This window comes from Anabrus simplex, chromosome 2 (assembly GCF_040414725.1).
Source record: "Anabrus simplex isolate iqAnaSimp1 chromosome 2, ASM4041472v1, whole genome shotgun sequence".
Taxonomy (NCBI): Eukaryota; Metazoa; Arthropoda; class Insecta; order Orthoptera; family Tettigoniidae; genus Anabrus; species Anabrus simplex.
Window position 1 is genome coordinate 79,530,264 of NC_090266.1, and position 280,782 is coordinate 79,811,045.

Genomic DNA, 280,782 nt, shown 5'->3' on the forward strand with positions numbered 1-280,782 from the left:
AAGAACACATCTTGATTTAAAGTTCCATCTTCCAGCTAATGAGAAAGCGTCGTTTCCTGCTGGGTTTAAGTAAGTCCAGGACCTTTCAACAGGCTCCCCATTAGCTAATACATATCGAAGTATAATGACTAACTGACACTTTGAAGACACATCAGACGTTTCATCTGCTATTACGGAGACGAAATCTGCAGTAGCTACTTCAGCTAAAATATTCTCGCGACACACTTGCAGCATGCATTCCAGAATGTCATTTTGAATGTCCTTCGACGTACCCTTGAAGACTGTAGCACTGTTGAAATGACCCCTAACAACGGTATCCAATGCCGAAGTAAAATTAATGAGTCCTCTGAATAAGCCTGGATGGTTTGAATCGAGTGTTTCGTCATGACCTCTCAATGCAAGTTCAAATTCACCACAGAACTTCACGCAGTCAATGATCTTCGAGAGCACGTACCTATTTTTTCTCACACTATCATTATGTCTCTCAATGTTCCTTCTGAAAGCGCTACCTAGCTGCTGCCTAATAACTGTTTTCCCCAGAACTGAAAGATCCAAACATGCGCTCTTATGTGTAATAGATGCTTCGTGCTTTTTGATCTTTTGTGTTAAATGGCTGAGATCTGATACCCCTGCTTTTGTCCAATTCATGTCCTTACCCTTAGCAAAAAGCAAGCACAGGAAACAGAAAATCCTATTAATGGTATCGCAACCACATAGCCAAGTATTTCTCTCGTAAATCTGTGGCTTAAATGTTCTAAAGAAATCCTTATCTCTACTAGGTTGCTTCTGAATAATGTTCAGAGAGGAAAGAGGCCTGCCCAGCTGCTTTATTCTGCATTTTTCTTCTAAACCAAGTGTTGGAAAGGTATTCCCTAGAAGAAACCGAACGGTATTCATTTCCAGACTGATGAATACACAACACACGCAACAAGAAACTGCCAAACACTGTGATAACGAACGTTAGGTACAATAGAGCACTTCACCAAACACAGTCTTGAGTAGATATTCGCTACGTTACTGCTCCGGAGGTGGTTGAACTGATGGGTCAGAAATAAATACTGCTTCAAGAACGTGTTAGTCAGCCTGTTGTTATTTATGTTCTTTTATTGACGTATTTTGCTTTTATGAGCACTTCTTACTGAATAAAATTTACGATAATTACATTCACATAGGCTACGTATGCCTATTTATGTTATACAAATCCTAGTTACCAAAATATTTTGATTCATTGCGGTTAATTACGTCTAAAACGCAAAATCGTGAAATTAAAATCACTTCAAAACGTACCATATACAGTAAATTTTAACCGCGCGCTTTGAGACAATACATCGGCTAACTTCGGGCTTGTTCGATGTAGATCGTGTCGAGCGCTGCCAAGAGCTGGCCCTGTCACCAGCGATAGTTTAGCTTTGTTCTCGGCTTATCCCCTTGTCCCACACGTCCCGCGCCTTGCTCACCCTCCTTACGTTCCACCGCCGCGCGCCCACAATCCAGAAATTGAAGCTTTTCGCTGGTTCCGGAGAGCAATTGAGTGTTGATGTCAAAATTATCGCTCCGAGCGCAAATTTACAGACGTAATTAAAGAAATATGCACTTGATTAACCATTTTACTAAGAGTTATATATTTCTAAGGGGTTCACTGAACCACTGAACATATAGAACGCGCCGCCACTGCACAGGACTCGTGCAGTTGGTTTTTGGAGGGAAGTGGAGGCAGTAAGTATGGTAGGGGTAGACTCAGGTATGAATATCGTCGCTCCACGGTTAAACGTTGTATTCCACAAGACTCATCCTATCCATTATTCTCCTTAAGACTGGTCACGCCTCCCACCCACATATGGATACGCAGTCCATCAGAACAATGTCCGTTGTGTTCCTTTTCCTATGCCGACGAGTAAACGAAAATGAACCTTACATGCATTATACACTAGGAGTGCGTAAATACGTAATGAAAACATACATTCCTACAGTACGGTACAGTAAGGTTAATTTTCTTTTACACATGGGCATAGGAAAATGAGCACAACAAAATTTGTTCTGATGGACTGCAGATCCATACATGGCTGGGAGGCGTGACCAGTCTTAAGGTGAATAATCGATAGGAAGAGCTTTGTGAAATACAACGTTTTACCGGTGAAGTGACGATATGAAAAGCAGATTAGAGCAGGTGTAGGATGCAGCAGTTACAAAGATAAAAAGGTTACCACAGGATAGGTTGGGAAGGAGTATTGCATCGAACCAGTCTGCGGACTGATGACTCAAAAAACAAAATCAGTACATTCTAAACATGTTATTAATTTTGATTTATTTCTACCTGATTGCCAACGGCCGTAGCCGTGTTGAAACACCGGATCCCGTGAGATGTCCGCAGTTAAGCAACATTGGGCTTGGTCAAGATTTGGATAGGTTGCCACGCGCTGTTGGTGGGGGTAAGGGAATGGAGGAGCGGAAAGGAACTGGCCGCCCTACCGTACGTAAACTCCGACTTAGGCACATCTCTGCGGAGGTTTGGACCTGCTTTCGGGCAGAATGCACCCTTACCTTACTTCTACCTAATGTATACTTTTACTTTTTCAAATTAGAAATTTGAAATTTACGTCCGCCTCTGTGGTGTAGTGGTTAGTGTGATTAGCTGCCACCCCCGGAGACCCGGGTTTGATTCCCGGCTCTGCCACGAAATTTGAAAAGTGGTACGTGCGCTGGAACGGGGTCCACTCAGCCTCAGGCGGTCAACTGAGTAGAGGTGGGTTCGATTCCCACCTCAGCCGTTCTGCAAGTGGTTTTCCGTGGTTTCCCACTTCTCCTCCAGGCAAATCCCGGAATGGTACCTAACCTAAGGCCACGGCCGCTTCCTTCCTTCTTCCATATCTATCCCTTCCAATCAGCCCACCCCCTCAAAGCCACTGTTCAGCATAGCAGGTGAGGCCGCCTGGGCGAGGTAGTGGTCAACCTCCACGGTTGTATCCCCCGACCCAATGTTTCACGCTCCAGGACACTGCCCTTGAGGCGGTAGAGGTAGGATCCCTCGCTGAGTCCGAGGGAAAAACCAACCCTGGAGGGTAAGCGGCTTAAGAAAGAAAGAAAGAAAGAAAGAAAGAAAGAAAGAAAGAAAGAAAATTTACCCTGTGTTAAGCAATTGGAAAGACATACCGAATTATGTTCCATTTTTAAGGAAGATTTGTAAAATGTTACAGTGAAAGCTGCACTCATGTTCATAAAAAACCAGAACACCCTGAAAGACTAGAGATGAAAGTAAATTTTCACAGCACATGTGCATTCGTATGTTCTGAACAAATGTTTAGTATTTGAACCATGTCGGCTCTCAGGTTCCAGGTCCATATCGATATCTCAGCGCACCACCAACGCCGGGTAAAATGTGCTTGAGTCTCTCGTTGTCGCTATAAACCTAAGGTAATGGATTGGTGTGACTTTAGCAGATGTGCAGGATGCCTTGCAGATGTATGCGAGAACCGTACCGTCAAATGAGTGAGTTTGAAAGTGAGTTTATTGGCATGAGACAACGTATGGATCGTGATTCCAGTCTATGATACGCGATACACAAAGTACTGTATGATTTGAAGTTCACAGTTGTAACTTTTGACAAACCCTGCCAGCATAAGATGGAGACTAACAAATATCCTATCTGTCCCAAGACAGCTTGGTAATTTCAAACAAGTGAACACTCGCGCAACTCTGCGCGTGTGTGTTAATAAGACGTCAGACCAATTGTCACAGCTGAAATGCTCACTCTACAGTGATATTTGAATCTCTTACACACGGATCATTGCGGAGACATGTACAGTACATGCAGATAATGTAATTAAGCTGATATTTTAATCAAGCTGCTGGGTGATATACATATTGGTCATAACAGTGCAGAAGTTCCTTTGGCTCACCCCATCTCTAATAGTGTTGGCTACTGAGTGTATGATTCTAAGAAGTGTATCGATTCATTCAATTGTCCGAGTGAATTGATTCATAGGAACGGCAAGCTCACGGCACTAGATTCAGCTGCCTCGCAGCAGACATTGTGCACTCACGGATCAGTGAGACACAATACACACATGGCTCACTAGCGGGAAACTGGACATTGGCGGGGAGCCGAACTTCCGCTGCAGTGAGACATACAGTGCCATGGCACACTGAAAGAATCGAACGCAGTCACGGATCAGTAAAGCACAACACACACACGGTTCATTATCGGGATACTGGACATTGGCGGGGAGCCGAACTTCCGTTGAAGTGGACTCTCGCGCTCAGCTCATTTGAAAATAATATCCATTACATAATAGACGGATTTATTTGCAGTGTTAAAAAGGTAGTCAAAAACATAATTTCAAAGTACCTAGCTCGTAAGTATGAAGGCTATTAGGTTATTCTATTTACCGCATTGGTTTAATCAATCAGTGTTTTTATAACAAATTGGCATTCGACAATTAATTAAACTCAGCTGTCTAGCCTAACCGCCTGGCTGAGTGGCTCAGATGATTGAGGCCTGGCCTTCTGACCCCAATTTGGCAGGTCATGTTGGCTCAGTCCGGTGGTAATTGAAGGTGCTCAAATACGTCAGCCTCGTGTCGGTAGATTTACTGGCACGTAAAAGAACTCCTGCGGGACTAAATACCGGTACCTCGGCGTCTCAAAAAATCGTAAAAGTAGTTAGTAGGACGTAAAGCCAATAATATTATTATCTAGCCTACCCTATGACTATGAGACACCAACTCGAAATTGTCTGTTTTCTATTGGGAAGAACCGCTCGGTATTCTCTCAGTTCGTATATCGCATCATTGCATAATACTTCAGTAATCGAATCACGAGATCACCGGTGTACGTGGACAGTGAGTAAGTGAGCTTAAATAAAAAAGATGGTTAATCAGTAAACCAGTGGGCTACTGTACATCTCGGCTAGCCTATACAAAATATGACGATTCAAAAAAAATCCTCTGTTGGTAGAAAAATACATTTTCAAAGACGACCAAGCTAGTTGGCCGTGCATTTAGGATCGCGTAGCTATGAGCTTGCATTCGGGGGATGGTGGGTTCGAATCCTACCGCCGTCAGCCGTTGAGATGATTTTCTTTGGTTTCCCATGTTTGTACCAGGCAAATGCTGGTGCTGTACATTACTTAAGGCCACGGCCAGTTCCTTTCCACTTCTAACCCTTTCCTATCTCATCGTCGCTATAAGACCTATTTGTGTCGGTGCGACGTAAAGCAACTTATTTTATTGATATTTAATATGTAGGATACTAACTGTGGACACAGGTACTTTTACATCTAATTCTCTATATATAATAGAGTTGTGACTTTCAGAGAACTGTGGAAACTATAAGGCAGTGTATAAAATTTGAGTTATTGGTTATTATTAATTTTATTATTATTATTAACTACATAATTTTTGTGTTGTAATAAGTGTGTACAGTATTGCACAAGTACCTATTTTTTCCTGCATTTCAATTTTTAAATTATTTTGTATTATGTACCGTTCTTACTGAAAATATAATGAAATTTCCAAGTTTTTTGAAATAATTTAAGAAAAGACAAGGCAAACAATTGATAGGGAATCTCCCGCCTGCGCTACAGGTCTAAATGCAGATTATTGATGATTGTGTGTACAAATATTTTTCATCATTTAATAGAGTCGTCGCTTTCGGGGAAAGCTTTGTAACATCAAAAGTTGATGCGAAGAAGTGGTTGCAGGAGGATCGAGAATCTGAAAACTAGATTGCACATAGGAAAGCAGTTCATACAATGAAGACAAGACGGCAGCAGCAAGCATTGAATGTTGTTGCTGCTGTCTTATCAGTATACACTAAACAGATGCAATACGATCGATGAATCTAATGAGCCGTAAATCGGCTCACTGTATCGGTTCTGTAACGTGAACGGGCTCATATTAATCAATTCAGTTAAATGAACCGAATATCCCATCACTAATCTCTATAAGGGACATTTATCTTGGCTGACCATCTAAACAAAATTCCTCTACCCTTTCTATATCCATTCCATTCCATCTAGTGTCAGGCTAGATATGTTACGATGGTTTATGTGCATTTCCTTTGTCTTTTTGTTATTTCTCTTTAAATCTACATCTTCAGCTTCTCTTTTTAAGTTATTCAGTATGGAATCCATGTCCTAAAACATTCCGCAAAAGGACAAAGATCATCTGCAAAATACAGTTATTCAATTGGTTATTTAATCCCCGCTCAATGCCCCACTTCTCATTCATTGCCTTTTTGAAACATATAATCCAGTGTCATGAAAAATAAGATTGGTGACAGCAAACATTCTTGTCTTACTCCAGATTTCACAGCAAAAGTGTGAGACTGCTTCCCTTTATGTTCTACTTGGCAAATATATCCATTGTACATTGTCTGTGTAAGTCGTCTATCTTTTGTGGGATTCCGTCATAATATTCCACATTTTTCTCCAGTAGATATAACTAAAATCCTTTCCAAAATCAATGTACAATGTTGCTTGGTACTCGGTAAATTGTTCATTATTATTGTCAGTGTGTTAATCTGATGTACACAAGATTGACCTTCTCTGAAACTTGCTTGTATAGTATAGTACCTTTTTTCTCCTGATCCATAAACAATTCTCCCAGTTAGATCATTTCGCTGGAGAAAATATAAAAAATAAACGAAGTTAACAAGGTACATGGAGTTTATATGGCATGTGTGCCTGCCTGCATGGGTGAACTATCCCTTGCCGCGTCGCGCATAACCAGCAACCTTGGGGGCTGAGCCCCTTTTACAAACCGCCCATCTCCAGTCCAACAATCACTCTCTTCTCCCTTCCCCCTCCTCTCTACGGTATCCAGTAGCAAATGAGGCCACCATAAAAATGATTCCTTAAGATTTCCTGTACCTACCGCAACACTCCCAGCTTACTTGGCGCTCTCCAGCCTTATGGATATCCACTAAGAGCCGGTTTACGTCTAAACTCCCCTTCGTCCACTTGTATCTACAATCCTTCCAAAATCTTTCGGATAGCACACCTGACACAATTTTTCCCCTCATACAAAATCAACATATATAGATCCAAGGATTTTTTTGCTCAGGAGGTTCAACGGAATCTCCTTAAAAATATGTAAGTACATATATATAACTTCCATCCTTGTATCCATTATGGAGACTTACGAGAGGCGCAAGAATGATCCTCGTGCACTCATTTTCTTGCCCTGATATTGTGGGCATATTCCTGTAGCAGATGTTTAACTATTTACATTACTATTTGGCAATTTACACTCTTAGCAAATGAGAATATCTTTTGTCAACTTTTACAAAAAATGAAACCTCTATTCCGCTAAAAGAAAGACCCCAGCTGGAAAATATGTGCCTTTCTAACCTCTTTATCATTGTTTAGGAAAGATGAAAAAACAGAGACAGGTCCAGTAAATTTTGGTATTTTATAGGTTCCAATCCATTTAAAGGGAAGTTTTGCAATTCTGCTTTTAATTTTGGATGATACCACATGAGCACATACCGAAGCAATACCGCTAGTTTGTTGATACAAGGTTTTCTTGAGCTATTGTTTTTAACACTCATTCTTTCCTGAAATTTACTTAAATGCAGTTGAGCTCTCTTTAACCTCTGTTTTCATTGATATCATTTTTTGACATTTGGACTCATGTCCCAGTGTATCAGTGAAAGTTAATTAAATATCACAGGCGCTGGTGATATATTACTACTCAAAGGAATAGACGAATTTGTTGCTAACATAATGTAAGGTAGACCTCCATCCCAGCGAGTATTATTTTGACTATTAAAAATCGTTAGAGCACATTTCACGTCCCTTATCTTTCTTCCAACAACATCGCTGTGAGGAACATAAGGAGGTGTAAATGTGTGCTTAACTCCTGTCTCAAAAAAGGATAGAAGGTAAATGTTCACTAGTGAAAACACTAGCATTATCTGACACAATTCTACATGGAAAGGAGAAAATCGGGAATAATTCGATCCATCAAACTATTTCTAGTAATTAGTGCAGCGATGGCTTTGATATAGTCAAAGTCATAGTCAAAACATGTCATAGTAAACTTCGAAACGCATCTATAGCAATGAAAGCTCCTATATTTCCTCTACATGGTCAAACAATACCACGTGTATGCATAAGTTTTTGCCGGATATTTGGTAAGCAAAATACGTAATTTTCTAGGGAAATTTATTCAAAATATTGGCCATCGTCTTCTACACAGTTAGACCATCTTTCAGGTAGCGTAAGTTATGAATTCCATGCCAGAAAAACTGCTTTTCTTTTGTGGCAAGCCATTCGTCGAGCCATTTTCCTACTTCCTAGAAATTTCTGAATTGCTGTTCTAAGAGCGCGATTTCAATATGTTTTCACTGGTTTTTGCTGTGTAAGACGGCGCACTGTCGTGTAACAAAATGACTTTGCCCCATGCCGTCTGGCCCATTCCGATCGTTTATCGATCAATGCATGATTTAAATGAATAATTTAATGGCGATATCGTTGTTCATTAACGAATTCGAAGGGCTTCAAGAGTTCATAATACACCATACCGCCCTTGTCCCACCAGATACAAAGCATGGTCTTCTTGCCTGAGTGATTTGGCCTTCGTGTTGAAGAACCGTCTTCGCCAGGTGACAGCTACGATTTTCTCCGCTTCGGGTTTTAAAAAAATCATTTTTTCGCCACCTATCACAATTCGGTACTGAAATTATTTTCTTTTGTGGCGCTGAAGCAGCATTTCAGAAGTGACTTTGCGATTTTCCATTTGCCGTTCATTCAAATCGTATGGGACACATTTACCGAGATTACTGACCTTCCCCATAGCCCGTAAGGGTTTGCTGATTGTTTCTTGTGACACATTTAATGCTTGTACCAAATACTGTTGAGTTTGTGTTGGGTCATCATCCAGTAACGCCTGCAACTGCTCGTCTTCGCACTTTTGTGGTCTACCAGAGCGCGCGCTTTCATATTGAAATAACCACGTTTAAATTTTCGAAACCATGGCTCAAATGTTCTAATCGATAGAGCGCGTTCACCCTATGTATCTACCAGCAAACGGTGACTTTCCCCAGCCTTTTCCTTTTTATCGAATAAGAATAGCAATACGTGCCGCTAATGTCCTTTTTCAGGCACAAGCGTCTACATGATCACTGAACGATACAACACAGACGCTAGTGTTTGGTGGACTCAACTTTTATGTGTTGGTAGGTTAATGTCAGATGAACAAACTTACCTCTGTGTCAAATTCGAATATTGCGTACTATTCGCTGGCGCCATCTCTTAGTGAAACCGGAAAAGACTTGTGCATACACCGGATAGGTCCAATAAAACCAACACCCCATGGTTTAGCATGTAAATAGCCAGAATGTAAGTCCACCGGCGCAGACTAGATCGGATTTTTATAATGACACTACACGCAACCATTGACTTTCTTAGCAACATCCTTGTTCATCCATAAGGTAAGTGTGTATTCTGCTCGAAGCAGGTCCAAACCTCCGCAGATGTGTGCCTGAGCCAGAGTTTACGTTCGGTAGAGTGGTCAGTTCCTTTCCACTCCTCCATTCCCTTACTCCCCACAACAGCGCGTGGCAACTCATCCAAACAATGACCACACCTAATGCTACTTAACTTCGGAGATCTCACGGGATCCGATGTTTCAACACGGCTACGGTCGTTGGCTGTTCTTCCTTGATCAATAAAAATTTATTTTAACCTGATAGTATCCCATCTGTACATCCTATTGCGTATCATGAAAATAACTTAAAATCGCATTTCTAAGAGACTCAAGTACATAACACGACCAACTTACTTCTTTTCTAAAGGTTTAACTAACACCAATCCATCTTTAAACAGATAACTAAGAACGCAATGCCCTTTTCTTACTTCCTCCACGTCCCGCTTCATGGCTAAATGGTTAGCGTGCTGGCTTTTGGTCACAGGGGTTCCGGGTTCGATTCTCGGCAGAGTCTGGAATTTTAACCAATATTGGTTAATTTCTCTAGCGCGGGAGCTGGGTGTATGTGTTGTTTTCATCATCACTTCATCCTCATCACGACGCGCAGGTCCCCTACGGACGTCAAATAAAACATCTGCACCTGGTGAGCCGAACATGCCCTCGGACACACCCGGCACTAAAATCCATACGCCATTTCATTTCATTTACTCCCTCCACAATATCCTTGAATATTGGATCGTCTTCATGATATGTTGCGATTTGAAATTACACTTGCCGTCACCTTTTGCAAAACAGCATTTTCCTTATTAAAAGCTCTACTGTAGATAAAGAATCAGCAACGGGTTTTTTTGTCCTTCAGAATGTTCCACATCGAACTTAAAACTATTCCCTTTTATCACCAACTACCATATTTGCTTGATGGTTTTGGATTATTTAATTAGCTCACCGGACAAGAAATTAGTCACTCATGGAGAAATCATTACAATCATCATTTAATACCGTGTAACTCCGCCTCTGAACATAATAACCGCCTGGATTCGGTTAGGAAGTGAGGCGGAAAGGTTGTGCAGGTATATCGCATCCAGGTTAAACCACTCGATGAGGATGTGATCGTGCAATTCCATCAAATTGCGGGGATGCTGAATTTACTGGCTGTTCCACCATGACCCACAGATTTTCAATTGGTTTCAAGTCAGCTGATGTTGCAGGCCAAACGAGATGTAATAGTGTGGAGGAATGTTCATAAAAGCAGTCACATATGCGTTCACTCCGAATAACTTTGCTGCTGATATTTTGAAAAATCGGAGTATCAATATCATGCCGGTAATCATCATGCAGGTGTTGACTGAAGAAAAACACCTCAAACATACCTTCGGCTTAAACCTGACCTTGCACACATCCAGGATAAAATGCTTAATTTGGCCTTAGGTCCACTCGACGACGCTTATCATTGCAATACATGTAAAAAAGTGATTCGTCGGACCACATTACGTTCCGCTAGTCAGTTACAGTCCATGTTCGATGATTTCTAGCCCATTGAAGTCGCGCAGCTTTATGCGCCTGTGTTAGCAATGCCCTTTTGCGAGGTGACAGGCTCCAAATCTTCATTGAATGTGGCTCCCGTCGCAATGTTCTCTCGCTAATAGGTTGGGATGGACCTTAATTCACTGACTGCAGCAATTCCTGTCGGGTTTGGAAGCTATATTGATTCACAAGCCATGAAACGCATCTCCGGTCTCTCTCAGTCAGGATTTTTTCCGACCACATTTCTGACGTCGCTTTCTTTGGTCACGAGTAGTACACCACTTCTTGTAGACATGTTGAACACCAACACATCCAGCAACTTCACGCACTGTATGACCATGGGCATGACCATACACGCTTGGTTTTTTTGCCACTCTGTCACATCCTTACATCTACCCATATTGACGTACTCTGCCCACTTGAAACATCAATTTCTCACTGATGGCTACTGCCTTATGCTCAAGTAGAGGCAGTGGAGTGTGATTGAGCAGGGGACTCGTTCGCTGCGCGATCTGTACAGGCTCAACGATCCATCTGTACTTGCGCACCGCACTAGGGTGACAAATTATTTGTCGGGTGAGCTTATGTATTTCCATGCCATGTGATCAGTGCGCAAGCAGAAAGGTCTACTCTCAAGGTACTATGCTAACCTCTCCGTGCCAAATACAACTTCATAAGTTTCTTGTTCAAACACACAAGGTCTGGAGAGTGCTAGTGAATTTTTTGGCTGGCATATTCTACTGGAAATTGTCAATCCAAACTACATGGCACTACAGCCCTTGAAGGGCCTTGGCCTACCAAGCGACCGCTGCTCAGCCTGAAGGCCTGCAGATAACGACATGTCGTGTGGCCAGCACGTCGAATCCTCTCGGCCATTATTCTTGTTTTTCTAGACCGGGGCCGCTATATCACCGTCCGCTAGCTCCTCAATTTTAATCACGTAGGCTGAGTGGACAACAAACCAGCCCTGAGGTCCAGGTAGAACTTCCTGACCTGGCCGGAAATTGAAACCGGGGCCTCCGGGTAAGAGGCAAGCACTCTACCCCTTACACCACGGGGCCGGCATAGGTAATTGTAGTCCATCATAATCCTCAGACAACACAGCAGCCACTCTCAATTATGATGCATCAGTAGTTAAACATATTTCTTCTGGAAATCAGGAACTCTTCAGGACTGGAGGCGAAGTTAAACCCAATTATAATTTCAACTTTTAAATGCCTTATTCAGGTCAGTTCCCCACTGAATTTCAGTTTTTCATTTTCAGTAAGTTTAGGGGAGCAGATATACATGCACATTTTTGTATGTACGGGAGTTGAACAATAACAATCTTCAGTATATGATTAGTCTTTTTATGAATGGGATTTTAGTGACTTTATGAACATTTCTGCGGGAGTACCATGATTTAGAGCTCTATACATTTTTATCTACCATATTTCCCAACACACACCAAGATTGTCGGGCTGAAGAAAAAATAAGACCGAGCTCGATAGCTGTAGTCGCCTAAGTGCGGCCAGTATCCTGTAATCGGGAGATAGTGGGTTCGAGCCCCACTGTCGGCAGCCCTGAAGATGGTTTTCCGTGGTTTCCCATTTTCAACCCAGGCAAATGCCGGGGCTGTACCTTAATTAATGCCACGCCCGCTTCCTTCCACTTCCTAGGCCTTTCATATTCCATCGTCGACATAAGACCTACCTGTTTCGGTGCGACGTAAAGCAAATAACAACAAATAGCTGCTACAAACTCAGCTAGGATTTATATACGTATTGTATCATTGAAGTCTTCACAGAAGTAACATTTCGGTCGGGTAAGAGTAAACGAAATTATCAGCAACGAAATTAAGCAGCTAGATATGTCATAGTAATCTTACAAGTCTAGGCTAATACCGTACGAAAATAGACGTTGTCACAAAGGCGGTGTATAAAAAACAAAAGGATGAGTTTCGAATTGTTGAAGAGCTAACACTGAAAAGAATATCGACTGAAAATCCTCGATTCAGAAGCACAGAAGTGAAGCTGCAGATTTAATATCCAAATAGCGTCAAGAATAGGAGAATATTAAAAGAAAATTCCTTAGAGAAGCTGGATTATTAATTCAGCACCAGACATCGTGAGATGTACATAAGAAATGCATAATATGAAGGCAGATCAATATCAAGATCGGAAGATAAATTAGCCAGGAAACGCCAACACATCGAGATGGCTGTAAGGAAAAAATGGATCGCAATACAGATTAAAATCACAAAAATCTACTAAAAAGATTATCCTACATAAAATTTGTGAAGGCAGTAAATATACGCAAAATCTGATATTATAATAGAGAATTATGCCAGTCTTATGCCAGCTGATTCCCATTGTATTTTATGATTCTATGGGCGAGTACCGCAACCTGCCCAATCTGTAAGAAGTTGAGGGAATGGAATTCATGGGACGACCTGAACCAAACCAAGATGATCCCATACCGTGGATATCAGCAGGGCCAGATACAACCATGGACGTCGCTCAGAGATGAAAGAGAAACAGCAGAACTAGGCCAGTCCCCAGGCAACAGGAATAATATAAGTTTCTAATAAAAATATACATATTTAGAAGATAATATTTGTCTTGATCTCATGTGATTGAAAGATCAATCAATCGATAAATCAATCAATCAATCAATCAATCAATCAATCAATCAATCAATCAATCAATCAATCAATCAATCAATCAATCAATCAGTCAATCAATCAATCAATCAATCAATCAATCAATCAACCAATCAATCAATCAATCAATCAATCAATACTGATCTGCATTTAGGGCAGTCGCCCAGGTGGCAGATTTCCTATTTGTTTTCCTAGCCTTTTCTTAAATGATTTCAAAGAAAGTGGAAATTTATTGAACATCACCCTTGGTAAGTTATTCCAATCCCTAACTCCACTTCCTATAAGTGAATATTTGCCCCAGTTTGTCCTCTTGAATTCCAAATTTATCTTCATATTGTGATCTTCCCTACATTTAAATACGCCACTCAAATGTATTCGTCTACTAATGTCATTCCATGCCAACTCTCCGCTAACAGCTCGCAACATACCACTTAGTCGAGCGGCTCGGCTTCTTTCTCCCAATTCTTCCCAACCCAAACTTTGCAACATTTTTGTAACTCTACTCTTTTGTCGTAAATCACCCAGAACAAATCGAGCTGCTTTTCTTTGGATTTTTCCAGTCCTTGAATCAGGTAATCCTGGTGAGGGTCCCATACACTAGAACCATACTCTAGTTGGGGTCTTATCAGAGATCTATATGCCATCTTCACATCCTTACTAAAACTCCTAAACACCCTCATAACCATGTGCAGAGATCTGTACCCTTTATTTACAATCCCATTTATGCGATTACCCCAATGAAAATCTTTCCTTATATTAACACATAAGTACTTACAATGATCCCCAAAAAGGAAATTTCACCCCATCAACGCAGTAATTAAAACTGAGAGGAATTTTCCTATTTGCGAAACCCACAACCTGACTTTTAACCCCGTTTATCAACATACCATTGCCTGCTGTCCATCTCACAACATTATCGAGGTCGCGTTGCAGTTGCTCACAATCTTGTAACATATTTATTACTCTATACAGTATAATACCATCCGCAAAAAGCCTTACCTCTGATTCCACTCCTTTACTCATATAATATATATATATATACAGGGTTATTCACCTAACATATTACTCGGAAATAACTTCTAAACCATTAAGGATATCGGCATTATGTTTTCATATTAAAAAATGGTATCCAGGGCCTTGTGAAATAACGTGCTACTTAGTCACATGTGGTGATTAATAACCGAGACATTGATACTAACTCCATTTAAAAATAGGGCGTTAGTATCAATATCTCGGTTATTAATCATCCCATGAGACTAAGTAGCACGTTATTTTACAAGGGCCTAGGTACCATTTACGAATATGAAAACAGAATGCCGATATATCTAATAGTTTAGAAGTTATTTCTGTGCAACCTGTTAGGTGAATAACCCTGTATATACTGTATATAAGAAAATATAAAAGTCCAATAGTAATGCGTTGAGGAATTCTCCTCTTAATTATTACAGGGCCAGATAAAACTTCGCCTACTCTAATTCTCTGAGATCTATTTTCTAGAAATATAGCAACCCATTCAGTCACTATTCTGTTTATTCCAATTGCATTCATTTTTGCCAGTAGTCTCTCATAATTCCCCCTATGAAATGCTTATACAGGTCAATCGCGATACAGTCCATTTGACCTCCTGAATCCAAGATATCTACTATATCTTGCTGGAATCTTACAAGTTGGGCTTCAATGGAATAACCTTTCCTAAACCCGAACTGCCTTCTATCTAACCAGTTATTAATTTCACAAACATGTCTAATATAGTCAAAAGGAATGCCTTCCCAAAGCTTGCATACAGCGCTATGAAATGCTTATACAGGTCAATCGCGATACAGTCCATTTGACCTCCTGAATCCAAGAATCTACTATATTTTGCTGGAATCTTACAAGTTGGGCTTCAATTGAATAACCTTTCCTAAACCCGAACTGCCTTCTATCTAACCAGTTATTAATTTCACAAACATGTCTAATATAATCAGAAGGAATGCCTTCCCAAAGCTTGCATACAACGCATGTCAAACTGACTGGCCGGTAATTTTCAGCTTTATGTCTATCACCATTTCCCTTATACACAGGGCTACTATAGCAACTCTCTATTCATTTGGTATAGTTCATTCGACCAAACAATAATCCAATAAGTACTTCAGATATGGTACTATATCCCAACCCATTGTATTTAGTATATCCCCAGAAAGTTAAGTTTGGTGTTTAGGTGTGGTGCCGCTTAAATCGTCAGAAAAATAACCAGTGCTAGATATTCTCGCGAGTAACTTCACTAAGAGATGGATTTATAAGGATTCAGGCAGTCTGCTTTAACATAGAAGCACATTCCAATCTAGATACAGCACCAAGTGAACCATATTGCAATTAGCAATATCATATGAGTGTAGGCAATGTGATTCAGAACGCATATATAGGGAGTGCGTTGTTGTGTTAATGAAGGTTATGTGATATTATAACGACATCAGAGAAGAGAAAGTTTAAGATGTATTGACAAGCTAAGGATCCAATTGAGAGTACTTACAGGATGTACACTGACTGACAGAGCAAATGCAACACCAAGAAGGAGTGGTCAGAACTTTATGCCAATTGCCGGGTAGACTGACGTCACTGAGGTGTGCTCATGATGTGAAATGCGCCGCTGTGCTGCGCACGTAGCGAACGATAAATGGGACACGGCGTTGGCGAATGGCCCACTTCGTACCTGATTTCTCAGCCGACAGTCATTGTAGAACGTGTTGTCGTGTGCCACAGGACACGTGTATAGCTAGGAATGCCAGGCCGCCGTCAACGGAGGCATTTCCAGCAGACAGACGACTTTACGAGGGGTATGGTGATCGGGCTGAGAAGGGCAGGTTGGTCGCTTCGTCAAATCGCAGCCGATACCCATAGGGATGTGTCCACGGTGCAGCGCCTGTGGCGAAGATGGTTGGCGCAGGGACATGAACAATTTCCCGTCGATTGGTTGAAGGAGGCCTGCACTCCCGGCGTCCGCTCAGAAGACTACCATTGACTCCACAGCATAGACGTGCACGCCTGGCATGGTGCCGGGCTAGAGCGACTTGGATGAGGGAATGGCGGAACGTCGTGTTCTCCGATGAGTCACGCTTCTGTTCTGTCAGTGATAGTCACCGCAGACGAGTGTGGCGTCGGCGTGGAGAAAGGTCAAATCCGGCAGTAACTGTGGAGCGCCCTACCGCTAGACAACGCGGCATCATGGTTTGGGGCGCTATTGCGTATGATTCCACGTCACCTCTAGTGCGTATTCAAGGCACGTTAAATGCCCACCGCTACGTGCAGCATGTGCTGCGGCCGGTGGCACTCCCGTACCTTCAGGGGCTGCCCAATGCTCTGTTTCAGCAGGATAATGCCCGCCCACACACTGCTCGCATCTCCCAACAGGCTCTACGAGGTGTACAGATGCTTCCGTGGCCAGCGTACTCTCCGGATCTCTCACCAATCGAACACGTGTGGGATCTCATTGGACGCCGTTTGCAAACTCTGCCCCAGCCTCGTACGGACGACCAACTGTGGCAAATGGTTGACAGAGAATGGAGAACCATCCCTCAGGACACCATCCGCACTCTTATTGACTCTGTACCTCGACGTGTTTCTGCGTGCATCGCCGCTCGCGGTGGTCCTACATCCTACTGAGTCGATGCCGTGCGCATTGTGTAACCTGCATATCGGTTTGAAATAAACATCAATTATTCGTCCGTGCCGTCTCTGTTTTTTCCCCAACTTTCATTCCTTTCGAACCACTCCTTCTTGGTGTTGCATTTGCTCTGTCAGTCAGTGTATTTATGCGTCAAGAGAGGTTATTAATATTATGAGGCGTAATAGATTTCAAGAAATATGAATTGAGATAGATGTTTTACCATGGTAACGCGTTACGTGAAGGAAATGAATGAATGGGTAACTATAAGGTATTCTACGTCGTGTTGAAGCAAGAAATGGAATGTATGGATTCTTTAATGGAAAGATAGATGCAAATAAGAGTCACAGGAACTTTGAATTATGAAGTTAGGAAGATTATCGAGTAACCAGATGCTGTAGAGTTCCTACAACGTATAATAACGTGTAAGAATTAGGAGGATAGGCACAGTCATCGAATGAAAGCATATCACTCTTAGAACAAGCAACTTATTAGACTTGGAACTAGTAGAATAGAACTTGAGGTATACAGCTGTATTCTTATAAGCAAACCAAGGCACAAAATAAAGGTTATGCAGCGATCCAGGCTTACTGTATGTGATTAAATATTAGGTGAAGGTCATTATGTGTTCAGAAATGAACTACCCATAACATTAGTTGTCTTACGCGAGATCTTATTATTCTATTCCGGTGCATTTAAGTTGATACATGTTACATTATACTTCATAATTGTGTTGTTGTGCACATGGATGCTAATTCTAGGATATTATGCTAGATGATGGATTACATTTTGGTATTGTCAGCGTATTTTGAGGTGAAATAAATGGAAACGTATCATATACCCTGCGGCTTGTGAAACCATGCACGGGCATGTGATAACACCACAAATTTAAAGGTAAGAAATTAAGCCATGAAGTGATATATTAGTGAACTGTGGTAGCTTCATACAGATATAAGTCAGATATTGAAATGTTGTAAGTTGAGCAAGTGTACGTGTAAATTAATTTACCTTAAGAGAAGAGTGTATATATCTATTATAGTAACTGATTAACGTTGAACATAACAGAAACTATAGCTACTTTCAGTGCAATTTCAATGTAAATAAGTGAGAGAGACTGGATGAAGATGATCATTACAAATTAATTTAAAGTAAGGTACATTGATTTAAAACCAGTTCTGAGTTTGATAACCCATATTAACTTTATTTTTCTCTTCCTATATATTATTTCCATACTTTGTATAATAAATAATTCTAAGTTTAAAGTTAACTTGAAGTGTTAATTTATGAATTATACGTTAGGATAAGATAGTTAGTAGTAAGATGAAAGTTTTCGAGTACATTAAATTAACCCACACATAGGTTGGATCGACTTTCACTAGAGCGAATGATAGTTAGGTAACGTTGTAGACGGCGCATCGGCATCCACTTTCCTTCTTCGAAATCCACGTTAAACTAATGGAATCAACCCTGAGAAGCTGACTGGTTGGGCATCAATTTTCCTCCACCCTTCCAGGAATCCCAGCCAGCAATGCTGCAATGGTACAGTATCTAAAAGCCTGAATTCTTCAACAAGCCTGATCAAACTGAAGAATAAATTAAAGACAGCGTATAGAGGTAATGTGCTGTTGTAAGATCATGCGGAGTGGCATAAGCTCTGTGTTACAGGAAGGAAGGGTCAATGGGAATGCTAATGTTTTGTTAATGTTATTTAATTAAGATTTTAGTTAATATGTATGGATATTTATCATTCATGGCCACTAAAACAACTTGTGGGATTGGGAAAATTCTGGCGAATGAGACACACAACATAATTTAAGCCAACATTTATTGATGACGTTGTATCATATAACAAATAAAAAACACTCTGATCTTCAGCTTTGATTCGATATTTGAAGCCTCTTTTGTTTTAATAATCATTAGTTGACACCCTAACAATAACACTTTAAAGTTGAAGCAAAGGTCCTCCTCCTTCATCAGATGATAAATGTTGCACGTGGCTAGGGTCCTCTGAAATTGGAGAATAATAATGATATATTTGATAAATTAAGAGTCACCTCAATTATCTGCTTCCTGTTCAAATCACATGCGTTCTACTAAATAAATTCCAATCAAAGCTTATTAATTCTACACTCTCAATCATTTTGTGATATTTAGTGTCGAGAATCCCTTCAAGACTCTCTCCAGTATCATTTACGAGTACGTTTTATACTATTTAGATAAAATTTCACTTTTACTCCTTTAAACAAATTTATCCCTTCACTTTGTTCTCATTATAATCGTCGACAATGTTCACGAGTACAAAATGTATTTATTATCAATCTCTCTTTTCCTTAACTCAGTGTAATAGCATCTATGGGTCAATCCTATTTATTACTGACTTTAATTCACAGTGATAGTGATATTGAATTAACCCTACTAATTAATTCATTTCCGAACTTAATCTATTCAATGAATCTTCTAATCAGTTATCATTAGCAGATTTTAATTCCTTACTAATTCTCAACCTTCGAATTATTCCCTGATTCTATCAGATTCTAATTCATTTTAATTGATATATCGTTACTTACCTTTTCTACATTTTTTGTCATACTTCTTGCAATTTTTTAGAATTCTAGATTTTTAAACATTTTTGATATTTTGCCGTTTTGTTGGTTGATCTTCTATCTGATAACATTTTATGGTCTGTACTTGTTTCCTAACTTAATTAATGAATTATTATAATTATATTCATCATAAACAAATATTTAATATCTTCATTTATCAGCATTGATACTGTAAGTTCAACGATGAATACAATCCTACCTCGTGACAAAACGCAAGTAGATCAAATAAGAGTAACACATCGTAATTTTGCAAATGAATATGGAAATATACAACAAATTGACATCTCACACAGGCAAGCATACAAATAATGCACACGGTTTTTATGTTCCGTTTGAAGTTCTGTAACCTCATTCATTTTTAATATTTTTTATCATGCCCATGACTCCTCTTTAAATCTGTTGAATACCTTACTTTAATTAACGGTTCTCTGTAAATTATGTTATTTTACATTTAATGGTTTGTAATCGATTAGTCCGGGAATCACTTCGCTGCATTACATGATTCTATCAACGTTGTAATAAAATTTAGGTAGAACTCTTTAGAGGAGCAATCACCTTATACCTGTAAAGCTTACATAAGATCATCATAATCAGTAATCTAAAGCAAATATATGATCATGATAATTTAATTCCAGTTGAGTGCGCTTTGGAATGATTTTTTAATTATAGTGGACTGGTGGAAAACAAGCAACAACGTGCTCATTCAAATATCATTCACATAAGTCCATAAATCTCAAATGCTACTCTAATTTAAGCAAAGACTTGGCCAATTTCTCCCATCGAATTAATTAGGCTTTATCAAAGCCATGAGAGCACTATTCAATTCACTTATACATCTCAAAATGTAACAGAATATTTAAAACACTCAACTTCATTTATCGATTCACTTAAACACGATACGGACATTTTAATTAACACAATAATTATTATGATTCTATTATTAATCCCTTAATTTCCTGTATAATTAACTGATGACCAATTGTGATATTGGGTTGCAATTTCTCTAAGAAGATCGAATTCTGCTCCACTCAATATTTTTAAATTCTGACATCATTCCAGATCATTTAAATCCTATCATTAACGATAAGCGGGATAACTTTGGATAAAATCCTAGATCTGGAGTTTATCCTATTTCCGAAAGATGTGGTATGGTTTAGTGAGTGTAAAAGCTTACCAAGAGATAGTTTCAGGTAGCTGGAACACGAACTAGATGGTAACATACGGTAAAGGATGTGATATGGGAAGGAAACCGAGAAATTATAACTTTTGTTTCAATGCAATATTGAGAAAATTATCTTACAATAAATGTTCAACAATTCAACTATTAACAATAAATACGTGAAGTTTGACTTCATGACTAGACTAATCTGTAATTTGTTGAAAGTATAAAGGTGAAACAGTTCACAGAACTTTATATTTGACGTTGAAAGAATTCACAAACAATTATTGGTTCGTATGAATAGAAAAATAATTTAATCATAAATATGAGTGCTGACGCACAAAAGAGAGAATATCCCAAATTTACTTGAAGTGCTTGAAATCGATATCTTGGAAGAGAATGGTTGAATAAGTTTAATTGAAATAACAATATATAGGGTCTAATATAGACACTGAAAGGGAAGAAAAGTTGCAGGCTCATATTCCGGAATTTCCCTTAAGTGCTTGAAGAAAATACACCATAGACAATACTGGACACTTCCGTATTCTCTCGTAATAAAATCAGAAACACAGGCGCACCTGGCGGCCCGACCTTGAACATTAGGCGGCAAGACTGAACCTACAAAATTGCATGTTGAAATTGATAGAAGTAATGAAACTAAATAATGATTTTTACTTTGATCAACTACGAAAAGTTAATACTCATAGAAATAATTTCGTTTTGTCCGAATCATTGGTTGAGTGGTCAGCGTTGTGTTCTTTGTTTCAGAAAGTCCCGGTTTCGATTCACGGAGGGATCGGCGATTTTAATCACATCTAATCATTCCCCTGGCTCGGGGACTGTGCATTTGTGTTTGTTCCAACCTGTTTCTTTTCATATTCAGACCACACACTGCACTTCCAACCACCACAGAAACATGCAATAGTGTTTACTAGACCTCGGATATTTAGGTGCTTAATTGTTAATTTAGGTACCCAAAATTGACTCTCAAATAGATTCTAAAATATTTTTAGGCAGCTTCAATTTTACGTATTTTAATTGGCAACAATTAAAATACCATGTTTATTTTGCTAAATTGATAACAACTCGTTGGGGATATGAACAGTAGCGGCTCTCTCTAAAGGGCAGAGGGGCACGTGCCCCTCCAGCTAAGTAACTGCTAATGCATGGTTTTAAAAGTACTGGCAATTTTAAAGATGATACATTCAGATTTGATATTAGGCGCTGCATGCAGCTAGTGCGTCAATGTTTTCTTCTGACACATACTTTGCTTCCTCCGGAGGGCTCTTCGCTGGCCGGTCATGCTGGCCTTGTGCCTTTGGCTGTTGACTCTTTCTTAGGTAACTTTCGTTGGCGCATGCGTAGAACTAACTCTTTATTAACGTGCACTGAATGGGAGATTGGGCCATTGCCAAAGCCAGCCCCCTACGATTCAGAAAATACGCGAAGGCTTACCGCGCCTAGCAGAACATCCGTTCCAAATTCGTACTCCAATCTGCTATCTGCGGTCTGATAAACGTGCTGTACTGGCTGATGAAATTAGCGAGTATCCTATCTCATAATATTTAGTGTGGTGTCGTTAAATGTAAATCTGTCGTGTGTTGTGTGCGGATGTATAGAATCCCTATCAAGAGTCACATAAGTTATGTCACACAAGTATGTTTAACCTGTAGGCTACGTACAACGAATTCTGTGAGTAATATTTTAAGTAGGCCTTTTCCTCAACTGTCCCTCACAGAAAAATATTGAGATAAAGACACTCTGTCGACCAATACCTCATTTACAATTAGAACAATTCGAATAATATAAAGAGCGGAGTATCGGCGTAGATTCCATCGAAGGGTGTATACAGAATACAAGTGGCAGAGTGCCTGTGATTCAAGGAATGCGTTTTTCTGCCTTCTGTGCATATTGTTCGGATATGACCTAACCTGGACGAAAACTGGAGTAACAGATTTCAAACACTTGAAAGTAAAAATTAAAAAGCACGGAAGTTCCACCCAGCATATAAATTCATGCATGGAATTAGCTGTGCTAGGGAAAGTTAATATAGTGACTCAACTGAATTCTGGTTGCCGCCAATCCATTAAAAAACACAATGCTCAGGTTAGAAAAAATTGGCACATATCACGCAGAATTATTCAGTGTATAAAATTCTGTGGCGTATTTGAAATGGCGTTCCGTTCCATGACGCGACAGAAAATTCTCTAAACCCTGGAATTTTTCAAATATCTCATTAATTTTACAGCTGAAATAGACATTGCTATGAAAGAGCACCTGGTCAAAGCTTCTTTAACTAAAGGTACGTCGAAGACCAATCAGAGTGAGCTTCTCGACTTTATGTTGAATTCGTGTAGGGAGCAATTTTCTTCAGAAATTGGGGAATCCCAATTAGTTGAAATAGAAGCAGAAGAAACAACGGATGTTTCAAACAAATGGCAATTGTAAATTGTTTTTGGATATGCTTTAGAGGGTTACATCCATGAAAGGTTTTTGGGGTTCTTGAATCCAAATGACAGAACAGCGGAACGATTGAGTCAATGTCTGTTAGAGGAAATTAATCCTATATTAAGGGACACACCACATGAACTTATTTTTCAGAGTTATGGCGGAGCCAGCGTAATGAGCAGAAGGACAGCGCGTGCAAGCGAAATTGAAAGTGCACTACACCAATGCATATTTCATTCATTGATATGGACACCAACAAGACTTGACAATGTAGAAGGCTTATTCATACAATCCCCAAGTCAAATTAATTTTCTGTAACCTGTCCGCAATCCCAACTTATTTCAAACTCGTCTCATAGAAGTGACCTCTTGAATGAAATAATGAAGAGTAGACTCCCTCGGGCAGTCACTACTCGTACGGTGAATGTAGTTTACGAGAATATAGAGAAACTGAGTGCTTTCGTAAAAGAGAAGAAGGGTAAACGTCTATTAGCCTAAGTGAAGCCAGTTTACTGCGTCGTGCTCTTGAGGATACCAAATCAACGTTCCTGTTGTCTGTTTCTCACAAATTAATGCCGCATATTGACATACTGTACAATCAGCTACAAGAAAGAGAAACAGATTCAGTCCAAATACAAAAGGCTATTTCTGACTTCACAAAGTATGAAACACACCAACTTGGAGATACAACTCCATGTGATCTCACGGACTAAAATAATTGCGATGAGAGACGTAGAGTAAGTGACAAAAGGACCATTGCAACGAAAGAAGTATGTGACGTAATGAACCTGTTGCACATTAGGTTTGCATTTACTGGGTGTATTGAAGCTGCAACACTACTGTACTCCGACTCATTTGACAAATTCTCTATAAACTTTCCAGCAAATGTACTCAGTTCTTCTGTGCTACGTTATCCAATGTTGCAGAAAGAAAGGCTAAAGAAAGAATTAGAAGTGATTTATAAACGGAGAGATTTCAGGCAAGTCAATGGAGCTCTATCACTCCTCGCTGTTATTTTAGAAAATACTGTCAAATAAACGTTCAAAGAAACGCTATTGCTTCTCAGGTTAATTGTGACAACACCCATGTCCACAGCCAAAGCAGAGCGCTGTTTTTCGACACTGGCTAGTATTAAGACATTTCTACGCAACACAATGAACGAAGAACGACTGTCTGCTCCGGCAATGATTTGTATTGCGAAAGACTTTATTTACGATATGCCTGACTTTGACGATAAAGTCATTTCTAATTTTGTGGATTTACGGCATAGTAGAATGGAATTCGTATTTAAATAAAGGAATAATTTTCCATCGTCGAACAATGCACAGGCCCTACCGTATTCTTCATTTGTGTAGCCAGGACGAGTAGGCTGTACTTCATTCGTCCTGTAGACTCAGTAGTAGGCCTATCAGCCGGTACAATAATTTGAATGGACTTAAGTATTACGCGGCCATCCAACGGTAATTAGATAATATACATAGCGCTGTGGAGGTATTTCAGTCACTGGATGACAGTAGGTACATGTAAACAGTTCCAGATACTTGGGTGGATCGCTGCCTTCTTCGAATGGACACCAACATTTCATTCCACATTTTCTCTTAAAATGAACGAGATGACAGTGAAGTAGGTGAGTAATGATCAAGTATTTAACATTGTACGATGTGTATTCGGGTATGCATTTGTTTCTTGTATGTGTTTAGTAAGAACGTAAATTTGTTCCCCTCAGCAGCCGCTGCTGGATATGATACAAATTTCACTGATATCTTTGCTGCAAACATCACAAAATATAATGGGGAAACTGCTGAACTCACATTTTGACTAAATACTACTTGAATCTTTACGCTTTCGGCATATTTCGTAAAGAATATTTAACTATTACACTCAGCAACAAGGTCTTTCTCGCTAGGCGCGCTTGCAATCGATGCTGTGCGATATCTCGCGATGTGGCACTTATACTCTCTAGTGTATTTGGTATTATAGGTATCAAAATCTGTGGCTCTAATAAGCCCCATTCACAATGCAAACGTAACGTAACATAAACTTGAGATTAATGTTAACTTAGAAGTTAGCGGCCATGTTATCTAATGGAACCATTCACAATGCGCCGACGTAAACTTAACTGTGAGTCCGTAAAAATAAGGGATTGCGAAATCCAAGCTCTTGCGGTTAATTTTACGTTAGGTTTAAGAACCAGCCAATCAGAGCAGGCGTAAATATTGTATTTTGTGCGCGATATAACGACTTCTTTCGACTAAACACTTGTAATTCTCTTTCAAAATAATCTTTGTGTGTATGTATGATAAAAGGAAAAAATAATTATTAAGACACTGTACGAAAAAGAATACGGGGAAATAAGTATGCTGTAGCAATGAAATCTGACGGTAAATGTGGGGAGACAAGCTCGCAGCGCTGGCGACCGGACGAGAGGCAATCCCTGTCATAGATAAAACAGTGTCCTGTATATTTGTTAACATTATGGCAGACTATTATATTACGAAAACGATATCATCCAAACATCTCATCGCAGTGTGCTAGATAGGCGCATATGTATGCTGTAGCAATGAAATCTGACGGACCACATGTAGGAGCTTTAAAACTGAATTTAAACATACTTTGAATGAGGTTGTTATCCCAAAAGATGGCAAGTGCAAATACTTAGGTGTGAGATTTGAAAGTAATTTGCACTGGAAGGGTCATATTGATGACATTGTTGGGAAAGCATACAGATTGTTACATGTCATAATGAGGCTACTTAAAGGATGCAACAAAGAATTAAAAGAGAAAAGTTACATAAGTATGGTCCGTCCATCATTGGAATATGCAAACAGTGTTTCTGATCCTCACCAAGAATACCTAATAAAAGAAAAATAGTGTGCAGAGGAAAGCAGCAAGATTTGTAACAGGTGGTTTCAGGAGAAAAAGTAGTGTATTAGAAATGTTAGAGGAACTTGTGTGGGAAACTTTAAGTGAGAGAAAGGGAGAAAACTAGACTTATAGGACCATATACAGCCTATACAGGAGAAGAAGCATGGGGAGAAATCCGTGAGAGGCTTCAGTTGGAAAATAATTATATCGGCTGGACAGACCGCAAGTATAAAATTAGAAGGAATTGTAGCAGAAGCGATTGGGGTAAATTTTCATTCATTGGGAAGGGCGTGAAGGAGTGGAACAGTTTACCAGGAATAGTGTTTGATCCTTTTCCAAAATCTGTACAGATATTCAAGAAGGAAATAAATTCACCAGATCAAGACTTGTATGCGTACTAACAAAAGAATACTAATCTAATACAAGAGATTAGAAATAAAATTCTTCTACCTTCAACGGACGCCTTTCAAAAAACATTAAGAAGACGAGAGCAAGAAAGCTCGTTGGAACTAATTAATAAAGTAATATTTAAATATATTAAATATTTATATTTGGTAGGAATGTTACTGCACATATGCTATGACGAAAAGGGACTGGACCCAAACTACGAGTTGAGACATGTGGTCACCACGTTTACATGTCATGGTTTCCTTCATGCCGTCTGCATCAATGATGGATTCCATGAACCGTATGATTCGTGTACATGTGAACTGTGTAGTGAGATTTATGGATGATACCACTTGCAGTTTTGCAAAAAGAGATCAAATACATTGTGGGACTGCGCTAAACGAACATAATGCACAAAGTGTGCCTTTCTTAATTATAATTATTAATACTCTGTGTTAAGTTCTTACGTTGCCTACGAGATACACAAGGCGGAAAATACAGCACACTAGACTCGTTCTCGAGATACTTTCGGCAAGTGCCGCTAGAGTTCTTTTCAAATCAAAATCTCTTTATTTGCAAATGAGGTGTCTACCTCGGTGGCAAATGGTACACTAAAATACATTATTGTCAAGCACTAAATATTAAATTAACAAGGGAAGAAAATTTTCCTATAATACAATATTATACAATTTACGCTAACAATGTTTTCTATTAAACACACAGCTCATCCTTAATAAATTGATATTGTTAACAAAATTCTACTTATAATATCTCCTGTACTACTCACAAATATAGTCAACTGATATACAGTATGTGGAATTACTTCAAATGATACTATACAACTGGTATAAGATTAATATTTACATTGCATTTTTTTACCCGTTCTGTATCCTAAGTAGCATAACGACATGCTGCGTCTTAACCAGAGCCCCTTTTGCCACCACTTTTCAGAATTCCTGAAGGGCCTTCACAGCTACCGTAGCGATCCCAGGGCCCTCGAAGTCCCCACTGTACTTCTCCCCTACAGGCAGTCCCCTACTTTGGCTGTCCAAACTCCTTACACCAGGGGATGAAATTAATTTATTCACACACATTTTTTAAATTTACAATAACCTGCACTGGTCGAATGCCCTCTAACACTTAATTTATTTTCTCTGTTGCTGTTTATTCTCTTCTTGAATATCTGTACAGATTTTGGAAAAGGATCAAACACTACCCCTGGTAAACTGTTCCACTCATTCACACCCTTCCCAATGAATGAAAATTTACCCCAATCGCTTCTGCTAAAATTCCTTCTAATTTTATATATGTGGTCAGTCCTGCCGATATAATTATTTTCTAACAAGCCTCTCACGGATATCTCCCCATGCTTCTTCTCCTGTATAGGCTCTATATAATCCTATAAGTCTAGTTTTCTCCCTTCTCTTACTTAAAGTTTCCCACCCAAGTTCCTCTAACATTTCTGATACACTACACTTTCTCCTGAAATCCCCTGTTACAAATCTTGATGCTTTCCTCTGCACACTATCTATTTCTTTTATCAGGTATTCTTGGTGAGGATCCCAAACACTGTTTGCATATTCCAATAATGGACGAACCATACTCAAGTAACTTTTTTCTTTTAATTCTTTGTTGCATCTTTTAAGTAGCCTCATTATGACATGTAACGATCTGTATGTTTTCCCAACAATGTCATCAATATGACCCTTCCAGTGCAAATTACTTTCAAATCTCACACCTAAGTATTTGCACTTGCCATCTTTTGGGATAACTACCTCATCCAAAGTATATTCAAATTCAGTTTTAAAGCTCCTGTTTGTAAAATTTGTAACAGTTGATTTGCCTCCATTAATCTTCATAATATTTTCTTCAACCCATTGTTGGATACTTTCAAGGTCCCTTTGTAATTCTGAACAATCCTCAATCTTGTTTATTTCCCTATAAACAATTATGTCATCTGCATACAATCTCATTTTTGATGTTATATTGTTCCCTAAATCATTTGCGTATATTAAGAAAAGTAACGGACCGATTATACTACCCTGTGCAATTCCCTTCCAAACTTTCTCTTCCTGAGATACAATATTTCCTACTTTGACATTCTGAAACCTTGAATTTAGAAATGTTTTTATCCAACGTGTAACCCTTACGTCCAATCCTATTCCCTCCAATTTCTTTAATAATATTCCATGTTCCACTCTATCAAAGGCTTTGGAAAGATCTATGGCTATGCAATCTAACTGACCTCCTGAATCCAATTGATCTGATATGTCCTGCTGAAATCCCACCAGTTGTACCTCACAAGAAAATTTCTTTCTAAATCCATACTGGCTCCTCATGAACCAATTTTTATCATCACATATCCTTCTCATGTACTTTGATATAAACTCTCCAGTATTTTACAAACTATACTGGTCAGGCTGATTGGTCTGTAGTTCTCTGGTTTCCTTTTATCACCCTTTCCTTTATAAATTGGTATTATTATAGATTCCTTCCATTCCTTTGGTATTACACTATTATTTATGACATAGTCAAAGAGAAATTTTAAATAAGGCACTATGTACCACCCCATTGTCTTTAATACCTCCCCAGTAATTTGATCACTTCCTGCCGCTTTTCCTTGCTGAAGCAGTTGGATTTCTCTGAAAATATCTTCATTTGTGAATGAGAAGCTTCTTGTTTCCCCCCCTCTCTCTCTCTCTCTCTCTCCCTCTCTATCTTCTGTTTCGGTTTCCAACTCTTGACAATCATCTACTGAATCTCTAAATTCCCTACTAAATAGGTTTGCTTTCTCAGTATCTGTTAAATAGTGTTCACCCCCTTCTCCCACCATTGTAGGAATTTGGATTCCTTTTCCTCTTTTATTCCTGATATATGAATACAGCTTTTTCCATTTCCCTTTGTGGTCATTACCCTCTTGAAGTATGCCATTCATATAATTCTCTTTTGCTTCCTTTCTCACTCTATTCAGTTCCCTCATTAGCTGTTTTCTAGTTTCTCTACTCTCCGTACCCTCTTTGATTTTCCTGTTTACTATTCTACATTTTCTTTTTAATTTTCTTATTTCCTTTGTATAATAAACAGGGTCTGAGGTCATTTTACCCTTCTTAACAGGTACAAATCTCTTCTCTCCTTCCCAAATGATTCCTTTAAATTTAGCCCAAAGTGTATCCACGTTACTCCCTTCACTTACCCAACAACTGAATTGTGATTTATGGTAAGTCCCAAATTCATCAACTTTAGTTTTTCTGTACAATTTCTTGTCTTGTGTGAGCCTGTTATTAAGCCTTTTTGGTACGAGTCCTACATCCATTATTACAGCCTTATGGTCTCCTATTCCTTCAATTACCTCAGTTTTATCAACAATTTACCATGGTTTAACCAAGAAGTTATTGAGAAGAGTCGGTTCTTGTACAACTTGTGTAAATCCTCCCTCCCAAATTAACTTATTTGCCAGTTTCTGTTCATGGGCTTCACTTGCAGCTCCATCCCATTCAACTTCAGGCAAATTTAGATCTCCCCCAATTATTACCATATCATTATTATTGTTTTTATGAGTATAATCTATTATTTTCTCAAATAATTCCATGTCTCTTTCCTCTCTTCCAAGCCTGTATGTTTCTTTAATTCCCACCTCCTTCATATTGTCATAAACTAATTTTATCTCTAATATTTCATCCCTTTCATCGGTAAACCATTCATGTGAACAGTAAGTTTCCTTCACCAGAATAAACACCCCCTCCCTTTTTATCTCCTCGGTCTCTACGATAGACTGTGTACCCTTCTGGAAATACTTCTCTATTACCCACCCCTTCTTTCAACCACGATTCCACTCCTATCACCACATCAGTCTCATAAGATTCCATTAATGTGCCGAATTTTAATTGTTTATTTACTACACTTTGACAGTTTACCAAGAGCAATCTCAGACCCCCTTCCTCCCTAAAACTTGACTGTTACAATTGGGTAACTTGAAATTCCTTACTATCCTGAGTTTCTTTTTCTAGTTGACTGAGCCAGCTTGAAGTACAGCTGGCTCTTTCTACTAGTTTTCCTGGTCAGTATTATAACTCAAGGGAGTTGCCTGTTTTACAGTACATATCTTAAGATTAATAAAATCTAGAACAATATTTGCTATCTTTCGTTTACCTGAATTGTTTAGATGGAGGCCATGTTTTGTATAACAGTATCTCTCAAAACTGCTGCATTCAAAACCTGAGTATTCCGAAAATGTTTACAAATTTTAACAATATCTGTATTGACCTTGTCCACTTCAATGTACACACACGAGTCTCTACTCAAAACATGCCTGTGGGGCACGTTCACTACAAAGACGTTAGTGTGGGTCAGCTTCCCTAGTGTATGTTTAAGTTGTGACCTTACATTCTTGGCGTCGTCGTGAGCTACGTCGTTCGTCCCACCGATGATAAGCACTGCATCGCCGCTCCCGAAGTTCCTAGTTGCTGCTTCTACATTTTCCAGAACACTGCTGATAGAAGCTCCTGGATATATTTCTCCGGTTGCTGCTATATTCTCGTCGTTAATCACTCCTGCAATTCCCCCTTCCTTGGCTATCACCAAACACAGCTACCTTCGCTGATTTAGGCCTAACTGGGTCTTGAATCTGAATTCTAGGCCTAAATTTTAAACTCGGCACGGCAACGGCAGCGGATCGCGATGATTTGGTTTCACGCGCGCGATCACTTTCTTCCAGAATTAAATTATTTAGGGCAGAAAACCTACTTCTGATGTTTATTTCCGGAAATTCAGTTGTAGATTTCTTCTTAGCCGGCCATCCACGAACTACTTGACACCACGTGCTCGAGTTTGTTACTTGTACTGGTATATCACTCGAAGAATGGTCTGTCCCAAATTCTAGCGATCGCAGTCTTTCTTTAATTCTTGATTTTCAACTTTAAGAGTCTCATTGTCCTTTTTTAGAATGTTTATAATTTCTAATGCACTTTTATATTCTTCATCGACTGTTTTCGGTGCTTCGTCAACGCCGTCCCCAACAACAACATTCCGAACACACTGCTCACAAATCCAGTCAACATTTTCATTAGTTTTTACGTCTCTAGGGCAATTTCCGCACTTATAATGCCACCATCGATAACATGAATCACACAACATTCCATTTTTCACTAATCTTCGACATTTTCCGCACTTTTCGTCACATTTTACGGTTAATTTACTCGGAGAATAAAACACTACGTCGTCATTACCGGGCACCATTTTGAAAAAAATGCCACGTTCGAATATGAAAAACTATAACAAAATCATTAAAACTAGTAATTTCAGAAGGCAGCAAACAGATATGAGACCAAAGATAGACCAAGAGCAATTGTTTGACTTATTTTCTACAACGTATTTCTTACAATATGCTTAAACGGAATACGTAATTCACGAAAGAAGCAGAGAAATCTGATAGCGAGTTTGTCACTTCTTACCGATTCCTTTAATTGTGCCTCAGAGTATCCGATAAGCGGATCGAGATTGCGGTCATAAATAACTTTGGGTTTAATCGCCCTTTCACCAATTATCAGCGATCCAATCTTTTCCTCCGCACATCTGATATTTTGACATTCGTATTGAAACCGCTGTTTGGTGAGGAATGTTATACCCGCTACGCAAATATTTAGCGTCGTTTCACTGTATTTCTCTTTTTTCTTCCCGTAAAATTATATTTGTGTTCGCCTCTGTGGTGTAGTGGTTAGTGTGATTAGCTGTCATCCCCGGAGGTCCGGGTTTGATTCCCGGCCCTGCCACGAAATTTGAAAAGTGATACGAGGGCTGGAACGGGGTCCACTCAGCCTCGGGAGGTCAACTGAATACGTGTGGGTTCGATTCCCACTTCAGCCATCCTCGAAGTGGTTTTCCGTGGTTTCCCACTTCTCCTCCAGGCAAATGCCAGGATGGTACCTAACTTAAGGCCATGGCCGCTTCCTTCCCTCCTCTCTGCCTGTCCTTTCCAATCTTCCCATTCCTCCACAAGGCCCCTGTTCAGCATAGCAGGTGAGGCTGCCTGGGCGAGATACAGGTCATCCTTCCCTGCTGTATCCCCGACCCAAAGTCTGGTGCTCCAGGACACTACCCTTGAGCGGTAGAGGTGGGATCCCTCGCTGAGTCCGAGGGACAAACTGACCCTGGAGGGTAAACGGATGAAGAAAGAAGAAGAAAATTAAATTCGTTCTAACAGGAATAAAGCTCCTAAATGACCAATTTTAGCATGCTTTTCAATTTGGTTTGTTTTTGGTCAAGTTCAGATACCGTAAAACTTTTTTTCTGATTTCATTACCCGTATCCTACTTCTCAATTTACAGATTATTTTCTGTCATCTTGTATTTAATTTTCTCATCCGTACATTTTTTAGATTTAACAGAGATACTCGTAGACTTTACTTTATATAGAAACGAGACTTGTACTCCTTTTTCGTTTGTGGCTGACGTTTGAAGATATGGTATGTTCATCGTTATCTGAATCGGAACTTTTACTAAATTTTGATGGCAATACATCATTTTTGGGAGCTGGGCGCTTCCTGTTTTTGACATTTTCCTGTTTGTGAACAGGATACACAATGAAAACAGAAGGAAGTTTGATTGATGTGCTTACACTGAAATCTGTTTTATGAGAAGAATTGCCAGGTCCCTAAAGAGATCCTACTATATCACCATGCCTAGAAATAGTTTGCTTCAATTTCTCCCTTACACCATGGAACGTCAATTTTCATGCTTTTTAGTGTCATCCGAAATACAGTGAGGTACACAACACTGCACTTTCTTCTCAACCTCACAGACACTCACCGACAGAAACAATATTCACAATCAATTGCACAAAATCAACACAGCATCACAATTACTCCGCGCATCACAATGTTAAAGTTCGCCAAGAACAGAACGGAAACCTGACATCTAGCAGCCAAACCGTCAACACGGTAATGCCGTTTTTTCAGCGACAAATTAGAGTAGCGTTGTTGTTGTTTGAGTCATCAGTCCATAGATTGGTTTGATGCAGACCTCCATGCCACCCTATCCTGTGCTAAACTTTTCATTTCTACGGAACTACTGCATCCTACATCTGCTCTAATCTGCTTGTCATATTCATACCTTGGTCTACCCCTATCGTTCTTACCACCTACACTTCCTTCAAAAACCAACTGAACAAGTCCTGGGTGTCTCAAGATGCGTCCTATCATTCTATCTCTTCTTCTGTCCGACTCGTTGGCTGAACGGTCAGCGTACTGGCCTTCGGTTCAGAGGGTCCCGGCCGGGTCCGAGATTTTAACCTTAATTGGTTAATTCCAATGGCACGGCGGCTGGGTGTATGTGTTGTCTTCATCATCATTTCATCCTCATCACGACGCGATGGTCGCCTACGGACGTCAAATAAAAAGACCTGCACCTGGCGGGCCAAACCCGTCCTGGGATATCCCGGCACTAAAAGCCATACGACATTTCATTTCATCTCTTCTTCTCGTCAAATTTAGCCAAATCGATCTCCTCTCACCAATTCGATTCAGTAGCTCTTCATTCGTTATTTGATCTATCCATCTCACCTTCAGCATTCTTCTTTAACACCACATTTCAAAAGCTTCGATTCTCTTTCTTTCTGAGCTAGCTATCGTCCATGTTTCACTTCCATACAATGCCACGCTCGACACGAAAGTCTTCAAAAACATCTTTCTAATTCCGATATCAATGTTTGAAGTAGCGTATACGAGTCCAACACTCGGCGACCTGAATTCCTCGCTGCACACCCTCTTTTCTGCACAACTTGTAAGCAAAGAGGATGCTTGTAAGGAGCGGTAAGGAGTCTCGATTTCAGCAATAGCCGTGTTAGTGCTAAAGGTGTGGTTTGTATGTGCCACCTGTCGGTTCAGTATTCAACTAAACTATTGGAATGGATGCAATAGCCGGTAAAAATACCGTATATGTATTATGTTTTCCAGTCCAACTGTAAGAATACGATTAATATAATGACCCTATTTATGTTATTTTCTCCTCTGCCTTATTACCATATATATTTTACCGAACTCGTACGCTCATTTTCATCGATAATACTGATTATACAGGCTCCTTGCTGCGCGTATTTCTAATTATTATGAAAGTTGTTGTCAATACAATTTGAGGTTAGGCAAATACATAATTCCGAAGTTCCTAATGATGTTGACAGGAAGGAAATATCCATGTAGGAACCATCCGCGGTGTAAAAATATGTTGAAGTAAATTAAAAAAAAATAGTATATGCTACATATAGCATACTTGAATATTATTTTATATTGATTTAAAGGTGGCGTCCGCGGTATGTTCCATCTATAACCTAAGTTTCGCCCAGTTGGTAGCGAATGTTTTACAGATTGATATATACATGAATTCACTTTGGAAGCACTTAGTCTGTTCTGACAGGTTATTACGCAACGGAACGAAGTACGTCCCTCTAAAAATTCAAATCATCGACCCTTGCTGCCAAACGCAAGGAAGTAGAACGCGGTAAAAATCCAAATTTGCTTGGAAGTAGTACGCGACAGAAATTCAAATCGCCGGCTATTACCGCCATTCTAATAGTTTAATTGAATGCTGACAGGTGGCACATGCAAAACACACCTTTAGCGCTCACGCCGCTGTTACTGAAATCGAAACTCTTTACCGCTCCTTACAAGCATTTTCTTTGCTTACAAGTTGTGCGGAAAAGAGGGTGTGCAGCGAGGAATCCAGTGGCCAAGTGTTGGACTCGTATACGCTACGCAAATTAGTAGCTTTCACTATCCTGTCTACGCTGTGCTACGAACCGGTTAGGTTGTACAGTGTGTGAGTTGTTTACTTGGTGGTAGTGTGGTGTTAATTCGTGCTTCGTTTCTTATGAAGGTTCCGTGTGACGGCTTCCTCCAGTGGAGGGGAGGGTCTTTTGGACGATTCGCAGTTACCGGTTGATAATGAAGTTGAAGTGGAAATGGAAGATGATTCTCTGAATAATCAATCTAACGATCAGCGTACTCAAGATCCAATACCTGACAAACAAGCAACGCAGAGTAGTCAAAAGCCACCACCTCCGATTAGTCAGGACGTGTATACCCGGGAATATTCTGGACCATATATTGTTTTGGTGGAATCCGTAGCAGACAAAACTGTCGGACAACTTCACCCTATGACCTTAGGCCGCCTTTTTATGACAGGAATTTACCAGTAAAATCCATAACACGTAAAGGCAGAAATCGTTTTCAAGTCGAATTCAAATATGCCGTTCAAGTTAATGAATTTCTGTGTCATCCGTTACTGGAAACTATTCGTGCTCGAGTATATATACCCAGCTCAAGCATTTTGCCTGTTGGTATTATACGAGAGGTAGATAAAAACTTGACTGAGGAGTCTATCCTCCAGCATTTAAAATCTGATTATACGGTCAAATCTGTCCAGCGTTTACAACGTAAAGCTGTTGTCAATGAAGTTATTGAATACATCCCCACTGGATCGGTCAAAGTACTCTTCCGCTCACAACATCTTCCACGTTATGTATCACTTTACAGTGTATTTCTTGATGTTGAACCTTATATTTTCAGTCCCATTATTTGCAAAAAATGTCAACGCTATGGCCACACTGGCCGACAGTGTTGGGAACAGGCGTTACGAAGCGGCAAATGCTCTTTGCAGCATGCCACAGATAAGCGTACCGAAGAGATTACCAAATGTACACATTGTAACGGAGACCATTCAACAGGACATGATACATGCCCTCAGCACAAACATCAACAACTTGTTAAGAAAATAATGAGCATTGAGCATATCTCTTTCCTTGAAGCAAAATCAAAAGTTTCACCCCCGACATATTGTCCTGCTCAACATCCGCAACATTTTCCACCCCTCGCTAGTGAACATTACCCACCCCGTTGAAAATCCGAGGAAACGTAAGTTTACTTAGATTATTACGCAATCACCAAGACCTCAACCCCAACCGGGGTACGATCGAACTGTACATATGGCTATTCTTCGAGATCTACCTCATTCACTTAATGCGCCTGTGAGTGTCACTGCTCCCCCCACCTCACAACCCTCGAATTCTACAGCAAATGTAATTTCCCCCATTCCACCTTCTGAACATATACAACATCCCGTTTATCGCCAAAAGGTCGACCTTCAGAAAGATATCCATAGCATTATTTTCCTTCTACTCCAAGCTGTAGGTGGCCACCCCTCTATCCAGCATGTTATTTATCAACTGCGAGACCGACTATGCGACATTTTTACTTTGTACGATCAATATAGTTCAATGGAACGCTAGGAGTGTCCTTAATAAAAGGAGTGACATTCAATTAATTATTAACGAAACCCGTGTGCATATTCTTGCATTACAGGAAATATGATTTTCCGAGCAAACAACCTTTACGATTCCGGGATATAATCAAGTACGGCATGATAGCCCAGGGTATGGAGGGGATGCCTTTCTTATCTATTCTTCTATATCATACCGATCATTACACATCCATTATTACATTCCTCATATCTTTATTGTCGGCATTTCTTATTGACAACTCCATCTTATTAACCTTGATTGTCCTCCTGATGTTCATATTTCGGGCTCGAATTGGTCTCAGTTTTTCCAACAATTCAATCATCTATCAAATATTCTCATCTTCGGAGATTTCAATCTGCATTATACAGCATGGGGTGGCACCAGTGATACCCCACGCTGCTCATATCTCCTCTTAGCTTCACAACAGCATGACCTGACCCTTCTCAATGATGGTTCACCCACGCGCCTCACTTTACCCGGATCCACGCCTAGTGCGGTTGATTTAACCATCTGTCGCTCAGCTTTGACCCCCATAATTACGTGGTCAACACTCTCTGATACATATACCAGTGACCATTATCCCATTTGGATTACGTTTGGGGTTGGTAGACCTGTACCGCCCCATCACCCTTCCTTACCCGCCAGCAATGTCCGATCCATGTGATCATTCGATGATCAGACATATACATTTTATCTTCAATATCATCTACCTCACAGCTCGGAACACGCCATCACGTACTCGTCCCTAGTTACACTTCTCAATCAGTATCTCGATAGTTATCATCCCCTCAAACCATTTATTACTTCCACCCCCCGCCCTTTCCAATATATCCATTGGTAGGATAATGGGTGTCACCAAATGATTCTGACTCGCAAGACATTATTTCGCACGTTTCAATATATCCCTTGGTGGGATAATGAGTGTCACCAACTGATTCTGACTCGCAATACTTTATTTCGCACGTATCACCGATTCTTAACACAACATAACTATCTCCGACTGAAACACCATATTGCTAAAACTAAACGTATCTTCAATCAGAAACGGCGTGCTGCGTGGAGGTCGTGTATTTCCTCACTCAATTCACACATGCCCGCTCTTCATTTATGGAACGCCATTCGCATGCTGTCGCGTGCCTCTCAACATCAAGCACAACGAGTCATACCACGTGAAATTATTCTTACTTTTCTGCATTCTGTGACCCCTGATTATTCTGTACCACGTTTTGACCTACCCCCGTATAATTCTCACCCTCATTATTCCAGCCTTTTGCAACCCATTCAATTAAGCGAATTGACCGCTGTCCTTCATTCAGCATCTAAATCCACCCCAGGTCCGGACTATATCACATATAATATGCTCCGGCTATTACCTTTGAGTGCACAGAATGTGCTCCTTACTCTTTACAACGATATCTTACTTAGTACACATATTCCCCCTCATTGGAATGATTTTTTTCTGATACCCATACTAAAACCTAAAAAATCCCCTACGGATCCGAATAGTTATCGTGGTATAGCCCTCGGGTCCTGTATTCGTAAAACGTTCTTAAAAATCTTACTACAAAGGCTGTTATGAACTATAGATTATTATCAGTTAATTCCTAAGTATCAATATGCGTTCCTTAAAGGAAAAAGTACACAAGATCCTATCAATATTTTTACTATAGACCTGCTCCTCGCCAAACATCGAAAACAGAGTACTCTTTCCGTATTGCTGGATATCAAAAAGCATACGACTCTGTCCTACTCCACCTTCTCTGGGAAAAACTGGCTGCGAAAGGTATACCTCCCGCCTTTGTTGTCATCCTACAAAACTTATACACATATCGTTCATTAATCATTAAATCTTCATATCATCAAGTATCTAGCCGCTTTGCTTGTAATGGCTTGCCTCAAGGTGATATATTAAGCGGAATTTTATTTGCTATTTATATCAGCGATTTAGAGCATCTTATTTCACAGTATGCCCGGGTGCTTGTTTACCGGACGGTATAGTACTCTACTTATCGCATGACAACATTGATATTGCACGACAACTGATGAGCGATGTTATGAGCAAAGTACATACATGGTTTCAGGATAATGGACTTCAACTTTTCTTTGATAAATGTGCGGCAATGATTTTTACTCACAAACTTTCTTATGATCGCTCTCCACTTACTTTTGACGGATACAGTATTTCCCTTACTGCTCATCACAAATACCTCGGAATAATCTATGATCAGAAACTCACGTGGCAGCGACATATTACATCGATACGTCAAAAAGCAGACGGATATCTTAACATTCTTAAAACTGTAGTCCGTCGTCGTTGGGGCGCAGACCGCAATACTGCTCTTTTATTATATAAAGCAACTATACGCTCCTTTCTGGATTATTCAGCTCATATCATAGACATTGCATTAGTGACCTCTCTTACACCGCTTAGTACCCTTCAATTTCATGCCTTACGTCTTTGTATTGGAGCTCTTACAACTACTCCTACTAACGCAATACTATTAGAAACAAGTGAATTCCCACTTGTGATTAGACGTCTAATACTCGCACAAAAATATCTGCTAAAAAGGCTTGCCTTTTCGTCTTCTCCTTTAATTCCAAAGTTACAGCTATTACAGGAATACTATCAACAATGTTCGCCTCGTTTAGGACGATTTCCAGCTACTTATACTGCTTATGTTACTTTAAACTGATCCCGCACTTCGATTCTCAGGACTCCTACACTACCCATGTACTCCATTCCATTTACTAGCCTACACTACACACCCAATATTATTTTCTCTCATAAATCTTTATTCTCAGGATCGTCATCTACTTCTGATTTTCCTTTTCCCATGTTGAAAAGACTACGCATAACCCCCTCTGCTAGAGGTGTCGACATCTACACCGACGGAGCAAAATATTCTCAAGGAGTTGGTGCTGCTTTCGTTATTAGCGACTCCAGCACGGTAGAACGATTTCATATTCCGACTACTTTCTCTATATTTTCTGCCGAGCTGTTTGCCACCCAACAGGCTTTAATTTACATACAACAACATTCCTTTCCAAAAGCTACCATCTATCCAGATGCTAAAAGTGTTTTACAGGCCTTATTATTATTATTTACCCCCTCTTTAAACTTACGTATATATATACTGTCAAATCTTTACTATATCACCTTGAAAGAAATGGCGTATATATAACACTTGTATGGATACCTGGACATTCCAACATTCTTGGTAATGTTCAAGTTGACTTTGCCGCCAAAGAAGCTAGCCGTCTTCCAACTCTCCCCCCTCACAGTAGCTATACCCCCTCTTGACTTCTATCCTAGTCTTACAGACAATGCCTACCGGTCCTGGCAAGATGAGTGGAATCAATCTGCGCGTTATAAAGGCACTTATTATTATCAGCTTCAACCATACATTCCAACAAAACCTTGGTTTTCCAAGGGCACCTATATACGCCGACATATTACTAACATAATTCGCTTACGCTTCAATCATTCCCTTGCCCCGCAATACGAGTTTCGTTTTCATTTAGTTAACCAGCCTACCTGTGTGTGTGGTGATTTAGAAGGGGATAGTAACCATCTATTTTTTCAATATCCTGCCTACGTTGCTTCCCGTCGTAAGTTACTCACTAGTCTGACACGAATTAAAATTCCCTTTCCTACTAGTCTCTCTTGTCTATTATCTGATATATCACCTGACATCATTACAGTTATTAATCAATTTCTTGATGATACTCAATTGGTTCTATAACTATTCCTCGTTCAGGACTATTTTACTGACCTATTTCACTGGCGTGTAAGTTTATTCACTCATTTTGTTTTGATCTTAGTTTTCTTCTGCTTTCCGTTAGACTTTACTTCTGCTGCTACTGTCCTTCTCGCTACTGCACATAGCTACTGTCTTTTGTCACTCCCAATACTCGTGCTTCAAACATTATCATACGTATTTCCGGTGCGTTACTCTTTTGTCAACTAGATCAAACATCGCGTGTTATTGTTTTCGGTTAGTACTTTTATCTATACACTACATTCTCCGGTATTTATCTCATTTTCTTCCTCAATCCTTCAATGTTTACCCCCCTATTAGTTTTATTTTTATTTTTATCCCCTTATAAATATTTCTTACATGTTTGTCTATCCCAATTGTAGACCCGGTCGTGTTTGAGTAGTAAAAAGACGCCAAGATGCGTCACTTCGGTGTGAAGATTAGCACCTTTGTGTCCCTGTGCTTTTTCCTATGTCTTCCTTCTCTTTTTGCTTATTTGCTTACGCCACCAGGTCACCCTCATTACTACATAGTTGCACTCCTTCAACAGTTTCATGAGCGATCCCCTCTACACCTGTCACCCTAACTTCAAAAACTTTTCGTTCCATACGGGAATTTGTGTGACATGTCCACACCTCGATCATATTTCAAGCTGATTGATGTTTTTGTCCTCTTCTTACTTCTCTTATCTACCTTCGGTCGCTATGTTTCCGCTTCCATTTTGAACAAAGTGCAAAATTTTTTCATGTGTGAACTGTGAATACCTAGACTGATTTCAGGGACATCAGTTTTAAACCCCTCCATTAATATGTGAAAACTTTACTTATCCTATGCTTTTGAGACTCTATCTTGCGTGTGATTTGTTTTATTATTCGCATAGTGGCTGGACGACAGTAAAAGAGTTCATAAGTATCACGAAAGAAGAGGAAGAAGAAGAAGAAGAAGAAGAAGAAGAAGAAGAAGCTATCACTATGTCCAAATACAGTAGAGACAATACGCGACACTTGGCGAGATATCAAGGGACAGCTATTAGAGCTCTCTCTAGCAGGTAGACCTGAGAACTACTGATTCTGTCATAAGAGCACGTGTATTTGTGTGTGAAGTTTTTGGTTTATTTATGCGTTTTCAGTGAGTTGACATCATTAAATAGTAGCGTGTGTCATTTCTTGATATCTCCTCTCAACATGAGGGGAAAGGTACGTGCTGTGTTTGGCTGCAGTAACTATGAAGTAGAGAAGAATGTGCGGTCTTTCTTTCGCTACCCTCGTGACAATAAAATGTATGTAATATTGTGTTTGCATATATATTCTTCCAGTGACAAAGAGAATTTTAGAGTACTTCATAATCTTCTGACCTGCTCGACCCATATTTTAACTGGCTCAAAATATAATACGCATATTTTATTGTATAGTGCACAGTTAACCTTCAATACCAATGTGTTGTTGTAGGTGTGATCTGTGGGTTTTGAAGTGTCACAGAAGTGATTTGGATAAGGTGTACAAGAAAGAAGGGACGTTACGCTTATATAAGATTTATAAGATCTGTTCAGATCACTTCCAGGCCAGCGACTTTAAAAATCCTCGACTATACAGCCAGGGGTATGTTACATTTTTACTCTAATTGTACGTAAATATTCCTCAAAGCATCACTTTCGACAACACTTTCATACTTGTCTTTCTTTTATCTCTCTTCTCAGATTAAATCCGGGATTTTATAGATGTTCCTTCTGTTAGTAGGCTTCATGTTAAGAGAAAAATTGTCCAGCTTTTAAATGTTAATTTATTGCATCATGTGTGTAAGGAATGTGCCGATATTTTTATTGACAAGTGTCTTAATGTGATGATACAATGTTTTTTAAATGAGAAAAAAGACAAATATAACCGTAAAAGTTCGGGCAGGAATGCTAAAGCAAAATAAGTAATGCATAAATGAACGATCAGCCCATTTCACAGCAGTCCATTTTACATCTTGTTTATATGTCTAATTTCAGTCTTTAAATAATAACCTTTTACAAAATTCTTCATTCATTTATCCAGAATTGCTTTAGCAACTTCGAATTTCATATCTCAATAATACTTTCTTTCTAGACGTAATTTATTTATCCATTTTCGTATATGCATTTCCATTGATATTTGAATTTAGCGCAACTTTTCAGGTCAAGTCACTAGGAGCGCCACCATCGAATTGTCTCCCATTTCAACAAGGCTAAATCCGTAAGTGTCGCGTATTGTCTCTACTGTATTTGCTATGTCCTGGCCTTGTATATCTCGTAGGCAACGGTTCGTTACAACCAAGGAGCTAGAAGAACATAGAGGGGCTGTACACCTGACATCAGCGCTCCCTGCTTGAAACAAGTTGATAAGGGGCAGCCATGTTAACGGTTGTCAAAACAGAGCGAATTGGCGCGAGAACATATGTTGAGGTGACAGGGAGATCGTGCATGCCAATTTAATTCCCTAAGTTTTAAGAAGTTAAAAGATAGATACTCGCTTTCAAGAATGCCAGCCGTAAGTTCAGCGTATGGTTGTACTAATCGGAGTAATAAAACCAAGGATATATCGTACTTTAAGTATTACTGAATTATAGCCGAGATTCATTTTTGTAATTTCTGTTTGTAATTAAATCAATTTTATTGTTTGCTTAGCGAAAGTACGGATAGCCACGGTAATTATTTGTCGAATTTTGTTTCAGATTTCGTTTAAAGAACAAGGAATTAACCGAACAATGCGTTGTGAGGGCGAAAAGAGATAAATGGTATCCCACTCAATTCAGTTGCTTATGCTCTGTACATTTCCAGCCCTATTTAATTTTCATTCACATTTACAAATAAAGGAAATGGAACGCCCACCACCAAGAAAACGTAACCACAAAAAATCACTTATTTCGTTCAAACGTACACCAAGTATGATAAATACAGCATTTTACTGCTATTTATGAAATGTATACAGCCTTTATTGTAGATGTCTGTTGCCTTGGTTTTTAAAACTATGCCACACTTCATAATGGACAACTTTCAAGCTAGTAATCCCAGTATGATATGGTAATGGGAGAAACATGATATCCCCCCAAATTGTAATAAATAATTACACTAAACGATTATTGTGGTAAAGTATTTATGGGCCGCCTCTATGGTGCACTGGTTAGCGTGAGCAGCTGCCACCCCTGGAAGCCCGGGTTCGATTCCCAGCTCCGCCACGAAATTTGAAAAGGGTTACGAGGGCTGTAACGGGATTCTATCAGCCTGGGGAGGTCAACTGAGTAGAAGTGGGCACGACTCCCACCTCAGCCATCCTCGAAATGATTTTCCGTGGTTTCCCACTTCTCCTGCAGGCAAATGCCGGGATGGTACCTAACTTATGGCCACGGCCGCTTCCTTCTCCCCCCACAAGGCCCCTGTGCAGCATAGCAGGTGCAGCCCTCCCTCACAGTTGTATCCCCCGACCCAATATCTCACGCTCCAGAACACTGTCCTTGAGGTGGTAGAGGTGGGATCCGTCGCTGAGTCCGTGGGAAAAACCAACCCGGGAGGGTAAACAGATAAAGAAGAACACAGTACCCATGAGGATGCAATAATTTTAAAAATATTAACAGAATGAGGTTGTAACCTATTATATTTCCCTGTTTCCTGTCATAAATATTTATGTCCATCGTTTTTATTCTAATTTACGCTTAACCACAACAGCCAAGCAGGGTAACGCTCTTGTTCCGATTTCGAGGCCTATTCGTATGTCACTGTGCGATGATTTCGAACTACCCTACAATCAACTGATCGTGATGTTGGCCTCGTGCCGCAATATGATGATGTGGCGGTATTCGCTTTCATGCTTCAAGCTTTCGGCCACGGACTTTAATTCTCCCCCAGCAATTCTAAAATGCGCATTTTCTACACTTTTCGTCATTTAAAGGCCATGCCCCCTTGCTTGTGTGACAACAGGAAACATGGCGGACGTTCGTTCTATTAGGTTCACCCAGGCAGCGCTTCCGCCTCTCTATGTTATTCTAGCTCGTTGGTTACAACGGTTCGTAAAGCAAACTGTCAGCACAACCTGGTGCAGAATATTCTTACTATTCATTCGTTCCTGAGGTTGCTTTCTTGGAATGCAATGTGATATTTTGGCGGGCTTGAAAGTGGACGTGTTTTGTGTCATTGTCTTGTTGTACATGCGATCCTGTCGAATTAGAATACACCTGTTGTTCGCGTAATGTTCGCAGTATTTTTGTGTGAAGTTTAGTTGTGTGGAACGAAGTGTATGCATAAAGTGCTATTCCGGCACAGGGTTATCCCATATTATTTGTTAGTTTAAGAAGTAAACTGATATGTCTCTTGTTGCGTATAGTGATGACAGTGAAGAGGAGGAGATACGTAATGAGTGCACTGGGACATATGTTAGCTCTACTGAGAGTAGTACTTCACCGATTAAAAAATCAGACACAGTTTCTCTGGTGCCTTCTTCTAACCTAAGTTCTGATTTAAGTTCTAGTGTTGACGTAACTACTGGTAAATCCTCTCCGGTGCAAAATCCGGATTCTATTTCTGAAGGATCTGTTAGTAGGATTGAAGATGTTTCCTGTAACATGACTGGTAATTTGTCCCCGGTGGAGAAACCAGACTCTGTTCCCAAGGAAACTAGTGATGGACTTGGAAAAGATACGGTTATGAGTGGGAAAGATAGATCTCTCTTTTCCTCTCTCCCACGGCCCATAACCTTTTCATCTGATATTGATTTGGAAAGAAAGGAGGAGAAAAGCTCAACCAAAGTATTCAAGAGGCAACCTGTCAAAATTTCCATACCATCTCTTGATGTGAGTAATGTGCTTCATTTAATCTTGAGATAGCGATGTGACCTTTCTCTGTTATGTGCTGATATCTTATTTTCTTTACCCTACTTGATTTTCTATAATTTCAGTGATGAATTTATGCATTGTAACTGGGCAATACTTGGGAATATGTTTGGTTTGTATAAGTAACATGAACCGGTAGAAACCTAGCATAGACACTTCAGCATATAACACATAAGTTTGTGAGTAAATATATATGAATCTTAGCTTAAAATCATTTTCGAAGAGAGATCCATTCATTATGAATGTCAGGAACTCAACTCGCCTACTCAAAAAGCCAAATTTATTTTTGTAACCATACATACATACATACATACATACATATATACATACATACATACATACATACATTATCATTATAGACTGTTATGCCTTTCAGCGTTCAGTCTGCAAGCCTCTGAGAATTTACTAAACGTCGCCACAATCCTCGATTTGCAACTAGTGTTGTGGCCTCATTTAGTTCTATACCTCTTATCTTTAAATCGTTAGAAACAGAGTCTAACCATTGTCGTCTTGGTCTCCCTCTACTTCTCTTACCCTCCATAACAGAGTTCATTATTCTCCTAGGTAGCCTATCCTCCTCCATTTGCCTCACATGACCCCACCACCGAAGTCGGTTTATGCGTACAGCTTCATCCATCGAGTTCATTCCTAAATTAGCCTTTATCTCCTCATTCTGAGTTCCCTCCTGCCATTGTTCCCACCTTCTTGTACCAGCAATCATTCTTGCTACTTTCATGTCTGTTACTTCTAACTTATGAATAAGATATCCTGAGTCCACTCAGCTTTCGCTCCCATAAAGCAAAGTTGGTCTGAAAACACACCGATGTGAAGATTGTTTCGTCTGGGAGCTGACTTCCTTCTTACAGAATACTGCTGATCGCAACTGCGAGCTCACTGCATTAACTTTACTACACCTTGATTCAATCTCACTTACTATATTACCATCCTGGGAAAACACACAACCTAAATACTTGAAATTATCGACCTGTTCTAGCTTTGTATCACCAATCTGACATTCAATTCTGTTGGATTTCTTACCTACTGACATCAATTTAGTCTTCGAGAGGCTAATTTTCATACCATACTCATTGCACCGATTTTCAAGTTCCAAGATATTAGACTGCAGGCTTTCGGCACAGCCAGGCTGCTTACTACATTTCCACCTAACTGAATCCCTCCCTGCCATTTTATACCTTTCAGCATATGATCCATGTAAACTACAAACAGCAAAGGTGAAGGATTACAGCCTTTTCTAACTCCTGTAAGTACCCTGAACCAAGAACTCATTCTACCATCAATTCTCACTGAAGCCCAATTGTCAACATAAATGCCTTTGATTGATTTTAATAATCTACCTTTAATTCCATAGTCCCCCAGTATAGCGAGCATCTTTTCCCTCGGTACCCTGTCATATGCTTTCTCTAGATCTACGAAACATAAACACAACTGCCTATTCCTCTCGTAGCATTTTTCAATTACCTGGCGCATACTGAAAATCTGATCCTGACTGCCTCTCTGTGGTCTGAAACCACACTGGTTTTCATCCAACTTCCTCTCAACGACTGATCGCACCCTCCCTTCCAAGATGCCTGTGAATACTTTGCCTGGTATACTAATCAATGGGATAGCTCGATAGTTGTTGCAATCCTTCCTGTTCCCTTGCTTATAGATAGGTGCAATTACTGCTTTTGTCCAATCTGAAGGTACCTTACCAACACTCCACGCTAATTTGACTACTCTATGAAGCCATTTCATCCCTGCCTTCCCACTATACTTCACCATTTCAGGTCTAATTTCATCTATTCCTGCTGCCTTATGACGATGGAGTTTATTTACTATCCTCTCCACTTCCTCAAGCATAATTTCACCAACATCATTTTCCTCCTCCCCATGAGCTTGACTGTTTGCAACACCACCATGATGATTTCCTTTTACATTGAGAAGATGTTCAAAATATTCCCTCCACCTCTCCAGTGATTCCCTGGGATCTATTATGAGTTCACCTGAATTACTCAAAACACTGTTCATTTCCTTTTTCCCTCCCTTCCTAAGATTCTTTATTACTGTCCAGAAAGGTTTCCCTGCTGCTTGACCTAGCTTTTCCAGGTTATTACCAAAATCTTCCCATGACTTCTTTTTGGATTCAACAACTATTTGTTTCGCTCTGTTTCTTTCATCTACGTACAAATCCCTGTCTGCCTCGGCCCTTGTTTGGAGCCATTTCTGATAAGCCTTCTTTTTACATTTACAGGCTGCTCTCACTTCATCATTCCACCAAGATGTTCGCCTTTTCCCATCTTTACACACAGTTGTTCCTAGGCATTCCCTTGCTGTTTCTACTACAGCATCCCTGTATGCCACCCATTCACTTTCTATATCCTGAACCTGCTTACTGTCTACTGTTGGAAACTTCTCACTAATCGTATCCATGTACTTCTGTCTAATTTCCTCGTCCTGGACATTTTCTACCCTTATTCGTTTGCAGACAGATTTCACTTTCTCTACCCTAGGCCTAGAGATACTTAGTTCACTACAGATCAGATAATGGTCTGTATCATCGAAAAATCCCCGAAAAACTTGTAGATTCCTAAAAGATTTCCTGAATTCAAAGTCTGTTAAGATTTAGTCTATTATGGATCTGGTACCCCTAGCCTCCCATGTGTAGCGGTGAATAGCCTTATGCTTGAAGAATATATTCGTAACAGCTAAACCCATACTAGCACAGACGTCCAGCAAACGCTTCCCATTCCCGTTAGCTTCCATATCTTCCCCACATTTACCAATCACCCTTTCGTATCCTTCAGTTCTATTCCCAACTCTCGCATTGAAATCGCCCATTAGCACTATTCTATCATTGCTGTTGACCCTGACCACGATGTCACTCAATGCTTCATAAAACTTGTCAACTTCATCCTCATCTGCACCCTCACATGGTGAATACACGGACACAATTCTTGTCCTAATTCCTCCCACTGACAAATCTACCCACATCATTCGCTCACTTACATGCCTAACAGAAACTATGTTGCGTGCATTGGTATTGCTGATAAAGAGCCCTACCCCAGACTCTGCCCTTCCCTTTCTAACACTCGTCAAGTACATTTTATAATCTCCTATCTCTTCCTCCTTATCTCCCCTTACCTGAATATCACTTACTCCTAGCACATCCAGATGCATCCTCTTTGCTGACTCAGCAAGTTCTACCTTCTTTCTTCCATAAGTCCCATTATATTGATAGCTCCCCATCGAATTCCATTTTGTTCGCCAAGTTGTTTCCAAGGAGTCCCTCGCCTGTCAAATGGGAGTGGGACTCCATTACTCCCATAGGTCCGATTCTTGCTTAAAGTGTTCTGAGCTCGGTAAATTCATGAAGCCGGATGCGGCCCTACTTGCACATAGTCCAAGTGAGGATCTCTCCTCTAACGGGTTATGGACCACCGGTGAATTGTGTAGTCCTAGCCGCCTGAGCACAAGGAGGGCCACGACTCAGAATATGTCCGAGATGCCCACTCCCATTCCATAGCAACTGGTATCCCGACTCTCAGGACCACTTACTAGGCCACTCAGCCGTTGCCCATGGTTCACGAACTAGGACGTGACTACAGTAACCCACAAACATGAACCATATCATTTTTGTATTTTTGTAACCTAATGAAATATTTCACGTGCCATTGTCCATTAGTTGACCTGGTACTAGCACTGCCATTTGTTGGCATGACGTTATTCTCAGAATTCATAACTGGCAGCTTCTGTTACCAACCTGCGCAGAAAAGAACACAAGAAGCAGCTCTTTAGTGGCTGTAACTTATCTTTGAAAATCCAGGCCAATCTGTCATGAGAACAGTGGCTCCCTTCAAGGAGTTTTTTTTCTATCGCTGCGATGCATACTGCCCATACGGCAAGGAAAAAAAGTAATTTAATGACTGTAACTTGTCTTTCCAAACCTCTAACCGGGGAGCATATGTCCCCAGACCTTCTTTGCTTATAATCGTAACCACTCTGGAGGCTTACCCACTTTGCTTACAAGAGTAATCACTCCAGGGTCTTACACCCCTAGTAGTTTTGTAACTTTAATTTTCTTGCAATAATTTTGTATAATTTCAAAACAGTTTGTAGGACATAAAGATGCTCCTAATGGTAATTCCGTGAAGTAAGCTGAGAACAGAAATAAAAGAGCATCACCTCCTTGTACAATAAGTGAAGTGCGTTAACTAGGCTTGTGCCTTCTCTGCATAAGTAAGGTTGTTTGTTACTTTTTAATTAATGATCGGTTAGATTTTAAAACTAAATTTTGGGTTACTGATGACTGAGGGAAGGGTTAAAACTATTGATGAATGAGGCCGTAGGAAACAAATATGCATAGTGCTTTCCTTACTAATGTGTACGATTCGTAACCTTGTGTCAACGTTGGGAGACTTCAGCATTGTCTCCCAAGTTGAAATTTAAGAAGTTAAATTTTGTAAATTTTAGGTCAGATTTATGTAGGTGTGGTAGAAGTGTTCATTGCCACTGCTTAGTGGGAAAGGTGTCCACTGTTCTAACAAGCAGCATGCCGATGGAGGGTCCACTAAGCATGGAGAACAAAGCTATTTTGTTCCTAGTGGCTGCTTCACCTGTTTGGACAGTGCTACCAGTTGTTCACGTAAATTCTGCGTATTGACATGTAAGTGAGAAATCAAATTTGGCGTGGCATGTTGGCACTTTACCCCTCATTGAGTGACAAAACCTTTGGTCTGAATTTGTTAGACCACTCTGCGAAGTGGTATACAGGCCTGTAGTATGCCGTGGGAATACAATCCGTAATGAGTGACATTGGTCTGGGCAAAACCATTGTTCAGGTTCGGTTAGACCGTTGGCCTGGATTGGTTGCACAATTGGTCTTAATTGTTTAGAATATGATCTGGATAGACTGCATTTCCACATCAAGCAAATGGGATATGGAGTCGTAAACCCCCGGTTATGTGCGAATCGAAGTACACGTCTTGTAGTATCGCATATTTAGGGGTAATTTTTGTTGTGATGTGGTTAGCAATGACAGGCATCTATATAAGTATCAGTATTAAATATGGGAGAGATGCCATTTTGAATGATTCAGCCAATATTGGGTATAAGTACACCGGGTTGTTGATGGGTTCTCCCTGTCAGTTTTTGTTATAACCTTGTTAATTTAATCATTGATCGTCTAGCCCAGAGGTGCTCATGCTGGGCATTAAATCCCGCAGGCGATGAGCATATGCTATTTAACCACAGTGACGTGGCTACATCACAGGCCATGAAGTTCTCCCTGTCACTCTTGATCACTGCTGTGATACCCGAGTTTGAAACTGAGGCAGAAAATAATGAAAGAAAGAGGGCAGAAATCCACGCCATTTTCAATTTACGTTGTAAGAAGAAAGTTATTTATGTTCATTGCAGTTTATGGTAGGCGTACAACAGCAAATATTTTATAAAGTATGTAATGAATTACAGTTTTTACTATTGCATTTAAGAGGTGCCTTAGAAACAGTTCTAATATAATACGGAGTTAAAGTGGATAAGCTGTGGCTTGTGCTTGTTTGGGTTTAAATTATCTGATAAACTCAACAATCCAATCTTGCCTACCAAGAATAAAATCAGTGAAGTTATTTATTTGAAGGCATACTGTACATCTATCTGCTAGATACATTTGCATTATTGATGTACTTTAATCTTGGATAGTAAATATCGATGTCCTCACTCGTGATGAAACTCCCTCTCGTCATTTAGAGGCTAGCTATTATCACCGGACACCTGGTGAATTTTAAATATTATTAATCACAAATTCAGTGAACAGGGAAGATTTTTACTTCTTTAAATGGAAATACTATCATTCCCATCCAAGGAATTGTAAATCGTAGTTTGTGTAACAAAAATTATAACGTGTCAATTTTCTTTATATAAAATAAAACTGACTTTTTATATCAAATTCATTATAAATCAAACCGGAATATCTGGAAAAGGTTATTTTTTGTTGTTGCGATTATAGTGTTTTATTTGAAATAATGTAGGCCTGCTCCAATCAGTACTTCGTTGAGTAATCAAGTAATCACAATTGAACGTCAGTGCTCCCTCACTTCCCTGTTCGCTCTCTCTCTTCACTATGACATATGCTTGTTACGTAAACTGCCCGTATTTACATCAGGCCAGCTCAGCCGCACTGTGTTAGCCTCAACGGGTGCCCTGCCGAACACCTCTGGTCTAGCCCAGTTTAGAACAGAACTGATACACCAATCCCGCTGTGTCTTCCTGGCACACAATTCGTGCATAGAACACACGTCCACCCACCGTGCACCTTAGGGACGGGGGAGATCTTGGTTGCGTTTGGCGAAGTTTTTGTTCCTGTCAATTCATTCTTCATGTCTGCAGTGTTCTTGTTGAAGTGTTGAATTGAGGCGCAGACAGTTTGATGCCAAAGTATATGGTCCTTGGTGAGTGCTTTCCGAGGATGGCGGGTTTATTTCTTTTATATTTAAAGGTTTGTTTCAGTGGAGCTTTGAGGTGTTTCGAGGGGTACTCTGTGGTCTTGAATTGGAACAGTTACACCATAGAGGATCTGATATGGTGGTCTTGCGTCATTCATACGGCGCACATACCCTCTCTATCTAAGGCGATGGCCAACAACCAATACACTCTTTAACACATGCTTTCTCGAGAACTCCAACAATGGAGACATAGCTCTCCCTCTTGATGTTCATGATAGAGCATAGTTTTTGCAGGTGAAAACACTCCAGCTTTTTGATGTCTAGGCATTGTAAGATCCATGTTTCACAGCCGTAGAGGTGTTGAGATGACTACAGCCTTTTACACCTTTAGTTTTGTTTGAATTGTAAGATCTCTATTCTTGAAGACTGAGCCAACCCACACTCAGCGTGTTTATGTATCCATGTGGCTTGGGGTTTAATTCTTCTCCTCTTGTTTAGTCTTACTAATTTTCATAAATCTTGCGTTAGGTAGCAGCACGTGACCAAACTGGCAGTATGTTTTCTCCTTGCATTTTGTACTTCTCGCTGACGGTTGGAATCTTGTGTGCAGACAAGATGGCTGTGTTGGTCGGTGAAATTTCCTTTACAGGTTATTACTACTTATTTAGTAGATTTAAATGCATAATATGCATGGCGTTTGTCTTTTGAAGTGTGTATAGGTATCCGTTTGGCATTCACCTGCGAGTAATGGTACTCATGTTATTTTCTCTGTGGTCTCATGTTTGGGGTTACCACTGGTTGTTCCTTTTTCCTTCTATGTGAGGGGGTAGGGGTCCATTGGAGGACTCTGTGGGATAATCGGCCATAGGCCACATGGGCAGGTATTTGTTAGATAGTGGGTTCGAACCCCACTGTCGGCAGCCCTGAAGATGGTTTTCCGTGGTTTCCCATTTTCACACCACGGAAATGCTGAGGCTGTACCTTAATTAAGGCCACGGCCGCTTCCTTCCCAGTCCTAGCCCTTTCCTGTCCCATCGTCGCCTTAAGACCTATTTGTGTCGGTGCGACGTAAAGCCAATAGCACATATGCAGCACGAAGCTTATTTCCCACATCTGGTTCAGAAATAGAGATCTTCGACAAGACATAGCTGTGAAGTGGTGTACTTGTTCCAGTGTGGTTTTTGAGATGGTAATATTAAATTGAGGGGTGTTAGTCCCTAGTGCAGGCTGTGCAAGTACCTTGATTCTTTTTGGTGTGGCTTTGATTGTGAGGCCAAAGCAATCATATGCATCCCTGAAACTATTGACTGACTGTTGCAATTCCTTTGGTGTGGGAGCCGATGATGCTGTACCATCCGCATACAGCATTTCAGTTACCTTAGTAATAACTGGTCAAGTAGAAGGGCCGCCATCAAGGCTGTAGGCTGTCTTACCTCTTCTCCTGAGTTTTCTGTTGTCTCATACAGCATGGCAGCCAGGTACAAGGCAAACAGAGTTGAAACAAGTACACAGCCCTGTTTTAATCCATGTGTGATTAGGAATGGTTCAGAGAGGTGGTTTTGACGGAGTACTTGTCCAGTCATACCATCATTGTTGGATGAGCGAGCAAGTAGTGGGCTCTTACAAGAGCTCTGTAGTATCTTAGTGATAAAATAGTCAAGATATTTTTTTTTAATTTTTATTTTTTTATTTTTACAATTTGCTGCGAGTAATGGTACTCATGTTATTTTCTCTGTGGTCTCATGTTTTCCGCAGATAAGTCTCATGGTGGCGTTGTGATAGGAGAGGGCTAGGAGAGAGCCGGTAGTGACTAAGGCCTTAATTAAGGTACAACCCCGGCATTTGCCTGGTGTGAAAATAGGAAACCACGGAAAACCGTCTTCTGGGCTGCCGTGACAATGGGGTTTGAACCCACTATCTTCCGAATGCAAGCTGATAGCTACTTGACTCAAACCGCAGTCCTTTGTTCGGTGATAAAATAGTTAATACTTGTTGAAATTTTGTTAATTTTGTGTGCGTGATCTATTTAGTTCTGTAAACATTGGTGTTTAGTGTTCATTCGTTGTAACAATAGTATTTAAATATTTTATTATTAAGTTCCACCTTTTCAATACAAACTGTACAATGATTTACTTTACGTTCAGGGACTAGTTTCGACCTAACTGTATGTCATCATCAGCTTTAAAGCAAATCATACAAATAAGAAGGCAGATCAGAAAATAAGTTGCACTTCCCAGTTATGGCCATACAACAGCAACACGACTATAACGATATACACTGTAACGTTACTTTTCCACATAGTTTCCAAGAGACTCCAAACATTTCTGTGAACGCACAACCAACTTGTCGATGTCGAATGCATAGAAATTTCCTCCAGCGTTCTGCAACCACTCGCAGACAGCGGCCTTCACCTCCTCATCAGTCTGGAAATGTTGACCACCGAGCTCCGTTTTGAGCTTACTGAACAGATGAAAGTCACATGGCGCTAGGTCGGGACTATAGGGTGGATGTTGCCAGACCTCCCACTTGAAACGCTGCAGCAGTTCTCTCGTTTGGCGGGCCTTGTGAGGTGTTGCGTTATCGTGCAACAAAATCACACCGGCGCTCAATTTCCCCCGGCGCTTCTCTTTAATCGCTTTACGCAACCGGTGCAACGTTTGACAATACGCCGCCACGTTGATCGTCATTCCTTTCGGCATGAATTCCATGTGCAGCAAATCCTCCATGTCAAAGAACACTGACACCGTAACCCCGGCTGAAGGTTGAACCTTGGCCTTCTTTTGTTGTGGTGATGAGTGGTCCACCCATTCCATTGATGTTCGCTTTGTTTTGGGGGTGACGTGGTGGACCCACGTTTCGTCGCCTGTGACGATTCGCCGCAGAAACCCGTTGCCGTTTGCGGTATAGCGTTGCAAAAATGCCAGGGAGGATTGGAAACGTCCCTTGTGCTCATCGGTGAGAAGACGTGGGACCCATCTTTGACACAGCTTACGATATTCAAGGTCCTCTTGAACAATGGTGAACACACTGCCATACAACATGTTCAGCTGCATCGCGATTTCTCTCAGTTTAATGCGCTGGTTCTGTCTTAATGATCGCATTCACACTGTTGACCTTTGCACAGGTCCCGGATGTTGCGGGCCTGCCTTCGCGATGGTTGTCCGTGATATCCGTGCATCCGGCTTCGAATTGCTGACACCACTTTACGATACCTTGCCGGGAAATGGTCCACTCCCCATACACAGCGCTAATTTCACAATGAATGTCCGTGCAATTCTTCCTTTTGGCCCATAGGAATCAGATTGTCGCACGCACCTCATATTTGGAGTGAACATCCAGTTGACGCGCCATTGCATTTGGCCGCTATTCACATAATACTAGACGAGATACCGCAGCGACCTGCCTAACAGACGTGTGGGCAGTGTCTGTCCCTTTCTCCGCTGTGCCCACGTTTGCGGCACAAAGCGCGCTGCTGCGGCGCGTTAGTGCAACTAACCATTTGATCCACCTACGTATGTCGAAGAAAATAAACTGTGTATAGACACAAAGGTCTTAAAAAACTGTATGCACAACTCGTAGAATGGAGATTAAGACTGTTTACATAAAATAAAATTCTGTTGAAAGTTCAAGCAATTTAAAACACAGTGCAGTGTCAATGACATAAAAATGATCTGTGCATACCATATATGAATTAAGGTAAGGATCAAGAGATGCGCTGCACTACGTTAAAAAGTTGCTATTTGGTAGAGATTCATAAAATGCTGGTGCGCTGCACTATATTAAAAAGTTGATTTTGATAGAGATTCTTATAATGCTGGTTGAGGATGATGCATAGAAGTTCAAGTAAGGCTGGCTCCTTAAATATGCTGCTTTCTATTCAAAGTTCAACTGATAAATTATACACAGGAGATTTTTCCACCTATTCAATACTAAGTTGTATTTACAATGTTATTTACATTACATGGGACTAGTTTCAATCCTACTCGGGGTCATCGTCAGCCATATTAAACATACGCAATATTTGATGAAATCACAAAACATGTTTCTAAGCAGTAACAATCTTATGAATATGTAATTTACAGTATGAATTGTGGTTGAATTAGGCAAGGGCTATGGCGTTCAAAATATTGCAAATGAAAGTGAAATATTACATGTGACATAGGTGAGCAGTAAATAATACAAGTACACTAAACATGCTAAAAAGTCTGGGATGAAAGTACAAATGAGGCTCTCTGTGTTGTAGGTTAAAAATTTCAGTATGATTTAAGACTCATGGAATTCAGTAGGTCCTGGTAATACATTTTGTTACTCAGACATTGTACATACTTGTATATTTTTATATATGTGTCAGTTTACATTGTGTTCTTTCTTAGTACCATAGCAATCGGTCCACAACCATTATGTATTACCAGGACCTACCGAATTCTATGAGTCTTAAATCATACTGACCGAGCTCGATAGCTGTAGTCGCTTAAGCGCATCCAGTATTCGGGAGATAGTCGGTTCGAACCCCACTGTCAGCAGCCCTGAAAATGGTTTTCCGTGGTTTCCCATTTTCACACCAGGCAAATGCTGGGGCTGTACCTTAATTAAGGCCGCGGCCGCTTCCTTCCCTTCTGGCCCTTCCTGGTCCCATCGTCGCCATAAGACCTATCTGTGTCGGTGCGACGTAAAGCAACTAGAAAAAAAAAAAAACATACTGAAAATTTTAACCTTCAACACAGAGCATCTCATTTGTACTTTTATTCCAGACTTTTTAGCATGTTTAGTGTATTTGTATTATTTATTGCTCACCTATGTCACACATAATATTTCACTTTCATTTGCAACATTTTGAGCGCCATAGCCCTTGCCTAATTCAACTACACTTCATATTGTAAATTATATATTCATAAGATTCTTACTGCTTAGAAACATGTTTTGGGATTTTGTCAAATATTGTGTAGTATTGAATAGGTGGAAAACTCTCCTGTGTATATGTTATCTCAGTTCAATACGGACCAGCAACATGAAGTTCACAACCCTTGAAGTTCAACTGAGTCAAAGTTAATCTGTCTTCCCAAGATATCCACATATTCAGTATACATGAATGCGAAGCATGATGTTAGAAAGGCTCTTCTGTTTTAAGAATCTTGAAAGATGATGATTGTTGCACACGGAGGTCTAAATACAGGTTTTTCTTAGCTCGCTCCGTGTGTCAGGGGAACATGCACAGAAGGCAATAGCGCGGCTGGGTGACTCATTTGCCAAGAGATATATTGCTTCATGACTGGCTAAGATGATCCAGTGCAGTGCGGTAGTGATAACTATTGCTTCACAGCAGTACTTCATTTTAACATCTGTGGTATTGGTAGCATGTTCAATGTGTTCGCTTTAAAATAGCGTCGTTTCTTTAGGAATACTAAAGTAATCATGTGTATAACGAGTGATACATACAGTAGAACAGTGTTTATTTATTGTGTTGTGTTGTGTTATGCGAAGCATTCTTCTTATATAGAGTTCCGCTTTCAATTCATTCTCAAATTTCCGCACCACCGGGTCCATTCTTAACCCCTAACGCCGGGAATAAAATTATCTCGCCTACTGGCGGTAAGTTAAATGGCCAAGCAGCAGCTATGTTAGAGTACTTCAAATAAACATTTATATCTCAACAACGTTTGCTTATAAATAACCTATATTGTGAGGAGATACACACTACAATAGACACTTTGTTACAAAAAAGTAAGAGAAGAATTTTAACTCACCTAAAAGTAATAGGATTTTTACTAAAATATGATTTTATGGAAGGCTTCTGAGTAATTCCCATGAGCATCTGTAATCCATAAACATACAGTTCATCAGTATCCACGTTTTTCCAGTCATGAACTCTGGACCACAGTGTCGGGTCAAAATTCTTTGATGAATTAAAAAGTCATTGGCATAGCGATTTGTCTCTTCTGTAATTGTATGCAATAACTCATTATCGAAAAATAGTTTAAATGCTTTTGAAGTACACTGTACCTGGTTTACAACTCCATATGTTCCAGTAAATGGAATTTTTTGTGGGGTGTATGAATCATCCACATCATCCACTTTGTCACATATCCAGTCTTCTTGTGTACATTGACGCTTCACTGGCAAGACACTTTCATTTTCAACATCACTATTGTCGTCACTGTGTACACTTACGTCGTTATTTTCACAGTTTTTTTCTGGCAAGAAATCTTCATCGCTTTCAACACTGTCAAACTCACTACCACTATCAAATACTATATCATTTTCACCCGGTTCATCTAAACATTCTACAATTTGTTCAGACGTGAAATTATACGACGTACTCGGACCTGCCATGCTTTAACTTGAAACAACCGCAGTTGGCAATGTGAAACTAAGACGTATTTTATCACAAAGTTATAGCTCTAGGCCAAAGAAAACACACGAGGGGTGAGAACCGAGTCTCAAGGTTTTATATGTCTCGTATTACAGACAAATGTCAAGAGATGGCACGGCTAGACTGTTTTGGAACAAGTGATGCATTCAGCATGAAAGTCACATACATCCGCCAATAGATACGACTACCGTGCAGTGACATTCACGTGCTCCCGGCTTGAGAGGTTAACAAGAAATAGTCAGGAGACGAACCATTTTAACAGAGGAAAAGGTTGACGAAATAGGAGCTCTCTAGGAAAGAGCTCCAACAAAATCCCTGTCGCGTCTTGCCGTACAAGCTAATGTGTCATTATCTTCTGCCCACAAAGCAACAAAACTGTTAGAAGCAAAACCGTACAAACCCACCCCTGCCAAATATTAAAGAGGTCCTGACAGTTTTGCTAGGATTTGGTATTGTAACTGGTTGCTTCAGTCAGTTCTCGATGGGTATGTTGACTCAGAACTTTCATTTTATAGTGATGAAGCATGGCTACATTTAAGTGGCTATGTGAATAGTCAAAACAATCACTACTGGTGTGCAGAAAACCCCCACCAGCTGCGTGTCCGTCCACTTCATGATGTAAAGATAGGAATTGGGTGCACAGTAAGTGCTCGCAGAATTATAGGGCCTATATTTTTCCGTGAAACAATAAATTCTTAGACCATTATAGAGCCTCAATGGCTCAGGCGGCAGCGCGCCAGCCTCTCGCCACTGGATTCCGTGGTTGAAATCCCGGTCACTCCATGTGAGATTTGTGCTGGACAAAGCAGAAGCGGGACAGGTTTTTCTCCGGGAACTCCGGTTTTCTCTGTCATAATGAATTCCAGCAACACACTCCAATATCATTTCAATCCATCTGTCATTCATTAATCATTGCCCCAGAGGAGTGCGACAAGCTTCGGCAGCCAGCACAATTCCTATCCTCGCTTCATTCATCTCATTCCTGACCCAGTCAAATGACTGGAAACAGGCTATGGATATTTTCTCACCAGGCGAGTTGGCCGTGCGGTTAGGGCGCGCAGCTGTGAGCTTGCATCCGGGAGATAGTGGGTTCAAACCCAACTGTCGGCAGCCCTGAAGGTGGTTTTCCGTGGTTTCCCATTTTCACAGCAGGCAAATGCTAGGGCTGTACCTTAATTAAGGCCACGGCTGCTTCGTTCCCACTCCTAGCCCTTTCCTATCCCATCGTCGCCATAAAATCTATCTGTGTCGGTGCGACGTAAAGCAAATAGCAGAAAAAAAGGAGGATATTTTCTCAGACCATTCTTTCAAGAGCTGATGGAAGAAGAAAGGAGTAATGGTTACTTCAAGCAAGATAATGCGACTGCATACACTGCTAATCGGTCTATGGAGATAATACTTGAAGTTTTCAAAGATCGTATGGTTAATTATCGCCCTAGATCTCCTGATTTAAATCCCTGTGATTATTACCTGTGGGGGGTGCTGATGGGAAAAGTATGTGAACAACCCTGCAAAACTATTTACGAGGTGTCAGGCGTGTTTTACTGCTGAGGGACATTTTGAACGTCAAATGTAATGCCAGGTAGGTTTTAGACTAATAGTTTCACTAAAAAATGGATTTCTATAAGTGTGAATTGCCATGAGTAGTGGGGAGGAAAGGCACGCATTAGACCGGCTAGTGCCGGAGTGTCATTGCCCGAGCTGTGCCATGCTCTGAGTGGTGCTGCGGAGCGAGCTAAAAAAAGACCCTGTATATATAGTCGTAACTAAAGGTGGTTGGATTTCGCAGTTCAGTGTGGACCGTACAGTTGACTTGGATAAATGACAGCTAAGATAGAAAGAGTTATGTTAGGGGAAAGAATTTAATTAAATGACATATGTTGTATGGGAATCACCTCGTGCTGCAGCATGTTGTGCGAAGCTGGATAGGAAGCGTGACTGAGGAGTTGAGTGGATGAGGTTTTACCGAAGTCTTGAGGAGGAGGTGTGGGGAGGAAAAGAGAGGAGAGGGGAAGCGAAGCGGAAAGGAAGGGGATCAAGGCGGGGATCCTGGAACACAGACTATTGCCTAAGTAAAGTACTGTGATAGAATAAAAAATCGGACCTTGACTATTTTATTTTATGTTTATGAAAATATGAACGAGCAGGTCAAATAAATTATTTAGATCTTTGGAAATTTCATTCAGATTGTAATTTGGATTAAAATATTGGTCCAGATGTATAAAGCAGTTTCAGAGTTCTCCCTAGGACCTTTGCCCAGCCGTTTGCACTGACGGCCCGGCTATCATAACTTAGATATCTCTTAGTTACATAATATTTCAAGTTGCGTTACGTTGCACCGTCATAGATAGGTCTTATGGCAACGATGAGATAGGAAAGTGCTAGGCGTGAGAAGATAGCTGACGTGGCCTTAATTAAGTTACAACCCCCCCAGCATTTACCCGGTGTGAAAATGAGAAACCATGGAAAACCATCTTCAGTGCTGCTGACAGTGGGGTTTGAACCCACTCTTTCTCAAATGCAAGCTCACAGCTGCGCGCTCCTAACTCGCTCATTTTACATAATGGGTAGGTATGAAATAAGGATCTGTACTCAGATGGCTTCCACTTCAAACCGAGTTGGTACCTATAAGTAGGAAGTTTCTGTGGGATGGTTAGAGGAAGGTACATTCAGGGAAACTGTGTGGAGTAGGGGGCGGTGATAAGTGTACAGGGATCTGGAAGTCAAGTAGGGATGATATAAAAATGTTAGTTTTGAACTGCTGAAGTATTGTAAAGAAAGGAATAGAATTAATTTAATAGATAATGGATGCAGAATTTTTCTCATGGAACTGGAGTGTTTATCATAGAGACAGGATAGGAGTGGTAGGAGGAGGAGTATACATTCTGGTGAAAAAAGAATTATGCTACAATAAAGTTAACTATTACAAACCATGAAATTCTACTTGTAAGACTCATCTGTAAAGATAATAGGCAAGTAGATGTTTTGAGATTATACTGTTCTGGAAAGGGTGGCACAGGCGCTGATTCAGAATTATTTGATAAGATAATCAGCTATGCAGGAAATGATTCAGAAAGGAGCGTGATTGTAGTGGGTGATCTCGATTTACCAAATGTTAATTGTAAAGGTAATGTGAATGACAGGAAGCATGACCAACAAATAGCAGTTAAGTTAATCTGGGAAGGACAGATGAATTGGAAAGTGATGGAACCAACTAAAGAATATTCTTGACGGAGAGCTGGTAAAATCAGATGACCTCTATAGAGAAATTGAAGTAATAGATGCTATTAGTGATCACGAAGCTGTTTTTGTTGTAGTTAAAAATAATGTCATAAAAGTAGGACTATTAAGCAGTAACATATGGCTGATAAGACAGGCATTTTAAAAATAGTAATTTATATTTCTTAAAATAATGCTCAGAAAATTTAGATCGTTTACTGTGATATTCTTTTAGCTTTAATAAAGAAATATCATCTTTGATATACCAATATGGATAAGTTCTTTTCTTATAAAACTTTCTTTGGTACAGCATCTTCTGTCACCAAATTAATTATTCTGTAGAAACAAGTAAGTCCCTCATTTGGATTCCTGAGGTGGTCTAATTCCTTCCACGATTCCTTTCGGCTGAACATACAGTTTATAGAAATTAGCCTTATGAAAATTGTAACTTTCAACCACTTGGGGTTTAATGGGAGGATTGGTTCATTTAATGGACAATTCACAATGGACAATACCTATTGCCTGCCCTAGCAACAGATCAGTATTTGCATTTTATTAAACGACGCTTAAGAATCGCCTAAAATCAATGTTTCCTTACAAAAAAAAATCCATTCTTTTTATTCTTTATATAGTGCTTTACTAGAATCTGGCACATAAGTATACTGCTAGTATAATGTACTTCATTTGTATTAAACCTTTGAGAGTCAGGTTTCTTTAGCCCACTGCACACACCAAAATTTAGGTTTTTTTTACACATGTTTGTAAAACAACCCTGAAGAGGCATTATATTTTAATGAAAAGAATGAATTTAACACAGTATGTTAACAAGACATCAAACAACTAGTTTAAGCACAAAAATTGTGAAACATCATTTTTAGTAATGTTTTTTGGTATGATAATCCTCAAAACAAGGTACAGGGCAAAGAGTTTTGTTGCACTCCTTACAATGGTAGATAGTCCTTGTGTTCCTTTTCTCCCTTCGTGATGTGTGAGCACACACATGGCACACTCGTGAAGGTGGTCTTCTTTCTGGTTCGTTTGGGGGATAAGGCCCTTTATTTACCTTCGTTCGCTTCGGACGTGGCGGCTGTAAGACCTCATCCTCACTTTCATTTAAGTCTTCACCACTTGAATTATTTATAGATATACATCCTACATCGTCTTCATCACTGTCTTCAAATACTGAATAATCACTTTCATCATTCATAAGAATTTCACGAACTGTATCGTCGCTTGTAAGCAAGTCAGCTCAACTTTGCGCTGCCATTTTCAACTGTTTGCAATTGATTCGCTAAAGCTGAAGACATCCGCTTAAAAACATTTCATTTCCAGCGCTCCCCTTGGTGATAACAACAACCTAACAACTTCAGGGAAGAGCCAACAGATGCCGGGAGCTATCCGTTTTTCAATCGTTGTCCAAAGACATACAGTTATGAAGGTATATCGCTTCAAATTCCGACACGCAATATATTGCGCCATAACCACAGCGGCACTTACCTCTACACGCAATATATTGCGCCGTGACCTTCAAGGGGTTAATGTAATTTCTATGCAGATTGTTTCATGTTCTAAAGGAAGAGGTATTCTGGTTACATTTGTGATACAGCCCAAGCTTGTTAGAACTAAGTCTAATTTTTACTGTATGAATTTTGCATGGAATTAACAGATTCTGTATTATGTAATTGAAAAAAATTTGAAAGGAGTTTGTAACTAGGCCCACCCTAGCAACAGATCAAAATTTGCACCATTTATTAAGGGAAGATTAAGAATCACCTAAAATCAATGTTTCCGTACAAAAATTTGTCCATGTTATCAAATCTATCATAAAATTCTTTATATAGCGCTTCGCTAGAATCTGGCAAAAAGTATACTGCTGGTATAATGTACTTCATTTGCATTAATGTAATTTCTATGCAGATTGTTTCTACATGCCGTAATTCCAAATGAGTGTTAACAGGGACAATATCGTTCGAAACAGTAATTAGAACACACCTCCCCTTTATTTTTTTTGTCCTACTGGAAAACATTGTACCTATTGCAAATTACTTCATTATTGAAAACATCACTGTGACGCCAGGTTTCGGTTAACACCAGAATATCACATTCAGTTGCAAGAGAACTCGTATATATTTCAGTAATTTTTGTGTAACACTCTAACATTCTGTTAATCACTGAATAAACTACCTTGAATTTCGTTCATTAGAACCTCTATACCATCAGACCCTTAACATCCCCTAATGTCCTACACATAAATAATAAAATAAATAACTGCATAATTAACTGAAATAAATTAAAAAAGGATTAATTGAAATATCTGTAATAAGGGCGCCGGAGTTCACCTAACTGGATCCCTCAAATTTTAATAGAGCATATCTTTCATTATCAAAAAATTCCCCATCATACACGGAAGAATTTAGACAAGTTTCTGGGAAGCATATCACCCTGTATTCAGAAGCAAAGGTACCCTTCTAATGTAGAAGTTTGTTAGTTTAGTATTAAAACCCCTCATATTCTGATAGTATAATGAAATTGTGTTCTCAGAAGACATCTATTTTATAGAAGGGAATTCACATCATCCAGTGTTCTTAATGTGTAAATCTTCATTGCTTAATTCCGATGGCTCGGGAACTGGGTATGTCTTCATCATTAGAATTCATCATAGGTAGAGCCCCATCTTCATAGATGCGCAGGTCGCCTATGTGACGTCAACCCGAAAGATCTGCACCAGGCCTCTTTGGAGGCCACAAACCATTCTTACTGTGTAAATATAATTATCAGAATCTTTTTTCTTAGGCGAATAGCACCAGTACAGTTTACCCACAGTTGAGCCTATTTCTTCTCAGTCTTAACTTTTCTTCCATGAGCACATATCATTTTCCTCTTTCTGGAGAGACTTTGGTAGATATATATAGGCAAGGGAGTACTGAAACCAATGTCATTTGTGCTTAGATTTCTTTTCACTGTACATTTCTGAAGAAACAGGTCTATATCACTGCATCTGGCGAACTTTAACAATGGTTTCTCTGCTTGACTGGCTTGGATTTTTCTTCAAACGATTACAAACATCAATCATGTTGGTGACAGAATTATTTAATGCCTACCTTACTTTCTCCACAGTATCATAAGTGTCCTTGTTTGACTAATCAGGTAGGTATCCCATGAATTTCTAATGTATTTCTTCTTCCTTACTGTTCTTGGTCACTTCTTTGCACTTTTGACTTATCTCCTTTTTTAAGGAAAGCATTCTCACTCTTGAGATTCTCTAGAGATATAGTTTGTATAGTTACCGATTGTAGGAGTTTTGAATTCATTCTCGATATTCAACATTTCACAGTTTTCAGTTTCATGCCTAGATTTTAAACACTTAAAACAGCACCAAGGTTTTTCTTCAGTTTGTAGGAATTTAATGTCATCTTCCTTAATTGTACACGTGCCATGAAACCACTGACTACAATCACAACACTGAATTTTGGCATTTAAATCATGGTGTGACACTGAAATATTATTAATACACGTAAATAATAAAATAAATAACTGCATAATTAACTGAAATAAATTAATAAAATTATTAATCGAAATGTCTGTAATTTGGACGCCAGAGTTCACCTAACTGAATCCCTCGAATTTTAATAGAGCATGATAATTTTCTCTCCCAGGGCATTTACATAAAGCTGCGGAATTGTACATCTGCCTCAAGCCTTACCTAACCTTTTGTAAACGACTAAATAGGTAGGAACTGCACCTAGGTTCATCAGTAACTTCACTGATTCTAAAATAACTGACTATGTTCTCAATAATATTTATGCATGAGCATCTCATCAATGCACAAAAATATACATGTGACACACACAAAAAATACCATTGGAAAACTCCATATTTATGCAATTATCCAACATTAAAAAGAAAAAAAAAACAGTGGGACACGAAAACGAGGACTGAACTACCATTTGTAGTGAGCCTGATGACCAATAGTTACAAAGCATATATTTGGATAAATACGCTTCACTGTCCCTGTGTATCAGCACAAAGTGCTGGCTATCACCAACAACACATGGTATATCACTTTGATACTGGAAATTTACCTCTTTTCAACACTTGGTTTTAGAGACACTTTCACAAACACACGCTGTTAGTCTATGCCTTGAAACCATGGTTTCCCATTTTCTCACCAGGCAATTAAGGCCACAGATGCTTCCTTCCGACTCCTAGCCCTTTCCTATCCTATCATCGCCATAAGACCTCACTGTGTCAGTGCGACATAAAACAACTTATAATATCACTATAATGGTCCGTTATTGGACATTATAAATTTTCCAGCTCATTCTTGTTTGCCTGCGTTTCACGCTCGTGTGCTAAGTTAGGCTCATCAGTTGGGACTTAGCACACCTCCCAAGACGCAAGGCTAGTGCATACCGTGGAGGCCACTGCATAGGCTACTTGAAGCCACCAGCAGTGCCAATGCACTATGAGAGCTATGTCTCGTTTCCAAAAATTGATGCCTGCCTGGCCATCAGATGATATAGATGTTGATTCCCATAAGGAACTTGAAATATTTGTCCTGAATGAGTACATTTATAATACCACTATAATGGTCTGTTATTGGACATTATAAATTTTCCAGCTAACTAATTCTTGTTTGCCTGCGTTTCTCCCTCGTGTGCTAAGTTGGGCTCGTCAGTTGGGACTTAGCACTAGGGCTGGGACAGATACAACGCAACCGTTTCCAGAACAAAACCGTTGCGAGAAAATAACAGTTGCAGTGGCGCTCTGCTGTTGCGTTCTTCGCCAGCACCGATCAAGTGGTGTTTCAAGTTTCACAACCGTACGTATACAAAACTGCCTTCCGCAATCGTTGCGTTTCTTGACACTGGCGTTTTCCAGTGTAACTCACAGGTCAGACAGGCCGTTCTGGAGAGCTGCCCTTCTATTGAATGAAGCGCCTGACGTCACGGAAAGCCATAATAGACGGTGCTACCCCCAGATTCAATGGTTTGAGTGTTGTAAAGTGCAGTTAGTCGAGTATTTTTAGAGTTAATCTCGTTAGTTATTCTAATTAGCCTCCATTCAGTCATAAAATACAGAACTAGTGGATCTTTAGAGGCCGTGACATTTAACATTTAAAACTAATACGAAAACATAACATGACTTCAAATCCGGCCCTCTAATGACAGGCACACTCACAAAGGCGACTGTGAGTTGAGAATCTACCTTTCACGAACAACAACAAACATAGGTATTAATCAAGGCTTAGGCCCTAATACTGCCCCAGTTTACAGAAGGAAGAGAACTACGAGCATTATTCCACTTCTAGGTCGCAGAAAGTACAGTACTGTAATTTAAGATTATTTTGTTATGGATTTGTAAATTATGTTGATGTTCAGATACATTCATTTGTAATTTCTATGTTATGTACGGTAATAGATTTTCAAGCACACGGTAATTTTCAATTCCTCTAACCCACATTTCCAGTAGTCTGAATAGGTAACAATGTATAGTAGTAGGTTAGAAGAGTGTTAGAAACAAGAAAGTTATATTACTACTGTCGACTAATCTATTATGCTCATTCAAGTTTGGAGGTTGTTTATGATATAACCAGTAAGCCTATAAAAATCCAATTACACCATAATTTTCCTCGTTTTATTTCACGTTACTCACAAATGTTTGGAATTTTATATTTGTACATTAATATTTTCTATGGCAAATTGAACGCAGGAAGTGCTCGTTTTTAAACGTGTTTCAACCATACGTGAAGTTTAAGAAATTGTTTCTCAAAACACATAATCAGATCGAATCCAAATTTTAACACACTATACAATGTAATGTTTCATACATTATTTATAAATTTAAGAATGTTATGTTCCCAGAAAAAAAGCTGTTATCAATTTTGTAAGACAACTCTTTCTTGGCCCAGCCTATGCTCCACACAAAAGTCTTCAAAAACATCTTTCTAATTCCGATATCAATGTTTGAAGTGAGCAAATTTCTTTTCTTAAGAAAGCTCTTCCTTGCTTGTGCTAGTCTGCATTTTATGTCCTCCTTACTTCTGCCATCGTTAGTTATTTTACTACCCAAGTAACAATATTCATCTACTTCCTTTAAGACTTCGTTTCCTAATCTAATATTTCCTACATCACCTGCCTTCGTTCGACTGCACTCCATTACTTTTGTTTTGGACTTATTTATTTTCATCTTGTACTCCTTACCTAAGACTTCATCCATACCATTCAGCAACTTCTCAAGATCTTCTGCAGTCTCAGATAAAATAACATCATCATCGGCAAATCTCAAGGTTTTGATTTCCTCTCCTTGGACTGTGATTCCCTTTCCAAATTTCTCTTTGATTTCCTTTACTGCCTGTTCTATGTAAACATTGAAAAGGAGAGGGGACAAACTGCAGCCTTGCCTCACTCCTTTCTGGATTGCTGCTTCTTTTTCAAAGCCCTCGATTCTTATCACTGCAGGCTGATTTTTATACAGGTTGTAGATAATTCTTCGTTCTCGGTATCTGATCCCTATCATCTTCAGAATCAGAAATAGCCTGGTCCAATCAACATTATCGAATGCCTTTTCTAGATCTACGAATGCCATGTACGTGGGCTTGTCCTTCTTGATTCGATCCTCTAAGATCAGACGTAAAGTCAGGATTGCTTCACGTGTTCCTACATTTCTTCTGAAGCCAAATTGATCTTCCCCCAACTCAGCTTCAACTTGTTTTTCCATTCTTCTGTAAATAATACGTGTTAAAATTTTGCAGGCATGAGATACTAAACTAATGGTGCGGTAGTTTTCACACCTGTCAGCACCGGCTTTCTTGGGAATAGGTATAACAACATTCTGCCGAAAATCGGATGGGACTTCTCCTGTCTCATACATCTTGCACACTAAATGAAATAACCTTACCATGCTGGTTTCTCCTAAGGCAGTCAGTAATTCAGAGGGAATATCATCAATTCCAGGTGCCTTGTTCCTATTTAGGTCACTCACAGCTCTGTCAAACTCTGACCTCAAAATTGGGTCTCCCATTTCATCAGCATCAACAGCCTCTTCATGTTCCAGAACCAAATTATCTACATCGTTACCTTGATACAACTGTTGGATATGCTCGTGCCATCTTTCTGCTTTGTCTTCTTTCCCTAGAAGTGGCTTTCCATCTGAGCTCTTAATATTCATGCACCTAGATTTCCTTTCTCCAAAGGTTTCCTTGATTTTCCTGTACGCAGCATCTACCTTTCCCAGGACCATACAGCCTTCGACATCCTTGCACTTCTCCTTCAGCCATTCTTCCTTAGCTACCTTGCACTTTCTGTCCACTTCATTCTTTAATCGCCTGTATTCTTTTCTGCCCTCTTCATTTCTAGCATTCTTGTATTTTCGTCGTTCATCAATCAGGTCTAGTATCTCCTGAGTTATCCACTGATTCTTAGTTGATCTTTTCTTCCTTCCTAACATTTCTTCAGCAGCCCTACTGACTTCATTTTTCATGACTCTCCACTCTTCCTCTACTGTGTTTCCTTCGGCCTTTTCATTTAGTCCTTGTGCAACTTGTTCCTTGAAACAATCCCTCACACTCTTTTCTTTCAACTTGTCTAGATCCCATCTTTTTGCATTCTTTCCTTTCTTCAATTTCTTCAACTTCAGATGGCATTTCATGACCAACAAGTTGTGGTCAGAGTCCACGTCTGCTCCTGGGAAAGTTTTGCAATCCAACATCTGGTTTCTGAATCTCTGCCTAATCATAATGAAGTCTATTTGATACCTTCCAGTGTCTCCAGGTCTCGTCCACGTATACAGCCGTCGTTTGTGGTGTTTGAACCAAGTATTGGCGAGGACTAAATTATGATTAGTGCAGAATTCAACCAGCCGACTTCCTCTTTCGTTTCTTTGTCCCAATCCAAATTCTCCTATTGTGCTACCTTCTCTTCCTTGGCCTACCACTGCCTTCCAGTCTCCCATCACAATTAGATTCTCGTCACCTTTGACATATTGTATTAAATCTTCTATCTCCTCATATATTCTTTCAATTTCTTCATCCGCTGAACTAGTAGGCATATAGACCTGCACTATTGTGGTGGGCATTAGTTTGGTGTCTATCTTGGCGACAATAATTCTTTCACTATGCTGGTCGTAGTAGCTTATCCGCTGGCCTATTTTCTTATTCATTATTAAACCAGCTCCTGCATTTCCCCTGTTTGATTTCGTGTTGATAATTCGGTAGTCACCTGACCAAAAATCCTGTTCTTCCTGCCAACGTACTTCACTTATGCCAACTACATCTAACTTTAGCCTATCCATCTCCCTTTTCAGATTCTCTAACCTACCACAACGATTCAAACTTCTAACATTTCACGCTCCGACTCGCAGAATGTCAGTATCCATCTTCCTGATGATCGCCCCCTCTCGTGTAGTCCCCACCTGGAGATCCGAATGGGGGACTAGTTTACCTCCGGAATATTTTACCCGTTAGGAAGCCATCATCAGTACATCATTAATACAGAGAGAGCTGCATGTCCTCGGGAGGTAGATACGGCTGTAGTTTCCCGTTGCTTTCAGCCGTGTAGCAGTATCAACACAGCTAAGCCATGTTGAGTATTATTACAAGGCCGTATCAGTCAATCATCTAGACTGCCGCCCTTGCAACTACCGAAAGGCTGCTACCCCCCTTTCGATGAACCATTCGTTAGTCTGGTCTCTCAACAGATACCCATCCGATATGGTTGCACCTGCGGCTCGGCTATCTGCATCATTGGAACACGCAAGCCTCCCCACCGCGGCAAGGTCACATGTTTCGTTATTGGACATTATAAATTTTCCAGCTAACTCATTCTTGTTTGCCTGCGTTTCGCCCTCGTGTGCTAAGTTGGGCTCGTCAGTTGGGACTTAGCACACCTCCCAAGACGCAAGGCTAATGCATTCCATGGAGGCCACTGCATAGGCTACTTGAAGCCATCAGCAGTGCCAATACACTATGAGAGCTATGTCTCATTTCCAAAAATTGATGCCTGCCTGGTCATCAGATGATATAGATGTTGATTCCCATAGGGAAGCTGGAGTTAGCTGGAGAATTTTTAATGTCCAATAACGGACCATTATAGTGGTATTATAAATTTACTCATTCAGGACAAATATTTCAAGTTCCGTATGGGAATCAACATCTATATCATAAAACAACTTGTAAAAAAGAAAGATGATGATCAACGAAAGTGCTTACAATCCATTAATATACTATTGAAGTAGCACTGGAACAGGGTAATATCATAAAAATGCATGAAAACTGTGGAGCACAAGCAGCATCCTCTTGATCATACCAGTTTTAAGGAACTAATAATAGTAATACATCTGATAGGAATGTGCAGGAGTTCTGGGGATTTTTCGATTATACAGACCCCCACCTGATCTGTAGTGAACTCTAAGTATCTCTAGGCAAGACCATCTTCAATGTATCAGACCTTAATGCAGCTATCAATGTTAGCTAAAATGACACCACGTTCGGTTTGTTCAAATGTAAACATGAGAATGTGTGAAGCATCAGTTTAAATCTTTCTGTTGGTTTGATTAGGAAACGTTAGTGTAGTGATGTTTTTATTGAAATTTGGTTTTAAAACTAATATGATACATTAGGACGTGTCAATCATATTGTGTGCCTGGGTGTAAACTATATTAAAGCAGATGCACTCACATTCAAATAAGTGTCCTCATTGAGATGATTTCATAATTACAAGTAATTCATTAGGGTGCATTAAAACACTGGAGAGTAAATTTTTAATTAAAGAGGATACCGGTATTTTCCGTGTGGGCCTACATGATAGATATTTTTTCTGGGTAAGGCCAAAACTCCGAGTTGGTACCTATCCATTTCCCACTACTATATTTTTTTAGGTTATAGGAAGTTCTAAAGCTATTTATTTTATTTGTGAATGAAGATTATATTCTCTTTGTTAAATTAGAGAACAAGGTATCAACTGATATACTGCCACTTACAGTAAGTACTTACTGACCAACGATTTGGATGTTAATGTGCTTTATATGAAAATTCATATGCCACCAGAGAACCTCAAATCGATTCTACTAGTGAGAGACAAAGATTATGTGAAATGAAACAGATTGATGGAGGATAACAGTTTGGTGAATCATTATGAGAATCATTGTTATGAGAGAATTGAAATTCGTGACAGGGTTGTGTTTCTAATAAATCTCTTGACCGGCACAGACTATGATATTTAAATGCATATGGCAATAGAAAGCTCATTCAAATAAATGCATTTATAAAACAAGTATTGATTTGATACTGTATAGGCTTTTGGGCTTATGTCATGTCAAGGAAATAAGGTGAAATTCTTTACGTTTCGCTAGCGCTGTGCCACGTCCGGGGAGCCACCTGTTGAAGAATGAACGTACCATTTCCACTTTTATTATAATGTATAAATTTTAAAGGTCATTGTTTTAGAAGCCTTTCTCGTGGACAGTCAAGATTTTCTTCTGATGACTCGGAGCACAGTTCTCTGTGAAACATAAAGAATTTCACCTTATTTTCTGGACACGGCATATGCCCAAAAGCCTATACAGCATCATGTCTATAAGTACGGGCTGTGAAAGCATCAATGGCAACGAGTATTGATATATAGGAAGAAGACTTACGGTCTGGAATAATTTACCAAGCATGCCTTCTACTATGTCTACACCAATTCCATAAATTTGCAGCTTCTTTGAAATCATTTAAAAAAAGACTGGGTAAACAACGGATAGATAATAGGTAGTATGTCCCTGAACTACAACCCTAAAATACAAATTACACTAGCCTGCAAAAAAAAACTTTTTTGTGCGGTAAAAACGAAAATAGGTGGGTTTTATGAATTTCTTAACGCAGAATTCGAGAAAAAAATTAGTTTTGGCGTATCACGTCTGGTTTAGTGGCAATTTTACAAAATGTTATTTTGTTCTTGCGTAAAATTGTTTATACTTGGTATTGATTAAATTTAATGTATTAATGTAAATTTCAGCTTGCAAAACGTAATCATATTTTGCATGCATTAAATACACATAAATGCTGCTTTGTAAGTAAGTAGATGGTTTGTATTATATTTTTAATGTATATTGGAATTCGTGAAACTGAAGCATAAAGCGCCTTTTTAGTTTCGGCTGTACAGTTTCTTTTAAATTAATATAACCGTGCTTTGAATAAAAATTACATGGTTAAACATACATAGTTTTTTACTTACATTATGTGCAGGTTAGATTCACCCCTCCGTCTTTTCCCGTTTTCCGAGGAATTTCCGAGTTTTTGAAGTTCCTAAATGATCTCTAGAAGGGTCGTCTCGTGCAATCGACCAACAGTAATCGGCCATCATATTCACATCCCAACGTCCCTGATAGCGTCGTTCTGCATCTTTGAGGTCCTGGTGGAACCTTTCACCTTGATCTTCACTGACAGCTCCTAAATTTGGAGGGAAATAATCCAGATGCGAAGCTAAGAAATGAAGCTTAAGGCTCATATTACAACGGAGTTCCTTAAACATTACCAACATTTTCCTTACAATTTCTTTGTATTGAGGGTCCTTAATGTTGCCAGAGAATTTAGTCACTACATCTTTGAATGCGTTCCATGCCTCTTTCTCGATTTTGGTTATCGTGTCTGTGAAATTTTTTTCCTTCATCAGTTTACGAATCTGTGGTTTATCAAATACGCTTTCTTTGATTTTTGCATCTGATAATGAGGGAAATTTAGTGGATAAATATTGGAAGCATAGGCTACTTTTATCTAATGCCTTGACATACTGTTTCATCAATCCTAATTTGATGTGCAAGGGTGGAAGTAGAATTTTTTCACGGTCAATAAGACTTACATTCAAGACATTTTTGGATCCTGGTTGTAGTTGTTTCCTTTCTGGCCAATTCACTGTATCCCAGTGTTTATCCCGTGCCTTGCTATCCCATTCGCATAGGAAACATGGAAATTTTGTATAGCCTTTTTGTTGTTCCAGCAACAATCCAATGATCTTCAAATCACCGCAAATTTGCCACCCGTGCTCATGATATTTAATTTTTTCAAGCACCAACTTTAAGGCCTCGTATGTTTCAGACATTTTTGTGGAGTGTGCAAGTGGCACGGATGCCAGAACATTTGTATTATGAAGCAAAACAGCCTTTAAACTTCTTTTGGAAGAGTCAATAAAACCACGCCAGTTGCTAGGATCATACTCTTTCACTCCCAGTTGACGTAGAAGATTTGAGACATCTGTACAAAATACAAGTTCGTCTTCGTGAGTATAATACTTTTGGACTGTTATCTTTGCAAGGAAACTGCTTTATCAGTCCATCATAAACATTGCATAAGGGCTGGGGCTTTTAACACGTCTGTTCATTCAGGTGGTCTAAGATGAAAGACAAGCGCTCAACTGTCTTATCTTCAATCCTACATACCTCGCGGTCTATTGCGTATCTGGGGGAGTTTGTTATGAATTTACCAGGAAACCCCCAACTACAAAATGAAAGTTTAGACAGCAATAAACCTATAATAAAATGCAAACAATAACAAATCAAATCAAATCACATTGTATTCTAAAAAAAAGTTGCGCGAGAATATCTCTCAACATTGCATCTTACAAATTCATGTAGATACTAAAACACTGAATTGCCTCAAAACTAGACGTGATAGGAAAAATATAGCGTCATTTTCGGAATCAGGGCAGCGATTTCTATAAGAATTACATATTTTCTATTTTACTGCAAAATCATGTTGGCTAGTGTTATTGGTGATTGATTTACTGGAAACTGCTGCTCTTTGAAATGCATCAGATATTTCCCACGAATGTTATTTTAGAATGCAATCCTATCTTACCTATTTCCTGGACTAGTTCCTGGAAAATACATAAGTTTTGAATTTTCCACATATTGCTTATCAAAATATATGTCTAGATAGCATTGGTTCTATTACCCCAAGTAAAGCATTCTTGAAAAAAATAGTAAACTGCTTCAAGAATGAGGAGTGTAGTGTGTTATGACATACAGAGGTGAAAAGTGCTGCGTATGGCAGAAAATAGAGTAGATGTCTGTTTTTATTTCTTCAGTGTCACATCCACGACATAAGGATATTACTGACCTTCCCTGAAAAAATAGTTTCAACATGGTACATCAAATAACCTTATAAATGACATTTCACATGTAGTGCGTGAACTTGAGAGAATTCTAGTGACACAATTAGTGTTCAATATCGCTGACGTATCAATGTCATTAGTGCACAGATAATAAGTTTCTTAAAAATAAGCCTCTGCGTTACATGTGTCTAGTGTCAATATTTATTTTTAAATGCTGTATATTTTCAGATGGATAGAAAATCTCCAGGCCTGCTGCCATTTCTTGATGGATACAGTACTTTTGTATCCATCTCTTGGCACAGGCCAGAGTAAAGTGTAGCTTCCACCGAAGTCCCAGTCTCATCCATGGCTGTAACAATATGGAAGCTGCTGGGGTATGGGTGGTGCTGAGTAATGACATTCAGAGCACGACTAGTGCATGAGTGTTATGAAAGGTGTTGCTCATGGGGTCAGTCGTGCTGCAATAGCACTTTCTGACCCAGTAAGGAAAGCAGTGGCAAACTACCTCACTCCTCGTCTTGCCTAGTATGCCTCATTTTGGTGCTGCCATTGGTTTTTGCGGTTTCCTTATAACCGCATAACCTTTGGTGGTGCTATTTGAGGATCCAACCAGCCTCTGAGCTGATGACCCAACAGACAGACAGAAAATCTCCAGGACTAGGAAATTTGACACAAGCCCATGGATATGGTTAGTGAAATGTTCCAAACAGTGGACAGTAAGCAGGTTCAGGATATAGAAAGATGATGGGTGGCATGCAGGGATGCTGTAGTAGAAGCAGCAAGGGAGTGTCTAGGAACAGCTGTGTAAAGATGGGAAAATTTGTAATATCTGAAGGCATCTCTTTTCAGTTTAATTAAGTTGTTTCAGGTGTAACACTGTTACCATATGTTTTCTCTTTCAGGTAGTTTATAAATTTATTTACCCAAAGTTAGTTACGGCAGACTGAAGAGCCTAACAATTATAAAATACAGATGGCAAAAAGTGAACATCCTGGTGGATTGATGAAGTGAGAGCAGCTTGTAAACATAAAAAATAGGCGTATTAAAAATAGCTCCAAATAAGGACTGATACAGACAGGGAATTGTTTGTAGATGAAAGAAACAGAGCGAAACAAATACAGTAGTTGTTGAATCAAAAAAAGCCTTGGGAAGATTTTGGTAATAACCTGGAAAGGCTAGGTCAAGCAGCAGGGAAACCTTTCTGGACAGTAATAAAGAATAAAGGGGAAAAAGGAAATGAATAGTGTTCAATGTAATTCGAGTGAACTCATAATAGATTCTAGGGAATCACTGGACAGGTGGATGGAATATTTTGAAAATCATCTTACCGTAAAAAGGAAATCTTCCTGGTGACGTCACAAACAACCAAGCTCATGGGGAGAAGGACATTGTTGGCGAAATTACACATGAGCAAGTGGAGAGAATGGTAAATAAACTCCATTGTCGTAAAGCAGCAGGAATAGATGAAATTAGACCTGAAATGATGAAATATGGTGGGAAGGCAGGGATGAAATGGCTCCGCAGAGTAATAAGTTTAGCTTGGTGAGTTAGTAAGATACCTTCTGATTGGACAAAAGCAGTAATTGCACCTATCTGTAAACAAGGGAACAGGAAGGATTGCAACAGCAATTGTGGTACCTCATTGATCAGTATACCAGGCAAAGAGTTCATTGGCATCTTCGAAGGGAGGGTGCAATCCGTGATTGAGAGATAGTTGAATGAAAACCAGTGTGGTTTCAGAGCACAGACAGTCTGTCAGGATCAGATATTCAGTATGCGCCAGGTAATTGAAAAATGCTACAAGGGGAATAGACAGTTCTGTGTATGTTTTGTAGATCTAGACAAAGCATAGGACAGAGTACCGCAGGAGGGACTATGGGATTAAGGGTTGATTATTAAAATCAATCGAAGGCATTTATGTTGACAGTTGGGCTGCAGTGAGAATTGACGGTAGAACGAGTTCTTGGTTCAGGGCACTTAATAGGGGTTAGGCAGGCTGTAATCTTTCACCTTACTTTACAGTTTACATGGACCTTTGCTGAAAGGTATAAAGTGGCAAGGAGGGATTCAGTTATGTGCAAATGTAATAAGCAGTGTGGCCTATGCTGATGACTTGTTATTAATGGCAGATTGTGCCTAAAGCCTGCAGTCTAATATCTTGGAACTTGAAAATAAGTTCCATGAGTATGGTATGAAAATTAGCCTTTCCAGTTCTAAATTGATCTCAGTAAGTAAGAAATCCAAGAGAATTGAATATCAGATTGGGTATACAAAGCTGGAACAGGTAAACAATAATCAAGTATTTGGGATGTGTGTTCTCCCAAGATTGTTCTATAGTGAGTGAGTTTGAATAAAGTTGCAGTAAAGCTAATGCAGTGAGCTTGGCAGTTGCGATCAACAGTATTCTGTAAGAAGGAAGTCAGCTCCCGGACAAAATTATCTATTCATCAATCTGTTTTCAGACCAACTTTACTTTATGACAGTGAAAGGTGGGTGGACTCAGGATTTCTTAAAGTAACAGACGTGAAAGTAGAGAGAATGATTGCTGGTACAATCAGATGGGAACAATGGCAGGAGGGTACACGGAATGAGGAGATAAAGGCTAAGTTGGGAACAAACTCGATGGATGAAGCCATACACATAAACCAGCTTTGGTGATGTGTTCATGTGAAGTGAGTGGAGGGGTATACAGTATGTTGCCTGGTAGAATAGTGGACTCTGTTACTGAGGTTAAGAGAAGTAGGTGGACATTGGTTAGACTCAGTTTGTAACTACTTAAGGTTCAGAGATATAGAAGTAAACGATGCCACAGGACTAGGTACAGATAGAGGATTGTGGCAGTGTCTATTAAATTAACAGAGGCTTGCAGACTGAACGCTGAAAGGCATAACGATCTATAATGAAGATGTAAGTATGGGTGTAATAATAATAAATTGTGATACCCCCAGTGTCTATAAATATGATTGATTAGCATTTACATCAGACATTAAACAATTATTATTAGGTAGGTAGATACAAAGATTGTTAGATAATTTATTTATCCTGGGAAAGTTACGGACAGCTGTGCCTGTCTTACACTTAAGCAGTATCAAAATTAGGTTGATAACTAATTACATATTATTAAAAAGTAACCTATCATTAATCATGTAGAACTATCGAACTATAGCTAACAGTAACTACTTGTACATTAAAATTACAGATGTCAACAGGAAAGAGCACAATAATACAGAAAATTAGTACAGTTTTTAAGATATACATAAACAATATAGTTGTAAAAACAAAAAGAGAATTACTAAACAAAATAGAATTATTTGAGAAAAGTAACTCTTGTCCTGTGAGTTTCCATCCAAATTGAGAAAGGTACAGGGGAAGGATAAAGTAGACAGGAGGAAGAGGATTTAAAAGAAAAGAGGATGAAGTAGAAAAGTGATTGTCTTGCTGCCTTGCTATTTGCATCTTTCCATCAGATATTTTGCACATGCACTTTTAAATTTCTATTACACTGAATCCCTCTGATGTAGTCCGGCTCCATGGCTAAAGGGTTAGCGTGCTGGCTTTTGGTCAGAGGGGTCCCGGGTTCGATTCCCAGCAGGGTCAGGAATTTTAACCATCAGTGGTTTATTTCGCTGGCACGGGGGCTGGGTGTATGTGTCGTCTTCATCATTTCATCCTCATCACGATGCGCAGGTCACCTACGGGTGTCAAATCAAAAGACCTGCACCTGGCGAGCCAAACATGTCCTCAGATACTCCCGGCACTAAAAGCCATACGCCATTTCATTTCATCCCTCTGATGTCTTGAGGCAGGTTGTTTCCTTCACAGATTGCTGTAACTGCGAAGGAATTGCCATATGCTGAGGATTTGTGACTGGGTATGGTAAAGGTATGTTCTGTGCTCTTATGTTTTGTTTGTGGTGTAATGAGAAATTACAGAAACGTTCTTTAAGATAAGGTGGAAATTGACATTTAAAGTTTGTTGCAGTGAGGTTAGACAGTGAAGATTATGTCTGTCTTGTAGATGGAGCCAGCCGAGTTTGGTGTAGGATGATGTCGCATGGTCTGTGAATTTAAGGTTGCAGATGAACCACACACATGCATTTTGCATGCGCTGTAACTTCTGTAGTGATATATCAGTGCAGTCGATGTAAACTATATCACAGTAATTAAAAATTGGCATACAGTAACTGTTTCAATTAAAATCTTCAAGGGCATTCTCCACATCTTCATACACTGTTGTCTTCAAACAGATAGGCTCTCTCTATCGTTCTTAATGAAATTTTATTTTGTTGTAAATAAATGTCACACACCTGACTCTCTGGCTGAATGGTCAGTGTTGAGGCCTTCGGTTCAGAGGGTCTCGGGTTCGATTCCCGGCCGGGTCGGGAATTTGAATCACCTCTGATTTATTCTTCTAGCCCAGGGACTGGGTGTTTGTGTTTGTCCCAACACTTTTCTCTTCATATTCAGACAACACACTACACTACCAACCATCACAGGAACATGCAATAGTGATTATATACCTCCATATATGGTTAGCGTCAGGAAGGGCATCCGGCCGTAAAACACAGTTTGCTCCTACAACCCCTTAGGTGTGGGAAAAGTGGTAGAAAAAGAACAAGTAAATAAATATCACATGATACATTCACTTCCTTGCATTAAACCACTTTATTGCTGCTACGTCTATTCCTTAACAACACACAGTTATACACAATTGTACACAACACTACACTATTAAGGGGAACAAACTGAAAATATTTAGTAATCGATTCTGTTAAGTACAGATGTCAACAAGTCCACACACTGATTATTCACTTCACCATCACAAGGCAGGGCGATTACCCTCTCATTCAAGTCGATTCTGACAAATACAGATATCAACTCACTCTAACCCACACTCTATATTCTATTACTGCACTGTCTCTCTCTCTCTGACTCATTAACTCCCACCGTCTTACTTCTCGGCCTGTACGCTTAATATATATACTGTTCGACAAACAGTCTAGAAATATCAACTTCTGGAAATGTTTTTGCAACATTCTGGAACACATCCAAACATAGGACAATCGTTCGACCAGCCACTCGAATGGAGTAGATCAAACTCGAATGTTCGATTACGGTTTATAAACACATATGGAAAAGTCTGTAACATTCCTGATGTTTCTGTATGTATCTAGATAATAAATTATTACAGTAAGATTCCAGAAACCTCCATATGTATCTGAATGATAGTGGATTACACCCAATATATGAATATTACAGAGTTTTCTACAGTTTTTTAGTACACAGATTTTGAGGTTAGACGTATTCACAATTCGTATTTGAGGTTATATAAGTATACAATACATATTTTGAAGGTTTTACAAGAGTTAGGTTATGTGTAGGATGGTGTAGCCTACATATGACATCTCTTTATCAGTCCCAGTTGTTCTACATCCATCTCTTCTCAGTCCCCGACGAGTTTGTTTTTGCTTCCCTGCTTCATTGGGAGGGTGGGCTTTAACACTCGTTGAGCGGCCATCTTGATAGATCCTCAGTCTTGATGTGGGAGGCGTAAGATAAAAAGAAACCCCGATAAGTACACAAGAAAAGGGAAGAAACATAAGACAAAGATAAATACTGCTGATTAAAGCTTAGGAACACAGGACAAGACAATTTTAATGATCTGCAACATTATAATTAAGATTTTTTTTTTTTTTTTTTTTTTTTTTTTTTTTTTTTTTTAGGAGAGAATACCACCCTATAGATACCTTGGAGTCACGTTATATATACTTTATTACCATTAATGACCGGTCCACCTCTGAAAGGAAAGTAGACTATCCTGCACACCATTAAAGCGTGCCGTTAGCATATTTAAGACCGTGAGTGCTTGGTAGAAATGTTTAATAGCTACAGCAGTCAAAATGGACTTATGACAGGAGCTCAGTGTGGCTGAGTGGGGTATAATTATCGGTGCCTACCATGTCTACATATATCTTACGCTTTTTGGGAAGACCTGAAATTCTAGTATGAAAAGTGGGGCCTATACACGCATAAATATGTTACTTCATAATATGTTGCATTCATGTATATTATACACGACATTTCTCATCTTGTGAAGCATCACTGTATTTCCTTCAAAATAATCCAAGCCGAATGCAGTTTCAAACCAAAACATATGCAGGGCTCAATGGGGTAACAAGAATACCTGATATTGATGACAACTTCAGGACTCTTATTTCTTGCTTCTGTTCATTTGAGGTTCATGTATTGGGAAGCAGTCTTTCAGTATGAACATTTGAGCCAGGAATGCTCATAATAAGACACAAAAGTTTCTCAACGTTGGGCATGCAAACTCCATTCGATTTACACTTCTGAAATAAGGTTAGCAACATCTGACACACGCATTTCTTTTTCCTTTCTTCTGTTGCTCGTCACTTTTACTTGTTCCTTTACCCATGATGTTTTTAGATTAATTACCAGTGTTAGAGCCATATGCAAGAGCATAGAAAGCTACTCCCAGAAATGTCTGATTGGAACGGGAAGCACCCAAACACAACACTCAAACATTGAAATTTAGTCAGAAGGGATCTGAAATGTGGAATTTGCAGGTGATTATCATCCAGATAACAAGTTTAATTCATATGTTATAGGTCAGCTGTTCTGCATATATTTTGAAAAACACAGAAAATGTGTATGGGAAGATTTCTTTTTTAAATACGGGAGACTTGAAAAATTATGGCTATCAGTAGTGAAGTTATTGTGAAGTTTTTTCAAATTAATCACTAATTTTAGAAACAACAGAAGTCCACTTTTTTCATAAATTGAGAATATTTTATAATATGTTTCTATGAGGCCAACCACTCAATTCGGCATAGAAACCACGGTAGTCCAATGCTTTCCTGTTGACATATAGTATCCTGAAATTTGCATTAACTTTTAGAATGTTGATACAGCTTTTTCCAATGCTGTGCTTAAGTGCAACTGTTACTGGCAGCTGTTTACTCTTCCGTGCTCAAATACAGCTTAATTTATTACTAATGCTGATTGTGTTAATGTGTTCTACATAATTATGGATGGTGAAAATGAGAAAAAAAAGGCACAGGTGTTAAAAATTAGGCTGCGTATAAAAGTGAAATAATTAAATGTTCTCGTATGCAGGGCAAAGAATATATAAAGAAGGGTGGTAAAATAGTTCCAGAACAAAAAACTGGCTGTAGGAAGGTGTGTTTTAGTGACATAGATGAGTTGCAAAAACACTAATATTAAACAGATTTAAAACACTCCAAACGAAAGATGAACAAGATCTTACATGAAAGGATTAATAGAATGTCAGCGTGTGCAGGGGAATTGTCCTAGTAGAGAAAACAGTTCAGTGAAGCACAGCCGTAGCTTCAATTAACATGTTCTCATAAATGAATCAAAGAAGGAAGTATGTCAGAAGGGCTTAATAATAATGTTATTTGCTTTACATCCCTCTAATAATACCATTATAAATGGTCCATTATCGGACATTATAAATTTTCCAGCTAACTCATTCCTGGTTGCCAGCGTTTTGCCCTCGTGTGCTAGGTTGGGCTCGTCATTGTTACCTAGCACACCTAACAAGACGCTGGCTAGTGCATACCGTGGAGGCCACTGCGCAGGCTACTTGGAGCCACTGGCAGTGCCAATGCACTATGAGACTTTGTCTCTTAACAAAAATTGATGCCTGCTTGGCTATCAGATGATTCCCTATGGGAATCAACATCTATATTATCCTTCTAAGTACTTTTACGATTTTCGGAGACGCTGAGGTACCAGATTTTACTCTCGCAGGAGTTCTTTTACGTGCCAATAAATCTACTGAAATGAGGCTGACGTATTTGAGCACCTTCAAATACCACCAGACAGCCAGGATCTAATCTGTCAGGTTGGGGTCAGATCAGCCCCTCAACTGTCAGAGCCACTCAGCCCGGCCTGAAAGGCTTCATCAGTTTACATGGTCTAAATAGTGATAAATGAATTTGCTGTAATCCTCCTTGGAAGATCTCCAGCTGACGAATGAGGTAAAAACGTTACAGTAAATCCCAAGATTGCTGCTGTTAAAATGCTTATTCATAAGCATTTTAAATGATTCCCTACATAACAGTGTCTCTATTCTGGCAAAGAGAAATGTTATTCCCTACATAACAATGTGCCTATTCTGGCAAAGAAAAATGTTATTTAGATGCAAGGCTATCAGTGAAAACTATTTTTCATCTTTTCAAAGTGAAACACCCAGAAGTTAAGGGGAATTATCAGTACCATGCAAGGTATTATAAAGAACACTATGACTTAAAATTTGGGTGGCATCTGTGAGGTTCTTGAGCTGAAGCTTAAATCACCGTTTCTTAATAATGTGGCAAAAAGGAGTGGCTGAGGCTAAATTAGCTGTGCACAAGAGAAGAGCAAAAGAGTTCTACAGTGCACTAAAAATGTTGGAAACTTTGTTTAAAGAAAGGGATGACCTCGCAGTGCTAACTTTCAGTTACACGCAGAATATTAGTCTACCAATTATATCCCAGTGCAAGAGTTATTTCTACCGAGCTCGATAGCTGCAGTCGCTTAAGTGCGGCCAGTATCCAGTAATTGGGAGATACTGTGTTCGAGCCCCACTGTCGGCAGCCCTGAAGATGGTTTTCCGTGGTTTCCCATTTTCACACCAGGCAAATGCCGGGGCTGTACCTTAATTAAGGCCATGGCCGCTTCCTTCCAATTCCCAGGCCTTTCCTATCCCATCGTCGCCATAAGACATATCTGTGTCGGTGCGGCGTAGGGCAAATAGAAAAAAAAAGTTATTCTACTCACGTCAATTGCGACGGAATGTATTTGAAATTCACAACTTAGAGACAGGAAGTGGTCACTTCTACATGTACACTGAATATCAAGGGGCAAAAAGGGCCTATGAGGTAGCATTCTTCATTACACACATCCATCACAATCTCTTGAAGGGAAATACTGAACTCCATTTATTTTCTGATAGTTGCTGGGGAAGGGGGCAAAACAGAAATCACACGATTGTGCATATTTTGCGGGCCGTTACAGAAACCAAACGTTTTAAAACTATCCAACATTTTTTTCCGTAATAGGGGGACATTCATTTCTACCAAATGACTGCAATTTTGGTATAGTAAAGAGACTGTTAACAAAGAATGACAGCATTTACCATCCAAAACAAGTGTGCAAACTAATCAGTCAGACAAGTAACAGAATGAATCACGTGGTTACAATGGATGACATAAACTTCAAAGACCGGTGACCTCACGTCTGCAAGAAGATTGTGAACTCTACTGAAAGCTTCAGTCTTTCACGAAGCCTACGGTCTCAGGTTCAGATATCAACTTTAAGGAATTTTCAATACAAAAGCAACTTCCCTGGAACAGTTGTGCATTAGAATTCATAAACAGTGTTGTCCAGCTCACTTTCAACCTATGAGAATCCACCCATTAATGATACAAAAGCTGCTGATATTAATAAAATTCTTCAGTATGTGCCTGAAGAATATAAAGTGTACTTTTGAGTTCTGATTGAAAATTGACAGACCAATGTTCTGTGTCTGTGTGATTGGTGATTCAGTTGATATTACTGTATTTATTCTCAATATTATCAGTACTAGTACCGGGCGAGTTGGCCATGCGGTTAGGGGCGTGCAGCTGTGAGCTTGCATCCGGGAGACAGCAGGTTCGAACCCCACTGTCGGCAGCCGTGAATATGGTTTTCCGTGGTTTCCCATTTTCACATCAGGCAAATGCTGGGGCTGTACCTTAATTAAGGCCACGGCTGCTTCCTTCCCACTCCCAGTCCTTTCCTATCCCATCGTCGCCATGACACCTATCTTGTGTCGGTGCGACGTAAAAAACAAATTGTTTAAAAAAAAAAAAAATCAGTATTAGTAATGTTACAACCAAATGTTAAAAGATAAACATTTCATTATATAATTCGTGATTACAGTATACTAAATTGAACTGGCAGGTAAGAGAAAGAAAAGAATTATTCATTAAAGTGTGATGAATGCTCCTTTCATGTTTTAATGTATGTGTTTGTCAAATTAAGAAATATGGTAAGAATTTATACACATGATTTTTTGTAATACATTGATAATTTCAGAAGCAACATTAGTCCAAACAGTTCAATTATAAATGGTGGTGATTTCCAGAGAATTATTATGTTGTATGGCACATTACACATCAGAAAAGGTTGTTTATTGTAGTATATACCAAAACAATTTTTGGTTTTGACATTTTCTTCACTAGAGACAGTTTTCGTTGTCCTCTGGACTTATGTAGTTTACTTTCAAATGTTAGTTTCAGGTAAGTTTGGAGTTATATGCTGCCCGTAAATAATGAATCTCCCCTGCTTAATGCCCTAGTTCTAGTTATACTAATCTAAACTTCATTCTGTGTATTCCCGTTACTTTGCTTGTCTGGTAAGCATGTTCTGAATTAGTCATTCAGATCAAGCCTAGAGGACGAAAACATTACATACAATTTCACATTGAATGAAGGTTTGTAACTTGGTGGACTGGAACATTATTGAAGAATAATTCTAATGTCCAGTAAAACGTTGACAATTACCACCGTATTTCACTAGGGGCCCACACCAGATAGCATGACAATAAAAACTGCTGTCACTTTTAGTGATACTAATACAGTAAGAACTCTGTTATCTGGAACAATTTTATCTGAAAAGCCGATTAACTGAAACCACCGACAATAAATATTTTTGGTAAAAATGAATTGAAGGAACATTGTTTGAGACTACACTATCAACCATCACAGAAATACGCAATAGTGATTACATCCCTCCATATATGGTTGGCGTCAGGAAAGGCATCCGGCCGTAAAACAGGGCCAGATCAACATGTGTGACACAGTTTGCGCCCGTGACCCCACAGGTGTTGTGTATGTATTGTCTTCATTTACTTAAATCTAAAAAATGAAAATACATTTCTTAACTATGAACAATATATTTTAATTATTATCCAAAACCCTTTGTTTCAGTTAACAGAGGTTCTACTCTACATCGTAATATTTAGTTCACGTGCTCTAACACTGAATGTACTTAACATGGGTAAGTTAGTAGATATGTGTAGTGATCCTGTTGTTTCTTAAGAATGAATATCCTCTCCATGTCTCTTGTTATACCATTCTTTCCTATTATTTACATTCTTGTTTTGTTTTTCCTTACAGTATGGGACAGAAGAAAACGAGGATGTACCCTCTAAGAAGCCAAAAGTGATGCCGGTAAGTTCCTTGGAAATGAGATACATCCTTTTATAGTTGAAGTTTGATGGCTCTTAGGAGTTTATAGTTATTGTAAAACATGGAGATAGTCCTCCTGTCCTATTTTTTTACTCCTCCCACACTGACTGCCATTGTGTTTGTCCTATTATATGTGTTGCTTTCTTACACCCCTCTCTCTTTGTCTCACTTGATTTGACACTTGTTTGTTCCTTTCCTATACCTACATTATTATTATTATCCCATTTGGATCCTTTTCTCCTTTTGTGTTTGTCCCGTGTTCCTATTTTTTTGCAGATGATGTTATTCTGTATAGTGTAATAAATGTTACAAGATTGTGAACAACTGCAAAAATACCTCGACAATGTTGTGAGGTGGACAGCAGGCAATGGTATGCTGATAAACGGGTTAAAAGTCAGGTTGTGAGTTTCACTAGTAGGAAATGTCCACTCAGTTTTTAATTACTGCGTTGATGGGGTGAAAGTTCCTTATGAGTAGGGATGCCATATCACCAACCTAAGAAAAGAGGACCACCAACGTGAAAAAAAGGAGGACACAGCCTCCTGATGGAATCACTGCACCTTAATTGCTTTTAATAATGTAGAGTTTGAGGGATGTTCCACCATTCAACACATTACAACAATTTATTGAATTACAAGAAGACCGGTTACGACTCCATGGAGTCATCAGTTCTTGGTGAAAATTAAATTAAGAGGAAACTGATAACAATCATCATAATGAAATATCCATGCACCTACAGGTGGTTGCTTGGAAATACATCATTGAGTTGATAGATATTACCTAGAAATGTAACATACACTTGGCAAGGAGAACTTGGAGCTTAGAAAGTTCCCAGTTCTGGCTCTAACAGTCTTGTGTTCATAGAACACGGAACACTGGAATTACATGTACTGGATTGAAAATATATACAAAACGCAATAAGGACACTTATAATGGTGTGGAAAACTTGGCTCTCTAAGAGCATTCTTGGATTTGACAGTCCTGTTTCTGTCTGAAAAAGATTGGATGAAATACACACAATGAAGCAAAATGTAAATTTCATCCAATCTTTTTCAGACAGAAACAGGACTGTCAAATCCAAGAATGCTCTTAGAGAGCCAAGTTTTCCACACCATTATAAGTGTCCTTATTGCGTTTTGTATATATTTTCAATCCAGTACATGTAATTCCAGTGTTCCGTGTTCTATGAACAGAAGACTGTTAGAGCCAGAACTGGGAACTTTCTAAGCTCCAAGTTCTCCTTGCCAAGTGTATGTTACGTTTCTAGGTAATATCTATCAACTCAATGATGTATTTCCAAGCAACCACCTGTAGGTGCATGGATTCTTCATTATGATGATTGTTATCAGTTTCCCCTTAATTTAATTTTCACCAAGAACTGATGTGACTCCATGGAGTCGAAACCGGTCTTCTTATAATTGAATGAATTGTTGTAATGTGTTGAATGGTGGAACATCCCTCAAACTCTACATTATTGGTTAAACATCAACACAGAAATGAAGATAATAACTTATGATTAATCGCTTTTATCGCCTTCGCTTTCATCACAGACCATTGGCCTATCACCTTTGTCATTAATGTTCGTTTTTCGTTTGCTATTCGTACTTTTTTGAAGATGAATATTCTGGAAAAGTATTTTTTTCTCCTACAAATAGTGGTGAAACTGGATGAAGTCATACTTCATACACACTACACCTTTCACAGCCTCAATTGTGAACCTGTTTCCGTCCTTGGTCCACTATGAATTAAGCAATGAAAATATCGGCTCTGTGTTTGCGTTATGACTTGGCATACAAAAATAATTTGTATTTACGGCAAAGTAATACTTAATAAAACTTTCAGAACTTAATTTATACACAATTTATGCACAGAGACAACCTCTAAACAATGCTGAGTTAGATAAAAAATGGAATCAAACAGTAGCTGTAAACAAGAAGTGCTGCCTATTTAAATGTAGTGGTCAAGTTGATAACTAAACACCGCATGAAGTTTAAGTATATTTTTCTTAATTCCCAAAAAGAGGACATTTGTCAAGTTATTGAAAAATCTGACTGGACGCTTTTCGTGCTGTTAAAAAGAGGACATGTCCGGGAAAACGAGGACATAATGGCATCCCTACTTATGGGGATCACTATAAGTACCTTGATGTTAATATAGGGAAAGATCTTCATTCAGGTAATCGCATAAATGGGATTGTAAATAAAGGGTGCCAATATCTGCACATGGTTCTGAGGGTATTTAGGGGTTGTCGTAAGGATGTAAAGGAGAGGGCATGTAAGTCTCTGGCAGGACCCCAACTAGAGCATGGTTCCAGTGTATGGGACCCTCACCAGGATTACTTGATCCAAGAGTTGGAAAATTTATAGTGTCCAATAACTGACCATTATATTGGTATTATAAATTTACTCATTCAGGACAAATATTTCAAGTTTCCTATGGGAATCAACATCTATATCATCTGATGGCCAGGCAGGCATCAATTTTTGGAAATGAGACATAGCTGTCATAGTGCATTGGCACTGGTGGTGACTTCAAGTAGCTTATGCAGTGGCCTCCACGGTATACACTAGCCTTGCGTCTTGGGAGGTGTGTTAAGTCCCAACTGATGAGCCCAACTTAGCACCCGAGGGCGAAACGCAGGCAACCAAGAATGAGTTAGCTGGAAAATTTATAATGTCCAATAACGGACCATTATATTGGTATTATAAATTTACTCATTCAGGACAAATATTTTAAGTTCTCTATGGGAATCAACATCTATATCATTTGATGGCCAGGCAAGCATCAATTTTTGAAAATGAGACATAGCTCTCATAGTGCATTGGCACTGCTGGTGGCTTCAAGTAGCCTATGCAGTGGCCTCCACGGTATGCACTAGCCTTGCGTCTTGGGAGGTGTGCTAAGTCCCAACTGACGAGCCCAACTTAGGACACGAGGGCGAAACGCAGGCAACCAAAAATGAGTTAGCTGGAAAATTTATAATGTCCAATAACGGACCATTATATTGGTATTACATACCAATTAATCGAGCAGCTCGTCTCCTTTCTCCCAAGTCTTCCCAGCCCAAACTTTGCAGCATTTTTGTAACGCTACTCTTTTGTCGGAAATCACCCTGAACAAATAGAGCTGCATTTCTTTGGATTTTTTCCATTTCTTGAATCAAGTAATCCTGGTGAGGGTCCCATACACTGGAACCATACTGTAGTTGGGGTCTCACCAGAGACTTATATGCCCTCTCCTTTACATCCTTACTACAACCCCTAAATACCCTCATAAGTATGTGCAGAGATCAGTACCCATTATTGACAATCATATTTATGTGATTACTCCAATGAAGGTCTTTTCTTATATTAACACCTAGGTACTTAAAATGATCCCCAAAAGGAACTTTCACCCCATCAACACAGTAATTAAAACTGAGAGGACTTTTCCTACTTGTACAACTCACAACCTGACTTTTAATCCCGTTTATAATCATACCATTGCCCACCGTCCATCTCACAACACTATTGAGGTCACCCTGCAGCTGCTCACAATCTTGTGACTTATTTATTACTCTGTACAAAATAACATCATCTGCAAACAGCCTTATCTCTGATTCCACTTCTTTACACATATCATTGATATATATATAAGAAAACATAAAGGTCCAATAATACTGCCTTGAGGAATTCCCCTCTTAATTTTTACAGGGTCAGATAAAGCTTCGCCTACTCTGATTCTCTGAGTTCTATTTTCTAGAAATATAGTCACCCATTCAGTCACTCTTTTTTCTAGTCCAATAGTACTAATTTTCACCAGTAGTCTCCCATGATCTACCCTATCAAATGCCTTAGATAGGTCAATCGCAATACGGTCCATTTGGCCTCCTGAATCCAGGATATCTGCTATGTCTTGCTGAAATCCTACAAGCTGAGCTTCAGTGGAATAACCTTTCGTGAACCCAAACTGCCTTCTGTCAAACCAGTTATTGATATCGCATACATGTCTAATATAATCAGAAAGAATGCTTTCCCAAATCTTACATGCAATGCATGTCAAACTGACTGGCCTGTAATTTTCAGCTTTATGTCTGTCACCCTTCGTTTATACACAGGGGCTACTGTAGCAACTCTTCATTCATTTGGTATAGCTCCTTCAACCAAACAATAATCAAATAAGTATTTCAGATATGGTACTATATCCCAACCCATTGCCTTTAGTATATCCCCAGAAATCTTATCAATTCCAGCTGCTTTTCTATTTTTCAACTTTTGTATCTTACTGTAAATGTCATTGTTATCATAGGTAAATTTTAATACTTAGTATTACTCACATCCCCTATGTGGACATTATCCTTGTAACTAACAATCTTTACATACTGCTGACTGAATACTTCTGCCTTTTGAAGATCCTCGCGTACACACTCCCCTTGTTCATTAATGATTCCTGGAATGTCCTTCTTTGAACCTATACATACCCTTCCATTTTTCACTAAAATTTGTATGACCACCAATTATGCTTGCCATCATGTTATCCTTAGCTGACTTCTTTGCTAGATTCAATTTCCTAGTAAGTTCCTTCAATTTCTGCTTGCTTCCATAACCATTTCTAACTATTTCGTTCCAACCTGCACCTCCTTCTTAGTCTCTTTACTTCTGTTATAATATAGTGGATCTTTACCATTCTTTAGCACCTTTAGAGGTACAAACCTATTTTCACATTCCTCAACAATTGCTTTAAACCCATCCCAGAGTCTGTTCACATTTTTATTTACCATTTTCCACCAATCATACTTACTTTTTTTAAACTCCCTCATGCCTGTTTTACCAGCCATATGGTACTGCCTAATAGTCCGAATTTTAATACCTTCCTTTCTTTCACATTTATTTTTAACTACAACCAAAACAGCTTCGTGATCACTAATACCATCTGTTACTTCGGTTTCTCTATAGAGCTCATCTGGTTTTATTAGCACCACATCCAAAATATTCTTCCCTCTAGATGGTTCCATCACTTTCTGAATCAGGCGCCCTTCCTGTATTAACTTGTTTGCCATTTGTTGTTCATGCTTCCTGTCGTTCGCATTACCTTCCCAATTGACATTTGGTCAATTGAGATCACCCGCTACAATCACGTTCCTTACCTTATCGTTTCCAACATAGCGATACAAATATATCAAATAATTCTGAATCAGTGTCACCGCTACCCTTTCCTGGTCTGTACACTCCAAAGACATCAAGTTGCCTATTATCTTTAGAGATGAGCCTTACACACAGAATTTCATGTTTTTCATCCTTAACATTTTTGTAGCTTACAAATTCTTCTTTCACCAGAATTAATACTCCCTCTCCTACCATTCCTATCCTATCTCTACGATACACACTTCAGTTCCGTGAGAATATTTGTGCATCGATTATATAATTTCTCAGCCATGATTCAACTCTTATTACAATATCTGGTAAGTATATATATCTATTAAATTACTTAATTCGATTCCTTTGTTTACAATGCTTCTACAATTGAGCACTAACATTTTTATGTCATCCCTACTTGATTTCCAGTTCCCTGTTCGCTTAACACCGCTCCCTAGGCCACCCCGTTTCCCTGAATGTACCTGCCTATAACCCTTCTAAACAAGTTTTCTAACTTATATGTACCACTGCAGTTTAAGTGAAGGCCATCTGAGCGCAGATCCCTGTCTCCTACCCACCCATTAGGATCTAGAAATCTCACTCCCAGTTTCCCACATACCCACTCCATAGTCTCATTTAAATCCCCAATCACTTTCCACTCTGAATCCCTCCTACACAGTATTCCACTGATAAGAATCTCTGCTTCCTTAAACTTCATCCATGCTGCATTTACCAGATCCCACACATCCCCAACTATGTTGGTACTTATACCTATGTCTCCTTACAGGGAAGGTTACATTTTCAGTAATGGCAAACTGATCAGCAACTATGTCTAGCGTTGCTAGCATAATGTCGTTTTTATTCTGGGCCGTGTATCCATCACAAAATAGATTGAATATGTCAATATGTATGTATGTATGTAAGTAAATGAGAAATTCGTCTTTATTCATGGCAGGGTTAGGGCTCAAGGCTGTCTCTTACACTTAAACACAACGTTAAAAACAGTAAATAACAGAAATGTAATAAATAAAAAATTACAACGAATCTTTTTTTGTTTTTGCTAGTTGCTTTACGTCGCATTGCTACAGATGGGTCTTTTGGCGACGATGGGATAGGATTGGGGAGGAAGCGGCCATGGCCTTAATTAAGGTACAGCCCCAGCATTTTCCTGGTGTGAAAATGGGAAAACTATCGTCAGTGCTGCTGACAGTGGGGTTCGAACCCACTATCTCCCGCATGCAAGCTCACAGCTGCGCGCCCCTAACCGCACGGCCAACTCACCCGGTACAAATCTTTTTAAAAATTATATAGTAGTACTAATAGCAAATATGGGGACAGTAATAATAGAAATAATTATAGAATGCGTTCATTGCAATGTAAACAAAGATGATAGTAATTATAAAACTAGCAATAGTAATAATAAGGGAAAGGAATACAGTAAGAACCTATAACTAGCAGATACATTTCTAATTTTTATGAAAATATGCTCACATGTCATTCACCGTATAAGTCAGCTAGAAGAATTCAGCAAGTGATTTTGACAATCCGTATTAAATCTCCTGCGAGAACACACATCTTGAATTTTTTTTTTTTTGCTAGGGGCTTTACGTCGCACCGACACAGATAGGTCTTATGGCGACGATGGGATAGGAAAGGCCTAGGAGTTGGAAGGAAGCGGCCGTGGCCTTAATTAAGGTACAGCCCCAGCATTTGCCTGGTGTGAAAATGGGAAACCACGGAAAACCATTTTCAGGGCTGCCGATAGTGGGATTCGAACCTACTATCTCCCGGATGCAAGCTCACAGCCGCACGCCTCTACGCGCACGGCCAACTCGCCCGGTCATCTTGAATGTTAGCAGCAGTGACTACAGAGGAGCGGTTGTAAGCCATGGAGTGACTGAGAAGTACAGTTAATGTGGAGCCTGATCATGGTATTGTGGTTATGATAGTATGTATGTTCAGTCTTCAGCCCTAAGGTTGGTTGGCTCCTCAACAGCTATCCCATCAGTTGTCATAGATGGCCTAGGCATCACTGAGGAGGCGTACTAGGGAAATGAGGAGTGAGGTAGTTTCCCGTTGCTTTCCTCACCAAGCCAGAAGTTGCTATTACATATCAGTCTGCCAAGCCCACTGAAATGCATGCACCAACCGACCCTATGAGCAACGTTTTCACACCATTCATAGCGGGGACTGGCTGCACAAGGAATGGCATTACTAGCATCGCTCATACCTCAGTCACTTTCATATTGTCAAAGCCAAGGATAAGACAGAGACAGATCAATGAAAGTAACAAAATTGCTGTAGCCCATACCAGAAGACATAGTGCACTGTAAACACTAGGTCCTGCCAGCAAAGGCATGGTTATGATAGTAAGAGATGTAATTAAACTTTGATGAAAGGTAATTTGGTACACCTGAGTTTAGAACACCATGCATGTGGATTGCGACGCTTCTGCACACAAAGCCATGACAACTCCCTACAATAAGGTGAAATGTGAGAATCATATTACAGCTTAAATATAAATTTGGTACAGGTATTTTTACTCCGTTTGAGCATCTTATTACTGTCTTGAGACTTGTCCATAAGTACAGTGTCGCAGCAGTCTATAGGTAAGATTAGGGATTTTACCAGTTGTATTTTAAGATGTTTTGGAAATATAGTAGAGTAGCGTGTTAGAAGAAAAAGGGATTTCTGAACTTTACGGCATGTAGTTGTAACTTGTTCAGTCCAGTTTAGTGTCTCAGTCAAATAACACCTTAGTCTCTTACTGACTAACAATAGGGCACAGCAGTATTATTTAACATAGCTTCCGTGGCTCAGGTGGCAGCGCGCCGGCCTCTCACCGCTGGATACCATGGTTCAAATCCCGGTCACCCATGTGAGATTTGTGCTGGACACAGCAGAGGCGGGACAGATTTTTGTGTGGTTACTCCGGTTTTCCTTGTCATCTTTCATTCCAGCAACTCTCTCCACTATAATTTCATTTCATCTATCAGTCATTAATCATTGTCCCAGAGGAGTGCGACAGGCCTCGGCAGCCGGTACAATTCTTATCCTCGCTGCAAGTTGGGGGCTTCTTTCATCCCATCCCTGACCCGGTCATTGACTGGAAAACAAGTTGTAGGTTTCCATTCAGTGTATATATTTACCGAGCGAGTTGGCCATGCGGTTAGGGGCGCGCAGCTGTGAGCTTGCACCCGGGAGTTAGTGGGTTCGAATCCCACTATCGGCAGCCCTGAAGATGATTTTCATGCTTCTCCATTTTCACACCAGGCAAATGCTGGGGTTGCACCTTAATTAAGGTCATGGCTGCTTCCTTCCTACTCCCACCCCTTTCCTGCACCATCGTCGCCATAAGACCTATCTGTGTCGGTGCGACGTAAAGCAACTAGCAACAACAATCGGCTCAGCAGTATTGAACAGCAGGACGATACAACATTGAACATTAACGCAGGTCCATTTACCCTCACGATAGCAGCTTCCCTCGCTGACTCACGCCGAGCCTCAGTCCAGGAAAAAAAAAAAAGGAAAAATGGCATATGACTTTTAGTTTCTGGGAGATCACGGGATGGGTTCGGCTCGCCAGGTGCAGATCTTTTTTTGATTTGACGTTCGTACGCAACCTGCGGATGAAGACAACACATACACCCAGCCCCCGTGCCAGGGAAATTAACCAATGGTGGTTCAAATTCCCAACCCTGCCGGGAATCATACCCGGGACACCTGTGACCAAAGGCCAGCACGCTAACTATTTAACCATGGAGCCGGACAGTCCACAGAAATACTCGAATACGCAGTGCAGTCTTCGTTCCATCTTCTCCAACCCACCCACTCACTGGTCTCTCCGACTCCACAGCTACGGCTCCTTGTTCAGACCTCGGTGGGACACTAGTGACAGCCAACACCTCTGTCGCCTTCACCCCAGCCACCGAACCCCAACACACTGAGTCTCACACCGACTCCATCACGGAGCCCAACACTTACTCCGAGTCCAGAACCAACACTGACTGTAACTATGCCACGGAGCCCAACTGTAACCGACTGACCGTGGCTAGCCTCCCTTTTTTATAGCTTGCATGATGGGAACCACAATTTTCGCGAGGTGGCTAGAGGCAGCACATTCCCGTTGAATCTCCAAGAAACTCACAGGTAAGCCAGCCGACGAGAACAATACATAGAAAGGCGCTCCCAACCCCGCAAGCCGGCTGGGAAATCCCCGGTCATCTGAATCACTAGCCCATTCCTGGAGGTACCGAAAGGGGCTACCATGGGGCTGGCACGTAACAGTATAGAAATTGGACAAGAGTTTGAAGGATGAATTTTATATACTTGCCTTTCTGAGGCCTTAGGATTATTATTGTTATCATTATTATCGGGCGAGTTGGCCATGCGGTTAGGGGCGCGCAGCTGTGAGCTTGCATCCGAGTGATAGTCGGTTCGAACTCCACTGTCGGCAGCCCTGAAGATACTTTTCCGTGGTTTCCCATTTTCACTCCAGGCAAATGCTGGGGCTGTATCTTAATTAAGGCCATGGCCACTTCCTTCCCACTCCTAGGCGTCTCCTATCCCATCGTCACCATAAGACATATCTGCGTCAGTGCGATGTAAAGCATATACTAAAAAATGTTATTATTACATTCATTGAAATGGCAATGACTTCTGAACACTGCATTCATTTCAGTGTTCATATGATCTGGTCGCTGGGAAGTGTCTGACTTCATCTTGAGAATTTTTCAATGTCTTCCACTGATACTTGTGATATTTGATCAAGGTCATCCTGCTCTATACTAGATCAGGTAGAGTTACAGTTGTCCAGTGGTTTGTTAGGAAACCTCCATTTTTTGTCGGAAGCTTTCTGTAATGTTTCTTATCAGCGTTCAGTAGTAACTTTATACATTTTTTATGTACATTAGAATGGTGATACTGGATGGGATGATAGTTAAATGTCTCCCTCCTCTTCTTTCTGCCTCTTCTGAAATGCCTTTCAGGATTGCTATTTTCACAGTATTTCATGGCATTGATGGCAAATGCATATACGTTCTTCCACATTTCAAGAAATCGTGTAACCGGGTGTTTGGGTCCAGATAGCTTATTTCGTACTTCCTGTAATGCATTGATGAACTCATTATACATTTCATTAAATTCAACAGGACACGATTGTATTTCTAACAGTGCAAGAAATTTTGATTCAAACACCTGTACAACATTGCATAGTTGTTTCAGCTGTGGATTCTGTGGATTATTTTCTTGAGGAATAGTCCAACCTACCTCATCTGTACACTACTTGATATATTCAGCTGTGCTGGTTCTCTCTCTGTACATGTTCAGACGAGATGTAATTATGTGAGTTCTCACCTGCATGTAATTTTCTAAAATAAGGGGATGATGTTTTATTTATGGTACTTGTATTTGCTTGTACATTACTAGATGAGCAATCTTCTGTGTGCTTAATTATATTTTTATTTATTGGACCATATATTCATAAAGAAATTATGGTCTGAATATATTTAAACGTATGTTAATGTACACGTATTTCTTCGTTACTTTAACTGGAATATTCTTACTTTGATATCATTCGTATGGGATGAATATTCTTGCATATTTATTATAGTTTCTTGTTCTTTGCATCATTTAGTATATGCTAGGGATAAACTTAGTTTGTGAATCTGTATGTATGTCTGGCAGTGCTGCCTCTTCTGTGCTTTTTGCTTTGAAATCATTAAATACACTACTGTCTAGCCATCATCATTCATTAGTCTGGTGTTTAGTTTCTATGCATACTGTAAATCTGTTTGTTACAATTGTGGCAGAAATTTTGGATGGCTATAGAGAATGGAAGTCTTACATCATAAATGCTTTTTGGGGCAAATGGTCAGTTTGTGTCACATATTTTTATATTTTCTTGATTCATTTAATCTAATAGGAGGTATAATGATTTGTCTGTTGTTATTTCTCATAGTTGCAGTGTCTTGAGAGCATATAGGCCATGCGATTGTGTTCGAACCCCACTGTTGGCAGCCCAGTGCTTCCCTTTTCACACCAGGCTGTGCCTTAATTAAGGCCACTGTCACTTCCTTTGTATTCCTAGTCCTTTTCTATCCCATCGTTGCCATGAGACCTGTCCATGGCATATTCTGTCATCAGTTTGCGTTTTACACTCGCTATTGCTTATCAAGATACAGGGTGACCTCAGAAACCCTATCGGCCGATACGCCTTTCCTCATTGCTATCCACACTACACAAGAGTCAAAGATAGTATCAATAGAGTGACAGTCTTAATAAATTCTAATGCACTTAAAAAAGTGTTATGTACTCACCCATATCTTGTACCAGCTGATGTACCCGTGCTTCGCAACGGGATTCTCAGAAAGACTGACTTGGTGGTTTTCCTAACTGAATTCAACATAGGTCATTACAAAAACGTCAGTAGGAATGTAGCGATTGAAAGGAATGTTATCATATAAAATACTTGATCAAATGAAAAAAAAAAACCGCACACTTTCTCACTTTCAACGAACAGTACTACGGTGCCGATCTAAGAGTCCAAAATTCCAGAGCTGGAATAACCAGGTCGCAGACTGCTGTGAACACTCCTTTGTCATTATTCCGTTAAATATGCACACTACTCATTCCAATCACTTGCTCAGAGTAGGGATTGTATAGCTCGAATACTATGATGAACCAGTGTGTTACGTACCAGATGTATCAGAAAATGTATGAACCAGAGGAATGGCATGCTAAAGAAGAAAGTTGTCTTACACCCCAGCTACTTCCCACCAATATACAGGCAGGCTGTTACAGTCGGTACGACCAGGCGAGTTGGCCGTGTGGTTAGGGGCGCGCAGCTGTGAGCTTGCACCCGGTGGTAGTGGATTCGAACCCCACGCCGGCAACCCTGAAGACGGTATTCGGGAGATAGTGGCTTCGAGCCCCACTGTCGGCAGCCCTGACGATGGTTTTCCGTGGTTTCCCATTTTCACACCGGGCAAATGCCGGGACTGTACCTTAATTAAAGCCACGGCCGCTTCCTTCCACTTCCTAGACCTTTCCTATCCCATCGTCGCCTTAAGACATATCAGTGTCGGTGCGACGTTAAGCAAAACAAAAAAAGCACATCACAACAAACAGTGGTCAATGTAATGTTATTGTTGATAAAGTTTATGAGCTTTCTATATTGCAGGCCTTCACATTAGTTTTCTTTCGACTCTGTGATATTAGGGTGTCTTACAAAATTATTCATATCGTAGACTGTAGTTCCTTATTCTCAGACTTTACATACCGATTTTCACTAAATTCTGTTTACCCATTTTCTCGTGACTCGGCGCTGATTTGGACTTAGTAACAAAAATCCAAATTCATGAATATTTCCGATTATATGCGGTACGGTAACAATGTATAAGACATAAGTGATCGGAAATTTAATAACTTCTTACATAACTACTACTAACTTACGACATTACTAAAGTTATGTTAGTTATGTAGTATCGATACGACCACTAATAACATAAATAACTTATTTGAGAATTACATTTCAGACCTTCCCCTAAACTACCATTTCACTCAGTGTGAATGAAATAATTTCTAGCCTAGATTGCAGTGGTTCATCACCTGACATTACATACCGATTTTCATTAAATTCTCTTCAGCCGTTTTATCGTGATGCGTGTACATACATACAGACAGACAGAAATTACGGAAAATGCATTTCGTTGTTACTGTGGACATGACCGATACAGAAATATCATCCTTTTCCAATTCTGAGTAATATACAGACAAAACTCTTATTTTATACATATAGATTTATCGATACGACTACTAATAACATAAATAACTTATTTGAGAATTACATTTCAGGCCTTCCCCTAAACTACCATTTCACTCAGCATGAATAAAATAATTTATAGCCGAGCTTGTAGTGGTTCATCACCCGACATTACATACCGATTTTCATTAAATTCTCTTAAGCCGTTTTCTATTGATGCGTGTACAATCATACATACATACAGGCAGAAATTACGGAAGAGTAAAAAATGCATTTCCTTGTTACTGTGGACATGACCGATACAGAAATACCATTCATTTCAAATTCTGAGCAATGTACAGACAAAACACCTATTTTATATATAGATTACATTTCAGGCCTTCCCCTAAACTACCATTTCATTCAGTATGAATAACATTATTGATAGCCTAGATTATAGCGACCTATTCTCCGACTTTGCATACAAATTTTCGTGAAGATACGACCACTAATAAAATAAATATTTGACAATTAAATTTTAGGCCTTCCCCTAAACTACCATTTTTCTCAACATGTATAGCCTATGTTGTAGCGACTTATTTCCCATCTTTGTCTAGCAATTTTCATTAAGACACGACCACTAATAACATAAATATTTCAGAATTAAATTTCAGGCCTTCCCCTAAACTACCATTTCACTCAGCGTGATTAAAATAATTTATAGCCTAGATTGTAGCGGTTCATCACTCGACTTCACATTCCGATTTTCATTAAATTCTCTTCATCCGTTTCCTCTTGATGCGTGTACATACAGACAGAAATTACGGAAAAGTTAAAAATGCATTTTCTTGTTACTGTGGACATGACCGATACAGAAATACCATTCTTTTCAAATTCTGAGCAATATACAGACAAAACTCTTATTTTATATATATAGATGGTGATGCTGGTGCTACCTACTTTAATTTTCCACACATTTTTAGCATCTGCATATGAGATTATCCATTACTCATCTTAATTATCTTTGAAAACTTATCTCACTTATTTCAGCAGAAAAAATGTTTTGAAATATTTTGCACATAGATTCCACTATTTATTATTTCCTAAAACAAATTGGACCTATTATTCTGTCACTGCTAATTACACACTTTATTCCTATTTTTTAATAATGAAGAGGTTCCTCTTGGAGCAGTAGCTTTATAGCCTACTTGACTTTGAGCTCTTTGTTTACAACCACTGAAAATTCCTATTTGCTGACAAAGAGAGCTAAGAGATTTTTTAAAGGAAATTTTCATGTGCTTCGAGATTTCCTTCTATGAGCACAGCATATCTTCATCTTTGCTTCTCATCATAAAACTTGCTGTTGCATGAAGTTTATTAACTGTTTTATGAATTAAATTTTGATATTGATCTTGAATTCTTGGGAAATTGTCTTCAAGTAGCCCGTAACAGCACAAATGGATTCAATACAGACATACAAACCGTTCATGAACATTTGTGGAATAGAATTATTTGGTCTTTATTCGCCATTTGCTTGATGATGATGATGCTTGTTGTTTAAAGAGACCTAACATCTAGGTAATCGGCCCGATTTGCCATTTGGTATTCTTAGCATACTTCATTTTGAGGTTAGAAACGTGTTCTCTTCACTGTTCAAGCAACACTCGAGTTGCATGAGACTTGAGGTAGTTTGGTAAACTCTCCCAAAGCCTGGTCTGCAGATGGTTGAATGATGTGGTATCTGTAATTGTAACACAGTTAGAAGCTCAGAAGACTATAGTGGCCTGATCATTCTCTCTAGTGATGTTTTAAAAAATTAGCAGGGGTGCCCAATATCCAGCCTGTGAAGGCATTTTATATGGCCCCCTGGCCAGATTTTATAATAGGAGATAAACCATAAGAAAAATCTCTGAATTATGATTAGTTTTTTTCTTGACATGATGTTCCTTTCACTGGGCTCTCGGAAAGTTCTAAGATGCATAATTATTGCCACCTCAAAATTAGGTAAGGATTAGACTTTATCCATTTGTTTTTTGGAATTACAACTGCAGACTTCCCCGCTACATTCCACGGAGGATTATATACACTAGTGTCCAAAAGTTAAGCATAATCACTAAATGAGCTCATACTGCCTGATAGGAATGTCAGTCAGATTGCTGAACAAATGGAAGCTGACTCACACACCATATGTCACACAACTTGTCCAATAAAACAGTGTCAGCAAGGTTCTGATAACTAAGGTACACTTTTGACAACAACTACAGTAACAAAACTTGGCAAAGTCTTCCACAACAAAATATGCTGTTAATAGGGTGTCTGGTTACTCCTAACAGCCATGCATGCTTCGCAGCGACGGTGGCATGCTCTCTATCAGATGGTCCAAGAGCTCCTTTGGCAGTCTATCCCATTCCTTTGAACGGGCAATGTGAAGGCCTTGGAGGGTCCTTGGTGGAGGCTGATGGGATCCAATTCGCCTCCCCAATGCATCCCAGGCATGTTCTATAGAATTCAGATCCACAGACCTCGCTGGTCAGTCCATGCGATGAATGTCTTCCCCAGCCAGATATTCATCCACCAGAGCAGCGCGGTGCGGTCGGGCATTATCGTCCATTAAGAGGAAGTCTGAACCAACCGCACCTATGAAAAGTCAAACGTGGTCTCAGTACGTCATTCTTGTATCTCCGAGCGTTAACAGTGTTCCTTGGACCACCCATGAAAATGTGCAGGTCCGTATGGCTATTCAACATGATTCCGCCACCACCACCATATTGGTCCCGTTCCACGATGTTCCTGTGGTTGTATCAGCTACCTGGTTCTCTCCAGATTAATGTACGAATCGTTCTGAGCCTCCGGTACACAGTTTGCCGGGAAACGGCAACCTCTGAGACAGCTGCAAGCTCCACTGACAATTGTCTTGCAGGTGCACTCCGATTTCGTCGGGCGGTTAAGGCCGGATATCAGTCCTGCTGTGGGGTGGTTACCCTTGCTCGACCTGGTACTGGCCTACGACTAACATCTCCTGTGTCTCAAAATCGTCTCCAAAGCCTGGAAATGACACGTTATGGCACATTCAAGGATACGGCGACTTTGGCCTCTGTCCGGTGTTGCTTCCAGGTGGCCAAGTATTCTACCCTGCAAAACGGGGTCCAAATGGCGTTGTGCCATTATGTTGTCACGTTCACCACGAGGCTACACTCGCACACTATAACAGGGCAAACGCGACTGAGGGAATATGGGGCGCAGGCACTGGCTATATTTACCTTGCGGTTACGCTGCTAGTCAAAGCAGGGCACACTCCTTTCCTATACTGAGCGAACACGTAAGGTTGGTAGGTGCATATGTCGTGCGATTTGCGGTCTATTTCCTGTTGCCCTGCTTACTCGTAACTTATGCTTAACTTTTGGATACTAGTGTAGGTACAGTTATCTTGGGACATCCACAGGAAACGGCCATTTTACAGCTGGAAAGTGCTTTGGGAGATTCATTGTGGTTTGCTACTTTAGTGTGAATTAATGTTCTTACGAACTAATGATATTTAAAGTCTTTTTAATATTTTATTTGTGAACGACAATGTCCCTTTCCTAACGTGGAAAAGTGGACAGTGTGCTGTGCTGTGAGATGCAAACCTCTCATTAATGTTCCAAGTTACAGTGTATTGTTTACTTTTCTCAATTTGTTCTTGTATTGCATGTTAGGTTATTGTTTGTATTGTCAAATAACTGTGTGAGAGGTTGGTTAATAGGTTGATGGTTGAAGAAGGGGGCACCTGGGTGTGGGTGTGTGTGTGTGTGTGTGTGTGTGTTTGTTTGATGGGGAAGGATGGGGAGGAGGAGGGGGGGGGGGTGTTATTAGAGAATAATGTGGCTCGCAGTTCATTTAGGAATCTGCCATTTGGCCTGTCCGCAAATTAATTTGAGCACCACTGATGTATAGGGTAGCAAATCTGTTTAAAATATCATCTTAAATAAATGTCTGAAAAAATGGATTTGCAAGAAGAGTTGACTGAAGAATTGTACAGTATTATTCTCATGTACATTGTTCAATGAACATTTCTGATGAATAAAATTTTCTACAGTGACATGCATAGAGGTTTCATAGAAAAAATCGTAGGATGTCTATCTTCACTTAGATCACAAGAGTGTTGATGAGGTTTCCATAAGAATATAGTTACGTGATAATCTATTTCATTTTTACTTAAAGCCACGTACATTTTACTTTAGTTAATAATTTTGCCATTTAATAATACATATAAATCTGGTCTACTAATTGTAGTTGTTAATAATTATTACCCAGTCCCATGCTTTTTGTAGGGGGTAAATGACAGTTCTCTAGATCTACAGTGTTTCGATAATAAGAAACTTTCCCTTTGTTTTTGAATATTGACAACATATAGTTGAAGTGGGAGCCATTTTCTTTTCATTTTTGACTTAGTTTAATATATATAACTTTAAAGTTTACCCATTTGTTGAAACCACAGACATATACTGTAGTAAATAGACAGGCAGAACTACATCTTGTTGTATTGGTGCTAGTGAAGAGGGGAGCTTTTGCCCACCGTCTTATGTCTCTACAGATTTACTGTAAAGAAGTATATTACTATAAGTAAAATTCTTTCAAGAATAACATTTACTGTGTCCACCTATTCAATACAATTATATTCTGTAGTGATTAAATCCTACATGAATTACATATACTAATTAGGAACATGTTCTGCCCTAGTTTCGGGCATCTTCAGCCTAATAATAATCTTAAGGTCAAGTCTTTAAACCAGTTAAACATTAGAACTTAAAACTAAATACATGGTCTTATGCTTAAAACATTTTTAGAAAAAGTTGTGCTTTAGGTGATATTTACATAGATTTACAGTGTGTACATTAATTAAAACCCAGAATTTGTGACAGGGAAGCAATTAAAATGATCATACAATGACTAGAAATTGTCCAAAGCGTAAATTCGAACTTCTCCAACTGAATGGATGAATTATTAGGTTGTTAGTTTATACAAATGTGTTAACATTGACTAGAAATTGACGAAGTGTAAAGCCTCATTCACAATGCAAATGTTGCCGTAAACTAAACGACGTAACGTAACCATAAAATTAACATAAAATTTGTGGTATTCACAATGGAGGAACGTAACATTAATGTAAAGAGTACACAGCAGCCAATCAAAACAGGGCCATGTTATTTAGCACGGAAGTCGGGTTTTGGGCTATTTCGCAGTTCTATATTTCAGTATCTCGATGGAATCAAACAACGTGGTAGCAGAATTCATATTACTTCAAACATCTATTGCTTTGCTCCTGGGAGCTGTGTAAGCCTACGGTACCTGAAAAGGCGATCTAAACAACAGTACAGAAAATGGGTTCATCCCATGAATCAAAGAAATTTATCTCAGGGTGATTTCGGTAATCTACTGTAAGAAATGACCCTCATCAGTTCGTTTTGGACATGCGGATGAAACCTGAACTGTTTGCCTTTCTTACGATTCGCTTCCCCTTTTCTAATAAAAAGAACTTTAAAGTCTCCTTTACCGACATCTATGACCCTATCTATCACACCCCGATGAGATGTTTGGATCTATTTGTTTGGATGATATCGTTTTCGTAAACTAGTAGTCCATCATAACGTTAAGAAATATACAGGGACACTGTTTTATTTATGACAGGGGTTGTCTCGTCCGTTCGCCAGCGCTGCGAGCTTGTCTCCCCCCATTTACCGACAGATTTCATTACTACAAGATATTTACTTCCACCTATTATTTTTCGGTACAGCGTATTTGTAATTCTTTTTCCTTCTATCATACATACACACAAAGATTATTTTGAAAGAGAAGTACAAGTGTTTCTTCGAAAGAAGTCATTTTATCGTGCACAACACACAATGTTTACCTCTTTTCTGATTGGCTGGTTCTTAAAGTTAACGTAAAATTAACCGCAAGAGCTTGGAGTTTGCAATCCCTTAATTTTACAGACTCGCAGTTAAGTTTACGTCGGCGCATTGTGAATGGTTCCATTAGATAAGATGGCCGCTAACTTCTAAGTTAACATTAATTTTAAGTTTACGTTACGTTACGTTTGCATTGTGAATGGGGCTTAAGTTGGAACTTCTCCAACTGTATGGATGAATCATAGTTTAAACAATTGTGACCATCTAAAGATGGTTATGGTCACCTATGTCATAAGTATACAGCTACAAAACTGGAACTGTGGTATATGTTGATCGTGTTGGGCTTGGATATTCCATAAGAAAGAAGCATGGTTGGATGGTAATATTTTAGAGGTTAAAAACGTGTATGATGGAACATGTCAGTATCATTCATTAGTCAGGTGCTCATCTGATAAAATGTTTCTTGGAATTTTATGCCGTTCTTGTCGGATTAATGTTCCCCTTGGTACATTGTTCAAACTTTGGGAGGATTTATGAGTATTGTCTGTAAATGAATAAGAGAAAAAAAGGGAATTTAGAATGATGAATGTAGAGCCCACATAATAATTGTAAAGATGAAAGTGTTATACCCCAAAAGTTGCGATGAACTTACTTGTCTACTCAGATGTTTGCTGGATCCCTTGTTCCGGTTGTGTCTGATGGACTAACCTTGTTGCTCCTAGTGAAGTATTGATGCGGTAACGGAGGGGTGGAGCATAGAGGGGAAAGGGGAGTGAATTTTAACTTGTGCGCCTGTGTTATTGCTAGAGAGGCGTTACTCGAATTGGATTGGGCAGGCCTAGCATTAGGCGTGGTAATTGGAGCGCATGCATGCTGTGACTGAAACATACTGGGGACTTTATTCTGATTTACAGCCTGGATTAACCTTGGAGTTGTCTCATATAACAGATTTTTGTTGTCAATGACGTCGTTAAGATTATTATTTTTATTATAAATTTGCTCCAAAGAAATGTACGAGTTTTCCATCTCAGTCAATAATTTCCCTTTACCTAGGCTTTGAACGATTGTCAAATTTTTCTCTCTTGAGGTGAATTTATGTCCTGTTTCACCCAGAAGCTTTTACACAAGGTATCTGGAACATTATAATGCTTCCAAACATAATAAATATTCAGCCATGAGCCAGCATATGAGTGAAACAGGACATAAATTCACCTCAATAGAGAAAAATTTGACAATTGTTAAAAGCCTAGGTAAAGGGAAATTATTGAGTTAAGACGGAAAACTTGTACATTTATTCGGAGCAAACTTATAATAAAAATAATAATCTTAACGACGTCATTGACTACAAAAATCCATTATATGAGGCAACTCCAAGGTTAATCCAGGCTGTAAATCAGAATAAAGTCCCCAGTATGTTACAGTCACAGCACGCATGCGCTCCAAATACCACGCCTAATGCTAAGCCCGCCCAGTCCCATTCGAGTAACGCCTCTCTAGCAATAACACAGGCGCACAAGTTAAAACTCACTCCCCTTTCCCCTCTATGCTCCACCCCTCCATTCGCACATCAATACTTCACTAGGAGTAACAAGGTTAGTCGTTCGGACACAACAGGAACAAGGGATCCAGCTAACATCTGACAGGACAGGTAAGTTCATCCACACTTTTGGGGTATAACACTTTCATCTTTACAATTATTATGTGGGCTCTACATTCATCATTCTAAATTCCCTTTCTTTCTCTTGCAGACAATACTCATAAATCCTCCCAAAGGTTGAAAAACGTACCAAGGGGAACATCAATCCGACAAGAACGGCACAAAATTCCAAGAAACATTTTATCAGACGAGCACCTGACTAATGAATGATATTGACAATATGTTCCATCATACACGTTTTTAACCTCTAAAATATTACCATCCAACCATGCTTCTTTCTAATGGGATATCCAAGCCCAACAAGGTTAACATTATACCACAGTTCTGGTTTTGTAGCTGTGTACTTACGACATAGGTGACCATAATCATCTTTGGATGGTTACAAATGTTTAAACTGTCAACCTATGATTCATCCATTCAGTTGGAGAAGTTCAAATTTATGCTTTGGACAATTTCTAGTCATTGTATGATAATTTTAATTGCTTCCCTGTCACAAATTCTGGGTTTTAATTAATGTACATGTTGTAAATCTATGTAAATATCACCTAAAGCACAACTTGTTCTAAAATGTTTTAAGCATAAGACCATGTATTTAGTTTTAAGTTCTAATGTTTAACTGGTTTAAAGACTTGACATTAAGATTATTTTTAGGCTTAAGATGCCCAAAACTAGGGCAAAACATGTTCCTAATTAGTATATGTAATTCATGTAGGATTTAATCACTACAGAATATAATTGTATTGAATAGGTGTACACAGTAAATTTTATTCTTGAAAGAATTTTACTTATTCTTATCTTCAATACGGAACAGATATGAGATTAGTTACTTGTAAGTATGTTACTGCCGGGCTGAGTGGCTCAGACGGTTAAGGCGCTGGCCTTCTGATCCCAAGTTAGCAGGTTTGATCCTGACTCAATCCGGTGGTATTTGAAGGTGCTCAAATATGTCAACCTCGTGTCAGTAGATTTACGGTCACGAAAAAGAACTCCTGCGGAACTAAATTCTGGCACGTCAAAGTCTCCGAAACCGTAAAAGTAGTTTGTGGGACATAAAGTGAATATTATTAAGTTACTCTGCTAAGTGCAGCTTTGGTTTCTATTGTTTTATGCACATTTCAAATTAATTTCTCAGTAAAGTGCAGAGTGGCAGAATGGTGAACACCTGTGTAATCTTAAAATGTAACTTTCCTATTTGCAAAGAAAGAAGGGAGGAATAAGAGTTTCATCATACTGATAAGTGGCTTAAGTGTGATCATTAACACTTGTTGGTTAGTTATTAATATAATTGCAGTTACTGGTGCTATTAATGATGCCTAATTATGTATGAGGCAGAGACAACCTACTTCTGATTTAATTGTTCATATGTGTAAATTTACTGACAAAGAGTCTTTCAGGTAGATGGGTCACAGATTATTTTCCATACTTAAACTGCAGTAGATTAAGTTGTCTCCTTGAATATTAATTCCCAGAGCCATTGGGTTAGATATCCAGGCTTTCTCGAGAAAATCAGCTTTCATAAATTTTGAGTACCGTTTATACTGTTTACTAAACGTTAATGAAGTGGCAAGCAATTGCGTAGCTCAGTGGGTAGCACAGAAGTCTAGGTATCAATGGTTCACTGGTTCAAATTCAGCTAAGTGCATGTCTTTCTTTTCCTTCTTACATTTCATTCTGCCTATATTCTTTGTAAGAATATTTATAGTAATTCAAAACTTGGATACATAAATAAACTTTGAGTGGGAAATGAAACTTTTAATTTTGCTCTGATGTGCGAAATACAAATATGTTCAACTTCATACCTGAAAGTTTTCATTTTTATTTTTTTTACCCAACTTTTGAATCATTATAAATATTCTTATCCAGAATATACATAGAATGAAACATAGGGGAACTTCAACACAGTGAGACTTGAACCAGCGATGTCCTTATTACAAGACTCAGGTGCTACCCATTGAGCCACATGCTCGCTTGTCACTTCACTAACGTTTAGGTGATATAAGGCACTTCAGTTTTGTCAGAGCTGATTTTCTGGAGAATGCCTTAATGATCTGGCCCAATGCCTTTGGGAAATTTATATTCAAGAAGTCACCTTCATGTAAGCCTACTATAGTATGAAAAATACGAGGGCTGTAAATAAATTAGTGGCAACATACACTCGTAGGAGATCGGGCATGTGCAATTACGATATGAGCGTGGTCAGGTGGCGCTGTTGTTGATGTGTAATGTACATTTGATGGGCATCCAGTTGGGAGTGTTGTTGCTGTTTGGCATTGAGGTAATGTGTGTCGATTTCACCATTCTAATGCATTGAGGTTGTTCGTGGCAAAAAATGCATCAGAATGTTATCCAGGATTACACGAAGCCTGTGGCATTACCGTATAGGACGGTTGCACGATGGGTCAAGGTGTTTCGTGCGGAACGGGATGAGACTGCGAATATGCACTGCACTGCACGGCCGTTCATTCCTCAAGATCAGATTGACATTGTGAGTAGTCTCATTTCCGTAGACCATTGATGGACTCTCCAGGAATTATCGGTATAGGTTGGTCTCAGTCATCAAAAGTTGTGGCACATACTGATGGAATGTATTAACATGGGGGAAAATTGCATCTCGTTGGTTTCTACATCAACGTACCGATGTACAGAAATAGCACCGGTATGCACTGGCTAGCATCCACCTGGACTGCAATAAAGAGAGATGCATTTCTGCAGCGTATTGATGATGTGGGCACAAGCCTACAAGCCTGAATTAAAGCATCAGTTGAATGAATGGCATCACCCAGGTTGCCACGTCCACAGAAATTTCAACATGAACCCAGTGGGATGTTGGTTATGGCAGGCGATTACGAGGGTGTTATCCTTACACATGCTATGCCGAGGGACTAACTGCCAAGAGTGCCTTCTGTTGCTGATTCCTGGAGCGATATCTGCATCCGGCTATGTGGTCCAAAGTCTACATTTATTGCAAGACTATCACCCTATCGTGTTGCAGGACAACACATGTTGTCATGTCTCAAGCAATGTCAAGCTCTTATCACAGCAGTGGCATTGGGAGATTTTGGAACACCCTCCATACTCATCAGATGGACTTTGACCTGTTTCCGAAGTTGAAGGAACTGCTCGGAGGTCACTGATTGACGTGACATCTGTACTCGTGTAGTGGAGTGCTCTTCCGCCGTGATCAACAGAGAACGTCTTGCCAGAGGTCCCCTGTGGCTTCCTGATATTTGGCAAAAGGTGTAATAGACTTTGCAGGTGACTGCATTGAAGGAATGTAATGCAATTGTACTTGTCAGTTCATTAAACATTGCGTTCTATCTATATTGCCACTACTTTATTTACAGCCCTCGTATAAGAGAATACATGGTTTAAGAACAGGCATGAAGCAGAACTTACCTACTAAAGTCGCAGCTCAACAGTATGAAATAGATACCGGTATGTTTTTAAGCTTAAACACTCGTGCATTAGATATAAATCCAACAGACACACATATTTATCATCTTGTTAGTGTAATCTCATCAGGGCGTTTGAAAAATTTGTATGAATCATTCTGTAAGAGAGGTTAAACAGATATCACTATAGATCGGTCAACACGTTAACTATTTTTAAGCATATGTACATTGACGTATCAGTCACTTTTTCTAAAAATTAAGATAAAGGCCATAATAGGCCTAAATAATCGGTATTATTACTATAATTTTGATGTGGTTTTCAATATTTTCCGTCCAATATTTGTGGTTCGGCTATGATTTGACATGAATGTATTAGAACAGTCAGCCTCAAACTTTCGTCTTCAGCACTACCTGCTCATTGCCAGTCTATTTACTATATGTCTGCGGTTGAAACTATTGAGAGATTAACAAATACTTGAAAAAGAAAACTTTTAGGGTCCAATTAATATTTCACCCACCAGATTCTATCCTATGAACATTTTCTAGGGAGGTTAATAATGGGTGAAGATTATGAACGGGTGTAAAAACATTTATGTTAAAATTTTATGTTTGCTTCAGTTAATGTGGAGATGTTTCGTGAACTTAGCTCATTGTACTCCTTTTATTGTAGTTCTCTTCTCTCAGCTGCCTTGGGTAGACTGCATCACGGGATCCCTGGCATCACGTCAAGTGGTTGGTGTTGCCAGTACCATCCCGCTTATCATGCTCCGTGATGTTGCCAGTTTTTTAAATAATAGTGTTACTGTGTTTTAATGGTAGGTAGAGGTGAAAGAAGGTGCGGGCGTGAACGGGTCTCAAACTACGGAATCAAAGTTAATGTAAAATTTAACAAGGTTATATTTTCTTTTCAAAAACAAAGAAATAACAAACATGGCAGGTACAAAGTAGCAAGTCCAAAGGGTAGTTACAATATTTACAGGATTTGGGCTTCGCGCCCTGACTTCACAATGCTTGGGCAATCAGCTCAGTTTTACCCCAAACACAAGTTTCAACAGAGGGGCAGAAAACCCCATTCATGCCTAGGAGTCCTTGCTCCAAATTACACTGAAAAGCCTCCACGAGGCATACAACACTCAATTTTCAAAAGAGCCACACGCTCTCAACTTTAAGCCTCTCAAAGGCCACACCAAACTCCATCTTCGAGTTGTCCTCACTGGACATAGACACAGGGGTAAAATACCCAACCTACTGAGGTCTATTAAATGAAAAGGGGCAATTACATGACCTCTAAAATAACAATTTGAGAGGAGGCGATTTGCACTCCTAATACACTTGTTTTTAAAACCTAATCTGGCTCTAGGCCGCTAATGCAAGGGCTAATCCCATACTACAGAGGTGACTTTAGAAAAGAGCAATTTGTTTTACGTTAACGAAGAATAGGTTGAGAAAATAAGTTCACCTCAAAACAATGTGAGTGGGAGCTCGAGAGGGTTAGCACTCTCTATCCCAATATGCAGCTTTAAAAGAGAATAGATGAAAAGATTGGTTACATTTTAGGAAAAGGTTACATGGTGGAAACGCTTCGAACCCGCTCCGAGAGTTAAACTGCCAACCTAGCAAGAAAAGAAGTTATTAAGAGGCCATTACCTGGTGTTGAACAGCTGGAGAAGAAAGAGGCGCTTCCCGCCCCCTGCTATGTACTTTACACACTGAAAGATGGAACAGAAGTGGCCCGGAGACCCAAAAATCAGCAGTTTAAATACTCTCGCGGAAGGTTCTAGGCGTTTTAGGGAAGAGAACACCCGCCCACAATCACTTTATTGGCTAGGGTACAGAAACATATCCAAGTTGGGGGAAGATACATCGGATTGGTCGGAAATTACTAAAAGAAATTTGGGATTGGATAAATCTAAAACAAGGGGAAAAAGAGGGGTATACAGCCAACTTAAACAATAACAGAAAGAAATTTAACCAGAAACCAACTTTTGAAATAAATTTTTCTCCAAAGAACAGTTCTTTTTCTTCGCACTAGGGTGCACTATTGTTGATCTTCAGTAGTGTCCTCTAGAAGAGAAAGTTCACACTTCTTACTACAAGCAAAGCAAAAATACGTCGAAAATGACACAGTTCAAAACTCCAAAATTTCCAGATAGAGACATCTTCTGAGAAACTTGAAAATTAATACCATCAATAAGGTTCAGAGTTCCTCCAGCAGAGGAGTTTCAATTGGCGCACATTATAAATTAGCGGCGTGGAGGTGTACCGCCCGGTACAGACCTCCCCCCCCAAAAGTTCCTCTAGGGGTGACACATGAAATTGTTTGAAAACAAGGTCCAAGTTTTGATGTAGATATGGAGATTAATTGCCAAAAAAATTTATAAGATTTTCTTACTTTGGTTTGATTCAGTTTCAAAATTTTGTTGTTGCAGGTGAAGTACAGTCTTTATGTTTGTAGAAGTAGAATTCTGAAGATAAACTTTTAATACTTAAAAGTGATGAAAAATTTTGCAATGTCCACCAAATATTGCTGTTGAATTCCCAAGTGTAGTCATTGCTTATAGTAACTGTTCATGTAGTTGATGTTGATGAAGTTGGATGGCCAGACCGGCCGTTGCAGCTTGCGTCCAAAGGAGGCCGCTCGGACCCCTCAAGTACCCTGAGATACCACTCGCCCGCACTATGAGGGGAGCAGAGGTGTTGAAGCACGCCGCGTCCGCGGTGAACATATACAGGCTGCGGGCAAGTAGCAGGTCGTGCACCGCACATCAGCCTAGGCCGGGAGGAGAGCTCCGGCTCGCCGTGCACATGTCGTCCTCGCTGGGGCCGAGGGGGCCCTTCCTCAAACCCAGTTGCGGCACGGCGCCGCGCGGCTGCGGGGGCACTGAAACATTAAAACTAGGCGGCAGAATTTTGTTGGACCATCATCATTTTGAGGGCACAGACTTGTTGGAGAGGTAGAGGGGCCAGCGGCGTGCAAATATCCATGGCATTTAATCTAAGCAAGCCACAGTGTGTATAGCAGGAGACGGGAGCGTGGTAATGGCCATGTTAAGGACAGAATGGCAGTTTAACGGATCGGGGAAGGTTTTACAAAAAATGCTTACATATAAAACAAAATAGAAGGAGCAGAATGCCTTAAGAGTGGAAACTCAAAAAAAATATAACCTTCATATTCCTATCAAATTATATGAAGCAAGATGACACAAAATTTACACCGGTTTCACCTTGGACAGGTGAACCCTAAATATCCTCTCGGTGGCTGGATTGCTTACTAACAATGTAACCGGCGTAAGAAAATCGAGAATGATACAAGGCCCATGAAATCTGGGGGCAAGCTTGCCCGCGGGAACAAAGTTCTTGACCATAACTTGGTCACCTACCTTCAAAGGGGTGGGTCTCCGTCCACGATCATACCTTTCCCTAACCTTTTCATGAGACGCTTTAAAATTGGCTTTAGCCTTCTTCCAAAGATCTTTAATGTTGTCCGGATCTATTGTCTCGGGTAGAATGTCACTCAGAGACCAGAGGTTAGAGAGCGGCGTGTTGGGAACAAACTTGAAAATCAACGAGGCTGGAGTAAATTTATGTGATTCATGAACCGCCGAATTCAAAGCAAAAGCTAACCAATGCAGGGACGTGTCCCTCCTGGAATGATCTTCATGATGATAGGCAATAAGTGCGGACCTGAGATTACGGTTAACTCGTTCAGCCAGAGATGGTTGAGGGTAATAAGCAGTAGTAGTTACATGAGAGATGGACAAGTCAAAACAGAATTTACGAAATAAATTTGATGTAAAAGCCTTAGCATTATCAGATACAATATATTGGCACGGACCAAAAGAAGCAAAAATAGAATTTAAGCAAGTAATGGTAGACTGAGCGGTAGCCAGCTTAGTCGGAAATAACCAGGAAAATCTAGTAAAGCCATCTACGCATACAAAGATGAACTTGTTAGCATTTCCCTTTGACTGGGGGAAGGGTCCTACATAATCAATATACAGGCGTTCCATGGGGCGCGACGCTTGATGCGAAGACAAAAGGCCTACCTTGGTGGACATGGTGGGTTTACTGAGCAAACAAGATTTACAAGCTTTTACAAGTTCACGGATTTCACCGTCCATACCTTTCCAGATGAACATTTCACGAATCTTTTCACGAGTTTTAAAGATACCCAGATGCCCTCCTAATGGGGTCTCATGATAATACTTGAAGATCATAGGTACAAGAACAGCTGGAACGACAACTTTCATCATCTTATCATGCCTCGATGGGCAACATAGAACACCATTCCTCAGAACATAAGGGACAACATGTTCCCCAGAAGAAAGGGTTTCCATTATCGGAGCCAGCGTCGGATCTTCACGTTGGTATTTCTCAATATCCCTAAAAAGCATGGGAGCATCTGTTAAGATGGCATTAACACCAGATAGTATGGACTCGGGAGGTGATGAACTGTCGACCGGTTCATGGGTCTCGACGTCGTTAGAAAACATACGACTGAGTCCATCAGCAACAACATTTTCGGTACCTCTGATATGCCTGACATCGAATTGGAAGGCAGAAATACGGATGGCCCAACGGGCTATACGACCAGTACGACGCGGCCTACCTAAGACCCAGCTTAAGGCTTGATTATCTGTCTCCAGGTCGAATTTGACGTGTTCCAGATAGAGACGGAACTTTTCTAAGGCGAATAAGACTGCCAAACCTTCGAGCTCATAGATGGAATACTTGGCTTCTTGAGCCGACAAGGTCCTAGATGCATAGGCGATGGGTCGCCTCCCTAGTTCAGTCTCTTGAAGAAGGACTGCAGCTACTGCTGACGACGACGCGTCAGTTTGGACGATGAATTTCTTCGAGAAATCAGGCATAGCAAGTACAGGGGCATTACAGAGAGCCAATTTAAGATCTTCAAAAGCGGCTTGTTGAGAAGGTCCCCACTCGAATTTGATGCCTTTCCTACGAAGAAGGTTTAAGGGCGCCGCTCTATTAGCAAAGTTAGGAATGAACTTTCTGAAGAAATTCACCATACCAATAAACCTGGCGATGCCTTTAATGTCCTTGAGAGGTTTAAAATCACGGATGGCCTGTGTTCTCGAATGATCGACTGCAACACCATCAGGTGACACAATATGCCCTAGGAATGACATAGAGGGCTTAGCAAAGGCAACCTTGGACAACTTCACAGTTAACCCAGCCTTACGAAGGCGATTGAGAACTTCTCGCAGATGATCTAGATGTTCTTCGAAGGTTTCCGAAAATACGACGACATCATCCAAGTAGTGGTACAAGTATTCAAATTTGATGTCGGAGAAGACCCTATCTAGCAGCCTAGTGAGTACAGCTGCTCCCGTGGGGAGCCCGAAAGGCACGCGGTTGTATTCATATAAATTCCAGTCCGTTGCAAACGCTGTAAGGTGTTTAGACTCTTCGGCAAGGGGAATTTGATTATAGGCCTGATTCAAGTCCAAGATAGTAAAGAACTTGGCCTTACGAAACCATGAAAAACAAGAATGAAGGTCGGGAAGGGGCACAGATTGTAACACCACCTTCCGATTGAGAGCCCTGTAATCAATGACAGGCCTGAAGCCCCCTTGGGGTTTCGGGACTAGAAAAATAGGCGAAGAATACGCTGACTTAGAGGGCCTAATAATACCATCCTTCAACATCTGATCGATAATTACTTTCAGAGCCTTCATTTTAGGTGGAGATAGCCTATAAGGTGGAAAACGGACAGGAATCGAATCCGTGACCTCAATTTTGTATTCAATAAGGTCAGTAACACCAAGAGTATCAGAGAACACCTCCGGAAAGGACTGACACAATTTGCGAATACTATCAGCCCGCTCCTCAGGTGGATGTCTAAGGTCTAACAACATCTCATCCTGGGTAGGCGAAATAGATGAACATGATACAGAATTACACTTTAACAAGGGAATGTTACAATTGGACACAAATTTGAATGTGCACGACTTACTCTGAAGATCGAGCACAAGACCAGTGTGAGAAATGAAGTCCGCTCCCAGTATGATGGGGCAAGACAAGTGCTTAGCCACAAACAGTTTGGTTTTCCATGTAAATTTAAAAATACGAATTTTGACCAGTAAGGAACCTAGAATTTCTAATGGAGATGAATTAGCCCAAACATATAGGACAGGAGATGAGACATAGTCAGGTAGTTTACAAACAGATTTCAATTTAGAATACCATTCAGCCGAAATAATCGAACAGACACTGCCTGAATCTAATAAAGCGGTTATAGGCTCATTGTTTAACTCAATCTTAAGAAAAGGAATAGGTGCGGGGGAATCCGCCGCAATCCTAAGACACTCTTTGGGACATTCAAAAGATGCATTTGAAAATTGCTCGTTCCCTGAATTTACAACCTGTTTACTAGGAGCTGAGTCTCGGGAGGATGGATTAGTCGACTCAGCCGAAGCCACTAGTCACTTTTTATTATAGGTGGAATTTGCACCAGAAGTTGAGCAGGAGGGGGTGCTATTCGAATTTGGGCAATTCTTGGCGATATGTGAGAAAGCCCCACATTTAAAACAGCCTTGTGATGAACCAGCCCCATTACTTGTCTCACTCGACTTGATCAGTGGACACTTATTGCGCAGGTGGTCAGGCGACCCACAAGCATAACATTTACGAGGGGTGACTGATCGGCGAGGTGGAGGCCGAGTATTACTAAAGGAAGGCGGGGGTTCTTTCGCTACACGCAAAGAATCGGCGTATCTAACTCCTTCCGCTGAGACGGCCAATGCTTCAAGTTCCGAGAAAGTTTGCGGGCATGCCGCGAAACACAAATATGACCTGTAGGGTGGTGAAATCCCTTCCACAATAGCTTGTACAATCTGATCCTCAGGGAAATGAAGAGCAAACACCCTAGTATAAAACTTAATATCTTGGATGAAGTCTGCCAAGTTTTCATCCAAGCGCTGTACCCGATAATAGTACTTCTGAATAAGGGAGGACCTGGCCCTAGCAGGGATGAAGTTAGCTAGCAAGTGGGCATGGAAATCCTCAATAGATGATTGCTCGGCAATGGCTCTTACGATTTTATCAGAAAGAATACCAATAGCATACGGATAGATAATTTGCAAAATTTGACATGGAGAAAGAGAAAAAACAAAGGCATGATCCTGAAATTCAACTAGAAATCTTAAAAATGAAATTACGTCACTGGTGGTATTAACAGAAAACTTAGAGATACCTCTGAGCAACATTGCCAATGGATGAGGCAAGCTACTAAACCCGGGTGACATAGTAGGTAAAGGTTTCAATGGCAAGGTAGTTAATTCAGAACGTACATTATTTAATGAGTTACGGCGTTCAGACTCGTCCAGTGGGGCAGAGGTTGTTTGAACAGCAATGGTTTTCCTATTGACTTCTCCCTTATGAGGCTCTTCCTCGCTACCTACATTCACCGTGACGGGTTGATCAGTTTTGGGAGGAACCTCCCCAGTTAACAATTGAGTGACCTTGCTAGATAATTCAGACATATTTTCAAGCAGCGTACTAGCTTCCTTCCTCTGAACGTCATTCAACTTCAGAGACAACAGATCATTAACTCTATTTGAAAAGTGATATAGCCTGGCTTGCACACGCTTAATTTGATTAGGAGAAGGATCATTTTCATCAAAAAAACTAACTACAGATGCTAGCCCAGTAATATTCTCCGTGATCGTGGAAAGAGAGTCGTCAATTTCTTTCTCTCCCAAGGTGGGGATTGAAATAGGCAATTCAAGGGACTCTCTAAGCTTGTTTGTGTCTACTGCAACCGTGCCTCCAGATTGCACATTTCTAATAGTTAACTCATATATCAACTCCTCTTTGCGCAAATAGTTAAGATGGAGAACATCGCGAGGTCCGGGCATGATGACAGAACAATTTTGAAAAACTCAAAAAAAAATTCCAGCAACTGAGAAAATTGTTAGAGTTCGGAACAAAACAATGTTTAGCCGTCAAAAGGGGCTAAAATGAGACCCATTCAACCACGCTCTGCTACCACTTGTTACCGTGTTTTAATGGTAGGCAGAGGTGAAAGAAGGTGCGGGCGTGAACGGGTCTCAAACTACGGAATCAAAGTTAATGTAAAATTTAACAAGGTTATATTTTCTTTTCAAAAACAAAGAAATAACAAGCATGGCAGGTACAAAGTAGCAAGTCCAAAGGGTAGTTACAATATTTACAGGATTTGGGCTTCGCGCCCTGACTTCACAATGCTTGGGCAATCAGCTCAGTTTTACCCCAAACACAAGTTTCAACAGAGGGGCAGAAAACCCCATTCATGCCTAGGAGTCCTTGCTCCAAATTACACTGAAAAGCCTCCACGAGGCATACAACACTCAATTTTCAAAAGAGCCACACGCTCTCAACTTTAAGCCTCTCAAAGGCCACACCAAACTCCACCTTCGAGTTGTCCTCACTGGACATAGACACAGGGGTAAAATACCCAACCTACTGAGGTCTATTAAATGAAAAGGGGCAATTACATGACCTCTAAAATAACAATTTGAGAGGAGGCGATTTGCACTCCTAATACACTTGTTTTTAAAACCTAATCTGGCTCTAGGCCACTAATGCAAGGGCTAATCCCATACTACAGAGGTGACTTTAGAAAAGAGCAATTTGTTTTACGTTAACGAAGAATAGGTTGAGAAAATAAGTTCACCTCAAAACAATGTGAGTGGGAGCTCGAGAGGGTTAGCACTCTCTATCCCAATATGCAGCTTTAAAAGAGAATAGATGAAAAGATTGGTTACATTTTAGGAAAAGGTTACATGGTGGAAACGCTTCGAACCCGCTCCGAGAGTTAAACTGCCAACCTAGCAAGAAAAGAAGTTATTAAGAGGCCATTACCTGGTGTTGAACAGCTGGAGAAGAAAGAGGCGCTTCCCGCCCCCTGCTATGTACTTTACACACTGAAAGATGGAACAGAAGTGGCCCGGAGACCCAAAAATCAGCAGTTTAAATACTCTCGCGGAAGGTTCTAGGCGTTTTAGGGAAGAGAACACCCGCCCACAATCACTTTATTGGCTAGGGTACAGAAACATATCCAAGTTGGGGGAAGATACATCGGATTGGTCGGAAATTACTAAAAGAAATTTGGGATTGGATAAATCTAAAACAAGGGGAAAAAGAGGGGTATACAGCCAACTTAAACAATAACAGAAAGAAATTTAACCAGAAACCAACTTTTGAAATAAATTTTTCTCCAAAGAACAGTTCTTTTTCTTCGCACTAGGGTGCACTATTGTTGATCTTCAGTAGTGTCCTCTAGAAGAGAAAGTTCACACTTCTTACTACAAGCAAAGCAAAAATACGTCGAAAATGACACAGTTCAAAACTCCAAAATTTCCAGGTAGAGACATCTTCTGAGAAACTTGAAAATTAATACCATCAATAAGGTTCAGAGTTCCTCCAGCAGAGAAGTTTCAATTGGCGCACATTATAAATTAGCGGCGTGGAGGTGTACCGCCCGGTACAAATAGTATACTTGTTTTTGTCCTTTTTTGAAATTGTCTTTGGAAAACAATCTTGGAATGCCCATTGAACACTCATGAAATAATAATATGTAATGTTTCAGTGGAATGCTGTAGTTTCTAAAACAATAAAGGTGTTTTCTAATCCACCTATTCAATACTTTTATTTTCACTTATAGTAGTTACATAAACAGACTATCAGTTAAATGGGACATGTTTCGCCCTCAATTTAGGGCATCTTCAGCCTAAAAACAATCATCAAGAGTACATCTAATATTAAATATGGAAGCTAAAAATTTACCCAGTTATTAAAATTCGGGATATAAAAATGTGAAAAATGATACCTTATACAAACATGTTAATGGAAACACAGTCAATGATTAAACTATGATCTTGTCGGAGACTAAAACTTCTTCCATTAAAATTCCAATTAAAATAGTTCATTTAAAAATGTTAATGGAATATCAGAGTGGTAATAACATAATGCCAACGACAGGAGGGCATGAACACAAGCACAAACATGAATGTCATAAAAACAACATGCCCTAAATTGAGGGCGAAACATGTCCCATGTAACTGATAGTCTGTTTATGTAACCACTATCAGTGAAAATAAAAGTATTGAATAGGTAAATGAACTGTAAATTCTCAATATGGACCAAAAATGAGATTTATAACATGTAATATGTTGTAGTTTATCAATGAGCTTGCTTTAGTAGAGTTAATAGCAGAGAATTTTCATTTTTTGGGTGAATGTTGAGTTTGCTTTGGATTGCCTTTTTTATGATGTATATTTCTATTGCCTCCTTTATATTTAATCATTTGCTATTTTGTTATGTGTAATATTTTAAAATCCGTGCTGGTGTCTGCGAATGCTTGAAATACGTTTTCAGTTGGCAAGTTGTTTTCAAAGAGGTACATTTCCCTACTTGATTTGAGTTAAGCAATGACTAGTGTCACCTTTTATAATGGCCTCATTTAACATTATTAATTTTAAGAATCTTCTTTGGTTTCTAGAAAGGATCTCGTCTTTTCGCCTTGCTCCCTCCGCCAAAGACAGTCCCAACTAAGGAGGTGAAAAGACAGCTTGTGCCGAATGTTCTCACCAAGAAGGCAGCTACAGCGTCAACTTTTGTGAAACCTCAGCTTGATGGGGAACACAAGAAGCTTCCTCGAAATACTCCTCATCAAGCAGATAACTCAGACTCTGGTGATGACTCGGGAGAAGAAGGGACTGTTGTCAAGACTGAAGACTACTTCTCGTTGTCAGATATAAATGTACCTGATGAAGGTTATAAGAATTTAGAACATACAGTTGAGCCTAGACTCTCTTCAGGAAGTTCATTTGAGAATGAAGTTAATGTACATTCAAGTGAAACTTCATCTTCTTCAGGATCATACCATCCTCCATCGCAGTGGACAAGTTTTCTGCCTCATGAAAATTATGAAGAATCGACCCCACCGAAAGATATCACTGGGAATGTACCTGCAACTGATGTGGCATCTACATCAGGTGAACAAACGGTTACTGTTGGAGACGTGGCCCTGGATGAAGAAGCTGTAAGTAGACTTATCTCAACTATGTGGCTCAATAATTTTGAGCTTGAATTTCCATCTGCAGATAATTATACTTGTGTCTTTAATTCTCTTTAGCATATTGTTCAGTAGACTTTGTCATATGGCAGTCCCTGAATGAGGAAAGCATATTGTTGTTGTTGTTGTTGTTGTTTGAGTCATCCGTCCATAGACTGGTTTGATACAGCTCTCCATGCACCGTATCCTGTGCTAGCCTTTTCATTTCTACATAACTTCTACATCCTATGTCTGCTCTAATCTGCTTGTCATATTCGTACCTTTGTCTACCTCTACCGTTCTTACCACCTACACTTCCCTCAAAAACCAACTGTACAAGACCTGGGTGTCTTAAGATCTGCCCTATCATTCTCTCTCTTCTTCTGGTCAAATTTAGCCAAATCTATCTCCTCTCACCAATGCGATTCAGTATCTCTTCATTCGTGATTCTATCTACCCATCTCACCTTCAGTATTCTTCTGTAACAACCCCATTTCAAAAGCTTCTATTCTCTTTCTTTCTGAGCTAATTATCATCCATGTTTCACTTCCGTACAACGCCACACTCCAGACGAAAGTCTTCAGAAACATCATTCTGATTGTCATATCAATGTTTGAGGTGAAGAAATTTCTTTTCTTAAGAAAGGCCTTCCTTGCTTGTGTTAGTCTGCATTTTATGTCCTCTTTACTTCTGCCATCATTAGTTATTTTACTACTCAAGTAACAATAGTTATGTACTTTAAAACTTCATTTCCTAGTCTAATATTTCCTGCATCACCTGACTTTGTTCAACCGCACTCCATTGCTTTTGTTTTGGACTTATTTATTTTCAACTTGTATTCCTTCCCCAAGACTCTGTCCATACCATTCAGCAATTTCTCCAGATCTTTTGCAGAGTCAGATAAAACAACTATATCATCGGCAAATCTCAGGGTTTTGATTTCCTCTCCATGAACTTTCATACCCTTTCCAAATTCCTCTTTTATTTCCTTTATTGCCTGTTCTATGTAGATATTGAAGGGGAGAGGGGACAAACTGCAGCACTGCCTCACTCCTTTCTGGATTGCTGCCTCTTTTTCAAAGCCTTCGATTCTTATCACTGCATCGTAATCTATGATCTATTGTCTTATCACTGCAGACTGATTTTTGTATAGATTCTAGATAATTCTCCTTTCTCGGTATCTGATTCTGATCACATTCAGAATCTGAGATAGCTTGATCCGATCAGTATTATTGAATGCGTTTTCTAGATCTACGAATGCCATGTATGTGGGCTTGTCCTTAATTCGGTCCTCTTAAGATCGGACATAGAGTCAGGATTGCCTCACGTGTTCCTACATTTCTTCTGTAGCCAAATTAATCTTCTCCCAACTCAGTTTCCAATTACCTTTCTATTCTTCTGTAAATAATAAGATAGAGTTTGAGGGATGTTCCACCATTCAACACCTTGTAAAATACATTAAATTATAAGAAGACCGGTTTCGACTCCCTTGGAGTCGTCATAAACTAAACCAGCAAGTTCTAAATATTTTCAATGTCAAACATATTCTCATTTCAACTGTGTCTTGTATCAGGTTGTTTAAATCAGGGCCGACAATCAAGTTCCACGTTCCACAAACACACGGTGACAATTCTAAATTAGACCTAAGACCTTTCTGTAATACTGAGCATCTCAAGCCAATGTATAATTTCAGCTGATTACCAAACATTTCTTGTGATTGTGTGGTCATAATGGTTAACAAGTTTTGTATTTGTTTTGTTCACATATTCCAGTTGAGTGTGGTCTGTGCCAAGTTGCACGGACACACGACAGCATTTTTACTCATATCCAAGAACGTTAAAGTGCCATGTGTTTCATATCTGTACATAAACTTTCAATCAATGTGTATATTCTCAACTATGATAGTGCATTTGTTTCCAATAGATTGTAGCAGGACCAACGGTTCTATTCTAATTCCACAAACACATGACAAATTTTTTGAAACCAAACCAAGAACTTTTAGATGCCAAGTGGTTTGTCTTTGTACATTTAATGTGTGTGTATATATATATATATATGTTTCATCTAGTTTAATCAGTTGGAGGCAAGACTGTCAAACCCAAGAACATACTTGAAATGCCAATTGTTTCATATCGTTGTAAGTGTCTCATATAGTAAGTGTGTTTTCAACCAGTGCAAGAAATTCCAGTAATTCTGCGTCTATGATCGCGCGACAGTCTAGACCAGAACTATGTCTTTGTACATTTGTTTCAAGGTGTGTGTATTTTATCCAGTTTTTTAAGATAGAAACAGAACTGTCAAGTCCAGGAACGCTCTTAGAGAGCCAAGGTTTCATATCATTATAAGTGTCCGTGTCACGTGTTCAACAGTGCATGTGTTTCCAGTTTTATGTGTTCCATGAACACAGGACAGTTTAGGCCAGAACTAGGAACATATTAAGTTCCAAGTGCTGCTTGCCATGTATGCGTTGCATTTCAAAGTAATGTCTTGCAAACCATTGTTTTTTTTTTTCAGGCTATCACCTTTAAATTTTCTTATTATGATGATTGTTATCAGATTCCCCCTGAATTAATTTTCAACAGGAACTGATGATGACTCCAAGGGAGTCGAAACCGGTCTTCTTATAATTGAATGTATTTACAATGTGTTGATTGGTGGTACATCCCTCAAACTGTGTCTTATTAGCTAAACGTCAACACGGAAATGAAGATCATAACCTACGATTCTGTAAATAAAATTTTGCAGCCATGAGATACTCAGCCTGTTTATCAAATAAATAATCTTGAAGAAGCGCAGCTAGTCTTCGGAGTACATCGAGACCCCTCAGGAGCTGCTCAGTAAGGAATTGACGTGCCTAAAATTCAAATGTGGACAGGATGTGGGCAGGATTCGATGAATAATCGTAGATGGAAGGGAGGTTGCCATAATTTATTTAAATAACAAGCCATCCTGGTGAACTGTTATGATGGATGATGAACACTTCTATTAATATTAATTAACTTGCTCTTGAAGTCACATCTAAATATCAAACAAAGGGGATGGTACAACATAAATGAATCCCTAGTCATTCTAACAAATTTTTAAATATTTACAGTATCGATTTTTAATTTATTAAACTTTGCGCTAACTTGGCTGTGATTTAGAATATTCTGGCATTAATCTGGAAAGAAATTGAAAATATTTTACATTTACATTGTCAGTCCATTACATATAATTGAAAATCAGAGTTAATTCAATACTCAAATATCTGCTTAACCTAAATTAATATTCTCATGACAATCTCGTGAACCATTAATTATCAAAGGGTAGAGAAAGGTCCGCCTGTTCAATACCAATTCGATTAATTTTGTAATGTTTTATTAATATTGATACTAGCTTCGACCATATTTTATTAGATCATCTTCAGCCATCATCAAAATTGGAAATAGTGTGCATATACAATAACACCATTGAAATATCACAATTGGTATGTCTTAATTTATATTACATAATGTTGAGAAAACACGTAAGCCCTATCCAAACAATGAACTTAACCAAATTACCATTTAATCAACATTGGTTAAGACTAACAATCTGTTAAACTCTCAGTTAACTACCCAGATTCAAGCAGTTAAATTCTCTGTTAGCTCAAAATAGGGCAGGTGCATTAGATGCAGAACTTCTGTATCTTGAATATTTGGAATCTCCAGAAAGAGTTAGAAACGGAAGCGCTGATTTTCATATAGTTGTTCGAGTTGCTTGATTGTACGTTGGCTATCGTCAGGATGCACATTGAATTCACTACAAATTTTCTGCCAAGCGTCCCTTATTTTGAGCACGGATCCATTAAATAGTTTGGTTACTTTCTATAATAGTTACACAGTGTTCTCCCCAGAAATTTTTGCCAGCCGGGTGGCAGGAATGAGCACGCGGGCGGGAAATACTACGTAAAAAGTTAATATGATCAAATTTCAGTTTATTCCCCTCAGAGCATTAACAATAATATCAGACAGGTAAACATTAACTGCAAAATTGAACTATTTTAGTGTTATCACGGTATCACGAACAAGACATCAGAGTATTTTGACCTTCTCTTGTTTATCATCATGTAACACCGGAACTTACCGCTCGGTTGCTGTGGAGTGCCATGCAGAATCTAATCCATGCTAATCCAGACACTGCTCGTGCATGGAATGACGTGATAGTAAGATGAACATTTGAACTAGGATGTAATTGATGCAATTATGCTGACAGTAATGAAGATTTATCATTTAAATAAACAGTTTTACAGTATTTACATTTTAATTTGGAATACCGAATGACTCAAATATGTATTAATGTTATGAAACCAATACACATCTAGGTTATGTTAGCCGGGCGCCAGGGTGGTTGCGCCTATTAAAACGGTCCTAGGGTGAACACTGGGAATATACTTGGAAATAATTTCCAAAAGAAGAGAAATATGAACCACCCATTCTCTTCTCGTTTTTTTCCTTCATATTGGTCTATAGAGCAACAGAAAATTCATGGTCAAGATAAAAAAATTCGAATAAATGTTGACTTCCCGCGCCTTGGTTTACAGCTGTATTAAAACAAAAGCGCATCGAAGCGTGCTCACAAACTGCATGGTTCTGCCACGGGCTTCTAGATTCTCACTGATCGTGACTCTTGTAAGAGTTAACACCGTGTTAGCTAACAGTTCCCAGGAAATGTTTGGATAAATGCAAGAATCAACATGCTGGTAAATTTTTAATGTTATGTTAACAAACAGTGTGTTATTGTTCTTTTAACTGTTATTAAATAAACCGGGCCATTGTCTTCATTGGTAACTAGAGTCTTAATCTAAAACAGTGTGGATGAAATGTCAGGCTATACATTTCAAAAATGGAATTAAAATAACACATTAAAACTGTTGTTACTGGTGTTGTTGAACTATGCCAATGTCCTTATTATAAACTAGTATTCTTGAGTCTTGAACTGATTTTGGAGTTCATAATTAATCTTTTATGTATGTTGTAGAACCATTCGATACACAAATTATGCCTTAACGAATAGAATGTACGAGGTAACAGTAGCGTTAAAGGGGATGTTCACAACTTGAATAAGTGGCCTTTCTGTCCAATGAAATTATTTTTGTTAGAATTCAGTGTGAAGTGAATGTCTGAAACAGAAAAAAATATTTGAAGTGAAATTTGAGAAAAGAAGGGAAGCTAAAAGATCAAGAAATAACATACGGCTGTCTGAGACCAACCCCCGTGCTCCTCTTCGTTTATGTGCACTCGGCACGGACACCAACACCAAACTGATTGCCAGGAGAGAGCGGAGGAATAGCTTATGATTTCAGGGATAGGAGGAGGGATGTCCGAGGGGGGGGCGGGATGAGTGGATTGGTGGAGTTGACATTGTGTCTCTTTTACGTTTATACTTCTCGTATATGGGAATGATTATGTCAAACAGAATATTACGTTCCTTATAGATTTCATTAATATTATAGTTAGGATTAGAATACTGTTCTAAATGAATGTAACAGTTCTCCAATGTGTTGAGCATGGTACCTACCCTTCATATCCACCTTTCTTATTCATCAGTTTTCTGCCATGGCACATCACGACAGGCGTTAAGCATAGGTTTACATCAATTGACCAAGATTTAAGCATATTAAAAGTGACCTAATATACTAAGGTCGAAACTAGTACCAATACTAATAAGAGATAACAACATTAATCCAATTGGTATTGAATAGGTGGACCTTTCTCTACCCTTTGATAGTGATCAGTTGTCAATACGGAAAATAATGAAATTCATAACTTACGATAACCATTAATTAAACTAAAAATTTATCTCAGCTCTTCCTGCATGAAAACAGAAATAAAAGCAACGCTGAAAAATCTCAAATGACGACAGTGTCACATAATAATGGAGCAAACACAAAATATACATGTGTCACAGCACCTTGCTGAAATAAATCATAATTCTCAAAACATCATCCCAAATCTACTAGTCACCCATTACCAAAAATGTAAAGAAACTATCTACAGATAAACTCTTTATAACAAAATTTACACCATGTGGCCACACGCGTATTGCATTCAGTAATGTAAGATTAAACTGACAAAGTTTGGGAAAATATACAATCGTTAAACATCAGTGTGGTTTAAGGATAATGTGACAAATCATCAGCTACAGTCATTTGCATTGAACTCACCACAATTAAGAATTTTATTAATCAGAGGAATCTACACGTAATGTTACACTGCTTTGGAAATCTTATCAAATACCTGTCATCTAAGACACTATAACCAAATTATCGTGTAACGTCTCACAACACGTGTTAGGGATTTTGATTACACAAAGACTTATCCCAATTACGTGTATCACACGATTATTCCTAATACTTATCCATCAATGCATATCCCAAAGCATAAGAAAAATACAGTATAATTATATCTGGCATCCGTTGAATCTTACAAGGTATGATCCAAGAAAGATATTAAACCTCATGCAAAGTGGAAATTAAAAAAATTACTTGGTTAATAATTATAGAAATATCATTTGAATAATCCTCTCAGGCTACAAAAGTAGCATTTGCATATGAGATGAACCTGTAACTCATGTCACAATGTGACAGGCACTTTTGGCGAAATGTGCTCTAAATATAATTCTGAAGAAAAAAGTAGTAATGTAGAATGTTCCTCGAAGTTATAGAAATTAAATGGAAAATTAATATTTCTTTAATTATGGCAGATGGCTATAATATTAATCAGATTCATATTCGATGATGTGGTCCCTATTATCAATGCGCAATCGGTGACGTGAAAAATTCTAACACCACACATAGTAAAATGTAATACTCAAACAAATCTAAGTATCAACGTTGAGATGGTAATATCGAAAAAATAAAAAAAAAATGGCAAAGACTACACAAATCAGACTAAAGAGCTATTGAATAATCATTGATCCATTCCAGAAGAAAGTTGTCTACAGATACAACTACATAAAACATAACATTATCTGTCGACTTATTTTCAATTTTCCATCGTCCGAGAATTGACGATTTTAGGGCTGGATTCCAGGCATTATAACATTATTGGCTTCAGTTCCACTGCTTGGAACTTCATGATGAATGATGAGATATCCAGGGTGAAGAGTATACGTCCCTCATTGATATCCATGCTGTTGTGCGGGTTCAAAGTCATTCTATTCTTGCATTGGTGAGCTGAAACTTGCGTTAAGTAAAATTACTAAAAGTCTTTAACACGTATCCCTGAAAATGCCAAGGAACTATACGTACGCTTTTGATTATAGGCTCTTGACACAATTGACGTCTGTTATTAATTCATGATCTTGTATCTAGTGATGACGAGGCAAGAAGAATATCGCATCTCAGGTGGGTGTGGAGTGTTGAATCAGCTGTCTCGGCCTCTGGTAGGCTTTCTCTGCACTGCTTCTAGTGTGCGCACTGCTGTGAATGTAATGAGCAAGCGAATGACCACCGTGAAGCTTTACGTGGGTAAGATATTGACTGCCTTGAGCGAAAGTCTGCTGTTCAGTTAGCGCACTGAATTATGATGTGGTCATTATCACATATTATGCCGTTTGGGCACTATATTGTGTAATATAAAATGTTGAAAAGAATTTTGAATATAGAATGTTAATTAATTTCCATGAACTACTAATTTTCACTTGAGTATCATAACACATTTCGAATGGTTGTTACTCTTGAAATTAAATCACTCATGGTGGCATTGGTGTTCATAAGCTCAGTATACTAGGGGTTTCAGATCTCTTTATTTCACGGTCATGTGTTTGCTCTCAGATGTTCTGAAGGTCGCATTGTATGGATTATCATTTCTTTTTATCTTGACACAGCCGGCTGAGTTGTCCCCGTCAGGTTACAGAAATAAAGAATAAAAGAATTGTAACTCACTTGTCAAGTTCCTGACACATGCCTTCTAAACACAACCTAGGTTGCAGATATGGCACTCACAAATGTTAAAGACCATAACTGTCACAATACTGAACTAATTGTGTGGTGGTTTACACACTTGTCAACACCTGCTTTCTTGGTAATAGGTATAACAACATTCTATCAAAAATCATACATCTTACACTCCATTTGGAATAACCTTGCCTCAGTGGTTTCTCCTAAGGCAGGCAGTAATTCTGACAGTATGTCATCAAGTCCAGGTACTTTGTTCCTTTTTAGGTCTCTCAAAGCTCTGTCGAATTCTGACCTCAAAATTGGGTCTCCCATTTCATTAGCATAAACAGTTTCTTCTAGTTCCAAAACCATATCATCTATGCCTGTTGGATATGTTCCTGCCAACTTTCTGCCTTGTCTTCTTTCCTTAGAAGTGGTTTTCCATCTGAGCTCTTAATATTCACACACACCTAGTTTTCCTTTTTCCAAAGGTTTCCTTGATTTTCCTGTATGCAGCATCTATATTTCCTACGTTCATACAGTCTTCAACATCCTTGCATTTCTCTTTCAGCCGTTCTTCCTTAGTTGTCCTGCACTTTCTATCTACTTCATTCTTTAATCACCTGTATTCTTTTCTTTTTTTTTTTTCTTTCTTGTACTTTCGTTGTTCATCAACCAGGTCTTGTATCTTCGGAGTTACCCATTGATGCTTACTTGATTTTTCCCTTCTTCCTAACCTTTCATCAGCAGCTCTACTGACGTCATTCTTCACGACTATTCATTTCTCCTCCTTGTGCAACAAGTTCCTTGAAACAATCCCTCACACTCTTTTGTTTCATCTTGTCTAGATCCCATCTCTTTGCATTCCTTCCTTTCTTCAATTTCTTCAACTTCAGATGGCATTTCTTGACCAGCAACTTGTGGTCGAGTCCACATCTGCTCCTATGAAAGTCTTACGATCTAACACCTTTTTTCTGAATTATTATTATTATTATTATTATTATTATTATTATTATTATTGTTATTATTTTACAATTTGCTTTATGTTGGATGACACAGATAGGTCTTATGACGACAATGGGGTAGGAAAGGCCTAGGAGTGGGAAGGAAATGGCTGTGGCCTTAATTAAGGTACAGTCTCAGCACTCGCCTGGTGTAAAAAGTTTCTGAATTTCTGCCTAAATATTATGAAGTCTATTTGATACCTTCCAGTGTCTACAGGTCTCGTCCATGTATACAGCTGTCATTTGTGGTGTTTGAACCAAGTATTAGCAAGGACTAAATTAGGTGATGATGATGATGCTTGTTGTTTTAAGGGGCCTAACATCGAAGGTCATCGGCCCCGACTAAATTAGGATCGGTGCAGAATTCAACAGGCCAACATTCTCTTTCATTCCTTTGCTCCAATCTGAATTTTCCTACTGCATTACCTTCTCTCCCTTGGCCTACCACTGCATTCCAGTCCCATCACGATTAGATTCTCATCACCATATAAATATTGTGCGACTCGTTGGCTGAACGGTCAGCGTACTGGCCTTCGGTTCAGAGGGTCCCGGGTTCGATTCCTGGCCGGGTCGGGGATTTTAACCTTAATTGGTTAATTGCAGTGGCACGGGGGCTGGGTGTATGTGTTGTCTTCATCATCATTTCATTCTCATCACGACGTGCAGGTCGGCTAAGGGAGTCAAATAGAAAGACCTGCACCTGGCGAGCCAAACCCGTCCTGGGATATCCCGGCACTAAAAGCCATACGACATTTAATTTCATATAAATATTGTATTAAATCTATCATTTCATATATTCCTTTGATTTCTTCATTATGCTCTGAACTGGTAGGCATATAGACCTGACCTATTGTGGTGGGCACTGGCTTTATGTCTGTCTTGACAAGAATAATCCTTTCACTATGTTGGTCGCACTAGCTTACCCACTGCTCTATTTTGTTGTCCGTTATTAAACCAACTCCTGCATTTCCTCCCCTATTTGATTTTGTGTTGATTATTCTGTAGTTGCCTGACCGAAAATCCTTCTCTTCCTGCCAACGTGCTTCACTTGTACCAACTACATCTAAATAAATAAACGTGGGTTTGTCAAGCGCTCGGTCAAACGTCAGTACGACGTGAAGGCATACGCAGGACGTGGCCGCTTGAGGCAAGAAGGGACGTGGAAACTCCTGAAAACACAATACAACAAATGATAGTTCCTCGTTTGACACTTTATGAGCTCTGTCCAGTGTCAAATATTTGCAGTTGACTAGAGGAGTTCCCACAATTTTAAATTGGTTCAATACCCAACCAGATTTTAAAATAAGACTGCAACAAGGCAAACACACTTTTATTCATATGCAGTGCACATTAAGAACTACATGAAGAGGTTTGCAAATATTGCACCACTAAGAGCAACATTCTAATGGTATGTGCATTTAACATTGTCACATAACAAGTGGATTTTTAATCGCCACTCAAAATTTAAATATGCAACCAATGCATTATTTAAATGGATTCATTTTACCAGTGACAAGCAACATAGCATTATTATTATTAATATTATTATTATTATTATTATTATTATTATTATTATTATTATTATTATTATTATTATTATTATTATTATTATTATTATTATTATTATTCCTGTTACCCAGCTGTGTCAAGATCATTAGAGAATAGAAATATCCTCAACGTAGTTATTTTAATTCTAGAAGAATTCGACACTCCTCTTCCTATTTTATAGATTTTTTTATTTATTTATTGATAAATAGGGTTCCAGAGAGCAAGAGCTCTGTCAAGAGGAACAATACATAGATAATCACAACAATGGCGGATTAACGCATAAGGTCTAAAAATGAAAGAGTAATAATAGTGGTTTTACATATACTTTAAGTATCACAATTTACCTAATGGATAGGATTATATTAAGTGGATTATCATCAGAGTAACAATACAGGAGGAACAACTTTTTGACTTTTAAGATTTGGAAAATGAAAATATCAGAGAAATAACTGTTACACATTTATAGTGCCTAACAGGTACTTCTTAAGCTTATTACGAAATGGCACAGTTTTAGAGATGATTGCTATGTTGTCAGGAATGCTGTTATATTCAGATATTAGTAAGTGTTGCACTCCCTTAGTGCCAAACCTTGTAGTATAATTTTGATGAACATGAAATTTATTTTTTTGCCTTGTCTTATATGAATGGATGTCAGTGACTTTAGGAAATTCAGAGTTGGTGAACATTTTGTTATGCAAGACTTTATGAATAAGAAGTGATGCGTTTAATGAGATTAATTTCTTAAGAGGTAATATATTTGTTTCAGAGTACATTTTATTTCGAGAATATAGTTGATGAAATCCATACATAAATCTAATAACCCTGTTTTGTAAGACCTCCAAAGTATTTAAGTTATTTTGGGTTGCTTTGCCCCAAATGAAACACAAGTAAGAAAGTCGAGATTGTATCATTGTGAAATAAATTAGACGAAGAGTGTCAATTGTTAGTAGGTACTTAATCTTGCCAATGATACCAACCAAGACAGAGATTTTATTTTTTACGTTTAATATATGAGGTGTCCAGGAGAGGGCACTATCAATTATTAGTCCAAGATATTTAACTTCTTTAACCCATTTCAACTTCGTAGTGCCAAATAATATATTTGTAGTTGCATTTAGGTCATTTTGTGATTTATCGAACATCATACAGACAGTTTTTGAGTAATTGGCTGTTAGAAGATTTTTTCTCAGCCATTCATCTAAGATATAACAGTCATGCTGGATATCTGCAACTATTTCATCTTCAGAATTTGATGAATAGAACAGTGAAGTATCATCTGCCAAAAGTGATATTTTACCCTTAAAAGAACACAGGGCTATGTCATTAATATATATAAGAAACAAAACTGGACCCAATATGGAACCTTGTGGTACACCAAAGCAGATCTTTTGTAGCTCACTTTTATTCATGCCAATCTGAACATATTGTTGTCGATTTGATAAGAAATCCTTAAACCAGAGCAGCGAGGGACCTCTCACACCTGCCTTTTCCAGTTTGTATATCATAAGTTCATGGCTAACAGTATCAAAAGCCTTTTTTAAATCAATAAACAGCCCAGCAGTCTTGTAACCTTTATCAATATAATTTTGAAGCTCAATTATAATGTCCATTAAGGCAGGATTCACCCCAGCCTTTTCTCTGAAGCCATATTGAAATCTGGAAAAATAATTGCATTTTTCGAGGTAACTAATAAGCCTAACTTTGACAACAGTTTCTAAGATTTTAGACAATTCAGGTGGTATTGAGATGGGTCGGTAGTTTCCAGGGTCGGATCTATCATTCTGTTTGTGTATAGGAACCACTCTAGAGATCTTTAATGAATCAGGGACAATGCCTTTTGCCAAAGAGCAGTTGATAAATTCAGATATTGGACCAGAGAGTGCTCGATTACAGATTTTGAGAAGTTTACTGGAAATACCATCACTAGCAACTGAGCGAGCATGTTTGAGAGAATTGATTATTGTAGACACTTCTTCTGGAGAACATGGTTCTAGGAAAAGGGAATTAGGATGATTATTGATTGTAGCAGTATGTTCAGGATGTGGAACAATATTTGAAGATAGTGTGGCAGGGACTGAGATAAAATTATTATTCAGGGCATTACAAATGTCACTTTTGTCTTCAAAACATTCATTCCCTAGCTTGATACGTGTAATATTGATTGTTGACTTTGAAGGTTTACCAAGAACTTCGTTTATGAGTTGCCAGGTGTGTTTAGTGTTGTGTAGATTGTTTTTTTGAGAAGAAATTGGATATTTATTGAACATCTCCCTTGGTAAGTTATACCAGTCCCTAACTCCCCTTCGTGTAAATCACTATTTGCACAAATTTGTCCTCTTAAATTCCAACTTTATCTTCATATTGTAATCTTTCCTACTTTTAAAGACACCACTCAAATTTATTCAGGTCCAATAATACTGCCTTGAGGAATTCCCCTCTTAATTATTAGAGGGTCAGGTTAAGAGTCGCCTACTCTAATTATCTGAGTTCTCTTTTCTAGAAAAATAGCCACGCATTCAGTCACCGTTTTGTCTACTCCAGTAGCACTCATTTTTGCCAGTAGTCTCCCATGATCTACCGTATCAGATGCCTCAGATAGGTCAATCGCGATACAGTCCATATGATCTCCTGAATCGAAAATGTCTGCTATATCTTGCTGGAATCCTACAACTTGAGTTTCAGTAGAATAACCTTTCCTAAACCCGAACTGCCTTCAGTTGAACCAGTTATTAATTTTGTAGACATGTCTAATATAATCAGAAAAAATGTTTTCCCAAAGCTTACTTGCAGTGCATGTCAAACTGATTGGCCTGTAATTTTCAGCTTTATGTCTATCACCCTTTCTTTTATACTCAGGGGCTACTATAACAACTCTCCATTCATTTGGTATAGCTCCTTCATTCAAGCAATAATCAAAGAAGTACTTCAGATATGGTACTATATTCCAACCAGTTGTCTCTAGTATATCCCCGTAAATCTTATCAATTCCAGTTGTTTTTCTAGTTTTCGACTTTTTTTATCTTATTGTAAATGTTATTATCATAGGTAAATTTTAATACTTCTTTAGTACAGTGGTATTCCCAAAAATTAGGTCCACCGGGCGAGTTGGCCGCGCGTGTAGAGGCGCGCGGCTGTGAGCTTGCACCCGGGAGATAGTAGGTTCGAATCCCACTATCGGCAGCCCTGAAAATGGTTTTCCGTGGTTTCCCATTTTCACACCAGGCAAATGCTGGGGCTGTACCTTAATTAAGGCCACGGCCGCTTCCTTCCAACTCCTAGGCCTTTCCTATCCCATCGTCGCCATAAGACCTATCTGTGTCGGTGCGACGTAAAGCCCTTAGCAAAAAAAAAATTTATGTCCCCCCCTTTTTTTTTATTTTTTTTATAAATGCTTAGACCTCTTTATTTCTACAATGCTTTACATCATTTTACAGCTTGAACATTTAACTATTTCTCTACATAATCACCATTTCGGTCAATGCATTTTTGTAGACGCTGTGACAGTTTTTGTATGCCCATGTCATACCAGCTCGCCGCCATGCTGTTCAGAAAGTTGTGAACCTTATCGTTCTACATTGCGATTTTATTTGATGTAAATAAATATCACACGAGAACATGTTCACTTCCTTATATAAATTACTTTATTTACACTGTACGTCACAACACACAATTATACACAGTCGCAAATTACACTATATACAACACTCAATAGCGGAGTACCCTGAAGTCGATTCTGACAAGTACTGATATCAACAACACTGACGCGTGCACTATAACATACTCTCTCTTGAATTCACCGCCTCACTTGAGTCCAATATTCAGACTCCACCTCGGAGCCCAACAGTCACTCCCAGTTCATCATTTGTCTGAGTCCCAAGAACTAAGAACTAAGAACTGCCTTCACTGACTGACAGCTCGATATTTATACCATTCGATCAACCATCTAGAATGATCGACTTCTGGAAGAGTGCTTACAACACTCTAATGAAACACACTCGAAACATCAATCGACCAGCTAGTCGAATGGGTACTCGAACTTTCCTTCCGTATTTAAAAATGTACATGGAAATATCTACAACATTCGTTATGTCTCTACATGTATCTGGATAATAAAACCTTACAGTAAGTTTCCAGCACCCTTCGTATATACCAAATTATAGTACAATAAGTCTAACATACAAACATTATGGAATTTTCTACCGCTTACGACCATATGGATTTTGAGGTTAAACAATACGTATTTGAGGTTATACAATTTTATACTACATATTTACAGGGAAATCATATATTAATCATATTTAACATTTAATAAAAGATAATTTAGCCTTAAATAAACTATAATTAAAATATATTAAACATACTAATTGAAGGTTTTGCACCAATTACGATGTCGTACCTACGACAACCTCATCTTTCCCTTCATCGTCGGTGCTGAATCGTTTTCCAGCCAAATGTTCTTTCAACTTAGGGAACAAGTGATAGTCACTGTGCGCCAAGTCGGGACTATAGGGTGGATGGGTGATGGTGTTCCACCGAAACTGTTGCAGAATAGCAACGGTTTACCGGGCGATGTACAGGCGAGCGTTGTCAAAGAGAATGTTTTAGCCCTTGCTCAACATTCCTCTTTTCCAGTTCTGAATGCCCGTCTGAGTTTTTTCAGGGTCTCACAGTACCTGTCAGTGTTTTGTTTTCCCAGCAGGCATAAAGTCGACCAACAATACCCCTTTTCGATCCCAAAACATAGTAGTCATGACTTTACCGGCAGACTGTGTTTGCTTGAATCTCTACGGCTTGGGCGAAGAGGGATGCCGCCACTGGCATGATTGTTTCTTGGTTTCAGGTATAAAGTGGAACGCCCAGGTTTCGTCACCCGCGACAATCGAGTCCAAAAATTTGTCCTGTTCGGCTGCAAAACATTGAAGAAATGCGCGGGAAGAATCAACTCGTTGCCGCATGTGGTCTTCAGTCAGCATGCGTGGCACCCATCTTGTGCACACCTTCCGGTATTTCAACTTTCCCCTTAAAATTCTGTGAGTGGTGCTTTGGGAAACCTCAGGAATCAAAGTGCAGGGATCATCCAGGGTGATCCGCCGATATTCACGCATGATTTGCTCAACCTTTACGACTGTCTCGACAGAAATTGACGGTCTCCCGCTCCTCTGTTTGTTCGTAGTGAATTTCAGTCCAACCGGCTGCAAACTCTCTAGACAACTTACGAACATTTTTGACATCCATGTGCGACTCACCATACACTTCTGTCAATTGGCAATGGATTTCAATCAGTTTAGTACCTTTTGCTGTCAAAAACCGAATAACTGCGTGCACTTCGCACTTGGCAGTAACATCCAGTGGGAGCTCCATTCTCAACAGCTGCCAAGCTAAGACTGGGTGCCTCAATGTGCCGTGCGCATGTTTATATGTGAGCGTGGGAAACACTCTTCACAATATTGTGACCAACGGCCACACGAACAGAGTTCTGTATTTATAAAAAAATAGGAGACCTTATTTTTGGAATTACCCTCGTAATAGTCACCTCCCCTATCTGGACATTATCCTTGTAACCAACAATCTTTACATACTGCTGACTGAATACTTATGCCTTCTGAAGATCCTCGCATGTACACTCCCCTTGTTCAGTAATGATTCCTTGAATGTATTTCTTAGTATCTGTTTCTGCCTTAAAGTGGCCATGATGCTTGCCATCTTGTTATCCTTAGCTGACTTCTTTGCTAGATTCAGTTTCCTAGTAAGTTCCTTCAATTTCTCCTTACTTCCACAACTGTTTTTAACTCTTTCTTTCCAAACTGCACCTTCTTGGTCTCTTCTCTGTTATAATATAGTGGGTCTTTACCATTCCTTATTCATTTGAATTGTTATGCTTTTGAAATAATCAAATGAAAAGTGTTCCCAATGTTGTCATCAACTCATCAATCTCATCACAGGAAAATTAATTATCATCTTCATTCCTTACAGGAAGAGAGAGAGACAGAGAGAGAATGTGTGTGCACGAGGATCGGTCTCTGATAAGCCTTCCAAAAATAACAATACGAACTCATGATCCACATGTGTGAGTGAGTCATGCACTCAGATGCCGTTATTAAAATGCATAAATTGGTACTGTATAATGCGTCACATGCCCAAGCGATTACGCTAAGCGCAATGCTAGCGTTATTTGCCAGGGTGACTGGCTCAGACAGGTTAGATCCTGACTCAGTCCGGTGGTATTTGAAGGTGCTCAAATACGTCAGCCTCATGTCGGTACATTTACTGGCACATAAAAGGTCTCTCGCGGGACAATTCTGGCACCTCAGCGTCTTCAAAAATTGTAAAAACGGTAATTAGTGGAACGTAAAAACAAATAACATTATTATTAATGAAGTATTTACTACTGTACTTGGTTCACCAAATTTAACTGGTCATAAATTCAAATTCGCCAGAATTTTCTCTAAAGTGACAAAATCGCTAGTCGCTATCTTTGAAATTCTGTTGCTGAATAACTTGGGAAAGACTCCAGATTGCTGGAGTTGGGAACACATGATGATGATGATGATGATGATGATGATGATGATGATGATGATATTTTGTTATAGCCGTTCTTTCCCCAGCTAAGAAAATGTGTAAATGCTCGACACAAATCACTAAGGGTTGAAAACAATAAAGCAAAATTTGGCAGTGGTGATTATTGTTTAAAGATAACAGCTGGGCAGCCATCCTCTATTAATACTAATCAGAGGAAAAAATGGAAGGTGTCTGACATTTCAAGAAATGAGAGTATCGGCCAAAGAAAGACAAGAAGGGCAGCGAGGAGCATGAAATGAGAGACTCCCTTGGCCTCAGAAGCCTAATACTGTTGGGGTCGGAAAAGAACAAGAGTTGACCAAGAGAGGTTGCTTTTTCTTTTTTACATCATATATTCCATCATTAGACGGATTAATCAAATTCAAACATGTTTCGGCTCATTTGAGCCATCTTCAGTGATAAAGGGGGGGGGGGGTTGAAATAATTTGCATTATACAAGCTAAAAAATGCCATAAAACATAACGAAGGAACAAATTATTTCAACCCCCTGCCCCTTTTCACTGAAGATGGCTCAAACGAGCCAAAACATGTTTGAATTTGATTACTCCGTCTGATGATGAAATATATGATGTATTGAACTAGGAGGATACACTTATTTTTTCACATTTGTAAAGTGAAAACCATCAATACAGAATGATTCTAATATCTTGTAACAAGAGAGTTTGGTTAGGATAGATGAAAGTAAGGAGCCTGGATTCATCTGAGCACCCTGTGGTTGTCAATCCATGGTTGCTCACTCACTCACTTAAACTGTCAATAAATCACTACTGATATGCTGCCCAGGTGGCAGATTGCCTATCAGGTGTTTGCCTACCCTTTTCCCAGAATAATTTAAGAGTACCAGGGCCCCTTTTAGTCTTCTCTTATGACAGGCAGGGTTTACCGTGGTTGTTATTCTACCACTCCTTAAAGATTAAGACAGTTAATTCAATTAGTTTCAACATTTGGAGATTTGTTTGAAAGAATAATATTTCTATTTTTCCAAAGAGTTCAGCTATTCACTTATTTCATTGTTTGTACATCTGGCATACTTAAACTGAAAATTTTATTAATGATGTATCTGATTATTTATGTGATACACCTGAATGGTATTTGAAACTTATTTACTGACTTGCTGAAATATGGATGTTGTCCAGAACTCCACTTTATCCAGCTCCAGAAAAAAATGCTTCCGAACAACAACAACAACAACAACAACAACAACAACAGATCGGGAATGTGACACCTGGGCGACTGCCCTAAATGCAGATCAGGATTGATTGATTGATTGATTGATTGATTGATTGATTGATTGATTGATTGATTGATTGATTGATTGAACAATCACAAATTTCTTACCAGAAAAATCCTCCAACTTTACCTCATTGTGTCCACATCCACTGCATACTCAACCCTAGCCTTTTCCTATCTACACTTGTGCTATGTTTTCACATTTTGCATAACTTAAAAGTAAACCTTAATTTTGTCTTACTACATAATATTTATAAACTGATTTCTTTAATTTTATTCATATTTTATTATGATAAGAAATGTATATGATTAAAATATATTTCTACTTGTTTCTGTTTCAGTTCAAACGCTTAGGCGGCCCTAAATACAAGCGTCAAATGCAAGCCGTTGAAGTGATTGATATTAATGAAGATACTATTATGCCTGATTCAAATGAATGGCTTACTAAACAGTTGACTGTTGAAACAAATACAAAAATTCATGGACATAGCCATAGGAAAAATGATGGTCCTACCACTCAACAGCGGAGGAAACACCAAATTACATACCTCGCCTTCCAGGTAAGTGAGTAATTGTAAGATTTTTCTAGAATTGAACTGATGTAATTTGTGCTCTGGTTTGGGTGGAAGTTGATATGAAGCCGTGTGTACAAAAACAGTCTAACCCTTACAGTCTAACCCTCAAAAGCAACATTTTTGAGATATGTGCTGCTATCTCTTGATTTGTGCAGGAACTAACTATTAATGAATGGTTTAACATCAGAGAACCTCGTGGAGAGTAAAATAAACTACCTCAAAATTCTCTCTTGTTTGCCAAGGTTCAACGGTGGAGCACAAAAATGGTTGAACATTGCGAGAGATGTAACTAGGTGTGAGCAGCCAATCTTTGTGTAAATATGTCATCTGTAATTATGATGGTAAAATATTATTCTTTTGGATGAACAATTAGGTTATTGGTAGAGGTTAGTTATTTTAGAAGAACAAGTTCATTGGAAAACCTAAATATTGCTTGAAAATGCAGCATTCCATTGCACTCAATCTTAGGAATATATCTCTCCATTGTTGGTGCACATGACAATCTTTGTAAACAAGAAAATGGCTGTGGTAAACAGTGAAGAGCACATGAGTCATAATGAAGAAGTCGAAGATGCTTGCGGAAATTACTGGAAAAGGAATGAGGTAACTTGGCACACAGAAATAAGGAACAGAAATTGTGGCGAGGAATACACCACGTACAAAGATGGTGTTATTCTGAAGAAAGCTATCTGTGCCGTGTGTTTGTGCCCGCGGAAATTTTCTGTGAACGTTCCTGAAAATAACCGCAAATAATTTTTTATGGAATTTGTAAACATGGGGATCCATGATTTACAGAATGTCTATATGTGATAATGGCAGCACTGTTAATGGAGATAAAAGTATTTTTGATAATATTATGGATTATGACTAGGTCCTTACTGCAGACCACAGTGTATGTATACACCGACTTATGCAGAAGGGAGGAGTGCATGTATCCTTTCAAAAATTTCAAAACTTTGAATGATTGCAGCAAGCATGTCAGTTATGCTCAGGTATTTCATTATTTCCTTTTAATTTGATCTCCATATTTTTTAACAAGTTCTGTTTATGGTAAACCATGTTCAGTCAAAAACCAGAAGAATTCTTCTCTTGAAAAATAATTTCTGGGAAAACCCTTGTGTGTATGTCGTATCCCCGTCTACAGGTGAGGCACCGAGTGGTAAGTGGACTCACCTGGTGGCTAACAACAGTACTAAAAATGAAAGGGTTTGAAGATGGTAATTTATAGGCATTATGCAAGTTGGTTGTTAAAAATTGAAACTCATATGTGTATATTTAACAGATGATGTACAGTGAAACCTCGATTATCCATTTTGGGAGGGACCACAGTAAAAAACGTACAACATGGGAAAACTGAAAATGCGGGAAGGAATGAACCATCAACAATTTGGCTAACATCTCAAAAATGAAATATGTATAAGTATAATCTTACAAACACTCCTAAACCAAACCTGACTACAACCCCAATGGACCTTCCGCCTATCAAGCTAATGCTGCTCAGTCCAAAGGCCTGCAGGTTTCGAGGTGACGCATGGTCACTGTGACGAATCCTCTCGGCCGTTATTCCTGGCTCTCTAAACCGGGGTCACCAACTCACCATTTGATAGCTCCTCAATTAAAGGTAAACGTAGAATGAGTGAACTTGGAACCAACCCTGATATCCAGGTAAAAATGCCTGACCTGGCCGGGAATCGAACCCGGGCCCTCTGGGTGAGAACCCCGCAAGTTAAACCATGGGACCGGCTTCAAACAATTACCGGTACACGACTTAAACATCTTGAAACTTTACATTCAATTTTACCAGGGAAACTTCTGTCGGTTCATTAATTTTGGTCAACTAAACTCTTCGAAAAATCTAATACCGTTAACGGCAAGCAAAACAACAATCGACCACAAGTAGTTTTTTTTAAATTCTCTACCGGTAATCTAATAAAATAAAGCACATTAGATACAAAAGCGCCCGACATGATGGCGAAATCCCTTTTTTTTTTTAATCGTCCATTGTAATTTGGTCACCGGTATGCTATTCGTAGTCAGTTTATGAAAATCTAGTTCTGCATAAATTAGGCCTACTTCGACTTTTAAAGGTTATGTTGAACTCGAGTATATGGTTTTGAATGTTAGTATTGATTCTCAAAAGTTCTCATATGCATTCTATTCAATTCTGCCCACCACTAATCACATTGAAATTGGAAAGAGAAAAAAATATCATCAAAACTTCAGAAATTACGGTTATTTGTGACCTTGAGCTCAGCTGGAAAGCGAGTTCGCTGTACAAGTCGGTACGAGTGCGAAAAGATACAAACTTTAAATGTAACATGCATATAAAACGACTACGGTTTTTATAACATTTTATCAAAAGAACGTGAAATTCCCAGTCTTATATTAGGACCAAAACAGTAATAGGCATTAGGCAATCCCAAAACATCCAATGGCTTTATGTATGTAAGGTGCAACATCTATTCTGGTCTCGATATCACAGTCATATACAATAATATTAAAATACTACATTTGTGATACCGATACTTAAGGAGCAGTTTCGATTCCTGTCTGAAAGCCCAGTTACTATACAGTGCCCTGGGGGAAGTGCTGAAAACCTGGTCAGCGATACAATCGAAAAAATTTTAAAAAAAATCTAACCCTGGACTTCATGGAGATGTTTTGCAAGTACGAACATTTGACGAAATTCGTTCCATCTTCGAGTAGAGCTGTCGAAATGCGCTCTGTCCCCTTCCAGTTGCTGTAGCCACTCTCTGCTTTATGATTTCCGAGGATTCTCTAAACAATACCACCCGAATGCGATGCTAAGATGGTCCCTTGTGCATGTTAACCACCAATCGCTTTTCCAGTACAGTACAGTACTTCCTCTAATTATCGCAATGACGGGACGTTAATACCAAGATCCGTAAGTATGCCGTAGCCATCCTTTCGTGAAATAGTTTCTTGAAAAATGCGTGATAGAGGATTTAGCTTTGATGGGACTGAAATTTCTGGACTGTTGATCTGGGAAATTGTTCCTTTGAGGACTGGATAATGCGGGGTTTTTACAGCGTGATTTAATTAGGATGCTTGCAGGACCACGTAATTTGAACGAATAATGCGGGAAAGCGTAGTTTCCAGGAATGTATAATCGAGGTTCTACTGTATAAAGAATGTACAGTAGTAAAGAAGTCGGTCCTTTAGTGTGACTTATGAGAGCTAGCCTTCCTCAGAACAGCTACTCCAAATAAATGCAACTGAACTCTAAACTTAGAGACCACTGAATGCTAGAGCGATGGTAGACAGAGTATCGTGAAGTCTCGCAGAGCTCCTCATGCTTTAAGTTGCCAACTACAATAAACCATGAAGAAGAAGGGCTAACGTCGAGAATCAAAGTATGGTTGATGAATACCGAATGCTACCAATACCTCCCCGCCTCGATCTACTAAGAAATATTCTAATTAGTGACACCTCCTCTGAAGACCGATAGGCCTCCCTTGACGTGAGCTGAAGGCAAGACTGTCCAAGACGAAGACCAGAACGGTCAGACGCTATTCCCTTGTTTAACCTAATATTTAAAGGAACTAGCAGTTGATATGAGTACTTCCCCGACTTTTAGCATCAGGGCATAGCTGAATTCCTATGATTATCACCTCCCCCCTGGTATAGTTACTCGCACCCATCGTAGGTGCACTTCTCTCCTTTATGTATAGTAATTCTCATCTTCATAAATAGCCGTTCTCTTCTTCATAAAAAAAAAAAAAAAAAACAAGGAAAAAAACTATCTGTTTCTTCTGGAGAAGTCTGACATACCCAAAGTAAAGAGGAAGAATGCACAAGCAAAAATGGATGTGAAAGGAAGACTACTCTTAGCATCAGGGCATGGCTGACTTCCTATGGTTATCACCTCCCCCCTGGTATGGTTACTCGCTCCCATGGCAGGTGCACTTCTCTCCTATATGCATAGTAATTCTCATCTTCATAAATATGACTCCACCAAGCTCGATAGCTGCAGTCGCTTAAGTGCGGCCAGTATTCGGGAGATAGTGGGTTCGAACCCCACTGTCGGCAGCCCTGAAGATGGTTTTCCGTGGTTTCCCATTTTCACACCAGGTAAATGCTGGAGCTGTATCTTAATTAAGGCCACGGCTGCTTCCTTCCCACTCCTAGCCCTTTCCTATCCCAACGTCACCATAAGACCTATCTGTGTCGGTGCGACGTAAAGCAACTAGCAAAATTTAAAGAAAAGACTCCCCATCTCATAATACTTGATTGGGGTGTGCTCATTACTTCTAATTTATAGGACACTTCAAACTACACCTATGATCTTTACTTCCAGACATTGGAACGTGACAATTTAGATTACCCATATCCCCTTACTCGTGGGGCCTTTGTGACCTAGCACAAGCAATAATGGTTGTGAAAGGAAGTCTACTATCGGAATTTGGAGTTGAAATGAATGATACACAGATTTGGAAGAAGTTACGTAATTAAAACAAGAAGAAAAAGAAAAATGACTAGGTACAAAGTGAAATAAACAAAATACAGAATTGAAAGGGTAGAAGAAGAGTTCTTCAAATATATGGAAGGAGACAAACCCTTCAATAATTCAAATGAAAGGTAGGTTTTCACTTCCTGTTCATAATGTAGTATTTATTGTCATTTTTTAATGTAACAGCATTTGAGAATTATCTGAAAATTATCCATATAAATTGTCTTACAAGTTATAAATCTCATTTTACAACCGTATTGGATTTCAGAGTAATAATTTTTTATATTAAAAAAATCACCTTTCCAATACACAAAATCCTTATATTTAGGATGAAACCATTTAATTACAAATTGGACATGTTTCGCTCAATCTTAGTGAGCATCATCAGCCATAGATAACATAAATCATTGGTAGGTCAGGACCCTGATCCTGATGTATATCACAAAAGACTGTCTAATATACATTGATAAAAATATATGAATTTACCACTTTAAAAATAATCAGTAAGATTATATGTGTCTATTAAAACAAAAATTGATCATTAAAATTGCTTAAAATGTAAAATGGAATGGATGACTTAAAATGTTAAAATAGTATGTAGTGATTAGATGTTCTTAAAAATCATTGTCCATTATATCTATGCTCGATTGCATTAGACTGTTTATGATGAAAACAGTTTTTCATATCAGGGTGAGCTCTTATTATGAACTATGATGCTGTTTTTTAAGAATAATCATGATGAGGAATGCTGAAATCACATATGATGGTTGAAAAATGAAGTTCACTGATGATAAAATGTCGTCTAGATCGGCGTAAATTAGCCTTTATGGGATTCCTCGCGTTGTGTTTCAGACATTATTTTGTGCAGTAATGTGTTGACATTGGTCTCCTAACGGAGAATTACTGATCTAGTAGGTGAAATTTAAATCGGGTATATCCCGTGTGTGAATTGGGAATTCAATTCCTGTTAAAAGGATAACAATGGAAACTATAGATCAAAATAGGATTTGGTTGATTGGATAAAATTGGGAATTCACACACGGGATACACCCGATTTAAATTTCACCTACTAGATCAGTAATTCTCCGTTAGGAGACCAATGTCAACACATTACTGCACAAAATAATGTCTGAAACACAACGCGAGGAATCCCATAAAGGCTAATTTACGCCGATCTAGAAGACATTTTATCATCAGTGAACTTCGTTTTTCAACCATCATATGTGATTTCAGCATTCCTCATCATGATTATTCTTAAAAAAAAAAAACAGCATCATAGTTCATAATAAGAGCTCACCCTGATATGAAAAACTGTTTTCATCATAAACAGTCTAATGCAATCGAGCGTAGATATAATGGGCAACGATTTTTAAGAACATCTAATCACTACATACTATTTTAACATTATAAGTCGTCCATTCCATTTTACATTTTAAGCAATTTTAATGATCAATTTTTGTTTAAATAGACACATATAATCTTATTGATTATTTTTTAAGTGGTAAATTCATATATTTTTATCAATGTATATTAGAGAGTCTCTTGTGATATACACCAGGATCAGGGCCCTGACCCACCAATGATTTATGTTATCTATGGCTGATGATGCTCACTAGGATTGAGCGAAACATGTCCAATTTGTAATTAAATGGTTTCATCCTAAATATAAGGATTTTGTGTATTAGAAAGGTGGTTTTTTTAAATATAATTATTTATTATTATAAATTGTCTTTCAGAATCCAAATAACTAACATCTTCTTTGCATCCTTTTAAGGAAGAGTATCTGCTGGTGTACATAAGATTCAGAAGGATAGGTTAGAAACGTTGACCGACGATGAATTGTTTGAAAGTATTCGTGTCATGTTGTATGCTGATGAAATCATGGTGCTAAACACTTAAGGTTCTCCAGCTGTTGGAACGTCAAGGTTTGCAATTTCTGACTCAGAAGAACTTTTGAAAGATGACAACTGTAAAAAGGAAATTTGCAAGAACAAAGGGTTTTCTCTAATGGAACTCCAGTGGTTGGTGTTGGAACAGCTGTAAGTTTTCAGGATCATTAAAAACTTTTTGGTGAAAAATATGGCATGCCACCAACATGAGGAAATATGCAACAATCAACCGAATAGTGGATTTGCAAGAAGGAAACGAGGGTGATAAAGACAACGTGAGCTGTGTCTTTATGTATTTGTTCTCAGTGTTGAAGTGAGATAAATGTTTGCTTTGTAATTAGTTAGGTTTTTTCATGTTACTGTTATATTACTATTTTACCAAAACTTATTATTACAAGAAATAAAACAAATATTGCCATTGATGCTTTCACGGCCCCAACTTATAGACTTAGGGGCTTATGCCGTGTCAAAAAAATAAGTTGAAATTCTTTAAGTTTTGCAGAGATCTTAACTCTGCATCATCAGAAGAAATCTCAACTGTCCATGAGAAAGGCTTCTTAAACAATGAGCTTTGAATTTAGACATTATAATAGAAGTGGAAATGGTATGTTCATTCATAACCAGATGGCTCCCGGGACACGGTACAGCGCTAGTGTTCGAAGCGGAAGTTGACAGAACCATCAGAATTGGTCTAAGAGGGTCACATAACATAACGAGTATGAAACATATGTATGACATTGACACAAGCCCGGAATGAAACATCTGGCGATGAGGAACGTACAAATTTGGAAAACACTGAGACGAAATAACAGTAGTGAAGGGACGGAAGGTAACTACCTACGTAAATCCTTAATGGCTGGCACCAGTTATTACTTAATTGATAGCCAGTGTCCCTGTTGAAATTGTTGGGATTTCTACGTATTTCCACAGCTTCCCGTATAATCCTGGATCCCTAGTGTCTAGTGTGGGTAAGAGCTCGAGCATCTTGGAACATGACATCATGACCCGACGATAGAACGTGCTCAGCTATTGCCGATTTGTCTTATTGGTCGAGACGAATATTACGTTCTTGTTCCTTGATACGGGTACCAATGGACCGGCATGTTTGGCCAATGTATACCTTACCGCAAGTACCGGGAATTTTGTACACTTAACACTATCCTCCACCACAATAACACACAGTTACTTACACATGGCAGATGCCGCCCACCCTCATCGGAGGGTCTGCCTTACAAGGGCTGCACTCGGCTAGAAATAGCCACACGAAATTATTATTATAGGGAATTTTGTATACCCCAGGATGTAAAAGTGGGGACAATTTGTCCTTGGTTTTACCCATACTGCGAGCAATTTTAGTGACTGTGTCAAACACTGTTTTTATATTGTGTTCGTGGAGGACCTTGGCAATTCGATCTGTGGTGTTGTGAATGTAAGACAAGCAGGCAGTTCCCCTCACGTCTTCCTTCTGTGAGCTCTGCTTGGTCGTGTCTCTGGGATGCAGGGTTCTGTGAATCTGCAAATCGCTGTAAGCATTACTCACTGTTAAAATTTAGGTAAAAGTTCAACCTTTTCAATACATTGCGTGTTGTGCGGGAATGTTATTTACAACCTATGATATGGTGGAGGTATGTTGATGATACATTTGTGGTCTGGACAGAAGGTCCTGAGGAACTGCCTACTTACCTTACATTCACAAATACAAATTGACATACATACTTAATAAGAAACAAACAACATTAAATAAGAAATTGAAGCATCTAATTCACAAACAGTCTTTTAAACAAAACAGAGACGGATATAAGAATGGTTTAACGTACCATAACATGCCCACAGTAATGAACCTAACAAATGTACAGTTTACAGAAAGAGAGATGGAACTTATAAATAAAGGTCCAAAATATAACTGGCCTAATATAAATAAAGAAGTAGATGTTATTAATACTGTAGCAGAGGTGGAGGCGAACATATCTAAACTTCCGTATGAAGTACAGAATGACGTAAGATCAGAGTTAAAGAAGAAATTACCTAGGTTAACTAAAGGAATAAACACTATGTTTGATCCTAGACAACAGGCGTTAATAAAAAATATGAAAACAAAAATAGAAGAAAACAAACATTTTAGTTACTAAAGCTGATAAAGGGTGTTGATTGTTTTATTAGATAAAAACACATACATAAAAAACAGAAGATTTTTTCCACTGATGATAATTATACTGTGATGAGTAAAGGTCCATTGGTGAGAGTACAATGTAATTTAAAGGCTTTAATTAAGAAATCAACTTTTCTTTTTACCGAGCAGGAACAGCAGAATCTTATCAACATGAACCCTAACATTCCAGTGGCAAGATCCTTGCCTAAGGTTCATAAAAAAAGATATTCCAATAGTCCAATCATTAATTGCCGTAACAGTCCGACATATAAGGTTTCCAAATACATTCACAATTTTCTGAAAAAGCATTATGTAGTTAATAATAAACGACCCCTTATAAACTCTATTAATTTTTGCGACGTTTTAAATAAGTTTATTTTACATTCAAGTCAAGTAATGTGCTCATTTGATATAGTTAATATGTACCCGAATATTCCGACCGATGAAACTGTCAATATTGTTTACGATAATATCTGTAAACATAGCGGTCTTAGCAAATAAGAAATTTACGAATATATGAAGATATTAAAATTCGTATTGAATAACAACTATTTCTCTTTTAACGGAAGAATTTATAAACAAAATGGTTTAGCTATAGGTGACCCAATTTCAGGCATCCTAGCTGACACTTTTATGGACACAATTGAGCACATGAAAATAAAAGCAAATATTAAAGGTATAAATATATGGTTAAGATATATGGACGACACGTTTGTAATCTATAAGTATGAAATACGTGTTTTGTCTGTACATTGTTCAGAATTTAAAAAGGATTGTATTTCTGTATCAGTCGTGCCCACAGTAACAACAATTTTCCGTAATTTCTGTCTGTATGTATGTATGTATGTATGTATGTATGTATGTACACGCATCACAAGAAAGCGGCTGAAGAGAATTTAATGAAAATCGGTATACAAAGTCGGGTAATAAGTTGCTACAATCAAGACCATAAATAATTTTATTTACACTGACTGATATGATAGTTTAAGGGAAGGCCTAAAATTTAATTCTCAAATATTTATGTTATTAGTGGTCATATCTTAATGAAAATCTGTATACAAAGTCGGGGAATAAGTCACTACAATCTAGGCCATAAATAATTTTACTCGCACTGAGTGAAATGGTAGTTTAGGGGAAGCCCTAAAAGTTTATTCTCAAATATTCGTTATTAACGGTCATATCTTAAGTAAAATCGGTAGGGGAAGTCGGGGAACAAGTCGCTATAATCTAGACCATAAATAATGTTATTCACGCTGAATGAAATGGTAGTTCAGGGGTAGGGCTAAAATTTAATTTCCAAATAGGCCTAATTATGTTATTAGTGGTCTATTAAGTCCTTATCAGCGCCGAGTCATGAGAAAATGGGTAAACAGGATTTAATGAAAATCAGCATGTAAGGTCAGAGAATAAGGAACTACAGTGTACGGTATAAATAATTTTATAAGACGCCCTAATATCACAGAGTCGAAAGAAAACGAAATGTGAAGGCCTACAATATAGAAAGCTCATAACATTGATCATTGGTTGTTGTGATGTGCTTTGTCTTCTGTTGCCACTCTTCTCCGATAGATAGGATTACTGCTGCATACCGAGTATTTTTTAAAATTTGCCTTATGTCGCACCAACACAGTTAGGTCTTATGGCGACGATGGGATAGGAAAGGGCTATGAGTGTGAAGGAAGCAGCTTTGGCCTTAATTAAGGTACAGCCCCAGTATTTGCCAGGTGTGAAAATGGGAATCACGGAATAACATCTTCAGGACTGCCAATAGTGGGGTTCGAATCCGCTATCTCCCGGATGTAAACTCACAGCTGCGCGTCCCTAACCACACGGCCAACTCGCCTGGTCGTACCAAGTATAACAGCCTGCCTCAATATTGGCGGGAAGTAGCTGGAGAGTTTCATAAATTTTCCGATACTACTGGTACGTAACACACTGGCTCATCATAGCATTCGAGCTATTCAATCCCTACTCTGAGGCACTGATTGGAATGAGAAGTGTGCATATTTAACAGAATAATGGCAGAGAAGTGTTCACGGCTGTCTGCGGCCTGGTCATTCCAGCTCTGGAACTTTGGACTGCTAGATTGGCACCGTAGTACTGTTCATTAAAAGTGAGAAAATATGCAGTTTTTCATTTGATCAGGTATTTTATGTGATATCATTGCTTTTAATCGCTACATTCCTACTGATGTTTTTGTAATTACCTATGTTGACTTCAGTTAGGAAAACCACAAAGTCAGTGTTTTTGAGAATTCCGTTGTGAAGCACGGGTACATCAGCTAGTTATAGATAAAGAAGTCACCAATAGTAATGAAATCTTGGAGAGCTTAAATAACATAGACCCCAACTTGAAATTCACTAAGGAAGTCGAGACTAATTGTTCACTAAACTTTCTGGATATAACAGTTACACGTATGAATACCGCCTTCAAATTCCAAATCTATAGAAAACCTACACAATCATTAGTAACCATAAATAGCTCATCATTACACCCTGTTTCACATAAGCAAGCGTCCTTCTTATAGTTTAATCGATAGAGCTCTAAAAATTCCTACGTCCCCTGAAAACTTAAAAGTTGAATTAAACTACATAAGAGATCTCGCAAGATTTAACGGATTCTAAGTTGAAATGGTCAGTCGACTAATTAATAAAATTAAGAATATGATGTCCACAAATTTACATAGTGCCAGACAAAATTTTTAAAAAACCTAATTATACCACTTTCACTTATAATAACCCAGCAATCCACCAGATCGCAAATGTATGTAAGAAACATAATTCCAATTTAGCTTTTCGAACAACTAACACAAACCAGACTTTATTTTTTAATCATAATAAAGTCAGTCATAGCAATAACCGATATACGGGATCTGGAGTGTACAGATTGGCATGCTCACAATGCGGATTTTCATATGTCGGACAGACCAGGAGGAGCTCTTTTTTTTTTTATACAAGATATATGGAGCATTTCAACGCGGAGATAAGTGCGGCCAGTATCCAGTATTCGGGAGATAGTAGGTTCGAACCCCACTGTCGGCAGCCCTGAAAATGTTTTTCCGTGGTTTCACATTTTCACACCAGGCAAATGCTGGGGCTGTACCTTAATTAAGGCCATGGCCGCTTCCTTCCCACTCCTAGCCCTTCCCTGTCCTATCGTCACCATAAGACCTATCTGTGTCGGTGCAACATAAAGCAACTAGCAAAAAAAAAAAAAAAAAATCAACGCGGAGAACCATAATAAATACTCAGCAATGAGCATACATGAGGGAGACAGAACACCGGTTCACTTCAATAGAGAAGAACTTAACAATAGTTAAGAACATGAGAAAAGGTAAACTCTTAAATGAACTAGAAAGTTTATATATTTTCTTGGATCAGATTTATAACAAAGATAAGAATCTTAATGATGTCATGGACGTAAAAAGCTTATTTACAAGAATTGGCACCCGAGTTGTTGAATATGGTTAGAACAAGTAAAGATTAGTTCCCTCGTATATTCAGTTCTATAGGTTTAAAGACTCCCTCCAGCTCTCCAAATGTCAGACCCGCTCCGGCTCTGACTCATAAAGCTCCATCTACCCCCTCTACACCTCCGCGTTCACTTACCCATCCCCCAACAAGTTTCACACCACCTCTGCCACATAGATATAACACTAGAAGCAGGACTAACAGACAAGCTACACAGTTATAATGGGAGGACGTGTACAACATCTAGGCATACAAGTAAGTAACAGTTCTATTCCAATAAAAATGTAAGGACCTTTTAACTTTTCCACGAGTTTAATATTTCTTTCAGTTTTGTTTCATTCCATTAAAACAACGTTCCATTCAACTATCAAATATACTCTTCGAAGGGCCTTATGTCCCATGCAACTACGTAGTCATCTACATTTCACCTTTTAGATATTTTAAGCAGCAATTCCAGGACTACCAGGGACTTGTCGACTTACTTCCATGGCGTCTCACTGCAGTTCGCAGGGCCAGAGGAGGCCCCACAAGCTATTAGGTGACTATCCCATGGCATTTGCTAAGTCATTGTATAAAGGAAAGGGTGATAGACATAAAGCTGAAAATTACAGACCAGTAAATTTGACATGCGTTGCATGTAAGCTTTGGGAAGGGATTTTTTTCTGGTTATATTAGACATGTTTGCAAAATTTATAACTTCGATAGAAGGCAGTTCGGTTTTAGGAAAGGTTATTCCAGTGAAGCTCAACTTGTAGGATTCCAGCAATATATAGCAGATATTTTGGATTCTGGAGGTCAAATGGACTGTATCGCGATTGACCTGTCTAAAGCATTTGATGTGGTGGATCATGGGAGACTACTGGCAAAAATGAATGCAATTGGACTAGACAAAAGAGTGACTGAATGTGTTGCTATATTTCTATAAAATAGATCTCAGAGAATTGGTGTAGGCGAAGCTTTATCTGACCCTGTAATAATTAAGAGGGGAATTCCTCAAGGCAGTATTATTGGACCTTTATGTTTTCTTATACACTAGAGTCGCATTAATCCAAGCTAAAATATTCAATTTTTTAAAAAAATTCTCCTTATTGAAATCAAAGAACATATTATAGAATGAAGATTTACTTGCATTTTATTAGTCACATTTTACTAGAAGAACTTGATGTAAACATAATTACACATAAACCATCAATCACTGGTCGTTTATCTTTACAAAGTCTGTTAGTTTCATTTGCGGTAGTGATTGGAGCCTACTCGAAGATGCAGTGTTAAACCAGCGTCTCATAAACATCACATCACTGGGCGTAGCAGCGGAGTGTTGCTCGACGTAGCGTACGCTAAGTTCTAAGGGGGCCGTGGCATCTGAATGTGACACTAGTTGTTCATTGTGGTCTTCTTCGTCATCAGTCTGTTCTTCATCAACTCCAGATTCTTTCTCCACCATAGCTACAATTTCTTGGTCTGTTTGCAATAGATGACTGTCAGCTTTCATCCACTCGCTAATGTCATTTTCATTGGCTTTCTCACATCCAGGAAGTTGTTGAACAATTTCAAGGAGATTGACATTTGCAGATGCTTCCGCAGGACTCTCGATGAATGCGAGACTCGGCCACAATTTCTTCCACGTTTTCCTCATTAACTGCTCACTGACACCCTCCCATGCCTGTGCTGCCCAGTATACCACGTCCTTTACATTCACATTCTTCAGTTTTTAAAGAATAGTAAGCGAACTGTCATTCTCAATCACGTACCTGAGAAAGTTCCGTTTATACACAAGTTTTATATTTTGCAGAATGCTCTGGTCCATTGGCTGCAATATCGACGTGACATTAGGAGGCAAGAAAATAGCTCTTATTTCACCGCAAATTAATTCACTCACTGCTGGGTTCGATGGAGTGTTGTCAGTTAAAAGCAATGCCCGAGAAGGCAAACCACTTTTTACACTAAAACTTTTTTCTGAGGGAACAAACTGTTTTTCAAACCATTCCTTGAAAAGTTGTGCATTCATCTGTGCCTTTCTCTGATTTCTGTAGTAAACTGGAAGAGTGTTCATGTTACAGTTTTTAAATGCCCTTGGTTTCGCTGACTTGCCGATAACCATTAGGGGCAATTTATTTTTTCCTGCAGCATTACTACTCGCTAATACAATAACACGTTCCTTACTCATCTTAAACCCAGGTGCACGAGACTCGTCCGCAGACGCAAGGTTTTTGCTGGGAAGGGCCTTGAAATTTAAATCTGTTTCATCTGCGTTGTGCGCTTGTTGCGGTGAATAATTTCCTGATGCTACCTAGCACACGGGGGCGAAACGCTGGCAACCAGGAATGAGTTAGCTGGAGAATTTATAATGTCCAATAACGGACCAATATTGGTATTATAAATTTACTCATTCAGAACAAATGTTTCAGATTCCCTATGGGAATCAACATCTATATCATCTGATGGCCAAGCAGGCATCAATTTTTGGTAATGAGACAAGGTCTCTCATAGTGCATTGGCACTGCTGGTGGCTACAGTTAGCCTACGCAGTGGCCTCCATGGTATGCACTTGCCATGTGTCTTGGTAGGTGTGCTATACTGAGAGTCAATTCAAGACCTTAGCGGTCCTTTTGATGTTAGTCGGACTTCTGGTCGGTAAAAAGGCTTCCACAGCGCCAAATAGTTCCCTAGGTTTGTTACATGTTCCTGAAGTCAGGAACTTTCTTCAGTTTGGTTAGATATTCTGGTCAACTGACTTGACGAATTAAAATTTTTTTCCCTGTATAAATATGGAAAGTATATCTATCACAGGTTGTATGTTACTCTGGTTCGTTACCAATTCTTGTATTTCATACATAGATGGCTATGAATAGTTATTGTTCTCAGTGGTGTATGTAGCAAAATAATAATAATTGAATATGTTATTGATACCTTATTGCACTGTGTACTTAGTAAGCTTTGTTCGTGTTCATTCCATTGCTGATAAGTTCGCATAATATGTGCGACGTTGAAGATGGATCCAAGAAAACAGTTGGCAATACTGGCTGCAACAGCAGGTTCAGTATTCGTAATGGCTGTCAGCTGTGAGGAAGACGTGTGTGATGCCGTGACGCTTGAATCCCCTGTGAAATACTTTAAAGCTAACAAAAATGGAGAAAAATTAAGTAGGAAATCAAAACCAAATGGTTTAAATGTTTACAGTAGCCTACGAGATTAGAATCCGCTGTGGACCGTGGAAGACGTGAAAAAGACTGCACAGCTAGCCGGCGTTTCTGTATACAGTGTTTATGCCGCTCACTTGGAATTTAAACTCCACGGAAAATCCAAGTCTCCAGCGAAAGGTCGATGTGTCAGCTCAGTTCAAACTATGCACTCGCCGTAAATAAAACAGGAAGGTCCTTAACACGGTATGGGAATAGGATCCTTGGCGTATTCGATAATAATAATAATAATAATAATAATAATAATAATAATCCCGTGGGGGTTTTGCCTGTTCCCCTATCGGGCGCGTCCCAGGTGGCGGATCGGGGGGCTCGCCGGACTTGTCCGGAGGGCTTGAGGGAAATAAAATACCTCTCGCGGACCAAAAACAGGCACAGCCAGAAAACATCTTGAGGCAACCTCTGAGGCTCAATACCTTAGTTGTAACTATGAGATTGACAAAGATCAATCTCCCCATTATCTTCAACTTACTAGCATGATGGCAACGTCAGTTAATGATACTACTACCCCAGGCCCTAGTATTCATACTAGGTTTTCTCGGTCATCGGATTCTGGGGGACCGAGAACATCATGCGGGAATGTATCGGAGCTTCCCAAATCTCTTCGCCCAAAGGAAAAACATTTTATTGGCACTTTAAACATCAACACGCTTCGCAAAATTGGAAAGTTGAAGCACTTAACAGACACATTAGACCAACTCAACATCCAAATTCTGGCACTCCAAGAAACTAGGTACAGTGACGAAAATCATTTTGAATCAGGAAACTATAGAATTTATAAAGGTAAACCAGCTACCCTCCTCCCTAACAAAATATTACAATTTGGCACTGGTTTTGCAGTGAGAAAAAATATCACAAATTCGGTATTATACTTTGCATCTCCTTCTGAAAGAATTTCGCTAATGACAATCAAATCAGGAAACAAAGCTTATACACTAATCAATGCACATGCACCTACAAACAATTACAATCAAAAAGACCCACAGAAGGTAGATGACTTCTGGGAATTACTAGAAGAAACTACAGCCAAAGTTCCAAAACATCATGTCAAAATTCTGCTGGGGGACTTCAATGCACAAATTGGCAAAGAGAAGAAATTTAGGACCACTGTAGGACTTTACCCTGCTCACAAAAGAACCAATAAAAATGGAGAACGTTTAATTGGCTTCTGCGAGAATTTCGATCTGAAATTGATGTCAACCCATTTCCTGGCACTTCCACAAAAGAAAATGACATGGAGATCCCCGAACATGCATTTAGGAGAATTTCAACTAGACCATGTGGCTATTTCCAAGAAAAACCAAAAAGAAATTATGAACGTTAAAGTCAAAAAGGGAATTATTGACTCCGACCACCACCTATCTCTTGTTAAAGTAAAGTTTCAACCCAACAGGAAGAAAACCAAAACAATCAGAAACCCAAGAATCGACCCTGAATTTCTGAGACAGAACTCAGACAATTTCCTTGCGAATATCTGCAACGATGCTCCTTCAAACTGGCTAGAACTCAAGGACACACTCTTGAAAGCTTCACAAAACATCAGCAATCCCCCAAGGAAACGCAAACACAGGTGGTGGAATGACACCTGTGACAAGGCCATAGAAGTCAGAATTAGGTCCTGGCTAAACTGGAGTTCCCATAAAACTGATCAAAATCGTGATGAATTCTTCAAAACACAGAAACAAACCTCAAAAATCATCAGATCTGAAAAACGAAAATATGATCAAAACAGACTGGTAGAAATAGAAGAAGATTTCAAGAAAAACAATACACGGAACTTCTACAGAACATTCAGAGAAGAATTATCCAATTACCAGGCACCTAGTCTCTGTTTCAAACGTACAGATGGGACTTTAGAAACAAGTAATAAGGGAAATTGTGAACTCCTAGCAAACCATTTCATGGACCTTTTAAACTGTGAATCTCCAAAGGAACAATTCACCTATGAAAAACCAACACCTAATCCAGATTCAGAACCCCCCACATTACAAGAAGTCAAACAAATAATCAGAGATTTAAAAGACAACAAAGCACCAGGAGAAGATGGAATAATCGCTGAAATGTTGAAAATTGGTGGTGACAAACTGGCCCAGAGTATTCAAAAAATCTTACAGGACATTTGGTTTTCTGAAGAAATTCCGGAGGATTGGAAATGTGCATTGATTCACCCACTTCACAAGAAAGGAGACAAATCAGATATTAATAACTACAGAGGAATTTCTCTCCTCTCACTCGTATATAAAATCTTCTCTAAAGCTCTACTTAATAGATTAGAGAGACAAACAGACCACCTGATCGGAGATTATCAGGCTGGATTCCGAAAAGGGAGATCCTGCGCAGAACAAATCCTAAACCTAAAAACCATACTACAGATTCGCAAAACCAAACAAACAGTAATCACCTTTGTTGACTTCAAAAAAGCGTATGATTCCATAGATCGGCAGACCCTGTTCAACATACTAGAGGAATTTCAAGTCGACAGGAAAACGAGGGAATTGATTAAACAAACTCTGACCAACACAACATCAAAAGTTAAGTTCTTGGGAGAAATTTCTGAACCGTTCGAAATCAGAACTGGCGTCCGACAGGGAGATGGACTATCCCCACTACTATTCAATTTAGTTTTGGAAAAAGTGATTCGTGAATGGAGAAAAGAAACTAAAGGTATAAACATTGGCAGACTTCTTAAAGACAAAATTCACCTTGACTGCTTAGCTTTCGCAGATGACCTTGCGATCCTTTCGAACAACAGACAAGAAGCAATCCAATCCATAGAAAAATTGAATGAAATAGCCGCAAAAACCGGACTTCAAATTTCATTTGAAAAGACGCAGTTTATGGAAGGAACTAAATCAAGATTCGACAATCAACCATTAATCACCAATTGTGGAATAATTTCCCAAGTAGACAAATTCAAGTATCTAGGTGAAATTATTCAGCCAGCAGGGTTAAATCAGGAAGCTAACAAAGAAAGAACTGCTAAACTGCAAAGGGCTTACAAAATCACATGGAACAGATACAACAAAAGATGTATATCAAAAAATGCAAAATTACAACACTACAATACAGTCATCAAACCAGAGGCACTTTATGCATCTGAAACACTGATCATTGGCGGCAGGTCACAAATGAAAAGCATTGAGAAACAAGAGAGGAAAATTCTCAGAAAAATCCTAGGACCAAAGTTCGAAAATGGAATTTGGATGAAAAAGAAACCACACGAAATTTTTCAATTCACAGAAAAAATCACAGATACCATCAGAAAGAGACGACTAAAATTCTACGGACACCTACACAGAATGGATAACAACAGGCTGACAAAGAGAATTCTAAATCTAGCTCTAACCCTGAAAATCCGCAACAATTGGTTAGCAGAAATACATGAAGATCTACAAGAAATGGGTATCGAGGACGAAACCATTCAAGATAGAATGAAATTTAGAAGCTTAGTAAACAAACATAAATTTGCAGAGAAACCAACAAGAAAAAATACAGGCTGGACAGAAACACGCAGAAAGGAACACAGTGAAAAAATGAAGAGATATTGGGAAGAAAAGAAGAAGAAACATTGTGCAAAATAAGTTCAAACGCGCTCCACAGCTGGGCACAACGAATCAAAAAAAAAAATAATAATAATAATAATAATAATTTGTACTTTACTTTATATTCTTAACCGCCCTCTACCTGCAGAAATGTTGTCATGAGGGGATCATGAGTTCGTTTTTACCTTCCGAATGACGAGACTACAATATTTACAACATTCCTGGAAACATTGTATTTTACAATCCCACTCACGGGTGGAGTTTTCAGCTTTTGGAACTGTGAGAAACTGCCACTGACAGTCGTTGCACGAGAGCGGAATAGTATACTTATGTTGTAAGTCTCCATGTGCCTCACACAAATTGCATTATGAAATAAAAATAAACCTTGCTTCTCTTGCCTCGGTATTCGTCAGTAATCTGTAGGTTTTACATGGTCAATAAAGGAATGAATAGGTATGGTACGTAATCAAAGTACAGCTATGTGAAAGGAAGTGATTTCGTTTGATGCTTCACTATTTCAGAATGAAGTAGGGCCTACTTGTCAGATAGATGCACGGCGTTAATGTTAAGCTGGTTGTGGCGGAGATGGAGAACGGAGAGGGGAAGGGGGAACAGGGGACGTGCTCACATGCGGAAGGATACTTTTCCTAAGCTCTTGAGTTGAATTTCAGACTAGGTACCAACTGATGAGCCTAGCCTAGCACACGGGGATGAAACGCTGGCAGCCAGGAATGAGTTAGCTGGAAAATTTATAATGCCCAATAACGGGCCATTTATATTGGTATTATAAATTTACTCATTCGGAGCAAATGTTTCAGATTCCCTATGGGAATCAACATCTATATTATCTGATGGCCAAGCAGGCATCAATTTTTGGTAATGAGACAAGGTCTCTCATAGTGCATTGGCACTGCCGGTGGCTACAATTAGCCTACGCAGTGGCCTTCACGGTATGCACTTGCCATGCGTCTTGGTAGGTGTGCTAGGTACCAACTGATGAGCCTAGCCTAGCACACGGGGGCAAAATGCTGGCAACCAGGAATGAGTTAGCTGGAAAATTTATAATGTCCAATAACGGACCATTTATATTGGTATTATAAGTGGTGTGTTCCGAGCTGCATGCGGAGGATGGCGTGGAATGGCATTAGTAGACGAATAAGTTTGAGTGGTGTCTTTAAAAGTAGGAAAGATCACAATATGAAGATAAAGTTGGAATTCAAGAGGACAAATTGGGGCAAATATTCATTTATAGGAAGGGGAGTTAGGGATTGGAATAACTTACCAATGGAGATGTTCAATAAATTTCCAGTTTCTTTGAAGTCATTTAAGAAAAGGCTAGGAAAACAACAGATATGGAATCTGCCACCTGGGCAACTGCCCTAAATGCAGATGAGTATTGATTATGGTTGAAGTTTATAACCCTTGATATAATACTTTGTAATACCTCTTGATATGATGGCTCTGGTATTTGTTCTTCTGGTGGGGAACTAGATGGTTTACCAATACAGGTTTCTGCATCATCACAATTCAGCAAGAAATCGAAGTGTTGCTAACAGTAATTTAATAATTTGTTCTGATCAGCAATTAAATTTCCAGACTTATCTCTGATAATACTAGATCTCGGTTAAATCCTTTTTTAATTGTGTTGACAGTTTCATACATCTTGCGGATGTTCCTGTTTCTGTAGTCATCTTGGATTGATTCTATTTGTTGTCTGTCTCAGGTAGACTTTTTTCTTTCTACGAATTAGTTTACTACATTCTTTTTGTTTTCCTCTGTATACTTCCTCGACATCTACATTCTTATTAGACTGCTGCCACTTATTACGCCTTATTGCCACTTCATTAACTGCATCTTGACATTCCTCATCGAACCATTTCCTTTTCTTACTAACACATTTTGTATCACTTGCATTGCTACTGTTGTCATGATTTGTTTTGCATTGTTCCACATTCGTTCACAGACTTTGTCATTTGTTTAATCATTGTCTGCTGTAGGATCTTCTCCCAGAATATCAAATCTGTTTGCAATTTCCACATTATACTTTTAATCTTTCATCCTCGTGCTTCAGTTTCTCAGTGTCAACTTTGCATCTTTCCTCAGTCTGTGACTTACAAGAGGTTTCCAATTAAATTTTAACAGAAGCAATTATCATATTGTGATCAGATCCTATCTCAGTTCCTCTGTAAGCTCTGATATCAGTTATGGAGCTTCTATGCCTGTTATCAATTGGTACATGGTCCATCTGATTGGCAGTCTTGCACGAATACCATGTGTCTTTATGTATTTGTTTATGTGGGAAATTGGTACTCCCCACATTCATGCTTGTGGATGTAGCAAAATTAATTAGTTTAATGGCCTTATCATTGCTTTCATCATGCAGATTTTCCCTTCCTATTGTTGGCACAAAAATTTCTTCCTTTCCAACTTTTGCATGAAATCACCCTAAATCATTTTGGCATCATGTTTGGGTAAGTTATTCCACAGTTTTTTTTTTTTTTTTTTTTTTTTGCTATTGGCTTTACGTTGCACCGTCACAGATAGGTCTTATGGCGACGATGGGACAGGAAAGGGCTAGGACTGGGAAGGAAGCGGCTGTGGCCTTAATTAAGGTACAGCCCCAGCATTTGCCTGGTGTGAAAATGGGAAACCACGGAAAACCATTCTCAGCCCTGCCGACAGTGGGGTTCGAACCCACTATCTCCCGAATACTGGATATTGGCCACACTTAAGTGACTACAGCTATCAAGCTCGGGATTCCACAGTTCTAACAAATCCTCATAAAAGGAGTCTTTAATGTTATCATCCATACTTGTGGCAGCATGGCAGTCCACCAGTGATATGTTAAACCATTTAGAATGTACCCTCAAATAGCATAGTCTTTAATTCCTCCATCATTGTCACCAAAAACATTTATTTCATTATTAATTTATTTAGTCAATGACCTAAACAGTTACTACCCTGTTTTACAAGAGAATATCACAGTTATCATTTACCAACCAGGAAATAAATCTGCCCAGATAATGCTGTTTAGATGCAGTGTTTGCACTGCACAATGTTTCCTGGCGTGGGCTAGATCAAGGACTTTCATTGTCCTCTTGATGTAAATAACTGTTACGTCCAAAAGTGAGTGCAGTGAGTAAGTTCAGACACTGTTCTTCCCCTAACGTTCACCTATGTCTGCACCAGGCACTGCACAGTTACCATCAGACTGTTTCAGGTCAGATATGAATGCATTGGATATTTTAAATGGCAGGCTTCTCAAACCATGAGGTGTGAGACATTTTATTAATTTATGGTAAAGCAGTATATGACAGTGAAAGGGTAGTACGGATTTACTGAGAACAATTTCTAAATGAAAGGCATCCATCTGATGGGACTTCCGTTATGATGCTTCAAAGACTTTGAGACATTTTTGTATTTCAGCCCAATGTTAACTGAGGGGCCATTCACAACGGCAACATGTGGGCAGCTGTGGAAGAAATCCTGGATGCAGTAGACTCCCTTACCCTTGCCAGCAGGCAAAGTCATGCTTGGATAATGCAACAACTCCCCGTCACCAAACATGCCTCGCTTCAAATCCCTTTAGCTCCAGCAGACTTAGCAGGAGGAGTTCCAGGGGTATTGACATGGGTGTGTCTCACTACTTTGTCCACCGAACACTTATCAAGCTGTTGTTATACCCATACCACATGCGTGTTCAACACTTCCAAGCAGCATATCTTACTGTTATCATCATGTTATCATTACTTATCGTCACGTGCTGCTTCATTTGATGATTAGTCTGAAACAATCGTTATCCTAATTCTTGTTGCCTCCAACTGTACCAGTATAATTCATAATGTTATTTTTATTGTTGATGTATTTCATTGTTGCTTGTATATTGTTGCAATTATCACTTTCATCCAATCAGAATGTACCTTACCTAAATTCCATGCAAATTATATTACACTATAAAGACATTTCATCCCTGCCTTTTCTGTTCAGAATTTGTCTAGTCTTGTTGCATTGTGACTGCATTTTGTTTGCCTCCTCTTCACTGATAAGATGTAAGAGAAGGCCACCTTGCCAGTATGAATATATCATTAATTGGTCAATCAATCACTCACTCACTCACTTCCTTAAGCATAATTTTATTACCATCATTCCGATACAGTTTCTGTTACATCATCTCTGTATCCCTTGCATTCTCTGGTTACCATTTACAGTATTCCTTTGGAACTTATCGCTGCTCATATCCATGTACTTCAGTCTAATTACCTTATCCTGAATTATTTTTACCATTATCTCTCTGCAGACAGAATTCTCTCTGTAGAATACCAATATTTTCCTGACAGATTTTCTGAATTCAAAGGCAGTTATGCTAGAATCTATTATGGATCTAGTTTGCCTGCCTACCCTCTCATATGTAGTAGTGCCTACCCATATGCTTGAAGAGTGAATTAATAGCTGCTTATACCATACTAACACAGTATTCATGTAAAAGCTTCTTATTGCTTTAAGAGTCCATATCTTTCACATATTTAACCATTTCATCCTCCTATCCTTCAGTTCTGTTTCTAATTTCTGTATTGAAATCACCCATGTAAAATTTTTTTTTTTCTATTGGCTTTACGTCGCACCGACACAGATAGGTCTTTTGGCAATGATGGGACAGAAAAGGGCTAGGACTGGGGAGGAAGCGGCTGTGGTACAGCCCCAGCATTTGCCTGGTGTGAAAATGCTAAACCACGGAAAACCATCTTCAGGGCTGGCGACAGTGGGGTTCGAACCCACTCTCTCCCGAATACTGGATGCTGGCCGCAACTAAGCGACTGCAGCTGTCGAGCTCGGTTAAAAAAAAAAATTAACGACGTGTATGGTCTCTGGAGAAGTCTGGTGTATGTCTTTCGAGATAATGCCCTGTAGGTGACCTGTGCATCTGTGGGGATGGGATCCTACCTGGGATGAATTCTAATGCTGAAGGCAGCACATACACCCAGCCCCCGAGACAGAGAAGTTAACCAAAGGAGATTAAAATCCCAACCCAGCCAGGAATCTAACCCGGAACTCCTTGGACCTAAGGTCAGCATGCTTACCATTTAGCCATGGAGCCGGACAAATGTAAGTTTGTGTCCTCGTCCTGTGGTTCTGCAGTTTTTGCAGGCACACCCTGAATGGAGGTGAGCTGCATATTTCTTCTTAACCACATACCAGCACTTCTGCCATCTTAAATTTCTGGCAGTTCTGGAAATTAAACTCTCGGAGAATGGCAGCTAATATTACTAACCATTACACTACAATGGTGGACAAATCACCCATTAATTCTACACTGTCCTTGCTGTTGAACCTGACTACTGCACCATTCAGTGCCCCTTAAAACCTGTCTAACTATGTGCTGCTTCACATGATGATAACTCTTAAACAATCTTTATCCTGATTACTGTTGGCACCAACTCTACCAATATAATTCGTTTACTTGTTCATTTACTTGTTCGTTTACTTGCATCTCTAACAGACACTATAGTGCATGCTGTGGTTTTCCTAATGAATAATCTTACCCCTCACTCTGCACTTACACTTTTAATATCCATTAAAAACATCTTATAATCCCCTACCTCTTCCTCGATATCCTTCTGTAGCCAAATATCATTAACTTCTAGCTTGTTTATATTCGTCCTTTTTGCTGCCTCTGCTAGTTTAACTTTCTTTCTTCGATAAACCCCATTTATAATGGTAGCTAGCATTCTTCTTAATTCTGTTTCATTACCAAGTTGATTCCAAGGAATCTGTGGTGTGTCAAGCGGAAGTTGGATTCGGTCACTCCTGTAGGTCTGAGGCTTGCTAAATTCATTGTGTAGGTCGCTCAGTAAATTTCTGTGAAGTTGTGTGTGGCCTTATACATTGTCCCAGGAAGAACTTTTGCGTTCTTAACATTTCAGGGATCACAGTAGGTTGGGTAGTCATAGCTGCCTGAGCACCAGGAGGGCCGATTCAGAATATGTCCAAGATATCCACTCCTATTTGTCTGTGGTTCATGAACTAGGACGTGACTACAAGAACCTATTACAGAAACCACCAAAAGAAAATTTATAATATTCTTCTAATGGTTTGAAAATAATGAGATTGTCAACTTATTGCTTCATTGTTATGATAAAATAAGTTTTGTAAGATCTTAAACGTTTAGGTGTTTGACATTCAGCGTACACTGTAAAAAAAACTTTCTTACTTTCCAAATACCGAAATCTGTTCTTAGAAACCCCATGGCCTTGGCCTACCAAACAACTGTTGCTCAGCCTGAAGGCTAGGAGATTACAAGATGACATGTGGTCAGTGCAGTGAATCTTCTTGGGCATTATTCTTGGCTTTCTAGACAGGGGTCACCAATTCCCCATCAGAGAGCTCCTCAGTTATTATCACGTAGGCTGAATAAACCTCGAACCAGCCTTCAGGTCGAGGTAAAAATTTCTAACGTGGCTGGGAATCGAACCTGGGACCTCCAGGTGAAAGGTAGGCACGCTACCGCCAGACTGTGGGGCTGGCCAAAATTGGTTCGTACTCCTTGGAGAATGATGTCTTTTCATGTCTTATTTACTGTACATTTGTTGCACAATGGATTTTTTCCAAAGAAGTAAACCATGGGAGGTTATTCTGTACCTTAGTTAAAACAACACTGAATGATTGTTCTATCTCTGTCACTTTTCTCACACCCTTGTGATGTCAAGGGGCGATCTGTGCTGCAGATGTATACTGGGCTCACTGAGTGAGTTGGCCATACGGTTAGGGCGTGCAGCTGTGAACTTGCATTTGGGAGATAATGGGTTTTAATCTGACTGTCAGCAGCCCTGAAGGTGGTTTTCCATGTTTTCCTATTTTCACACGAGACAAATGCTGGGGCTGTACCTTAATGAAGGCCATGGCCGCTTTCTTCCCATTCCTAGCCCTTTCGTGTCCCATCGTCGCCATAAGACCTATCTGTGTCAGTGCGACGTAAAGCCAATTGGAAAAACATTTATACTGGGCCCAGTGTTTAAAGTCTGATGGCCCTTCCTGATTCAGTCCTATGTATAAGGATGCACAAAGAATGATTAGTAGATAAAAGTTGTAAATAAGAGCTGGAGTGAAATATGAAATGAATAGGTATTTATAGGTTATTCTCTGTCTACGGTTTTCTCACTTTGCAGTTTGAAATTGAGATCTTTGTCAAGTTGTTCTTCCTAGCAAAATGGTCATTCTGTCTCTTTTGCAGTGAGGTAAATGCCTGTTAAGATTCAAAGATAATCCAGTAATTTTATTTCAGACCTATTTTATGTCACTTATATTACCTTCCAAAGTCATTTCTGACAACTTAATTAATGGTGGTTGCTAGTTATTTGTGTAAATAAGACTGAATTCACTCTACATTAACAACCTGCAGAATGAAGATAAAATTTAGAATAGTGAATTTGCAAGCTGAGTAAACTATGAAAACACACATTCGCGAATAGAACAAGAAGTTGGATGCATCAGAGTAATTTAAACTAGAAGCGCTGTTGCTGTTCTGGTTTTGTTTGTTAGAAGAGAAGTCTTGATATTGAAACATTCATTTTTGTTTTAAGTTGTCCGGTTCTTATTTGTGACTGTTTGACTTAGTTATTTCTTATTTTTATTGTGACAGTTCATTCATCTTGAATTGTGCTGTTGATGCACTGTGGGATATTAATGATGGCTTTTTCATCTACTGTGGTATAATTCTGTATCCTTGTAATAAAAGTTTACTGCACTATGTAGCTTACGGTTTTGCTCTTAGGCTATCAGAAGTACAGTAATATTTCATGTAAGATTTATTATGTGAGTATTAGATAAAGGGGCCAGTGAAGAATGTGATGTCCAGTACTGTTGATTGTACATGACACACACCTATTCCAAGGGGAGGTCATCCTATATTCTGATATGTAAGAGCGTAGTAGGGGGGGGGCCCCTTCATGCAGAAGCTAAACTTTATGACCATTGGACCATCAATTCTGGTGTAGAATTGTGTAATGATATCTGATTTCATTCTTTGTCTGGGTTGAATTCCTGTTGTTCTTTGTAAATTATGAACCACTTGCAAATATTTTGAATAAATCACAGTATACTTTATCAAGGCAGCAGATATACTCCTACTTGATGCAAGAGGATCAGTCTTCTCAGGGAGCCAAAATCGACAGGAAGTGTGGATAGATCAGCGACACAGTTAGACCTGGAAAAAACCATACTTTTAGCTCAACAGACTGCAAAAGCTTAAACTGAACGTATGATAGTGAAAGGTTTGCTGGAAGTAACGTCTGTGCCTCAAGAGGGTATAAGAATATGTAGTGAAATTTACCAGTCATTCATATGCTTGCTGTGTAGTTCTTAAGAGTTGCACCTTGTGGTGTATGCTTCTGTACAGAATGATGAACTGAGATAAATATTTCTTGCAGGCGAAGGAAAAGGAGCTGGAACTAAAAAACCAGTGGTCACAGAACAGGATGTCAAGAAAGCAGACTCAGTCGAAGTACGGGTTTTGAAATTACAGGATTGCTTTTGGTGAGTTGTTGATATGTTTACTGACATAACACTACAAATGCACCCCATTTAAAAAAATGTTTTGTTATAAAATTCATTACTCATTAATTTATTTTCATTTACAAAATACAGTATGTTTAGTAAAATATACAGGCTTCAGCAGAGATGTTGCAAGTTAATATTCAGGTATTAAGTACTCCCGAGCAGCTAAAATAGACTAGAAATGAATGTAGAATGATGCTGTCCAACCCTCCTCTCATCCTCTCTCAGAGTGCTATAGAGTTAATATCTGTTTTGAAGATCATGTGCTATCAGGGGTCTTTACAAACATGCATTTGAGGTTGTCTGTGTCTGTGAATTAGAGTAATGTATCTTCTCTAGTAATCTTGATAATTAAATCCAAACAATGTGGTTGACCTTGAGACACTATGGAGGTTGGTTCTGATCTCTGGAAACAACTCTGAGGTCACACTGTAGCAGTTTATTCAGTAATGAAAATCACTGTTATACTTCAACTCAGCCCTGTCAATACTTTACATTTCTTAATTAATTATTTATTTCAACATTACACACCCTACATGTTTCAAGAACATTTTACGTTCATAAACTACCAAATATCTTCTTGGACCTACTTATTACATTATATTAAACACCAATCAATCTATTGACATGTCCTCTTATAACATGTTAAAAGGTGTATACTAAACACCTCCAAATTAAAATCTAATATGTGTCAATCAATGAACTCTAAACTACAATCTTCTACTTACAATCATATTAAAATACCAGCCTTGTGTATTAACTCAAGCATTCAAAACTACGTATAATCAAGTTTTCTTACAATAAGTGTCTCTTCCACTTAAAAACTACTAAAATCTTCCAACTGAAAGTTTACGTCTACACTAAAATATAGATAAGAAAAGTGTTTTTCCACCAATCAATACTACACACACTTTTCTTATCTATACTTTGAATCTGTCAATACGGAAAATGAAATTTATAAATAATAATACACTAAAATATTGCGGCTTCTTCCGTCTAGGACTACCTTTCCTCAAACAGTCTCTTATCAGTATGGTAGCTTTTCACTCCACTATGAACTAAAAAGAAAGAAAGCCTGTCTTATAATCCGGACACCAAGAAACTACTCTAATTTTTATTTTATTTTTGAAAAACTTCATGAAAGATTTACTGAATAGTCTGTATGTACGTACGTAAATAAAGTTGACCTTGACTTCTGTTTGTTATCATTGGGGAAATATGCAAGCCAGTTGAACACCTATTATTTGTCCATTGAGACCAGAACCGATATCTTATAACTCCATTTGCCTGTGGGAACCTGATTACTAGGGCTCAGAAGTTGAAGACCTATAAATTGCCTAAAAAAGACCTAAAAATATCCAATAAAGGGACCTAAAACTGGCAAAAGGATGTAAAAATGTGATCCAAATTAATTCATAATTTCAACTACATATTTAATAACAGAATATAATGTTTAAAAATGCAAAATTCTGGTGGTATGCAATATACAGTGCAAAAATATACGAGTGCAATACTTCTTCCTTCAGACAGTATGTATTTTTAAATTAACATAATTACAAGAAAATGAATTGCGTGTTTGTTAACCCTCTGGTGGGCACGCTTGGAGAAATTACACGGACGGGTGCGTGCTGCATGGAGTGTGGCTCGTACAAAATATCACTTAAATGCATATTTTTTGGAAAAATGTGAAATTGTGAGTCCATTTTCATGAAGATATGTTGCCAACTCTTAACTGGAGTACTAGTTATCGGTGGCAACGTTTCAGTGCAAATTTTGTACTTGTATCGAAACAGTCAATCTGTTTGCAATGTGAAATCGTTTATGATGTTACAAAAGGACTTGGTTTCTGAATTCTGCAGTACAGCCCAAAATTATATATATTGCACCCTTTTCCCGAATTGATATAAATTGGGTGATAATTTTAATCAATATCTAGTTGGAAACATAGCCATCGCAGCGAAATTCACTCCAAGTTCGGCATTTGTACCTCAAAATTTTGGGACGGAAGTCTTAATCCTGGTAGTCAACTTTAAGGCACGTGGCAGGAAGCTGTCAAACGAACAGCACTTGTTGAGATCCCTCAAATAAAATTGAGATATCGACAGGCTACCATTTCTGTTATTATGTTCTCATGGGAAACTGGATGTCGAGAGCAATAGAAGCACTCCCAGTCGCTGGACAAAGGCAAAACAGTAGACAAGGAAAGAAAATTTGAAATGAGGGATGGAGCGATACCAGACACCCCTTTTCACCGGTGGTTTCGTCCATGCAGAAGAAAGTCAGAAACCCTACAGGCAAAGTTAAGCCAGTCACAATGCTCAAAATTACTAGTTTGAAACCAGCGCCTGAGATAATTCAGTAAATCTTAGATGTGTCGATAAAGTTACAGAAGAAACAGTGTGCTCCAGACAGCAGGATAAAATGTCATATTTTCTGTTCAATTTCTGTTATTAATTATATGTTTTACAATTATATTTGTGAAAGTGCATAGCTGTAAGGCAGTATGCTGCACTGTGAACCATGTGTTGCCGAAATACACCGAACAGTGCATTCCCAAGGGAAGATAGTGCTGTCCATGCCGGTAAATTAATTAAGCACTCTACAATCGATTTCCAAGGTATAGTTCGTCAGTGAGTAAGCACGAATATTGTGAATTCAAGAATACCTGTGGTGAAAATATGCGGTGTGTGAAATAAAAATTAATTCTGCCCGGAAGATCCACCTTCACAGTGAAGGAATACTAATTGTATGAACCCCCTGCGGTTAGGAAGGAGAGCCCCGTGGTATCCTCACAACTATATAGGAGACCCATCCCCGCACTCATTCTCAGTGTATGCTCAGTTCTCAATGTCAGTTCGGCCTTGTTACGTGTCACCCCTGAGTGAGTGAGTTACTTCAAAACTTTTTCTGTGTCAAACTAGAAACAATGATTAGCAACATTAATTTTAAATCAGTCATGCTGACAACTATCTTCAGACCATCAGAGTATCAGGACATAATGAGTTAAATAATTCATTCAGAATAATAGTTTCCAGTGGGAAAATAAACACTCTAACTCCAACATATTAGTAATTCCACATCTTTCCATATAAGGTATATCATTGGCAAGCGCGATAGCAACTTATTCATATTCAGTACGCCTGATGTAAAGATAACCCAGGTAGATCATGAGGAAAGTGGACAGGCAGTGGTTAACGGAACAGACACTTTGTCATAGTTATTTTGTCGTGGGACAGGTAGCTGCCAGGATAAGAGTGTGTGCAGTCACCGAGCAGCTCACTTAGGCCAGTTCAAATTCCGAGAATAGCAGGGTGACCGACCTTCAAATATAAACAAATATTAAGCGACCTTGTGGGAAGGGGGCGGAACTAATCCGATATAACTGACCACTACTTTGGGGAAAGTATTTCAGAGCCCAGCTGATTAGGAAGTTACGAAGGAGTGTGTCCAACAGTAATTTCATCGTAGAAGCAGTATTAATGCCCGAGTGTAGAGTCAATTATTGATAACCGAAAGTGATATTCTAGTATAAGATAAATTGTGTAATTAGTGAGTTAGTTTGTCGAGATCAAGTTTCATGTGTGTGACGAAGTGTACTTGAAGATGCTAATCCTGTGTGGATCCGGCGGTTTTACGACGACGTCCCGTGTCTCAGTCGCCATGGGCTAAAAGCAAGCTGTTCAGACAGCCGGAGGGACTTCAGATGACATGCCCGGCAATCTTCAAATGAGTAAGTGAACTAAAATCCAAGATGTTGCTTATTCTAATAATGTAAATAATACTTTTGTTTAAGATGCGAGTTTGTCGAAGGTAAATGTCAGTAGCATAATTTGCATTCAGTGTTAGTCATGTAGTGATAATATCGCAGTAATCACCTTGTAAAGAGTTTTTTCCATTCACGCACGATGTTATTTAATTTGAGGTCAACAAGTAGGCCAGCGGTGACTTGAATTTCAGTACGGTACAGAGTTAAACGTATATTTCAGGGAGAAAAAGTTATTTTCTTTTTATAATATCTTCAATTACAGTAAGATCAGTGAATTTTCATTCTCACGGAATAATAATAATAATCATAAGAAGAATCACGTGTAAAGGTAAATAATTAAGTAAACTTAATTATTGATTTAAATTATTATAAAACGTGGATAAACAAGGATCAGGAACGTTAGTTGCCTGTAACCGTCATATGCAATGTCGGAATAAATATGTTTGAGTAAGAGATTATTAATAATAACAGTAATAATAATAATTTTGTGGAGAGAAATGTTTATGGTGCGGCTTGTTGGCTGAATGGTCAGCGTATTGGCCTTCGGTTCAGAGGGTCCCGGGTTCGATTCCCGGCCGGGTCGGAGATTTTAATCGCTTCTGATTAATTCTTCTGGCTCAGGGACTGGGTGTTTGTGTCTGTCCCAACACTCTCTTCTTCATTTTCAGACAACATACTACACTACCAACCACCACAGAAACACCCAATAGTGGTTACATCCCTCCGTATAGGGGTGGCATCACGAAGGGCATCCAGCTGTAAAACGGGGCCAAATCCACATGTGCAATGCAGTTCGCACCCGCGACACCACAGTGTTTATGGCGGTTTTGACAGTCTTCATGATAATTATAAGCTATAAATTTCAATTTTGTTCAAGTTTGAAGTGCAATTATAAGAATAAATTGACGAGACAATATATCAAGTAAATTATATAAGAATAAATTGACGAGACAATATATCAAGTAAATTATATTACATAAGTCTTGGGACTAGTATCAGCCACTTAGTGGCCACCTTCAGCCAAATAAAATTAAACAGATTATGTGGTAACTAAAACATACGTATAACAGACAAAGACAATGTTGCAGGAATAATTATAACATTAAATTACATACAATAACAAACTTTATGGTTATGGTCTTGTCATGATATGATGCCTTAAAGTTCACTTAGGACCTCAGGCAAAGAAGTAAATCTGGAAATGATAGCCAGAATTAGGAATGATTAAACATACAGAAAATAAATTTAAAAGGAGAAAAATGATTTATGAGACTCACCTCTAATGTCTGATGGAGAACAAGCACTGACTTACTGGAGGAAGCAGGCAGGCCATGTAACAAAGGAGTGGGTAGGGAACAAGACATGAAAATTCTCAAAGTTATACAAAAAGGCCCCCTGCTCGGTATTACAGAAAATTGTTTTATCCATCTGGAACAGTTTTTCAATCCTAACGCCAATCTAAATGAAATTTCAGAGAAATCAAGGATTTTATTTAACCTTTTAATTCCTATCTTTAGTAATCATGTCTCAGATAAAAATAATTCTTTCTTTTATAATCTCTTTAAATTCCCCTCTCGGCAACAATCTTTCTTTCCACATCCTTCAGCCCCACCTTAGATACCCCTCCCCTCCTTCACCTTCCCTTTCCCTCCCCCCTCCTCTCCCTACTTACTCCTTTGTTACATGGCCTGCCTGCTTCTTCCAGCAAGTCGGTGCTTGTTCTCCATCAGACATTAGAGGTGAGTCTCATAACTAATTTTTCTCCTTTTAAATTTCCTTTCTGTATGTTTATTCATTCCTAATTCTGGCTATCGTTTCCAGATTTACTTCTTAGCCTGAGGTCCTAAGTGAACTTTAAGACATCATGAGAAGAACATCATAACTATAAATTTTGTTATTATATGTAATATTGTCTTGTCTTTGTTATACATGCGTTTAGTTATCACATAATCTGTTTAACTTTATTTGGCTGAAGATGGCCACTAAGTGGCTGAAACTAGTCCCAAGACTTATGTAATATCATTTACTTGATATATTGTATTGAATAGGTCAATTTATACTTATAGTCTTCATGATAAGCTATCCCCGCTAGTTATGATTTTTTAAACGTTCTTTTTTACATATTTTGCAGTATCGTTAATAGTGTAAGTCCTGGAAACCAGTTGAGATTTTTTTTAAAAAAGTAAAAAGCCATTGTTGCTGTGTTGAAAGCGATGAGTTAGTTGTGGAAGGTTGTTGAACATTGATTGGCCCATTATGATGGGGAATTACGAGCATTTATTTTAAATTTATCCTGAGAGTAAAGAGAGAGATATTTTTTATGCCAGCAGATAAGCTGAGAGAGAAGTGATAGAAATATTAAGAGTATAAGATATGCGCGAAGCTCTGTGTAAAATTTTTTTTTTGCTAGTTGCTTTACGTCGTACCGACATAGATAGATCTTATTGCAACGATGGGATATGAAAGGCCGAAGGAATCGGCCGTGGCCTTAATTAAGGTACAGCCCCAGCATTTGCCTGGTATGAAAATGGGAAACCACTGAAAACCATCTTCAGAGCTGCCGACTGTGGGGTTCGCACCCACTATCTTCCGGATGCGAGCTCAAAGCTGCGCGCTCCTGACCACACGGCCAACTCACCCGGTGTGTAAGAAATAAAGGAGCAATAATCTGTATGCTCAGGAACATTTGTATCATTTGAGGTCCACGATGATATAAATAAACATAAAAGGAGAAATAATGAAGTAATAAAGTGCTCACTACAGTGATAAAAGGACCTAGTTATGAAAGAAAAACCCATGCAATCAACCATCGGTCATGTACTTATGTAACGTTTATAGAAGGCTCGCTGACCCTTGCAGTTGAGCTAAGATCATTTTAACGAAAGTAATATCAAATGGTTTTCATCAGGAATTTTCGTAAGGGAGAGGATGTAGCAGATATAACTATATTTTGATTTTATGTCAACGTCATCCAAGAGGTTTTCGTGCGTCATGTTTTGAATTGATAATTATACTCGATTCTTTTATGAGAGTTCATTTAATTTGTTGTATGTCAGGATTCGGCCATGAATAATCCACATCAAGGTCATGGTCGATGCTGATTTCAATGATAAATCCATAGACATTGAAATCAACATGCGTCGTAGAAATCAGTAAATTAACTGTTCAGTATTTTTGTACCGTAAATAACCAAGTGCGTGAACCGGTGTGTATATAAATTAATTTAGGATATCAGCGTAGATGTCCTTTTATTTCAGCAGTGTTTCCCTTTGTTTAATTTTATTTAGCATAGGTGGTGATTGACTGCGGTTAATATATGTAGATAGATTTTCTTTTATTAAGATGGGAAATTTTCTGCTGTATTTTGTATAATGTCGAGTACATGACAGCTCGCGTCAATTTAACTAGACAGCATTTTAGATTCACTTCTTGTTTACATAATAACAGCAAACATAATTATAAACATCGCTGAATAGTGCACTCAACAGTTATAAATTTTCTCATTTGTAAATTCAGACAAGGTTGTTCTTGAAATTACAAATGTGTGTTATGTATTTTTTTGATCTGTTCAAGTATTTTGGGTCCTTATGAGACCAAATATGATCAGCGCATGTCATGTAAATGTAAATGATGGCTGTTCAGTTGACTAGATACCCAATTAAACTTGAGGTGATTGACCTATCCTCATGGTTTTACACAGTGGTGATTAACTTTATGATGTACTGTAATTTTTGAAGTGTCAGGCGGTGACATTCAGCCATGAGAGGCCACTAAGTCTATGTAAAAATCACTGTAATTTAATTTAGATGAAAATTGTAAAGGGGAGCAGTGAATCCTAAAGACTGTAGAATGTTCTGAGTTATAGTATTTGCACATGTGAACACCACTACTTTGTAATTGGTAATGAATAATTCTAATCTTTTAGTTATCCAGTTTCAGTCATTAATTTATAATCAAGGTTCATGTTAGTGAATGATCATTCAGCTGCACAAGCAGAGAATATTTTAGTGTCCTGATTGTTTAGAAATGATGTAGTTAACTAGAGAAAAATGTGTTTAATTGATTATATTCATGGAATTAATTAGTGATGACACTTAATTTTGAGCCTCCATAATTAAATCAGTGTAGTTGATTTGAAGGATGAAAACAGTTGTTTCTTTGTATGTTTACTTTGAGTTGATGACGGTTACACTTGTTACACACGTTCTTCAATCAGATTTATATTTTTATTTGAATTCCAAATCTTTTTTCATTATTTATTCGTTTTATTAGTCATTTTCTTTTATAAATAAAAGACATTTATACCTCAGTCTGGGCCAGTGTTTCTTTTATTTCAGTAGAATAGATTAGCCTAATAGCCTCGTATCCTCCTATCGCACCACATGACAGTCTAGTGAGCAAGACCACTCCTGGAGAGAGGAGACATCTGTGGTGAGTATATTTTATTATAGGGCAACCGTGGCAGATCCAAAAAGAAGAAATCACCGCAGAGGAAGAAGTGCAAAGGATGTAATGTGTAATATGATTTGCTGTCACGCACGGCATATACTGTTATTTTATGCCATGTTTGGCCGGTTTGTTTGGCATATACTGCACGAAATCCCAGCACCCTCGAAATCATACAAGCATTTCATCCACAGTGACAAACTCACTTTGTGAATAATTCTACTGACAATTATTCAGGAAGCTTGTATGCTATTCCCTAATAGCTGCTAACTTATCACATTGTCCGGCTCCATGGCTAAATGGTTAGCGTGCTGGCGTTTGGCCACAGGGGTCCCGGGTTCGATTCCCGGCAGAGTCAGGAATTTTAACCTTAATTGGTTAATTTCGCTGGCACTGGGGCTGGGTGTATTTGTCATCTTCATCATCATTTCATCCTCATCACGACGCGCAGGTCGCCTACGGTTGTCAAATTGAAAGACCTGCATCTGGCGATTCGAACTTGTCCTCGGACACTCCCGGCACTAAAAGCTATACGCCATTCATTCACTTATCACATTGTTGTCATTCTTGATGAGTGTGCATATTATCAAATCGAAGTGCTCGCATGAACAAACAAAACGGCCTGAGACTGAAGACAGCTTAGGATAGACATACTAGTGCTGTCTACTTTCCATAGTTCTTCAGCGTAAGTGTATCTGTCTTTTTCCACTCCGATCAGGAGTAAAATCCCAGAAAGAGTCATTACTTCTGTTCTCATTTTATCATTGCAGTCTCTCTCTCACACACAAATTTGATGAAGGAATGCAATTTCTCAATAAAAATATTAGTTCATGAAACAATGTTGTCAATGAAATCACAATCAAGGAATTTTAGAAATGCATCAAGTTTAGTTCTATTATCCCTTGGAACTCATTTTGGACTGGGAGAAGTTTTTATTATATTTTTGGACCTACTTTTGCATGCATCAGTAACCAGTTTCCTACACCAGATTGTGTCTATGTCTTTGCCATAAAAAATCTTAAATCATCTCCACTGTTGTCAGGTTCACCTGCTCCTGAATCTACTGACTGATCCACTTCACTATCCTCTTCTTCTTCCACCACAGATTCATATTTGTAATCGCCGTCCTCGTGTCCGTCCTCATCCTCGCGGAATTTGGTTTGAAGATCTGGATCATCATCAGAAAGCTCTAGAAGGAGAACGTCCTACACAGATGCAAATTTTTTAGTCGTTTCAAAAGAAATAGATAAGTAATCTTTCGAAAAAAATTTTAGATCAAGAAACAGTTTGTGAACAATACAAAAGGAATTGTAATCAATGTCCAGCAAGTTATTTGGGCAGACTGGATGCAACTTTGCTAATAGATAAAAGAACACTAACATGTTAAAATATAATAGAATTTTAGCCATGAGTTCCCACATCGTTAATTTTAATCATTCATTCACCTCTTTGGAGTAAGACCTTCGGATTTTATGTTTGAGTAAAAAAAGTTAATATCTTTGAAGTACTTGTATAAATTTGGATCAGAAATGTTATTCCTCTCACAATTTAAATGACATCTCAGAGGAGTTATACATTCTTATTGAAGAAATTATTGTTAAATTCCTCAAGCCTAGGTCAACACACTCTCTCACCCGCACGCTGTGTCAGCCTCTCCACAGCTGCTCTTCCTTAGCTCACCTTTCCAAACGACTTCCCAGCACAGTACTTAGTTAGCGCTGGAGCTCGAGGTGAGCCAGTCCGATTCAGACAGGGCAGGTCGTGAGTAGCCGGATTTGCCATTACATTACTTAAGACTAGTTAGCCAATTTATTTTATTTTTCGTTTATAGATTATTTCTATTTTTAGGCCAATTTATTTACTGTGGCTCAACCCTTAAAACAACTTATGCAGTTCAAATCAAATATTCCACCTCCTTGTACATTTGCATACAAAGCAACCAAGGCTTGCAAGAGTCTGTGCACATTACAGACAATTACACAGCCGTCAACGAGTTCATCAAATATTCATTCATCACACAGAGGCTCACCTAAGATTTTTATCTGTGCTATTTTAAATTCTGGTATTTAAGTATTGTTATGACATGGCATTTCATACGTTGCATCTTAGCTGGACGCAATCATCGTTAATGTTTTTATACCTAATCTGTTCAATATCCTTGTTACAATTTTTAAGTCTGTAGATTTATTTTTCAACGAAGATGTCCTGATAAAGGACGAAGCACGTATCGAATTTTAATGTTGTTTTAATAAAGACAGGTTATTTGTGTTGTAAAGTTGGAGTGTATCATCAAGATTTGCATAAGTGAAATGAATGATGACAGGGAAAACCGGAGTACATGGAGAAAAACCTGTCCTGCTTCCACTTTGTCCAGCACAAATCTCATGTGGAGTGACCAGGATTTGAACCACGGAACCCAGTGGTGAGAGGCCGGCGTGCTACCGTCGGAGCCATGATGGCTCTCAATGTTATACGTTATGAACTGTAAATTAATCAAATCGGGTTAAAGAACTTGAAGCGATGTGGCAGCTTTCAGCATGTATCTAGCAACAATTGACGAATTTTATCTTATTCCAATATTCATTTTGACAATTGGACATCTGTTGCAAGTACCTGAAACTGGTATTCATGGCCACCTGAAGGCTACGGCAAGTGTAACAAATCATGGACAGAGCGAGCTGTCATAGAATGATGCCCTTTCTGACAGTTAGACAAGATGAGGTATGGTGAATCTGGTTCATCTCCACACAATTTCCTGGCTAACATATTTGCTACATCCCTGCTGCATACATTCATTCATCCTCTTCTACAGCTCTCAGACCAGTTTTGTGCAACTCTCCTCACATTTCTTCAGCCACCAAATTAAAACACTTATCTTAAATATGGATTCTTCAGGCATAGTTTGGTTGCAGTAGTTTTCCAGAAAACCACAAAAATGAGGGTGGTTCATTTTATTCCTGCCGGGCTGAGTGGCTCAGATGGTTGAGATGCTGGCCTTCTGACCCCAACTTGGCAGGTTCGATCTTGGCTTAGTCCAGTGGTATTTGAAGGTGCTCAAATACATCAGCCTCATGTCGGTAGATTTACTGGAACGTGAAAGAACTCATGTGAGACTAAATCCCGACACCTCGGCATCTCCGAAAACCGTAAAAGAGAAGTTAGTGGGACATAAAGCCAATATTATTATTGTTATTATTATCATTTTATTCTTTAGAATGTTTGCTATACTCATGTTGTGGCATAGATTAGCTGTAAACTCATCCTGTCCTGGAGAAGATGGCCATTCAGTAAATTTTGTTTCTTCTTACTGGTACCCACTAGCTTTGGCATCTTTGTGAGTTCTGGTATTAGAATGTTACGCAGGCTGAAACCTTTTTTGCATGGAACCTCTTTTGCACAGATTTGACAAAAAAATTGCTTTACTATAATTTACCTTAATCCAGCACCTTAGTTGAATGCTTCTACTGCTTTTTTTCTCTTTTTTTTTTTTTAGTATTGTCGTGGCTAAAAGAATCAGATTTGCTAAATCGCTATACTGGTCAGTAGTCTTATTAGTCCTATGAATATCAACACCATAAGTATAAGAAACATCACTTAAATTGGTTTCCTATGGCCTATTAGACCACTCCACCTCAATATTTATTTATTTGAGGTGTTGTAAATGTGTGTATATAAACGTCTCTTAAGTTTTGTTTAAACTTGGTTGTTATTTTAGGAAATTAGTGTATTTATTTAAGGTGTATTTGTTGTATGTAGTGTTTTATTGAATCGTCTATAATTGGGCAAATAACCTCTTGATGATAAATCTGTCTATATATCTATGAAATAACAAATATCTCCCCCTGGGTTATCGGTACGGAAAATGCAAACTATTACCGTAGCATTACTGTCCAGCAAGTTATTTCCTTGCATATGCACTGCCACCCTTCTAAGAAAGGTTCACATTCCATTCCTCTTCAAGATTCCACAACTAATCCAAGAACTACTCAGCTAATACAGTCACCAGTTAGTGAATTCTCGAAGTGTAGGTAAGAACTGAACCAAGCAAGCGGCCGCACGATTTGGATCACGTAGCTACCAGCTTGCATTCGGGAGATAGTGGGTTCAAGCTCCACTGTCGGCAGCCCTAAGATGGCTTCTTGTGGTTTCCCATTTGTACATCAAGCAAATGCTGGGGCTGCAACTTCATTAAGGCCACGGCAGCTTCCTTCCCACTCCTGGCCCTTTCCCATCCCATCATCGCCATAAAGTCTGTGTGTCGGTGTGACGTAAAGCAAATTGTATTGGTAAGCAACTGTGACTGCACCCGGATGCAGTTGCTGAAGGTGACGGACAGTTGATCGCCAACTTAGATATGTACAGGAACCTTTCTGTAAGTTCATAAGGTGACAGTTAAAGACTACTACAATCATTACTTCTTACTACTTGTTCATAGCATCACTAACTCTCAGTCACGGACAAGTTTATGCAACGTAAACGATATTGTTCATATATAAATACATAATCTAAAGTGATTTGATAGAATCTGAGGATGTTCTTGTGAACATTCTATGTTTAATAGTGTGTATTTTTTAACAGGTATGTTATAGTGTTATATGCATTACATACCTGCCAACTTTCCCAATTTAGGCAGGAGACTCCCGATTTTCGACAATTTTTCCTGCTGCCCGATTATTCTATTATTTCTCCCAATGTTATCTTTTTTTTTAATGAACTTCAAACATTTCTTTTCAAATCCCGCCATTTAAGCTTTGTGCGCCAGTGGCAGGAAGTCCTTCGCTCATTGGCCACTTTCAAATGAAATATCGGCGATAATTAATGTGAGAAATGGGCGCTAATTTGTAATGTTTGTTGAAACTTGTATATCACGACGCATATATCGATTGTCAAACTCTCATTCTCACGTGCTATGTTCATGTTCACATCAGTCTCGTCGATTTTAGAGATTAGTCGCTAGATTTGGAGTCTATTTTAGTAATTTAGTGACAGAATAATACAAATACGGTTGGTCCTTCTTCTTTTACTTCACGAATGGGTCGCTTAGGACCACGCGAAATCAACACTTTCTAGTCTGCCTGTTGGCCCAGTATTCCTTCATGTGCAATGATTGGATCTGCTTTCGTTGCTCTGACCATGTATGTTGTGTATAGTCTTCTCTTCTTCCTCGAAACTGCGTGTGTGAGCGATTTTCCTGATTTCATTCCGATCAAGTAGGTTTGGTGATCCTAATGCCTTCATGTCTTTCTCTGTAAGCTTGTACAACAACAACTTCTGTCTAATTTCCTCGTCCTGGAGATTTTCTACCCTTATCCGTTTGCAGACAGATTTCACTTTCTCTATCCTAGGCCTAGAGAAACTTAGTTCACTACAGATCAGATAGTGGTCTGTATCATCGAAAAATCTCCGGAAAACTCGTACATTCCTAAGAGATTTCCTGAATTCGAAGTCGGTTAAGATATAGTCTATTATGGATCTGGTACCCCTAGCCTCCCATGTGTAGCGGTGAATAGCCTTATGCTTGAAGAATGTATTCATAACTGCTAAACCCATACCAGCACAGAGGTCCAGCAAACGCTTCCCATTCCCATTAGCTTCTATATCTTCCCCACATATACGAATCACCCTTTTATATCCTTCAGTTCTATTCCCAACTCTAGCATTGAAATCACCGATTAGCACTATTCTATCCTTTCTGTTGACCCTGACCACGATGTCACTCAATGCTTCATAAAACTTGTCAACTTCATCCTCATCTGCACCCTCATATGGTGAATACACAGACACAATTCTAGTCCTAATTCCTCCGACTGACAAATCTACCCACATCATTCGCTCACTTACGTGCCTAACAGAAACTATCCGTTAAGTCACAAAGTTACACAAAAATGTCATAACACAAAACAAACATTGAAATACAGTAGATGCAAATGCCACAGTAGTAACTGGAAGAGCGAATCAAACACAAGGGATAAGTGCAGACTGACACAACAATGGCACGGCATGATGGCAAGAGTGGTAGGTGGGCTGAGCGTCAGAGTCTTTGACCCGAGCGAGTTACGAGCGCGAGAATTTGTTAGATTTTTGACAGCTGTTGCACGAGCGGAAGACCTTAACCTATTTGAACCATTCTTTTTTCTAAATCATTATTGGTTCGACTAAGAGTCGACTAGAGCTATTACATTTAAATATTGACTAGTTAAGCAAGGTAGAAAATTATCGTAAAAATATACATTTTTCTGAATTTCGGCAAACTTTAGAGCACGTGTGCGACCGGAAGAAATGAACCTATCTTGTTTCTTTTATTACCCCATTTTATTCTCCCCAATTCACAACTTTTCCGCGGTATTACGACTTGGAAAAAAGAATTCGAGTTTTTTCGGCCCACCCTAGTGTCCTGTCCGTAGAACTGAGGGTCGTTCTGTGTGTCTGTTGCCGTGAGTTGAGTCTCTGGGGGCCAGCTGCTGTGAGGGAGTGTCGTGTTTCCGGTGCAGTGTGGGAGAGATCACTGGGTATTGGAATGGAACGTTGCAGTTCTACTGGATTACGGACAGTGTACATCATACCAAGCTGGGAGACTGTCGTATGCAGGCTGTGAACTGACGACTGTGATAGCGACAGCGAGAGTAACTGTGGGACTGAGCGAGATTGGTAGTATTAGTGAACGAAGACTGAGTGTGAATTAGTGTGAAAGAACTGTGAGAATTGAGAGCGTGAACTGTGTAATTGGGAATTCTGTATTGTGTCATATAAGTTGTGGTCATGACATGCCCATGTGTTAGTGTGTACGTAGTTAAGTACTTGGATAATAAATTTTAGACGTTTCATACTATTAGTTTCTGTGTTTATTTATCCACCGCACCAACCTTTCTAAGTATGGTTGGTGATGGACGTAAGTGAGGCTTCACAGTAATCAAGTGATTTGAAGGTGTTATACTGCAGTGAAAGTGACAAAATTTGTGGAAGTGTTACATTTGTATTTATGAATCAATATACCCACACGTTTTATCGGTATTGATCTTCTTTTTCTTCCAAATTTGCATTGTAAAGAAAATGGGCCGCCGAAACAATGGAGTTGGAAGCCCAGCCACTACCAGTGCTGCCAGCGTAGATCGCCACGTGAAGTACGCGCTGGATGACTTCATTAACTCGGACAGCTTCCTTGATAAAATTGTGCGGGCCATTTCGACCTGCATAACAGAAGTGATCATAAAGGAACTTGGAAAAAGTTTAAAATTTAATATTGAAATGTTTTCAGAGTTAACTGAAAAACTTGATAAGGAGGAGGCAGAAATCCGCAAACTGAAGGAGGATATGGACACCAAGTGCGATTCATTGGAGCAGTACAGCAGGAAAAATAATGTATTTTTGGCTTCCCCGAAATTTCGAACGAAAACTGTGATGAACTAGTGCTCAACGTGTGCAAAGCAGTAGGTGCAGATGTGAGACTTAATGACAATGATAGGTGTCACAGAGTAGGACCTCGATCTCCAGGGAAAACAAGACCTATCCTAGTGAAATTTGTATGTTATCGCTCATGGCAGAATGTCTTCACAAGGAAAAGGAAACTGAAATGCTCATCCACAACAATCCGTGAAGATCTTTCGGCTATCAGAATGTCCATCTTGAAGACAGCAATCCAGCATTTTGGTCTTACAAATACTTGGACTGACTCAGGAGACATCGTAATCAAGGAGGCCAAGGGATGAAATTAAGAGTTGGCCAGTTAAAGGAACTTACCCTGGCATAAGCTTCTGTTGCAGTGTTGCCTTATCTCTTGACAATGTGAGTCCACTCCTATCCTTTACCATAAGTCACAGCTGAGAAGCTATCTTTTTAATTTATTTCAAGTAACTTTATCTATCATCTGTCTGTCTATTCTATTCATTTACCGTATTTATTTATCTATTTATCTAAATATCTATTCGCTTATAGTCTTTTTATCCTACCACCTGTCGATCTACTTACTCTTTAATAATTTTCCTAACTGGTTCTAATTTAAGTCAGGCCTTCGTATTACGTCTACATAGATCTATCATCAACACTACATAGAATAAGCTCCTATTTGAGTGTTCTCTATGCCTAATCTGCTGTTGCACATTATCACTATTATTATTATTATTATTACTGACAATTTAATTATATAAAATACATTAATTGCTGACCATTCATAGGATGTAGTCCCATGGTGTGTTCTAGTTGTTTTTTTTTTTTGCCGGGCAAGTTGGCCATGCGGTTAGGAGCGCGCAGCTGTGAGCTCGCATCCGGAGATAGTGGGTTCGAACCCCACTGTCGGCAGCTCTGAAGATGGTTTTCCGTGGTTTCCCATTTTCACACCAGGCAAATGCTGGGGCTGTACTTTAATTAAGGCCACGTCCGCTTCCTTCCCATTCCTAGGCCTTGCCGGTCCCATCGTCGCCATAAGACCTTTCTGTGTCGGTGTGACGTAAAGCAAATAGCAAAATAAAATAAAATAAAGTGTTTCATTTTAGCAATTGGCAATGTATACCACAAACAGCCATAATCCCTCTGACCATAGCAATACTTTTCCTTGTCACACTTCCCCTTCCCCACCCATCCTTTCAACCTGTCTACCTGTTAGTCCATTGACCCTAACCCCACCCCTTGAAGCTACAACACACATTCTCCAGTCAGCCCTAAATAGACATAAAAGCACACTTCACATATGTCTCCTTAATGCCCAGAGTTTAGTTTCTCAAACTCGTATAGATGAACTAAAAGCGATTTTCATTCCACTGTCCTTTGATATAATCTTATGCAGTGAAAGTTGGTTGAAAGTCAAACATCAGGCTAAGAATCTGGAATTACCTGGCTAGTGCCTTCTGAGGAATGACAGGCTTGGCAAAGGGGGCGGTGGGGTCTGTGCTTTTAACTCTTCACACTTGAAACCTCAAATTATCTGTCAGTCGCCTCAACAGTATGAGCAGAAACCTGAGTACACGTTCATAGAGATACAGGTCTCTACTGTGAAATGCTTGGTAGGTGCTGCATATAAGCTGCCTAAAGCTCGCCGTCTGAATGACTTAGAGACGGATCTTAACAGACTATTACCTATCTACGAACTTGTTATAATGATGGAAGACTTCAATACAAACCTTCTAGATCCAGATTCTTCTGAAACCACCCATCTGTTGAATAAATTTCAGGCATGCGGTATGGCAATCCTCCCCCTTCCTCCCACTCACCACACTAAAACTTAACACACACTCCTGGACCTAATAGTAATGAACAACCCTGACAGAGTATTACATCACAGTCAGACATCTGCTCCCGGATTGTCAGCCCATTATCTTTATGACTTACACACTGCAATGCCCCAAACAAAAATCTAATTACGTGATTTACAGAGACTATATCCGTATTGACAACGAAAAATTTTTGGAAGACGCTTTTTCGATGCCATGGCAGGAGTTAACTCATAAAACTAATATTGACGACAAGGTCACCACTTTCAATAACGACACTACATATTTTTGACAAACACGCCCCTCTATGAACAGCCCATGTCTGTAAAAGACTCTCCCCGTGGCTAAATGATGATATTAGAGCAATGATGGCCAAGCGGGATGCAGTTCATAGGAAATATAAACGTTACCCGACAGAGGAAAACTTTATCTATTACAAACGACTACGTAATAAAACTACGCAGACAGTAAGAAACGCTCGACTACGGTACGCCCATGACCTTACAAAACCTGACGTACAACCCGCTAACTTATGGAAGTCAATCCGACAATTTGGACTAAATAAACCGGACAAGGTAGATGGTTTGGAGATTTCTCTTGATGAAATTGAATAATCACTTTGTATCCTCCCATGTACAATTAAACGAAGAAGCAAAAGAAAATCTTTTGAGTGCAAATTGCAACACACCACCCCGAGGCAGAGAAAACTTTTAATTTAGTTATGTCTCACCCCTGCAAGTGAAAGTGGCTATCATGCGAATTAAAACTAAATCCACAGGGGTGGACAAATATAGGTATTATAATGCTAAAGACAATTATCGACTCTATTATTCCAGTATTGACATTCAAATACAACTTCTTCCTTCAAACAGTGTATTTTCAACTGTCTGGAAAATGGCCCTGGTATATCCTTTACCGAAAACAAAATCTCCTAGACTAACTGTGACTACAGACTTATTAATATACTGTCTATAGTAGCCAAGGGACTCGGAACACATTGTGCATAATCAAATCACTAACTATCTCAACGACCACGACATACTGCACTCACACCAGTCAGGTTTCCAATGCAATCACAATACATGTACTACCTTTCTAAGCGTGACTGATGATATAAGGCAGGCTATTGATGAGCAAAAACTAACAATTCTAGTATTATTGGACATCAGCAAAGTGTTTGACTCTGTAGACCATGAGTTGCTCCTATCCAAACTTTATCGCCTAGGGTTCTCCTACAGTACTCTGAGATGAATGGGAGCCTATTTACACGAATGTCAACAACGTGTTTTCAATCAGGGTACCTTTTCTTCGTGGCAATAAGTAAACATGTGTCCCACAAGGATCAACCCCAGCTCCCTTGCTATTTTCTGTCTGTATCAACGACTTAGCTAAGCAGCTGACACATTTATGCTGATGACGTACAATTGTGCATCCATGCAAAACCAACAGATGTTTCGAAAGCAATCGAGCAAATTAACATGGATCTAGAAGCAAATGGTCTTCCCAGCATGGACTTATTTTAAACCCGAAAAAATCCCAAACCCTAACTATTGACCACCCAAGACTTATTTCCAGTAATTACCGCATGTCCATCCCTGATGTACGACTTTAAAACCAAGCTTTGCCCTTTTGCAAGAGCGTAAAAAATCTCAGAGTAATCATTGACCAGCACCTCTCATGGACGGATCTGACAATATCTGTGAGTAGACAAGTTTTTGCAATGTTTTTTGCAATTTCAAATATACTTTCCCGTTCAGTTTAAAGAAGAAACTAGTTGAAACCCTCGTTCTTCCAGTATTCGATTATTGTGATGTAGTTTACAAAGACGCGAAAACCGAGCTTCGAGATAAACTACAACATGCACAGAATGCCTGTGTAAGATTTATATGTAATCTGAAATTTTCTGATCATGTTACCCAGTCTTACGTCGACCTCGGATGGCTATGCCTTGAAAACAGCTGCAGGCTGCATACCCTGACATCATTGCACCGAATTGTTACCTTACAATCCCCATCTTACCTGTATGAACGATTACAGAGCCTTTCTGAACACCATGATAAAAACACCAGAGCGCTGAGCTCGACATGGCTCACTATTCCTAGGCACAAATCCTCAACCTACAACAATTCCTTCACTGTTGTGGCCAGCCATGAATGGAACTTCCTTCTGCAAGAGATCAGAGAGATATCGAACCACAAAGGATTTAAAAGTAGGTGCTCAAAATATATCTATGAAATGAGCTCGTAGTGCGACAGTTTTCTTCTTCGTCTTCTTCTACTTCTCATCCTGGCCTTTCTTATTCCTTTTCTTCTTCTGCTTCTTCTTATTATTATATATACATACATACAAAATCATTATAGACTGTCATGCCTTTCAGCGTTCAGTCTGCAAGCCTCCGAGAATTTACTAAACATCACCACAATCCTCGATTTGCAACTAGTGTTGTGGCTTCATTTAGTTCTATACTTCTTATCTTCAAATCGTTAGAAACCGAGTCTAACCATCGTCGTCTTGGTCTCCCTCTCCTTCTCTTAACCTCCATAACAGAGTCCATTATTCTCCTAGGTAACGTATCCTCCTCCATTCGCCTCACATGACCCCACCACCGAAGCTGGTTTATGCGTACAGCTTCATCCATCGAGTTCATTCCTAAATTAGCATTTATCTCCTCATTCCGAGTACCCTCCTGCCATTGTTCCCACCTGTTTGTGCCAACAATCATTCTTGCTACTTTCATGTCTGTTACTTCTAACTTATGAATAAGATATCCTGAGTCCACGCAGCTTTCGCTCCTGTAAAGCAAAGTTGGTCTGAAAACAGACCGATGTAAAGATAGTTTCGTCTGGGAGCTGACTTCCTTCTTACAGAATACTGCTGATCGTAACTGCGAGCTCACTGCATTAGCTTTACTACACCTTGATTCAATCTCACTTACTATATTACCATCCTGGGAGAACACACAACCTAAATACTTGAAATTATCGACCTGTTCTAGCTTTGTATCCCCAATCTGACATTCAGTTCTGTTGAATTTCTTACCCACTGACATCAATTTAGTCTTCGAGAGGCTAATTTTCATACCATACTCATTGCACCTATTTTCAAGTTCCAAGATATTAGACTGCAGGCTTTCGGCACAATCTGCCATTAAGACCAAGTTGTCAGCATAGGCCAAACTGCTTACTACATTTTCACCTGACTGAATCCCTCCCTACCATTTTATACCTTTCAGCAGATGATCCATGTAAACTACGAACAGCAAAGGTGAAAGATTACAGCCTTGTCTAACCCCTGTAAGTACCCTGAACCAAGAACTCATTCTACCATCAATTCTCACTGAAGCCCAATTGTCAACATAAATGCCTTTGATTGATTTTAATAATCTACCTTTAATTCCATAGTCCCCCAGTATGGCGAACATCTTTTCCCTCGGTACCCTGTCATATGCTTTCTCTAGATCTACGAAACATAAACACAACTTCCTATTCCTCTCGTAGCATTTATCAATTACCTGGCGCATACTGAAAATCTGATCCTGACAGCCTCTCTGTGGTCTGAAACCACACTGGTTTTCATCCAACTTCCTCTCAACGACTGATCGCACCCTCCCTTCCAAGATGCCAGTGAATACTTTGCCTGGTATACTAATCAATGAGACACCTCGATAGTTGTTGCAATCCTTCGTGTTCTCTTGCTTATAGATAGGTGCAATTACTGCTTTTGTCCAATCTGAAGGTACCTTACCAACACAACACGCTAATTTTACTACTCTATGAAGCCATTTCATCCCTGCCTTCCCACTATACTTGACCATTTCAGGTCTAATTTCATCTATTCCTGCTGCCTTATGACAATGGAGTTTATTTACTATCCTTTCCACTTCCTCAAGCATAATTTCACCACCATCATTTTCCTCCTCCCCATGAGCTTGGCTGTTTGCAACACCACCAGGATGATTTCCTTTTACATTGAGAAGATGTTCAAAATATTCCCTCCACCTCTCCAGTGATTTCCTGGGATCTATTATGAGTTCACCTGAATTACTCAAAACACTGTTCATTTCCTTTTTCCCTCCCTTCCTAAGATTCTTTATTACTGTCCAGAAAGGTTTCCCTGCTGCTTGACCTAGCCTTTCCAGGTTATTACCAAAATCTTCCCATGACTTCTTTTTGGATTCAACAACTATTTGTTTCGCTCTGTTTCTTTCATCTACGTACAAATCCCTGTCTGCCTCGGCCCTTGTTTGGAGCCATTTCTGATAAGCCTTCTTTTTTACGTTTACAGGCTGCTCTCACTTCATCATTCCACCAAGATGTTCGCCTTTTCCCATCTTTACACACAGTTGTTCCTAGGCATTCCCTTGCTGTTTCTACTACAGCATCCCCGTATGCCACCCATTCACTTTCTATATCCTGAACCTGCTTACTGTCTACTGTTCGAAACTGCTCACTAATCATATCCATGTACTTCTGTCTAATTTCCTCGTCCTGGAGATTTTCTACCCTTATTCTTTTGCAGACAGATTTCACTTTCTCTACCCTAGGCCTAGAGATACTTAGTTCACTACAGATCAGATAGTGGTCTGTATCATCGAAAAATCCGCGAAAAACTCGTACATTCCTAACAGATTTCATGAATTCAAAGTCCGTTAAGATATAGTCTATTATGGATCTGGTGCCCCTAGCCTCCCATGTGTAGCGGTGAATAGCCTTATGCTTGAAGAATGTATTCGTAACAGCTAAACCCATACTAGCACAGACGTCCAGCAAACGCTTCCCATTCCCGTTAGCTTCCATATCTTCCCCACATTTACCAATCACCCTTTCGTATCCTTCAGTTCTATTCCCAACTCTCGCATTGAAATTGCCCATTAGCACTATTCTGTCCTTGCTGTTCACCCTAACCACAATGTCACTCAATGCTTCATAAAACTTGTCAACTTCATCCTCTTCTGCACCCTCACATGGTGAATACACAGACACAATTCTAGTCCTAATTCCTCCCACTGACAAATCTACCCACATCATTCGCTCATTTACGTGCCTAACAGAAACTATGTTGCGTGCAGTGGTATTCCTGATAAGGAGCCCTACCCCATACTGTGCCCTTCCCTTTCTAACACCCGTCAAGTACATTTTATAATCTCCTATCTCTTCCTCATTATCTCCCCTTACCCGAATATCACTTACTCCTAGCATATCCAGATGCATCCTCTTTGCTGACTCAGCCAGTTCTACAGTTTTCTTCCATGTGTTGTGTTTGAGTCATCACCCATAGACTGGTTTGATGCAGCTCTCCATGCCACCCTATCCTGTGCTAACCTTTTCATTTCTACGTAACTATTGCATCCTACATCTGCTCTAATCTGTTTGTCATATTCATACCTTGGTCTACCCCTACCGTTCTTGCCACCTACACTTCCTTCAAAAACCAACTGAACAAGTCCTGGGTGTCTTAAGATGTGTCCTATCATTCTATCTCTTCTTCTCGTCAAATTTAGCCAAATCGATCTCCTCTCACCAATTCGATTCAGTATCTCTTCATTCGTGATTCGATCTATCCATCTCACCTTCAGCATTCTTCTATAACACCACATTTCAAAAGCTTCTATTCTCTTTCTTACTGAGCTAGTTATCGTCCATGTTTCACTTCCATACAATGCCACACTCCACACAAAAGTCTTCAAAAACATCTTTCTAATTCCGATATCAATGTTTGAAGTGAGCAAATTTCTTTTCTTAAGAAAGCTCTTCCTTGCTTGTGCTAGTCTGCATTTTATGTCCTCCTTACTTCTGCCATCGTTGGTTATTTTACTACCCAAGTAACAATATTCATCTACTTCCTTTAAGACTTCGTTTCCTAATCTAATATTTCCTATATCACCTGCCTTCGTTCGACTGCACTCCATTACTTTTGTTTTGGACTTATTTATTTTCATCTTGTACTCCTTACCTAAGACTTCATCCATACCATTCAGCAACTTTTCGAGATCTTCTGCAGTCTCAGATAAAATAACAATATCATCTTCCATAAGCCCCATTAATATTGATAGCTCCCCATTGAATTCCATTTCGTTCGCCAAGTTGTTTCCAAGGAGTCCCTCGCCTGTCAAATGGGAGTGGGGCTCCATTACTCCCATAGGTCCGAGGCTTGCTTAAAGTGTTCTGAGCTCGGTTAATTCATGAAGCAGGATGCTGCCCTACTTGCACATAGTCCAAGTGAGGCTCTCTCCTCTAACGGGTTATGGACCATCGGTGAATTGTATAGTCCTAGCCGCCTGAGTACAAGGAGGGCCACGACTCAGAATATGTCGGAGATGCCCACTCCCATTCCATAGCAACTGGTATCCCGACTCTCAGGACCACTTACTAGGCCACTCAGCCATTGCCCATGGTTCACGAACTAGGACGTCTCTACAGTAACCCACAAACATGAACCACCTTCTTCTTATTCTTCTTCTTCTTATTATTATTATTATTATTTTAAAAATGGAATGGAATGAATGAAGCCCCATCTAGCGGCGAGGATAGGAATTGTGCCGGCTGCCGAAATCTGTCGCACTCCTGGGGCAATGATTAATGAATGACAGATGAAATGAAACAATATTGGAGTGTGTTGCTGGAATGAATTATGACAGGGAAAACCGGAGTGCCCAGAGAAAATCCTGTCCCGCCTCCACTTTGTCCAGCACAAATCTCACAATGCATGACCGGGATTTGAACTACAGAACCGAGCTGTGAGAGGCCGGCGTGCTGCCGCCTGAGCCACATTATTATTATTATTATTATTATTATTATTATTATTATTATTATTATTATTATTATATCATTCATCATTAGTGTTAGAGAGTACTTAGCTGTGGTTCCCTGCATAGTATCCCCATTTTGTAATGTTTTTCGCCCACAATAAAAAAAAAAAAACTGTAACATTTGTCAACGTGTTATTTTGGAATTGGATAGATTAATTGTGAATATTAGTAGGTTTATCTATACTGTATTATTATCATTTTTATTTTTATTTTTACCATTATTATTGTAATTCGTTGTATGTTAATTTTTTTTTTTGCAGGTATTTTTTTTATTATACTTAGGAAGTGAAATTTTAATTTATGTTGTGTATTACAGTAGGATAGTACAGTAGCATAGTAATTTGTTTGACTCTTTTTTTTTTCTTTTCATTTATTCAGTATTCTAATATTTTTATTTTATGTTATGTATTTCCCTGGTTAAGTGAAAGACAGGGACATGTGTCCCTAACTTTGCCAGTTAAAATAAACCATATTTATCTATCTCTAACCTAAAACAATAATTTATAAAATATGTAGATTTCATTTTTTTTTTCATCCTTCCAAATAGCACACACTAACTCTAAAATTTGGTTGTTCAAATTTACTTGAAAGTTCCAACAATACGAGAAGTCCTCTCTGTTTTATTTATGGGAGAGAGGTGATACTCCTACGTGGCGCGTCCCAGGTGGCGGATAGTGGGGTCCTAACCGGCTTGCCGGCGGACTTGAGGGAAATAAAATACCTCTCGCGGACCAAACACACACCCCCCCCTGCGGGTGGGGGACCCACATGTAGAATACACCCGCGGTATCCCCTGCCTGTCGTATGAGGCGACCTAGGCGCGGACATGGATTGCGGTTTGGTAAACTGTGTTGGACCTCCTGTGGATGGGAGGGGTTGAATACATCCATAGGTAATCCCTGCCTGTCGTAGAAGGTGACTTAAAGGGTCATGTGGCCATGGTCCCCTCTTTATTTTTTATTGTTTTTCCGAGGGTCAGTTGTAGACCATTTCTAAATTTTGATGTGCGTGCTGCTCGGCGATGGAGCTCCTACGTGTGCGACTACGCTCGAAAGTCCGTGCCAGCAACCACCCAGGAAGCGGCAGGTGGGAGTGTCATGTACCCGGGCAGTAGTATCCGCCTGACAACACAGGTCCCCGCACAGCCGAATGCCAGAAGGACATATTATTACTAATTATTTTTATTTATTTTTTCCCTATATTTAGTGCTCTGTACACGTTATGGGGTACATGCTATTGCGGGTGACTGGAGGAAGGGAGTCCTAGTGCTCATTGCCTCAGTCATCCCGTATTAGGCATCGTCTAACATCGGACCCCGGGCAGTACCTGCTACGACCAGGTGGGTATTGCCTTGGCTGCTTGGTTCGGCTACAGAGACCCCTGATCGGAGTGGGTGGCATTCGGAGAGGATGATTTTGGGCATGGCATCGAAACAACTTCCGCCTGCCACCTCGGGTAGTTCGCTACCCAAGTCTTTAACTTTTGATTCCCTAAGGGGGGCAACCCCTTGGGAACAAGCGCAACGACTTAATCTGGGTTCCAGCTTCCCTCGGTTCCTGGTTGCTACCAGAACCAATGGGCAGGATTTCAAGCTGGTTAAATCGATCCTCTTCAGTCGCTACATCGAAGGTGTATATGGTGAACTTGAGGACCTGAAGAAAATGCGCAATGGTGGTTTGCTTCTTAAGATGAGTACTGCGCTCCAAGCCGATCAATTGCTTAAGTGCGACCACTTTGGCGATATCCCCGTCAAAGTAGAAGAGCACAAAACATTGAATCTGGTTCGTGGAGTTATTTTCCACCGTGATCTCGTCCTGAACACTGACAATGAATTGATGGAAGACATGAGGCACCGTGGCGTGACCCACGTCCGGCGTATCACACGCAAAGTCAACGGTGAAGACGTTGCCACAGGTGCGTTCATAGTCTCCTTCAAATTGTCAGTGTTGCCCGAGAAAGTTAAGGTAACAACCTATCGTTGCGATGTGAGGCCGTACATCCCACCTCCTATGCGATGCTATCAATGCCAGAGATTCGGACACATGGTATCTCGTTGTTCGAATCAGTCAGTGTGTGGTACATGTGGGAAAGTAGCTCATGGCGCGGAAAAATGCACACCTCTGTACAAGTGCACTAACTGCTCTGGTCTTCATTCTCCTCGGGATCAGAACTGTCCGACCTATCTGAGCGAGAAGGAGATTCAGGAGATCAAGACCCTGGATGGTCTTTCCTACCAGGAAGCGTGCCGTAAGTTTAATTCTCTGAATGCACCAGCCAAGACACTCGACTTCAGCTTGATAGCACAGTCCCTACCAGGTTCCTCTTTTTCCACTGGACCACCTTTCCAGAAGATCGCTGCGCCTAAGGCGGCAGTTGCTCCTGCGAGCAACGCTCCAACGAGAACGAGCTCGAAGCCGGGTACACCCCGGCCTTCGACCACCACTAAGCCTGTGCCAGCTAATAAACCTAAGCCGGCCGGCGGAGGCGGCATCGTCGACCAGGGCTGGGAAACCACCTCCCAGCCCGCCTAAACAAGAATCGACGGTGGGGAAGAGGAAAGCCCTTACCAGGGGCCTCACGCCCTCCACCTGAATGACATGATTCTGTGCCAGCGGGTTTTCCTTCCGGGAAACCTGCACGCTCCCCTCGTAGGCAGAAACCCCGCCCCCGGACTACGTCGAAATAATTGAAGGCCTGCATCATCTCGTTTAGTGACGAGGCGCTGCATATGGAGCATGATTCTTCATCTTCGGATGGGGATGTGAGTGTAGGTTAGGTAGCATTACGCTGCTCCTATCCTAAACCTCTGAAGTCCACACTTACAATATGGCACTGTTACAATGGAATTGTAACGGTTATGATAGGCATCTTGCTACGCTGCGCCAGCCCATTAACGAGTATTTCCAACCAGGTCATCATACGGTCTTGAGAAATTTTCGACTATACTCGACAACAACATTATGCTCACCGTGCTTCCGGTGGTGTTGGCATTTTTGTCCGTTCTCATACCTACAGCGAGGAGGTTCCAATAAGAACCCCGCTGGAGGCCGTAGCTGTTCGCGTTCCGCTGCCTGTCATAACAACAGTGTGTAATGTTTATCTTCTACCCGGTTAGTTTCTTAACATCAATGACGTCACTGATCTTATCGATCAGCTTCCACCTCCCTTCCTCTTGTTGGAAGACTTTAACGCCCACCCATCACCCCATTTGGGGCTCTGAGACGCCTTGCCTCCGGGGAAGAGAGCTGGAAACATTAGTAACGGAACTGGACTTATGTATTTTGAACACAGGGGAACCAACACACTTCAGTGTACGTTACGGCACATATTCTCGCATAGACGTAAGTCTATGCAGCCGAACGTTGGTTCCGCTGTTTCGGTGGAACACACACGACGATCTTTGTGACAGTGACCATTTTCCCATCATTCTTACTTTGCTGAACCAAAAATCCGTTAAGGCTCCTCCTCGATGGATTCTTAAACATGCCGATTGGCCAAAGTACACGTCACTAGCTGTCTTTAACGACGATATCCGGCGGACCGTTGACGAGGAACTAAATTATATCACCCAAGTTATTCTTGCTGCTGCTGAGGAGTCCATTCCGTTCTTCTCGGGAACTCCTCGTCGAAAACTCGTTCCTTGGTGGAACGATGAAATAGCAGCCATTAAAGAACGCCGTCGCGCTCATAAACGTTACCGTAGACAGCCTACTGCGGCCAACTTGGTAACATTTAAGAAACTCTGCGCTAAGGCGCGAGTTCTTATTCGACATAGTAAGAAGGCTTCATGGGAGAGATATATGTCATCCATGACGTCACATACTCCATTATCTCAATTGTGGACAAAGCTTCGACGAATTTAGGGTATTCAAGGATCATATGCTGTACCGGGAATTTCCATTGCAGGCAGTGTCGCCACTGACCCTCTCGCGATTGCTAACCATCTCGCTAGTCATTTTGCGGATGTCTCTGGCTCCGGGAATTACCATCCTGATTTCCTCCCTCTGAAGCGGGAGGCAGAAAGTCATCACCTTAGTTTTGGCACCCAAGCTTCAGAGGACTACAACGTGCCCTTTACGGAGTGGGAACTCCGTAGCGCTTTGCAAGGACACGTCTCCTGGACCGGACAACGTCCATAACCAGATGTTGAAACACCTTAGTGATGATAGTCTACTATATCACCTTCGTGTGTTCAACCGAATCTGGATAGAGGGTGATTTTCCGCCTCAGTGGCGAGAGGGCATAGTCATTCCTGTCCTCAAGCCTGACAAAGATCCTAAGTATGCAGGAAGTTACAGACCGATTTGTCTTACAAACTGCCTGTGTAAGCTATTTGAGAGGATGGTAAATCGCCGACTCGTGTGGTGTCTGGAGAAACAAGGACTCTTGTCCGAGTACCAATGTGGTTTTCGAGCCGCTCGCTCGACTACTGACCACTTGGTACGCCTGGAGAGTTCTATCCAGGATGTGTTTCTCCGCAAACAGCACTTGGTAGCTGTTTTCTTTGACTTGGAGAAGGCCTGCGACACCACCTGGCGATATGGCATCCTTTCAGTCCTGCATCAATGGAGATTCCGAGGTAATTTGCCGGCATTTATTGCAAATTTTTTGTCCCTCCGTCTATTTCGTGTCCGAGTAGGGAGGACCTATTCGCAATACCACGTTCAAGAAAATGGAGTCCCACCGGGATCGGTCCTTAGTGTCACTCTGTTTGCGATTGCCATAAACTGTATTGTCGCTGCTGCTGGCCCAGCAGTAATACCGTCGCTATATGTGGACGATTTTGCTCTGCACTATAGCTCGTGCAGTATGGCAGTCGCAGAGCGACAGTTACAGCAAGCTATTAGGAGGGTGGAGCAGTGGACTTTAGAACTTGGCTTTCAGTTTTCCGCCGCAAAGACCTCTGTTGTCCACTTTTGTCGTCAACATACTCTTCACCCCCATCCTGAGCTTTATTTAGGCATTGTCGTTCTTCCAGTTGTTGACTCTTACCGATTTCTTGAGCTCCTTTTTGACAGTAAATTATCGTGGGAGCCACACGTGCGGCAGTTAAAAGTGCAATGCACTAAGAGGCTTAATATCCTGAAGTTTCTTAGTAGCACTTCTTGGGGGGCTGACCGCACGGTGCTCCTACGATTCTATAGGGCACATATTTTATCTCGACTAGACTACGGCAGTGCAGCATATGGCTCAGCAAGACCAAGAGTTCTTGCGAAGCTAAACAGCATCCACCACAGCGGGGTTAGGTTGGCGACGGGAGCTTTTTGTACAAGCCCCATAGCTAGCCTGTTCGCCGAGTCTGGTGTGCCGCCTTTACACCTGAGGCGCCAGCAAATGCTTCTTTTGTATGCTGCAAATTTGCGAGAGATGCCACTTCATCCCAGCTATCCTTGCGTATTCAACAATGGCAACCGTTTTCTGTACGCTGCTTGTCCTCGAGCAACACGGCTGGTTGGAATACGCTTGGAGAGCAGTTACAGGTTGTTTAACATACCTTCGGTTTCTTGCCTTGTCAGACAACCAAGTGGGGTACCTCCGTGGGTAGTACGGCGACCTGAAATAATCCTGGACCTACATACTGGCCCGAAGGAAAACACGGACCCTTCGATTTATCGGAGGCTCTTCTTGTCCGTTGTTGGCCGCTATCCAGGTTCAGTCGTCGTCTACATGGATGGTTCCAGGACAGATACGAAGGTGGGCTGTGCGTTCGTTGTTGACAACGATAGGTTTCTTTTGGCTCTCCCGGAAACCTGTAGTGTGTACACAGCAGAGCTCTATGCTATCTGTAGAGCTTTGCGGTACGCACTGTACAATGACCGCCAACACTTTCTTGTGTGTACTGACTCCTTGAGTTCACTCCAGTCTATTGATACCTGTTTCCCTCGGCACCCGCTGGTGCAGCGGATCCAGGACCTGCTGGCCGGGTGCTCGGATGCCGGCACCAGAATTACGTTTCTGTGGCTCCCAAGCCACATGGGCATTGAGGGAAACGAGTTAGCAGATCAGGCTGCCAAGGAGGCAGTTACACTGCCCCCGTTGCCTTTCAAGGTTCCAGCAAGTGATATTCGCTCTCAGCTGAGACATCTGGTCATGTCTCATTGGGAGATGGAGTGGCAGGCCATTCCACTTCCCAATAAGCTGCGAGCGATAAAAGGAACAACGAAGGTATGGAGGACTTCCCTTTGGGCTTCGCGGAGGGAAGCCGTGGTGTTATGACGTCTTCGGATCGGCCACAGTATCGTAACTCACTCACATCTTTTGAAAGGAGAACCCCCTCCGGTGTGTACCTGCGGCGACCATCTTACCGTGGTACACATCCTTACGGAGTGTATGGATCTGGTCGATCTTCGCCGTAGTCTTAACCTTCCGGGTACCATCTCCCTTATCTTGCGAGATGACGAGCAGTCAGCAGACCTCGTCATCCGCTTTATGAGGGATAGTGGTCTGTTTTATCGTGTCTAGTGATGTCCTTTGTCCTCGTGTATTTGTTTCAATTGCGCTTTTATCCCACTGACTTCATTTTAGTTTGTGTTGCGTATTTTAATGTGTTATTTTAACGTCTAATGTAAATGAAGTATATATATATGCACCACCAGGCAATGCCTTATTCCTTTTCTCCCTGTATTTTCTCTTATTTTATTAGAAAATAAGGCATTGCGAATTAGATCCACTGCTGTTTTAATCTCATACTCATTTTTTCATCACCATATATTTTAACTCTTGTCAGTGGATACTTTTTTTAAATTTTAAATATCATGTATCATGTCGTCCATCACATTCCATTAGGGGCCGATGACCTTCGATGTTGGGCCCCTTAAAACAACAAGCATCATCATCAGTTTTATTTACTGTGTTGATGGGGTGAAAGTACCTCATGGGGATCACTGTTAATACTTAGGTGTTAATACATTGGCAGAAAATGAAATCCCAATGCCAAGAAGGCATTAGTTTAGAGGAATGCAATTTAGCCTAGGGAATTGTCTGGGTAACATATTTATTTGATTAAAGTTTCCTGTATGTCATTTTGTGGGATGGAGTTCTATGCCTGTTGCACTTGGTCAGTCAAATCAGCAGCGGTTAATGCTGGTATTGGATGACGCTGGATTTGTTATCCTACAATGTCCCCTGCATGTTCAGTGGGCTATAGGTTGATGGGTTGATGCTCTGTAGAGCATGTTGGGTGACAGCAGCGGTATGAGGATGAGGATTATCCTGTTGGAAAACACTCCGTTGAATACTGCGAATGAATGGCACTACAGTCGGTTCAATCACCATTCTGATGTACAAATCTGCTGTCAAGGTTCTTAGGATGATGACAAGAGTGCTCCTGCTGTGAAACGAATTTGCTCCCCAGACCATAACCCCTGGTGTAGGTCCAGTATATTGACACCACGGTTTCAAGCGCTCACCTGACCTCCTCCTTACCAACTATGACCATTACTGACACCAAGACAGAAACAGCTCTCATCTGAGAATGCAAGAGATATACACTACGCCCTTCAATGAGCTCTAGCGTTACACCACTGAAGTCACAGATTCAGAGTTAGTGGGAGAAATGCTACAGGACATCTAGCTTGGAGCTGTCCCTCAAGTAATCAGTTTGTTATAGTTTGCTGTGTCAGTCGGATGCCAACTGTAACTCTAATGGCTGCTGCAGATGCATGTAGCGAATACGGCATTCTTACCTCTCCGTAGTGCTTGAGACAGTGTTTCCCTTTGACAGAACTGTGATGTACATTTTGCTCCATTTTAATAACATGGCCATTCACCAGGATTTAATAATTGTTACATGTTTTGGACTGTCTTTTTTACATAAAAGTTTTTCAATGTAACCTTTTCTTAAATTTGATTATACACTCAAATATTGTTAATTTTAGCCTTGTACACAATTGTTTTAGTACCATTCATATGTCATGACTTGTCTTAACAACAACTTTGGGCTGGAGATTGTCTCTGGAGAACGAAACTAGTACCAAATATCTATTTTTATATATAATAAAAACGTATTGAATAGGTGGAACCTTTTTAGCATTTGCTTCTTTGTTTTTGTTTATCTAGCGCAACTCCATTTTGGTGTTAGGATTTCATTTTCTGCTAGTGTATAAGGAAAGATCGTCATAGGGGTAATCATATTAACGGGGCTGTAAGGAAAAGTTACAGATATCTCCACATGGTTTTTAGGGTATTTAAGGGTTGTAGTAAGGATGTAAAGGAGAAGGCATATAAGTCACTGGTAAGACCCCCAATCATCGTATGGTTCCTATATATGGATTCCTAACCATGTTTATTTGATTTTGGAACTGAAAAGGCTCCAAAGGAAAGCAGCACAATTTGCTCTGGGTGATTTTCCACAAAAGAGTAGTGTTACTATCGTGTTGTAAACTTTGGGCTGGGAAGATCTGGGATTAAGGAGACGAGCAGCTCGACTAAACAGTATGTTCGGAGCTGTCATTGGAGGGAGAGCATGGAATGACATTAGTAGACAAATAAGCTTAAATGGAGTTTTTAAAAGCAGAAAGGATCACAATATAAAGATAAAAGTCTTAATTAAAGAAAACAAATTCAGGCAAATATTCGTTTATAAGAAGAGGAATTAGGGATTGGAATAATTGACCTAAAGAGATGTTTTATAAATTTCTGATTATTGGGAAATGGTTTAAGGTAAACAATTGATAGGGAGTCTGCATTCTGGACGATCACCCAAAATGCAGATCAGCGGTGATCATGTGTGTGTGTTTTCAAGTTGTAATGTGAACTGGCTTGAGAGGTAAGTTCATGTGAGGCAAATAGAGGATAGAAAACTAGAAGAACAGTAAACTTGGCTCTGGAAGATTTAAAAAAAACCAGAGAAACTTGTTTGTATTAATTCTATTTTTAGAGATTGAAGAAAGGAGGAATGGAAGCAGCAGAGATCACATTTGGTAGATAAAAATAGAGGATTATGGAGGTCCTTTCACAGTGGCTTACGGCTGAATATCTGTTAAAATGAATGTATGTGCAAACATGTACATAGATAAAGAATCTTCTGTATTTCAACTTAAGAACTCAAAATGAAGCAACATAAACCAACCTCCTTGTTCTACATAGTTCTTCTGTTAGAACTACACTGCTGTGCAAAACTTATGGACGAAAGTAACTTGTGCAAATTGTGTCACTGTCAAGTAATAGCTCGATGAAACTTGAATCATACAAAGGAAGAACTCCTTCAGTATGGTACGGCAAGCAACTGAAAGGAATATGCGATGAGATGAACAGAAATTACACTTTTATACAGAGACATTAAATTACATGTAAGTCATTTTGTCTCATGATGGTCCCCTGGACATCACAAAAGATGGGACATGGTTCTTAAAAGGGTGTGTGATCACCACGGAGAGCGACGCATGCTCTGCGACGTGTTCCTATGCTGGCCACAAGATTGGTAAGGAGTTCTGGTGGTAGGGCATTCCATTTCTCCACCAGCACGGTCGACAACTGCTGGATGGTTGTTGGTGCATGTGGACGTGCTGCAATACGTCTGCCCAACATGTCGCACATATGCTCGATGGGATTTAAGTCGAGGGAGCGAGCAGGCCAGTCCATTCACCGAATATCCTCTTGTTCCAAGAGCTCCTCCACTTGCGCTGTTGGATGCGGTCGTGCATTGTCATCCATAAAAATAAAATCAGGGCCAAATGCACCCCTGAAGAGACGCACATAAGGAAGGAGTACGCTGTCACAATAACGATGACCAGTGAGTGTACCCCTTTTTTTTTTTTTTTAGGTCGGTGCGCCCATGTAACATTATGCCTCCCCTCAATATAACACTTGGGACCACCAAAATGATCGTGTTCGGCAATGCTCCTGGGTGCATTACGTGTTCTCACCTCTCGCCAGATGAGGGTACGTCTAGAATCACTGCTCAGACTGAATCTGCTTTCATCTGCAAAGAGCACGCGACCCCGCTTCTCGTCCGTCCAGACCTGTTGCTCCTGGCACCATTGCAAACGGTGCCACCAATGTGCGGGTGTCAACGAAGCACAACGTAATGGTCGTTGAGCAAACAGATCACCCGCATGCAGTCGCCGTACCATTGTGGTGCGGAGATTGGGTGCCTTGCAGTCCTGTTAAATGTGGTTGCAGTTGCACCCGCTGTTTGACGTGAGTCTCTTCTTGCCTGTTGCACAGTTTAGTGGTTGTCTGCTACTGTAGTTGACCGTTGTCGACCCCCTTTTCTCCTTCGGGCAGCAGTGCCTGTGATTCAGAATGCTCTCCATGCACATGAAACAATGCTGTGAGCAATACCAAACTGCTGACCTACACTCGTCACACTTCGTCCTCCTTCCAATTTCCCGATGATTCTTCCCCGTGTGAAGTCATCCAAATGTTGTCTCTGGGCCATGTTGTAAGGAATAACACCACTACTGTGCACCGTAACAGCTCGCTGATTGACTCGCACTGTCTTGTCGCGTTCCTTCAATTGCTTCGTTTTGTGGGGCCAGACTCATTTGGCGCTATAGTCGCACTGACCTCACGCCAGTTTTCTCTGCACGTGTTGGAGACCTATGGCAACATGTTACCGCACTTTCATTCATTTCCATCAAGTAGTTGATATATTATGTTGCTTTATCTATCTCGTCCTTAAGTTTTGCACAGCAGTGTAGTCCACTTTGTTTGCATATTTTAATAAAATTCCATGCACATTTCTTAGTCATGTAATTTTGTTATTTCTTCCCTTTGTTTCAGAAACCTGGACTGTTGTCGCTGAGCTTGTTCTTCTGGTAATATTGGTGTTCAATAAAGTTGATGACAAGAACATTACAATTTTATAGTAGTTATTGTTTATTTATGAATTTGCTCATCATTTACTGAAGTAAATCTTTTATATGTAGGTTCCTTTCTGAACCTATTTTTATGGACATCAATGCTGTAACTTTCTCTCCATTAATACCCTCTTCGTTCTCTTCCTGTTTTTTATACTTTTGAAAACCTAGCTTTACTCCGATATTCAAGAATCCAGTTGTAGTTACCTCACCATATAATGCATACGTGATCTGTTGTACTGAAAAGGACCTAAAGTCTTATTTGTCATTTTTGAGATTTTAATGCTTCTAAAATTGGTATATGATACTTAGCACTAAAAAAAAAAAGTTCATGCTTCTAGGTGCAATACTTGAGAAAATATTAATTATTGATTCTTGCTGTTAAGAGCAGCATTTTGAGAAAAATGTAATTACAGTACAGTTTTCACTAATTTTCATACAAATTTTAGAAACTTTTCATGACATTGAGTGGCAATGACTCGAACTGCTGCAAAACTTAATTTGTTAACAAGAGCCATAGGGGTGTGGGAGAAGTCAAAACATAGAAATTCGATTTTTACACCCCACACACTTGCTCGGCTCTGCTGTAATCTTTTGAGTCACTTTCCGCGCAGCGGGTCACGTATGTGTGATAGAATACTTAGTTTCAGTCTGAGAGACTCATTATGTGTATTCTGCTTTCATCTGCAGTTTAGGAGAGCAGGTGCTTTATAAATAAGTAGATTTCATTTTTATTTCATCCTTCAAAATTAAAAAACAAAAAATTAATTCTAAAATTTGGTCATATAAATTTGTTTATAATATGCTGTGCATACACCACATTTTGTACAACATTTCAGGAAGTATATGTGGAAAGCAAAGTAATCACGTATGTGTGCATATATTTAATGATATATGAATAATACGTATACTGCTTTACAAGTGATAAGCTGTAACAGCTTCATTTCAAGTAATACTGCTACGTATACTGCTGACAGTAAAATATTGAGGTGCCCAGAAGGGAGGAGGAAGTGAAATTAGACTTCACATATTTCTAGGGTATGTGGTGTTATTTCAGTGATTACAAAATCAAGTAAAATTTACAAAGAACTTGGCAGTACGAGCCCACTTATCAGTATGACTTTTGCACCTCCTCTGGCCTGAATGCATGCACTGATTTGGTTGGGAAGAGTATCATAAAGCCATTGTACCCTCTCCTGGGGCAAGCTGGCCCACAAACTGTTGTAACTGGTCCTGGATATCCTGGATACTGGCTCTGGGACGGAGTTGACGTCCAAGCTGGTCCCACACGTTCTATCAGGGACAGATCTGGGGATCTTGCTGGGCACAGGAGTACCTCAGCATCACGCTGACAGTTCATAAACACGTAGCATGTGTGGACGAGCAGTGACCTGTTGAAAAATGGTCCCACGATACTGTTGCATGACGGGTAATACATGAGGAAGCAGCATGTCCGTGACATACCGTTGTAAGGCTTTTCAGGCGTTTGCTCTCTTAACCAGCGTTTCGTCTTAGGTCTGACACTAGACTCATCAGAGTGGGATATGTCAGACCCTACCCACTGACGCTGGGGTCTATGCAGGTGAACTTATCAGAAGCTTATATAAGAGGCACAGTCTGATAACTGCATACGGGAGATAAAACTCCACAATGGAATTATTGCCCGCCTAGCAATTCCGAATGGAAATTCTAAGTTCCCAAGGAGGGAATTAGATATTTTTCCACCAATAGAGCAAGTCAAAAAACAGATCAGATGTAAGGCTTTTCAGGCGTTTGCTCTATTAACACATTCACGCCTGTATCCGAGTTACTGCCTATAGCGCGTGACCATGCTGTGGACCGTATCAGAGTTAGCCCGGATAAGCGCAACCTTGAACTCGAGCTATTCCTACGCAGCTGGGATCTATTATGGTCACAAAGATGTGCGAGAGAGATGAAAGTAATACCCTTATGAATGTTTCTACTCACCGAAAACCACATGGCCACGGCGATTTTCCCTCCCAATGCACTTTCTTTGTTTTGTTTCTGAAGGTAGCCTAGCGCTCGCACAACTAGCTGCGTAGTTAGTTTGTGATTGCACAAGCGTGTGTATAATCACATTCTGAAGTATAACCATGGCGTGTAGGGACAATATAAATGATGCAAGTGATGAGAATTTACAAAGCACAGTTTTACGGCAGCTTGAAAATTATCTTGACCAGGTGTATACAGTCTATATGGACAATTATTACGAATAGCGTTGGACTCGCAAAACAATTACGGGAACAGAACACTGGCGTATGTGGAACAATACGGTCGAATAGAGGTGTATCAAAAGATCTAAAGGAACACCAGGCAATTCTCAAACGGGGTAAAAAGTGAACCCGACATACAAGTACAGTCACCTCTCTCCGAAATCTCAGCTCCAAGTCAACGTCCTGCAATTTTGCCACCAAAAAGGGCACCGGCCAAGGATCCATCATTTAGGTTAGATGCGAAGAGAAAAGAGTATATTCTCTTAAAGTTTCCACCATCAAATATAGACAAGTTCCCCTGAAGAAGGTGCAAAGTGTGCTTCTAAAATAAAATTATTAGTGAAACACGCTATTTTTTGAATGTTTAGTTTTCCCATTCACCCAGGAAAGTCTGACATTAACTACCACACCCTACAGAGATACTAGAGGACTTCATTAAGGTATGTGGAAAATTTTGTTTCCATATCTTGTTCAGTTTAGAACTTATTGTGAAAATAATTCGTTGTATATACGAAGTTGCATTGACATCCGACCATTTCTTCTGGGTGCTTCAATTTTTTTTGTCAAGTATTGTTTTTGTTTTTAATTATTTTTTCCCCATGCTTACTGATAAGTTGGTGCTTAAAATCCCTAATGAACTTAGTTTCTAATATTCCTTTGTAGTTAGGGAAACAGATTGAAGTGTTTCCAACTTTCATGGTTTACAACTGGGCATAAAAAGTTAGTTTTCTTTCTCTGTGGGCGATAAACTCCATTCTAATTTCTTCCCTTAAGAATTATGTGTGTTTGGTATTTTTGTGGCGAATGTTTCAGCATGTTGATGGATTCTGTGCTTTTCTGCTATCAGCTTGTAAAAGTTTGTAGGGACGTCCATTTATAACATACGTTGTGGAGATATTGGATTATTTATTGTCTCTGTTTGAGGATGTGATTGCTCAGTGAGCTTGATCATTGCTTGTGAGATTTTAAAAATGGAATAAGATGTCTTTCTGGCTCAAATTCTATATAGAACTTGTATTCTTATGGCCTGTAATCAACAGCTTAACAGTTGAGAAATACGACAAGCTTGCTTCTTTAAATGCTCTTTGTTTTAAATTTGTCCCTCATAGAACAGGTCATGGAAAGCATTCTATTTTTTAATTCTTAATTTCTTATTTTGTGTTGTGATAAAACTCTAGAATCATAAATTATTTATGTTATTAAAGTAATCAACAATTTAATTTTCAGATTTAGTTAATTTGTAACTCGGTAAGGCATAATACAATTATACAATTGTACCATAATGCTGTAGAAATAATGATGATACATCACTGAGCAGTTTTTTTTCTACTGATTTGATCAGACTCACTTCACTGTTTTAATTTAAGGCTGGATTTGGTATTCTTAAATGTTTGATATCTTACTTTCTCTGACAGATGATGAGCTGTTTTACTTGTGATATTAAATTAAGTTTGTAATATTATTTGTAACTTCGTAAGTTCCTCTCTTGTTTTGCTGTTTAAATGTTTAACTTAGGTTGTTTATTTATATTTATTGATGCAATTGTATTTCAAGTATTTGTAAATTTATTTTGCTGTTTTTAATATTTAACACATGTTATTTCATATATATGTGTATTGATACAATTGTATCTCAGCATCAATTTCCAGGTTTCTTTGTGTTTACTTAGTGGTATTAAATGCCAAATCTCTTGGACACACACTCTGTATTTGATTGAGGAAACATCTGGAAATTTGACATTACTTTGTATACCTGAAAGGTTATACAATAAAAAAACCTGTTCATGAGTAAGTTAAAAATGAAATGTGTAAGGCGTGTTGCTCATTAAATCATTGTGTTTGAAGTGTTGATGTGTGAATGATGAAGTGGCTCCTGCAAAGTAAATTTTTGTGCCTGTTATTATATAAAGATGCCAATGATATAATCCCAGAATAGTATGACCCTGCTTTAATACTTGATATCATATAGTGATTCTGATACATTATGCTGAATAGGGACATATCGCATGTCGAGGTATCTCATGGAATACATTTAAAAAATGCGCCATTATGTAAACAAAAAGAAAAGACAATTAAGAACTGTTGTTAAGGTTCACAGGAATACATAAATACATACAAAATCAGAGAGAAAGTCGCTATCTGGACTGAGATGACATCTAGTGGCCTCAGTATGAACCACTAACTAACATGCTAACAAATTCACAAAACAGCTACCACACTAATTAATTGTTGTCTCGTAGATAACCTGTAAAGCACTATAACACTAAAAAATATCAGTTTAAATTTGTTGTACTGGTTCGAACTGTTGACAAACTAAACCATCAGATCCAGGATGAGTTGCTTCTATGATCCCAGTCAGCCAGGTGGGAGGTGGAATTCTATTCTCCTTCCGAAGCACCAACCATTCTTGCTGGTTATGGAGCCACTTGGCACTGTGTTAAAGCTGACAGATAGTCGCATGACCTTACAACCCCGCTGGACATGTTGCATACTTGTGTAAATGAAAACGAAGTACAATGGAATATAAATATTGTTGCATTGTTAGTCCTATCTACATTATATAATTCAGCGAAACATACAATGTTGTTTTCGGTTACCCATTAAAAGAACTCAAACCTTGGTAGTCCTACTTGCTTCTTTGATGATGGCATGGTGAGGCATGTAATAATTAGGTGGAGGTTATTGTTATTTTTGTTCAGTTGGATCAATGATTTCCATGTGCCCCAACCTCAAATATTCAGCCATGAATTTGATGTACTCATTTCTCAGATCTGGCTGCCATAGTACAGATTACAAACACCGTGCGTTCGGTCTTAGTTCATATGAGAGACCCTGTATAGTAATTCTGGAATGTAATGCTGAATAGAAACATGTCTACATCATCGTATCTCATGGAATACATCAAGAAATGCACTATTATGTAAATAAAAAGAAACAAGAATTAAGAGCTGTTGTTAAGGTTAATACATACAAGACAGAGTAAGTCACCACCTGGACTGAGATGACGTCTGGTGGCCTTGATACGAACCACTAACTAACAATGCCTTTGCAACAATGCTTGGAGACTCAGGAGTGCATATTCTTCTGGAAGAATCTATCTGATCTAGAATAAACTAAAGCCATGAAGGGATATACTTTGTCAGTAATTCTGAAGTATATGGCATTTGTATATGAAACCATGGGCATTAAAGTACAGTCTGTGCCAATAAAATACTTTCTACACAATAAAAATTATGATTCCATGGATTCTTGCTTTCTTTTCCAGATTTTACATTTCAATTTGCATAATGCAACAGAAATGAACACTTACCAGGCCAAGGAGTGTTTTCCAACTCTCCTTGATCGAATGCTGCTGTTTCTGTGACTGCAGGAGGAAGTTGATAATAATAGGATTTTAAATAAGTGTCAGCTGTTGTTTAGCTGAGATTGATGGAACTTCTAAATGTGAACATCAGCTGTTGAAGCCCATTAGTGATATGGTGCAATGAATGGGACATTATATAATTTTTCTATCCACCAATGTCGAAATGTAATGTTGAAAACTAAAATGATATGCGAGATGTTATTACCTTATTTCTAGACAACCTACTCCCCCCTTTAACAGGCTGTTCTGTCACAGGAGTCCTGATACTTGATATTTGGTGTTCTTTGCATAAGGTCTATTAGCCCATGGTGTTGATTGGTTGCATCATTTTCGATGTATTCTTAAATTTATAATGTGTGAATATTTCAGGACAAATGCTATTTCAGAAATATTTTGTCAAAAATATCTTACTCCTAGTCATATTTTGATGTCCATTACATTATATTTTATACTGATTAGGTTTTGAGTATGGACTAGATACATACCTGTCCAATTTATCACATTTAAAATGTGGATGTTTTCTGTTTTAAGTCTTATCGCAAAGGAAAATAGTCACGAGGAAATGTGATAATGTGTAATTATGTACTTTAGTGCTGAAAGGAATTCTTTCTGTGAGACGTAAAAATAGGACATATAAATTGTGTACTCATAGGGAACAAAATATAATAGCAGCAGACTCCTTTTAAAAAGTAGAACTGGAGAGAAGTTCTGAATACTTGGAATGTAAATTTTATGGAATTAAAGCAAAGTAATGATTGCATTGAGTTTGAGTCCTATGAGTGTTTTTCATAGTGCTATGAACAGGTGGTGCAGATGATAAATATGAACATTTAATTCATATTTGTGTTATTCCTTACCCTTAAGGATGTAGATACCTTCAAAAACGTTAGAAACTTGTTCTGAATTACCCAGTGTTCAGTGGTGCAATGACAGGCAAAGGAGATGGAGGGATGTAAGGAATTAAAATATGATACGCTGTAATGAGCAGAGGGAAAAACAAGTTACAGTATATCATCCTAAAAAGACAGAATGTCTCAATACAGGTGGATTAAAATAATAAAGGAGATTATATAAGGCATTTTTTTTCCTTTGAGAAAGATCCTGAGAGTTAAAGCTCTATCGTGAGAATCGTTACTTGGATATTTATAAAAATGGCAACTGTAAGAAATATGCTATAGATTTACATTTGTGTAATCTGCGTACTGATTATTAACCCATTGGTGCTCCCTGGCAACTTAAGTTGCCATGCTATATTTCATATTCTGCTGATATATTAAAACAACTGGCATCCCTGTATTTGATCTTAATATGGGGACTCTTTCTACTAAACATAGTTATTGAGGTCACATCGTGTAATGTATAAACAATTATCCAACTACACTACACAGCTTACACTTGCTTGTTGTTACAGAACCTCGAACATGCATGTTATTTTCCCATACTCTATAATTTTACTAATTTCAACATTCAAACTAGCTTAGAAGAAAGTTTACACAAATAAAATAATTGGTTATCAAGTGCTTACATCGAATATCTTGATGTACAGGAGCAATTTTATATTAGTGGGGACTAAAGTTGCTGAGGAGCACTTGGAATATCAAATGTGCAGTGTGTGGACTGATTTAATAAATATGTCCTACTGCTCTTTTCTTTAGGGATTTTCTGCTAATGAACACTTAAAAATAAAATGAAGACTACTAAAGAAAAAAGTAACACGTTACTGAAGAAACTCCTCACAAGAATCTCTGACATGGTGAAAGGAATGCAGGGATGTCTGCCACTTCCTGTTATTTCAAGCTGTTGCTTAAGCGTGGCCAGTATTCGGGAGGAACCCACTGTCAGCAGCCCTGAAAATGTTTTTCCGTGGTTTCCCATTTTCACACTACCTTAATTAAGGCCACGGCCACTTCCTTCCCACTCCTAGCCCTTTCCTGTCCCATCGTCGCCATAAGACCTATCTGTGTCAGTGCGACGTAAAGCAACTTGTAAAAATAAAAGATAAACCTTCATTTGTTACCTCTATTTTGAAAATCAAGATAACCATTTTCCTTCACAGTCTTTGTTGCAGGCAAACTGCAGCTATTGAGCTTGGTTAAGGCTTTCACTTGTTATGTTTCTTATAATACAATCTTGGAAAAACTTTACAGAAGTTATTAGAAGTAATATAAACTAGAATAATTAGAACACTTGTTGTGGAATTCATTCCCGGCTTTTTATAACATCCTTTCAATCACCTAAAGTACATCATTGTACCACTGCCACTGATTATTTTAGAGCATGAAGTGATAATGGACATACATTGTAGCTTTAAGATGTGTCAAGACTAAACTTTTTCTGTAAGATGTGTCAGTAAAGGAGGATAATTGTTATCTTTATTGCACCAAGCTTTGACATTCACCATGAGAGTATTTCAGAAATGGTCTTCATAAATAGCATTAATAACCATTTATGGGATGGAATTCTGTGCTTGGCATTAAATGTATGAATGTGTGTCATTGTAATAGACAAGTATTTCTCATTGCTTAATATGTAATGGAGAAAAGTCTTCATGCCATGTACCTGATAGTTTTGAAATAATTAAAATATAGTGTATGAGTAGGGACTATTAAGATTTAAGGTGAACACAAGGGAAGAAATGCGCACTTACCCATATAAGAGCTGTATAGATATTCAGACTATGTCTTTGGCTAGTAAATTTTTCTGAAGTTTCAGGAAGGCTGATATAAGGAAACAATGCAAAATAGCATATAAAGATATTTGTAAGCTTCAGTTACATGTCATCGTGTAATATTGTGGTATAGCTCTGCAGTCGTAAAGTGGCACATGAGAATATTTCAGAAATGGCCTTCATAAATAAATAGCATTAATACGATTTATGGGTACTTCTTCCTTCATGGAAATTCCATCATATCATTATCTCAAAGAGGCTTCCCTTTTCTCACTTTAAATTAAAAACGCAACTGTGTTGTGCTGTGTTCGAAAAACCATACCATACCATGCCTTGTATAAACATGATGGCATATAATCATCCACATCTTCATTTTATTAACTTCGGTGTGTCTGTCAAACTCATACATACAGTATATCAGATCAATACAGGTACTCCATAGATCCAGTATAGATGAGTCAGATGGATCATTTAAAGAAAAGCTGACCACCTCTTCCCCATGTTTCTGAGATATCTGGTGGGTATCTTGTGTTGACTGTTAGGGGAGAGGTCACATGAGGATTTCTTTTGATAGCTTGTTGAGTCAGTGTCTCATTGAAGGCAATGGATTCTGGACGAGTGATATAATTAAATATTTAATGTGAATTTTTGAAGCAGGCATATTTTTAAGAATAAATATGTGAAGTTAAGAAAAGTGCCCATACTGGTAGTTGAATTCCAATATTCAACAGTCGTAGAGACAACTTTTCCCTCTAAATCACACACCACTCTTGTCAGAGTAATATTAATGTCAACTATGTCTGCCTCTTTACATATAAAATTATCAGTTTCCTAAATGTATCTCTTACAGTATTTTTCTGAAATATTTCATAACGTTGATTATGGTACTTTTCTTCAGAAAAGTGTGGAATAATGGCTCCTGTGTTGCTGGCATTTGTATTGCAACTATGCAGACAAAAAGTAATACATATCAATTTTTTCACATGCTAGTTTAAGATTGCAGAATTATACCTGGCATCAGTTACAGGTGTTCATGTAGAAAGAGTTGATTAGTTTTATGAGGAGGCAATATGTAAAGTTAAAGGGCATGTCAGAAAAATAACTTCAGTGCATAATTGATGTTTCATTATACAATGTACAAAACCATTTAGAATAAGTCATCCTGCCATTGTAATTCTTATGTGGGTTATGTGCTGTTTTTCTGATTTTTGTGCATTTTGTTGTGTGATTGAAATATTTAGGAAATTTGAAGTGTTTTGAAATATTTAGGAAATTTGAACTGTTTGTAATAAAATATTTATACAAGTATTTTTTAAGGAAACATGGTTAAGTAAAACTTTTTACGGGTGTTACGTAATAAAAGTGTACTTTTAACTTTTTCCCAGCTTTGATGTAATGCTATAATATTATACTATGACAACCTCTCCTTTCCATAAAAGTTGTACATTTCATACCTGTCATTTCCAGGCAATGTATTGATCCACTCTTAAGATGCGTTTATTCTTCCAAGGAAGGTAGGTTTAGAAATACAGTGTTGAAAATGGTCCTGGTCTAGTTGTACAATAAAATCAGAGTAAAGTAAATTATCGGTATGTAAAATTTGACAGTACCGTAATTTAGGCAGTAGTAGGAATTTTTCCTAATGGAAAGAACTGTTGAACGGGCTGCGATAGCTGAGTTAATTCATCATTGGCTTCTCCTCAGTCCCAACACTGTCAGTTTTTTTACGTCTGGCATACTCTCTGTGGAGGTATCTGAAAGTATATCTTATCTTAGTTGTGATACCGTTATTTTATTGTATTGTACTGTACATCATCTAATATATGGTGCTGATCTTATGCTGTGTAATACTTCTTACTTTCACAACATAAAGAAGGGCTTTCAAGGTATGTGTTTTAACACTTTCAGCCCCATGTGTATCAATTTGATACATGGCAAGTTATGAGCTCAGCCCCATGTGTATCAAATTGATACACCGTTAAACCCAGCCAGAAAGTTGGTAAATTCACCCACAGCTCAAGGCTTACTATTGCATGAACTCGTTATTCTGGTGGCCTACAGGTGTTTTAAAACAAATAAGAACATTTTCTCATCTTGAACTCTCCTAAATAAGGTGAGAGTCAATAAGATGCACATGGGCTCTGAGTAATTTATGTACGCACTTTTCGTGTGCGTCATTTTAATACACGCACAAAAATGGTTTAAAAATATTATGTATTAATTTATTTTTATTTCAAACACCCATACAGATTTGGATATTGTTTTATGTTACCAGGGTTAGGTTAAGTTGCGTTAGAATAGGCTAGGTTAGATTAGGTGACAAGAATTTGAAATTTAAAAAATGGACACAGGAATCAGCATTAGGCGTAAATACATACAAAACTCAGTACATTCCTTCAACTGATTTTTTTTACATTTTACTAAGAGCAACATTTTACTTTCTGTTACTTCGCTACATATCTATGTTTCTTGAAAAAAACAGTCCATACACATGTACTTGAATTCTGGGCAACCAAAGCACATTGTTCTTACTTGACAGCATCTCTTAGTAGCTATTTTCCTCCCCTCACGTGCTGATAAAAGTTGGTAGCAAGAAGTGCATCTACCTCTGGGCCTATCTTCAATGGTTTTGAGTTTGTGGTTCTTCGGTAGGTCGTCTTTGTCATTGTTGTGAAGACGTTCCAAAAGCAGGTAAGTTACAAGTTCTTCTCGGAATGATACAATGTCTTTTGGTGCAAAAACAGTAGACTTGTAAACTGTGTGTGCATTAACAACAGCTGTATTAGTCAAGATCTCAAACATAATTTTTCTGTACCATTTTACACCTCGACGTACAGATGTACCATAAGATGCTAGTTGATCTGAAACATCAATGAATGACTTTCCTCCATTGTATTGCAACACTGTGGATGGTTTCCTTGTAACGCCTTGTTTGGTAGTAGTTTCAGCCAGTTCAGGAACATGTTTCGTTGTTAAGAACATCACGTCCCTTTTGTCTTTCCATTTTCCAATTATTACTCCTGTGTTGCTTTCCCTGACAATCATCTGTCCTCTGTGCAGAGTACTTTTCTCGACTGTTTTAGAGTTCATTTTTCTTTTTTTACGAAGTGTTCCAACTAGATGTGTGTTTTATCATTTAGCTGGTGGGCCAGTGGGACACTCGTATAAAAATTGTCAGTGTATAAAGTACGTCCTTCTCCTAACAGTGGACGCACTAATTCCATAACTGTATTAGCAGAAGCTAACTGACCGCGTGGGATGTTTTCTTTTCCAGCATATACTTTCAAGTGCCAGGTGTAGCCACCTTTCAGACATAACTTGTATAATTTCATCCCATACCTATGCCTTTTGTTTGGGATGTATTGGCGAAATTTGACCCTACCACGAAACGGAATCATTGACTCATCAATACATAACTCCTCCTGTGGGTTCATTGCATTTTGAAATTTAACATTTAGTGCACTGAGCAACGGTCTTATTTTTGCCAGTCGGTCATTTGGTTGGGCAATCTCGTTGTTGGAAATGTGTAAGTAACTAAGAATCATTTCAAATCTATTACGACTCATAGCTTTGGATAATTTACTGTTGTAAATTGCATTTTTGGACCAATAGTTCCTTAGTTTCGGTTTTCTATCTAGACCCAACCATAACACTAAACCTAAAAATGTTAGCATGTCATCCCTTGTAACATCATGCCATTTTTCTAAAACAGAACTTTTTTTTTCCCTTCAATATGGCATCAACAATACTTTGCTCAGCATACCTATTAGTTTCATTGACCAACAGATCTAAAATGTCATTATCAACAAACAGAGAATAAAATTCAAAAGGCGAATTTGTGGACAGTTTATACACCTGGTGGCTCTCTAGGAGTGAAATCGAAGGTATTCAAGTTACCTTCAACGTTCTGCCAAATTATGTCCACCTTTTGTTATCAATATTTCGTCATCATCACTTTTCAAAACGCAAGTCTGATTCTGTTCCTCCTCTTTTAATACCTCCACGTCGTTGAGGTTAGGTTCGTCCATCACAATATTATCACTATCACTACTGTCGAAATCAAGGTCTGACAAGTGCACTGTCGGATCTTCTGGGTCACTCATATTTCTAAAACTACTAAGTTCACTACCACTACTGTCTGAATACATTTCTATTTCGTCTCTTATCTCATCAGAGTCCATATTCCTGCAATAACACACCAGCACTGGATGTAAACAATATTATTTGGAGGCAAGACTGGCAGACAAGGAAAGGCTATGCAATGCTGCCAACCCTTGACCAATATACGACCCAGCACTGTCCTGTGGTCCCACAGCCCCAGGGAGAAGAAGACACTATGCTATTTCAATGTACGTGTGAATCTGAAAGCCTCACACTTTGAAGAACAAGGCCCTGTCATGTGTGTCATTATGATGCACATGGGGCTGAGCGCCTAACTTGGTGTGTATCAGAATGATTCACACGGGGCTGAGCACGTGCTAATTAAAACATCGTGGGCTGGGAGGAAATGTGCCTTCCATACCTCTGGGACTGAAAGTGTTAAAACAATACAATCTATACTAGAAATGTTAAGAGTACGTACAAGAGAAATATATTCTAAGAAATATGGTTTGGTGTCCTAGAAGTCCAAAATAAGAATCAAATTGATATTAGGTTGAAATCACAGTAAATATTTCTATTGATAATCAATCAATCACTATTGATCTGCATTTAGGGCATGAGCACAAAGAAAATGGAAAATTATTGAACATTTCCCTTGGTAAGTTATGCCAATCCCTAACTCCCCTTCCTATAAATGAATATTTGCCCCAATTTGTCCTCTTGAATTCCAACTTAATCTTCATATTGTGATCTTTCCTACTTTTAAAGACACCTCTCAAACTTATTCGTCTACTGATGTCCTCCCACGCCATCTCTCCTCTGACAGCTCGGAACATACCATTTAATCGAGCAGCTCGTCTGCTTTCTCCCAAATCTTCCCAGCCCAAAATTTGCAACATTTTTGTAACGCTACTCTTTTGTCGGAAATCGCCCAGAGCAAATCGAGCTGCTTTTCTTTGGATTTTTTTCCAGTTCTCGAATCAAGTAATCCTGGTGAGTGTCCCATACACAGGAACCATACTCTAGCTGGGGTCTTACCAGAGACAGAGGTGCCAACTATTACGGATTGTCCGTAATGATTACGGATTTCATCTCACGATTACGGATTTACGGACAAAGGGAAAATGATTACAGAAAAGCTGACATTATAAGAAAAATAATGTTCTACGGAAAAAATAAAAGAAGGAAAACAGGCTCGAACGGATTGTACATTTCTCCTAAATCGTCCTCGTTTCAATCCTTTTGAGCTGGCAACGATACTTATTCTATCGTGACTTGCTTTTGCTGTCCGTAAGCGTTGTAAAATTCATTATGAATGAAGGAGCTCAGGCGCTGCTCTTCTTTACTATAAATCCTTCATTGATGGTGTATTTGCCGTGTTAAGTGTACCTGACAGTTGACAGAAAGAAGTGAGGCCTACATTAAGCACATCTGCACTGGAATCGCTTATGGTTAAGAACACAAAAAATGTCATCACAGTGTGAAGGATGTTTCAAGAAAAACTACACTGAAAAGCAGCTGCTTCGTGAGAAACTAGGTACAAAGAATGTTTTATAACAGAACTAACAGGTTGTGTGCAAATGTTATTGTGTAACATGATATACTTTCGAATGGATTGCTAGAGGGAGGGACAAAATGGGTGCCATTATCGAGAAGGGAGGAGCACGCTTTGGACTTGACTCGAAATTTTTCTCTGGGGAGGAGGGCGATTACTGATAATCCACTTCAAAGGTTGGCACCTCTGCAGAGACTTAAATGCCCTCTCCTTTACATCCTTACTACAACCCTTAAATACCCTCATAACCATGTGCAGAGATCTGTACCCTTTATTTACAATCATATTTATGTGATTACCCCAATGAAGGTCTTTTCTTATATTAACACCTAGGTACTTACAATGATCCCCAAAAAGAACTTTCACCCCACCAACGCAGTAATTAAAACTGAGAGGACTCTTCCTATTTGTGAAACTCACAACCTGACTTTTAACCCCGTTTATCATCATACCATTGTCCACCGTACATCTCACAACACTATTAAGGTCACCCTGCAGCCGCTCACAATCTTGTAACTTACTTATTACTCTGTACACAACATCATCTGCAAACAGCCTTATCTCTGATTCCACTTCTTTACACATATCATTGATATATATATATAAGAAAACATAAAGGTCCAATAATACTGCCTTGAGGAATTCTCCTCTTAATTATTACAGGGTCAGATAAAGCTTCGCCTACTCTAATTATCTGAGTTCTATTTTCTAGAAATATAGCCACCCATTCAGTCACTCTTTTTTCTAGTCCAATTGCACTCATTTTTGCCAGTAGTCTTCCATGATCTGCCCTATCAAATGCCTTAGATAGGTCAATCGCAATACAGTTCATTGGGCCTCCTGAATCCAGGATATCTGCTATATCTTGCTGAAATCCTACAAGCTGAGCTTCAGTTGAATAACCTTTCCTAAACACAAACTGCCTTCTGTCAAACCAGTTATTAATTTCGCAAACGCGTCTAATATAATCAGAAAGAATGCTTTCCCAAAGCTTATATACAATGCATGTCAAACTGACTGGCCGGTAATTTTCAGTTTTATGTCTGTCACCCTTTCCCTTATACACAGGGGCTACTATTAACTCTCAATTCATTTGGTATAGCTCCTTCAACCAAACAATAATCAAATAAGTATTTCAGATAGGGTACTATATCCCAACCCATTGTCTTTAGTATATCCCCAGAAATCTTATCAATTCCAGCTGCTTTTCTAGTTTTCAAATTTCGTATCTTACTGTAAATGTCATTGTTATCATAGGTAAATTTTAATACTTCTTTAGTGTTACACACATCCCCTGTCTGGACATTATCCTTGTAACCAACAATCTTTACATATTGCTGACTGAATACTTCTGCCTTTTGAAGATCCTCGCATACACACTCCCCTTGTTCATTAATGATTCCTGGAATGTCCTTCTTGGAACCTGTTTCTGCCTTAAAGTACCTATACATACTCTTCCATTTTGCACTAAAATTTGTATGACCACCAATTATGCTTGCCATCATGTTATCCTTAGCTGACTTCTTTGCTAGATTTAATTTCCTAGTAAGTTCCTTCAATTTCTCCTTACTTCCATAACCATTTCTAACTCTATTTCTTTCCAGTCTGCACCTCTTTCTTAGTCTCTTTACTTCTCTGTTATATTATAGAGGATCCTTACCATTCCTTACCACCTTTAAAGGAACAAACCTATTTTCACATTCCTCAACAATTGCTTTAAACCCATTCCAGAGACTGTTTACATTTTTATTTACCATTTTCCAGTGATCATAGTTACTTTTTTTAAACTCCCTCATGCCTGTTTTATCAACCATATGGTACTGCCTAATAGTCCTAATTTTAATACCCTTCTTTCACATTTATTTTTAACTACGGCAAAAACAGCTTCGTGCTCACTAATACCATCTATTACTTTGGTTTCTCTATAGAGCTCATCTGGTTTTATCAGCACAACATCCAAAATATTCTTCCCTCTAGTTGGTTCCATCACTTTCTGAATCAGGTGCCCTTCCCATATTAACTTATTTGCCATTTGTCGGCCATGCTTCCTATCGTTCGCGTTACCTTCCCAATTGACATTTGGTAAATTGAGTTCACCTGCTACTATCACATTCCTTTCCATATCATTTCCAACATAGCTGATTATCTTATCAAATAATTCTGAATCAACGTCAGCGCTACCCTTTCCCGGTCTGTACACTCCAAAGACATCAAGTTGCCTATTATCTTTAGAGAAGAGCCTTACCCCCCAGAATTTCATGTTTTTCTTCCTTAACTTTTTCGTAGCTTACAAATTCTTCTTTCTCCAGAATGAATACTCCCCCTCCTACCGTTCCTATCCTATCTCTACGATACACAGTCCAGTTCCGTGAGAATATCTCTGCATCCATTATATCATTTCTCAGCCATGATTCAACTCCTATTACAACATCTGGTAAGTATATATCTATTAAATTACTTAATTCAATTCCTTTGTTTACAGTGCATCTACAGTTCAGCACTAACATTTTTATGTCATCCCTACTTGATTTCCAGTTCCCTGTTCGCTTAACACCGCTCCCTAGGCCACCCCGTTTCCATGAATATACCTGCTTATAACCCTTCTAAACAAGTTTCCTAACTTATATGTACCACTGCGGTTTAAGTGAAGGCCATCTGGGCGTAGAACCCTGTCTCCTACCCACCCATTAGGATGTAGAAATCTCACTCCCAGTCTCCCACATACCCACTCCATAGTCTCATTTAAATCTCCAATCACCTTCCAGTCAGTATCCCTCCTACAGAGTATTCCACTGGTAACAATCTCCGCTTCCTTAAACTTCATCCGTGTTGCATTTACCAGATCCCACACATCCCCAACTATGTTGGTACTTATACCTACTTGCCTTACGTTGTTAGTACCAACGTGAAATACTACCACCTTCTCCTTTCCCTCTTCCTTCTTTTCTGCTTTCCTCAACATCTGCCTCAACCTAATTCCTAGATAACACTCTACCCTGGCTCCCTTTCCTCCACACACTTTCCCCACATGTCTAACGATGGAATCCTCCATGACCAGAGCCTCAACCCTACCCACCTCATTTGATCCCCTCCCCTTCTGGTCAGCCCTATCTTCTCTCACTGCTGCAGAAGCTACTTCCTCCTCCCTTTTCTCCCTCTCATGACCCTGTTCCACCTGTCTTTTCCTTTCCACTACACTACATTTCCCTTTCCTACCTTTTCCCTTCCTCTTACTTCCACACATCTCAGCAACAGTTCCCTGTTCCTCATCTTCCCTCGGTTGTTCTAACCGCAGTGACTCGTACCGATTTCTGACAGACACCTGTCCTGAATTCTAATCCTGAACAGAGCCCTTAACCTGCAATCTCCTTCCCCTTAAAACATTAGACCACCTGTCTTCTACAATTCTCCCATTCCCTTCCCATCCCTCCTTTACACCTACTGTATCCTGTACATTATTTGAGGGAGGCCTACTTTCCTTCCTGTCCTCTGAGAGAATCCTAATTATCTCCCTCAAACTCTCCAACTCCTCCCTCATACTTCTTAATGCCTTGGCCACACCCACAATTCCTACAGTTGCACTGCTCAGCCATTATTTACGGAATAATGGGAAAAAGAGGAGAAATAAAATAACTTATTCTGTGCAAATAAAGATGAAAGGAAAGATATATTGCCTATAAAAATGAAAGGAAAGAAATATTGCCTATGAAAATTAAGGGAAAGAAATATTGTCTAGGATAGTTCACAGAAATCACACAATAAGATAATTAATGTAAGCTACTACTACACTACACTACAATACTACTGGTACTTAGTTGTACAATTTTTTTTTCTACAACACCCTAACAGAATGAAAATTTCTGTTAATTACTGAAAACCGAAAGTAATACACACGAATTAGGTCTACACAATTCTAAACTGCAGTTAAGTCTGCCCTAATTACTGCAACAGAATTCTAGTAAGAGAGTTAATACAGATACTACAGATACTCTACTACACAAATATTTCACAGTAATAGAATAAACGCACTAATTTATAATAAAATACCTACTATAATACACTACAATGATTTTAACCTAGGTTCAGATGTAACCTAATTATAATACAACAGGTTATTACTAAACACAATCTGAAATGGAAATTACAATTAAAGTTTGAAATTCGCAAGACTACCGGTACTCAAAATAATAGAATAAGCACTCTAAATCCTAATAAGTCACTACAACAGTTTTTAAACTACGTTCGGACGTATCCTAATTACAATAGGTTATTAATAAGCACAAATAGAAATTAAAATCGCAATTAGGCCTAAAGTTTGAAATTCGTAAGAACTACGGTACCGTACGGTACTCGAGGATTACCAACAAAGTTAAACGCGTAGACAAAATTATTGCTTTAGGGTATAACTTTATCCTACTATGCTCTATTAGAAATTAAATCTTGCGTATGGTTAAATGCTTAAGTACCGTATCACAAAGAAAAACGCGAATATAACAGGCAGGATACTATCTGACATACCTTATCTTCACTACAGTTCTCAACCGAAACGTGGTTATGTGATTTATTACAGCTGGTGGATAACTATTATTTTCCTTACTCCACGGGACGGAGAATAAAAGTGTCCTTAATAGGGAACATGCATGATCCGGGGTTTTTATTAAAAATATGCTAATCTGATTCAAAATTGCATGCAGAATTCAAAAATGTGATCAGAATGTACAAATAATAACTCCAAACATGATAAAAATCTACGAAAATGTCACGTCACGCAAGTACGCGATCTCATTGGCCTGACGTCATCGTACAGGTTGACTGAATTAGCAGACGAAATAACACGTAGTGTGCTGTGAGAAGCAGGATACACTTCGCGTATTTCTACTTTACGTTAGTGTCTAGTATGGTTAAATTCGAGGTCTATACATTGGATAATAATCTGAGTGGTATATTTTAGACTTAAAATGAATCCTGCGCAGACAGTGAGGCAGAAAACTTATAAATGGTGTAGAGTTCCGATGTGCAATAGCACATCGCATACCATCCCAAACAAATTGTTTATAAACGTTCCAAAGACGCTAAAACTAGGGAGAAATGGATTTTGGCGAGCTGGAGAAATGCTGGTGATATATCGGAAAAGTCTACAGTTTATTTTTTGAAGATTTTAACGTAAGATGAATTTGTTTGAATTTTCAAATCACTTTTCCATGTCAGCTGTTCTAGTGGTAAACCTTTAAATTTTTATGTATGATGCTTTATTTAAATGCTTCACTTACATCTTGGAATATGAAAGTAATAAACAGTGCATTAAATAGTGCTGATTATTAAAGTATTCTCCAAACCTAACCTATGTTTTGGGTGATCCATGTCAAGATAATAAATCAAAGGGGTTATGAACCATTTTGACAGCTCTAATTCTACCAATATATCTTGGCATGGGACAGTTATGTATGTCTTTATTGAAGAGCTTAATTGGTAAAGAAATTTAGGCTATATCTAAATGCTCTATAATGTAACAAAGAATAGGCGTGTACATCATGAAAGGAAACAACGTGAATTTAACAAATGTATAACTCTACACAAAACCAATGCTTGTCTGTTGGAGTCTTATAAGTTAACAATGCTCAATTATAATAATTATCATAATATTAATGAAATAAATAACATAATTGCACACAGGTGAAAATAGTGATGTAGGTGTTTAAAATATAATCCAACTTAGCCTAAGTTTTAGGTTATACAAGCCAAGTCAATAAACCGAAGGGTAAAAATACCGCGCGAGTTGGCCGTGCGGTTTGGAGCGCGCAGCTGTGAGCTCGCATCCGGGAGATAGTGGGTTTTGAACCCCACTAACGGCAGCCCTGAAGATGGTTTTCCGTGGTTTCCCATTTTCACACCAGGCAAATGCTGAGGCTGTACCTAAGGCCACGGCCGCTTTGTTCCCATTCCTAGGCCTTTCCTGTCCCATGGTCGCCATAAGACCTATATGTGACGGTGTGACGTAAAGCAAACAGCAAGAAAGAAAAAAAAAATTAAAAGTCACAGCACCCAAAGACATTCCTGTATTGAGCGACTAAAATGTCACCAGGACACTTTTCTTTCCTGATATGCTCAGCTTGTTAAAAGCCAAATGTAATTAACGTTACTGGCTTCACGCCCCGCTAACTAACTACTTCTACGATTTTCGGAGACGCCGATGTGCAGGAATTTAGTCCTGCAGGAGTTATTTTACGTGCCAGTAAATCTACCGACACGAGGCTAACGTATTTGAGCACCTTCAACTACCACCGGACTGAACCAGGATCGAACCTGCCAAGTTGGGGTCAGAAGGCCAGCACCTCACAGTCTGAACCACTCAGCCCGACTTGTTTTTTTTTGTTTTTTTGGTAGGGGCTTTACGTCGCACCGACACAGATAGGTCTTATGGCGACGATGGGATAGGAAAGGCCTAGGAGTTGGAAGGAAGCGGCCGTGGCCTTAATTAAGGTACAGCCCCAGCATTTGCCTGGTGTGAAAATGGGAAACCACGGAAAACCATTTTCAGGGCTGCCGATAGTGGGATTCGAACCTACTATCTCCCGGATGCAAGCTCACAGCCGCGCGCCTCTACACGCACGGCCAACTCGCCCGGTCAGCCCGACTTGTGAAAACTAGATGAAGTCATATTTATCTTTATCATGTTTAACTTTTTCCCTCCACAAAGATATTTAATTCTCTTTCATGGGCCCCGGAAGTGGGTAGGCCAGTTGTCCCAACCATAAATATATATTTTTTGGGGAATGATAGATTATAGCCCTATAGTACTATGATATTTCTTTCTTTCCTTCTTTCTTTCTTTCTTAATCAGTTTATCCTTCAGGGTTGGTTTTCTCTCGGACTCAGCGAGGGATTTCACCTCTACCACTTCAAGGGCAGTGTCCTGGAACGTGAGACTTTGAGTATGGCGATGAAACTGATGAGGAGGGCCATTACCTCGCCCAGGCAGCCTCACCTGTTATGCTCAACAGGGGCCTTGTTGGAGGATGGGAGGATCGGAAGGGATAGACAAGGAAGAGGGAAGGAAACGGCCGTGGCCTTAGGTGCCTGGAGGAGAAGTAGGAAAATACGAAAAACCACTTCGAGGGTGGCTGAGGTGGGATTCGAAACCCTTCTACTCAGTTGACCTCCCGAGGCTGAGTAGACCCCGTTCCAGCCCTCGTACTATTTGTTTTCAACTTTCATGGCAGAGCCGGGAATCGAAACCGGGCCTCCGGGAGTGGCACACATTAACCACTACACCACAGAAGCGGACTAGTACTATAATGCTACCTATATGTTTATGTTAGTGCTGAAATCCGATTTCTTACTTTACTAATGCTGAAAGCCCGAAAATGTAATGTTATTCTTTAATAGGGGAATCAGTCTAGAAGAAAATGTTGAAAGTGATGTGATATCTATCCAGGTTCGTTGTTATCCTAATACTATGGGTTACAGTACATTGCACGTATATAAAAGACGCCACTTACAAACTTGCTTGTTATCCGCGAATTTCTGCGGCAACAAAAGTCACTATTTTTCAAGAATGATGACATTTACACATGATAGATTGTCTGATTGTGCTGTTTTGAACCTTTCTTCTGTCATTTGGAAGTTATTCGCGATCACGAATAATAAACAATCGGCTTTTAGTAACGGCTGATGCACAACGGCTGGTAGAGCTGCATGCTGTACTGGATCGTGACGTCACAGCGCGCCACTTACGTCAGAGGCCGTTTCACTCGCCTTGCGGAAAGGCACTATTAAATATTTTTTTAATGGTAGAAAACAAGGCAACATACCACAATGTTATACGTTTACGTACTATTTCATTGCTGTACTTTTCAAAAAATATATTTTTGAAAATGATGCATGTTCCCAATTAGGCCTACTGAAAAATGCGAGGTTGTCTACAATAATTTCTCAAATAATATTTCTGTCAAAACTACTCCTACGACACCAGGGACTTGAATTGGAATTACTGGAATATATGTACTTATTTATTATTATTATCTAACCGCTCGTAAATACTGAAAGATCGAGGGAGCGCAATATAAATTACGGATACTTTAACTACCTACTCAGAACCACAAATGATTGGAATACAAGGTCAGCTGATATTTACTTGACTACACCCTTTGTTCAAGGCTGTAGCCAACAATGCACTATTTGAATATGACGAGCGACAATAACAATACAACGACTGTTAACTATTACCGTGTAATCTTCTTTTTAAATGGAAGCTTACAGGTGTATCGTGTTTTTTAATGTAGTAAATTATTACCTTCGCGTAAGTTTGAACGGATATCTATACGAAATACCGGAGAAGTTACGGTACCTACTATTCCTTATGATAATCTGCCTTTGTAAATATACCAACGAACCTACAGATATTTTACAAATATTAAGTTAATATTATTACCTAAAATATTTCCTAAACCTAAATTCGAAACAAGGTACTGCCTACTTAACCTAGAAAACGTAATTTACTGAAGACCAACTGAATTACTTGTTATAAAATTTAAATAAATATCACTACTCCCAATTTCTACCAACAAGCACTAAACACCACTATATAAACAGCACTAAATGAATCAGAAATACACAAGATTAAGCTATTTCAATAAGTTTTAACTACTTTATCGCTACAATAATGCAAGAGCTCTCTCAACAGCCAACCGTTCTCAAGCGCATCCAACAATGAATGGAGATGTGATATATTACAATCTAACATTCATTTGGGATATTTAAACATTTTAAAGGGTTGTGTAAAGTCTTTATAAAGACAACACACAATATCACAGGGCCTACTTAGAATTAAGGAGTGCAAGTGTAGGAACTGTGGGTGTGGCCAGACATTAAGGAGTTTGAGGGAGATAAATAGGATTCTCTCAGAGGACGGGAAGGAAAGTAGGCCTCCCTCAAACAATGTACACCGGGCGAGTTGGCCGTTCGGTTAGGAGCGCGCAACCGTGAGCTCACATCCGGGAGATAGTGGGTCCGAACCCCCACTGTTGGCAGCCCTGAAGATGGTTTTCTATGGTTTCCCATTTTCACACCAGGCAAATGCTGGGGCTGTACCTCAATTAAGGCCATGGCCGATTCCCTCCCATTCCTAGGCCTTTCCCGCCACATCGTCGCCATAAGACCTATCTGTGTTGGTGCGACGTAAAGCGAAATAGCTAACAATGTACAGGATACAGTAGATGTAAAAGAGGGATGGGAAGAAAAGGGGGTAATTGTAGAAAAAAGGTGGTCTAATGTTTTAAGGGGAAGGAGATTGCAGGCTAAGGACTCTATTCAGGACAGGTGTCTGTGAGAAATCGGTAGGAGTTGCTGCAGGTAGAACAATAGAGGGAAGATGAGGACATGGAGCTGTTGCTGAGAAGTGTATAAGTAGAAGGAAAGGAAAAAGTAGGAAAGGGAAATGTAGAGTGGAGGATATGTAAAGACAGGTGGAACAGGGTCATAGGAGGGAGGAAGTAGCTTCTGTAGCTGTCAGAAAAGATAGGGCAGACCAGGAAAAGAGGAGATCAAATGAGGTGGATAGGGTTGAGGTTCTGCTCATGGGGGATTCCATTGTTAGACATGTGGAGGAAAGGGAACCAGGGTTGAGTGTTATCCAGGAATTAGATTAAGGCAGATGTTGAAGAAAGTAGAAGAGAAGGAGGAGGGAAACGAGAACGTGGTAGTATTTCACGTTGGTGACAACAACCTAAGGCAACTAATAAGTACCAACATAGTTGGGGATGTGTGGGATCTGGTATATGCAGCACGGGTAAAGTTTAAGGAAGCGGAGATTGTCAGTGGAATAGTGTGTAGGAGGGATACTGACTGGAAGGTGATTGGGGATTTAACTGAGACTATGGAATGGGAATATGGGAAAGAGGCAGTGAGATTTCTGGATCCTAATGGGTGGTTAGGAGATAGGGATATGCTCTCAGATGGTCTTCACTTAAACCGCAGTAGTAGGAAATTTGTTTAGAAGGGTTGTAGGGAGGTACATTCAGGGAAATGATGTGGTGTAGGGAGCAGTGATAAGGGTACAAGGATGTAGAAATCAAGTAGGGATGACATGTTAATGTCCGGGCTGAGTGGCTCAGATGGTTGAGGCGCTGGCCTTCTGACCCCAAATTGGCAGGTTCTATCCTCCCTAGGTATCTGTATGGTCCACCTGTCTTGGACAGGTGGTATGTGATGTACCAATAACGGTGCTCCCATCGGACCTCCTCTGTCGGTCATTAGTGTTTCTTAGGTTCGATCCTGACTCATCCGGTGGTATTTGAAGGAGCTCAAATACGTCAGCCTCATGTCGGTAGATTTACTGGCATACATACATTATCATTATAGACTGTTATGCCTTTCAGCGTTCAGTCTGCAAACCTCTGCGAATCCACTAAACGTCGCCACAATCCTCGATTTGCAACTAGTGTTGTGGCCTCATTTAGTTCTGTACCTCTTATCTTTAAATCATTAGAAACTGAGTCAAACCATCGTCGTCTTGGTCTACCTCTACTTCTCTTACCCTCCATAACTGAGTCTATTATTCTTCTAGGTAACCTATCCTCCTACATTTGCCTCACATGACCTACCACCGAAGCCGGTTTATGCGTACAGCTTCATCCATCGATTTACTGGCACATAAAGGAATTCCTGCGGGACTAAATTCCGGCACCTCGGTGCCTCCGAAAACCGTAAAAGTAGTTTATGGGACGTAAAGCCAATAACATTATTATTAAAATATTACTGTTGAACTGTACAGGTATTGTAAAGAAAGGAATAGAATTAAGTAATTTAATAGATATAGGCCTACTTACCAGATATTGTAATAAGAGTTGAATAATGGCTGAGAAGTGATATAATGCACGCAGAAGTTTCTTCATGGATTTGGAGTGTGTTATTATTATTACATGTAATAAATATCATTTTTGGTCCGTATTGATGATATTTGATTGGAATAATAACAGTAAATTATTTGTTAAATAGACCACCTATTCAATACAAAGTCTAGTCCATGGATGATTTACATAGATCTGTTAACTAATAGTGGTACATGTTTCGCCTTGTATGAAGGCATCATCAGCCATTGTCTTAACCTTACATTGAAAATAAGCATCTTATTAACATGTAATAATGAAATGAATTTTTAAAATCTTGAAGATATTTGAAGTAAAATAACATTCAAAATAACAATGATGGTTTTAAAATATACAATGTGATGAGTTACAATGGTGGAAGTATTAACAAAATTAATATTAGAAGGCTGCTATAATAAGTCCAATGGATAAAACAACAGACTGTTATACAACAAGTAGTAAGATTGCTATAAAAATAAAGTTGACTGTCCGGCGGTTACAATTAGACGATGGCGAAAAATCTTATATATTCAAAATAAAGAAGAGAGAATAAAAGTCGAAGGTTGGTCGAGAGATCCGAAATTAATCATAATCGGGAAGATAAAAATCGAAAGTCAGAGGCATATGGTGAAGTTTGTAGAACACATGGAAGATATGAAGTTGTAGAATAGAATTTGAAGAACAGTTTTAAATTGGATCTCTATGGACCATCTCAATTTGAAGCAATGCTCAAATATTGCAAAAATGTAAGTTTGTTGATATTCTAGTTGAAAAGGCATATAACAGTGGAATCATTTGACGCCGACGAAGATAACTTGTAACGTTATGAGTTAGAAGTATTTGCAACAGTAGACTTCTTACTACGTGTGTTATAGCTGAAGGTTTGTGCTGGAGGGGGATCTGCTTGCGGTGAAGTTGCTATTAGCGGGAGGGAAGGAGGAGAGTGTATTACTGCGCCGTGTTATATCGGTGTAAGGCCTTTGGAGGGTGCGATGTTACAGTGGGAGTGGCTATGGGTTTATTGGTTGCATTTGAATTAGAGGTACTAGTGGTGAGCCACTTATTACAGTTTAATATATAGAGCATTAAAGATCCCTATGTCCTCTATTAATTTAAAGAAAGAATTACTATTCATTAAGGAAATAGCTAAATTCAATGGATTTAACACAGATATGATTGATAAAATCATTAATAAAACCAAACTAAAACTAGATACAAATTTAACTCCATTGAAATCCGTCAAACCAAAATACGCTAAATTCACGTTCACTAATTGTAGTATTTATCCGATAACCAATCCATTAATGAAGCACGAAGTAAAAATTGCCAACACAACAAAAAACACTAATCGTAATTTATTCTTTAATCACAACTCTATTAACATCACAGACAACAGTTAATCTGGATCAGGAATATACAGATTGACATGCTCTACATGTAATTTTTCTTATGTTTGCCAAACTGGCCGCAGCTTCTCCATCAGATACGCTGAGCATTACAGTGCTCAAGGACACAATCAATTCTCCATAATGGCCAACCACATGAGGGACACAGGGCATAAATTCACCACAATAGAACAAGACCTCCATATCATAAAAAGAGTCTATAAAAGTAAACTTATGACAGAATATGAAAATTTATTCATTTTCCTCGATCAGCATTTTAATAAAGATAAGAACGTAAATGACACTATTGATAAAAAAAAGCCCTTTGTATGAACAGATTCTTATTCTATTACGAGAATCAACTCCCCTCACCAATATATTCTTAAAAATCTTCAAACATCAATTTAGCGTTCCCACCTCCTCTACAGCTAATACACTCCCCTCCCTTCCCCTCACCACTAGTACATCTAATTCAAATGCAACCAATAAACCCATAGCCACTCCCACTGTAACATCGCTCCCTCCAGTGGCCTTACACTGATATAACACGCGCAGTAATACACTCTCCTCCTTCCCTTCCACTAATAGCAGCCCCCCTCCAAGTACTACTAACAAGCCAATAGGTACTTCACTGCAAACAGATCCCCCTCTAAACACAAACCTTCAGCTATAACACACGTAGTAAGAAGTCTACTGTTGCAAATACTTCTAACTCATAACGTTACAAGTTATCTTCGTCGGCGTCAAATGATTCCACTGTTATATGCCTTTTCAACTAGAATATCAACAAACTTACATTTTTGCAATATTTGAGCATTGCTTCAAATTGAGATGGTCCATAGAGATCCAATTTAAAACTGTTCTTCAAATTCTATTCTACAACTTCATATCTTCCATGTGTTCTACAAACTTCACCATATGCCTCTGACTTTCGATTTTTATCTTCCTGATTATGATTAATTTCGGATCTCTCTACCAACCTTCGACTTTTATTCTCTCTTCTTTATTTTGAATATATAAGATTTTTCGCCATCGTCTAATTGTAACCGCCGGACAGTCAACTGTATTTTTATAGCAATCTTACTACTTGTTGTATAACAGTCTGTTGTTTTATCCATTGGACTTATTATAGCAGCCTTCTAATATTAATTTTGTTAATACTTCCACCATTGTAACTCATCACATTGTATATTTTAAAACCATCATTGTTATTTTGAATGTTATTTTACTTCAAATATCTTCAAGATTTTAAAAATTCATTTCATTATTACATGTTAATTAGATGCTTATTTTCAATGCAAGGTTAAGACAATGGCTGATGATGCCTTCATACAAGGCGAAACATGTACCACTATTAGTTAACAGATCTATGTAAATCATCCATGGACTAGACTTTGTATTGATTAGGTGGTCTATTTAACAAATAACTTACTGTTATTATTCCAATCAATTTGGAGTGTGTGTCGTAGAGATAGGATACGAATGGTAGGAAGGGGTGTATTCATTCTGGTGAAAGAAGAATTTGTAAGCTATGAAAGTTAAAGATGACAAACATGAAATTCTACGTGTAAGGCACATCTCTAAAGATAATAGGCAACTTGATGTCTTTGGAGTGTACGGACCAGGAAAGGGTAACGCTGATGTTGATTCAGAATTATTTGATAAGATTATCAGCTATGCGAGAAACGATATGGAAAGGAATGTGATTGTAGCAGATGATCTCAATTTACCAAATGTCGATTGGGAAGGTAATGCGAACGACAGGAAGCATGACCAACAACTGGCTAATAAGTTAATGTGGGAATGACAGCTGATTCAGAAAGTGATGGAACCAGCTAGAGTGAAGAATATATTGGACGTGGTGCTGGTGAAACCAGATGAGCTCTATAGAGAAATCGAACTAATAGCTGGTATTAATGATCACGATGTTGGTTTTTTTGTAGTTAAAAATAAATGTGATAGAAAGGAAGGTCTTAACCCTACACTGCTAGAATTTATGTACACCCAAAATTCTGATGTGGGGAAATTATTACAGGACAATTAGATATGTAACAACACATTGGCAACAGAGTTTTTATGTATTTAATCATACTTGTGTAGAAAAAGAGAAAAAATGAAAAGTGTGTAAAAACGCTACAGCATGCATTGTAGGCTACTTTGGTACAGATGTTACCCCAGTACAGTATATGAGAAAAGGTATTATTTATCACTTCTAAAACATAGAAAGCAATTAAACTGATCATAACGGATTTAGCACACTGATGGAGTTTGAAAATAATATCTTGCTTTATGAATAAAGTTCTCAAATTGGAAAATAATGCCTTTCTTTCTAAAGAGGGTTCTCAGACCGATAAGTTATGTCCACAATTCAACTGATATGATAGACTTTGTAACAATGAACGTTCTTTTTCAAACACAGTGCTGCTTTGCATTTTTCACATTCAATAACGGAAGCCTTTGCATCCATGGCGTTTGTAGCGTTGCCGTGTCTCCATGACACGCGGCCAGTGGTTGATGCCATCCCTTCTCACATCCGCTGTTGGCACTGCTGAAGCACACTTTTTCTTGCGCATTCCAGTCTGGGGACTGGAAATTCGTCCACTTCGCTTCCCCTGTGTACTTCCTACTTTGCATAGGCTTCTACTCACTTCCACTCAAAATTTGGCTAGTTTAAAGGGCTTGCTGTATCCAGTAGTTGTTAGGACACGCTTGTACTATGCAGTGTAGGGTTAAAAGTAGTACTATTAGGCAGTACCATATGGCCGATAAAACAGGCATGAGGGTTTTTCAAAATATAACTCTGATCGGTGGAAAACGGTAAATAAAAATGTAACCAGACTCTGGGGTGGGTTTAAAGCAATTGTTGAGAAATGTGAAAACAGGTTTGTACCTTAAAAGTTGGTAAGGAATGGTAGAGACCCACTATATTACGAGGGCCATCCGGAAAGTAGTACCCGTTAGTGCCGCATGAAGCGCTGACGACTCGGGCAGCCGCTGGGCAAGGTCAGGCCGCGTCAGTGGCTTGTGAGCCTGTTGTGTGTGAGGTTGCGTGATGCTAGCATTGCCTGTGTTGTGTCTCATCGTTTAAAATGTTTAAACAAATTGAGAACCCCGCCAGTTGTGAAGTGAGGGCCGTGATTAAATTTCTTAATGCACGAAACGTTCGACCTTGTGATATTCATCGCCAATTAACGGAGGTGTATGGAGACAATGTGATGGACGAGTCGTCTGTTCGTCGCTGGTGTCGCAACTTCACCCTGGAGAGGGGAATACACACGACGAGGAGTGTTCAGGGAGACCATCTGTCATTACAGATCAACTGCTGAGCGCAGTAGACGAATGCGTGAGGAACGGTCGGCGCGTCACAATTGAACTCTGTGAACATTTTCCTAATGTGTCTCGAACAATTGTTAATGAAATTGTCACAAAGACCGTCTGCATTATTCAAAAATCTGTGCAAGGTGGGTCCCTTGCATGCTTACAAAGGAGCACAAAACCACGCGTATGACTGCAGCACTGACGTTTCTGGGACGTTATTCCGATGGAGACCTCTCCTGACTCCCATCATTACTGGGGGCGAAACATGGGTTTGTTATGCATGGAGTAAACGACAGTCAGTGGAGTGGCATCATGCTTATTCATCAACCAAACCAAAAATTTCAAGACAGTTCTGTCCACCAGGAAACTCATGGCAACCGTTTTCTGGGATCGCCGAGGTGTACTGCTCATTGATTTTATGGCCCGTGGAGACACAATTAATGCTAATGCGTATTGTGAAACATTAAAGAAATTACGGTGGGCAATACAAAATCGACGGCGAGGTCTATTTTCTACAGGCGCCATTCTACTTCATGACAATGCCAGGCCTCATGCAGCTGTGATAACACAACTTTTGCAGCAATTCAAGTGGGAAACCTTCGACCATCCCCCGTATAGCCCGGACTTGGCCCCTTCGGATTTTCATCTCTTTACGAAGCTTAAAGACTTTCTGGCGGGAAAAATATTTGACAGTGACGAAGAACTTAAACGACCCGTGACTACGTATCTCAATACGCTGGCGGCGGAGGACTATGACGCTGGAATACAAAAACTCGTCCCACGTTATGACAAATGCCTAAATGTGTTTGGAGATTATGTGGAGAAGTAGTGTAAAGTATGCTCTTTCCAATAAAAATGTGTATATTTGTTAATATTTACTCCTGTGTCTTTATTGCGCAAACGGGTACCACTTTCCGGATGGCCTCCGTATAACAGAGAAGTAAAGAGACTAAGAGGGAGGTGCAGTTTGGAAAGAAATAGAGTTACAAATGGCTGCAGAGGTAAAGAGAAATTGAAGGAACTTACTAGGAAATTGAATCTAGCCAAGAAGTTGGCTAAGGATAACATGATGGCAAGCATAATTGGCAGTCATACAAATATTATTGAAAGATGGAAGGGCATGTATAGGTACTTTAAGGCAGGAACGGGTTCCAAGAAGGACATTCCAGGAATCATTAATGAACAAGGGGAGGACGTATGCGAGGATCTTCAAAAGACAGAAGTATTCAGTCAGCAGTGTGTGTAAGGATTTATGGTTAAAAGGATAATGTCCAGATACAGGAGGTGACATACTAAATAAGTATTAAAATTTACGTATGATAGCGACATTTACTATAAGATACAAAAGTTGAAAACTGGATAAGGAGCTGGAATTGATATGATTTCTGGGGATATACTGCACCCGCTCACATCCTGAGTCCCAGACTCGCCTTAATCTCAGGGGAGATCAGTTCGTAAAAGATGTTAACAATTTTAATCAATAACAATAAAAATATATCTATATATGTAGGCGCACCGATGAACACAGGGATGAACGGGGCATGCAAATTAAGGTAAGGGGGACGGCTTATTCATAGATGCTAATTATAGAACTCCATAATAGGACTGGGAAGTGACAACTTAAATTCCATGGGCATACTGGACTAACTACAATAAAAATATATGAAAACTGTTTCCTATCGAATTTGCAGTAAGGAACAATTTATTCCCTTAATTCGCACACTGCAAGTGATAACAATTATTACACTTAGAAATTTCCATCCTGAAAAGGAATACATAAGGTTGGATTTACCTCACTACTCTGGTAGTGTGAAATATTTGGTGAATTCGTCCCATGGTCACTGGGGAACGAATCCACGTCCGTATGAGTGGACGTTTCACCTCTGGAGATCTTCCTCCGGAGGCGTGGGCATGAGAGTAACTATGTACTGTCATCTCTACGTTCCGTTGGATATGAGTCACTACCGGTATTTACATTCTAGTAGACCGGATTGCCACTGTGGAAATGTTATCGTATCTAAAGCGGAAACTAATTGTACGGACAAACTCTAGCCTATATTACCAGATTTACAAACATGCCAGAGGTAGCTCGTCAACTCAAAGCTTATCTCAATATTTACATTTGTCAATACGACAAGACGTACGGAAAGGTTCCTTATTATACTCACACCATATAAGACATGTGCCGTCCGTGGGTTATTTCGCACATACCGCCAACTATCACCCATATGGAAAACCAACATTTGGTTCCGACCAATTCGACACATGACGACTGTCCCTATCATATCTTCCTATGATTATTAAATAATTATCATATTTATCTGATCAGTATCATATTTTGTGGTTACATTAAATATTTTATTATTATCATTTATTTCAATTATCGTCCTATATTTGATTATTATCATTTATCATCCGAGATGATTATATGCTAACCTTTGCCGACGTTTCAAACGAAGGGTCGTTTTTCCTCGTAATTAATCCGCACAAATTAATGATCAGTTTCATAATAAATTATTATTTTATTATTATTATTATGATTACTATTATTATTATTATTATTATTATTATTATTATTATTATTATTATTATTATTACTATTATTATTATTATTATTATTATTAGAGATTATCATATTCGTAACACTGAATCATCGCCCATTAAATATTTTAATTTCCTTTCATAATAATTATTATTTTCAGAAATAATATTGCAAGTTCTTCTTCTGCTTCTACAACTTTTGATGATTATGATTATTATTTTTGTTACGGAGTATTGTGGATGTGCAGAGGTGAAAGAAGGTGCTGGGGGTGAACAGGTCTCAAAATACGAAATTAAAGTTAATTTAACAAGGTTATATTTTCTTTTCAAGAGCAAGAAATAACAAATATAACAGGTACTCAGTAGCTAAACAACAAATCGAGAGTGTACAATTACAGTGTTACAGGATTTGGGCTCCGAGAGCCAGACACACAATTCTTGAGCTACAAGCCCAACCTTACGATATACAAGATTCAACAAAGGGGCAGAAGACCCCAATCATGCCCAGGAGCTCTTGCTCCCAATTACACAGTAAAGCCTCCTCGAGGCACGCAGAAACAAATTTTAAGAAAGAGCAACCCGCTCTTAAATTCAAGCCTAACAAAGGCCACACCAAACTCCACTTTCAAGTTGACCTCCAAACACAAATAACACAGGGGTAAAAATACCCAACCTACTGAGGCCTATTCAGTGAAGAAACAGGACAATTACGTGGCCTCCAAAATACCAACTTGAGAGGAGGCGAAACTGCACTCCTAATATACTTTACTAAAACCTACTTGGCACTAGGCCGCCAATGCAAGGGCTAATCCCATACTAAAGAGGTGACTTATATAAGAAAACGATTTACATTACATTAGAAGGGAAGAAACGGTTGTGAAAATAAGTTCACCTCAAAGCAATATGAGTGGGAGCTCGAGAGGGTTAAGCACTCTCTATCCCAATTTGTAGTTTAAAAAGATAGAATAGATACCAAGTGTCTTTACATTTTAAAGGAAAGTTACATGGTAAAAGGCTTCGGACCTGCCCCGAGAGTTAAACTGCTGAGCTAGCAAGAAAAGAAGTTATTAAAAGGCCATTACCTGGTGGTTGAACTGCTGCCCGAAGAAAGAGGCGCTTCCCGCCCCCTGCTACATAATTTACACAATGATAGATGTTACTGAAGTGGCGCAGAGACCCGAAAATCAGCAGTTTATATACCCTCGCGGAACATTCGAGACCTTTCAGGAATGAGAACACCCGCCCACAAGCCTTTTATTGGACGACCAAAAGATTACATGTCAGAAGTGAAGAAGAAAACCAGAATTGGTGGAAAATTAATTACAAAAATAACTCATTGGTCGAATTCAAAACTGGCGGAAAGTGAAGGGTTATACAGCCAACCTAAACAATGACTGAAAGAAATTTAACAAAGAACAAACTTATGAACACAAAATTTCTCCCAAAACACAGTTCTTTCACTTCGCACTAGGGTGCATAATTGTAGTCCTTCAGTGGTGCCATCTAGAAGAGAATGTTCACACTTCTTACTACAGAGAAAACAACAATGAATCGAAATTGACATAGTTCAGAACACTTCAAAATTTACGAGTAGGGACATCTTCTGAGAAACTAGAGAATTAACACTGTAGTTAAAGTTCAGGCTTCCTCCAGTAGAGGAGTTTCAACTGGCGCAATGTTTGAATTAGCGGAGCGGAGGTGTACCGCGGTACAATTTTATTATTATTTATTATTATTTTCATTAGTAGAGATTATCATTATCGCATCACTTATGCATCATGGATTTCATATTTTAAATTTATTTCACCATTATTATTCTCAAATTAATCTAATAAATTCTTACTAATATTGCTCTTCAAATTATTATTATTATTATTATTACGATAAATTAATTTCACATGTTACACTGCCGTTAACTATATCTATGGTTAATGCATAAGCTTTTACAAGTTCGGTCTAGTTTGGCACTAAGCAATCAATTAAGACACGGTTTACTTGGATTATTATTAGTATTAAATTGAAAGTTTTATATTTTCCTTTCTTTAGAATTTAGTCACGTATGTTAAGTCCCATTATGAACCACCAAGATCCGATTTACATCGGTCGGTACACCACGGTATTAGGAACCGCAACCTTCATTTTCGTACTGTCGTTAATTTTATGGGGACACCATGTCCTCCCAAGACACATCTCAAATCCCATGGCACATCGCGGCTGGGCAAATACATCCTATGCCTGCATTTGCTAAATGATTCCTTCCTTTTCATTTGAAGTCCATTTATTCCACTGGAACTCATCAAACATTTAATTCACTGATTAATCCTCGGTGCGTGGATTCTGCCACTCATAACACCGGAATTGACATATTATATCGTCTTAGGCCTTGAGATTTATCTATTTCATCATCAAAAACAATACGGCTCAATTTTCACCTCATGCCGGATTTTTGTCCCGCACGAGTTCCAACATCAAAAATGGGCTCAAACCACTCTGGGTTTTCAACATATCGTGAACATCCTATACACGTGCCTCTAACACTTCTAAACAAATTTTTATGGTTATTATAGAGTCCAAAAGCGTTAAATCAACAATTTACGTAAAAATCAAATTTACTGCCCGAATTAAAGTCGTTTACGCCACACGTTATCTCTATATTGATTATTACTTTCACCATCGAATTCTCACAGCATTATTATTATTATAGTATTATTATTATTATTATTATTATTATTATTATTATTATTATTATTATTATTATTATTATACTTTAACTTGCTCACAAAGCATTATTATTATTATTATTATTATTATTATTTCTCATGACCATCCGTACTTAACATATAATTTATACACCCTGGCACTTTCAAAATCTGGAGATCTGGTAACAAATATGCCTAACTAAGGTACAAATAATCACCGCAGTGATTGAGAAATCAAAATCAACTGGGTTAGCATAACGGAAAAACCTGATACTTGAAATGAACTTCAATCAAAGTATTTACAAACAGCATGCATTAATTGAAAGATATAACCCATATTTACATTATATACAACAAACAAATAATCAATTAATTAGTCTAACCCATAATTACGTTAATGTAAGTTAGTTCGTCCGTCTATCTTAAATAAATCATGGATTCTGGAAGCGATCCATGCGTTACGTTAAGTAACCATGATTAATCTACACTTATCCCGTCTTATCGCGATAACATCCCTCCAAATATATCAAATTTGTGTACTCCTTCCTGTGTAGAATTCCATTGTCTCGTGGCGATTGAGAAGCCTCATGCCTGTGTAAACCCAATTACAACGTGCTTTAGCTGGTGGTGTACCACAAATCCTGGGCCGAACTCGTGCTCCTTCTCGCTACAGCTATAGAATATAATAGCTTCTCGCTTTTCTACGATTCCAATTCCGGTCCACCTTAATTCTTGTAGAGCTAGCATACTCCGTTTCAGCTTCATTGTTTGGTCCAGCAGCACCTTCAGGGCTCTTGGGCGATACAAGGATCTCACATTCCAGGTTCCAATATATAAATCTGACTTACGCTTTATATTTCTTTTCTTTCTTTCACACAGGCAACAGGAACAGATTATATTCCAGCGGAACTGCTCAAGCAAGGTGGCAATGAATTGGAACGGAGTTTCCCAAAAATGGCTACTTCAGTATGGGATGAGGACAAAATGCCTCAGCAATGGGAAGAAGGAATTATATGTCCTATATATAAGAAAGGGGATCGGCTTGAGTGTGATAGTTATAGAGGAATTCCGCTACTTAACTTGGGATATAAAGTATTTTCCAACATTCTATTTGACCGTCTTCTCCCAATTGTTCAGAGAGAGACTGGGATTTATCAGTGTGGATTTATCCCAGGAAAGTCCACTGTACATCAGATTTTCACCTTAAGGCAAATTTTAGAGAAGACAATCGAATTTGGGATTGGCACGCATCACCTCTTCATTGACTACAAAGGAGCGTATGACAGTATAGAAAGAGAGCAATTGTACCATGCTACGATTGAACTGGGTATTCATGGAAAATTGGTAAGGCTGGTGAGAATGACAATGAGTGGGACACGAAGTAGTATAAGAACGGGTGGAATGATGTCTGAGACATTAAGTATTCAAAATGGTGTACGGCAGGGAGACGCGCTGGCATGTCTCCTTTTTAATTTTGCCTTGGAGAAGGTGATGAGAGATGCAAATCTCCTGAATAGGGAATCAATTTTCTGTAGATCAGTGTAGGTACTTGCTTATGCCGATGATATAGATATAGTGGCAAGAACTCGAAAGGCAATGGAAGAGACATTCATCGCCCTTGAATAGGCCAGTAGGAAAATGGGACTGAACATCAAACAGCTGAAAACTAAATATATGGCTGCTGGGAAAGCACGTAAGGAGAATGTGCCACACTCAATAACCGTGGACAATTACACCTTTGAGAGAGTTGAGCAGTTCAAACATCTGGGATCGACAGTCACCTACTCAAATGATACCTCTCATGAAATTAAACGGAGATTAATAGCAGCAAACAGAGCCTATTATGCTCTAATAAGGCTTCCCTCCTCAAGGCTCTTGACTCATACCACTAAGTTAACCTTCTATAAAACCCTTATAAGACCTGTGCTTACATATGCCTCGGAAACTTGGCCATTAACAACAAAAGGTACTGGAATGCTGGATGCCTTCGAAAGAAAGATACTTCGAAGAATCATCGGCCCAGTCTGTGAAAGAGGAACATGGAGGATGAGGTACAATCATGAATTGTACAACATTTATAAAGACTCACCTGTTAGAAGAATAGTGAAATCAGCCAGATTGAGGTAGACCGGGCATGTAGCACGGACGAGTGGTACGGAAGTACCTAAAAAGATATTAAATGGAAATCCAGGGGGACAGAGAGGAAGAGGTACGCCGAGAACCAGATGCATGGATGGAGTTACTGAAGATTTTCGGGAAATGGGCTATAGGAATTGGAAAGTTTTAGCGTTGAATCGAGATAAATGGCGGAATATTGTTGAAGTGGCCAAGGTTCACAATGAAATGTAGAGCCATAGAAGAAGACGAAGAAGAAGTAGCCCGAGACAAGAACAACTGTCAGCACTTCTCACCAGGAATATTATCCTTGGACAATTGTTTTGAAGGACGATTAGGGAGTTCTTTTTCCTTGTCGTCCACAAATTTTTTCACCGTCATAAACACCATGTGCCGCGTTAAGGGAAACCCTTGTTTAGCTAGGTCGAGCATCCATTTCTTTATCTTCGACTCCAACTCTACACCAAGAATTGGATCTGGCCCCATTTTCCAATTCTCTAATAATAATGTTATCTGTCTTACGTCCCACTAACTACTTTTACGGTCTTCGGAGGCGCCGAGGTGCGTGAATTTAGTCCCGCAGGAGTTCTTTTATGTGCCAGTAAATCTACCGACACGGGGCTGTCGTATTTGAGCACCTTGAAATACCACCGAACTGAGCCAGGTTCGAACCTGCCAAGTTGGGGTTAGAAGGCCAGTGCCTTAACCGTCTCAACCACTCAGCCCGGCTCCAATTCTCTTGGCTTTCTCCTGATAATTTTCTTATTAAAGTGGACCTGGAGTAAACAAAAGGAACTAGTTGAGTATGCAACGTAACTGTTCAGTTGTTAGGTATCAATATTTATATATTTATTTTCGAACAAATACCTGGGAATTTCGAATGCCCGGCTGGCCTCCTTTTCTGACATGGCATTTCTCATTGCTTCAGTGGCACTTTTCAGGTTATCCTCTGTGTAGTTGAAGAAAACCCTTCGAGGATGACGCTTGTCCATTTCTGTTCTGAAGTAAAACTGTGGAAAACGAACAGTATTTAGGAAATGAAAGAGTTTAACAAGGATATGCGCTACTGGCATTGGTCTTCCAGAGAAGGACACTCCTGTGTCCATTGCTGGAATTTTCGCTAAATTAACCTACCAATAATGGACACCCCCATGAACGTGCTTCAAAGTCAACACTTTGAAATTATTAAATGAAAACATCAACATTTATATTATTTTCATGCGGACGCCATGTTCCAAAACATAATGAAACAAAAATCTAAATGGATGCGGTTGGATTTGAGTAACTACTCATCTTAACCTGGAAGATATGAAACACATGCTCTCATAAGCTGCCAAAAAAGTAAAAGCAAAGTCATCTCCGTACAGGCCATGAAGGCCCCTTGGAGGGGTGGAAGGTAAAGGCTTCCACTATCCGTAACCTCGGCACTTGATGGGGTAGAGTGGTTAGCTCTGCGCCCGGCCGCCTTTGTCCCCAGGAATTAACCTGGTACTCATTTTTGGTGTAGGCTGAATGAGCCTCAGGGCCATGTGCACCTCCGGAAGTGCAAATCTCGTTTCTTAGATTTTACGACTTCCTGACGGGGATTCGTACCCACATCCTTCCGGACGAACCGAGCACGCCTTTACTGCCTCGGCCAGGCCGCCCCCTCATAAGCTGTCCGCCGCATTTATTCTCCTTCCTGTTGCAGGTACACCAACTTACTTTATCTAATACTAACATTTCACTTGTTACATGACTGGCAACATACTAACGCACTCTTCAAAACAAAAGTAGTGAAAATACTGATTTTGTAGGCCATTTTGCCGGCTTGTGTCCATTAGTGGGCAGGCTACCCTATATATGTAAATGATATGAGTAAAGAATTGGAATCAGAGATAAGGCTTTTTCCGGATGATGTTATTCTGTACAGAGTAATAAATAAGTTACAAGATGGTGAGCAACTGCAAAATGACCTCTATAATGTTGTGAGTTGGACAGTAGGCAATGGTATGATGATAAACGGGGCTAAAAATTAGGTTGTGAGTTTCACAAATAGGAAAAGTCCTGTCAGTTTTTAATAACTGCATTGATGAGGTGAAACTTCCTTTTGGGGATCATTGTAAGTACCTAGGTGTTAATATAAGGAAAGATCTCCTTTGGGGTAACCACATAAATGTGGTTGTAAATAAAGGGTACAGATCTCTGCACATGGTTATGAGTCTGTTTAGGGGTTGTAGTAATGATGTAAAGTAGAGGGCTTATACAGTCACTCTAACAAATATTCGGCCACTGATGAAATGAAATGTCGTATGGCTTTTAGTGCCGGGATATCCCAGGACGGATTCGGCTCACCACGTACAAGTCTTTCTGTTTGACGCCCGTACGCGACCTGCGCGTCGTGATGGGGATGAAATGATGATGAAGACAACTCATACACCCAGCCCCCGTGCCATTGGAATTAACCAAGTAAGGTTAGAAATCCCCGACCCGACCGGGAATCGAACCCGGGACCCTCTGAACCGAAGGCCAGTACGCTGTCCGTTCAACCAACTAGTCGGACTCGGCCACTGATAAAATCCACGAATAAGTGATCACATTGACGCAACCATGAATCGAATGTGAAAACAAATGTGTCCAAGTAATGGAATTACATGTTGTTGCTTATGCCGAACAGGAATCACGGTGCATTGATGTACAGTTTGCTGTAAAAGAGAGGGCATTGTGCACATTGATGAAATGACACGCCTCAAATATTTTCGGTCACCCGGAAAGGCCGAGATTTGCCGCTGTGTTAGTTGAAAGGGATAGGGCACATAGTGTTGCAAAACGTTCAGTTCAGTAGTGCGTTGCAGCAAGATACGTAGTGCCGAAGTTATCTGCTGCATTGTTGCAAAAGACAACACAATACCATATTTGAAGAACCCCAGCTCGTGATATTCCATCTTGCTCGATAAAATTGCATAGAAAGATATCGCAGATGCTTAACATAAGCAAAACAACAGTTGGAGACATGATAAGACGATTCAAAAATGAAGACAGAATTGATTGAGTTCCTCAGACAGGCAGACCAAGAAGGCTGGCAGAACGAGAGGAGCTTCTGAATATGAAAAGAGACAGGAAGCAGCTGTTTTAGAGGAGTGCGGAAAGAAAGTGGGTACCGTACTAAAACCGTGCGAGAGCACTGCGAAGGAATGGGTTCTTTGTGAAAAGAGCTAGGAAGAAACCATACATTAGTGCGGTAAATAAAAAGAAGCTGCGAGAGTTCGCAAAAAACCTGCGTAAGCAAACCCAGTGCTTAGAGGGAGTGTGTGTTATTTGTTGACGAGTCAAAGTTCAACGTCTTAGGATCCGATGGAAAGCAGTTGGTGTGGCGGAAACCTAACGAGGAACTGGAAACAAGCAACGGTAGAACATGGTAGGAAGTGCAATGGTGTGGGGATGTGTTGCATCGAACGGGATTGGTGCACTGAGTTTCACTGAACATATTTCGACAAAAGAGGGATATTTGGATATCCTCAAAAAAATTGCGACAATCTGCGGAACAAATTGGTATACAGGGTACTTTCAAATTCTACTGTGCCCTATAGTCCCCTCGTCAACGTCAAGCCAATGCTGAAATCTGACCAGGGAGACTATAGTGAACAATACATCCACAAGAAGTGGATCATAGTGGCACATAGCTTACCTTGCATGAGTTATCCTCTCCCTCATCTCCGGCATTGAGAATTATTCAGGGGTATCGTGTGAAGAAAGGAAAGGGGCAACGCGATAAAAAATAAATGGAGAGAAATGAAACTCTAAGGGAAAACCTAATACAACAATCAAAAACTAACATTGAGCTGCAAGTTCGTATAAACATCTAATTTATTACAATAAAGTAGGAAATCTAGAATAAACCAATGATCTGCCACGTATAATACAAATGAAGTGGTCGTCATACATAATGCTTGATTTCTTCACGTGAGAGGTATCCTGCTTGATTACATGTCCTGGTGGATGAGTTTCTAGGCATTTTTCCCCAAGGCTCCCGCACCAGCTAGCTTAATAACTCCGTCAAGAAAAAAAAGAAAACGGCACCGTTAGACTTTCACAGTCGTAACCTAATTACACTTAAACAAAGTAACCCTTCATTACATTAAATTTATGCCACGGTGCTCAGAACGAACATAAACTAAACACTATACATGCACTACTCCTTCTACCGTCCTGGACTCGAACACGAGACTACTCCCTAAAACTTTGTGACACATGAATAAGCATTTCCTAAGAAACACATAAATACCTGGGTGCAAACTTAAAACAATAGGTTATGTACATCTGTCAATGACACACACTGTCATGTAGAAAATCTTTCTTTCCTGCGGCATACCTAACAGGTCACACTCATTCGCTCTCCCTTACCAGAAACCAACATTCTTCTCCCCGGCCGTCAACCCCATGGTGATGTCACTGTGACCGAGATTCTAGCTCCCAGACAGTCTCGAGTTAGTATAATAGAGCGGCCTATTTCGTGGCCTGACAGTTGTAAACAGACCAAGCCAAGATTCTGTTCTCGCTCACTCATTCTCCTCTGCGGTGCCTTCTCTTTATTTAAATACCATGTGACCTTTCGCATGTTAGGGACTCTGTAGGGTTCACATTCAACCCCCCTCGCAATTTTACACACAAATATACTTGGCACGCTATTACACTTCACAGTAGTGCTCTCATTGGCACAAATAATTAAATCGCAACTGAATTCATTACACATCATACTTTTTATGGGCATTATCTCTACGCTCTGGGCTAATTACAAAATCCTCCTTTCTTAAGGGTTCCTTGGTTCCTGACCCGCTCTATTCCATACATAGTCCAAGACAATTGAGGCTTATAAAAGACCTTGTACCTTCGTTATCTCCCGACTGAGAGACTACCATATATCATGCTACACGCATTTAACAATTCCCTACTGGCTTGTCCTGGCAAGAAGGAACTTCCTTGTGACTGCTTAAGTCTCATTTAGATGATACTACACGACCTCAAATTCCCTATCGGGAACATACCGCTACATAAATCTGACATAAATTGAAGCACTATAAGACAAGTTACGTGCAAAGTTCGGAAGAATGTTGTTATACCTATTCCCAGGATTCGAACCCACTATTTTCCGAATGCAATATAATATTTTCGCGCTATCATTATAGAATTATAATTTTTCAATTTATTTTAATCTAAACATGTTCTTAATATTAAGTTCTGGAATTTCCTGTTTATATGACACTGATAAGAGTGATCGCAAATGGGACGACACCACCTGGCCAGGTACTTCTCAACAGATCTCAGCGGTCAGAATGAATGACGGAACAAGTGAGCCGGAAGCGTGGGGTAAGAGAAAGTAATGCTGAAATGTGGCAACATCGTGAAATGGCACGTGCAATGCTCCCCATTCCAACCCTAGCTGTCATACATTAACTTTAGTTATTACAGGTAAAGAATGTTGTACACGTCCTCCTGTTATAGCAGTGTTAGCTTGTGCGTTGGTCCTGCTTCTAGTGTTATAAATATGTGCCAGAGTTGGTGCGAAACATGTAGTGGTAGGGGCAAGTGAACGCTGGGGGTACAGGGGGTAGGTGGAGTCTTATGCGTCAAAGCTGTTAAAGGAGGGGAGCCAATCTGATTGGTCGGAGTGGGCCTGACTTTCGGAGAGCCAGAGGGGGTCTTTAAACCTATAGAAGTGAATATACGAGGGAACTTATCTTTGCTTGTTCTAATCATCTTCAACAAATCCGGTGTCAATTCATGTAATGAGCTTTTTACGTCGGTGATATCATTAAGATTCTTATCTGTGTTATACATCTAATCCGAGAAAATATATATACGCTTTCTAATTCATTTAAGAGTTTAGCTTTTCTCATGTTCTTAATTATTGTTAAGTCCTTCTCTATCGAAGTGAACCGGTGTCCTATCTCCCTCATATGTAAGCTCATTGCTGAGTATTTACGATTCTCCGCGTTGAAATGTTCATATATCTTGTAAAAAAGCTCCTTCCGATCTTTCCGCTGTATGAAAATCCGCATTGTGAGCATGTCAGTCAGTACACTCCAGTTCCCGTATATCGGTTATTGCTATAATTGACTTTATTATGATTTAAAAATAAGGTCTGGTTCGTGTTGGTTATTCGAAAAGTTAAATTGGAATTATGTTTCTTAAATAAATTTGCGATCTGGTGGATACCTGGGTTATTATAAGTGAAATTATCATAATTAGATTTTCTAATTTGGTCTGGCACAAGATTTCTCGACATCCAATACTTAATTTTATTAATTATTCGACTGACCAATTCAACTTTAAGTCCATTAAGTCCTGCGAGATCTCTTCTGTAGTTTAATTCAATTTTTAAGATTTTATGGGACATAGGAATTTTTAGTGCTCTATAGATTAAACTATAAAAGAACGCTTGTTTATGTGAAACGGGGTGTAATGATGAGCTATGTATGGTTACTATTGATTGTGTAGGATTTGGAATTCTAAGGTGGTATTCAAAAGTGTAACTTTTATATCCAGAAAGTTTAGTGAACAATTCGTCCCGTCTTCCTTAGTGAATTTCAAGTTGGGGTCAATGTTATTTAAGCTCTCCAAGATTTCATTACTATTGGTGACTTCCTTATCCATAATTACAAATGTGTCGTTCACATATCTTAACCATAAACTTTTATCTTTAATATTTTTCTTTATTTTCGTATGCTCAATTGTGCCCATAAAATGTCAGCTCGGATGCCTGAAATTGGGTCACCCATGGCGTTGAAATTAGATAAAAACACATACATCGAAAACAGAAGATTTGTCAATCATAATAATAATTATACTGTGATGAGTAAAGATCCATTGGTGAGAGTACAATGTAACTTGAACGCTTTAATTAAGAAATCAGTTTTCTTTTTACCGAGCAGGACCAGCAGAATCTTATCAACTAGAACCCTAACATCCCAGCATAATATGCCTAAGGTTCATAAAAATTGTACCAATACGTCCAATCATTTATTGCCGTAACAATCCGGCATACAATGTTTCAAAATTCATTCACAATTTTCTGGAAAGTCATTACGTATTTACTAATAAACAGCCTCTCAGAAACTCTATTAATTTTTGCGATGTTTTGAATAACTTTATTTTATGTCCAAACCAAGTAATGTGCTCATTAGATAATTAATATGTACCGGAATATTCCGACTGATGGAACAGTCAATATTAATTACGATAATATCTGTAAATATAGCCAAACCCAAATCCCAACCCCATGGCACTACAGCCCTTGAGGGCCCTTGGCCTACCAATCGACCGCTGCTCAGCCCGAAGGCCTGCAGATTACAAAGTGTCGTGTGAAAAGCACGACGAATCCTCTCGCCCGTTATTCTTGGCTTTCTACACCGGGGCCGCTATCTCACCGTCAGATAGCTCCCCAATTCTAATCACTTTGGCTGAGTAGACATCGAACCAGCCCTTAGGTCCATGTAAAAGTTCCTGACCTGGCCGGGAATCGAACCCGGGGCCTGCGGACAAAACACAGGCACGCTACCCTTACACCGCAGGGCCGGCTTGTAAACATAGCGGTCTTAGCAATTTAGAAATAGACGAACATATGAAGATATTAAAATTCGTATTGAATAACAACTATTTCTCTTTTAACGAAATAATTTATAAACAAAATGGTTTAGCAATGGGTGACCCAATTTCAGGCACCCTAGCTGACATCAGTCAATCACTACTGATCTACATTTAAGCAGTCGCCCGGGTGGCAGTTTCCCTATCTGTTGTTTTCCTAGCCTTTCCTCAAATGATTCCAAACAAATTGGAAATTTATTGAACATTTCCCTTGGTAAGTGATTCCAATTACTAACTCCCCTTCCTATAAACGAATATTTAACCCCAATGTGTCCTTTGAATTCTAACTGTATCTCCATATTGTGATATTTCCTACTTTTAAAGACACCACTCAAACTTCTTCGTCTACTGATGACCTCCCACGCCATCTCTGCACTGACAGCTCGAAACATAATACTTACACGAGCAGCTCGTCTCCTTTCTCCCAAGTCTTCCCAGCCCAAACTTGGCAACATTTTTTAACGCTACCCTTTTGTCGGAAATCGCCCAGAACAAATCGAGCTGCTTTTCTTTGGTTTATTTCCAGTTCTTGAATCAAGTAATCCTGGTGAGGGTCCCATACACTGGAACCATACTCTAGTTGGGGTCTTACCAGAGACTTATATGTCCTCTCCTGTACATCCTTACTGCAACCCCTAAATACCCTCATAACCATGTGCAGAGATCTGTACGCATTATTTACAATCATATTTATGTGCTTAACCCAATGAAGATATTTCCTTATATTAAGACCTAGGTATTTACAATGATCCACAAGGAGAACTTTCACCCCCATCAACGCAGTTATTAAAACTGAGAGGACTTTTACTATTTTTGAAACTCACAACCTGAATTTTAACCCCGCTTATCATCATACCATTGCCTACTGTCCATCTCACAACATTATCGAGGTCATTTTGCAGTTACTCTCAATCTTGTAACATATTTATTACTAGGTACAGAATAACATCATCTGCAAAAAGCCTTATCCCTGATTCCACTTCTTTACACATATCATTGATATGTTTAAGAAAATTTAAAGTTCCAATAATACCGCCTTGAGGAATTTCCCAGTTAATAATTGCAAGGAAAGAACAAGCTTCGCCTACTCTAATTCTCTGAATTCTATTTTCTAGAAATATAGCCACCCATTCAGTCACTCTTTTGTCAAGTCCAATTGCTCTCATTTTTATCAGCAGTCTCCCATCAAATACCTTAGATAGATCAATCGCGATACAGTCCAGTTGACCTCCTGAATCCAGGATATCTGCTATATCTTGCTGGAATCCTACAAGTTGAGCTTCAGTGGAATATCTTTTCCTAAACCCAAACTGCCTTCTATCAAACCAGTTATTAATTCTGCAAATATGTCTAATAAAATCAGAAATAATGCTTTCCCAAAGCTTACATGCAATGCATGTCAAATTGACTGGCCTGTAATTTTGAGCTTTACGTCTATCACCCTTTCCTTTATACACAGCCACTCTTCATTCATTTGGTATAGCTCATTCATGCAAACAATAATCACATAAGTATTTCAGATGTGATACTATATCCCAACTCATTATCTTTAGTATATCCTCAGAAACCACATCAATTCCGGCTGCTTTTCCAGTTTTCAAACTTTGTATCATATAGTAAATGCCATTTTATCATAGGTAAATTTAAATGCTTCTTTAGTATAGGCACCTCCTCTATCTGGACATTATCCATGCATCCAACAATCTTTACACACTGCTGACTGAATACTTCTGCCTTTTGAAGATCTTCACATACACACTCCCCTTGTTCATTAATGATTCCTGGAATATCCTTTTTGGAACCTGTTTCTGCCTTAAAGTACCGATACCTATACATAACCTTCCATTTTTCACTCGAATTTGTATTGCCCCCATTATTGCCTAGCTAAGCCCAGCCAGTGAGCGAGAGATCCCAAGGGGGACCGTTCGTTCATTGGCTACTGTTTTCTAAAGGCATTTAAGGGAAAGACGGTTGATGACCAAGCCAGAAAAATAAATTTTAAAACAACACTCTGACATTTATTAACACAAGCAAATCACAAATAGAAAATATTCTTGCTGATATTACTTTCTTTTATATTGAACTTTCATAACATCCATTTCTTCCTCAGTCTTTGAGAAGCACGTATTTCTTAATGGACAGCCTTACTATTCTGTATAGAATATCAAAGAAAATTAGGCCTACCGCCTTTTAAAAATCAAAATATTCGCCTGAAAGAAATTAAAAAACTTAACAAAGAGGTTCACAAAATAACTCGATAACTGTCTTGCTGATATTTTTACAATAAAGTAGTTAAAGGCTTTATGACTTTAAAGTAGCCTCTACACGTGGTTTAAGTTGAATTCTACTAAGTTTTATCATTTAAAGTATTTACCATTGGTCAATAACACCAGTATAAGCTTTAATAGAAAATCGAAATTAATTTCAAAAACTTCAAAATTAATTAATTATTATTCTTATTATTAGTATCAATCTCTCTCTCTTTATTTAATTAACACGTCCTTCACCATTACACGATCGTGTTCCTAATTAATTTCTCACTGCATCATTCACATAGCAATCGTCATTTACATTCCAAAATAATTATTTTCCAATTAATTATTGTGACTCATTATCACCAAAATTCAAAGTAATTATGCATCTAATGAACGTCTACTTCTGATCTTTGCATGACATTTACGTTTCAAATTAATTTTAAAATATTTCAAAATTCAAATATAAACGTGTTAGAAAACTTTGTTATCCACGTGTGGGCTAGTTAATTAAGAGTTTACTTTACAAATCGATTGCCTTCGTGAAAATAACGAGATGATCTTTCCTTTTAAATCACGTTCATCAACAAAAATAAACCCTTTCCTAGTCTTCCTCGACTTAAACTTATTAAAATTTTCCCTTAAGGGCACGAAAATTACTTCTTAAGGTAACACACAACGATGAATGTAATCTGCGTCGTCACTAGTACACGACCAGATCAAGTTAAATAGAATAAACATGATACAAGAAAAATACACATATTTACACAAACACACACTCATTCATACAAGGAAACACGTATTTTATATACATTATTTACACCGAATCCTGTTCCTGCAAGTTTACTTTTGACTTTTAAGAATGGTCAGGTCACGTCATATCCACTAGGAGATAATTTGTGTACAGAAATTATTTTTATCATTAATAGTGACTAGTGATCGAAGTTAGGGATATCACTTGGGTACGAATATGCTTCTCATACAGATGGAAATCATCTAACTTTTGAAATTATAATTGAAGATTTCAATAAAATCTGTAATCACTACCAGCGCATGGGTGATAAGTTGAAACTATCGCGTCCGTGAGCCTCAATCGCATTATTATTATTCCCTGTCCGTGAAATACACACGCAACACGTGCTCCAATCTTGCACTCCCAATAATACAAGAACAAGTCAATCATCATAAATAACTCATCCAATAACTCAATTACGTAACAAATATCCCGCAGGATTGGTCATATTCCAGACACTTTATGAACAGAGCACATTCAATCTCACATATAAGGAATCTACTGTAAAGTTATGGCTCACGAGCGTTTAATTCTCTTTTACCCGATCTTTAGTCATTTTTATTATTAATCAAGTGATTATTACATCTACTGATCCTCGTGAAATATCATAAAATCAGATGACTCGATCCTAAGGAATGCAAGTGATCTTGAAAAGACACTAGGTTCGACCCTATCTCACAAAATGTACGATAAATGTCAACATTACGCAAAAGTAGATTTATCGCGTGGTCAATGATTTTTAGATATTTAGCACATAACCACGGAAAATCATCCATAGACAAGCTACATGTCTACTCTAACAGTAATTGAATTAAGTGGTACTCAAGTTTAGATGAGGTTCGATCCCAGGCAGCAGTCAATCATTCCAGCATTTCCCCGGTCAGTTTACTTCCCATGACCAGAGACGCCTCACATTTTAGAGATCCATGGAGACTTGGTCGTCGATGTCCCTCGATGAAGTTGAGTTGCAGATGATTGTAGAATTATCCATGTTGGTGTACTGCAGCTTTCAAGACGACTTCTGGCAGGAATAAATATGGGCACAAACACTCGCAGAATTTTGATTATTGTTCTAGATAGTCACACTTAACTTGGGTTTTGAGATGATTTTTACTCCGTAGGAGTTAGCTAATTAGTTCACTAAATTGTTGGCAGAACGGGCGTCTGCTTGCGCTGAAAATTACTCCTCCACGTGGTCGTAGCAAGTACAGAGAATGCAGAATCTTTAGAATGCAGCGTAGAATAGAACATTCAGAGCAGAGTAGAGGAGAGTAGAACAGTCAGAGAGTGATTTGCTCGGAACGAGGCTTTTCATATTCTCGGCTTGGGAGGCGTGTATTCCAACGAGAACTGTAATTGGTCATCAGGTCTCCTTTAATTGGCTCAGACTATTCTGGAACCAAACTGTCTGTCGTTCGCGCGTGGCAGGTAGTGCATGGACACGTCACGTGGTTTGCCTTGGCCTTGGTCGAAGCTCGATCAATACGTCGCCCCTCTGAATGACCAAAAAACTTGTTTTCAGCTCGCCACACTACTCCCCAAGTGACAAGTTACAGCTCCAGGCAGAAAATGAAATTTTTAATATCCGCTTGTTGGAAATATACTAAATATCTCCAAATTTGACGGGGACAGAATGGCCGCCAATTATCGTTGCCATAATGTTATCCTTAGCTGACTTCTTTGCTAGATTCAATTTTCTAGTAAGTTCCTTCAATTTCTTCTTACTTCCACAGCCATTTCTAACTCTATTACTTTCCAACCTGCACCTCCTTCTTAGTCTTTTTATTCTGTGTTATAAGTAGGTCTTTACCATTCCTTACCACCTTTAAAGGTACAAACCTATTTTCACATTCCTAAGCAGTTGCTTTACACACATCCCAGAGTCTGTTTACATATTTATTTACCGTTTTCCACCGATCATATTTCATATTTAAAAACTCCCTCATGCCTATTTTATCGACCATATGGTACTGCCTAATAGTCCTAATTTTAATACCTTTCTTTCACATTTTCTTCCAACCACCACAAAAACAGCTTCGTGATCATGAATACCTTCTATTACTTCGGTTTCTCTATAGAGCTCATCTGGTTTTACCAGCACCACATCCAGAATATTCGTCCCTCTAGTTGGTTCCATCATTTTCTGAATCAGGTGCCCTTCCCATATTAATTATTTGCCATTTTTGTTCGTGCATGCTGTCATTTGCATTACCTTCCTAATTTATATTTGGTAAATTGAGATCAACTGTTTCAAACACGTTCCTTTCCTTATCGTTTCCCACATAGCTTATTATCTTATCAAACAATTTTGAATCAATAACTGCGCTATCCTTTCCCCGTCTGTACACTCCAAAGGCTTCAAGTTGCCTATTATATTTAGAGATGAGCCTTACACCTAGAATTTCATGTTTGTCAGCTTTAACTTTTTCGTAGCTTACAAATTCTTCTTTCACCAGAATGAATACTCTCCTTCCTACCATTCCTATCCCATCTCTACGATACACCCTCCAGTTCCGTGAGAATATTTCAGCATCCGTTATATCATTTCTCAGCCATGATCCAATGGACACAACTGAGCATACCAAAATAAATACAATCGAATAGTAAAGATATAAATGTATGTTTAAGATATGTGGACGACACGTTTGTAATTATGATAAAGAAGTCACCAATAGTAATGAAATATCATTGACCCCAACTTGAAATTCACTAAGGAAGACGAGACTAATTAATCACCAAACTTTCTGAATGTAACAGTTCCACGTATGAATTACGCCTTCGAATTCCAAATGTATAGAAAACGTCATGGGCGCCCATATGACAGTTTGTATGGGGGGCCAAGACATGGGAGACGTAGTATTTTTAATATTTTCGAAGATAAATGGCGGTAGAATAACCCACGGTATCCCCTGCCTGTTGGTGGGGGGCGGTACTAGCGCTTCTACGTTTAACTGTCTTTTAAATCATTTTCTTGGAAGGAAAACACCTGACTACACTAGATTTTCGCCTTTCCCTGAGAGCTAGGGGGAGGGGGCCGTGGCCCCACCTTGCCCCCGGGTATGGGCGCCCATGGAAAACGTACACAATCAATAGTAACCATACATAGCTCATCATTACACCCCGTTTCACATAAGCAAGCGTTCTTTTATAGTTTAATCTACAGAGACCTAAAAATTCCTATGTCACCTAAAAATTTAAAAATTGAATCAAACTACAGAAGAGATCTCGCAAGACTTAATACCATAAATACAATACAATAAAATACAATGGATTTAAAGTTGAAATGGTCAGTCGACTAATTAATAAAATTAAGAATACGATGTCCAGAAATCTAGGGCCAGACAAAATTAAAAAAATAATATGATGCCACTTTCACATATAATAAGCCAGCTATCCACCAGATCGCAAATGTATATAAGTAACATAATTCCAATTTAGCTTTTCGAACAACCAACACGAACCAGACCTTATCTTTCAATCTTAATAAATTCAATTATGGCGGGATCTGAAGTGTACAGATTGACATGCTCACAATGCGGATTTTCATATATCAGCCGGACAGGAAGGAGCTTTTTACAAGATATATGAACATTCCACCGTGGAGAATCATAATAAATGCTCAGCAATGTGCATAAATATGAGGGAGACAGGACAAGGGTTCACTTCGATAGAGAAGAACTTAACAATAATTAAGAACATGAGAAAAGTGAACTCTTAAATGAACTAGTAAGTTTATGTATTTTCTTGGATCAGATTTGTAACAAAGATGAGAATCTTAATGATGTCACCGACGTAAAATGCTCATTACCTGAATTGACACCCGTTTTGTTGAAGATGGCTAGAACAAGTAAAGATAAGTTCCCTCGTAATTTTATTCAGTTTGGACACAAATTTTAAGTACGGGCAAGACCTTTCGTGACTATATTGGAATTACATGCTTGAAAATATACAAGTACCACACGTCATAGAAAGATGAAGATCGAGTTTTAGCTTCAGAAGCATAGTTTTAGACCGACGTCCATTTTTAATCTAGTTTGTCATCACGTGTTTTAATTTAGTGTTGTCCATATGAATTTGTCGTCTAGTTTTAACTTTACAATGTTAATTGTCTACTTTCTTGTTTCTCATTTTATTTAATAATTAGGTTTAGTATTTGAAGTTTCACTAAAGGCTGCAGATGCCCTCTAGATAGGGCGAAACCTGTACCGTTAATCTATATAGCTGTTTATAAATATAACCACATAAAAGTGGGTTGTATTGGGGACAAATTGGGGCAAATATTCATTTATAGGAAGAGGAGTTAGGGATTGGAATTACTTAGCAAGGGAGGTATTCAATATATTTTCTATTTCTCTGCTATAATTTAAGAAAAGGGTAGGAAAACAACAGAGAGGGAATCTGCCACCTGGGTGACTGCCCTAAATGCAGATCATTAGTGATTGATTAACAAGCAATATAGATGTTGCTTTCAAATTTACCTGTTGGTTATATGCAGTGTTGCCAATGTAGCCACTGTGTGGCTAGACTGGGTCATTTGGAGTATTAATTCAGCCACAAATTTTTGAAAAAGCCACTAGTGGCATTTTGGCTACTTTCTTTTCTCATGCCTCGACTGGGCTAGTCAAAAATCTTATGTGAATTGGCACGTGGAGCCTTTGAAGACCCTACGAGTTTACTTTTGGGAAAGGAGCATCTCTCTCTATGTTGACTAAATTCATAATTTACATTTATTTGGAAGTATTAAAAATCTCAGCTCTGAAATTAAGTAATGAAATGTTAAACTCTTTTACACACAGATATATATATATTACATTTGATGAAGATTTTCAGAAAACAGTCATTTCGGTTTCCTCTTTGGTCGTGATCAGTAAGTGGACAGGGTAGCAATAAGAGCAATGTTTCATTGCCCTTCAGTTGTTTCTATTTTTATTTATTTATTTATTTTTTTATTTACTTATTTGTTTGCCAGTTTTTAACGCCACACATCGAATTTTCTCAGTGACGTTCCAGGAAACATTGTATTATGCTCAGAAACACTAAAACTGATCAAGAACTAGAAAACAAACTTTTAAATAAAGAAAATTGTTACGGGCTACTAATTATCGGAATATTCCAATCATATTTCAACAGTCTCCAAGTGAACTTTAGAAATCTATTTCCACACATATTGCATGCTGTTTTTATCTTTTTGTTAACATTTCTTGGACACAATGGAACACCATTCGCTCTGGTTTTTTCCTTGTTGTCTAGAAGGAATTCCAGCTGGCAATTCATAGTCATATCCAAGGGCAAGAAGACCACTCTTCACGTCCTTTTGGTTACATCCGTTTTCCAGTAGCTGACTGTCCATCCATGTAGGGATGAACTCGTTGTCTTCCTAGCTGCTGCAGAAACTTTCTCCTCTTCTGGTTCGAATGTCCTAGACTTTGTGGATATTAATACAACCACAGTATCATGGCAGCTCTGAATAAGTTCTTGTGTGCAGTGAAAAAGCAATGTCTGAGAGAAATACGAGGTAGTATGTGATGCAAGAACTTGGAATGTAAATAGTGAAGTAGATAGCATAAATAGGTCAGTAGGAGATTGACACTCAACACTTTAAATGTTAGGAACGTCAGCTTTCAGTAATAATTTCATTAGACATGCTGACAGGGTAGGATGCAGATGTAGGTTTACATGGTTGCGACAGCTTGCTCCTTTATTATCCTTTGTCTTATCTCGATTGTTATGTAGTATGCTGTCAAAATGTCCTTGTGAACATGTATTGGGGTAATTCGCCTGTTATGTTCAATAAATAGTAATATGTATCATGGCAGCAATTGCTGCCACATCTAGCATATTGTAGAACAAAACATAGCGCCAGCATTTGGTGATGCACTTTACACTGTATGTGTCTGTCATCTGATACATTATGAAAACAAAGCAGCATCTGATAATGCACAGTCTGTCCAGCAACAAAACTTTCTAGTAACACACTACAAACACATCAGGAGAAAAACACCTGAGGGTCTGCAGAGGCCCCATGTACCCATCGGAAAGGGACCTGTTACATTATATATTCTCTATAAATAATAAATCAATATTTGACATTATTACTAAGCTCAGTAGAACCAAGTAAGAGATGTCACAGCAAGACCAGATCCTAGCAAGTAAATATCGGTCTACACGTCGTGAAAGAGATGGGGAATCTAAAGACCCCACATGCCCAGCCGTGGGTTAATTGTCCATTTCTAGCCATATTTACCTTGGATGTTTCTATTGTGATTTTAAGTATAGTTATATTTTTAATATCGCTAGTTAGAGCATTTTGGGAAATAATTCTTGTCTTAATGATAATGAAAGTAATTGGACATTCCTGTTTCATAAATAATCACGAAAAATTCCCATTCGGCATTTCCCACACGTTCGTAGCATACTGTGGTTATTCACTTGATAATGAAATGAAAAATACCCGTTTGTCGCATTATAATAAGGAGAATTCAGGAGATACGTGTGCAATTTTACACAACAAATAGTTACAGAAATTAAAAATCAGCTGACTGACAATCGAAATCCTCCAAAAATAATGTCACTAGTAAGTGTGAATGGAGCCTTAAAAACAGCTAGAGACCCTATCACAGACTTCGTAGTAGGATTTGAAAGGAGTAATGACAAAATTGAAAATCGAAGGAGGAATATTTTTAGAAGTGGATAAATAGATCCTCCACGACCGATATCTGGCTAGAATGTATGCGGTATAATATAGCTACAGTAGAAAACCTCTATTTACCGAGCGAGTTGGCCTTACTGTTTGGGTCGAATAGCTGTGAGTTTGCATTAGGGAGATGGATTCGAATCCCACTGTCGGCAGCCCTGATGATAGTTTTCTATGGTTTCCCATTTTCACAACAGGCGGGTGTACTTTAATAAAGGCCACGGCAGCTTCCTTTCCTATCCTTGTTTCACTGAAAATATTCAGTGCGTTAGTGTGACTAAACCACTAGCAAAAATTATATAATTATATACCAATTTAGAATTTGTCAAATTTGTCATTTCGGCCAAAAGTTTGCCTCATTCAAATACAGAAAGACCAACGTGCGGTAAATCAGATTAACACCATTAAAAGCAAACTTATAAAAAGGAGCTTAAGGTTCGGACTGAGCCAAATGGAAAAATGATGCTTATCCTCTGAGGTTCCGTTGAAAATTCTTTGATTTGTTCGAACAAGTGCACTTATACGTCGCCAGAGAATTCAACAGACATCGCAAGTGCCGCTGGAAGGGGTTCAGTTAAGAGATGAGGATGATCATGTACATTTTTGTTAGGTAAGTTCAGTTGTTGTATAAGTGAAGGGAATAATGTGGATACACTTTGGGCTAAATTTAAATTAATCATTTGGGAAGGAGAGAAAAGATTTGTACCTGTTAAGAAGGGTAAAATGACCTCAGACCCTGTTTATTATACAAGGGAAATAAGAAAATTAAAAAGAAAATGTAGAATAGTAAACAGGAAAATCAAAGAAGGTAGGGAGAGTAGAGAAAGTAGAAAACAGCTAATGAGGGAACTGAATAGAGTGAAAAAGGAAGCAAAAGAGAATTATATGAATGGCATTCTTCAAGAGGGTAATGACCACAAAGGGAAATGGAAAAAGCTGTATTCATATATTAGGAATCAAAAAGGAAAAGGAATCCAAATTCCTACAATGGTGGGAGAAGGGGGTGAACACTATTTAACAGATACTGAGAAAGCAAACCTCTTTAGTAGGGAATTCCGAGATTCAGTAGAAGATTGTCAGGACTTGGAAACCGTAACAGAAGATAGAGAGGGAGAGACACAGAGGGAAACAAGAAGCTTCTCATTCACAAATGAAGATATTTTCAGAGAAATCCAACTGCTTCAGCAAGGAAAAGCAGCAGGAAGTGATCAAATTACTGGGGAGGTATTAAAGACAACGGGGTGGTATATAGTGCCTTATTTAAAATTTCTGTTTGACTATGTCATAAATAATAGTGTGATACCAAAGGAATGGAAGGAATCTATAATAATACCAATTTATAAAGGAAAGGGTGATAAAAGGAAACCAGAGAACTACAGACCAATCAGCCTGACCAGTATAGTTTGTAAAATACTGGAGAATTTAATAGCAAAGTACATCAGAGGGATATGTGATGATAAAAATTGGTTCATGAGGAGCCAGTATGGATTTAGAAAGAAATTTTCTTGCGAGGCACAACTGGTGGGATTTCAGCAGGACATATCAGATCAGTTAGATTCAGGAGGCCAGTTAGATTGCATAGCCATAGATCTTTCCAAAGCCTTTGATAGAGTGGAACATGGAATATTATTAAAGAAATTGGAGGGAATAGGATTGGATGTAAGGGTTATACGTTGGATAAGAACATTTCTAAATTCAAGGGTTCAGAAAGTCAAAGTAGGAAATAATATATCACAGGAAGAGAAAGTCTGGAAGGGAATTGCACAGGGTAGTATAATCGGTCCGTTACTTTTCTTAATATACGCAAATGATTTAGGGAATAATATAACTTCGAAAATAAGTTTGTATGCAGATGACATAATTGTTTATAGGGAAATAAATAACATTGAGGATTGTTCAGAATTACAAAGGGACCTTGACAGTATCCAAGAATGGGTTGAAGAAAATAATATGAAGATTAATGGAGGCAAATCAACTGTTACAACATTTACAAACAGGAGCTTTAAAACTGAATTTGACTATACTTTGGATGAGGTAGTTATCCCAAAAGATGGCAAGTGCAAATACTTAGGTGTGAGATTTGAAAGTAATTTGCACTGGAAGGGTCATATTGATGACATTGTTGGGAAAGCATACAGATCGTTACATGTCATAATGAGGCTACTTAAAGGATGCAACAAAGAATTAAAAGAAAAAAGTTACTTAAGTATGGTTCGTCCATTATTGGAATATGCAAACAGTGTTTGGGATCCTCACCAAGAATACCTAATAAAAGAACTAGATGGTGAGCAGAGGAAAGCAGCAAGGTTTGTAACAGGGGATTTCAGGAGAAAGAGTAGTGTATCAGAAATGTTAAAGGAACTTGGGTGGGAAACTTTAAGTAAGAGAAGGGAGAAAACTAGACTTATAGGATTATATAGAGCCTATACAGGAGAAGAAGCATGGGGAGATATCCGTGAGAGGCTTCGGTTGGAAAATAATTATATTGGTAGAACTGACCACAAGTACAAAATTAGAAGGAATTTTAGCAGAAGCGATTGGGGTAAATTTTCTTTCATTGGGAAGGGTGTGAAGGAGTGGAACAGTTTACCAGGGGTAGTGTTTGATCCTTTTCCAAAATCTGTACAGATATTCAAGAAGAGAATAAACAACTACAGAGATAATAAATTAAATGTTAGAGGGCATTCGACCAGTGCAGGATATTGCAAATAATAAATGTATGTGATTAAATTAATTCCATCCCCTGGTCTAAGGAGTTTGGACAGCCCAAGAAGGGGACTGCCTGTAGGGGTGAAGTACAGTGGGGACTTCGAGGGCCCTGGGACCGTTACGGTAGCTGTGAAGGCCCTTCAGGAACTCTGAAAAGTGGTGGCAAAAGGGGCTATGGTTAAGACGCAGCAGGTCGTTATGCTACTTAGGTTCCAAAATGGGTAAAATATAAATATGTAAATAAATTCAGTGTTAATTTTAATCTTATACCAGTTGTATAGTATTATTAGAAGTAATTTCACATACCGTACTGTATATGAGTTGACTATGTTTATAAGATATTATAAGTAGAGTTTTGTAAACAATATAAATTTATTAAGGATGATGTGTGTGTTTAATAGAAAAAATTATTAGCGTAAATTGTATAATATTGTATTCTAGGAAAATTTTCTTCGTCTCCTGTTAATTTAAAATTTAGTGCTTGACAATAATGTATTTTAGTGTACCAATTGCCACCGAGGTAGACACCTCATTTGCAAATAAAGAGATTTTGATTTGATTTGATTTGATTTGAAGTTCAGCATTTAAGAGAAATTGTACGTTTATGTATTTTTCTCCTCGCACGTTTGTTATACTTAAAAATGTGGTGTGTGTGAACTTACACTGTCATATGACTTACACTTATACATATAGTGACTATTAGCAAGCTCCCTCATCTGTCACATTTTTATAATGTGGTGTGTGTATGAACCTCCACTGTCATATGATTTACACTTATACATATCAGAGCCCATGAGCCGCTTCTGCAATTGACCGCAATGGGCTTTAAAAGGCTCGAACGTACGAAGACCTTGACGTCATTGCACGGGCAGGTCTGGGCAGAGCTATGTCATTCGTACGCGTTGAGCCAAGGACAGCGCTGTGGTAGTTCTATGGGCTGACTGACTGCTTCAATGTGTACAGTGTACTGCGTGTCAGCGGAGTACGTTGCATTACGGTCGAGTGGAGACGATCACATTTGCTGTGGTTTTCAGTTTAACTTCCCCATCTATCCTGTTATCGGAAATGAATGTGGACTGTAGTTGCAAAAGAAAAGAAACCGTGGCGAAAAAGTGAGGTAAAAAAGAAGAAAAGAAACCGCAATATACAAGATTTCCGAACGGGATCCTAAACTTAAAAGTCGTATTTGGTCGATTTCAAGCGTGTAGTTGACGGTGATGGGAAAGACGTTAATTTTGTGTGCTGTACGATCTGCGGTGAACTTTATTTACACATTAAAGGAGTCGGACTGGTTTTGTCTTTTCTGATTAGATAAAATCCCTTATGATTAACAAGGTGTTTCTAAGTAATCAGTCTCCAGCCAAAGTAATGAAGTTTGCTTCGTGGACTGACGTTAATGATGGTCCTATTCCAATGGATGAGCTGGAAAGGTATTTAAAGCAAAATTGTGGAATGGAAGAAGATATAGCGTCCTATTGGAGAAAAAATGGACAAAACTATCCAAAACTTCACCAGATCGTTGATAAGTATTCTGTATGCAAGCATCAAGTTCAGCTTCAGAGAGAAATTTCAATTCAGCGTGCTTCATTCTCAACGCACGATGCTCTCTTGTACACCCAGACAATTTTGATACTCTTCTTTTCATTCACAGTAATTCCATTTCACCACCATTATCAATGCCCAATGAACTACTCACACTAAGTAAAGGCTATGTTCATGTTTGTTGTTGTTGTTGGCATGTTCACGTCATTTCAGTTTGTATTTTATTTCGAGTTAAATGCGAGTGAAGTCCTATGAGTATGTTTCATGTTATTTAGATTAATTTTCAGTTAACTTGATATCAATTGCAGATGAATATTTGTTTACAATAAAGTGTCTGTGTTTTATGTATTATTATTATTATTATTATTATTATTATTATTATTATTATTATTATTATTATTATTATTATTATTATTACAGTGCAGGAGAAATCTCTATCGTTTTACTTCAAAATTCTATTAATCTACTTTGGAATACGTTATTAGCGCAAGGGAATTCATATTGTGAGTGATCCGAATATAAGTGAACATTTCGTTGTACACGGCGCACGCGTTATTGCGGGGAAGTAGTCAAGGTTATTCTACTGAGTCCGCCCAATGCGGTGGACTGCGGTAGGCTGTATGAGACCAGTGCTATGGGCCAGTAAACGGCCGCATCAGAAGGGAACGGCACTGGACAGGCTGGGCTACCGTAGTCCGTGGGTTTGAAGTGTTGCGCGGTGGGCTCCTCTGCAGTACTCTGATACATATCGTTTTCTTCACATCTGATTTATTTACATATAATAGTTAATACATAAAATTACTTCAACTGTTTAACAAATGAACATACAAATAGATAGAGAAAAACAGAAACTATCTTTACAACTTCTTGTTGCCTAATGTTCATGAATTATTTGAAGTCTCAGAATATCACAAAATGCCCATCTGTACATTACAAGAATTAACAAATAACAAATGAATGAACCACACAAACAGGCTTTCTTTTTGTATTTACCGTTGGCACTTCCATCACTTCACACTTGCGGAACACTACTTAGCTGCTCGTTCCCAACCATCTCTTCCTTTTCGGACATTGAATGCACATTAAAACATAGTCACTTATCTCGGACATTCTTTCGAGTTCACTGTAAGGCTCAGAAGATTTCAGCACACAGTCGACATAACAACCTAACAGTAACACAACAGCACTGTCCAGTTGCGGTGATTGTAAACTAAATGTAGGGTGGATCACCCATTCAGGTGCGATATATTTTCGGCCGTCCGATGATGCACTTCAGCACCTTTTTAAATTTATTCCATATCGGTCGAATCTTCGCACAAGTTGTAAGTCGTTGTTGGATTGTGTCTTTACGTTGACTGAAGTTGCAGAAATCCGTCTCCATCATATGAATATGATGAAGCCTGCTGTTTGTCAGTATATTGTCATGGATTACTTTATACCAACTTTCTTTTACAGCGTCTGGAATTACGCGATTGGAGATATTCCTCCATCCTCAATTCCAGTTGATTATCGTAGCTGCTTTCTTTATGTTAGGGGCTAAATGCTGTTGAGAAAGAATACAATGATAAACCTTTTTCTTTGAGACATCTGGAGATGTGACGACGTCCTTTGGCATATATAATAACTCGACTCACAGATATCTTGCGTGAGGTGCATGATGATGGATGTCATAATAAGCTGGTGGGTTAATGCACTGTTGAAGAATGCACCATCTCGTGAGGAAATTCTTCGATTTATGATCCCCTGCTCAGTGAAACTGCTTTAAGTTTCTTATTAGAAACAAGGTTTTTGATTTCCCTTTGACGTCGATTTGTCCCAACCCACCCGGGGATTTAGGTAATGTGAGTGTACTTCTGGCAAGACGTATTAATGATCCTTGCCAAATGAACTAACCAACAACCGAAATTACACATTTACCAATCATCCTTAGCATGGGAAGGATTTGGCTCAGATACTATACTTTGTTTAAGCAGTACATATTGTACCAGGAACTGTTTTAGCCAGGTACATTATTTTAAAGTTGCCGGAATATTTGGAAAATGACGTCAATAATATGTGTTCATGTGCCCGACATCTTATGAGACCTCGATACGAAGTTCCTCGTGGCAAGCAGGACACGTCACGAGCGATGAACCTGCAGGTGACGTCAGTGCCACATGTTGTATGCCCTTCTCTCGAATGTACTGGAAAAAGTCACGTTTTAACCGATGAAGATACAGAAATGATACATACCTCATCGTGCAGCTAGTGTTCTGAGAGCAAACATACGTCAATATCAACAAATTCCATCAAGGCTTTCAAGAGATATAAGCGAGAAAGTAGCCACATTTCTCCTCTTGACGTGGCGAGTGACCTTGGCTTTACGGAATATAAGCCGTGGACCAGGCCGTAGCCAACCAGTTCAAATCCTTCACAGCTGGATCGCCTGTCATGCTGCTCGCGACAAGTGAAGTCGAACTCAGTGTTCATTCTGCCAGAACGTCGTAATACTTGTATAAATTTCGACAACAAGTTGACACTGGGGTTTATGTGAACACCAGTGAGTAATATATAAATTGTTGGACTTACAATTCGTCAGGGACATTCGAACTTCGGAAATTACCGTGTGTATAACATCGAAGTCGTAAGACTTGTAAGATTTCGAAAATATTTGATCTTACCTAATATCTCGATTTTCGTGTGAATAACTTAAACAAACTTGAAGTTAACACGACTACCTTAAATTGTAATGGTCACGAACTGTTTCAGCATAGAACATCGTGAGTGTAGGTTTGCAACACATTGACTATTTTGAGCCTAAAACACTTTAACTTGTGCATAAAGACTGTTCGCTAATCATCGTAACAGACTGTACCATTTGAAACATCTCGTGTGAATAGACTGTCTAATGAACTGTAAATATGCCGCAATGCATGACACATACTTCGTAATTCAGTGACATCGTGACTTAATAGGATTCGTACACGAGTATTTAAAGAACTGTAATAGTGAGAAGGAACATTACGATATATTACGAGAGAGAGCAATTTATTTATATCTTTGCTGTCAAAGTGAGTCATGATAAACTGTGCTTCGAATGAGAGTAATTTTTGACACTACGAACGGTGTGCAGTGAGCATAGAAATGTGTTTTCTCATTTTCCAATTATTGCAACTTACAAAACGAAACACCGAGCTCGATAGCTGCAGTCGCTTAAGTGCGGCCAGTGTCCAGTATTCGGGAGATAGTAGGTTCGAACCCCACTGTCGGTAGCCCTGAAAATGGTTTTCCGTGGTTTCCCATTTTCACACCAGGCAAATGCTGGGGCTGTACCTTAATTAAGGCCACGGCCGCTTCCTTCCCACTCCTAGCCCTTCCCTGTCCCATCGTCGCCATAAGACCTATCTGTGTCGGTGCGACGTAAAACAACTAGCAAAAAAAACGAAACAGTACTTCGACACATTTCTCATCCATTGAATGGTGATTATTTCTGAAACAGTTATTATCAATTCTAACAGCACAAATCAAATGGTGCACGTTTCAACATAGGACAATCTATTAGTGACCTAGTCAGATGGACTTTATCGTGTTAAGGCAACTCTTTTATTAACATGAGAAATCCTGGCTCGAGACGACGGAGAACGACGGAAATCGACGACGGAGAACGACTGAGAACGACGGAGGTCGACGGAGATTTGATGCGGATCAACGAGGAACGTGGACTTAGTACTACGAGGGACAGTTCCAGGGACATGGTAATATAGAATATCGTGGTGCTTGCTGTTAGCTGAGTTCCAGATTGCTGCTTGCAGAGCAGTATTCAATTGTTCGAGCTTAACAAGAAGACATATTTCAGGTGATATAAGTGTCTTTTCACACAGAAACATAATTCTGACTTTCAACGAAACTCTTATAGACAGTGCCATTGCTGAGAAAGAACATTAACTCAATTCAAAAGCTCACTTAATATTATTATAAACTTGGAAAATTACCGGTTTACAATACTTAAAAGTAAAGACAGACTTTTAGAAGACAGTGTGCTCTCGTAATGTCGCATGTTCTCACTTGTTGGAAGTTTAGAATTTCAATTCAGTGCTGCATTTATAGTGAAAGCTTACCATAAATTCTTAATTTGCAATATTCAAATAAAGTGTATAATAGGACAATACTTAGAACTTTATACCAGAAGATCGGATTCAATGCCAAGTGTTTTATATTTGAGTATAAATAGTTTGATGTGTTCGCAAGAAGGAATTACAAGATTTACTTTATTAAATTTACGTAGAAAACACTCTGAAATCACATGTGATAATAGAAAGGACTTTAGAATTTCTCACTTACTTACAACATTCTTTACTAATTTACATCCAGAAAGTCATGATGGACACAGCTGGTTGAAAAGAACATTATTCATTTTAATTTTATACGATCAACATAATGTTTTCGATATTTCGCTGCTGGAATTGGGGTATATTATCCAATAAATATCTATGATAACTACAATTCAGCGATATAATAGGGTAACTTTTCATAGATTGAATAAATGGAGGAGGTTATAATATCCATTATTTCGCCTTGCAATCCTCCCTCTCTGTGCCTTCTCCTAAGGATTAGATACCCCTCAGAACAACCTCGTGTTCTTTGAAATCAATTTTTCCTGGTATAATATTCACATACATTATTCACTTTTGCAAGAGGAAAGATCTATATCTAACTTGTTGCAACATGCCCCTTACAGAATGCAAACCATCAGCCCAGTTCTTTTTGATCATCTTGCGTACACTGTTATAGCAGGTTATTCCGAGAATTTTAATTTCTTGTGTTAATATTACACGCTCTGGAAGTGCCCGTTGGACACGCCCCGTTTTCCCAATCTACATCCCCTTTGTCTTCTTCTTTGGGTTCAGCTGAGCCCCGGAATATCTCCCGTAATCCTCGATTACCTTGTACAAATGCTGGATATCAATGGTTTGGTCTCATATTAGATTAACGTATCCACAAAGACGCACACGAGATGCTGTCAGTTGGTACAATACTCATGCTTATACCATTCTGGAAGTTACAGTGTGTTTCACAATTATGGATTACAATTTATATATATACAGGTAAGAATAAATTACGTAATATTAATTTACAGGTATTTACATATGAATACTTATGTACATGAAGGTTCATGACATAATCTCACAAACAAGGCGATCGTATCATAATAATAATCATAATAATACAAATACCAACTGGATGTAACATTTCAGTGCCATACATACTTCTTCTTTCTTCTTCTTTTCCTACCGCCTTTCCCACACCTGTGGGGTCGCGGGTGCGATCTGTGTCGCACATGTGGATTTGGCCCTGATTTACGGCCGGATGCCCTTCCTGACGCCAACCCTATATGGAGGGATGTAATCACTATTGCGTGTTTCTGTGGTGGTTGGTAGTGTAGTGTGTTGTGTGAATATGAAGAGGAGAGTGTTGGGACGGACACAAACACCCAGTCCCCGAGCCAGAAGAATTAATCAGAAGCGATTAAAAATCCCCGACCCGGCCGGGAATCGAACCCGGGACCCTCGGAAGCGAAGGTCAGTACGCTGACCATTCAGCCAAGGAGTCGGACTTCAGTGCCATACATACAAGTAATAATAATAATGATGATAATAATAATAATAATAATAATAATAATAATAATAATAATAATTCGAGTTTAATATCTGCATTAGTTACCCATGGTGAGAGAACATTGTTTTCAAGTTATACCTGTTATCGCACTTGCGTCAATACCCCCGTATAACTTAAAACAATATCCACACACTGTCACGCTCTTTGACTTTGCATTTGTCCTCAGTATCCTGTTGGCGCTGTCGAAGTCCACGGTTCGCAGCCCGGCGGTTTCATTGGGACCACCATCTGGGCCCGGTCGACGGTGTCTTCGTTCCTGGTGATGGTGATGAGCTGGTCCACGCGTGGCATTCGAAGCTCCGCTGGTTTTCCCCTCGTTCGTACTTTGGTGTTCTCTCAGGTGGCACCGTCGTTTGGTGGTTGTCGGTTTGGACCCAATTGGTTCTCCGTCACCTAGAGGGGGTCCCACTGGCTGTGTCATTGCCATCGCTGCCTCCATCTCCTGGGACATCGTCTGAGCCTCCCCACAGTTCTGCTCCACGCTGAACATTCTCCCTGGACAGTTCACGGAGCCGTGGACTTTACTGCGGCAGTCGAGCACCTTGCTCTTGGTGTCATGCCGGTACGGCCCATCACCGTCGCGTCGTCCGGTTGTTCGGTCTCGGCGTCGAAAACCCGCCGCATTCCCTGGGCGCGCAGCGCCCCCTCCCGCAGCCCGACTCGGCAAGCGGCTACCGGCTGGTGGACACACTCGCACCCGGCGAATTGTCCCACAGTTTCCTCGCAGGTCGAACATGACTGCGGGCTGCGTCGTACTTCCATTTCCTGCCCACGAAGTCAGGCGATTGTTTATTCGATACTCTCTTCTGACATCGATCCGGTCTTGAACTGGGACCCGATTTTCTCCTCGAGTTTTCCGAACTAGGCACCGATATCCTCCCCAAGTTTTCCCAATTGGGCCCCGATGTTCCTAGCCTGGGCCAGAATGAAGGATGTTAACTGTTTGAGCATCACCACGGTCCTCTGTTTTTTCATTTTAGAGTCCAATAGATTCAATAGCGTCCTGTCCGCTGTCGCCAGTTAACGTATCTACAGACACGCACACGAGATGCAGTCAGTTGGTACAATACTTTTATTCACATATATTCACAAAGTAATACACACATAACCTTAATCACCGTATAACAAAGCAAAAACTCTTCACCTGTAGGATATCAATATACCCGCCATTTTTAAAATGTTGAATACTGACCGCGAATACCACAGAGGTTATACTTAGAAACACAGTTGAAAACAGATGACTACCGATGAATACAACATGGAGACTGCTTGGCTCGGCATGTCAGCCACGTGCTACAATAACTTTCTTCCAATAACCTCCAAACCACAACTAACCACAACTAACTTTTACCGTCAAGATAGTCCCCTTATATATGTGACTGGCCAGACTTCTAGAAAGCTACATTACAAAAGATATCTTCATGAAAATTCTAGAGTGCATGAATGCACAGAATACAATTTACAGAACATTCTCCACTGTTCTCGTGCCCATAACATTCTGGAAGTTACAGTGTGTTTCACAATTATGGATTACAATTTCTATAGATACAGGTAAGGAGAAATAACATAATATTAATTTACAGGTATTGACATTAACTGAATGGAAAATTCTAAATTCCAATGGAGGGAATTAGATATTTTTTTCCAATAGAGCATATCAAAACATATCAGATGTAAGGCTTTTCAGGCGTTTGTTCTATTAACCAGCGTATAGTCTCAGGTCTGACACTAGACTCGTCAGAGTGGGATGTGTCAGACCCTATCCACTGACGCTGGGTGTATGCAGGTGAGCTTATCAGAAGCCTATATAAGAGTCACAGTCTGATAACTGCATACGGGAGATAAATCTCCACAATGGAATTATTGCCCGCCTGGCAATTCCGAATGGAAAATTCTAAATTCCCATCGAGGGAATTAGATATTTTTCACCAATAGAGCATGTCAAAAACATATCAGATGTAAGGCTTTTCAGGCGTTTGTTCTATTAACCAGCAATTCGTCTTAACTGAAACCATATGAGTATTTATATACAGCACGGTTCATGACATAAACTCACAAACAACGCGATCGTATAATAATAATAATAATAATAATAATAATAATAATAATAATAATAATAATAATAATAATAATAATAATAATAATAATAATAATAATATTATAATATTATTAATATTATAATATTCTAGATTATATATTATTATTATTATTATTATTATTATTATTATTATTATTATTATTATTATTATTATTATTATTATTATTATTATTATTATTATTATTCGAGCTTGATATCTGCATTAGTTACCCATGGGTGAGAGAACATTGTTTTCAAGTTATACCTGTTATCGCACTTGCGTCAACGTCATCTGCGAATGTGAAAATATCTAGATTACTAGGACTGAAAATTTGTTTTAGATTGCTAAGAAGGTGTTCTAGGGAGAGAACAAAGATCAACATAGACAGCGGACACCCTTGTCGTACAACTGTGTGGATGTAGATTGTTAAATAACCATTTATGTTAATCTTTGAAGAGCCTCCATTAAGAATTTTACCCATGAGAGTCGTGAATCGAGTGTCAAAGCCAAGGGTATTTAGTGTTTCAAAAACCAGGCGAGTTTGCCGTACGGTTAGGAGCGCGCAGCTGTGAGATATTGGGTTCGAATCCCATTGTCGTCAGCCCTGAAGATGGTTTCCCATTTTCACACCAGGAGAATGCTAGGGCTGTACCTTAAATAAGGCCACTGCCGCTTCCGTCCCACTCCTAGCCCTTTCCCAACCCATCATCGTCATAAGACCTGTCTGTGTCGGTGCGACGTAAAGCCACTAGCAAAAAAGTGCTTCAATTATATATTTGTGGTTTACCCTCTCAAATATATGGTCAAAATCTAGTGATATTCGAAGTTTCTTTTTATTGTTGACCAATGACTCGCTTAAAATATCCCGAATTACACATAGGGAATTTATTGTACATCTTCCTGGTATCGTACCAGACTGGTGTTCGGATATGGCATCCTCCATAAACGGAGTTAGTCTATTTTTCACACATTTAGTTAATAGTTTATAGTCAAAATTTAAGAGCGTTATGGGCCGAAAGTCAGATAAGTTGCTTGGATTTGTCATCTTGGAAAGGAGGACCACAAGGCCTTCTTTCATATTGTCGATGCTCCTTTCTGGATTACAGGCATCATTCATTGCTGCAACAATTTCATCTCTAATGATGCACAAATATGTCATGTAAAAAGCTTTCTCTAGACCATCAAGGCCATGAGATTTGTTCGGTGCGCTTTGTAGTATTGCCTGCTGCATTTCTACTAAGGTGATGTCTTGCGTCAAATTTTCTTGTTCCCTATGCTGAATTCTTCCTATTATATCATCAAAGAATGTGTGTTGGTGATTTAAGATGTTGGGCGACTCTTCTTTATACAAGAACTGAAAATGCTATCCGCCATTTCTTTTATTATTTCGGGGCTATTCGTTATTTGTCCATTAGTTGCTGCAATGTGATGGATGTATTTATGACGTCCTTTCCTGCAATTCCTTATACGGTGTTAACTGGAAGGAGACTCGTTGGCAAGATTTTGATGATCTTGCACTTGAATTTTCAGACCTTCCATTTCTCTTCGCTGTATCGTGAGTAGCTGCGCTCTTGTTTTCTTTATTCTTCGATATGTATCAGGTTTGGTAAGATCCCCCTTTTATAACCATCTTAAGCATTTATAACAGAATTCTGTTGTTTGATTTAACTGCCTTCTCCTCTTGACACTGTATGGCTTCAATAGCCAACTCTTGCGAGGTTTAGCGCTTAACAGCCACCAATCAAGTGTATCTCTATATCAGAGTATGCATGTTTTCCATTTTTGCCATTCAGCGATAAGTCTTCCTTGCAAGTCCATGTTCTTCAAAATAGATTCATTTAACCTCCAAATTCCTCGTCCGCATCTTGGTCAACACTCAGGTTGCCGGATCTTACAGATAAACGCACAATGGTTTGAAAATTCCACTGGACATACATCTGTTTCCCTCACTTGGTCTTTCAGTCTCCCGCTGACTTGTATTCTATCTAGCCGATAAATGCCACCTTGATAATCCAGCTGACCTCTGTTACTTCATGTGTCTTTTAGACGTAGCCCTTTTATTAAATCAGATCGCGCGGGACATCCCTGGAACTGTCCTGTTTGGTCTTTGGGTGATAATACTGCGTTAAAATCACCTCCAAGGATCATATTGTATCTATGTCTCTAACTAAGTGGAAGGATTTCTATGGTATAGAACAGCCATCTTTGCGTCCTTGATGTGAGCCTGATGGGGCACAGATGTTTCCAATTAGTAAGTCCCAAATACGTATGCTGATTCCTCGAGAAATTTTGCAGTGTTGTGTCCGAGTATGGTATATTGTCCTTTATGTATGTGGCTGTACCGCGTTTGTGATCGTTAACATGAATAATTTTATCGTATCCAGGAATGGGAGCAAGGCCTTCAGTTGCCACTTATTGCAACATAACTTACCCACGTCCTGGTCACGAATAATCGGTTTAAGATGCAACTGTTTACTTGCAGTTTGAATACAATTTATATTTAGTGTCATCAGTGCATATGTTAACAGCATCCTCATGTGAAGTATGCATGTTTCTTCTAATAAATTCAATGGAGATCGGGGAGGGACTCTATTGTCTATCTCCTAATCTATTCCCCTGTAGCCACGGGTCTACGCCGTTGTATGGCTTCTGTGTTTCCTCCCTGGAGGGCCGATGTGTTTTTACTTTTGTTTTGCTTTTCGAAATGACAACTTCTTGGGTTGGTGTTTCATTTGTATTCATGCTTTCTTGATTCCCTGACCTCGTTTCTTGTATTTCCATAAGATTTGAGGTTTCCGGTTCGATCTCATCTGCCCATTGCTTGCTATTAGTCGTAGTGTCTTGAATAACGCTCTTGTTCAGTGGTTGAATACTTCTGTCCCTCTCTCCTGGTTTCTCTAGCGTCCTAACATTTATTATCTTCTCCGCTTCAGTGTTGACAGGTATGTTTAAAATTTCCTGTTTGTGGTTGTGTATTAGAGAAATTTCTGTTCCTACAGGACCTTCATTCTTGTGTTGTCTATTATCGGATGTGTGTTGTTGCTCGTGTTCGTCTTGTTTTGATAACTGTATTTGTTGCTATGTCGATATGTTTTTCGGTGAGGCTGCTTGGCTAACTTGTGTCGGCGGTGAGGCATTGGAGTGAGTAATTAACTCATACACTTGGTGTTGTTCTGCAGCCTGTGTTTGTACTGTGGCAGGTTTGCCTGTGTGATGTATGCTTGTGGATATAGTATCTAGCTCTAATACAGTAGATGAATCAGTGTGGCGTTCCCTGTTCGCAACTATCTTGCAGAGTAATCTGGGCCCTGTTTTGTTGTAGTTCTCGCCTCGCCTTATGAGGCAATCTTGTCTACAGTGATCCGTAGCGTTGCAGCAAAAGCATATATTACCTGCGCTTTATATCCGTCTATGACCACGATTGGTGGTGTAACAGTTTTGAGTTCTATTCGCATAGCTCTGGTACCACTGTAAATGTTACAGATGTAGGTTGAAGACCTTCTTTCATTTCTCATTTCCCTTACTTTACCATACTTGCTAAAAATGACATTATTTTCTCGTTCGGAAATTCTATTGGTAGGTTCATTATTCTGACCAGTTTACTATCAACATCTGCACATGTTACAACATCATCAGAGAAGGAACCATGGAATTTTTGTACCTGTAATTTTCCGTTTCTAGTTAGTAATATCTTCTCCATCAGTAGTTAACTGGTTAGTTTGATATAGACGGCGGTTTCCAGATTGTCAATTTGAATGGCTTCCAGTTGATCAACTTAAAGTTTTAAGGTTTGCTGAATCCACTCATGACTTTCTGCTTGCCCTGGTTTATTTGTCTTGTCGGTAATTGAACAATTTATTGTATTCCTCCTAATGCTATTGGTAGCCATTGTCACTTCATTTTACTGGAAAATATTAACGCAGCAATGTCACACGCAAGAAAAGCAGAGTACAGCGAACAGCTCTCTGCCACAGCTCAAGCCGGACTTCCATATAGTGACTATAAGCAAGCTCCCTCATCTGTCATATTAAAAAAATGTAGTTTGTGTGTGAACCTACACTGTCGTATGATTTGCACTTATGCAGGTAGTGACTATTAGCAAGCCGTTCCACAGCATCAACTACGATTGTGCAGGACAAAACTTCGAATGTTTTTTAAAAATTTACACCTTAAATGCTACTGAAAATCTTTGCATTGTTGGATATAGTCTTTCTCATTCTTCTACACCAAGCCTATACCATATATACCGGAATAATTCTAGTGTTCATTTGAAAACTTGTATGTGTTTTCAAATCCTGTTCCGCTTCATAGCAAGTTCTGGGGTCCCCCTTCGTTTTCATCTGGGGTGTATTGGGACACTTTAATGCATGTGCAGTGATTTCAATGAAGAGGATAACGATGATGATAATAATAAGCATTATAATATAAATACATTTTTAATTTCATTCAAAGAGTAAGGAACACATCATCCTTTATATTTTATTTTCTCACTGTGTAATTATAAGATGTTATAAAAGAATAAAAGAATATATTGTTTAAACAATAGTTCAGCTGTCCAAAATGTTTCACCGATGTGATGTGTTTTGATCTCTCCCCACTACATTTTTGGTCCGGCTATATCGCCTTGGAAATCTGTGTCCTTTGGGATTTTAATTCCGACTAATTTGCCGTTACTATTTTCTGTGCGGCTCTATGTCGCAAAGATTCATTTGTATCCTCTCCGCTCTAGAAGTTGTATTCTATCTTTAATGTATTATGTATGCAACTACTCGCCATGAATTATTTTTCTGGTCCCGCGTCGGGTCACCTTTAGTGCGAGTCTTTCTGGAGGCTCGTTTTCTCTCCTTCCAGTCAGATCTCTTGCCGGGATCTGGAGTAGCTTCTGCTTCGTGTGGACTAGTCGGCCGAGAGAAGTTGATTGTTAGCATGAAGATATACGGATGTGGTTTGTGGTCGCTTGAGTGTATGGCTTCGGCCTACGTTTTAATGCCTGGATAAAGCATTTGGTGTGAGGGCTTTATGCGCTCAGTTCTTTGATTCATATTTAGTCGGTGGACGTCCTCATCTTTATTTATTGTATCCTGTAATCCTGGATGCCTTTGCTGGCGAGATGTAGTGTTTACAGTGCACTACGTCTTCTGGTATGGGCTATATCAAATTTGTTACCTTCAATGACCTGTCTCAGTCTCATCCTTAGCTTTGACAATATGAAAGTTACTGAGGTATGAGTGATGCTAGTAATACCATTGCTTATGCAGCCAGTCCCTGTTATGAATGGTGTGAAAATATCGCTCATAGGGTCGGTTGGTGCATGCATTTCAGTGAGCTTGGCAGACTGATATGTAATAGCAGCAGCTGGCTCGGTGAGGAAAGCAACGGGAAACTCCCTCACTCCTCATTTCCCTAGTACGCCTCTTTAGTGACTCCTAGACTATTTATGACAGCTGTTGGCTGAGCTGCAGGGTATCAAACCAGCCTTCGGGCTGAATATCCAACATACATACACACATACACACATACATACATACATACATACATACATACATACATACATACATACATACATACATACATACATACACACATACATACATACATATGTAATCCTGGGCCTGGGTGAGTAACTGCATTGCTAACGCCAAGGCGTTAGATTTTTTCTATGGACTCCATGTAAGTTACCCACATCAATTTATCCTTCCTCCTGGGGCTGGTCAGAAACGACTCATGGATTTAATTTGTTCAGCAGAAAAGATTTCGACTTTGGGATCTCTATGAAATTTTGCAACCTAGTTTGACCTTCAATTTAATTAAATTATTTTAAAAATTTGTAAAATAAATATGTAATAGCTTTATCATTTATGCTGTTCAAACCTCCTAAAGGGGGATGGTAATTTCGAAATCGTTTAAGGTTACTACATTCTTCTGGGAAATTATACTTCATCATTACTGTTATAATTATTATATTTGAAAGGAAAAATTGTGATTAAGAAAACTGTTTTATGGTAACTATTTAATCTTGGATGGTATTAAGTTGCTTATTGGGTGTCATCCACTAAATTTATAGAGACCACAGGGAATTTTGCCCGGGAATCGGAATTCGTTTTTCTGTTTCAGATTTTGTGCTATTCTTTTCTCTCTGTATTTTCTTTTGTTGTTATTACAATCTTTTCTTGTGATTCTTCGCTTCTGCCTTCGGTTTAGCATATTGTTGCTATTATTCTGTGTTTGGTCACTTCGGTGGCTTATGTGTGTGTGGTCGTCTCCATGGCAACTGGTGCTCTTGGTGGTGATTATTGATAAATGTTTGGAGTGGGCGTGTCCCTGATGATTTGAGCTGGTTTTGCACTTCCTTCTTGGTGAAGTCTGGTGAATATTCTCGTCCTAATTGTGACCTGTTTTATTAATCTTCCTTTTCTTGGTGACCCATTCTTGTTTTGGTGACAAGCGATATATTCTATGGTAATTTACGTTTCTGTAACGTACTTTGGATTTCTGATTCCTTGAGGAAATCTCTGTGGCCTCCCTTACTATGTTCTGTTGTGAACAATAAGAGAAGAAATAACTGCTGAAAACTGGAATAAATCATAACCTCGAAAGGAATCGGTTAAATGAGATAAGTCTTTTATTCTACCATATTTTGTACCAGTTGGTGATCTACATCATGGACATATCCAAGCTTATTACCTTGTAAGCAGTTCTCATAGGGTCTTAAACGTACCTATTGATTAATATTTAATTTTAATTCATTCCTGCTTTTGATTAGAAGACGTCTTTCCTTTGTACTTGTTTAATTTCTTTGACTAACACAGTCCTCTGTAATTCATTAATTAATTGTTTCATCGATTTTAATTTATTTTTGAGCTTTAAATTAGATGACGTCTTTCCCTTTGTGCTAGTTTCATTGGTCTGACTAAAACAGTCCTTGCAATTAATCAATTAATTCTCTTATTTTAATTTATTTTGAGCTTGAAATCAGAGGACGTCTCTTCCCTCTTACGGTATTTGGGTTTTTTGACTGACTAATGCAGTCCTTGATTTATTTAATTAATTAATTTCTCCTTTAATTTACTCTTTCATTTCAATTCAAGTACTTGAGCATTTTCTGTTACTTACTCTGTCCTCGCTACTATTAAAATTATTATGTTAGTTTACCTCAAGGTGCACCTAGGTTCTTTAAATTTTAGACACCTTTCATGTTTATAAATTGTAAATTTAAAAAGCTAATTAAATAAACATTTGTTCTCTAAAAGAAATTTTTCTTGTCTTTTCTTTTAAAATATTTCTGTTGTTTCTTGCCGTACCAAAACATTTCATTTGATCTACGTTTTCTCTGGACAGGTTTCAGCTGCTCCAAAATTTTGGTGAGTATCTTGTAATTTAATTTTAATTTTGTTTTGAGGGTATTTTGATATCTATTGTCCTTGAGTGACTTGTCCTAGTAAGCGACGGTACGGGTGATGCAAGTGGTTATCTACAAAATAATTTAAAACAGAAAGAAAAAACATATTTATCACCATTTTTCCGTTCATATTGCTACATCATATCAACACCCTACCACATTTCTGACACATCTGCATAATCATCTATAGTTGAAAAGGTGTATCGATCCCTCCTTTCTGTATGATTCATCAGTCGCGCTATATTATTTCCATATGGGACCTCACCCTGGTCCTTAGCATCAGAAAAGTGGAAAATATATCATTTTCTCGCCTTCCTTTCTTTCTTAAAATCTGTACTGCTATAAAATCTTCCGAAAGATCCATCACCCACATAAAACTGCTCTCTTCCAGTTTGATGAATTTCACAATTACGAAATTTCTTTCTGGTCCTTCAAACGATTCAACCTCAGGAGAAACAATTCCTACACACCAGTTTTCATTGATTTGAGGCTCTTCTAACAAATCTGAAGCTAAATATCTACGAGATTTTGAGTTCATCTTCTCCTTTCTTTGAATTGTCAATGAGGCTGAGCTTTCACACTGCTTCGGCTGCACGTCTTTTGGGGAGATGCTTGTACCCGGAGACAACAAAATATTCCTGTGCCTACTTATGGCCGGGCTACTTGTTCTTGCGACGGCAAATTTTTCAGATAGAACATCCATCCCCTTCTTGTCACGTTCTTCTTTATCCGTGATATTCAGTTTTTGAATCTTCGAAAGAACTTTTTCTGGATCCAGTGGAACCATCCAACAAGCTTTGAAGCCGAGAGGGGATGTTGGCCTCCATGTTAGCTTTAGCTTCTTCAAGATCCCTTTCCAGCAACTTTGGGAATTCGGCTTTGTGTAGAAATCCGTAATGTCTCTTTTTCCAGTCTCTTAACAACTTTCTCTAAGCTTCCTTCAATGGTCGAAAACACAGAGACATCAAGGGGCTGAGTGACGTGAGTAGATTTTGGTGGTAGGAGGACAAACTCAATGTCATTCTCACTGCACACCCTAATTACATGTTCTGAGGCATGACTTGAAAGATTATCTCCAACAATCAAAGCCTTCTTTCCTTGTGATTTACACATATAAGGCATTGCTATTTTCAAGAACTATTCTCCAAAATGTTGCATATAAAACCAAGCAGATCTGCTCATACTCTTTTACAAATACAGCTGTACTCATGTATAAAATAAAACATAAATTTATGCACCACAACACTACATATACTCTGAATTCTGACAACCATCCATATAGCACTAGGCACGCAAATGACTTTGCCTTATACAATGTTCGTTCTTATAAATATAGTAAAACAGCTTGAAGTTCTCGGCAATCCAATTATTTAATAACATCCCTGTGGATGTAAAAGCAGCACCAACTTTGGCAAAATCCTATCAAAGTGTCAAGCATTATTTTTGGGAAAGGTACAGTGCTGTTGAAATCAAAATGTCAGTTATCATTTAAGTCATTCTCCCAAACAATCTTGCAAACTGTCCGGAATTATTCTTGTACCTCTGCAACTTTTATGTTATGTAAATATAAATACTCTGTAATCTGTTCTTGTACCTCTGCAACTCTGTGTTATCTATATGTACTGTAAATACTCTGTAATCAATTCTTGTACGTATACAACTTTTATGTTATGTAACTGTAAATGATCTTAAATCTATTCTTGTACTTCTGCAACTCTTATGTCATGTAAATGAAAATACTCTGTAATTTATTCTCGAACCTTTGCAACTTTCATGTTATGTAAATGTAAATACAGTCATAAATAATTCTCTGTAATCCTCATATTGATCATGTACACATTTTATATATTGTATGTGTTTATATGCTCAACCGTTTACTAATAATCTTATATACACAAAGTATATTTTGATGTGTAAGTGCCCGCCAGTATGTAATGTCCTGTACAATTCCTATGTATGAGCCTGCAGCCTCGTTGGAAATAATTGAAATAAATGAATGAATGAATCCTTCGACGTAGGGTAGACACCAGAAACTGAACTGGAACCAAGTGGCTTGCATACAAAAGGAGGCGGGAGTATATTACCATCAGCAGAAGCAGCAAACGTTACACTTGTGGACTGCTTACTGTGATCAATTATCCTTTCCGTATGTCGACATTCTCTTCTAAGGATGACTTTGCATACCTCACGATCATCCGTAAAGTTGGTCTCATCGTAAATTATGATATTTCAAGGTGGTATACCCTCCAAAGACTTGCTAAGATTATCAAGCTAAACTTGTAGTTTTTCTTTTGTGACACCAGCTCGAGCCCTGCTCATGTTCTCGCACAGACGTTGGGTAACTGCTGTGTGCTGACCGAAGTGGTTTCTGATCCAGACAATTCCAGGACTGTTTTTTAAAATTTTCACAACGTCGTTTTGCCTGTTTAAATAATCTTGCACTGTATCACTGATGTCATTTGTCTATAATGGAAATCTCCAGTCAGCACAAAGTAAATTCCCATCAATAATTCTTTGTTCATCTTCGTCATTCAAGACTTTCTGACCACCATGCTTCTTTACAAATTATTCCTTCAATCTGTTGTGTAAGGTCGTTTTTGGTACGCCAAATTTTTCGGCAACATACCTTACATATTTACCTGTACTTTTACATTATTTCACAGCACTAATCATGTCCTCTTCACGGTATTTGAAGAGTTGACTTCTCCCGACATTTTTTTTTTGTATACTCGCACCATGTCCCACTTCGCCCGAGGTTCTGAAAAGCAACAAATATATAAGAAAACTCGTTGAAGTGAGGCTAATTCATTTTTGTAGCAAATCACTTTAAAATTAATAAAACTATACACATTGGTATTCACACTCCTAAAGCTTCTTGGATTTTATGCAATGAGACAGGCTTGAATAGCACTTTAAAAACACACAATAGTACTATTTTTGGGAATTGCGATATACACAAGATTGCAATTCAAATACGCTTGTGGCTATGCATACCACCACCATTAGCAATCTGAGCAAACAGTTGATCATCAAAATATATTTAAAACCTAACCTATAGAGTTCAGCACAGGAAGAACTGCGCCAAGTTCAATCTGTCTAGGCAAAACTATAGTAACCGGGCCTCAAGGTTTAGTAACACGAGCCACCACTAGGTGGCGCACGCGAGTTTACTGTCTCACTAGTAGCCCTGAGAAGGAGCACCGAGAGGAACGACAATGCTGCCAACTGTTGGTTCTTGGTTCGAGATGCCTATACGTTCTTTCTTGCCATGCCAGAGCCATCTACATTTAAAGCCGGAAGGTACGCTTGGCAACGCTGTATCTACCTGTCAAGCGGAGGCCGAGAGAAAAGGGGGCGTGTGCGATTTTGAATGACTTCACCTATATTCACTACATTTAGACCAACACGATGATTGTGATAAATGCACATTTTTCGTAAAATGGTACTAAGAAACACACACACCAGTATATGCATTCACTGATGTTAGAAATGCACGTTTAACATGAATAAAAACAAAACACTTTAAGAACAGTACTCACAAGCTCGATTATTGTGGAGCGTCGATAGCTCCCTCCGCTTAGTGTTTTTATCCTCACTGGTGACATAACTCGTGTTCTTCATCTGCTTTCAGCACTTATTTAACACGACATTGGATAATGTAGACAATAAACAATCTTTCGCACCATTATTGTCACGCCCAAAATGACGGCGTTCAAACCAGAAATGTTGATTGTCATTTCTTCCTAAAGCAGCTCAGGATAGAGAGAACAGAAATCATTCTTTATAATTTTCACAACCCAGATGGTCTTCGTATACCACTGTTCTGCAGACACACACAATACAATGTGATGGCACCACTAACCCACCTCTCTGAAGTTCTTCAAAATAGGGATCACCTCTTTCATTACTCTGCAGGAGACATAAACAAGTGTCACAGCTTATCCTTCTGGATATTATCCTTATTGTATACCCAGAAATATAACGCATATTACCTCTGACATCCCAAAATGCCCACAAAAGAAATTCACATGATAAATGTGAGTCTAACTTGTTTATTATTTCCATATTGAGCCCAATAACATCTGTCTTGATGGAATGAGACATTTCTAATTGGCTACAACCAAACCGCACTTTTCCATACCACCACCACCACCACCACCACCACCACCACCACCACCACCTCAACCCTAGAACACCCTTAATCCTAATTTTCATCTCACTTTCTAGGACATGAAGTGCAGTAACATTGTGGTTACAAACAATTAGCTATAAGTCCTGACTAAACCTTCTCTCTAAGTTATCACTTAGAAAGTTTTTGAGTAAGGCCTAACACTTTCTCCTTTTAGTGCAAATAATAATAACAGTGTTATTTGCTTACGTCCCAATAACTATCTTTACGGTTTTTGGAGGCGCCAAGGTGCCGGAATTCAGCCCCTCAGGAGTTATTTTACGTGCCAGTAAATCTGCCGACACGAGGATCTTTTCTGTTAACACTTTTCGATGATAACTATTTTGTAAAATTTCGGCAAATAATTGGACATGCACCAGGGAGAAGCTCTTTAGGTTTAGGTGGTAGTATAGTTACGTTGACTTTACTGTCTCAAATTTTATCCCCTGTTGAAAAACTTTCGCGTGTGACATGTTTTTATGCATACGATTGAATCCTTTCCAGGTTCATTATCTCATTTAAGATGATAAACCCATTTTTGTTTTAATTCCTCGTCTGAAGGAAAACTAAACGAGGTAACAAAACACTTTTTAATGCTATAGTTGTTACGATACATGGGAACACAACATTTTCTGGGCATCTGCAAATACACGAAACATTTCATTAATGAGCCAAATTCAGTCCGTACCATCACAAATAATAACGTTATTGATTTAACGTCGCACCAACTACTTTTACGGCTTTTGGGAGACGCCAAGATGCCGGAATTTTTCTCGGAGGAGTTCTTTAACGTGCCAGTAAATCTACCGACACGAGGCTGACGTATTTGAGCACCTTCAAATACCACCGGACTGAGCTGGGCTTAGAAAGTCAGCTCTACAGTCCAAGCTATTCAGCCCTGCTTAGCCTTCACATTACTTCGATAATAGGCTCTGCATATGCTTATTCTATCACTAATCTTGTTATATGGAGGTACTCGAACATATTCGTGAAAAATTAAACGAAACACAAGACGAAGTTCACTAGACATCAACATTCACGGATAGATCCCGCGCTTTCACCTTGGCATCCACTGGACGTT

General features: G+C 39.1%; 1 protein-coding gene across 2 annotated transcripts; it reads left to right on the forward strand.

The window, feature by feature from the left end:
- Positions 1 to 44,721: 44,721 nt before the first annotated feature.
- On the forward strand, positions 44,722 to 206,002 carry LOC136864914 (proline-rich protein PRCC). Of its 2 annotated transcripts, XM_067142327.2 has the most exons (6): positions 44,722 to 45,545; positions 85,890 to 85,943; positions 120,258 to 120,800; positions 139,415 to 139,633; positions 166,793 to 166,898; positions 201,868 to 206,002. In XM_067142327.2, the coding sequence occupies exons 1-5, from the start codon at positions 45,060 to 45,062 to the stop codon at positions 166,877 to 166,879; spliced, it is 1,389 nt and encodes a 462-aa protein (XP_066998428.2). In that variant the 5' UTR covers positions 44,722 to 45,059; the 3' UTR covers positions 166,880 to 166,898; positions 201,868 to 206,002. The 2 variants fall into 2 exon arrangements, with proteins under 2 accessions (XP_066998428.2, XP_068082570.1); XM_068226469.1 differs by lacking the exon at positions 166,793 to 166,898.
- The last annotated feature ends 74,780 nt before the right edge of the window (positions 206,003 to 280,782 follow it).

Excerpts from the sequence above, each read along its gene's own strand:
- LOC136864914 (XM_067142327.2), top strand. The coding sequence starts at position 45,060 with ATGTCTCTTGTTGCGTATAGTGATGACAGTGAAGAGGAGGAGATACGT. Across the intron at positions 120,801-139,414 it reads TGGCCCTGGATGAAGAAGCT|TTCAAACGCTTAGGCGGCCC; the intron begins GTAAGTAGACTT and ends TTTCTGTTTCAG. Across the intron at positions 139,634-166,792 it reads TTACATACCTCGCCTTCCAG|GCGAAGGAAAAGGAGCTGGA; the intron begins GTAAGTGAGTAA and ends TATTTCTTGCAG.